The 250,462-nt window shown below is 47.4% G+C and overlaps 58 protein-coding genes across 58 annotated transcripts; 25 read left to right on the forward strand and 33 right to left on the reverse strand.

The window, feature by feature from the left end:
- Positions 1-11,869: 11,869 nt before the first annotated feature.
- Positions 11,870-12,172, forward strand: N7473_001818 (uncharacterized protein; the record flags this gene model as incomplete). The annotated part of the gene is made up of 1 exon (XM_057147758.1): positions 11,870-12,172. The coding sequence occupies one exon, from the start codon at positions 11,870-11,872 to the stop codon at positions 12,170-12,172; it is 303 nt and encodes a 100-aa protein (XP_057011412.1).
- A 638-nt stretch (positions 12,173-12,810) lies between these two features.
- On the reverse strand, positions 12,811-13,493 carry N7473_001819 (uncharacterized protein; the record flags this gene model as incomplete). The annotated part of the gene is made up of 2 exons (XM_057147759.1): positions 12,811-12,885; positions 12,930-13,493. The coding sequence occupies 2 exons, from the start codon at positions 13,491-13,493 to the stop codon at positions 12,811-12,813; spliced, it is 639 nt and encodes a 212-aa protein (XP_057011413.1).
- Positions 13,494-15,200: 1,707 nt separating this feature from the next.
- N7473_001820 (cytochrome P450) lies at positions 15,201-17,018 on the forward strand (the record flags this gene model as incomplete). The annotated part of the gene is made up of 4 exons (XM_057147760.1): positions 15,201-15,404; positions 15,454-15,899; positions 15,962-16,346; positions 16,401-17,018. The coding sequence occupies 4 exons, from the start codon at positions 15,201-15,203 to the stop codon at positions 17,016-17,018; spliced, it is 1,653 nt and encodes a 550-aa protein (XP_057011414.1).
- Positions 17,019-18,342: 1,324 nt separating this feature from the next.
- On the forward strand, positions 18,343-19,774 carry N7473_001821 (uncharacterized protein; the record flags this gene model as incomplete). Its single annotated transcript, XM_057147761.1, has 2 exons — positions 18,343-19,542; positions 19,613-19,774. 2 exons carry the CDS (start codon positions 18,343-18,345, stop codon positions 19,772-19,774), a joined length of 1,362 nt encoding a protein of 453 aa, XP_057011415.1.
- Positions 19,775-22,466: 2,692 nt separating this feature from the next.
- Positions 22,467-23,179, reverse strand: N7473_001822 (uncharacterized protein; the record flags this gene model as incomplete). The annotated part of the gene is made up of 4 exons (XM_057147762.1): positions 22,994-23,179; positions 22,842-22,934; positions 22,719-22,777; positions 22,467-22,652 (listed from the first exon to the last, which is right to left on the reverse strand). Exons 1-4 carry the CDS (start codon positions 23,013-23,015, stop codon positions 22,467-22,469), a joined length of 360 nt encoding a protein of 119 aa, XP_057011416.1. The 5' UTR covers positions 23,016-23,179.
- Positions 23,180-24,085: 906 nt separating this feature from the next.
- Positions 24,086-24,549, forward strand: N7473_001823 (uncharacterized protein; the record flags this gene model as incomplete). The annotated part of the gene is made up of 2 exons (XM_057147763.1): positions 24,086-24,203; positions 24,275-24,549. 2 exons carry the CDS (start codon positions 24,086-24,088, stop codon positions 24,547-24,549), a joined length of 393 nt encoding a protein of 130 aa, XP_057011417.1.
- A 2,351-nt stretch (positions 24,550-26,900) lies between these two features.
- Positions 26,901-28,868, reverse strand: N7473_001824 (bifunctional terpene synthase/polyprenyl synthetase family protein; the record flags this gene model as incomplete). Its single annotated transcript, XM_057147764.1, has 3 exons — positions 26,901-28,389; positions 28,440-28,731; positions 28,784-28,868. The coding sequence occupies 3 exons, from the start codon at positions 28,866-28,868 to the stop codon at positions 26,901-26,903; spliced, it is 1,866 nt and encodes a 621-aa protein (XP_057011418.1).
- Positions 28,869-31,190: 2,322 nt separating this feature from the next.
- Positions 31,191-32,268, forward strand: N7473_001825 (cold-shock protein; the record flags this gene model as incomplete). Its single annotated transcript, XM_057147765.1, has 4 exons — positions 31,191-31,223; positions 31,740-31,846; positions 31,898-32,078; positions 32,149-32,268. The coding sequence occupies 4 exons, from the start codon at positions 31,191-31,193 to the stop codon at positions 32,266-32,268; spliced, it is 441 nt and encodes a 146-aa protein (XP_057011419.1).
- A 405-nt stretch (positions 32,269-32,673) lies between these two features.
- Positions 32,674-33,569, reverse strand: N7473_001826 (uncharacterized protein; the record flags this gene model as incomplete). The annotated part of the gene is made up of 2 exons (XM_057147766.1): positions 32,674-32,909; positions 32,975-33,569. The coding sequence occupies 2 exons, from the start codon at positions 33,567-33,569 to the stop codon at positions 32,674-32,676; spliced, it is 831 nt and encodes a 276-aa protein (XP_057011420.1).
- Positions 33,570-34,619: 1,050 nt separating this feature from the next.
- N7473_001827 (uncharacterized protein) lies at positions 34,620-35,504 on the reverse strand (the record flags this gene model as incomplete). The annotated part of the gene is made up of 1 exon (XM_057147767.1): positions 34,620-35,504. The coding sequence occupies exon 1, from the start codon at positions 35,481-35,483 to the stop codon at positions 34,620-34,622; it is 864 nt and encodes a 287-aa protein (XP_057011421.1). The 5' UTR covers positions 35,484-35,504.
- Positions 35,505-35,731: 227 nt separating this feature from the next.
- Positions 35,732-37,579, forward strand: N7473_001828 (zinc knuckle domain protein; the record flags this gene model as incomplete). The annotated part of the gene is made up of 1 exon (XM_057147768.1): positions 35,732-37,579. The coding sequence occupies one exon, from the start codon at positions 35,732-35,734 to the stop codon at positions 37,577-37,579; it is 1,848 nt and encodes a 615-aa protein (XP_057011422.1).
- A 47-nt stretch (positions 37,580-37,626) lies between these two features.
- N7473_001829 (zinc knuckle domain protein) lies at positions 37,627-41,499 on the forward strand (the record flags this gene model as incomplete). Its single annotated transcript, XM_057147769.1, has 1 exon — positions 37,627-41,499. One exon carries the CDS (start codon positions 37,627-37,629, stop codon positions 41,497-41,499), a length of 3,873 nt encoding a protein of 1,290 aa, XP_057011423.1.
- A 1,338-nt stretch (positions 41,500-42,837) lies between these two features.
- On the reverse strand, positions 42,838-44,193 carry N7473_001830 (ribonuclease H family protein; the record flags this gene model as incomplete). The annotated part of the gene is made up of 2 exons (XM_057147770.1): positions 42,838-43,497; positions 43,552-44,193. The coding sequence occupies 2 exons, from the start codon at positions 44,191-44,193 to the stop codon at positions 42,838-42,840; spliced, it is 1,302 nt and encodes a 433-aa protein (XP_057011424.1).
- Positions 44,194-44,529: 336 nt separating this feature from the next.
- N7473_001831 (ankyrin repeat domain-containing protein) lies at positions 44,530-45,639 on the reverse strand (the record flags this gene model as incomplete). Its single annotated transcript, XM_057147771.1, has 1 exon — positions 44,530-45,639. The coding sequence occupies one exon, from the start codon at positions 45,637-45,639 to the stop codon at positions 44,530-44,532; it is 1,110 nt and encodes a 369-aa protein (XP_057011425.1).
- Positions 45,640-48,392: 2,753 nt separating this feature from the next.
- On the reverse strand, positions 48,393-49,622 carry N7473_001832 (uncharacterized protein; the record flags this gene model as incomplete). The annotated part of the gene is made up of 1 exon (XM_057147772.1): positions 48,393-49,622. One exon carries the CDS (start codon positions 49,620-49,622, stop codon positions 48,393-48,395), a length of 1,230 nt encoding a protein of 409 aa, XP_057011426.1.
- Positions 49,623-52,114: 2,492 nt separating this feature from the next.
- N7473_001833 (uncharacterized protein) lies at positions 52,115-52,683 on the reverse strand (the record flags this gene model as incomplete). Its single annotated transcript, XM_057147773.1, has 3 exons — positions 52,115-52,372; positions 52,420-52,602; positions 52,666-52,683. 3 exons carry the CDS (start codon positions 52,681-52,683, stop codon positions 52,115-52,117), a joined length of 459 nt encoding a protein of 152 aa, XP_057011427.1.
- Positions 52,684-57,987: 5,304 nt separating this feature from the next.
- Positions 57,988-58,438, forward strand: N7473_001834 (uncharacterized protein; the record flags this gene model as incomplete). The annotated part of the gene is made up of 2 exons (XM_057147774.1): positions 57,988-58,006; positions 58,056-58,438. The coding sequence occupies 2 exons, from the start codon at positions 57,988-57,990 to the stop codon at positions 58,436-58,438; spliced, it is 402 nt and encodes a 133-aa protein (XP_057011428.1).
- An 11,062-nt stretch (positions 58,439-69,500) lies between these two features.
- Positions 69,501-69,689, reverse strand: N7473_001835 (uncharacterized protein; the record flags this gene model as incomplete). The annotated part of the gene is made up of 1 exon (XM_057147775.1): positions 69,501-69,689. One exon carries the CDS (start codon positions 69,687-69,689, stop codon positions 69,501-69,503), a length of 189 nt encoding a protein of 62 aa, XP_057011429.1.
- Positions 69,690-75,324: 5,635 nt separating this feature from the next.
- On the reverse strand, positions 75,325-75,832 carry N7473_001836 (uncharacterized protein; the record flags this gene model as incomplete). Its single annotated transcript, XM_057147776.1, has 3 exons — positions 75,325-75,380; positions 75,429-75,719; positions 75,769-75,832. The coding sequence occupies 3 exons, from the start codon at positions 75,830-75,832 to the stop codon at positions 75,325-75,327; spliced, it is 411 nt and encodes a 136-aa protein (XP_057011430.1).
- Positions 75,833-76,541: 709 nt separating this feature from the next.
- Positions 76,542-77,315, reverse strand: N7473_001837 (uncharacterized protein; the record flags this gene model as incomplete). Its single annotated transcript, XM_057147777.1, has 3 exons — positions 76,542-76,767; positions 77,089-77,120; positions 77,265-77,315. The coding sequence occupies 3 exons, from the start codon at positions 77,313-77,315 to the stop codon at positions 76,542-76,544; spliced, it is 309 nt and encodes a 102-aa protein (XP_057011431.1).
- Positions 77,316-83,819: 6,504 nt separating this feature from the next.
- N7473_001838 (uncharacterized protein) lies at positions 83,820-85,192 on the forward strand (the record flags this gene model as incomplete). The annotated part of the gene is made up of 5 exons (XM_057147778.1): positions 83,820-84,058; positions 84,181-84,199; positions 84,252-84,537; positions 84,667-84,939; positions 84,990-85,192. 5 exons carry the CDS (start codon positions 83,820-83,822, stop codon positions 85,190-85,192), a joined length of 1,020 nt encoding a protein of 339 aa, XP_057011432.1.
- Positions 85,193-85,664: 472 nt separating this feature from the next.
- N7473_001839 (uncharacterized protein) lies at positions 85,665-86,003 on the reverse strand (the record flags this gene model as incomplete). The annotated part of the gene is made up of 1 exon (XM_057147779.1): positions 85,665-86,003. The coding sequence occupies one exon, from the start codon at positions 86,001-86,003 to the stop codon at positions 85,665-85,667; it is 339 nt and encodes a 112-aa protein (XP_057011433.1).
- Positions 86,004-86,735: 732 nt separating this feature from the next.
- On the forward strand, positions 86,736-88,021 carry N7473_001840 (uncharacterized protein; the record flags this gene model as incomplete). The annotated part of the gene is made up of 3 exons (XM_057147780.1): positions 86,736-87,058; positions 87,126-87,172; positions 87,228-88,021. 3 exons carry the CDS (start codon positions 86,736-86,738, stop codon positions 87,884-87,886), a joined length of 1,029 nt encoding a protein of 342 aa, XP_057011434.1. The 3' UTR covers positions 87,887-88,021.
- An 8,681-nt stretch (positions 88,022-96,702) lies between these two features.
- Positions 96,703-97,966, forward strand: N7473_001841 (uncharacterized protein; the record flags this gene model as incomplete). Its single annotated transcript, XM_057147781.1, has 2 exons — positions 96,703-96,969; positions 97,004-97,966. 2 exons carry the CDS (start codon positions 96,703-96,705, stop codon positions 97,964-97,966), a joined length of 1,230 nt encoding a protein of 409 aa, XP_057011435.1.
- A 1,596-nt stretch (positions 97,967-99,562) lies between these two features.
- N7473_001842 (uncharacterized protein) lies at positions 99,563-100,413 on the forward strand (the record flags this gene model as incomplete). Its single annotated transcript, XM_057147782.1, has 2 exons — positions 99,563-99,996; positions 100,059-100,413. The coding sequence occupies 2 exons, from the start codon at positions 99,563-99,565 to the stop codon at positions 100,411-100,413; spliced, it is 789 nt and encodes a 262-aa protein (XP_057011436.1).
- A 1,116-nt stretch (positions 100,414-101,529) lies between these two features.
- On the forward strand, positions 101,530-102,351 carry N7473_001843 (uncharacterized protein; the record flags this gene model as incomplete). Its single annotated transcript, XM_057147783.1, has 2 exons — positions 101,530-101,833; positions 101,885-102,351. 2 exons carry the CDS (start codon positions 101,530-101,532, stop codon positions 102,349-102,351), a joined length of 771 nt encoding a protein of 256 aa, XP_057011437.1.
- A 587-nt stretch (positions 102,352-102,938) lies between these two features.
- Positions 102,939-103,394, reverse strand: N7473_001844 (uncharacterized protein; the record flags this gene model as incomplete). Its single annotated transcript, XM_057147784.1, has 1 exon — positions 102,939-103,394. One exon carries the CDS (start codon positions 103,392-103,394, stop codon positions 102,939-102,941), a length of 456 nt encoding a protein of 151 aa, XP_057011438.1.
- Positions 103,395-107,715: 4,321 nt separating this feature from the next.
- Positions 107,716-108,724, forward strand: N7473_001845 (uncharacterized protein; the record flags this gene model as incomplete). Its single annotated transcript, XM_057147785.1, has 2 exons — positions 107,716-108,120; positions 108,164-108,724. 2 exons carry the CDS (start codon positions 107,716-107,718, stop codon positions 108,722-108,724), a joined length of 966 nt encoding a protein of 321 aa, XP_057011439.1.
- A 335-nt stretch (positions 108,725-109,059) lies between these two features.
- On the forward strand, positions 109,060-109,536 carry N7473_001846 (ankyrin repeat domain-containing protein; the record flags this gene model as incomplete). The annotated part of the gene is made up of 1 exon (XM_057147786.1): positions 109,060-109,536. The coding sequence occupies one exon, from the start codon at positions 109,060-109,062 to the stop codon at positions 109,534-109,536; it is 477 nt and encodes a 158-aa protein (XP_057011440.1).
- A 227-nt stretch (positions 109,537-109,763) lies between these two features.
- On the reverse strand, positions 109,764-111,789 carry N7473_001847 (uncharacterized protein). Its single transcript, XM_057147787.1, has 5 exons — positions 111,471-111,789; positions 111,074-111,411; positions 110,695-111,014; positions 110,404-110,644; positions 109,764-110,346 (listed from the first exon to the last, which is right to left on the reverse strand). The coding sequence occupies exons 1-5, from the start codon at positions 111,716-111,718 to the stop codon at positions 110,165-110,167; spliced, it is 1,329 nt and encodes a 442-aa protein (XP_057011441.1). The 5' UTR covers positions 111,719-111,789; the 3' UTR covers positions 109,764-110,164.
- A 684-nt stretch (positions 111,790-112,473) lies between these two features.
- On the forward strand, positions 112,474-113,197 carry N7473_001848 (uncharacterized protein). Its single transcript, XM_057147788.1, has 2 exons — positions 112,474-112,719; positions 112,783-113,197. The coding sequence occupies exons 1-2, from the start codon at positions 112,559-112,561 to the stop codon at positions 113,018-113,020; spliced, it is 399 nt and encodes a 132-aa protein (XP_057011442.1). The 5' UTR covers positions 112,474-112,558; the 3' UTR covers positions 113,021-113,197.
- Positions 113,198-113,865: 668 nt separating this feature from the next.
- Positions 113,866-114,610, reverse strand: N7473_001849 (uncharacterized protein; the record flags this gene model as incomplete). Its single annotated transcript, XM_057147789.1, has 2 exons — positions 113,866-114,131; positions 114,229-114,610. Coding segments are annotated over 2 exons (648 nt in total), but the record flags the coding sequence as incomplete, so codon positions are not given.
- A 1,564-nt stretch (positions 114,611-116,174) lies between these two features.
- On the reverse strand, positions 116,175-117,949 carry N7473_001850 (uncharacterized protein; the record flags this gene model as incomplete). The annotated part of the gene is made up of 3 exons (XM_057147790.1): positions 116,175-116,231; positions 116,285-117,516; positions 117,583-117,949. 3 exons carry the CDS (start codon positions 117,947-117,949, stop codon positions 116,175-116,177), a joined length of 1,656 nt encoding a protein of 551 aa, XP_057011444.1.
- A 3,207-nt stretch (positions 117,950-121,156) lies between these two features.
- Positions 121,157-121,906, reverse strand: N7473_001851 (uncharacterized protein; the record flags this gene model as incomplete). The annotated part of the gene is made up of 1 exon (XM_057147791.1): positions 121,157-121,906. The coding sequence occupies one exon, from the start codon at positions 121,904-121,906 to the stop codon at positions 121,157-121,159; it is 750 nt and encodes a 249-aa protein (XP_057011445.1).
- A 450-nt stretch (positions 121,907-122,356) lies between these two features.
- On the reverse strand, positions 122,357-122,979 carry N7473_001852 (uncharacterized protein; the record flags this gene model as incomplete). The annotated part of the gene is made up of 2 exons (XM_057147792.1): positions 122,357-122,476; positions 122,770-122,979. The coding sequence occupies 2 exons, from the start codon at positions 122,977-122,979 to the stop codon at positions 122,357-122,359; spliced, it is 330 nt and encodes a 109-aa protein (XP_057011446.1).
- A 660-nt stretch (positions 122,980-123,639) lies between these two features.
- On the forward strand, positions 123,640-124,176 carry N7473_001853 (uncharacterized protein; the record flags this gene model as incomplete). Its single annotated transcript, XM_057147793.1, has 3 exons — positions 123,640-123,768; positions 123,830-124,063; positions 124,123-124,176. 3 exons carry the CDS (start codon positions 123,640-123,642, stop codon positions 124,174-124,176), a joined length of 417 nt encoding a protein of 138 aa, XP_057011447.1.
- A 1,993-nt stretch (positions 124,177-126,169) lies between these two features.
- Positions 126,170-127,870, reverse strand: N7473_001854 (uncharacterized protein; the record flags this gene model as incomplete). Its single annotated transcript, XM_057147794.1, has 1 exon — positions 126,170-127,870. One exon carries the CDS (start codon positions 127,868-127,870, stop codon positions 126,170-126,172), a length of 1,701 nt encoding a protein of 566 aa, XP_057011448.1.
- A 12,619-nt stretch (positions 127,871-140,489) lies between these two features.
- Positions 140,490-141,710, reverse strand: N7473_001855 (DUF2786 domain-containing protein; the record flags this gene model as incomplete). The annotated part of the gene is made up of 1 exon (XM_057147795.1): positions 140,490-141,710. One exon carries the CDS (start codon positions 141,708-141,710, stop codon positions 140,490-140,492), a length of 1,221 nt encoding a protein of 406 aa, XP_057011449.1.
- A 1,266-nt stretch (positions 141,711-142,976) lies between these two features.
- On the forward strand, positions 142,977-147,445 carry N7473_001856 (uncharacterized protein; the record flags this gene model as incomplete). The annotated part of the gene is made up of 6 exons (XM_057147796.1): positions 142,977-145,148; positions 145,252-146,044; positions 146,437-146,655; positions 146,926-147,025; positions 147,082-147,128; positions 147,183-147,445. 6 exons carry the CDS (start codon positions 142,977-142,979, stop codon positions 147,443-147,445), a joined length of 3,594 nt encoding a protein of 1,197 aa, XP_057011450.1.
- Positions 147,446-148,320: 875 nt separating this feature from the next.
- On the forward strand, positions 148,321-148,578 carry N7473_001857 (uncharacterized protein; the record flags this gene model as incomplete). Its single annotated transcript, XM_057147797.1, has 1 exon — positions 148,321-148,578. One exon carries the CDS (start codon positions 148,321-148,323, stop codon positions 148,576-148,578), a length of 258 nt encoding a protein of 85 aa, XP_057011451.1.
- Positions 148,579-149,181: 603 nt separating this feature from the next.
- Positions 149,182-149,961, reverse strand: N7473_001858 (Allergen; the record flags this gene model as incomplete). Its single annotated transcript, XM_057147798.1, has 1 exon — positions 149,182-149,961. The coding sequence occupies one exon, from the start codon at positions 149,959-149,961 to the stop codon at positions 149,182-149,184; it is 780 nt and encodes a 259-aa protein (XP_057011452.1).
- Positions 149,962-151,208: 1,247 nt separating this feature from the next.
- On the forward strand, positions 151,209-153,387 carry N7473_001859 (uncharacterized protein; the record flags this gene model as incomplete). Its single annotated transcript, XM_057147799.1, has 3 exons — positions 151,209-151,491; positions 151,552-151,886; positions 151,939-153,387. The coding sequence occupies 3 exons, from the start codon at positions 151,209-151,211 to the stop codon at positions 153,385-153,387; spliced, it is 2,067 nt and encodes a 688-aa protein (XP_057011453.1).
- A 2,294-nt stretch (positions 153,388-155,681) lies between these two features.
- Positions 155,682-156,097, forward strand: N7473_001860 (uncharacterized protein; the record flags this gene model as incomplete). Its single annotated transcript, XM_057147800.1, has 2 exons — positions 155,682-155,918; positions 155,984-156,097. The coding sequence occupies 2 exons, from the start codon at positions 155,682-155,684 to the stop codon at positions 156,095-156,097; spliced, it is 351 nt and encodes a 116-aa protein (XP_057011454.1).
- A 796-nt stretch (positions 156,098-156,893) lies between these two features.
- N7473_001861 (uncharacterized protein) lies at positions 156,894-157,906 on the forward strand (the record flags this gene model as incomplete). Its single annotated transcript, XM_057147801.1, has 2 exons — positions 156,894-156,955; positions 157,006-157,906. The coding sequence occupies 2 exons, from the start codon at positions 156,894-156,896 to the stop codon at positions 157,904-157,906; spliced, it is 963 nt and encodes a 320-aa protein (XP_057011455.1).
- A 462-nt stretch (positions 157,907-158,368) lies between these two features.
- Positions 158,369-159,478, reverse strand: N7473_001862 (uncharacterized protein; the record flags this gene model as incomplete). Its single annotated transcript, XM_057147802.1, has 4 exons — positions 158,369-158,464; positions 158,517-158,725; positions 158,777-158,876; positions 158,924-159,478. The coding sequence occupies 4 exons, from the start codon at positions 159,476-159,478 to the stop codon at positions 158,369-158,371; spliced, it is 960 nt and encodes a 319-aa protein (XP_057011456.1).
- A 1,527-nt stretch (positions 159,479-161,005) lies between these two features.
- N7473_001863 (uncharacterized protein) lies at positions 161,006-163,512 on the reverse strand (the record flags this gene model as incomplete). The annotated part of the gene is made up of 4 exons (XM_057147803.1): positions 161,006-161,451; positions 161,516-162,239; positions 162,292-163,267; positions 163,328-163,512. The coding sequence occupies 4 exons, from the start codon at positions 163,510-163,512 to the stop codon at positions 161,006-161,008; spliced, it is 2,331 nt and encodes a 776-aa protein (XP_057011457.1).
- Positions 163,513-165,037: 1,525 nt separating this feature from the next.
- N7473_001864 (uncharacterized protein) lies at positions 165,038-166,138 on the reverse strand (the record flags this gene model as incomplete). The annotated part of the gene is made up of 4 exons (XM_057147804.1): positions 165,698-166,138; positions 165,595-165,642; positions 165,167-165,542; positions 165,038-165,138 (listed from the first exon to the last, which is right to left on the reverse strand). Exons 1-4 carry the CDS (start codon positions 165,839-165,841, stop codon positions 165,038-165,040), a joined length of 669 nt encoding a protein of 222 aa, XP_057011458.1. The 5' UTR covers positions 165,842-166,138.
- Positions 166,139-167,260: 1,122 nt separating this feature from the next.
- On the reverse strand, positions 167,261-167,574 carry N7473_001865 (uncharacterized protein; the record flags this gene model as incomplete). Its single annotated transcript, XM_057147805.1, has 2 exons — positions 167,261-167,426; positions 167,501-167,574. 2 exons carry the CDS (start codon positions 167,572-167,574, stop codon positions 167,261-167,263), a joined length of 240 nt encoding a protein of 79 aa, XP_057011459.1.
- A 1,064-nt stretch (positions 167,575-168,638) lies between these two features.
- N7473_001866 (uncharacterized protein) lies at positions 168,639-169,859 on the reverse strand (the record flags this gene model as incomplete). The annotated part of the gene is made up of 2 exons (XM_057147806.1): positions 168,639-169,577; positions 169,740-169,859. The coding sequence occupies 2 exons, from the start codon at positions 169,857-169,859 to the stop codon at positions 168,639-168,641; spliced, it is 1,059 nt and encodes a 352-aa protein (XP_057011460.1).
- Positions 169,860-172,593: 2,734 nt separating this feature from the next.
- On the reverse strand, positions 172,594-176,310 carry N7473_001867 (uncharacterized protein; the record flags this gene model as incomplete). Its single annotated transcript, XM_057147807.1, has 1 exon — positions 172,594-176,310. The coding sequence occupies one exon, from the start codon at positions 176,308-176,310 to the stop codon at positions 172,594-172,596; it is 3,717 nt and encodes a 1,238-aa protein (XP_057011461.1).
- A 260-nt stretch (positions 176,311-176,570) lies between these two features.
- N7473_001868 (uncharacterized protein) lies at positions 176,571-178,403 on the reverse strand (the record flags this gene model as incomplete). The annotated part of the gene is made up of 1 exon (XM_057147808.1): positions 176,571-178,403. The coding sequence occupies one exon, from the start codon at positions 178,401-178,403 to the stop codon at positions 176,571-176,573; it is 1,833 nt and encodes a 610-aa protein (XP_057011462.1).
- Positions 178,404-197,557: 19,154 nt separating this feature from the next.
- Positions 197,558-198,775, reverse strand: N7473_001869 (SANT/Myb-like DNA-binding domain-containing protein; the record flags this gene model as incomplete). Its single annotated transcript, XM_057147809.1, has 1 exon — positions 197,558-198,775. One exon carries the CDS (start codon positions 198,773-198,775, stop codon positions 197,558-197,560), a length of 1,218 nt encoding a protein of 405 aa, XP_057011463.1.
- Positions 198,776-205,868: 7,093 nt separating this feature from the next.
- Positions 205,869-206,588, forward strand: N7473_001870 (YukJ family protein; the record flags this gene model as incomplete). The annotated part of the gene is made up of 1 exon (XM_057147810.1): positions 205,869-206,588. The coding sequence occupies one exon, from the start codon at positions 205,869-205,871 to the stop codon at positions 206,586-206,588; it is 720 nt and encodes a 239-aa protein (XP_057011464.1).
- Positions 206,589-210,164: 3,576 nt separating this feature from the next.
- N7473_001871 (uncharacterized protein) lies at positions 210,165-210,431 on the reverse strand (the record flags this gene model as incomplete). Its single annotated transcript, XM_057147811.1, has 1 exon — positions 210,165-210,431. One exon carries the CDS (start codon positions 210,429-210,431, stop codon positions 210,165-210,167), a length of 267 nt encoding a protein of 88 aa, XP_057011465.1.
- Positions 210,432-212,823: 2,392 nt separating this feature from the next.
- N7473_001872 (14-3-3 protein) lies at positions 212,824-213,570 on the reverse strand (the record flags this gene model as incomplete). The annotated part of the gene is made up of 5 exons (XM_057147812.1): positions 212,824-212,856; positions 212,879-213,023; positions 213,089-213,181; positions 213,301-213,497; positions 213,520-213,570. The coding sequence occupies 5 exons, from the start codon at positions 213,568-213,570 to the stop codon at positions 212,824-212,826; spliced, it is 519 nt and encodes a 172-aa protein (XP_057011466.1).
- An 851-nt stretch (positions 213,571-214,421) lies between these two features.
- Positions 214,422-215,295, reverse strand: N7473_001873 (uncharacterized protein; the record flags this gene model as incomplete). Its single annotated transcript, XM_057147813.1, has 2 exons — positions 214,422-214,502; positions 214,618-215,295. 2 exons carry the CDS (start codon positions 215,293-215,295, stop codon positions 214,422-214,424), a joined length of 759 nt encoding a protein of 252 aa, XP_057011467.1.
- A 645-nt stretch (positions 215,296-215,940) lies between these two features.
- On the forward strand, positions 215,941-216,891 carry N7473_001874 (glycoside hydrolase family 16 protein; the record flags this gene model as incomplete). Its single annotated transcript, XM_057147814.1, has 1 exon — positions 215,941-216,891. One exon carries the CDS (start codon positions 215,941-215,943, stop codon positions 216,889-216,891), a length of 951 nt encoding a protein of 316 aa, XP_057011468.1.
- A 2,492-nt stretch (positions 216,892-219,383) lies between these two features.
- Positions 219,384-220,917, forward strand: N7473_001875 (uncharacterized protein; the record flags this gene model as incomplete). Its single annotated transcript, XM_057147815.1, is given in 7 exon segments — positions 219,384-219,414; positions 219,471-219,535; positions 219,554-219,706; positions 219,762-219,989; positions 220,048-220,249; positions 220,260-220,339; positions 220,393-220,917. 7 exon segments carry the CDS (start codon positions 219,384-219,386, stop codon positions 220,915-220,917), a joined length of 1,284 nt encoding a protein of 427 aa, XP_057011469.1.
- Between the last annotated feature and the right edge of the window lie 29,545 nt (positions 220,918-250,462).

The raw sequence follows: 250,462 nt of genomic DNA on the forward strand, positions 1-250,462 counted from the left end.
CTTGAATACTGGTCCCTAGCACCACGGAGAGGTGCCTGCATGTCGCTAGAGGATCATGGTGTAGACCCTGGCCCCAAGTCCTACCCGATCGAGCACGCTTTTACAAACACAGGGCTCATGGTCTGTGAGGGAGGATGTTGGTAAAGCAGACCTCAAGCTGCGAGGATTTTGTCATCACAGATCCTAAACTGCGGAGTTCACTTCGTGACGCAGCGCCCCCCTGCGAGGATTTTGTCATCACAGTTCCTATCTGCGGAGTTCACTTCGTAACGCAGCGCCCCCCTGCGAGGATTTTGTCATCACAGATCCTAGACTGCGGAGTTCACTTCGTGACGCAGCGCCCCCCTGCGGAAGTCCTTGGTTGCGCAGCTTTTCCCCTGCGGAGGTCCTTGGTTGCGCAGCGCTCCCCTGCGAAGTCCCTTGGTTGCGCAGTTCTTCCCTGCGGAGGTCCTTGGTTGCGCAGCGCTCCCCTGCGAAGTCCCTTGGTTGCGCAGCTCTTCCCTGCGGAGGTCCTTGGTTGCGCAGCGCTCCCCTGCGAAGTCCCTTGGTTGCGCAGCTCTTCCCTGCGGAGGTCCTTGGTTGCGCAGCGCTCCCCTGCGAAGTCCCTTGGTTGCGCAGCTCTTCCCTGCGGAGGTCCTTGGTTGCGCAGCGCTCCCCTGCGGAAGTCCTTGGTTTCGCAGCTTTTCCCCTGCGGAGTCTCTTGGTATCGCAGCTGTCCCTGCGGAGTCTCTTGGTTGCGCAGCTCTTCCCTGCGGAGGTCCTTGGTTGCGCAGCGCCCCCTGCGGAGGTCCTTGGTTGCGCAGCGCTCCCCTGCGAAGTCCCTTGGTTGCGCAGCTCTTCCCTGCGAAGTCCCTTGGTTGCGCAGCTCTTCCCTGCGGAGGTCCTTGGTTGCGCAGCTCTTCCCTGCGGAGACTCTTGATTTCGCAGACGTCCCTGCGGAGACTCTTGATTTCGCAGACGTCCCTGCGGAGACTCTTGGTTTCGCAGACGTCCCTGCGGATTACCCTGATAACGCAGAGCGTGTCCTCCGAGAGGACGTATCCCCCACTTCACTGGGCTCATGACAGTGAATGCTAAGACCAAAAAGATTTGAAGTCTGCGGGCAGACAAGACCGTGCCGTCTCGGAGGATGAGGATGGAAGTCCCGACTTTCTAGACCGGTCGTGGAGCGTCCTTTTATGTCTTTTCGCCTCCGGCTGCCCATATCTGCCAGCTATGCAGATTTTATGAGAGAGATGATGGACTATGCTGTAATTCCGCAGAAAATATTTCATTTTTGCGGCCAGTTGAGGTGATTCAACATCTGTTGAAGTATGCGATCTAGAGTTGGCGGCCAATCTCGTCAAGCGCCCCACTTCGAACCGTGGCGTGCATGAATCTAGACGGGGCCATCCTTGGAACCATCTCTTGGCGGTTGCATCTCATATTCAAGATGTTTACGGTGAATCACCTTCAACGGTCGTTGAAAAGCGCGTTCAACCGAGCGTTGAGCAACATTGGTTGCGTTTGAAAAATGCCTGGCAAGAGGAAGATTCTCCCGGTTACGTTGCCAGCCTAGACGACTATACAGCTACTTGCGCTCCAATTGTGGATTTGGCGTCCTCTCCTCTTCATGACTGTTATTAGTATATGCTACTTTTCTTAGCGCATCTTGCCTGACTGTCTGGCTTGCTAAAAGATCAAATTTTCAAACAGTCCACCAGAGCAGGTCATCCGTCCCTTCCACTACGGGCGCTGGGACAGAACGATGCCGAAGATAACGAGGCGACATCGAAGACGAGAATTGCTAGACGGCAAATGCGTCAAGAGGATGTCGCAGCCTGACCAGGACATGACTTTGTATCAGACATCTCCGCTCGCCCGCGTGCGTTCACGACCGGAAACCACAAGGTGAGTACGGACACAGCTCCTTCTTCAACCTAGACGCTCTCTAACACACTTCGTATAGAATGCTTCGATGTTTCGCCCGTTCCCTGCAAGAAACCCGTGTCTGGTGAGAACACAAATTCGGATGATGCCAACGTCTTTTGACTGACTGGCTGACCAGAGGTACTCTACGCATTATATTCTCTCCTCGGATACCAGAGGCCCGGGTTCCGTTTCCGGCACAGCATATGATTCTTCGGTCAATCCGGCGGCATCTCGAGTATCATGCATTTTGGTATGTCGAGCGGTATTTCCTCTCGGAATCGGTACAAAATGGGTGGACATGCCCTGAGGCTTTGGAACTACACAAGCTGTTTCAATTTTTCAATCGACACCGACGCGCACTGAAAGCGAATCCTTCAGGTCCAGCTGTCAGCGATATCCAAGGCTGGCGAGATTCGATCTCGGCTATTCGCCACGCGGCGTTCCATCGTCTCGCACAAGATCAACAATCACTTCTACGGATGACTCAAGCAGCCATAGGTTTTGTTCAATGTATGAGTGGTTCCTCTCATACTCAAAATCTCCGGTGTCTCAGGAAATACCTGTGGGTCGCGCTTCCAAGGCCATCTCGACGGTCTGTTGTTCCACGGCGACAGGCAATGTTCCAGTCCTGCCGAGTAGAGAATGGGCTCAGTCATTCGTCGCACCCTTCCATCACATTGCCAGAACCCCCCAAAGGAATTCTTCACCTTGTAGGGAACGACTTCTCCCACGAGGTACGACAATTTATAGAGAAAGAGTTTGAATGAGAGGCGGCAACAAATCTTAGATGGCCGAGCTCTGGATCGATTGCGCTCTGCTATCAAGTCGGACCCGGGCGGTTATTGTTGCCGCCATATCATCACGGACAGATTGTTGAAAATTTTAGATAGGCCCACGTATACATTTTAGAGGAATGAGCATAAAATCACGAGGTTGCTGCTGTATTCGGCACTTTAATTTCAAAAACTAGCGTACTCGTTGCACTTGGAGACTCAAGTACGGAGTAGCTTAAAGAAATACGAATGCCATAGCTCTGAGTCTGAGTGCCATGTTCTATGCTTACTACAGTACTATTAGAAATATGCCGAATGCAATTTAATGGAGAATCAATGCTTTTCGTGCCATTGAAACCTCTAGGTCCAATCGAGGACCGCACACTGATGCATCATACAGATTTTGGAATAATCCCCCTGAATAGCGGAATGATACTACAGCAGTTCTTTGGTGCTGTTAAGCCCTGAAATCAAATTCTCTGTTCGCTCTACCTAATTGACAATCTGGGGGATGCCATACTATTAGGAACCGCACGAGACCCGAATTTCTTTCACTGCGGATTTGACTTTGCAGATCGTTTTGCGTACCATGGATCGTACATCTGAGAAAACTATTTCGAACACGAAGTGAGCAAGTGGGGCTCACCGTTGAACGTCGACGGTTAACCGTTAGGATGCTTCAACAGTTGCCATGTTCAAAAAGTTCGCTCCCGTGAACGGTCGCTGCGTACTCGGTACGCCTCAAATTTGCACTAAGAAGAAGGGGAGGGGTCTGAAATGTTCCAACCTCCAACGGTTACGTGAGAGCCTAGGACCGTACAAGTGATCCCACTCAAACGAGAAACCACTTTCCAAAGGAACCATCAAATTCTGGTTCCTGTTCACCATCAACTCAACAGCATTCATAAACACTAACAGAATCTGGGATGCTTGCAGGTCATACAGTACAAAAACGATAAGTTATCAATTGGTTATGCATCGTCTCTCACACCATGAATCGTCATTATGTAGTCAGGACGACTTGCGACTGGCTAATGGACTAGAAAGGCATGCTTTCTTTGATAGTCTAGGATTGCATCCTCCGGTATTCTTTACATCGAGTGATTTCATCGCTTCTTGCTCATGACGTGTCAAGCCCTCCATGCAGTTTCCCAGTTGTCTCCGAAATGGCTCGACCACAGAACCTGAACCTCATCGAAGGTGTCCTCGGTGACATCTTCCCATTCTCCATTCATATTTTCCCGCCTGTCAGCGTCTACAATGTCGAACTTATGGCCAGCCCAGTCTCCCTTGGCCAGATATTCTCCTCCCGTAATGCCGGTTGAACTTTCAGACGACCAACAGCTTCGCATCAAAACTATAGGGCCAAAGGTGATTCCTGATGACAACTTGTCTTCCAAGACATATTGACTGGTAGTCAAGTTCCTCAGGACTCGATTTTTGGGATTGGCAGATGCTTCCATGGCCGAAAGAGTCGCTGCATCCTCCCCTTCATCCGCGTAAGACCAAAGTTTAAACTTCTCCTCAACGACATCGTAGCGAAGAGGCTTGGATGTTGCATCGCTGTCGGCGGAAATCAGGTGGAGGTTGTCTTGTTGAATCGTGGCAGGGAGATCGTCTGGACTTAGGTAATCCCCAATACAGATGATCCGCATGCCAGCCCACTCCTCTTCAATCAGTTCACACAGTATGTTGGCCCACGACGAAAAAAGCAATTCTGACAACTTTCCACCAAGTAGTTGTGTCGTGTACTCGCGTTTGGACGGGCAAACCACCAGCCAGTATTGGCCCATTGTTTGTTTCTTCGAAAGACAGGATAGGACGGAAGTCTTAGATGGTGGAAGTGGGGGCGTTAACCGATTAGAGGAAGTTGAATGGGCGAGAGACACTAATACTGGATGCAACGGGAAGATGGTACGCTTGTGGATTAGATGAGCTTGTAATATTGCATGTCTAGTGAGGGGCTTGACCTTTATATGTTGGTCACGACGTCTCAGTCGTACCATCTCACTGAATGGCTCCTGGAAACGCACCGAAAGCTCCCGAAGACAGTGGGTCTGTCGCGGGGATCATACTTGTGAGCTCCAGGGAACCTTGAAGGCCCCAGGAGCTCGCTAAGATCTCTAGAAGCATGACTGGAGAATGCCACAGGGCTGCTTAAAGAGGCGGTAGCCTTCGTTCAATTCATGACCATCAAGGCAAGGAGACCTCAGCTACAGAAAAGACACATTCCTTCACTGCGGTAGGCAGCTACGAATGAGTGACGTTGCTGATGAGGTGAATTCGTATTATTTGAGACGAAGCTATAACTGGGGTATAAAGGAGCGGCTTCGGCCCCCGGTTGGCATCTCATCATCTCAATCATTAGAATCGTTTCTCATTTCCAGCATATCACCAAGTCATGTCTTCGTACCAACCGTGGGGCGGTTTTATTCTTAACGAGATAGGTATCGGGGAGGCTCGAATCTGCTGCGGGACTACCAAGACGGGCGCAACGTGCAAGAACTCCATCAAAATCCAAGACATCAAGGCTGGCCAACAGCAACTGGCAAATCTTGCAGCACGACCACTCGACTTCCCGACTTTACGACCTATTTTATGTGATATTGCAAAAAACTTTCTCTGTGCGAGATGGCACCGGCAGCGACAGGCAAACCAAGTTGGCCAGCAGTGGTATGAGGCAGTGGCTCGCAACCCGGAACAAGCCGGTCACATCTCTGAGGATGCTTCAGTCGCATTTGATACGGATGCCAGTCAGAGCCAGCGACCCACCCTCACAAGTCCCTCAGAGTCGGAGATTCCCCGCAGGGTTACTCGCCAGAACGAGGAGAGACAAATGCCACCGGGCCGTGACTCCGTTCCTCTCGAGCCATTAGAAAGGACAGTTCGATACGTCACGGCATCGATGCTACGCACCGACAGTGTTCCGTGGTGTATCTCGTCGGCTGAACCTGCCACTCTATCCGGGTTGAATATCGGGGTGGGGATGCAACATCTGGAACTGCACAGTCTCACTCGTAGCGACGAGTTGTCTCATATACATTGTCCATTTTGTCTGGGTGATGACGAGGACCAGGCGGATGAGAGCGTGATCCTACGTTGCAAACAGTGCCGGGGGTTAGCTCATCTAGGCTGCGTGGAGGAGTGGCTGGAGAAGCGCGAGGTGGCATCTAACGTGTCCTGCTGTACCTGGTAAGTCTCAATTAGCCTCCCCAGTCACTTCAAATGCTCATACGCCGTAGCCGAAGGGACGACGCTCTGGATGCCCTGCTCTCCCCGCCGAGGACGATCACGACAAATCCCGACATAGATGTTGAAAACACGAGAGTACATGTATCTCCAGTGGCGGAAGAGACGAATACCATCCGAAACGCTCGGCGGGCCGGTTCAGCCCGTCTGCCGGCGCAGTCAGGGTCATCGGGTCGACGATCAACAATGTCTGGCGCGGGACGCAGTATCCGTCGGTCAGCCCGTCTGGCTAACACCACTCCTTCGCTTCGTCGGTCGTCGCGTCTGAACCGATCATAGCCACAAGGTGGTGCATACGTCGGCGGTAGGTAGATGGATCAAGTGTGCGAGGCAAGGGGTCAATATTCATTCGCAATGTTTCCGCACATGCCTAGACAGTTGTTAGATGACAATCCATTCTGGTCACGACCGCGAATCAAATTGCGCCGCATATATGCAAGAAGACTGCTAACACCCTTAATAATTCATCAAACTTTGGTGACATGGATGCGGAGACCGGGAGATTTAGTTGTTCGACAGTAGACAGTATGACGGGCGTGCAATAGCTTTGAATAAGACGAACCAGAGTCAACTCGGACGACTGCGGAACACGTAGAATATCAGTATATATCACACTAGAACGGAATGCAATGAAATTACCGTCTGTGCTCTTCACGCCTTCCCATCAAAGCCTCATATGCTGCAGAGAGTGCAGACCTTGCCCGAATGTTACCGGAGAGTAGCTTTGACATCCTCATTTGGCCGTGGCGAGATTCGATCAGACGGGACCCCGTAGAAAGCCCGACCCTCGTTCAGCGCAATCATAGCATAATATGTCGATGCGTGCGATAGACCGGTAAAGAGGCACATTCGGTGTGTTTGACGAGCGAATTGCTGACGGCAGCCACAGGACATCACTTCGTTTGGGAGGGCTACATGACGAGTTTAGCTATATTAATTTGACCGCGGATGACCACTTACCTGCTTTCTCGTGGAGAAGCGCCGTTTCGCCACTTGCGCAATTGCCTTCATGCAGCACAACATGATAGTCTGGGCCGCTGGGGCCGAGCGTGCGAAAGGATTCTGCCTCATTGTCTTCCCAACTGACCAGAATGCCCCCGGGGTATGGCTTCAAGTTGATGCTGTGCGGCAGATATCGTAGTCGCCGTCCAATCTGGCGCATGAACTTTATTTCTGCAGGTCGAGATGTCGGATGTGCTTTGAACATGGATGCAATCGATCGAACCAAGAGCTCTTCCACCACATGGCAACAGAAAAAGGGGGCGTTTGTGTCGGCAAGGTTGCTCGGAGACCAGGGCCGGCAGAATGACCGGTGGTGCATACAAGCAAAGTCCAACCATCGGCAATGTATCTTGAGCGTACCCTGTCCCTTGTCAAAGTATACGTCGACTTTGCCGGTCGAGCCTCGGATGTAGACTACCTAAATATGGTCGGTGAACCTCAGCAGAGCGAAGCAGGCTCGCAGCGCTCGGTCGACTGCTCTCGCGAATGTGGTATCCGGGATGGTGCAGGGCTTTGCATCCTTAAACAGCTCTTGCTGCTCCTCTTCGACGGTCCGGATTGGGCTGTGGGCACGCAGCATCTGCCACAGCGTGTCCGGCAGGCGTGCCGGGCGCTTGCCGAGGCTGTCCCGGATGGTGTTCGCGATCTATCTGCATCAGTTATCAAAATGCGACACTGTCTATACCCGAGTACGTACTTGATCATTGCTCCTCTCGCTGTAAAAGAATTCCGTATCTGCTGACTCGCGCAGCAGGTATTGCCAGATCCGACGCACCGCCGGTGGCTCTAAAAGAGGGCCTATCATCTCGGCGTCGGCAGAACGGGCGTGCCTCCGCAGGAGATCGACAAGTAGAGGCAAGATGGTGTCTTCCTGCTGCGTAGAGCTTCCTCCCATATCCGTTGCACTTGGCGAGCCGCATCCCGCCAGGATGCCAGTCCGCAACGGTCGCGGCAGGTGGTCAAAGAGGCAAAATTGTACGCGAAGAGGAATGCGCCACCCACGGTGGAATTGGTCAAGGTGATCCCATTGTGATACAGCTGACCTCGCAGCTGGGGATCAAGAATTAAGTCGCCATGTGGTGTGGAAATGATACCGGCAGGGTAGGTGAGCCCGCGAATGTCCATCGTCGTCAAGCGGAGCCAATTCACAAACGCGTCTAGCGCGACTGGTCGGCCTGACTTAGCCCGCGTCGCGCCGATCACCACTGCCACGTCCCTCCCCACATGGTATCGTAGGCTTGCCATGTCGAGGGCAGGATCGGTCCACTCGATCGACTTGGTTTTCTGAGACGGTGCGACAGTACAAGAAACCGATGCGTCTGTGTGCATGCCAAACCTCCAATTGCAACCACTCGCGGCGATACTCACCTGGTAGCCATCTCGAGAGAGAACCAACGCCGCCAGCTTGAGACCTTGGCCGTGACGTCCGACAAGATGGTCGTGGGCACCGTGGACATCTTTGGTTGAGAATCCCATAGCTAGAGCATTGATGGGTAGTTGCATGCATGGATTTGCGATCGTGATCCTGCCGGTCTTTTTTTCGTACTGAATGAAGCCCAGTGCGCGTCGATTCTCACGCTCCGCTGGCTGGTCGGCAAAGGTTTGATCAGGAACAATGATTGAGAGATGGTCACTGTAGTCTTCCAAGAATGGCTGGAAGCTCTGACGGTCATGATTGAATCTTTCTATGATGGCGTCCTTCCTGCGTTGATTAGCGTTTGTCCAGCGGAAGAGGCCAGCACGTACCAATTTTGATACAATTCCCGAAAAGCATCTGCTGGCACCCAGTCTTTGACGTAGCCGGGGGAGATGCCGAGAGACACCACGCGTCGGGGCGCTCGGTATGTCGCGAGTGTGGGTTTCTGACTCTGGAGCAGCTCGCGTTTAAGCTGCTCGTTCGCCTGAGCCATCAGGCTATCATCCTCGCTCGTGTCGGTGTCGTGATTGGTTGTCATTCTTGAATGTCGCGTAAGTGACTCAAAGTGAGTTGGTTTTGGGAAGAGAATTGACTGGAGAAGGGTGACTATTTATATTCTGGCTTCCGTACTGAACCATGAGACCTATTACAAATGCTGAGCAACGGTCACCTTTCTATCATACACTAACAGTCTTATGATGAGGGCAAGTGCCTCACTTCCTTGAGCCTTGCATGTAGGATTGACAAGCGAACGTTTCACCCACTCAGTGGCTTGAAGTTGACACTCACCATTGACGGCGTGGGTCATGTTTTGCAGGTGATGCGGTAAGCGTTCACCCACTGCTTTCCTGGTGTCCGCTTAACAATGAGTCAACATGCGTGCAAAATATCTGCTCAGTTTCTATCTTGACACCACATTTACAGGTAGCCGAAATGAGCATGCAAAATGTGGTAGCACAAATGATTGTTCTCTTCTATAGGGAAATTGCTCATGAGTTTAGGCATAATGTCGAACTTGGGAGTGGTATCTTACCACTAGCAACATGCTTATTCATCGAGTACCCACATGTCAAGGAGATGGAACTGTCGAGGAAAGTAGAGCAGTTACTTACAGCTGCCTCCTATTGGTTTCCTCGGTTCCCCACTTTTCTTTCCCATTTGTATGTATTTACGGGGTTCCGAGACAACGCTTACAAGTCACTCTCGAGTATCCCATGGGACCTCTAAGACACGGAGGAATTGGTCCCATCCACATATCAACTATGAACCAACTCTGCAGATGTGTATTTAACATACCTCTGCCTGCCAATCAATCAATCAATCCACTCGTTTTCTCTTAATTCGCCAGTTCTCATACGTATGCATACCCGTAGCTGATAGTTCGTCATTTTATCCTAATGAACATGCCTATGACTGTCTGGCGCCTTACCAGAATAAACCCTTCGACTTTCATCTCAACGAATAAACATAAAACAACTCCAACTCATACATAATCCTCACTCCGCAGACGGATATTCACCCTGTGCTGAGTCCTAAATCCGTTCATGCCAATTTGACCTTTCGGGTATGTTTCTCCCATCCTTATCCAATCACTCCTTCCACCCCACTATACTATGCAGCTTGTCGGCGTATCATTGGCTGATCCTTGCGGACGTGCATCGAACTGTCCAGCGTCCCCTTACCAAAACCAAGTTTGCAAACTCGGCATTATCACTCTACTCGGTATTACTTTTCACTCTAATTTCGTTTCAGGGCCACAGCGTGCGCAGGCGCGTCACCAGTTTCGTTTGTTAGACAGACTACCAATGCACTCATCTTTGATCTGATTCGCCTCTATGCATACTAGCGTATACTGTTTTAGCTTGCTCTGACAGTTCTTCTGATATATAGAAAGAATACGCTTCTGTATGCTCTAAGTTTTGGGGGTTAGACGTCACGCAGTCCCTCGCCAACAGACCCCATGGAAAGCCAAGAAACGTACCTCCCCTGTCTGGGCACTTGAATCTCTCGTCAGGAATAGGCTCTACGAGCGAGACAAATTGAGCTGCCTTCACTGACAAAACCTGCAACGGTCAATTGTTAGAGAATGCCAGGAGAGCTGACGTCTGACGAGGTATTTATAGGTGTGGGGCTTACTTGATAATGATGGTCTCTGATCGAATCGTCAGTTTTGAGCAGGCATTGATGGAAAAGTGGATGGGTAGAATCAAGCATTCCCGCAGAAAAAAGTCAAGAAGGCCGAGGAGATAATGACTCCCGCCCAACAACGACCTTCCTTACCATCAATTGAAGCTGGTGGTAGATACCCCATGGATTATACCAGCTGCATTATATGCCCCATATTTTAATGTTCTTGCCCATATTCTTTATTGCCCGATTCCTTCGAAAACAATCCTTTATTCCGCATCAAGTGAGACGCCGGCTAAATGTACACGCATAGCTTATCCTTACCCACGATGTACATGTACGTGCTGACATTTCCACAGCGCCAATAAAATGCGGTCTAAAGCGTAATCTGAACGGAGATATGTCTTATCTGGTAGAACAGCCCGTCTCCTCAGCTTTCCCATCATCCGTCAACCTCAAAAAAATTGAGCTAACTCGCTTCTCATCATATGCCTCAAAATGTCCCCGATGCATTGAAAGGGCGAAAGCAATGGAGAGGTAAAGAAGCATTCTCCCAAGTATAACACCCCGACAGCATTTAGTTTGTGGACAGGGCTGGCCAAACCTGCCTCGCTAATTGGGTGTTGGTTGAATGCTTGAGGCGCTTCACTATTTTTCAGGTTATTCCCCGACCATTTAGTTACTTCGCTATGCTGCATGTCTTTTTTCTTGGCCCATAAATCTTAGGCCATCGCTTTTTTCAGTTGTTTCCCGTACTACCACTCGGTGATTTGAACGTATTTGTCAAGCTGCGACCTTTATTAGCTAGTAGGCAATAGCTTGGGCACCTGCAGCAGAAAATCTAGACTGGTCATGAGTCAGTGAACTCAAATCCCAGTTTGCTCTGGTTGGCGGCCGAGGTGAACGAAAAGCTCTCTAGGGAATGTGGCAAACAAAGACCTTGTGAAGGGATGTATAAGACGTGCCAAACCATTGTGCGTCTGGACATCAGTTCCGGGAGAATGAGAGCACACGACAGCAAATGAGGGAACCATACAGAGACAATTTGCCAGCGCACACTCCTACACATTACAGAATGCAATATCTGCATTGATCGCGGCAATCCAACACGGATAATCTTTTTCAGTCGTGGCGCCCGGTATAGTCAGGACCTATCGATTAGCATCATATCTTTGTTTATCTTGTAGTATGTGGAGAAAGAGAGCAAGATAGTAGGAGGGTTGGAAATGTGCCTTTGCATTCACATAACAGTATAGGAAAACCTAAATAAGGAAAAACCTATACCAAGGCGGATAGAAAAGAAAGCCAAACAATTCGAAAGTAGAGAGGAAGATGATGGTCATTCCATTCCAAGAAGAGTCGAAAAGAGAGGTTGTGTGCAACCAGCAGAATGTTAGCTGAACGTGAGGCACATGTTGTGGCAGAGGAAGAGGTTACTGGACAACCTTCGACTTGGGAACGTGTATATGAGCTAATGCGATGTAATGTCCGCTCATGTCCCCATAAGTCTGACTGGTGCTGGGAGGACCCAAAGGACAAGAAGCATTACAAACTCAGGACCCCTCATCTAGAACGACTCATCGACATAGTCGATGAGGGTGGCATCTTGGACGGTCATGACGATATTCCCGGTGATATTCGTCGAGACCTCACGAAAGCCAGGCAGGAAGAAAGTATTGAATTGTGGTTCTAACCAGCAAATCGAAGTAGATGACAACTCTGTCTTTTATAATAATAATAATAATAATAATATTCCTCAGGCTTTTCACGACCTTAGGTCGTATGTAGCCCCCTAGCTAGTGTGCACCGCTCCAGAGGATATGTACATTTGATAGCGTTACCACATGCGCGATCTCCAATTCAGACCTTCTTCCTCACCCTTCAAGAGCCAACCGTCCCGTCTCCATTGCAAACGCGATGACGGCTCGGACAATCTTGACGTCGGGTTTCCATGCCCTTCCATTCGGTTCACTCGCATCCCCTACGATCTCAGGTTTACCTCCCAGCATCTGCGATAGACTACCGAGGCTCGGACCTGCGGCTTCAATCAGTGCGCGACGCTGTTCATTCCACCGTGTACATCGAAGCAAGAAATGCGGGACAGTTTCACGCTCAATGCCACACTCGCACAAATCACTATCAGTCTTGCCGATCCGATGAAGATATCCATTCAGTCTGGCATGTCCCGTACGGAGTTGGGCTAGTATCGATGCTTTCTCCCGATCCAGGCTATCATACAGCATCTTCGTGTGGGGTCCTGGGAGAGCTGAATCCAGCTGGCGTGTAAACTGACCGGTGGTCCACAGTTGGAAGTTGTCCTTCCGGTGCTGTTTAGCATTCGCCCGAGCCCATCGCAACGCCGACGCCCGGAGCTGGACCTGGGCCCAAGTCGGGGGATTCACTTCGCTATTCTCTCTCGTTGCTTCGCGAGCAAGGGTTTGCGCTCGAACGGTATTCTCGCTGTCTGCTTCTGTTGGTGGCCGCAGGTAGACTTTGGCACCCATCTCCGCCAGCCGAGTAATTCCTTCCGTGATCTGAGTGATGAGAGCCTGTCCGCCTTGGAGATGTGGCTTTGCGAGCGACAGCAGGACGGCAGAGTTGTTCACAACGATCGTGACCTGTACTTTCCACGGTGACATCTGAATACGATGGAGCATCGTTTCAACATACGCGACAGCCTCGAACACTACCCCCAGCTGTGCGTAGTGAGCATTGAGCGCGTCGTCATTGCCGACCGTCCGTTTTGACGAGACGATGTCGACTTGATTAACGCGAACAACCAGCCCTGTTCCAACCAGTCCATTGCGGACGCTGACACTGGTGAGCAACCAGAGACGGGCGTGACCGGCCTCGTGCAACTCGTGCATATCGGATCCGACGGTGGCTATCAACTCCCTAAGAGACCGTTGCCACGGATCTAGAGGAAAGGGTCGAATGACCTCCATGTCAGACAAGCACTGTGGTCCGTACTTCGCCAGTATTTTGAACGGCGACGGGTAGCTCCCATCCTGCATTGCAGCCGCCGCTCGACAGGACCAGAAGGGGTGGTCCTTTGGTAAGGTGTGGCAGACGATCCAATGCTTCAAGATGCGTGCTCGAAGGCGTACGACAGTCGGTTCAATCCCCGCATCTGCCTCGGCAATAGTGAGGGCAGTGTTTCGGAACACGCCCACGATCGCCTGAGACGCGACTCGCTGGATGGCTTCGAACGGCCGTCCGATGCCCGCCGCAACAATAGAATCCTGTCGTATGGGGCACCACACAGATGCTGCATAATCAATCTTCGATGCAACTGTGGATGCGAAGAGCTGGCGAGCTACCGAAGGAGGTAATCCGCGCAGTCGTCTTAGTGCAAGGACGGCTTTCATTCCTTTATTCGCAGCCTTTCCAATGTGTGATTTGAACCGTAGCCCCTGGTCGAGTATCACGCCGAGAATCTTAACTTCAGGCACTGGGGTAACAGTCGCTCCATTCACGTGTAACGGGACCGCGGGAAGTTGGCGCTGCCGCTGGTTCCTCGTGAAGTGGATGAATGATGTCTTCTCTGCCTCGAAGGCTGCGCCAGACTGCGCCGCCCATTCTAGCGCTCGTGGGATGACCTTCTGCTGGAGTATGGTTGTATTCGCCTCAGCAGACGAGCCTACCGTCCATCGTGTATAATCGTCGACGAAAGCGATTGCTCCCTTTCTTCTGGTGATGGAGACATCCACCAGATTTGCATTCAGGAACAGGAAGAGAATAGGAGAGAGCGGCGAGCCTTGCGGCAGGCCCGCGTGCTCGATGGCCATTTCCTCGGATTGGTACATATTCACGACGATCGACGCCCGTCGTGAGGAGCAGAAACTGTCAACCCATCGGATTAGGACCTCCGGGATTCTTCGTTCTCGCAACCTTCGCAACAGGACACCCCGATCCACACCGTTATAGGCTCCCTTGACATCGAAGCTCACCAGACTGAGGACTTTGCCCTCACGCCACGCATCGTGTATCTTTTCTATTAGGATGTTGAGCGCTTGTTCGCACGATCGCCTCCGACGAGCCCCAAAATGATTCGGGGGCAGGAGCTGGTGTTTTTCGACGAGCGCTGAGATTCTGTTGGCGACGACTGCTTCTAGTACCTTTCCAAGGGTCGCCAACAGCGAGATTACCCCTAGTTTCTAGCAATTTGTATGGGGTTACAGCTGACTAAGGACGAAACATAAACAATACAAGCATGTGGGGCATTCTCAGTAATTTCCCTCGACACGTTACGCCAACCATACAACGAGGTATACATATGTGTCAGAGCATGGCGAATCGGTTTCGCCTAGTAACGAAGAGGCCAATGGGGCAAAGAGTGTGTATTGTAGAATATCTGAAGACAGGCACATATATACATTTGTGTAGCGAGGGGCGCTAGCCACTTTGGGTTAGTAGCTAGCTGGACAATACGAAGGTGGGTATTTGCTTCGACAATATGGAATGTGGAAGAGGTGCCTATGCACCACCAAAGCCGCCTGTTGATACATCACATCGCTTACCCGCTTGCATACGCACAAAGGGACCCCTCTAAAAAGGAGGAGCTGGAACCTCTTCCGAGGACCAGCGATTAGTCTGAATATCATCGTACCCATATCAGGCACATCTCACATTCCTCACTCGTATCCACATCGTATCAGGACACCCTCAGGATATTGTCCTAACACTTGTATAGCATTGAGTAATTGCTAGAAAAACGCAAAATGTCTGCCAAACAACGCCTTTCTATTTTGGTCCCGGTCACTGTTGTCGAAACGCTTTTAGTGCATGCCTCCCGTATGAGTACAGAGCGGCCTGCTACAATATTCCTCTACGCCCTGGGGATCAATTTTGTCTTGCTAGCAACATGGAGTATATTCATATGGCCTTTCATTTTTAACCCCCTTCGACATCTACCAACTGTAAAGGTAATCAACCCTCCACATGAATAGTTACACCACTAACAGGCAGCTACAGGGTCCTCTCATCGGTGCAAAAGTCTTCATGCGCCATCCCCGCGGCCGCATTACAATAGATTGGCTGCGAACAATTCCAAACGAAGGACTGATTCACTTCCGCGAGGCTTTGAACTATAGCTTTCTGTTGGCAACCAATCATCGCGCCTTGGTTGATGTCCTGAGTACGAACAGTTACGACTTTATCAAGCCGCCAGGTGGGCGTGAGTTCTTTGCCCGCGGGCTAGGATACGGTCTCATTCTTTCTGAGGGCGATGCCCATCGTGCGCAGCGGAAGGCGGTGACCCCTGCTTTCACGATCAAGAATATTCGCGCAATGTATCCTCTCATGTGGACCAAAACGCAGCTGTTTTTGAGTCAGCTTGAGAAGGAAATCCGATTTCATCCTGCTCCCGGTACGGATACTGCGAATGCTGTGGGATTTGTTGAGATTGGGAGCTGGGCTAGGTAAGTAATATTCAAAAATCTAGGATCCTAGTGTCGGGTCTGAAACTGATGTGATGGGCTAGTCGCTTAACATTGGACATCATCGGACCTGCAGCGATCGGCCGGGATTTTCAGTCTCTTGAGAACGAAAATGACCCAGTTTCGAAGAATTATTCTGCGATCTTCAAGCCTTCCGGTGATTTCCTTTTGCTTTTTGGTGCCTCCCTGCTACTGCCACAGTGGCTTGTCAAGCTCATTCCCTGCAAGGCAAACCTCGTGCTCCCGCGTAATGTGAAATATCTACGACAGGTATTCCACTATATCCTTCACGAGAAACGGGCCTTGCTCGCTCGTGAAAAAGGCGAGCAAGAGCTCGCCGACGGGGATATCCTGGGCACGATGATGCGAGGCGGGGAGTTCAGCGATAGCGAGTTGGTCGATCAAATGCTCACATTCCTCGCGGCTGGGGTATGTCTTCCGAGTTTTCACAGACTAAAATAGCCAAAGCTAACAATAGACAAGCACGAAACAACCGCAGGTGCCTTTACATGGTGCTGTTATCACCTCTGCATTGAGCCAGAGATCCAAACAAACCTGCGCGAGGAGATCCGCGCCACAATTGCGTCCCCAGCTGCCTCCGTTTCATGGCAAGATCTAGAGGGCATGCCGTACCTCAACGGCGTGTGCCAAGAAGTGCTGCGCCTCTACCCGACCTTACCGATGAGCGGTCGTGAAGCGATTCGTGAAACGACCATCGCCGGCAAGAAAATTCCCAAAGGCACCACGATCGTGCTATGTCCGCAGTCTATCAACCGCAGCCCAGAGTTCTGGGGTAATACGGCGGATCAGTTCTTGCCGGAACGATGGATTGACACTGACGACAAAGGGAAGCAGACTCCCAATAAGCATGGGGGCGCCCCGACCAACTTTGCCCAGATAACTTTTCTTCATGGGCCTCGGGCGTGTATTGGGAAGGATTTTGCGAAGGCTGAATTTCGGTGCGCTGTTGCGGGGATCTTTGGTCTGTTCCGGTGTGAGTTGAAGAATCCGGAGCAACAAATTACTTTTGGGGGGACTTTGACTAGTCAGCCTCTCGAAGGTATGCATTTGAAGTTGTCCAAGTTGGAAGGGTGGGAGTAGTGCTGGGGGTTAGTTAGTACAGCGTAAAGGGGCAACTCAATGGATGTACATACAATTTGTATGATACAAAGCAGGTACTGTACCTCAATCCAGAGTTACAACTTTTCGCGAGGGGTCAGGGTAAATGATATCAACCATTGAACCAACCAACCAACCACTATATGTCATCCGCGTACATCAAAATTGTGAGTGTTAGCCGGTTCAATCTTATTGCTCTGAATGAACAAATTAATTCGATCGTCCAATTTGTAAGATAGCCAATGATTTCAACTGCCATTCTTCGTATCTCCTTCGAAAAATCCAAACAAGCTTAGTTCGTGGTGAGATTCGACGAAGAACATAGTAGGTCCGGTTTTTATTTAGCGTGCGAAGAAGCGTTGCATTTGCGCATTCTTGAATGCGTTTGGCATCAGGAGGTGAGCCGGTATCGTCTAGCAAATTGATCCATAGAAATAATGCCGCTTCCCAATCTGAATTTAGTGCTTTGGTGGTGGAGATTTGATTTTTTTGGAGCGGTGCGACCCTGAATTCGTCCATACATTTCACGGTACGATATGTCGAATTCTCGGGCCGACGGTTTAATTTGGGGGTTACACCTGCATGGTCAGCAGAAATAGCATCTAATAGGCGCAATTCCGGTTTATCGGGTTTTTATATCACATCTTTGTACAGTATGGTATGGAAGGTTGATGAAATTGGAGGGTTGCATAAACTTCAATTCCTCTGTGGCAAGCAGGGGGTTGGGTTGCAGGAAGAACACGGTACGGAGTACGGAGTTACACAGGAAATCTTGGGTGGGCTCTGAGCTTACTGGCTGGCACGGACCAGGGACATTGCGTTAGTCACCAATGTACTCCGTAAGTTAAGTTAACTAGAAAATATAATAACTAGCCGATATTGATCTGCAGAATAAAGAACGCCCCCCCTTATTTCTGCCGGCTTAGGTATTATGAACATCAAATATCCATTGGATATAGCAAATTAAATTCGTAGCTGTTGATCGGATATTTGATTGGCTAATATCATGGCAGTGGGTTCCTAAAACCATCCGCAGATGTTGGTCTTTCTGTAATTGGCCCTTACATGGCGCTTCATTGCAAGGAGTAACCTACATAGGTACGTACGAACCTATATAATTGATGGGAAGCGTAATAATCCACGCGGCACCCATAGGCCCTTCCGGAAGGTTGGATGAGAAAGAGGGAACACCCAAGAAAAGTGACGTTGAGATTGACTTGACATACTGAGTGTTGCTGCTGTGTACCGAGCGGGTAGTCGGCAAACAGCGCTCTTTCTACGTCCCCTACAATCCCTTAGTCTCAAAATGTTCATTCCTCAAGGTTCATCGTTAAGTTTTGCTCAAATGATGGGCCTTGCACCGAGCATGCGAATTTGCACCATTCCCACTACCGGGCTGATCCCTTCCAGAACGCTCTCGACCTCCATGTGCTCCCACTTCTTTCTTGATGGCCTCCATTTGCCTCACTCTGCTCTCCAATCACGACCATATAATCCTACCTGCCAGGGAGATAGCTTGCCGGTCGGAACTGCCGTATCAGCTGCCCAGACCATCTTGAAAGTCACGCCGAAGCCACCTCCAGGCGTCTCAGTGGACCCGTTAAGAAACGATGGGGAAGACCTCATGTTCCTGTCCAAGCATATTCGCCGACCGATGGGATCAGGCCACCCGGTGCCAGACCAGGGTGCCAACTATTACACTCGTAGCGAAGGCAAGCACATGCGACCCTTATTGGTCTTGCTTATGTCCCAGGCGACAGCTTTGGCTCCGAGAAAACACAATCCGGAGACGGATGGATCAATATCCGTCAACGACCCCCCTATTTCTCTGCCCGCCGAAGCAAAGTACGACTTCTCGTGCGACGACAACATCCTCCCGTCACAGCGGAGACTGGCCGAGATCACGGAGTTGATTCACACTGCAACCCTCTGCCACGACGATGTCATCGATAACGCTCTGACACGTCGTGCCAACAGCTCAGCAAATTTGGCATCCGGAAACAAGATGGCGGTATTAGCAGGTGACTTCCTGCTTGGACGCGCCTCGGTGGCGCTGGCTCGTCTACGCGACCCTGAGGCGATGGAGCTTATGGCGGCCGTGATTGCTGACTCAGCAGAGGGTGGGTTTATGCAACTGAGAAACACAGTGGAGGATGAATCCAAGCCCGTCTTTACAGATGACGCCCTCAATTACTACCTCCAGAAGGCCTACCTGAAGACCGCTAGTCTGATAAGCAAGTCTTGCCGCTGCGCTGCTGTACTTGGCCGGAGTGCTCCCGAGATCATCGAGGCCTCGTACCAGTACGGGCGCAATCTGGGATTGGCGTTCCAGCTGGTCGATGATGTATTGGATTATACCGCCACCGAAGCCGAGCTGGATAAACCAGCCGGTGCGAACCTCGAGCTAGGTCTAGCGACCGCTCCTCTTTTGTTCGCGTGGAAGAGCAACCCGGAGCTTGGTCCCCTGATTGGTCGCAAGTTCCGTGAACAAGGCGATGTGCAGAGAGTAAGTTTCCTCGATCAATCTTGATCAATTTTTGTCTTTTATCACGCTTATGCTGACCACAAACATATAGGCCTATAATATTGTCTACCGCAGCGACGGTGTCGAGAAGGCACGTACCTTGGCTCAGGACTACGCAGATAAGGCCATTGCTGCCGTCAGCGACTTCCCGGATAGTGAAGCCAAGTCTTGTCTGATCGAGATGTGCAAGAAGGCCATGCGCCGAAGGAAGTAACGATCTGTGGAAACATATAAACCTACGTTAATATGTTGATCTGCGTCCCTAATCTCGTCTGTTATTCAAAGGCTGTTTCCACGTTTTATCCTCAGTTTAAAAACAAGCAAAGAGGTCCTGCGGTGTTGAGGTACATAGACTCACAATCGAGGCTGCACCGAAGAAGTGCGACAAAATTCACAAAGGAATGTATTTTGAATATAGTGTTTTGCAGGCAATGTGAGGCCAAAAGATAATTAGTGCCTTCGATGGCCTACTTGCATAGGCCACTGCCCCAAGTTTCAGTGCAGTTTCCGGCGTATCTGGTCTTGAGGTTCACCACGCCTCTCACCCTGGATACCTTTCAGTTTGCTCCATAGGCATACATCACGGGCGGACCAACTGGGACGATACCGCGTAACCGATCAGGACTGGTCTCGGGCCCAAAAGGTGTCAGGGCCACTAGGTTGATATGACGCTTTCTCGGAACAGATTAGTATTACGTATAAGAATAAATGGAACCCTGTGGTCTGAGGCCTTTGATAAATACGTGAGTAGATTGCCAGGATACAATCTGTCGGGACATATCCTCCCGTCAGAATAAGCAAAGACATGATGTCCTTGCTTGGTGTACGTAATCGTGCTAAGCTACGGCTCCCGCCGTATGGGATTCAGGGGTATTGGAAGAAATACACATCTATCTACATGAATCAACTGACTTTTGCTTTTCGAGCAAGCACGCTGTCCACTCACATCTCTTGCCGTCACATTCTCATCGAATGGAAGTCGCGTCGGCTTCTTTGGCCTTAAGCCAGCATTATAGTGAAAATCCAGAAAACAGGGAGCACCGTCGACTCTGATGAGGTATCAAACCAGTCGAATGGTAGCAAGCACCTGTCACAAGCGCGCAGGCACACTTAGTGCTGGGCCAGTTAAGTAGGGAATGAGTCGAACCATTGGAGCGGAGAAAATGAGTGGATGGAGATACACGGTATGCAGACTGCGCATGGAGGCAAGATGGGACTGTCATAAAGGGGATGGGACCGTTGGAAACTGTTCTAGGCGGGGGCGAGATGAAAGGAGACCGGTGCTAATTGACAACTTGACCCATGCTTGTATCACCCTTAGTATCAGCCCCACATCAAGCAAGCAGAGCGACGAGGCGTACTCACATGCAACTTTGACGATCGTCAGAAGGGCCATAGAAGGAGGAACTGCGGCTGGTCAGCACATCGTAGATCAAATGAGAGCGCATAACAGGACCAGTGAGTCTTATGGGTGTTGACCTTGGTACAGGCATGCTGCAATCTGCGCACTTCATATTAGAAAGATGGAAGGACGGCCGGGACTATCGAAGTGTTGTATAAGTACGGAGTAGACCTTCTTCTTATCGCTCAGGGATTTCCGCAGGCTGGCGATTGTATTTATAGACGTCGCTCGCCTCCTTCTTGGTAGTTCCATGTCAACGTTGCAGTATATTTAGTATCTTGGCGTAGCTTTTCTCACTACGTGAGTGTGTATTACACGCTTTTCAACGGTAGGCAGGTTAAGATAGTGTCGAGGATAGTGGAGCAGTTACTTACAGCTGCCTCCTATTGGTTTCCTTCGTCCCCCGCCTTTCTTTGTGTTTTGTATGTAAATTACGGGGTTCCGAGCCAACACTTTCAAGTCACTCTCGAGTATCCCATGGATCCTCTAAGACACGGAAGAATTGATCCCATCCACATATCAACTATGGACCAACTCTGCAGATGTGTATTTAACATACCCTCTGCCTGCCACTCATTTTATCTACAATCAATCAATTCAATCTGTCAATCATACTGATTGGTTCCCCTTCCACTAGAATCCCCACTCATTGCAATACTAGCCATTATGATTTAGCTTGCTCAATCAGTAGATGTAGTGACCAGAACGGATGTAAATTACAGTAAAAAAAAGATGAATCAGCATTTTATCCATCTAAAATAGGAAATATCTTGGCAGAATTATGCAATTCAGGTTCCGTCAGGTTCGAACCTGAGTCGAACCTGATAGAGTCGCGATCCGACTCAGGTTCTACAAGTTGGAAACTGAGAACCTCAGGTTCAGGTTCGAGGTTCCGACCTTTGGAACCTGAATCGGACCATGCCGAGGTCTAGCCATGAATCCAGCACGTGTCATTACATTCTACTGTTTGACCGTTGACCAGTAAAGAGTAACAATCACTATACTTTATGGCTGTACAACACAGACAACACAATACTGCGGCCCCGTAGGGCTCCAAAAGGAATAAATGAATGCGAATATGAATATGCCCTGGCATATTCATATGTTTTGTACAGTAATCGGAGTATTCTCGGAAAAGCAGTGCTGTAACACACTAAACAATCCCTGAATAGAGGTCGTTCTGAACGGGAGGGACAGAAAGTTTTTCAATCAAATCAATCGATCGCTAGGATGGTTTAATTGGCCCTCACGAGTACTAGTCGATACCGATATCCTGAAGTCCCACATACTCTTCAACATGACAACTAATTGTCATACAAAAAGAGTAGGAAATAGTCCTCCCTAAGAATACACGGATGTAGGTACCTGCTCAGTGCGGTGTTTTTCGGGAGTCGTCAGCGTAGAACAAGGCTGATTCCTCAACAGGCTTAGCGGGGTTGAATGAGGTTTCGACTCTCACTGGATATATTTCAGATAGCAACTGATCTTGACCTTATCATCCACCCTAATGAAAAGCCCAGTTACCTGAATGGCCGCTCACATTTCGCGGCTCAACTGTCGCAGCAGGCGCATTGGCCACCAATGGTGCAACACTGGGGATGTCCGTCAGAGCAGCAGTAAATGTTGTCGCACGGATAGCTGCAAAGCCAACAGTCTGAATCGAGGTCTGTCCAATCATCTGGTCAATTCCCTAGGGGCTATAGGAAGATAAATGATGGGTAGACTAACTGTTTCGGTTCATGAGGCGAGAGACTACCTCTCGTGCACTCGTCGACCGCTTAGCTGAAGCTTCATCTGAGGATTGATGTCCAGACACTGCAATTTGTCATCAGTAAAGGGGGGTTTGCTCAATCGATATTTTCCACTGGGTAGTGAATACCGCTATCCGCAGAGATGCCCTCCTTCTTCACCTGGGAATAATCTGGGTTCTCTTTCGCAGCAATGCTGGGTGCCAGAAGCAAAGCACATAGAACTATCTTCAGAGATTAGGTAAAGATAAATAGCGCACATAACCAGTGGATGGAAGCATACGTAGCTGGGACAGCAAATGCATCTTGGTTATAACGGTGTTGAATGATGTGTTATTCAAAAAGCACAAAAAGTGTTGAGGATTTGCCGAAGCAAAAGACTGGAAAAACAGGGATATATCTATATCGTAAAGAATCAAGATATCGGTCCCGAATTGATATGTAAACAAAGATTTTCCCTCCCTTACAGTCCGCTTCGTTTACAAGGAGGGGCTGCAGGCAGAGGAAGCTTTGTATAACACTGGTTTTGGAACAGAGCAGTGCGAGGAAAGAAATAGAAATAATATATGAACTGGTGATGATCATAGGCAGAGGGCTAGTGCAGATCATTCGTTCGTCGCAAGGGAACATAATTGAGACGCATAAATATGTGATGTTGGCCAATGATCGAAAAATACGAGTGGTTTATGCTCCATCGACATGTAAGGGCTGTCTTGAATTGTGGTTGGCATGCAGGTTCGTCGAGGGAAATCCGCCGTGTGGAAATCAATCTGACTCAATACGGAATTAATTTCGTTTACGAAACTCTATTGTCTACTCTATCGACCGTCGATTCACGACACGTAGATGACGCGTACTGGTCCGCTCGAAATCAGTTTCACCACCTTGTTCTCTCTGGTTGTTCTTAAATATTGGCAATACCCACCTCATTCTATATCCAGCCTAGATCATCTTGTACTGTCGAATAGGGAAAGGGCTATGAGCAAGGGTCTGTCTTCGATTAAGTATATCAGGCCTAGGCCTCTCTTCGCCGCTGTCTATGCCTAATATCTCTTGAGACTCTTCTCGGAGTTTTTCGGCATGTCCAGCCAGGTCATGCAGCTAACCGATCAGCAGAACTACTTTTGCACTTCCCGAGATCGTTTACGTGCCCTCTTTGGTGATATGCCCGCATAAATTGCTTTTCGGCATTCTGTTCCATGCGCGCGCATTCCGGAATTCGAGGCTGACCTCGAAGGCCCAGCTACGGAAACTATTTATCAGCAAAGGCTGTGAGCAGCTCCTAGTGCCCTTAGACCCGAACAAGTCCGATTGGTATATCTTCTGTAAGACGGACCTAGTCAATGGCGCTCCGACCATTCAGCGGACCGTACAGATGTCCAAGTCGACCATATCCACTTTGCTGGTCACCTTCGGGGAGATCCGTGGGTGGAAAGGGGCGTGCCATGCCCATCAGTTCCGTTATGGAAGTGGTAAAGTGATCAACGAGAGCGGTAAGTACTTCTATAGAGCCCATTAATTCTTCTCTTCCCTCTGTTCTGTCAGTGGCTGATGTAGTCTGTAGGGTGGGTAAGAAAGGAACAACACATATTGATCATGAAGCATGCCAGCCCCCGGACCTTTCTCGAGCACTATCATCCTCTGCAACTCGACACCGATATGATCCGGGTTATCTATGGCCTCGACCCGGATGTGGAACTGATGCGAGCCGTCCCGCGGCAAAGTCGTTGGCGAGACACACGACGCCCACGCTATTTAACTGATCAACAGAGGGCGCAAATTGAGGATCACCCCGAGTTGGAAGAGGCCCGGCGCAATCTTAGCCAGACCCGTGCCTGATACGAGAAGACTCAACAGCCCGCACTGCTCCCTCGGATCCAGCAACGGGAGAAAGAGGTGAGAAACACGCGAAAACGGTTGCACAGGAGCTTACGGCATCAAATCCGAGAGAATTTTGATGAAGAGCAAGTATTTCTTAACATCGAGGCGCAGCTGTCTGGTACAGTGGTCAAGGAAGAGAGCGCGAATAGGTCATCCTTGGAGGTCACTATGCCACCCCCTTCAGTTGCATCTAGCGCAAAGTCTTCTTTCCTACCCAATCTCCAACTCGTTAGAGGATGAGTCGAACCGGCGGGATACGGGTACTATAGCTGTCGTGCAGTATTGTGACGTCCTTGAAGGAGGTCCGTTAAGGGGCCGGCCTAGGCGGAAGGCCTCTGAATCCACCACGTCGGCTAGTCCCATAACCAGCTGCAGGATGCAGGGCAGACCCAAAATGTTGCCAACTCATATAACCGTATCCAGAAGTCGCCCCACCACCCATTTGGGAGTTGGTGCTCCACACACACATTGCCAATTTCACTATTGCTTCGATATTCTTTGCTCAGAACTCCCTTCTTGGATATGATTCCATCACAAAAACCATCTCTTGCTGCTCTCTAACCATTTGGCTATTATCATGAGCAATTTGAACGTCGCCAGATGCCCTCGTCGCCGGTGATTCACCAAGGACTGGCCTCACTGCCGCCGCTTCCCGTTGTGCTTTCCATATTGTAGCAGCGTTTTCTCGCGCCTCGATCTCCTTAATCCTCCGAACTGCTTGTCCTATATAGGCAACACCATCACCTCCCAGGCGCTTGCGTGACTTGGGCTTCCTTTGTTCTGTGAGGTTGTGGTGAAGACGATTGTTGGTGGCCGTGAGCTCATCAAGATACTCGGTAACGTTGACAAGCTGTCCCCTTGCTGGCGTAGGAGATGTTCAAATTTCCGAGTATCCCTCTTCTCCTTAGGTGTTCACCTAATCTTCCCCACCCTTCGACGAATCGTTCGAATAGTCCCCGGGACGTTTACTGAGCTGTGAGATGGTGTATGGAATGGACTAGATACTGCTGGCTCCGGCTCTGGCGTCTCGCCGAAGAGTTGGAACCAGGCGAGCAAGCATCGACATTCTTGTGCGACATCTCAGCTACGCCACCAGAAATTGAAAACCAATCAGTTTTGTATTTGCCTTAAGCGGAGCGAATAGACTATTATGATTGGAGCTTACCTGGTGTTACACGGCGCTGATCCATGGATAGCACTATAGACCCTTGCTTCCTTTTTTCCTCCAGTGTTGTAACCTAGGCAAAGATATGGCGGGCCAACATTCAAAAATAAGCAATGATCTTGCGCGAGGCCGAGTTCCTGAGGGCATTTCTCTAAATAGCTCAAAATTACATTAAATGATTGCTCTCGGGTACAGATCTGCTTCTCAGCTTTGACAGCTCTTTCAGCTTTAGGGAAACCTTTAGGTCAATATAAATAGAAATTGCGGTGTAGGGGTACCCACCATGACGTTTCATAAAGAAATAAATTGTTCCACCTTTCATCCCACACGCTTGCTGTAGACTGGAACATCATCTGGTCAGTGGATGTCCCCCATTTCCAGATGACTTTATGTAGACTAGGGTCAATTCATGCTCTAATTCATCAAGCTCATGAGGTAAGCTTGGGGCTTGTAAATAACATTTAGCTCTGCAAACCTTGTTTGATGTATCTGATAGTGTCGGGACATATCCTCCCGTCAGAATAAGCAAAGACATCATGTCTTTGCTTGGTGTACGTAATCGTGCTAAGCTGCGACTCCCCGCCGCATTGGATTCAGGGGTATCTTGGAACCTGACCTGGAACACACATCTATCTACTTGAATCAAATCGACTTTTGCTTTGGAAGCACATAAACAGTCCACTTAACTGTGTACACAGTACCTAGCTGGTGATACCAACAGATAGGGATGTGCTTCTAAGTTGCTCCTCCTCAAAGAGAATATTGATACGTCAAAAACAATGCTGTCGGAAAACAAGTTTGATGAGAAAGGCATATGAGGGATGTGCGACGCAGATGTATGCGTGGGCATTCACATCCGGGAGACGGGTCAGGTACATATGTTGTCCGCAGATGCTTCCGGATTTTGGGCTTTTCTTACTTCACAATTAGTATGTTGCAGAGTCTTGAAGTCTTCACCCAACAAGTCCAATAGAGTCCGTGGCCCCTCCGTTCCTATGATTGAACTTACTCCCGAGGGAACCAAAAAGTTCCTCGGGCTAATTTGCTAATAAATGATGAGAGATAGCTATCCGAGTGTAATGGAGACCGGTATGTCTATTTCGCTGATGCTTTGGTGAGAGAGAGCTTCTAGAGCACGTTCCCGTTACAACTGCTTGCAAGGATTGGGGATATTCCCCAGCACTTTGATCAACACCCGAAGTATAGGATTTGCCTCCCCCAAAACGGCCTCCAGGCGACCTATTTCCTCCTGGACTTTATCCTGCAATTGATAAATCAAACGCCATGTCTCATGTATTGCCCCGGCCTTTTCTATGAGGTCCAAAATCTGTAATTTGTTTTCCAGCGGCAAATTCGGGACTTCTGGTGTGTCTCTCCGATCTAAGAGCCCAATCACGATATCTTTGCGTACCGGATCTGCACAGCATCGGACAATTGGATACGAAAACTTCCCCTCGTCCAGGTCTTCACAGAAACCTTTCTTCTTCGCATAACCTGCTTCCTGGAGGTTCAAATAATCGTCGCGTACTTGATACCATCGACCCAGAAGCTGCGCTAGGACGGTAAACTCCGTGCTTTGGCTCAGGCATCCATCATCTTGCGCAAGCGTGAGCATCAGCCGAAGAAGCATGTGGAACATGGCGCCAGTTTTGTGGTCGACCATTGCCAAATATTCTTCTTCGGTGGGACACTGCATGGTGGACCTCCACTTTAGCTCCCAGCTTTGACCTAGGAAAAGTCTTTCCAGCTCCTCGAGCAGCACTGTCATCAGGGCAGGATTGGAAAGTGCATGAACCTGTCCTGCTACTCGGACAAACATATATGTAGCACTGTTGATAGACTGGGCGTTGCCAAAAATAATATGCGTGGCTGTACTTCCTCGACGGAGCAACGACCCATCCTGGATATCATCGAGGATAAGTGACGAATTATGAAGATCATTCACAATCTCTTTGATTGTATTCAGCGCTAGACATGGGAGACCCAGCCATAGGTTGAATGCGTCGATCAGTTGTAACCGCACGTTCTTTGAATCCAACGATTGAATATAGCGGATAGGGCCCTCTAACGCAGTTTGGCCTAGCTTTGAGGTTGCAAAGCCTGATAGATTTCCGCTGTTCGTTTTGCTCGAACGCAGTCGCTCAGCTATGTGTAGCGTTGATGAATGTGTCAAGGTGTAACTGTTATCACAACCGCCATTTAGACTTGTATTGTTGGCTTTCGCATATGCAGACGGGTTCTGTAAACAATTATACCGAGGACATAGACAGCACCAGTAGTGGTAGCCGCCGATTAAAGGTGCGAGGATATTCACCATCAATTTCAGATGGGATGGAAGATTGGGATGGGCCCGGCAGAAGCTGTCACGCATTTTCAAAAAATCAGATTCCTTCTTTAGAATATCCTGCTTCAATTGTACCACAGCGTCGTGTTCCGCGATCCCGCTTTTCATGTAGAACAAGACAGCATTTGTAACTCTGACACGAGGCTGGGAGCTCTCCTTTCTCCAGCTGTAAAAGTCATTAGTCAGCAAGGTTGGCCTGGCGGTTGCTTTGAAGAGAGGCTCCATCATGTTGTAGTCTCCCTCGCTTAGGCGGATGCCCGCGCCGAAGGCAACCTGCCAGAAGGCCACACTATGATTAGTCAGTTAGTTTCTTCTGGCCAAAGAAGGAATGTCTCTTACAGGGTGCCTGAATCTTTAATTCGATGTTCGAGATACTCGTCGAGGGTGGTAAATTGCGGCATCGGATGTGCGTCAACAACCTTTAGCCATTGGTCTGAGTAGCTTTTCATCATATCTAGACCAGACTGTAGATCAATATCAAGGCACTCGAGGATGACAGCCGAGTAGATCTTCTTCATAACCAGGGACTTTCTCGAACCATCTCGAGTCTCAGTTCTGGTAGGATCCACGGCGTAATCAAGGCGCTCATGCACCGGAGCCGATGAAGCAATATCTTCCAGCTCCGTGTAGTCTTGAAATCATTAGATGGAGAGCATATACTCCTAGAGGATACTCTCTCTTACCATCATGTACAAATCCCAGCTCCGTTGTATAGGCGGTCAACTCCATCCGCTCCGGGAGAACTTCTGGGTAGGCCAAGCTAGTCATGTTACCACCAGGGGAAACAAGGCAGGGAGCATAATTGTGTCTTTGAAGATCAAAAGCTCTCGCATAATCATTGACCGCTCGTTTACTTCCGGTATTTGCAAGTTCATCCCCTATGTTGAGTCGGGCTTGAAAGGCCGTAAAGCAGCCAGCTTCTCTCATAGCATTCTGGCTCACGGGCAGCGAAGAAGTAAACGGTACATCTGGGAATGGAATGGCTTGGTCGTCCATCATTAAAACTTGGATTTGGAGGAACAATAACACTGGTTAGGCGTAATACGTGACACCATTCGTTTTGTGGATATGTCTGATTAGTTTGTAAATGACGCTTGTCCCAAACACACTCCCGCCTTCTTTATAGAGTAATCCTCATGTATTCGAATTGACACTCACTTAACTGTTATTTTTAGCACAAGGTGCTATCCTATAGACCGCATCGTGTGATTCATGCAGGCTCTGATGCATTATCATTCTGATGGCGTTTTGACAAAATTTCCGATATGTAACTTGTCCAATCTTTTATGCAGTCGCGCTGAGAGAACTAGAGTACGTAAGCACGTAAAACCAAACGCGGTAGGCACTGTAAAAACGATATTATGGCGACCTCGTGTAGATTACAGATCCCAAGGAACCTTTGGAAGGCCCAACCCAATGGGTTGAACTGGCTCGCGGGTAGGGAACCACTTTTAAATGCAATCTAGTAGGTATGATTTCAGGACATTCAAGTATAGCCAAAGTTACCCAAAACCTCAAGCCTTCATCTTGCGTATGACTCTCATCTAAAGCATGAAACCACCACATGAATCACAAATTGTGTAACTGGTGACGTCAACAGGCATTGAAACGTATTCATCATATTCCTCACCGATATTGATCTACAGGAATGAGATCCCATGGGCCTTCGGCTCGTCTCAGTCTGTGTAACCAATGACGTCAACGAGCATGAGAATAGTTTTCAAATCCTCACCAAAATTGATACGCCGTGACAAACACTTTTGAAACCGGAATGTATCCCTCAATTATCAGTTAACTCCTAATTTTAGCCTACCCCGGAGCCGTACTTGAGGTTCAAGGAGCAACAAAGCTCCCAAAGTGGGCTTGTACCTGGAGCCGATGAGGCCGTCTGGGGTCAGGATTCCCTCAAGTACGAATGAAGAAAGCTTAGGGGAAGTGTCATATAAAGTTATCCCCCCTTTCTTTCACAGCTGTGACAGTCTCACGTATACGAAGTACGGAGTACATTGGGGCGGAGAGTGTCTTCGGGGTGAACACAGACACACGATGTGGCGAACCCACATAGCTTATCTAGTTTCCCCGTAACTACAGTATGTGGATGCTCTCATGTGGCATCCCTGTTGGATGATAGTCAGGACGTTTTATGTAAGCTGGTAAACATCTGGACGCATTCCGCCCTGACGGGCCACTCCCCCACGCCAGATAGCAAACCCCTACTATGTTGACTTCGATTTGCATCATTCGTCTGCTGAATACTGATTTCAACAAGCGATGGATGAAACAATCGCCGAGCTACAACATCAGCTAACCAGCGACTCAGGTTTACAAACACCCCCAATGGAGGTCTTCTTACAGACACGACATGCTTTGAAATCAACCAAGGAGAAAGACAACCGATGTGATCAGTAGTGAGGGGTGCCAATGTCGTGTAGCCCGACCCGCTGGCGCTCCCTGACCGACATGTCGTCGATTCGCCGGCCGGTCAACCCTGGCAGGATACCCATGATACGAGAATAGCCTCATGTCAGAAAACTTCATGACACCGGGATACTACCGAAGCCCTTATACTACGCAAGCTAACTGTCGTCCCTCCTTATCCCTCTTGCTCGAGGATGAGCCTAATCCCGTAAGCCGATATCGACTAAATACTGTACCACTGCTCCAAGAATCTGAGTAGGATGAAGACAAGATCTACGATGAGGATGCGCTACACTATCTCTACTACTCCGTAGAATAGCGGGTTACCCTTAACAAGGCCAAAGTGAAGGATACGGAAGAAGACCTTGTATTAATCCCGAGCACCTACTAGCCGTTATTCCTGGAACAGAAGCTACAAGCTGTCCTTCAAAAGAAGTATCCCATAACAAGGGGGTCAGAGTCGATAACACGGCGATTACAGTGTTACTCAAATACAGAATGATTGTTCCTAGCGATCTGACTAAGCGCTTTAACAAGACCGAAATTGTTTTGCAGAATGACCCACTGCGCTATAGATATGGAATTCAATAGTTTTGACAGTAGATGATCGACCAGATCACATTGTTATGACCCCTGCAACAGCCAACGACTTGAGGGGCTGGTGAACCAACGATGGGCCACGAAGAGCCAACTGGTTCCCAGGAGGTATGCATTAGCTCCAAGACAAGATCCAGTTCGACCTGCTCTCGGAGCAAAGGCTGAGCAAGGCCGGCCACTAAACCCAAAGGGTGCAAGGGATGCAGGAAACAGCTACCAATTTCCCGTTCACAAGACTGCTAATGAGAAACCATTGATCGTTGATTTTTAAACATTCCCGAAAATTTGGGGGTATCAGGCTATTAGATAATTATTAGGGCTCTCAAGGTAAATTCCACGCTACCAAGAATTTGTGCTCCGATCGGATCTCTTGATGATTTACTCCGTATTATCCCTGGATTACCAATGCGGTGATCGAACTGCATATGAAGTAACCGACAGGGTGGATCTTGACCGAATGTAGAAGGAAATACCTCCTAGTCAATGTCTTCAGGGTCGATAGCCCCTATAAGTGCGTCATAATTGACGATGGTTATTATAATTAAATATCGAGAAAGGCTTTAGTTTCTCCAGCCAGCATGCCTTGGCCCCTTGATCTTCCTTTTCCCGGTGCCCACAATGTAGAATATTTGGGAAACAGAAGGTTATATTCTCCCCTCCGTCCCCTCTCATCAGGCTCCTGCCCATGGTCCTTCGGGGAATCTTCCCAAGAAAACCTTCCAGTCAACGAGGTTGGTATCGTGAACCCTTTATCTCTCTCAGCATATCTGACAAGAGCCTAGTCTTTTGTTCAACTCGAAGATGAAGTCACTAGGCCTGATTCTATCTCTGTTTATCGTGGCGGCTTCGGCTTGTTCGAAAACCGGTGTAGTCACGTGGTTTAGCAACGACAAAGGCTATGGATTTATTCGACAAGATGGTAGTCTAGATGATGTATTCGTTTCCTACAAGAACATTGTTGGGGTAAGATCTTCATTGTGGAAAAGACCACTCTCAAAAGTTATACTACATAACAAAGGCTGATTTGTTTTAGGAAGGTTATATATCACTTTCTGAGGGGCAAAAGGTTTGCTTTGAAGTAGTGAGGGCAGAAAAGGGGCTTCAAGCTACCGATGTGCAGCTTGTTGGGGAAGAGGAAACTACTGAAGAATAGTAAACATGGATTATTTGGTAGCAAGTCCTAGTTAAACATGCGTATTTCTGTGGTATGTCGCGAAATATTTGGCCCGTAGGACAGTTTCCTTCACTTGCTTTGATTTAGGTTTCCCTATTCAGTTAGGTTTCCCTGTCCCATTATGCGAATGGAAAGGCTTTGCCTATTGTACTTCTACAGCTAATGTACTGTAGTTTCAGGTTTTAGATCAACTGTGGTGAAGCTATGTTAGTACCGACATTAGATCTTCTCACCGTGCTTGTGGGTAAGTTGGCCATAACAGTATTCATGATCAAGTATGTCTGCGCAGGATTGCAAAAAATGTCGGAGGTTTTGGGGATGAAAGGGCCATACGCCTGGGTTTATAAGGGTCTCGCTGCAGAGAGCTGCAGGGTGTATATGTTGTCAATTTTCTTGCAAGAATGGTTCCAAGAGATCCAACAGAGCTTCAGTGCTCAGGTGGTTGAGGCTTGTTTCATCAAAGTGCCTTTCAGTCAAAGCCCGTCGAATGTTTGTCGAGTTGATACCAGTAGAGCGAGGCCTTGCATATTGCAGATAGTAACCAATCTTGCCGGGAATACTGTCATCTAGACCCTTGCACGACCACAGCACAATCTCTTCAGGGCCAGCACCCGTGTTATCTAGCTGGAATCAGTCCTCTATAACTGAGCAAAAGAGCAGTATTCGGCACAATATTTGCACTGACCATCTTCATAGCTAGTCATGCAACAGGTCCATTCCCCGAATCCATTCCACATTGCTGGCTTGCCGTTCGGAAGAAATTCAGTAGCAATATGTCTGGATTTGTTTGTGACTAGGACCCTTGCGAGCTTATATGGCTTTAACATGAGTGGATCTCTTGGATTCACTTTATCCGGTCCAATGAGGTTGACGAATACCGTCTTGAATCCGTCCGCCTCTGTCAACCGAACCAAGGCCTCCATAAATGGTTTGAAGGGGTACCAAGTGCTTGTCCACACCCAGACCTTTCCCTTGGGGATCGAAGGAATAGCATCCATAATATTCGCTCTGCGACTCTGTTGAAGGAAGAAGTCTGGGTGACTGTTGGCAATCTTATTCCTCAGGTGAAAATCCTCGGTCGGTAGGATGATGATTGCAATTGCCGCTATTTCTGGCCTTAGCCCCGATAACAACGCATTTATGTGTCCTCGGTGCGGGGGATTGAACGAGCCTCCGTACACCAAAATGAGGTTCTCACGTTCAGGTTGCAAGGTCCCTTCTAAAGGCTGAGTGTTGCTGAGTTCAGGAACTGAAGCTAGACGAGCCTCCTTCAAGGCCATTTGGAAGTAATGTTTGAGAGACATGTCTATCGTCTGGATGATCTTAAAGGTGGCGTGAACCGTAGGTGAAAACCGTGTTGACAGGGGCTTAAGATTCAATAGATTTTTATTGAGAATAATAGGGGAGGGCACTCTGCGCAATGTTGGAAACATTACTCAGCTCTATAATTTGGCTGCCACGTCATGGTTTTTTACGAGAAGGAGCTTTCATTCGACAACTCCACCTCCGGGACTACTTTTTATATGACATAATTTTCCTTACCTACACCGCCTCGGATCCGACGCATCCAGTTACCTGAACGGAAGTGGCTTGCATACCTGCAGGATTTGATTCTCTGTCCGGGCGCCGGAGAAGGTGGTGGACGCCCCGAAGTGACTAATCTCTATACAGTGGATACCAATTACTCCTACACTAGCCTTAAATGGAGCGAATAGGATATAGCGGATTGGAGCTTGCTAGGATGGTTTGTTAAGAAGGTCACACAGTCAATACTAGCGAAAATGGGTTCCAAATAAAGTAACAATGTAAGATTGATCGCAAAGAACTAGAATAACTACATGAACGAGTGTCCTTATATATATCCCCTGCTGCTAGGTCGTAGATCTATGGGTAGACAGAGGGTAGAAACTTCGTAGATGGTATGCTGAGTTTCCAGCACCAAGAGTCACTGAGGCAAAGTTCCTGGGAACGGTTGGCTCTCGGTAGCACATCGTTGGTTAAACAGCCCGTCAAATAGTTGGCTGTTGCAGCGGTCGTAGCAATAAACTCTTACCGCCAAGAACACAGGAGGATCTTCGCATGGGTTGTCAGTTGGAGTATTGCGGACATACTGATGGTAACCGGCCCCTTACAAATATTACATATTTTTCGGACCCCCGCTCCGCGAGGGTCCGCCACCTCAACGATATTACCCACCTCAAACGATCTCGCGTTTTCATATATTCAACCCCCCAATTTTAATGCGATTTAATCAACCGAAGCAGTGCGATTTAGAAGATAATTAATGTACCGAAATAAAGAACTCTGATTGGCCAATACAGAAATCCACCCTATTTTTTGATGAAATACCCCTTCGCTTTGCAAACCCTCTTCAACTCCGGCATGACCTCACGCTTGTAGTAGGGTCGCAACTTCATGAGAGCCCTCAGGTCATCACCCCTTTTAACAATTCGCTTCATACGATCAACCTGGCTAGAGTGCACTATCCCAGTCAATTTGGAAGCTTTTCGCGAGCGATTTTCGCGTGCGTATCGCTGCTCTCGTAGGTATTCCGAATTCTCGATGTTCTGCTTCAGTTCCGCTACAAGATGCGCGAAATCGGTCGCAGCTTTCGAAAGCTTTTTAATTAGGCGACGAGAGGGTTGTTGCATACGATCAATCTTATCCTCCAGCCGCTCTTCTAGTCTTTTCACCTGCTCAGTAGTCTTTGGTGTGCTAAGATCTGACGAATCCTGGCTAGCTACGGATGATAGGGGGCTTGGTGTATTATAGCCAAAATCGCGCCCTGAATCGACTAGGGAATCAATAATTAGACTAGGATTGATAGGCCAACGGCCAGTCAATCGAAATCCAAGCTTGATTGTAGCAGGTTTGAAGGTCTTCTGCCGAATCTGCGCGATCGCACCAAGGAAATCGTCTTTTGTAATCTTCTCGTAGCCGCTTACTGTAGCATCGTATACCCACTCGCTATGCCAGTGCTTATAAGCACTGAATACACCCACATCTAGCGGTTGAAGTAGATGGCTTGAGTGAGGAGGAAGGAAGAATAGGATAATGTTATGATCCTCGCAGTTTTTGACGAATTCGTATGTAAGATGCGATCCGAATTGGTCACAGAGTAGCATACGATGCGTACCCTTAGCCGAATCCTTGGTAAGCTTGTTGAATAGCTGTATCCACTGCAGGGCTAGCATGTTATTAAGATAGCCAGTTTCAGTGACAGCGATCCTCTCATCGCCTATGATTTCAAACCAGCGTAGTAGTAGAAGCTTCGCGCTTAGGATTACTACTGGAGCGATCGTAGATCCCGTAGCTGAAACAGCTTCAATAACAGTCGCATATTCGCGATTAGTACTGAAGCCGCCAGAAATCTGGCGCTTAGGCTCGCGTGTGATAATCCACTGATCTCTACCAACACCAATATTAAAGCCGGTCTCAGGGGATGGCCAAGGTGCTCGAAGCACTGACCAAGATCAATGCCGACACCGAACGTCTGAACCAGCGAATTGACACCATTGAAAAGACAACGAACGCCTTATCGACAACTTTGTCTACCTCTGCGGCAGATTCGGCGGCAGCGTGGCGCAACTTCCGAGCCAGAGACTGGCAGCGCGGCCTGGACAAAGCAGCCGCACCGAATACCCGCGGTAACGGCACATCGTCTCCCGGGATACCTGAAATCGAGCTCCGTGAGGACCGAGAGGTGATAGTGAAGGTGGGTCCTAATCGGGAACAGGTCCAGGCTCTATCACCGAAGGAGCTGGTGGAGCGGGCAGAAAGACAAAGAATGATGGTGGCCCGACAGAAGAACTCTGCCGCCCTATCTGGAGGGGCTATCTTCGTGGCAGCTCGGAAACTGCCTTCAGGGGATGTGGTTATGGTGGCCAACAGTGCTGCGGGGGCTGAGCTCCTCCGTAAGCATACTGGATGGTTAAAGGCATTCGGGCCAGGTTCCGTGGTACAGGAGCCGTCGTGGGGCGTCGTGGCATACCACATCCCGGTGAAGTCGATGAAGATTACCCCGGAGACGATGGCTGCAGTCGCAACCGACCTGCTTAAACAGAACGACTGGGGCGAAGGAGCCAGTATTCAGTATCTTGGCTGGATGACGCGACCAGGGGTACGGGCAGAGGGCTCACTCCTGATCGAGTTCACCAGCCCAGTCGTGGCCAACCAAGCTATCATCACTGGCGTCGTCTGGGGGAAGCAAATCCACAATGCTGTGCGCTTCTGCCGCGAGGGGCGGACGAAACTATGCAGAAAATGCCAAAAGCCAGGGCATATCCAGTCACACTGTTCCAACGACTACAAATGTGGCCACTGTGCCGAGAGGCACCCGACCTGGGAGTGCCTTTCGACACGGGGGCAGGTGATACCAGTGAAATGTTCCAACTGCGGCGGCGGGCATCGCCCGATCAGCCGGGAATGCCCGGTGAAAGCCGAGGCAATGAAAGAGGCAAAACAGGCATTGGCCGACTGCCCTACATATCACCGGATTCCACTGCACTTCCGTACCAGAGCCAGCGGAGACAAAGCAACACCTCAGATCAGACCGGACCCTGCCGGAGAGGATGGCCTGGATGCATCTATACACGCGCCGGAGGAGCCGGAAGGGGCAGAAACTCCTCAACACCCTCCACAGGCTATAATCGATCTGGAACTCGAACCAGCGAGGACAGAGACGTCACCCCAAGTGCTGGTCGAGCCAACAAAGCCCAAGAGAGGCCCGGGTCGCCCGAAGGGTTCCAGGACTAGACCCAGGGATCAAGCGCCGCCGTCCACGATGGTATCGGCAATCCGCCGGCCGACAAGGATCCAGACTACCTCTCAAAGAGCCGAAGAGGACATCATGGTGTTCAAAAAACGCCGCATGGGAGAGCCGGAAGACACAATGGACGAACAGCCGGACGACCGCAATTGGTTCGACATCCATCTCCCGCCAGACGCCCTCCCACAGGACGTCCTCGCACAGGAAGACCCTCACCAGGACGACCCTCACCAGGACGACCGTCACCAGGACGAGCTCGTAGACGAGTTCATCCGGTTCACCAACGATGTCACAACTATCAACGACACCGATATCACACCAGAACCCGGTCTGGAGGATCTAGACCCAGAGAGCCCTGAATACCGAAAACTCATCACTCTTAAATATAACCGAGCCCGAGCTGTGCTAGTCAGATCATCTCCTCCGGTGATCATGACCGATGCACCCACAATCGAAGACACAAATGACGAAGTATGGCACGAGGCCAGCGAGCGGAGTGATGATGAACAACCTCCCCAATGAAGTCATTTGAAATACTCCAATATAACGTGCACAAAGCGTGGCCTGTGATGGCCACGTTTCTCAGGGACAAGAAGGTTCTGGCGACGGATGTCATCGCGGCGCAGGAGCCATGGAAGAACAAAAACCAGCACACGACCCACCAACCAGCAACTGCAGCATTCCAACTACTCTATCCCGCGAAACAGACCCCTCGGGGACGACGTCCAATTCAGGGCCAAGAACAAGATACAGGTCCTCTTCAAGCCGGTGTATGCCTCTTTTTGTCCAAAAAGATTGACCCATCCACTTGGTCATGCCAGGTGATTTCGCAGGACTACCAACTCCTGAAACTTAGAAGGGCTCATCTAGGGAAGGACTGGACCGACCTATTTGTGCACAATGTGTATAATAGACCCGGCAGCAACACCCTGGCTCAGTTAAATCATGAAATGTCTAAGCGCCCCCTCGTGGAACACATCGTGATGGGAGACATGAATGCACACCACCCAGCATGGGGAGGAGCGGGGACCAAGATTGATGATGAAGCGGAACAACTGCTGGAAATCATGGATAGACACAATCTGGAACTGATCTCGGAGGAAGGAAAAGCCACTTGGACTCGAAACGACCAGGAATCGGTTATTGACCTCACACTTATCAGTTCGACCCTTACCAGCAGGCTCATCCGCTGCGAACGAGCGGACGACGTGGAACATTCGTCCGACCATTTCCCTGCCAGAACGGTGCTTGGCATTGAAACGCCGCTACGCGAACAAAAGAAACGGAGAAACTGGAATGCCACTAACTATGTTACACTGATTCAGAAGATCGAGGAAGGGCTACAAGTGAGAGACCTATCTCGAGCAGACCCGGCACAAATCGAGTGCCAATGTGAGACACTAGTGGATGTGGTCCAATCAGCAATTGATGCTTCAACCCCATGGGCAAATCCGTCAGTATGGTCGAATCCAGATTTCGACGACGAATGCAAGGCCGCTGTCAAGGAAGTCCGTCGACTACGACGCAAGCACACAAGGACAAAAGACCCCTACGACTGGATGCAATATTCCCAGGCACGCAATAGAAAGACACGCCTCGTCAAAAAAGCACTGTCTACAGCGCATCGTCGCCGGGTCCAACAGGTCATCGAAGAGGGCCCACAGGGAATGTGGCGCCTTGCTAAATGGGCAAGAAACCGCAACGGAGCCTATGAGAAAGGCCGTACCCCCTCGTTAAAGGTTCAAGGCCCAGAAGGACGGGACGAACTTGCAGAGACCGTTGACCAGAAAGCGGAAGCCTTTCGGACGGCCTTCTTCCCACAACCACCGCCTGCAGATCTCTCTGACACTACATCTTTCGAGTACCCAGAACCGATTGAATTTCCACCGATCACTATACACGAAATCCAAGATGCAGTAAAAAGGGCGAAGGCAGGAAAAGCACCAGGAGAAGACGGCATCCCAAACTCCCTCTGGCACAAGCTGATCGAGATCCCCATCATTCTACAAGTCCTCAGCCAGCTATTCAATGCATGCGTTCGCACTGGTTATAATCCAGCGCACTTTCAGCGATCAATCACGGTGGTCCTCCGAAAGCAGGGCAAGGACGACTATCAACTGGCAAAGTCTTATCGGCCGGTGGCGCTCCTCAACACCCTGGGCAAGTTCCTTGAAGCAATAATCGCACAAAGAATCAGCTACGCAGTGGAGACACACAGTCTTCTTCCAAAGACCCATCTTGGTGGTCGACGAGGCGTCTCCACAGACCACGCCATACACATCATCATTGATCGAATCAAACTGGCCTGGGGAAAGGGTAGTCCTGTGGTGTCCTTACTGCTGCTGGATGTGTCAGGAGCATACGACAATGTGTCCCACGCGCGTTTGCTCCACAACCTCAGAAAGCGGCGACTGGGGCAACTCGTACCTTGGGTGAAGGCTTTTCTGCTAAATCGAAGCACGCGAATCCGCATGCCCGAGGGCATGCCGGACCGCTTCCCAACACCAACCGGCATTCCTCAAGGATCACCAATTTCGCCGATACTCTACCTGATTTACAATGCGGACCTCATCGAAAGCTGCGGGAACGGAGTGACTAGCAACGGCTGGGTGGACGATGCCTGCCTCATGGTTAAAGGAGACAGCGAACGAGAAACGACCCAAAAGCTCAGATCGGCTTGCCGAAAGGCGGATCAATGGGCCAAAAAGCACGCTTCGGTTTTCGACCCAAAGAAGTACGCGCTCATACACTTCGTGAACACCCAAGAAGTCGACCCGCAATACACACCACTGTGTCTCGACGGACATACAGTGGCCGCGACGAGGACGGCTGAGCGTTATTTGGGATACTGGTTAGACCCGGCACTGGAGTTCCAGGACCACCGCGAGAAAGCGATTGAAAAGGCAGGTGTATCTCTCCAAGCGTTGCAAAGTTTAGCAGGTTCAACCTGGGGAGCCTCCCTTTCAGCCATGCGTAGGATCTATCAAGCGGTAGTCATCCCACAGATGCTCTTTGGGGTATCGGTCTGGTACCAGCCGATGGTGATTAGCAAGAAGAAGGCGCGCACAACCAGTCAACCGTTCGTGGCAATCCAGAAGCGGGCAGCATGCCTCATCAGCGGAGCGTTCAGAACCACAGCAGTGGAGGCTCTGAATACAGAACTACACCTACCACCAATTGCGACCCATATGAACCGTCTCGTGAAGGAAACGGCTGTACGATTGCGGACAGGACCCACATTCGCTGTTCCCCCTACGATGCTACGAAGTCGACCTGCGGAAGAGAGAGAATGGGCCGGATGGACACCGATGGAGGCGCAAACCTGGAAGACGGGCGGATGTCTTACGGCTCCCCCGGGTACTTTGGCAAGGCACTGGGAGAGTCGGAAGGCATTCGTCCAAGCACCCTGGCAAGCGCCACCAGAAGTGATCATCGAGGACAGAGAAGTCGCAGTAAGAAGCCACGACCAGATTGTATCCAAAGACCCAAGAGCAAGACCCTGGATTCTCTACACTGATGGTAGTGGGGTCGAAGGGAAAATCGGAGCAGCAGCCGTGGATCTCCAGAATCACCATACCCATAGCCAAATGGGGGATGATGACACGTCCACTGTGTATGCTGCTGAACTTCGCGGCATCGAGATGGCACTCAATTCAACCCTGGAAAGCACGGCACCATGGGTGACACAGGTGAAAAACGGACTTGTCATCTTCGCGGATAGCCAAGCGGCATTGAAGGCGCTTCGCCAACCACGAATGCCATCGGGACAGGTCTATCTGGAAGGGTGCCTTGACCTGATAAGGCGACACGCCGCTAACGGTATCCGAACTGAGCTCAGGTGGATACCTGCTCATCAGGGAGTGGCTGGCAATGAACTTGTCGACCAACATGCAAAGGAAGCGGCCCTGGAACCGCAAGAACCACAGAAACCAGACAATCGGTATATCCGTCTCGCAGCTGCGGCTAAACGCCGTATTCGCCGCGAGGCGAAGGCCGAATGGGAAAGATCATGGGTCATAGAGAAAACAAGCCGGCCGACGAAACGCCTGATCGAACTACCAACTAAGAAGACCCTGGAATTCTGGTCCGGCCTACGGAAGGCCACGGCATCAATCCTGATGCAACTTCGCACTGGGCGAATTGGTCTTGCCGCCTATTTACATCGCATCAACCGACGCGAGTCAGCGAGGTGTAGATGCAATCTGGGGAACCAAACGGTTAGCCATATTTTGCTTGAATGCCCGCTGCTCCAGGACGAGCGGAGTTGGATGAGAAACGCCTTGTCGGACCGTGGAGTCGCTCTTCGACTCAACTCGCTCCTAACGCGGCCAGAGGCCCGCGCGATTGTGGCCGAATTCATGGTACGGACAAATCTCTTGGACCAGTTCCAAGCAGTCGACCCAATGGCTCTCGGGGTGGAAGAAGGCGACGAAAAAGAGTGATCCCTTAGGACAGTGTGACGGAAGGAGTAGGATGGCGCCCGTTAGGAGTGCAGTGCCAGGTCCACTGTACTCCCTTGATGCAAGCGAACACAAGAGCGGCAGCCGACCGCCAAGATGGCTGAGCTGATAGGAGAGTGTGGGGAAGGAGTTTGTGTAGTGAAATCGGCCCTAGGTGATGGAGGGGACGAGGGGGACGTTCGTTCGAGTTTCCTATGTTTTTGTGCTTACGTAACCTATAATATTCTCAAACGACCATACAGGGGCGGGGAGCCCTGTGATACGGTCGTTCAGTGGGCTGGCAACCACTTTGAAGCTGTCGGCAGGCCTGACAGCACTCCCGCATAGCAGCATGTATTAGAGCGAGCTACATCGGGCAAATGAATTCATCATCATAGTGTATTCGTTGCGAACTCTGTTAACCTTGGCGAGGAGAGAGTCCTTTAAAATAAGCTCTTCGAATCGAGGCACTGTCGCGTCTTCGAGGCGAGTAATCCGCCGTTCCATCTTTTGAACTCTCTCGGCTAAATCTGTTGGGCTCTGGGCTACTTTAAGTAGCTTTTGGAAGCTTTTTTTAACGCTCCGAGGGGTATTTGGTTCTTCAATTGAGCTTGAGGATAGGGCAACTGAGATATCCCGACATTCGCGCGAAGGCTGTGGCAGTTTCCCGCGCGCATCATCCTCAGAAATTTGATCGAAGCCCTCAAGTGGCACAAATTCACGCTCCTCTCGCTCAGTAAGCGGTTTAACCACTAAATCAGGATTAAATGGGTAAATCCCTCGCTTCCTAAAGCTTCCCCGAATGATATGGGGGGTAAAGGTCTCTTCGCGAATTTCACGAATCCCCCGCAGAAATACTGCTTTATCAGTCGGATCACCACCCCATTGGGATACAGTGCGATTCCAGCTTCGAAAATGGGTCTTATACGTGAGAAACGTATCACCATCTAGAGGTTGAACGAGGTGTGTAGCATGCGAGATGAAACAGAACGGTAAGATTCTAGCCTGCCCGCAATACTCAAGGAATTCGGCAGTTAAGTGCGTAGTATGGCCATCAAAGAGTAATAAGCGTGGCTCATCTAATTAATAGTCCTTCTATTAGTGTGGATATCCTTTAAAAGTACAGAGAATATATAATACTGACTCTTCCCAGTGCGATTTATAGTGTGTTTATCGAAATGTTGAAGCCATTCAAATGCAAGATCTGAATTAAAATAGCCCGTCGGAGCCACTGATACGACCCAATCTGGGTTTAGTGACTCGTTGAACCATCTTTCAAGCAACACATTGCCTGTAAAAATAAAGAAGGGTGGTAATGCGAAGCCATCGGCGGATATGCATTCAATCGAGGTAAGGCTCTCTCGGGTCCCAGGAACCTCTGCGCGCGCTCTTTTGCGGCCAATTGCGCTCGTCTTGGAGCAGCGGGCATTCAAGCAAGACCTGACTGATCGTCTGGTTCCCCAGATCGCAACTACATCTCGTTGAGTCGCGCGGGTTGATGCGATGCAGGTAAGCCGCAAGGCCAATTCGCCCAGTGCGAAGCTGCATCAGAACCGATGCCGTCGCCTTCCGTAGGTCGGACCAGTATTCCAAGGTCTTCTTAGTTGGTAGTTCGATCAAGCGTTTCGTCGGCCGGCCTGTTTTCTCTGCGACCCATGATGTTGCCCACTCGGCTTTCGCCTTGCGGCGGATACGGCGTTTGGCCGCAGCTGCGAGACGAACGTATCGATTATCTGGGTTCTGTGGTCCTTGCGGTTCCAGAGCCGCCTCCTTTGCATGTCGGTCGACAATTTCATTGCCAGCCACTCCTTGATGAGCAGGAATCCACCTAAGCTCTGTTTGGATACCGTTGGCAGCGTGTTGCCTTATCAGGTCGAGGCACCCTTCCAAATAGACCTGTCCCGACGGCATCCGTGGTTTGCGGAGCGCCTTCAATGCTGCTTGGCTGTCCGCGAAGATGACAAGGCCATTCTTTGCCTGTGTCACTCGCGGTGTCGTGTTCTCCAGGGTTTAATTTAGTGCCATTTCGATGCCGCGAAGCTCAGCAGCGTACACAGTGGACGTGTCATCATCCCCCATTTGGCTATGGGTATGGTGATTCCGGAGATCAACGACTGCTGCTCCGATTCTTCCTTCAATCCCACTCCCGTCGGTGTAGAGAGTCAAGGGTCTTTCTCTTGGGTCTTTGGATAGAATATGGTCGTGGCTTTTCACTGCTGTGTCTCTGTCCTCGATGATCACCTCTGGCGGCGCCTGCCATGGTGCCTGGACGAATGCCTTCCGTCTCTCCCAGTTCGTTGCCAAAGTCCCCGGGGGAGTCGTGAGGCATCCGCCCGTCTTCCAGGCTTGCGCTTCCATCGGTGTCCATCCAGACCAATCTGTCTCGTCCACCGGTCGGCGTCGTAGCATTGTTGCGGGGACAGCAAATGCTGGTCCTGTTCGTAGTCTTATAGCTGTTTCTTTGACCAGGCGCTTCATGTGAATCGCGATCGGTGGTAGGTGTAATTCGGTGCTCAGAGCCTCTGCTGCCGTCGTCCTGAACGCTCCACTGATCAGGCACGCTGCCCGCTTCTGGATAGTCACGAACGGTTGGCTGACGGTGCGTGCCTTCATCTTGCTAATCACCATTGGTTGGTACCAGGCCGCTACCCCAAAGAGCATCTGGGGGATGACCACTGCTTGGTAAATTCTGCGCATGGCTGAAAGGGAGGCTCCGGGTGTAAGGATAATACATACAACGCATAAGCACCTTTCTCAGTCATTACGCTGGCGGCCCTGCCCTGGCTACATCCGCTGATCAGCTTGGACTGGCCCGCCAGCCTATATAGGCCTTTCTACATAGCCCGCCGCCCGAGCACATATGGTTGACTGAGATTCCTGGCCCAAGGATGCGAGACCCGAATCCGTACTTGTGGAGCATATAGCCATGGGATAGCTATTCCTCGGGGGACGGCCTAGCCCAGGGTCGTGCGTCTATGTGGGAGTCTACCCTTGTGGTAGAAATCCCCTGGGGGAATTTGCCCTTATATCAAGTTACCCCAAGGCAAGTTGTACCTGAGGACAATCTGTTCTTTTTTCTGGTGATCGTTCTGGATCTCGCTCGACCAGCAGCCTCACCACCGCTTCATGTCCACGCTCGGTTGCCCATGACAGCGGTGTCCAACCATCGGTATCCTTCGAGTCTGCCTCCACATCATTTCGCTCCAAAAGTAGTTTCACCACCGCCTCGTGTCCATATTCAGCTGCCAGGGACAGTGGTGTTCGACCTTTCAGATACTTCGAATCCGCCTCAACATCATCTCGCTCCAATAGCAACTTCACCACCTCTTCATGTCCACATTCAGCTGCGCCCAATAACGGTGTGCAACCAAACTCGTTCTTCGAGTCCGCTTCCACGTCATTTCGCCCCAGTAGCAACTTCACCACTTCTTCCTGTCCTTCGCCAGCTGCGTGCAATAGCGGTGTCCGATCTAAACAATCCCTCGAGTTCACATCCACGTCATCTCGCTCCACAAGTAGCTTCACCACGGATTCATTTCCAGAATCAGCTGCCCAGTACAGCGGCGTTTGACCATCGTTATCCTTTGAGTCTGCCTCCACATCAATTCGCTCCAAAAGTAGTTTCACCACCGCTTCACTTCCACATGCAGCTGCACGCGACAGCGGCGTCTGACCAAAACCATCCTTCGAGTCCGCTTCCACATCATCTCGCCTCAGTAGCAACTTCACCACTTCTGCATGCCCTTCAAAAGCTGCCCATGACAGCGGTGTGTGACCCCAGGTATCCTCCGAATTCACCTCCACATCATCTCGCTCCACTAGGAGCTTCACCACAGTTTCATACCCACGCCAAGCTGCGAGCGACAGTGGAGTTCGACCATTCTTATTTTTCGTGTTCACGGGAGTACTATTCTTCGCTAGCATGGCGTTTATTAGTCCGCTCTCAGCCTCTTCTGCTAGTAGGTGTAAAATTGTATTCCCATCTCCGTCCTGAATCGTAGTGTGTCGGATTGTCAAGAGTCGTATGAGTTCAGGAATAGCGCGTAAGAGCGATAATTGATCATGAGGGTTGAGATTTTCTGCCATGAGGAGAATGACCTCTCCTGGGAGAGTAACACAGTCGTTAGGTATATGCATAGACATGATAAAATGGGGTATTGTTCTGGCCCGCTGATCTATCTGGTCGTAGACTCGTGAGAAAGCCTTGACATGGATGATAAATATTTAGGAGCACAATGAGGGCTCCGGCGGCTGAAGCTGCTGGTAAGATGGTGGGCATAACGGTATTGGGAGGAATTTTATTGGGTGTGGGGAATCGGATTTATGGATATTCCTGTAGGCTGTGAGACCAGGGAGAGCACAGACCAGGCAAGAGAGGGTACGTCATATGAAACCCCTCAACATACCTCGACCATCTACGGAGTACAGACATATAGATGGATAGCATGACCCGCAATATTTGCCTTTGGAAATCCTCATCGCGGGGTTGTGATAGTTGTGCCTTTCTTTATCTTCTCAAAGTCTCGGTCTGTAATCAACCTTGGTGTTGGGTAGTCAGCTTTCTTTCCCTAGCGGAAGACTCGGCCACATACTAATTGTGAAGTAACAAAAGCCCAAAATCCGGGATGTACCTGACCCGTCTCCCGGATACGAACGCCCACGCATACATCCGCGTCACACATCTTACTATATTCGCATGCCTTTCTCATCAAACTTGTTTTGTGACGGCATTGTTTTTGGCGCATCAATTTTCTCTTTGGGGAGGAGTAATTTGATCGGGTTGGATTTATAACAGCCATTGCGAGTGGTCACCTTGTTCTTTGAGGGAGCGATGAATGTGAAAAGTATCAGAAATGCAAGCTCTTATAGGGATAGTCTGTTAGCAGGAAAGAGCCAAAGTGTGCAAAGGGCACTGTCGGGACATATCCTCCCGTCAGAATAAGCAAAGACATCATATCTGCTTGGTGTACGTAATCGTATGGGATTCAGGGGTATTGGAAGGAATACACATCTATCTACATGAATCAATTGACTTTTGCCTTTCGAGCATACACACTGTCCACTTAACTGTGTACATAGGACCTAGCTGGTCGTCGTGGAGTACTTCCGTGAGGAAGTCATCGCTCTGACGACGTATAAAAAGGGTGTCCGGCCAGGGCCACGGAAAACGTGGTATAGCGGAGGGCAGCTCGCGTCCGAAGGGTAGGAGCACGACGGACGATGTGGTACCTCAACGGGCAGGTGAAGTCCATCCGCTACCACGAAGACGAGACCTACGAGGTCTACGAGCAAACCTAGGCAGAGGATGGCACCTCGCTCACCGACAACCGCCCCGGACAGGAGTAACGCGTGGGAGTCGTACGACCCAACGAGGGGGCCTGGCTTCTTGGTCTGATCAGCGGCGATCAGGACGAGCTACGTAAGTCCGCCTACGTGCTCAGGAAACTAGCCAGTGACGTGCTGGACCACTGTAACGACACGAAGGCCGAGATCGAGCAGAGGCTACACTACAGGACAATTCGATGCAGTGCCCTCAGGAAAAGTGACCGGGATCTAGGGACTGGTGTCTTGTTCGGCCAATAGTCAAGTGGCTGCGGTTGGAGGCTGTGGCTGGAGCGACAGGGACAAAAACTGCGGGAGGTTCAGCTCGGCACACAACCGCAACAATTTTTATGTCGCGATCAATATCACAACCACGTTCCAATCCGTTCTTTGAGGTTTTGACCGCTATAGTCTTCTGGTAGAAGTATAGTCTCGGGAATGCAGCAGGAGTTGAAGTCAGATTCCCCTCCAACTTGCCAAGGCTTTGCTACGAGTCTATGGCCAGATCTGCCACATTACCAGACCAGAACACTGCGAGTATTTATCTTTTCGTATCTCCCATGCACCAGACTATCACAGTACCTAACAACCGTGTTTATCTCCCAAGAGAGGTTATTCTCATTGCGGCGGAGAATCTTAACCCTCGTGGCCAATTATAGCTCTTCCGCGCTGTTCCTGAACTCACCCGACTCTTGACATTCCGACACACTGCTATTCAGGATGAAGATTGGATACAGTTTTACACCTACTCGCAGAAGAGGCTGAGGTCAGACTAATAAAGCTCCTGCTAGCGAAGAATCGTACTCAAGCGGACCCAGCGGTCGGACACCCCTGTCGTGTACAGCTTGGCGTGGACATAAAATGGTGGTGAGGCTGCTCGTGGAACGAGACGATGTCGAGAGTGTCTCGAAAAATAACCTTGGTCGGACACCGCTATCATGGGCAATTGAGGGTGGACATGAAGCCGCAGTGAGGCTGCTGGTGGAGCGAGATCAAGAATCATCAGCTACTTGAGATCTAAATCAAAGATGAAACAATTGACGAAATATCCTCGATCTTTGGCTAGTGTATATAACTTTGTCTCAAATCTCGATGAGAAGAGAGCTAGTGGTCCCATTGGGGCATCTAATTGATCCCTCCTTAATTTGTACTTCAGCCAAGCTTTGACCATTGGGACATATGGAACCAGATATGAAAGTACATTTACATCACATGGATTAAATTCGGAGTTTTGGGCAGCACGCATTGGGACATGCGTGTGGTTGAAAGGGGCCAGCGACTTTAGTGGACTCTCATAGACGGTGAAGATAGTTGTTGGATTCAAGTTGTAGCATTATATATACATGCCTCAGTGACCTTGAACTGGTTCATAGAGCAAATACAGTTACTGACAGTTGTTTACTTCCACACCAGCATTTCAACAGTTGAACTTCTCTTGGTGCGGTCCATACTGTGAGTGACCGAGCTCTGTGAGGTATTCTGTTTCCAGACCATTTCCAGACAGCAGGCTCGAAACAAACCCATCATCAACAAGGGATAAGTGAAGATGACCATGCAGAGAGAAAAAGAAAACATTATCTGCGATAAGGCTCGTCCAATATCAAACCCCCCGCACTTCGACGCTGAAGCTTGACGACCCGCCTACTTGGTTCAATAAACAACGTCCAAATACAATACTCAACCGTAAACTTCCAATCGATCTTGTCGTTTTTTGACTTCATCAGCATGTCGCCTCTGACCAGCAGCTGCCAGCAATAAGTGAGGTACTTTCGCAACTCCTTCACATTGTCCTTGTGTAAGGGATCGTCGGCCCGGACAATCCTACGCGTAGGTGTGTATTTAGCGAATTCGATGATGGTAAGGCAGAGCTCCGTGGGAAGACCTTTCTGCTGAAGAGTCTGAATGACCTCAGCGATATCATCACGATGGGGACGATATCCGTCCATGTTTGCGGCAGATTTGAGTTGCGCGAACGACATGCGCCCGCATTGGTAACGGGATGCACGATAAGCATAAGTCCGTTCCTGCGAGAGTCCAAAAAAAGCTTGGTAGGGAAGCGTCTGCGTCGTTGTTTCGGCACAGTTCAGGATCATCAGCTGGTACGCCCGAGTAAGACGATAGTCAAGGAAGCTTTCCTCCGGAAAGACGGGCAAACCGCGTTCCGGACACTGAAGATAACTCTTCTTTGCGTCGTCGTCGTACAGCTCAGGCTTCTGCAGAAGGACATTCAAGCAAAGATACGATATCAACGCCGGGTAAAAGAGACCTTTCAGCCCATAATCGCTTTCATCATCAAAATGAGTTTCCCATGCTGTATACAAATTAACAGACGGGTGTGATGAAATCCGCAGCACAGTGTCCATCTCATTACGAAGCAGCAATATTTTGAGTGGCTCGAGCACCTCGTAAGGAGGCCTATAAACCCCACTCCCGGGGTAGTAGTCCATAAATGTGGACCAGGACTGCATTCTCCTGTCGTCAAGGGCCTCCATAGAACATATAGAACCACCTCTCTCTTGACTGTGCTGAAGAGTGCGCTGGATTTTTTCGGCGGTTGCCTTGGAAAATACCTCTTCGTGGTCTTTTGGTGGGTCGTAAACCTCAGAATACTTGGCTCTCTCAACGTTGCTATGTTCCTCTATTGTCCGGGAAAAGGCCATAGCGAAGTAGCGCAAGTCCTTAGGTGTCTGAGGAGCATCTTGCGAGAAGAGATTGGTGAGATAGTCGTTACGCCGGTATTTATACCGATAAATGAAGTTGTCCGATAGAACTTTCCAGGGGAGATTGTGGGCTTGATGTGTCATTCTTGGTCTGCGTTTTGTGTAACGCTCTGATATGAGTCGCGTAAAAGGTTTCGGAATCTCCTCAGGCGACTACATTCAACCCTGAAGACAGCGAGACAAGAGCCTTGACTTGTGAAAGGGAAGCTAGCAGTGTAGAGGAAAGAGTTAATCGGTCAGGAGGCCGGTTGATAAACATGAGCAATTTCAACACCGCCCGTGCCATACGGACCCACACCGCTTTTGTTTGTCTTTCGTGTTACGTACGTATCATCCACACGTATCAACATCTGTCGGAGCAAGCTATGACAGTAAGGGCTAGTAATCCTGATAGGCGAATGAGGTCGAGGATAGGAGCAAGCGGAACCAATCTTGGATGCCAAAGGGTTGATTGATTGAAGAAAGAACGAATGTCATGGAGCAGGTTGAAATACCCCATGTATGGCTCGAGTACACGGTGTTACGACAACCGTGATGCCAAAGATACCAAATTACTATACAAAACACAAGGGAAAAGTGGGTCACTGAGTATAACCCCTGTCTTAGCGGTAAGTTACCGCTCCATGTCTCGACAACATCTATGTAACAGGGCGAGGTAATCTCGTATCTGCTAGTATGCACTCTGGCGAATGAGGATCAGGCGGAACCGACTAAAACGGGATGAATTGATTGATTGTAGATAAAATGAGTGGCAGGCAGAGGGTACAGTATGTTAAATACACATCTGCAGAGTTGGTCCATAGTGGATATGTGGATGGGACCAATTCCTCCGGGTCTTAGAGGACCCATGGGATACTCGAAAGTGGCTTCGGAGCCCCGTAATTTACATACAAAACACAAAGAAAGGCGGGGGCCGAAGGAAACCAATAGGAGGCAGCTGTAACTGCTCCACTTTCCTCGACACTTTCTCAGTGCCCCACTCCGATTACGCTAAGCGAGTTTTGGTCAGATGAAGCCCCACCTCCACGTGGTGTCCGCTGGGAACTCTCAGAGAAACAGTCTGGCTGTCTTCGAGTGCCAGGAGGAGCTCAACAACGCGATCTTCCCCCCTTTTCACGACGCGCCGACGCGCCGAAAACCGAGTCTCCGAACCTCACGAAACACCAAACCTCACAGAACCAGTACCAGAGAGGAAGTCGTGACCCCTCATACGTACGCCCCTACGACGGAGAACGGAACTTGTCACTCCATTTATCCCGCCCGACAATTGTTTACGGTGCCGGATCTCGAAGATTACGCGATGCAGACGCGAAAAGGAAGGCCGGGTGTGATCACACAACACAGTCACAACAACCACCGACAAAGAACCTACGCCCGAGAAGACGACCACACTCTGCTCTGATGCCGCGACGCGTCAAAATCAACCTCCAACCTCACGAAACACCAAACATCACAGGACCAGTACCAGAGAGGAAGTCGTGCCCCCTCACACGTACGCCCCCACGATGGAGAACGGAACTTGTCACTCCGTTTGTCCTGCCCGACAACGGTTTACGGATTGGACATAGACGATGACACGCTGGGCTCGGGGCAGTCGGCGATGAATGGGGAGTTCGGTGTTGCCATAACATTGAAAACATCGCCGAGGCTTCTTGGCCTTCTTGATATAATTTTCGGCTTTCACAAGAAGAATATCCTGCTGCGAAGGCTCCGGAGAGCTGCGTCTGTTCCTGGCTGGCTCTGGTAACACGTTGGTCTGTTCTTCATCAAATCCGTCACTTGGTGCTGCCCGTTTACGTCGCCCACGCAATGGTCCACCTTCAAGGAAACAACAGTATCGGGAGATCGCAGCCACGGCGGCATTCCTTCTTTGCCACTCCGCTTCCAGGGATCGAGAGGTAGGCCATGTGAATAATTTCCCAAGAAGATCAATCTGCTCCGGTAGCATCTGGTCTTCTACTTGGAGTACCTTCTTCGCCTCTTCATCATCATCAGCAGCCCCCGAGAGCGCAAATACACTACGCGGCAGGTTAAACCGCTTAGCAGACCGGTATATTGAAAGTACGCCCGCGAATCCATCAATTGCAGAAAAGAATACGGAGGCTGCCTCTGAGGAGAGAAGGTTAGCTAGGTAGTATGAGAAAATGTACTAGACGCCTATCAGCGCACCGATACAGCACCACTATTGAATTTCCGTGTCGAGGAGAGGATACATACGTAGTACAGGAAGCCCTTCTCAATGCTAGCCAGAAAGAGTGTAATTAGCAATTGCGGATTGGAATAACCCTTGACAGGAACAGTTCTTGATACTCTTCCCCAGAGGACTAAACATACTACAAAAACAGTATACAACAGTCCTTCGGGGGAATTTTCGAATGTACACTGTCATGACAGTATTTCCAAGGAGTCCTCAGCTGTAGAAAAAGGCTGATTCCTCGACACCTTTTAGTATGACGTTCGGGCATAGATACTTACTGAGAAAAATATGCAGTCAAAGTCCACGCATGCCACTTAATGCCTTGAATGCGATATATACCTTCGGTAGTATAAACGCAGCCCAACAAGTAGGCCAAACCCTACACAGACAACCAGATCTTGGCCATGCCGAGTCTGGGATAAAATACAACACACATAGCCGCCAGGTGCGTCGTGGTGAACCTGTTTCCTCCCTTAACCTTGCTAACCCCGAGCAACTCGGCTGCTTGGTGATGGCTGAGTTCCACGACGACCACGGGGGATGAGTCGTCAAACTCTGTTGGGGTGATTGGTAATTGTTTGCTGAGCTTGTCGTTATCAACGAAGAAGGTGCGGAAGAACGCCGTGTCCATTTGTAGCTGTCAGTTCTTAGCTTGGGCTGGATAGAAAGAATTTGGCGGCTTACACTCAAGACTGTCCGGTTGAGCGAGTATTTGTTCAAGGCCAGCGCGGCCTTGACGTGGTCTCCAATCTGCTTCTTGTTCATCGAGCAACTCCCAGCATTTTTGACAGCCTTCTTGGGTTTAGCCGTTGTGCAAGCCTTCTTTGCTGGCTTGTTCTGGTCCACCTCGACGGATGAAGATGTGCGCTGTATAATATTAGTTAGTGGCATGCGTCGATTGAAGTTACTTGGGATGAAAGGATAGCCTGCCTTTCGCGATGTTACCATGTCGAAGAGCAGTTCAAAGAGGCAGAGTCGGGAATATGCAAGGAGAAAGAGGGATTGAATCCTCAGTTGGAGGCGGTGCTCAAACGATTCTGCACAAGAAAGGCGCGTTGGGAGAAGCGTGGTGGAAATGAGACTCGTTTATCCGTCCCTGGGGTCTGGGTTAACGTGAGGTGAGGGAGAACAGGTCCGCGTAGTGCTTGCGCTAGTCCTATTTTAGCTAGTTCATAGGGCCCATCTCCATATTCAGCATATCTGACGGAGCAGAAGAGGAGGTGGATACCCGGAGAAAGGAGATACTGTATATCCGCCTGGATTAGCCATGTTTATGCCCACATAAATTGCCAGATAGGGGCGAAAGCAATTGAGACTCATTGTGATTTCTATTGGTGCACCTACATGGCCTCTCATCTCCGCTCTAACAATATCTCTCGTCCCAATGGTTGCCTCGCATTTCTCGCGGTCTGACATTACTGAACCTGAGTCTGGGTTATATTCGGCCAACCCGGACCCGACCCAGGACCCAGACTGGGGCCCCAATGGGGCCCCAGCAAACCCCAACTTTGCATAAAATTAAGGTCTTGGCGTTCATAAAGCTGCTAAATAATCAGTCTGTAATCTTGGTATTTTTTGCTGTTTAGGTTAGAGCCTCTATTAACAAGCCCCTTGGATGTTAACTTTATTTAATTAAAGAAAATAAATAGTTCATATTAGTCTGTACAGTCAACTCTCGCTTTCTGCACACCCTTCCATCCAAGTAAATCCCTCTGCACACTGCGAATGTGTACACAACCCGAGATGATGACGTAATGCCTAAATCCTGATTTCCTATTTCGGTAGGTAGGAACCACTACGGACAACCTTTAATATGGAAAGTTTGTTTCTTCTATGTACAATTTTAATCGGTGTCTGGGGCTTTAAAAGTAATCGGCTCTATTCCTCTAGCATTAAAAGGTATATTCCTTGATAAATCTTGATATTTAGTACTCTCATGGGTTAAGATCGTAGTGTTGCGCAGGAGAGATATGTCGCAGCATGACTTGGAATATAAAAATTTCACTCGAAATCACGTACGTACGCTAAAATCGATAAAACTAGATATTGAAAGGTAGCGACTTTTACCTTAATAGAAATATCTGCTTAATTTTATCCAAATGCCCGATATTTTGCTTCTAATGGTACTTAAATCGTAGTGTATTCGGAACAGGAGCTAAGGGGTCAAACCGATTCTGGGGGGTTCAACTTGTCTTGGCACCTGGAATTCTACACTCTGATTGGCCAGATACCATGACTAATCAACCAAAAATCTCCTGCACACCTCGAATGTGCAGAAAATGAGCAATTTATATGGTAAAATGCATAAAAGTGGGTCCATCCATCCAAAACCCATGCAGCATGCAGATGTGTGCATATGCTAGGCGTGCAGAAGGCGAGAGTTGACTGTATCAAGTCGGGTCAGGTTCCAAGATACCCCTTAATCCCATGCACGGACACTCGGTGGTCACAACACCGGAGCCGCAGCTCCGCGCAAGAATGCGTACACCAAGAACGGGACGTTATGTCCCGACAGCTGCTGTTGCATATCCAAATGAGCCCGAGATTTTTTGAATGAGAATGTAGTATAACCACGATGGCGATTTAATTAGTGCTACTCTCAACTGTTTACGTATAAGCAGTTTCTGTTGCTTGCTTAGATTGACTTCTTGGAGTAAGCATCTGTTCACAGATTGAAATACCTGCAAAGGACAAGCAGGATGCGACAGTGCTACCTATATGAGATACGCTAATTTGAACCGATTTTATGGCCTATGTGGCCCCAGGAGCTCTGACGCGGCTTTTGGACCTCAACCTATCCCCTAACACTTGTTTCCTTCTAGAATCACGACGGACGTTCCTGTGAGTGGTTCTTTTGAACCTGGGAATTTATAAGCTCCTGGGAGCCTCCCGTTTGCCTCTAGAGATCCAAGAATTGCATGCTAGCCTGAATCAGAAAGCTAGGCTGATGCATCAGACTGAACAAGCGATATAAAGCGACTATTCCATCAACCGATACGTTTTGCGGTCTATTTGAGTACCATTTGGAATCTTGACGTTTGTACATGGTACGTTTTTAATATTCAAACAAATGACGCAAATTCTCGGATGCAAGAATTCGAAGATGCTGTTGCAGCTCCCTCCAGAAATCCTTCTCCACGTTTCAGGTTTCTTGCATTCATCACGAGATCTGCTTGTGATGGCCCGTGTGAACAGCTTTTTAAGAGACCTATTCCTCCCGTGTCTCTACGCCTTCAATGTTCGCCATCAGGAAAGCTCCGCCTTGATCTGGGCCGCTCGAAACAACAAAATCATTCTGGCAAATCGTGTGCTAAACGAATATCGAGGAAATGCCAACACGACCGATTATAGATTGCGCACCCCTATTTTTCACGCCATTCAAGTCGGAAGCGAGGGAATGATTCGAACTCTTTTGGAAAGCGCGGCAGACATCAACTGGCAAGATGACCAAAAGCAGACCCCCCTACTGTACGCTCTGCAGCGGGGACACCTGTCCATGGCGCGCATTTTATTGCAACATTTCAATCCATCAGTGGATTGTACGGATTTCAAGGATCGAAATGCCATCTGGTATGCTGTCGCCAATTGCGATGAGGATTTGGTACGACTGCTCCTGGAACTCCAAAGCGACATATGGATGATGGACTGCCGACAGACCACCCCTCTCAACCTGGCGATTTCCAAACGGAATTTGCCTATCACCCAAATGCTGCTTCATCATTCAAAAGTTCATCCTTCACAACCTCGACTGGTGGATATGAATGCCGGAGACCACCCGCTTTGCTTAGCCGTCGACGCTGGTCTGAAAGAAATCGCTCAAGCTCTGATTAACTATGGTGCAGATCTCCATGTCACGGACAGATACGGCCAGCCCTTGTTGCACCAAGCCGCCAGCAACGGGCATGACGACGTCATCCAACTGTTGCTGAGCCATGGAGTCGATGTCAATAGTACCGACCCAGGGGGCCACACAGCACTGCATTTTGCTGCATTTTATGGGCACAAGTCAACCACAAAGCTACTTTTGAGCACGCCTGGAATTGACATTACTGCTTCTGATAACGAAGGAGCTACAGCTCTCTGTGCGGCCGCTCGTGGGAACCACCGATCCGTCGCATTGCAGATCTTGGCCGAGGAGCCAGCCAATGTCAACGCACGCTGCCTTGGCCAAAAGACTGCTCTTCACTTTGCGGTTGAAAATAGAAACGTTCTCCTCGCTTGTCTGCTTGTGGACTTGGATTCACTGGACCCAAACGTCTGCGATGACCAGGGGTGGACAGCCCTCAGCTACGCGGCAGGTCAGGGCGATCTGCGGATGTTGGAGCTCCTCCTGACTAGGACCGATCTAGATTTGAATGTGTCGCGAGCATCTCCCATTTATCTTGCTGCCGAAAGGGGACATCTGGAAGTGGTCCGCCGACTTGTCTCCCTTGAAGCGGTTGATATCAATCAGACTGTCTGGCACAAGTCTCCTCTCTTTATTGCGATCGAAAACGGCTACCGTGGCGTTGCAAAGCTACTTCTTGAACAAGGGACTCGACTGGATGTTAATGCAAAGACCGCTCTTGGGGACACCGCACTGCACATGGCTGTCTCTTATGGGAATCTGGATATTGTGGAGCTATTGCTTCAAGACGATCGACTAAATGTCACGGGTACTAATCGATATGGAGAGTCAGCCCTGGAGCTGGCAGCCCGTAATGGGAAGGAGCACGTGGTCAGGCGTCTTTGCCGCGACCGTCGTGCGAGAAATGTTCGCCACTTCCGGGGCGCCATCGAAGCAGCATCGAACATCAGGATTCTTTATTTTCTTCAAGAGCAGTTGATGAGACATGACGTGGAATACGGTGTCCGTCGGTCAGCTCGACTAGCCAGAAGATTGTCCCAGTTCGCGGAATCGAGCACCTCTTCATCACTTCGACGGTCGGCGCGCTTGTCACAGCCGCGCCTTGACAGATCTTAGATGATAAGTTCCGGTCGGCGTGGAGTTTGGATAATTTGACGAAGTTTTGAAGAGGTTGTTCCATAGCTCACTCGTGACCTTGCTGCAAATGGGTCGCATGGAAAGGGTAGAATGCGATCGCCCAGAAATTTCGAATGAGAATCCAGTCGAGAGACACTGTTCGGGGATCAAGATCCTGCAATTAAGTATGCGAAGTGAGATCAAGCGGTGGTCTGGATGGATTGGATGTTAGAAAATTAGCATGATATCCGCCCTCCCGACTGCAGCGACTATTCCACTGGCATCAGCGCCATTCCAAACAAGCGGATCCCCGATGCAGATCGCAAATGGCCTCTCGGTGCGGAGCGCGGTGGCCCCGGAGACGGAGACGGAGACGGAGGTTCCCGGAGTAGCTTGTGGGGCTCCATCTCCACTTGATTTCCGGCGCTGATCACCCACTTCGCGCGCAAGCTGGGGGTGTCTTCAATGTGCAACGTGCAAAAGGTAATTCAAATTGAGCTCGAGTGTATCTTAGAGACAATTCCATCGCATTTTAAAAGGTTGAGAGCTCACTAGTAAGCATCCAAATCTTCGATGCATCTATAAAGAAATTGACAAACCCTCCATTTCCTCCAACAATTCCTCCTTCAATTTCCGCAGCTTGAGAAAATATCCTGCTTGAGAATTGGCGCAATTATACGTCTAAAGACACGTGAGCTAGTTAAAAAGTAATGAACATTTAAACACAATCCCAGCGTTTCACCGGTGCGACTTGAACGATAGAGGAGCTTCCTGAAATTGAGGATACGTAGAATGGTTCTGTACTGCGCAAATTCTTTCTGGGTATGCTATAGACAATAATTGTGGGCTACACACATTCTGAATTTATAATCCTTCATGAAAGCCTTTTATAAATGTGATTGCCCTCCGTCTGACCGGGTCGGAAGCAAAGTGTGGAGATACCAAGTCCACCAGCTGCAATGATAGTATCTAGATACGACTAGAAACATGCACAAGAAATTGCTGACGGGAGGCCATAAGGAGCATTCACCGTTATCAATGATGCTATTATCACCGTTGAACTTTTTTGGTGTCCATAAAGTTGACTTCGTGGCTTTGGATAGAGGCCCCTTCACCATGCCCATAGATAAATCTTGTGATTCCCCGACCGCCCACCTCAGATATTAGATCCCCTCAAGGGCTCCTCCAACTTCCAGGAGCTCATTGTCCTCAGAAACTGCTACGTTTTATTGACTTTCTGCCTCTGGCCCCTCTGTCTTTTGCTTTTCTCGAGCCGAGGACAGCTGAATATGGGAATTCCCGAGAATGGTACGTACCCTATCTCCAAACGTAACGTACTTAGCTGACTGGAGTGTAGACGATGTTGACCTTCATGAATTTTGGTGCAACTCGTCCGACATACCATCCATGCCCCCCTGCCTCGCCACCGACCGTGATGGATTTTTACTAGATCCAACTACCGAGGACCAGCCTGTTGGGTCTATCGCTCCGACACCACTTCCGATCGAGTGTATTCTCTTTCCTGACCCCCAGAATCTTCAAGCGGGCTTCGTGTGGCCGGGTCCAGATCCTCTATCGCACACCACTGAAACCGACGACATATTGCTCTATATGTCGGCATTTGTTCCGGCCAGACTACTGCATTGGGTGGAGATTCATCTTACAGGGCTAGATCGGATCACGGGCGAAACAATTGAGGAGCATTTGTTCCTGTCGGGACATATCCTCCCGTTGGAATAAGCAAAGACATGTTGTACGTAATCCTGCTAAGCTGCGGCTCCCGCCGTATGGATTCAGGGGTATTGGACCTTGACCTGGGACATACATCTATCTACATCAATCAATTTACTTTCTGCTTTTGGAGCATACATGCTGTCCACTTAACTGTGTACACAGTACCTAGCTGGTGATACCAACAGTTCCATCTGTCTCCGACCAAATCTGCCAGAGGTGATCTTTGCTGGGTGCGCAGACAGATGCTGAGCATCATCTCTGGGCCTAGGGATGACGAGCCGAGACTCTTTTTCCGATTGTTTTTACTGCCGGGTACGGAACCACTTACGTATATATACCGGACTCGGCCCTGTCTTCACAGGCAAATCTTCCCTACATGCCTGAATCCAGATCTCTTTGTACATAGCTTGATAGAGAATTACAGGTGACCTCTTTGTAGCTGGAAAGACAGGTCTTTCATTGCTACTTACCCAGATCTCTGCTGCCTTTATTTGCCCAGTGTTGGAGCAAAGTTCTTGTCAAAACAAGAAGTATAGACTAAGGATGTCACCCATGGTGCCTTTTTGGTCTAGCGGTAGGATGGCCCATATTTTGTTCGACAGTTCTTCATAATACCAAACGTCTGCACAACAACATATGCGGAACGACAATAGACGAAACACAGACTGCTTAAGATCATCTCGAGAGCATTCGAACAAAGCAATCAGCATACATTTTACTCCTTTCCCTTCATAAACCCAAACTTGTGATAGGTAGGAGGATGGTTAGCGTTCTCATCATTTTCAAATCAAATTCGCCCTGCCTGCAGTTCTTTGTTGGCTCAACTATGGTTATGATCTCAATGGAGAGAGCGGCTTTACTACCTACTTCTATGCTGTCGACAAGACAACCTGGAAAAAGTGAAGAACGCGGGCCGGAAATTAAAAACTGGTATAGTGCTCTCTAATAACCTGATAAACCACGCATAAAGAAAAAGTGTCACAATTTTTCCACAGCGCTCCACTGCTGGAATTCATCCTGCAAATGGGTGGCAGGTGAGGCATCCTGTGATAGATGCTCTACAGAGTGGACATCTCTCTGGCTTGTCGAGATTTTCCACGCACGACCGGCAAAACATGTGCCCACATACAAGTGCCGCCTATTTCCCTGTCTGCTCGTAGAAAACCGTGCACTCTAAGACTAGCTTTCTGCCTAACTGCGAGAGTTTGGCTTGTAGCTTTTGATGCTCGTCTCTCGCCACGCAAAGTTCATCTTGGAGCTTTCGGTTTGTATCTCGCAATGTTGTGATTTTATGGTCAAGTGCGGTTCGGAGCTTCTGAAAGCATGGTCCTAGTCTTGATCAGCCACGGAAGATGAAGTCTAATCACGCGATCAGGCCATACCAAGGTAGACACTTCGCTCGATTTCGTTCGTTTTCTTTTCCGTGATATTGTTGTCTCACGTGTATCTGCGCTTAATTCAACGAGTACGCCGGCAACTTCCATATATCTCGAATCTGCCTGAGGGTGGATCCGAGGCCGTGAATTACCTGGGTCGGTTCTTGGAAATCTTTCTTCATTTTCATCTGACAATCTAATTGTGTCAGGATGGTTTTCGCCTGCACCACTAGTCGTCATATTGAGAAAGAAATAGGTGGTGCGCGATCTCTGAATAGAACGATGAATTAGAACTGGCCGTGACAGGGTAAAGAGTGGGCAGGCCATTAATGTATTTGTGAACGGCGCTAACAAAGTCAGCCCGCTAACATACCCGGACGGTGCCACTGCACTATTCTAGGCCCTTGGCACAGCTGAAAATCAGCCTCTCATTGGGTGAACTAGACGATTGTATGCCATGCAATTTTCCACATAATCTTCTAACAAGATTGGACTAAATTGGATGTTCCTATAACGGGGGACGCTCCTGGAAGCTTGTGTGACAAATCCTGGGGTTACAGTTTCTGCTCCTAAGGCCCGGTATGTTTGTTCCTAGGGCCGATCAGCCAGTTCCTGGAAGGGGCATCGAGTTTCTAGGGCCTATGCTGACCCTGGGAACCGATAAACTTGCACATAAGATTGGGGAGATCAGATTTTTGTAGCTCTGATGTATAGCGAGGACGGTGAGCGTCGTGACAAAAACCCGTCCATTATCCACCATGACCAACGTGAGGAATCCCAAAAAAGGGGTGACGACGGCTTTGGTGTTTTCCGTGTAGCTTTATTTTGCGGCAGCTTAAAGAATGGAAGATAGAACGTATATGTGGAGTTTGGCTGGTGAGGTTCGATAAGAGGCATCTCAAGCGCGTCCCAGGATGATACCCAGGTTCAACATACTTCTCAGGCTATTCAACCCTAAACAGTCGACTGAAAAGAGCAATACCAAACTTTCTGGAGGCCACCTTGGTCTCGCAGCATGATCATCACCTTGCGAAACTAGAGCCGATCTATCTCTCTTACACTGGGAATGCAATCATTTCCCTAAAAGACAGTCCATAGCGAGGACCGAAGCATGTGACGCTTCAACGCAACATAAACGATGATCATGATGATGACCAGACATCCGTAGGCAGCTGTTGGTATCACCAGCTAGGTTCTGTGTACACAGTTAAGTGGACAGCATGTATGCTCCAAAAGCAGAAAGTAAATTGATTGATGTAGATAGATGTGTGTCTTCCGTCAGGTCAGGTTCCAAGATACCCCTTAATCCCACGCGTCGATACTGGGCAGTCATAACACCGGAGCCGTAGCTCCGCGCAAGAATGCGTACACCAAGCAAGGGATGTTGTCTCTCGGCTGACAGAAGGATATATCCCGACAGCAGCAAAACCAATACCTCCATAGTACATCTGTAATATCGAAAGCGGCTCACTTTATCGTTAAACCCTGCAAACAGGCCTTGATATCTATGAACACGGTTCGCAAAATACCCTCCGACAGAGAGGACCGCCAGGCTCAAAATGAAGTGAAAGCAGCCAAAAGAATAGTGGGCATTGCTATTCTCCTGTAAGAGTCGCGGGTGGATCAGGAGCATGCCCCCAAAAGTTGAGAATAAAGCCGAAGGGAGAGCCAAGATTACCATGCTCTTGAAGACATCGGTCATCACATTTTCAAACGTAATGGAAAGCAAGGAGCCCTTGGTACGGTCTGATCTTGCGCGATCTCGCAGAACGACCGCAAAGTGAGCGAGCGCTGAGCTGAGGCTAGCTATAGACAGCCAAGTGAGGGCGAGAAAGAAGATGAGGAGACGAATGCGAATCTGAGATGCAACTGCGACGAAAGACATGATGTAGCTGGATCTGCAACTCGCCGCTTTTGTGTATCTTGAGAATCGAGTCTGTGTTGTCTGTAAACAAGGTCAGATTGAGCGAAGATTGAGAAAAAAAGTTGAACAGGCCATACATTTAGATACGTGCTACACGGATTATATATAGGCTCGCGGCGTCTGGTATAAATAGCATATTGAGGCTCTTTCTTTGCCAAGATACATGGCTCTCCTGGGCTATTTGGCAATCTCAGCTATCATTTGCGTCGTTCCGCTGCTGCCACTAAATCCCCCCAGAAAGAAGTATCAGAAGTCTCAAAAATATTTAAGTGCGTTCGGAGATTGACTTGGAAACTGGTACCATTGTTGAAGAGTTTGAGCGTCCAACACCACCCTCGGGTATCAGTCGATATGTCGCACTGCTTAATATCTTGGATGGTGGATGTGGGATAGAATGAATATTGTATCACCGTATCTTTTTCTCGAAGCACTAAGGCGTCTTTCGGGTTTGAAAGCTGGACAGTCGGCACGGAGCTGCGATCCAATAGATCTTGAACGTTCAGCGTAACGCCGGAGGTGAGATCCATTTCGGCACCAGGCATGACAGTGTGGTCTTGGAGACACTCTCGGAACAGTCTCCACGAGGGTGAAAATTGTCGACCCTTATTGCAAATATACAAGATGACACAGCTTTTCCCGGGAAGCGTGCGAAGATGCGACCCGACCAGTACCGGCTTTGCGTTCTGTTCGTCTACCATTTTTCTAAGCCACTGATCGCTTTTGAAAATGGAAAACCAAAGCCGCATGCGGTGTTGATCCGAACCCCACGCTTCATGGCCTAGACACGATAGGAGTTTTTGCTGAGCAAAAATCGAAGTATAAGAACCGATGTGATCAATTAGCTCCCTGGGAAGCTTTTTGATCCATTGAATAGCGCTGATTCCCGTTTTTGCTTTTTTGGACGATCTGGGTTCATTTCCAAAGTACAGTGATCTTTTCATATGGTTGGTGGCTCTGGTTTGTTAGATAAAGTTAAGTGGCGGAGAACCGTCAAAATCGTAGCTTCTGGACAGAAGAAAGAAAGATCTCACACATCAAATGCATATAAATTCAGGTTACGGGTGAGGAGAGAGAAGATATATAGAGGATTCTCAGTACCATTCTTGGGCTTCCTGCCAGTGCCTAAAAGAAGTGGTACGATCAACAGCGTACGACTTGAAGTCGACCCTATTGCATCTTCAATGATCAGTGAGGCATTTTTTCTGAGCAAAGTCCAGCATGTTCTCACATTTTCTTTAGAACTACATCGAAAAATGAGGCCGTTACTGTAACAGTTCCACGGGTCCGTCTTTCTGTGATTCCCATTAGCAAAGTGATGGAGAAACGGTAGGAATACTAATGTACTGTATAAAATTGTGACTTTTGGATATGATCCAGCAATTTTCCATCCTGATATTGTTCAAACGCTGGACCTCTATCAACGACGGCGGTACAAATAAGGAGGTTCCTTCTCCTGGGACTGATCAGCCTCATCTGTCAGCTCTTTCTGCAGGTGTAGGACAACCACCATGAGTTGAGGTCAGCATGCCTGCAGGAAAATAGCGTATAAGCTTAGAATAAATTTTGATTGGACAACAGTAATGCACCGTTAGAACGCCTCCATCAACTATTTCCAGTGTACTGCTTTCAAAGAGTGCCGCGTACGTGATTCAACGTTGAAGGTCAAGTTCATAGCACCAACGATCTCACAGCATTCACTGGCCGATCCCAATAATAATGCGGTACTCAATCTGCAAGCCCCAAGTAAGAAAATCTATACACCTGCTCACCACCTCAGATTGCTGTCTCGATCGCATGGCGATTGATCACCGTTGCTCAACTTCTCAACCACGGCATCTATGGGTGTGAAGGGGCTTGACAGGCAATATTTAAATATTCTGGGCTTGTTCCGAGTCAGTACTCTCTTCATACATACTCTCACAACTGGATTCTCACACCTGACATCAAGGAAAATGCACCATCACGGCGCCGACTGTTGCGATGATAACAACCTCATGGCCCAAGCGAATCAGCAGCTGGCATGCGAGCTGCTCTAGAGTCACGCAAGCACACTCACCGCATGCCTGGCCTCCTGACGTGTCGTCTCCCTCGGCAGCTCCTCCGGCTATGTGAAAGATTGGGCGGCAGCAGATGCTTTTCGAGAGTTATACCAAAACTGGTGGGTACTGATCTCCTTTGCGGGACCGGCGCTGATTTACGCAGGAAAGACGCCATTGTGGAGAGGTTTCACCTTGACCGCCAGGGCTTCCAGCCATTTTTTGAGGGCCGCCGTGATCATCTCTGGATCATTGTTCCCGACCGGTCCATCCCCGACTGGGCAGCCGAAAGCGAGCGTCGACGTGCGCTGGGCTTCAATAAGTATGAGAAAAAGACAGGTCGAGTCATCATCGCAAATGCCTGCACGCAACTCTCCATCGATGCCCTTGGCATGGGCTTCACCACTAAGGACGCTCACCACCACCTCGTGGGACATCACGGCGAGGGTCTCAAGCTGGCTGCGTTGATCCTCTCTCTCGACGGCTACCAAGTGAGCATTGCGGCGAGGGGGTGCAACTCGAGGTTTGAAATGCCCACAGGGTTCAGATAGATTTCTTGCGTTGTGACACTATCCCAGAAGTGTGACGTGGTCGCTTGGACCAATCCTTCCACCGATATGGGAAGGATGTGTTCCCACATTGAGAGAGATGTCACGGTGGTGATTAGCGCGCGATGGGCCAACTCAGGCTCGACTGGTCGCGTCCGACGCTCGGCTAGCAGGCCGTCTCTTAGAGCCGTCGACGACCATTCGAGTCTGGCAATACCTGCTGCGCGAATCAGCATATAAGCAGTTCTTTTACAGCGAGAATAGCAATGATCAGGTAGGTCTTCGGACGCAGACTCTTTGGCATTCTGATGCCTGATGCAGACAGACTGTAAACACAATCCGGGACAGCCTCGGCAAGCGCCCGACGTGCCTGCCCGAGACGCTATAGAACCTTCTGCCTGCCCACTGCTCAATCCGAACCGTCGAAAAAGAGCAGCAAGAGCTATTCAAGGTTGCGAAGCCCTATACCGTCCCGAACACGGCATTTGCGAGAATAGTCGATCAAGCTTTGCAGGCCTATTTTGCTCTGCTGAAATTCACCGATCACATTCCGGTGGTTTACGTCAAAGGCTTGACTAACAAGGCCGATGTATACTTTGGCAAAGGACAGGGCACGTTGAAGATTCATCACCGAAGGTTGAACTACGCTTCCACATACCACCAGTCGTTCTTCGGTCCTAGTCTCCAAGCAGCCTCGCTGACACGATCGCCCCGTTCTTCTGTGGTCATGTAGTAGAAGAGCTCTTGGTTCGATCGATTGCCTTCATGTTCAAAGCACATCCGAAATCTCGGCCGGCAGAGATAAAGTTCATGCGTCAAATTGGACGACGACTGCGATACCTGCCACAGAGCATCAATTTGAAGCGATACCCCGGGGGGCATTCTGGTCAGCTGGGAAGATAACGAGACGGAGGCATTTCGCACGCTCGGGTCTGGCGGCCCGGACTACCATGTTGTGCTGCATGAAGGCAATTGTGCAAGTGCCGAGACGGCGCTTCTCCACGAGAAAGCAGGTCAGTGGCAATCGGCCATTCAAGGAGATACAGCTAACCCGTCATATAGCCCTCACCAACGAAGTGGTTCCCTGTGGCTGCCGTCGGCAGTTCGCTCGTCAGACACATCGAATGCGCCTCTTTACCGGTCTGTCGCACACATCGACATATTATGCCATGATTGCGCTGGACGAGGATCGGGCATTCTACGGAGTTCCATCTGATCGAACCTCGCCAGGGTCGTTTGAGAATGGCAGAACTACTCTCCAGTAACATTCGGACAATGTATGCCACTCTCTGCAGCATATGAGGCTTTGATGGGAATATGCAGTGCGGGATTAACTCATGCAACAAGAGCACAAATGGTAACTTCATTGTATTCGGATCAAGTATGATATATACTGATATTCTACGTGTTCCGCAGGCGTCCGAGGTTGACTCTGATTCGTATTATTCAAAAGCTATTGCACGCCGTCATACTGTCGAACACCCAGATCTCACGATCTCTGCATCTATAATCACCAAAGTTTGATGAATTATTAAGGGTGCGTGTTACTAGTCTTCTCGCACATATGCAGCGCAATTTGATTCGCGGCGGTGACCAGAACGGATGGTCATCTAACAACTGTCTAGGCATGTGCGGAATATTGCGAATGAATATTGGCCCCTTGCCTCGCACACTCGATCCATCTACCCACCACCGACGTATGCACCACCTTGTGGCTATGATCGGTTCAGACGCGACGACCGGCGAAGCGAAGGAGTCGGGTTAGCCAGACGGACTGACCGACGGACACTGCGTCCCGCGCCGGACATTGTTGATCTGCGGCGCGATGACACTAACTGCGCCGGGAGACGGGCTGAACCGGCCCGCTGAGGGTTTTCGATGGTATTCGTCTCTTCCGCCACTGGAGGTGCATGTAATCTCGCGTTTTCAACATCTATGTCGGGATTTGTCGTGATCGTCCTCGGCGGGCGGAGCAGGGCATCCAGAGCGTCGTCCCTTCGGCTACGGCGTATGAGCATTGAAGTAACTGGGGAGGCTAATCGAGACTTACCAGGCACAGCAGGACACGTTAGATGCCACCTCGCGCTTCTCCAGCCACTCCTCCACGCAGCCTAGGTGAGCTAATCCCCGGCACTGTTTGCAACGGAGGATCACGCTCTCATCCGCTTGGTCTTCGTCGTCACCCAGACAGAATGGACAATGTATATGAGACACCTCGTCGCTACGAGTGAGGCTGTGCAGTTCCAGATGTTGCATCCCCGCCCCGATATTCAACCCGGATAGAGTGGCTGGTTCAGCCGACGAGATACACCACGGAACACTGTCGGTGCGCAGCATCGATGCCGTGACGTATCGAACTGTCCTTTCCAATGGCTCGAGAGGAACGGAGTCACGGCCCGGTAGCATTTGTCTCTCCTCGTTCTGACGAGTAACCCTGCGGGGAATCTCCGACTCTGAGGGACTCGTGAGGGTGGGTCGCTGGCTCTGACTGGCATCCGTATTAAATGCTACAGAAGCATCCTCGGAGATGTGACCGGCTTGTTCCGGGCAGCGAGCCACGGCCTCATACCACTGCTGGCCAACCTGGTTGGCCTGTCGCTGCCGGTGCCATCTGACACAGAGAAAGTTTTTTGCAATATCACATAAAATAGGCCGTAAAGTCGAGAAGTCGGGTGGTCGTGCTGCAAGATTTGCCAGTTGCTGTTGGCCAGCCTTGATGTCTTGGATTTTGATGGAGTTCTTGCACGGTGCGCCCGTCTTGGTAGTCCCGCAGCAGATTCGAGCCTCCCCGATACCTATCTCGTTAAGAATAAAACCGCCCCACGGTTGGTACGAAGACATGACTTGGTGATATGCTGGAAATGAGAAACGATTCTAATGATTGAGATGCCAACCAAGGGCCGAAGCCACTCCTTTATACCCCAGTACGGCTTCGTCTGAAATCATACGAATTCACCTCATCAGCAACATCACGCATACGGAGCTGCCTACCGCAGTGAAGGAATGTGTCTTTTCTAGCTGAGGTCTCCTTGTTTTGGTGGTCATGAATTGGATGAAGGCGACCGCCTCTCTATGCAGCCCTGTGGCATTCTGATAAGTCAGGGACCCGCGACAAGTCACCAGTCATGCTTGCAGAGATCCTTAGGGAGCTCCTAGGGTCTTTAAAGTTCCCTGGAGCTCACAGGTATGATCCCCGCGACAGACGCACCGTCTTCAGGAGCTTTTGGTGCGTTTCCAGGAGCCATTCAGTGAGATGGTACGACTGAGAAGTAACAGCAAATTCCCAGAATTCTAATAGCTAACCAGTTGGTACGAGCCTCTGGCGCCGAGACTTCTCATGGATATTGTAAAGTTATCAGTAGTTGAGGCGTCGACGTCTCTGGTGGCACTTTAGTCCACTGTACGCTCCTACTTTAAAGTTGTACATCAAGATAGCACCAATAATTGCACAGCACTCATCGTTCGAGCCTCAAAAGTATACATTTGTTGACGTGCAAGCTCAGTTAAGATGGTCAGTAAATTTACTGCCCACTTTCAGACTTCTTCCATCTGACGCTGGGTAATGGTGGCCAAATATTTATGGAGGATTTCAACTCCGAAGCTTATTGTATCACTGGAGAGGCCAGCATAAATACCTCTACCTATTGAACAAGGTACTAAACAGTGTTCTGTGGCTAGTCAGAATATGATGAGGGAAAATGAGTACGTTCAGGATGAAGCAAATGTTATCCATACCCTACACAAGGAATTGTCTTTCGAAAGGCGGGGAATATAACACGACCAGACGAACAACCGATTGCGATTGTTGTCGCAGATACAGTATAGCAAATAAAGAGGGATTAGACAGTCGATACTGTGCAGGCAACCACAACAGGTTGAGTCCATTATAGCACGCAGGCCAAGCATTCTGGCCGGTCATGCCCCGCCACAAGTCACTTGCATGCTTCTGGTCGTCTTAGAAGAGCTCCTAGGATATCCTGGGCTCCCTGGAGCTCACAAGCATGATCCCCGGGGTGGAGACACTGATTGATTGATTGATTGATTGATTGATTGATTGATTTATTCATAGGCTGTCCCAGCCGCCCAATTAAGTTGGATTATAAACCACAGCCCACTAGGCTAGGTACGGATTCGTATTTTGGCCTAGTTGGGTAAACCAACTGGTTATGAGCCCGAATTAGCGTAACCTTTGTGCACGCTGGTTCAAATCCCACAGTCAGCATGTTTGAGCACCCAGAGCCACCAGAAGAAGGCCTATGATTGGCCGCACAGCCAGGCAACAGAGCTTCATGCACCGCCCCCAGCCAAGCGTCTATGGTTTACGGGGGAGAGTTGGATTATAAACCACAGCCCACTAGGCTAGGTACGGATTCGTATTTTGGCCTAGTTGGGTAAACCAACTAATTAGCAGCTATGCAGCGTGTTCAACTATCAATACATGTCTTCCTGCTTCCTGCATTCGAAAATGAGTCGCTCTGACCAAAGTGACCTCCTTCTCCTGCTTCCTGCAGTTACACCATATTCATAGTTATAATATTTGTTCTGTATCCATGACTTGTTAGACCTTTCCTGGCCCTTTCTGCTTCTGTTTGACAAAATCACTCGTCTGCGGTAAGTTGAGCACCGTGGATGGGCTGCCGGTAGGGCCCCTCCTGTAGAGACTGCGGTGGTTCGTTCTGTATGTTTGGAGGTACGCTACTTTGAGTGCCGATGTTACCGTATGCGTGTGGTAGTAGAAGTGTTTGGGGCTTGCTCGTTGATGTGTTCTAGGTCCGTGTTGATTTGTGGCCGCGTAGATGTTTCGTGACAGAAAGACGTGTCTGACGCGCCTCTTGGCACGAAAATCTGTTGGGACGCAAGTCAACTGTGAAGTTGCAAAATATTATAAGGATCGAATTGACGTTCTGAACTGTTGGTGGTGTTTTTGGAAGTGGTGGTGTTGTTGGTGTCGTTGTTATTGCGGTGTCCAAATGTTGAGCCCATGAATCAACCATCTCTGCCCCGAGCCCAGCGTGTCATCGTTCATCTCCAAGCCGTAAACCGTTGTCGGGCAGGACGGACGGAGTGACAAGTTCCGTTCTCCATCGTGGGGGCGGACGTGAGGGGGCACGACTTCCTCTCGGGTCCTGGTTCTGTATATTGGTGTTTCGTGAGGGTGGAGGTTGATTTTGACGCGTTGCAGCATCAGAGCAGAGTGTGGTCGTCGTTCTTGGGCGTAGGTTCTTGCAATTGTTCTGACTGTGTTGTGTTGATCATGTCCGGCCTTCGGCGTCGCGTCTGCATCGCGTAATCTTCAAGATCCGGCACCGTAAACGATTGTCGGGCGGGATCAATGGAGTGGCAGGGTCCATTATCCGTCGTAAAGGCGTACATGTGAGGGGGCACGACTACCTCTCTGTACTGGTTCTATGATGTTGGGTGTTTCGTGAGGTTCGGAGACTCGGTTTTCGGCGCGTCAACGCGGCGTGAAAAGGGGGAAGATCGCGTTGTTGAGCTCCTCCTGGCACTCAGAGACAGCCAAACTGTTTCTCTGAGAGTTCCCAGCGGGCACCACGTGGAGGTGGGAGCTCATCGCCCGCCGGGGTGGAGACACTGTCTCCAGGAACATGCAATTGGCTCTCAGGAGCCGTCTTTTAGAATAGGAGTCCTGAGAAGCCATATCCAATATAAAAGTCTCAGAACCCTCCTAGAAAAGCAGACACAAGTTCGCCTCATCCACAAACTTGCCGTCTTCTGCATACTTCTCGCAATCTATAAGAGCATGTCTTCCACGATGGTCTGTTCAATGTTGCTGCTGAAAAATCTCAATTCTTTCGTGAGGGCATTGGCTAATTTCCTGTAGGCAATCCTCCAAAGCCTACCAAACCAAATTCTCATGCTCGTTGCCACTCAGCTAAACGTTCGTGACATGGTCTCCTTGGGAAAATCATGTTGGAATCTTTACTGCAGATTGCAGCCCAGCATCCTCAAGTACAACATTCAACACGAGAACAGCAATCTCCTGCACCTGGCAGCCAGAGACAACGACTATGCTCGGGCCGAGCTCATGCTTCTTTATGGTGCCAATGCCAACACCTTCCTGCGTGGAAAGACTCCGTTGATGAGAGCTATTCAACGTGGATCGTAAGACGTTCTCGAACTTCTACTCAGTCATAGGAATATTGATCTTCGGGTACAAAATCGAGAGGGAGAAAGTGCCTTGACCTACGCCGTCCAATACGGAACCTGTGCCGGCAAGGGAAGGTTGGTCAACCCCCAGCTTGACAACAAAATCCGACACGAACACGACCGAACCGTGCCACCTGTGGCCATTTGCACAGGTCACATTGGATTTCTTCCGTGGCTATGGATTCCGTTCAATGATCTGAGAGTTAAGCGCGGTCGAGACTATCGACTTAAAGACTGGGTTCGACGGGCCAAGTCTCAACGTTGATGCAACTTGATCGTTTCCGAGGGGAGCATTTGGACTTTGATAAACTGTCAACTAAGTCCGCCGTTGCACTGGTGAGATTATCTATACTATGTCATGAAGAGATCTGCCGCCTATTTAAAGCACTCATGAGAGTCAGATTACATCCAGCAACAAATCGAACACCATGAGCTCTTCGAAACGTCGTTTGTCTTCCCCTAATGACCAGTCCTCCAAAAGACAACAAGTACACCGAGAGGCTGACGGTGAGCTGCCGGAGCAAATTCACGATCAAGCACCTGAGAAAATTATTTCGGCTGGTGGGAACAAGGTCAAATAGCCTCCCACTTATGGTATGACAATGCTGACTCAAGATGATTCAGACTCCCGCTCCTTCAGCAAGCCTCACCACAGAGTTTGACTACGTATTGCGTCATCACAACTCCCTCGCAGCCCCCGTCGTCGGCCTTCTTGACTTGTATCTCTGCTTGTGGAAATGCTATGTCGTCGATTCTGCATTGAAGATACGACTTGAGGAAGAGCAACGTCATCTTCAGAGGTCAATCGAGTGGCTGAACGCCGAATGTGATGTACTGCGCCAGTGCTGCAACGATCAGGCTCTGGAGCTGTTTGGCCGCAGGCAAGCTGTGGCTGCCTTAAATGATGGAATTGTCGAGGTTTTGAAGGCGAGCGAGAAACGCGCCTACAGGGTGATTGAGTTGAAATAGTGTCTCTATGGCACGATAAAAGGAGAATAGAAGAAGAGCTGGTTGTTTGTTTGTGTCCGTTATGTGTGCGAGTCTCATTCTCTGTGAGCGATCGCTTGCTTTTGCTATGGCCAACATCACTTGTTCATGGCTTCTGTGTGCGAGTGTCTCTACAAGTAAATAAGTCAGCTACGAAATATTCCTCCCATGTTTTAATCGGCTTCTGTTCCATTCCTACTTTCAAAGTCCTTTCAGTTTTCGATATAAATCTAATCAATATTGCAGAAGATTGGTTGTTCCATTTCAACTCAACCCGTATAGGGAGACCTGTGTTGGAATTGTGACTCTTTTTCCACTACCACTATCCAGGGTTAGACTCTTCCCTTGGGACACTTTGCTGCGGATGAAATCTTAATCATACTTTAATTGCAATAATTGATTTCAGCCACGGGCGATTTCTTCAACAACAATGGCATATCTGAGACTTCTGTAAACCCTTGCTGACACAGTCGGTTATTCGTTGGTTATATCATTTATGCCGACCCATCGCAATGAAGCGTTACTCTAGCGACTTCAAAAGCGGAAGAGTCTGTTATAGACTTATTATCATCATCTTGCATTTCCCAAAATATCTCCTATCAGAGAATGATTGTTCCACTGCCGCCATGTTCCTTTCACTCCGCATCACTTTTCACTGTGCTCTGGGCTAGGACCCCCTCGGAGTACCGGTCCCAATCCTTGAGAATATCAGACAGTCGAAGCCGGGATGACTCCAGTGCCTGATCAAAGAATTGCAACCGAGCAATTTGATCATCGTGGCGCGACTGCATTTTGTTCCTCTCGTCGGTCAAATGTCGATGAGTCTCCCGCAGAACGTGATTCGCTTTGGCTAACTTGCTTCCCTCTATATGCTTCGAAGTGCATGACTCCCACAAGCGCCGATACAGTCCCACAATTCTCGCGGCTTGGAACGCAAGTTTAGGGTCTTCGCGTTCGAGCCGCGTGAGAGCTTCCATAGCAGGCTCAAGCGGCTGATCCATTAAGGGAGGTCTCTGTGGATCCTCGGGCTGTCCAACGGTGGTCAGCTCAATCATCAAAACGGTCGTGCTTTCCCTACTCACTACAGGTGGGTCAGAGGGTGGATCGACCGCAATCTGCGGCTTGTCTTGATTCTCGGGGGCAGGTTTGCCGGTCAGAGGATGGTCATTTGCGAGCTGATCCTCCGGATGGTCTTTGCCAGGTCGGGCCTGAGAAGCGTCCATATTAGGTCGAGCGTGATCGTGGAAGATGCTTTTGATGCTTCCCGACGTTGCACGAGAAGTTATATCTTTTCGATGTAGGTTTCAGTGGACTGAAATAGAAAATTCTCCAAAATACTGACCTCACATGTAATTAAGCGTAATATTGGGGTGGTGAAACGTTGATAGTGTGAATCAACGGACTAATTCCCCGGTGAAACGATCACCTTCCCCGCTCATGCCCACGCTGCTGCGCATGAATGAGGCCAGTTGCATCAGATTCTTTACACGGCTCAAGGTTTTAGGAAAGCCGATCTACTTGCAACAGCTGCACGTCCCATACAGTACAGCATTCGCTAGTCGCTACCTCTTCCTTGCTATTCAATACCTTATCTTGTTGACTTGCCTTTCACGTATGTCTCCCAACTTGTTCAAGGCCTGATCTTCGTGCCTCCAGAGATTTTTGAATCTGCCCATCAGCCATTGCATTCACAGGTTAAGACAGCGCCCTCATCGGCGGAGGATGATGGAGGAAACTACCAAACGGGTAAGGAGTCACGGTCTACTCCGCAGAGAGCGATTAAATCAAGCACATCACTAAACGAGCTATGCAGAATGGAATCTTTCCTACCCTTCGCAGGGCCCCTGTCAATGGCCTGTTCTCCAAGCTGGTCACAGCCAAGTCGCAGTACACTGGATCGGCTTCCTAGGCAACATCTGGCCCAGCTTGGAATTTTCCATTCATGCATATGCCAAGCAAGCCCAGCATCAGAATCTTATATGGTTCAAAGACGACTCTGACCTAGAGCCTGGAGTTGAAGTCTTCGCGAGAAACCCCACTGCCGAGTCATGCAGTGTAAGCATCCTGAATAGGAGCGACAATGCCTTATTTGGTGAGACGCCGGACAGTGAGTGGAGGACGACCTCCTGGCACGACTTTGAAGAATTCACACGCCTCTTCTGTGGCAACCAGGGATACTCGAGTCACAGTCGCAACAGCATACCCTGGCTGTTTCAGCGGCGACAATTCAAATGCAGCGTTGCGGGGTGTAAAGGTCGGTTTCGATACTTCAAAGGCCTTCAGCGTCATCTGTCCGGCCACTTGGCTGGAAAACCTCATTCTTGCTGGGTTCCGGGATGTCCGCGCAGCTTCTCACGTCGCGATAGCCTCAAAGCTCATTATGCCACGCATGGAAAACAGGGGGGCCGCAATCGCTACGTGGCTACCCTTGATCGGACTAGCCCTGTATACGATCCTTGTTTCCGTGGGCGGCTGACGTCCGATGGTTGGCCCGTCATAGAGGAAAACGTAGGCTTGTCCGATATATAAACTAGTTTATTAAGGACGAACGGGGAAGAGCACGAGGTATGAATTATCCTTTTGTGGTAGCGCGCTACGTTAACTACGGACGCCAAAGGCGATCGCAAAAGAGAGTTACGAAGGGAGTGGAAACACGAGCTGTATCCGCGACACAGGCCTCTCTACTTGGGCGAACTTCGTTTTCGCGGACATATTTATGTGTTTATAATGACAAGGCACGGGAGAGAGTTGATTAAACGCAAATTTTGAATATCGTTCGGAAATAACGATGCGCGGAGGATTCGAACGCACGACCTCGAAGAGGGAGTTACCAGTAGGCCAAAAAGAGAAACGACTACTGATGGGGACAAGGTTTAATGAAACTCCTCTTCTTTGTCACCAGAGCATTGACTTCCCAAGCTCTTCTGAGCTCCAGATAGGTTTTCGTCCTTCTCCGTTCTCAATTCGGACAGAAAGTTGCTCGGAAAAGCAACGGTTATTCCAAAGGGCAGTCCTGCTGAATCCTTATGCATCTGCAATCATTTCCATGTGTTGTTGCTGATGTTAAGCCATAAATTGACAAGATATATTTCGCCCATCTAGCGACAAAATGTACCCGCATATACGGTCAAAGGATTTACGACATTCGGCAGGTTACGAGGGCTTCAACCCCTTTTCCCTTGTTATGTGAGCAAGGACACTTCAACAGGTCCTCGCTTCCGTTTTGTCTCTTTTTTTCCTCAACTAATTCAATCGTCTCTTTTTGGTTTGGTTCCCCTTGCGTATAAGGTCACATTGTAATTGCAAAACTGCACAGTATCCCACGGTCATGCCTGTACTGTACCATCGTGACGTTGCATGTACCGGTGCTCTCAACCAGTTCATGTCGCTTGACTGACCAAACCCTTTCACTGCTGGGACCTATCCACACGGCCCTATAGCTGATAGAGGAAGACTTCTCTGACCTTATGTGGCGGTTCTTGGAAGGCATTTTCGTTCGAGGTGTGACATTTGGTTGCTATCTTCTTGGGTGCTTGAGACTGGGTATTTTCGTCACTTTCTGGTCATTATCTTACATGCCTGTTACTTTTGAATCACTTCAACTTCAACCCAGAGTCACATCATCTTTGTGGATGGATGTCCTTCTATCCTTGAAGGACTCTAACTTTTTATGATAGAATCTTGCTGGAGGAAAGGCGGTGCACGAATGACGGAATTTATTGCAGTTCAGAGGAATAATTACTTGTTTTGATATTTGTGAAAAAATAAATGAGGCCATACCTTCAAGCATCGTCACTACTCTTAGTCCTTTCGAGGGGTTGTATAGTAACCACTTCCCAGATCCATACAGTATTCACATTTTCTCATGCTCCTCATTCTGCACGCGGCCAGCACAAGGGAAGCGATAACCTGTCACAACATTATAATTGTGCTTAAATTTGATGCGATGTGACTCACCTGTCCAGGTTTCTGCCTCGTTCATTGCCCGGGCATACCGCCCATAAACAGTCATCTTCCTTTGACTGATCACCTCGAGACTCAGTTCGCCTCTGTTGATTTCTCGACGGAAGGCCTTGACATCCAAAGCCGCTTGGTAGAGGATGTACTTGCGGTTTTGCAGATCCCGTGGAGACGTGAGCCAATGACTTGACTTCAAAAAGGCAGTGTCAACACGCAACGCCTCTTTAAGCCTCCGGAAGAATGACCACGACTCTCTCGTCTTCCAGAAACTTTGAGCACCTCTCCAATCTGCATTTATTAGATATATACCACTCTGTGCTTCTGCCAGTACACGTACCATGCTTGACGTAGGGGGGCGGCTCTTCGGTATGTTTTTGACCCACTCTGGAATGTTCCACCATATTCGGATCAAAGGAGAGGCTACAGAAAAAGTATAGGAGGAGGCGAGGGGCTAGTTATAAATATTCTATACATATATGGGACGACACTGTACAACAGAAAATTGATGTCTCCAGATTTCGCCTCATGAAACGTTGGTACTAGAGGTAGTTTTTGACCAGAGATGGTATGTAATTGTGGATGCTAGCCACGACATACCCAGAAGCTGGACCCTTCTGAGGTAGTCTCAACGGTGAAAGCCAGTCTGGGTGAGAGGAAGACTTCTGTAGCGACGTGAGTCGTTTCGTCAACGCGAAATTTATGTGAATTGCGATGCGACGCTCGTGATTTGCAAATACGAACATTTTCCGCGGAATCCTCACTAGGCTTCATTCTACTGATCCACCTCATCTACGCCACCATTCATAATATTGCTTATACTTACACCATCCGCAATTGTTCGGCAACTTTGCACAGACCAATAACCGTTTCTCCTTAGCAATCTCCTTCGACTGTAAGAACTCATGCTCTCCATGGTGCCAATTTCAACGCCTTCTTCTGTGGTCAGACTCCTTTGATAGGGCCATTCAACATATGAAAAAGTTGGCTCATTAGTAAATGTTCAACGTTCGTCGACAGTATTCCAAAATTCGGCTCTGAATTGGATTACTTTTGGGCCATGTGGAGGAACGACCAATAGTGGGTCGTACTCTACGTGTAGACAAACCGGTCTTAAACAATACTTGAGCCATAATAGCGAAAGAGTCTGATGTGTTGATGTGTTGATGTGTTGATGTGTTGATGTGTTGATGTGTTGATGTTGATGTTGATGTTGATGTTGATGTTGATGTTGATGTTGATGTTGATGTTGATGTTGATGTTGATGTTGATGTTGATGTTGATGTTGATGTTGATGTTGATGTTGATGTTGATGTTGATGTTGATGTTGATTTTGACCCTGCGTTGGCGGACAGAAGGTTAGTCGTTCAACGGGCGCAGCGGGGTCACACTCGTTGAGCAGATTTTTGTCCGACTTGAGGGAAAGACCCACCCACCCGCACTGTTATCAATCAACTTGGTCTTCTCGTCGTATATTCAGCCTCATGTCTCCCTGTGAATACCAGTATTATTTGGACAGCATACTCGTATCCATGGTCCTAAATCTCTCCGGTGGTCACACAGTGTTATGACCAGTGAGGAATCTACACCAGTTTCCTAGGAAATATGACTGAAGTACATCATATAGTTGGGAATAATACAGTTCCCCAGACACACCTACTGCCGGACTAGACCCAGATCATCATCAGATTGCTGTAGTGTCAAGTTTAAGTGGGGCACTGGGAAAGTAGGTACGTGTGTCTGAGGACAATCTTTTTTATTGCCTTTCCTGTACGTAACGGGTACTGATTTAAATAATTTGAAGTGCCAGGACATTCAATACACAATAAGATAGACTGAGAGGATGAAGTATTCAGCAACTACATCGATCACAGAGGTGATTTGCATGTGGAAAACCAACGATGCGGGATGAGCCTGAAACGAGCACAACTTGGCACCGAATTAGTGCGTGGTCGAGGTCCTCATTGTGAGCTTCCACCTGGGCATGGCCGACGGACTCGGAAGGCCACCCTCTATTCCCGACTTTCAAGACCGTGATACACCGGCGGCTGTCTCATCAGTAGCACAGTCAGCAGTCTACGTAGGCCTAAGTTTACCGAAGACCAGCCTGTAAAAGCGACTACGTAGATAGTTGAGGAATTGACCGCAGGATGGAGGCACAATAAGCCCCTGCCGCCAGCCTCCAGAGCTCTGTCCAGCATCATGGCTTCCTCTTCATAGCTTCCAAGGTAGACGGAAGAACGTCACGTCATGTCGCATCATCCACGATCAGAACGATGATGTTCTCAAGATCAAGGCCAGAAAAGCCTGCTGAGGTCGGTAGAAGTGGTCAAAAATGAACGACCTGGGGATGCCATGGAATTAAGAACCGTGGAAATCATACACCCATAGACACACGGAATGACACGAAGGTGTCGCAGGAACTGGTTGAAGGAGACACAACCTCCGCAATAACAGCGAATTTTGCACGTCCACGCCATGCTTCCTTAGCGCGAACGACCACTCATTCTTGGACGGCCCATCGAACAAAGAGGATGAACGTGATGGATCTGTAAAATAGTCTCTGACGCATCTAGCGTGATGTGGCTATAAGCATTAGATGCCTCTCAAGCCTGTCCCGCGTTCGCTTCTCTCACAACAGGCTTCTCCAGCATCATTGCTTCCTCTTCATAGCGTCCCACACCTACCCAGAAGCATTTCTCGGATGGAATCGACATCATTCAACACAGAATTCTCTGCGCTTTTCTGCTCAACAATAAAATAGGGGTCCATTTTCTGAAGCTCAAAATCAACTTGGCTTCAGCAGGTCCAAGACTTCTGCTCGTCGGTCACGTGATGAAGGAGAGGCGATAGGGTCCCCAATGAGGAAATAAGCTCCACCGGTGTGGTTCAAAATCAGCAACCACGTGGAAAGATGCATCTTTCCCTATTTTGAAGGCTCTATCAGGACCAGGATAGACTCGACAGTGCTAGAGACGGCGCGTTATTGGAAAAGGATAGTCAGGGAGTGGCAGCTTTCAGGGCACTCACCCCCGGGGCTTCAGAGCTCGGGGAATGACTGATGTGACCGAGCAGGGATGCAGGCCATTTACTTCGAAACGCGAAGCCACATAGCACCTGGAGAGGCCGAGTTCGGTGCGCCAGTGGCTGCTTTGTAAATGGCTCTGGAAGACAGTCGGCTCAGGCTTTACTTGCACGCAGCTTGCACTGCCTGACTGTCTCACAGATGCTGGTCCTCTTGTCAGCCACAACTGGGTTGAATCGCTCCAACGGTGGGCCTTGAAGTGTTGAAGTGCCAGCGGGTGCAACCGCGTATGGACCGCTTGCCGGACGAGTCTGGACGGCCCATGGAGTTCGGTGGGATCATCAACTTTTTCGTAGGGGAAAGTGTTGTTGTTTCACATAATCTTCCTCGATTCTCGGACTCGTCTCGATTCGTTCGCAAATTCTGCCGAAGGACAGCGATCCGCTAGCATTTATATTCATGCATCACAAAGGCCGAGCGATGACACGTTGAAATGCACATTCGCTCAATTCTCCAGAGGACGGGCCGATCGAGACCTGTAAGTGTCGATCAGCCGGTAGGCAGACATCGTTGCTCGGAAAAATTAGAAGGCTCGTCAACGGAGCGACTTGTCGTGAGCAAGAATGGCACAGGGTGTGGGTGCTAATTGCCCAGTCAAGCCGACCATCTGGGTGGAAAGACAGCGCACTGTCTCTGAGGACGTCGAAATTGGGATGGGCGGTAGGGATCGTGTTTCTGATTTCGCCGCATTAAGATGCTCATTACTGGGCAAAGGATGAATGAGGGATGCCAGGCATTGAGTGTGACGCGTCGCTAGCAGTGCTTGGCACCAGGGTGGCCTCGATAAAGATCCACCGCGACGGTTAGGCGGTGAGGCTGTGCAAGACGCGTGCAAGTTTGCGCCGTGACCTGCCAGTCCCGCAGGATTGGTCTGACCGCCGCCCTTGAACAATGACCCTTCTGTCAGTACAGTTTGCATTCTATCATAGAAGAAATCTTCATCTTCAATTTTTTCCAAGCTTTGATTCGCTCTAAAGATGCTCGGCGGACCCATTTGGACAACGCAAAGCTAGCTTTAGCATGGATCAGCCCGACTTCCTCCTACTTTCGACTCAACGCCTCGTCGTATTGGTCTGCTCTTCAGCCAAGGTCACGGTTATGATCGACGGGCAATAGTACCGAGCAGACGTACGAGACTGTTTGCTGCCAATCTCCACACTAGCTTGCTGGGGCTGTAACGTTGGAGTTTCTCGAAGCCGTTTTGGGACACGGCTCAAATATTCGACTTACGTGAGACATCGGCGGCGTGTGGATTGATATGAAAGGGGAATCCGGAAGGTGGCAAGTTAACTTGACCTGTACACTTCTGACACACTTGGGGCTTGTTCGTAAGTATGTTCTGTAGGGTGCCTGGCTAGTGGATCAGCGAAGACTCTTGACCAACATGAGGACATACTTGCGCAGGAAGACTTAGCGGTGCTCCCACGGTCAAAGAATCTAAGAGAGGTTGATTTGGGTCAGCTCAGCTGAGCGAGGCTCATGAGGGCTTCTATACATACGGGATATTGTGATGTTGTCTGGGCTTGCGTCCTACATCCCGGCTGGCAGGTACGAATTGAAATATGGCGAAACATCAACAGCGTCAGGTTTCGTGTCAGTAAGTGAAGGGCTCGGAGAGAATCAACGGTGAGAAACTCATCATGTTCATCATCATGGGACTGCCAAACCAAAAGGAGTGACCCTTTGGCAAAGTATGGCAGATCCAATGGTCAAGATCCGGGCTCAATGGCACACGATGGTTGTTGCAATGCCCGCCTCTCCCTTGTTGATGACGAGCGCTGCATTTGGGGGTCTGCCCGCTATTGTCTGCAATGTGACACTGGACGATCTCAATTGCTGTTCGGCTTGTGCTGTAAAGGTAGTATTTAGTCGTAAAGGGCAACATCTAAACGCTGCATAATCAATTTTCGATGGAGCTGCGGAGGTGAAGAGCTGGCAAGCTACCAAAGGGGATCTCCCGCAGTCGTGAGGGCCAGGACCGCTTATATGTAGATCCGCCAGCCTTTCCGATCCACGATTTAAAAAGCCATACCAGGTCGATCATGATGCAGAGCACCTTCGCTTCAGGAGCCGGGGCGACAGTCGTTTCATCCACATGTAGCGGGACCACAGGAAGCTGGTGCAGTCGCCGTCGTTGGTTTCGCTTGAGGTAGATGAACGGTGCCTAGTCTCTCAAAGTCCTACCAGACTGCGACACTCATCTGACACTTGCAGGATGACCAGTTACAAGACATTCGTACTCGTCTCGGCGCCCACCGTCCATGCTGTGTAATTGTCGACGAAAGCGAGGTCTCCTTTCTGATTCGCCACGGAGACATGGATCAAAATCTTTTGCAGGAATGGATGAAGGTGGCAAACCTTGCAGGCGGGCCCGAATGCTCAATAGCCATCCCATCAGACCGGTGGATGTTCACGATGAGATGATGGACGCCTGTTGCGAGGAGGAGGAACTCTTCACTCTTCGGATATGGACTTGCGTGATTCTTCGTCCTCGTTTTTTCGTAGAGAAACGGCTCATTCCCACCGTCATATGTGCCTTTGACATCAAAGCTCAACAGACTGAGATTTATGACTGTCTCCGAAGAACCGCAAATGCTTCGGGGAAGCTAGTGTTCATTGACTAGGGGTGAGGTTTTCTCAGCAACGACTGCTTCTAGCTAGAGTGGGATATGATCTCGGCAACCCTAAGTCCCGTTGACATTGACACATCAGCACGACGCCCGAGGCAAGAGATTGCGAACGAGGCAATGGTATAAGATGCGTATAGTGCACGATCAAGAATTTGCGTCGTATCCCGCAGTTTTCTTGCAGAGTTGGTACGCCCTGTACCACTTGGCAGAAGGCAGTCAGCATGAATTTTATGATATGTGAGTCCATTCATGGCCTTCTCATCCGCTACCTTGTCCACTCTTCGTTGCACAAGAACGATGCTTAGCACCGCAACAATGCAGATATTGTCTAGGGGATGATGAGCTCAGCCTTCAAGCCTCGACCCAACCTGCCCTTTCTCTCGCGACAATAAAAAGTCACTAATCGCCCTTGCCTGGCTTCAACCAGGATCATGAAGCAATTGCGATGAGCAGACGTACTCGATTTCCAATGAAGACTTCAATACGAGCGAGTTGCAGCTCCAGCCGTGACGGAGTGCAGATGTAGCCTTGCTCCCGGACACTCCTCAAGATTTCACACTACCCAAGACAGCAGCGACGTGTGGGTTATCGGCAAGTGGCTTTCAGGATATGGCGGTCTAAGTCGAGGATGCATAATTATTAGGCGCTGAAGGTCTCGCCGGAGTAACCGTTGTCGGGCATAATTTAGTAAGCGGATCAGACAAGAGGCTCATGACTCACATAAAGAGCTGGCTCACACGTTGTGAAGAGAAAGGGTGATTTGGCTATTGCCCATGACTGGCTGGTGGGTGTGGAGTTTTCGTAGCGCTAACTTGGAGCGGTTGATTGAATCGACTGGGCTGGTCGGAAGTTGGAACGTTTGCTGATTCAGCATAGTCTCCGATTGTATTGAGCTAACAAGAAGGTAACCCGCACAGGAAGCCTTGCCTGTCTTCTCATCGTCAAAGGCTGGTGAATATTGACCTTATCATCTCGACTCGACGAGGCTGATGGGTACATGCAAGCGCACAGAACAGAACGTTTGAGCCTAGTCTGGACTGAGGGCCTGGCTAGCCGGTACGACCACGAGTCGAGAGAACCAAAAGTGAAGGAATAACTTATCATAGGCTAGCTGCTGCAGAGCATCTAATGGCTTCTTAGTGCAAGGGAATCCATCCAATACGACGAAGCAGACGTTTATTTCGACAGAGAACCCGAGGGAAAGTCCGTGTTTATAGGATTTCGGCTTATCTTATTGCCGCCTGCTTCGTATTGCAACAGCGTGGACTTGTCTGTATGTCGCCATTTTAAACAGCCTTATGCCTATGCAAAGTGAAGCTTGTTGAAAGTTCCTCTACCGAGATTTGTTGAAGCAGGGATGAATTTCTCAACTTTATTCACCTGCGTTTGTTCAAACTTCACTTTCTTACGCAAATCGTAAAACCAACTTGATGACTTTTCCCTCCGTCAAGTCACCGTGAGTTTGGATGTTTATGCAAGCGTCTAGACTCAATATTAGGCAGGTAACAAGAAAGCAGTGGTCGAACACCCTGACCGTTGTCCAACTCATCATCTTAGCGGAGACTCGGTGTCAACGTTGATGAACCAGATTCATGTCGCGACCAACTGAAATGAAAGATTCTGATACATGGGACTCAGAAAATGAGGCACTTGTTGACCATCACAAGGTTGTAAGTATGTGATGGAAACATGGCCACTGCACCATAGCAGGCTTGGTGGTTTAAGGCAGAGGCCAGGATATATATACCGTCGCCCTTCTCCACTTCTCTGCCCAAAGCCAAGTCATTCGGATTCGCCTACGGGCTTTTAAGAATGATGCCTAATAGCGACACCGACACGAGCGAGGATGATAGGCTGATGGCTCAGGTGAACGAGTAGCTTGGACGCGAGCTGCTCCAGAGTCGAAACTTCACTCTCACTACATACCGAGCGCCCCGGCGCGTGGTGGCACTCGGCATTTCCCGCAGCTGCTCAAAGACTGGGCGCCAGCAGATGTCTTCCGGGTATTGTATTAAAATTGGTACGTGCGGGCCTCTTCTGCTAGACAGATTGCTAATCCGCGCAGGAAGGACGCCACCACCGAAAGACCCGACCCTGACCGTCCGAGCTTCCAGCCATTTTTGGGAGACCATGATGACCATCTCTCAATCGTTGTTCCCGACCAACCAGGGGACCGTGAGAATCGACGCGCACTGGGTTTCATTCAATACGAAAAAGAGGCCGGTCGAATCACGATCGCAAATCCATGCATGTATCTACCCATCAATGCTCTAGCGATGGGATTCTCAACCAAAGCTGCTCACAAGCATCGTGTTGAACATCACGGCGAGGGTCTTAAGCTGGCGGCCTCGTCCTCGCTCGAGATCGCAACCAGGTGAGTGTCGCCGCGAGTGGTTGCAATTGGAGGTTTGACATGCACACAGAGGCCGCTTCGATTTCTTATACGGTTGCACCATCTCAGAAAACCAAGTTGATCGGGTGGACTGATCCTGCCCTAGATATAGCAGACCTACGTTACCATGTGGGGAGGGACGTGGCAGTGGTGATCGGCGCGACACGCGACGCAGGCCAAGTCCAGCCGACCGCTAGCGCCAGACACGTTTTTGAATTGGCTCCGTTTGACGACGATGAATATTCGCGGACTCACCTACCCTTCCTGCATCATTTCTACACAATATGGAGACTTGGGTTCTTCATCCCCAGCTGCGAGGCCAGCTCTACCACAATAGGATCACCTTGACCAATTTCAGTGTGGGCGGCGCATTCCTCGTCGCGTACAATTTTGCCTATTTGGCAACCTGCCGCGATCGTCTCAGACCGAAATCCTGGCGGGATGCGGCTCGTCAAGTGCAACATATATGGGAGGCTGCTCTAGGCAAGCAGAAAGATACCGTCCTGCCTCTCCTTGTCGATCTGTAGCGGAAGCATGCCCGTGCCACTGACGCCGAGATGATCAGCTCTCTTTAGAGTCGTCAACGGCCAGTCAGATCTGACAATACTTACTGCACGAATCAGCAGACAACCAATTCTTTTACAGCGAGAGAAGCAATGACCAGGTATGTGCTTGCGGTTCACACCGTGTCACATTTGGATAGCTGATGCAGACAGACCACGAACACCATCCGTGATAGCCTTGGCAAGCGCCCGGCCCGCCTACCGGACACGCTGTGGCAGATGCTGCGTGCGCACGGCCCCATCGGAACCGTCGAAGAGGAGCAGCAAAAGCGGTTCAAAGATGCAAAGCCCTGCATCCTTCCGGACACTACATTCGCGAGAGCCGTTGACCGAGCACTGCGAGCCTGCTTCGCTCTGCTGAAGTTCACCGACCATATTCAGGTAGTCTACATCCGAGGCTCAACCGGCAAAGTCGACGTTTACTTTGACAAGGGACAGGGTACGTTGAAGATACACTGCCGATGGTTGGACTTTGCTTGTATGCATCACCGGTCGCTCATTTGACCTTGGTCTCCGACCAACCTTGCCGACACAACTGCGTCGTTTTTCTGTTACCATGTGGTGGAAGAGCTCTTGGTTCGATCACTTGCATCCATGTTCAAGGCGCATCCGACGTCTCGACCAGCGGAACTGAGATTCATGCGGCAGATTGGACGGCGACTGCGGTACCTGCCGCACAGTATCCAGTTGAAGCCATACTCCGGTGGTATTCTGGTCAGTTGGGAAGACAATGAGGCGGAATCGGTTCGCAGGCTCGGTCCCAGCGGCCCGGACTACCATATTGTGCTTCATGATGACAAATGTGCCAATGCTGAAATGGCACTTCTTCTCCACCATGCAGGTAAGTGGTCATTCATCAGCCAGGGAACAGCTGCTCACCGTTCAGTACAGCCCTCCCCAACGACGTGGTGCCCTGTGGCTGCCGCCGGCAATTTGCTCGTCAGGCACACCGAATGTGCCTCTTTACCGGTTTGTCTCACACATCCACATGTTATGCCATGATTTCGTTGAACGAAGATCGAGCGTTTTATGGAGTGCCGTCTGATCGAGTATCGCCTGAGTCGTATGAGAAGGTGGGAAGCCTCTCCCTTTAGACGAGGTAGAAAGCGCCTTCGCTCTGTGCTGTTTAACAGATGAGGATCTGACAGGAAGGTACGGCATGAACCCTGTTAGCAAAAGACAAGCAGTGTGATAATAGATGTGAGCCCAAGCACATTCTATGGTAACATTGCATGTGTAGGGTCCGGTATTATCGCTGGTGATTTCTTCTCATGTCCAGTCTTCCTCTGATATTGTATCCGAAGGTCCGAGGGAGCGAGTACAAATTAGAAGTGTTGCTTATCCCCATTTTGGGTGGTGACTCTACCGACTTAGGTGGACAGCTACTTGTCGATTCCCTGTCGCCACGAGCAACTTGATGTGATATTGGGTGCTTCTCCAGCGACGTCGGGGTATGCCTGTTCTATTCCCGGTTCCGAAACGCAGCCCATCGCGGCTGGTGCCATCTGGAACAGAAACTGCCCGCGATATCACCTCCATTCCACAAAGGCTTCCATCATGACCCTCTTATCTGAGCCACCGGTCTTTGTGATACGGACCTTGCTGTGTCCGCCAAACGAAGCCTTGCTGTTGCTTCCGTCGCTGGCCAAAAGATCCGCTTGTGTCACATTGTGTTGGCTCATAAGTTTTTGGGAGACGAATAGGGCAGGCAGCCTTTGCTTCCAACTCGGACAAGTTGGCGTGATGAGCTCGATCGAGGCATTTTTGAATCCTTTCCAGAATCTCCCTATCGATGGTAGAAGCGCCCGGTGCTTGGTCTTGGTCTGCGGTCTCAATGACGGCGTCTTTCTGTATCGGTTTTCTATCGGACCCTTTTCGTCCAGCTTGACTGGATTTGAAAGGCATTTTGGTTCGAGAAGCTCGAGAGTAAAATGCCAGGATTGTCGGTCAGAAAAGATGCTCTTGAGGCAAAGAGACAGTGAGATCCGGATGAAGCAAATGGGGTAGGAGACTATGCCTAGGCTGAAACTTTAACGACACCTAACTCGACCGAGTATGAAATGCTCTCCGCATCAAGTGAGTTCAACTGGTGGTAAGATCTCTCCGTGGGTTTCCTTTGCTCTGAAACCTCACATCAACAATTGAAGGATTAAATCAAGGCTAACAAGGTCGAATTCAATGCATCTCTATAGAGACGCCATCTATCCGGGATCGCTTTGTCTCCCTTTTTGCTGAACTCGCCTAGTAACAGGCTCCGCCCCTGCGGGCTTGTATTCGTCACGGAGACCAACTTCTGACACTACGAGAAACTGGTGTACTGTAACGATTATTTTACCCTTATGCGTACAAAACACATTCATCCAACATTGACTCCACAAAGATGGTCTCCTCTTTCATTGCTACCACATTTTACTGTTGAGAAACCGTCAGACTTGAGTCAACAGAACGACCGTTGAGGCGCATTTAAGGTTTGCTGCGGCCCACCCATCTCTCCCCAAGCGCCTTGGTTCGGTGGCCACGCGCATGCGACCATCAATTGACTTTCGTCCAGAGTAGTAATCTACAGGAAGTGGGGAAACCCCGAGAACCCAGAGATTTGCCACCTCGATCATCCCTTCTCCGCCTTTTCCTTAGCTTATGCTTCTGAAATTCTCACCCTACAATTCATACTATGGTCTGATTGATTTCACTGCAATCATGGCTGCTTGTGTCTCGATGAGCTCTGGTTGTCAACTCAAGGGCGATGTTCTGGGTTCGTCCGAAGACAGCTTGTCCCCTCATCGACAGGAGCGCCACTCTGAGTTTGCCGTACTTTCTGCTCTGAAGGATATGCCTAGAGCCCGATGCAGGAGAAAGGGCCGCCGCCAGAGACACATCAATTCCAGGGCGGCTCGAGCCTTGACTCAAACACGAACTCCACCACCACCATCATTACAAGAACCCGCAATGCCGAGTAAAAGGTACGGTCCGTGAAAGGCTGAAATTCCTTGGAAAATTCAGTTTCATTTAATCGAATTTTTTTTGCAGTTTTCTGAGAGAACTGTTGATACATATCGAAGGAAGAAGTATTCCTGGTATGTCAGAACATTCCTCATCAAATACTACATACTGATTCATCGCACTTAATAGCCGCCCTGCGAGAGTTATACATGCTGTCCGGAATGCCAGAGGGGTTCGTGCCATATCAAGCCCAGCATTTCATTCTACAAACGATGCAACGGTGTCTCGAACAGAATGCGTTCCAGTTTGCCCAAAAGTGGCTAGTATCTGAATCGCAAGCCCTGGGATGGACATGTCCAGAGGCGCTTGAGCTGCATATCTTCTTCAGAGTTCTGGCCAAACAGCAGAGAAAGGTTCGTTCCGACACCTTTCAGGAGATTTGCAGGACCGTCAAAGACTGGCAAGACTCTATTTCCAACATTCGGCATGCTGCTGTTCACCGCCTTGCCCAAGATCGGTCCTTGTTGATCGAGATGAGTCATGCTGCCGTGGGTTTCTCTCGGGATCTTGGCGCATCTTCGAGTGCCGCGAAGTTCCACCGCCTCAGTAGCTTTTTGAAGAAAGTTCTTCCGAAATCCGAGCCTAGAGGCTTTCAGCCGACCCACGACGTCGTGTCCCAAGCCTCGTCACAAAAGGCCCGTCTTGTACATCTGATCGACCGACTTCGTTTGCTACCAAGGCCCATCAAAAAAGTATTACTGCTCGTTGAGGAGGAATTCACACTGGGAGTGCAGCATTTCTTGCAAGATGAATTCCCAATGAGGCTGAACGCAAAGGAAGAGTCGTGATGGGGTCAGTACTCATGGCTAACTACCCAGGGAAGGGAGACGAGGCTAGTGAGAGTTAACAACTCTATACAGAGCAAACATGCCGTATCAGTCAATTTATATCAATTTGAGCCAATCCTCAAGTATATTACTTCCATATAAAATCGGTCCAGCTTCAAATGAGAGAGAAAGTCTATGAATAAGAGAGTGTGAAAGTGTTGATATCACCAGCTAGGTACAAAAGAAGATGTCTTTGCTTCTTTCGACGGGAGGATATATCCCGACACTCTCTGTTCTAGACCTCATGTGAAAGATTCCTAATCCATACTTTCATTACAGTCGAACTGAAGCTTGTAGCGCTAACAAAATGATTATTAAAATGACCAGGGTCACAGCAAAAACTCCTACTGCAATACATCTCTGCTTCAGCCGTCGGGTTTATGGAATCTGGCGTTGAATTGAACCTAATCTTTTGTCATAGGGTTATAACAGGAAAGGTTTCAGGTAAATGCTACAATGAAAATATGATTGACGGTGGATTGCTAGCGTTTCTATAGCAGTTCCCAATGAATAGCATGCGCACCCCATCAGACTGGAGTTATTGCTCCCTCATCAGTTCTGGAAATAGCTGACTTGTCATGGCCCATCGGGATAACCTCTCCGCGATATACAACAATAGCTTGAAAATGACTTTGGATACGAATTGCCGAGCCTTGCACCGCTTGTACTCGCTATAAGTAGAGCTGCATTTTCGCCGCCAAATCATCACAAGTTAATGATACTTCAAAGCAAGTCTATGACTTAATTTCCATGGGATTCATAGAGCCTCACAACATAAGAGCCGTCCTTAGTAAAACCGAACGCATATTGGTCCTACAAACCGTGCGCACCCAGGGGAGTGAAGAGGTCTTAAGGAGAAACGCAAGAATGGCATATCCGAGTCCAATTGTGCAATTCTGGACCGGCTGTAGCACTGTACTATTAACAACATCCGGTGCCGTTCAATGGACACTGAATGCATCTGGGCCATTGAGGACTCCTGTATTGAATTGAGAACGCATACTTGTCCTGAATAAGATGATGCGGGCCTCGGGACAAATCTGGGAGGCACTGTATAGAAACCGAATGAACAGCAGTTCTCTGGTCTAACAAGGGCCATGGGATCAAATGTATTTCCTCTATACCCATTGACAAACAGGGGATGCCATACTATTGGGAAACGAACGTGACCCTAATTGTTCAGTCCTGGAGCAGAACTACTGTGCGGATCGATACTTGCAGATCGCCTGGCGTACCATGGATCAGATACCCGCGGAATTTTTCTGAGCAACAGGTGGGTCTCACCGTTGAATGGTGATCAACTGTTGCGGTGCGTCCATCGTTAACGTTGAGAACATTCATGTCGTAAATAAATTGTACTCGATTTTTCTGCCCTGCATTTGGTTGTGTGGGAGACAGAGCACGAAGTGTAGACCTCACACGTTGGCGCAGAGGGAAAGCGTCGAGCCCCATTCGCCCGCAAGTCCCCGTGTGGCCGTCCAGCCTGGCCCGTGTAATACCTGAGTCCCCATCTCGCTAGTTATTTTCAAACGCAACCCTCATTATTCAACGGTTTGGTGAAGGTGATACACTGTAAACAATATCAATGCGAGAGACAATTTCGAAGATACGGATCCAAGGGGGCGGCCCGTCTAGATCCTTTCAAGCCACGGTTCAGGGCGGGGCGCTTCGTGAGATTGGCCACAAACTCTAAAAGCGTCCGTCAACGGCATTGGCAGCAACAATGTTGAGACGACAGCACAATACATCACGTCTTCCAAGAGATTTGCATACCCGGCAGCTATGAGCAGCCGGAGGAGAAAAGGCATAAAAGGAGGCTGCATGACCGGTCTGCAAAATCAGGACTTGGATCCTCATCCTCCACGACAACATGGCCTTGTCTGCTTGCAGGCCTTGCCTTGAGGTCTTGGCTTTTGCTGGTGCGAGCCCAGTGAAGTAAGAATGGCGCTTTTTGCAGGATAAGCTCTGCGACACCAACTGTTCTCCGCAGGATGAGCTCTGCGAGACCAACTGTTCTCCGCAGGATGAGCTCTGCGATACCAACTGTTCTCCGCAGGGGGGCGCTGCGACACCAACTGTTCTCCGCAGGATGAGCTCTGCGACACCAACTGTTCCCGCAGGATGAGCTCTGCGATATCAACTGTTCTCCGCAGGGGGGCGCTGCGTCACGAATTGAACTCCGCAGGAGAGTGCTGCGTTAACAAGTTCTCCCTCGCAGCAATGAGCCCTGCGTTGCTGAAATGTGCTCCGCAGGAGACCGCTGCGACACCAAGTTCTCCCTCATAGCCTTGGGCCCTGTGATTGTATAATTCTGAGCTTCCATGCAGCCTTGAGCCCTGCGTTATCAAATTTGTGCTCGTTTAGGCGACCCGTGGCGCCGCGGTCCTCACCTGATCCTCTGGCGACATGCAGGCACCTCTTCGCGGTGTCAGAGACTAGTATTCGAGTTACTCGAAGAAGCCAAGACCTGCTCCAAAGAATCCATCCCAATGAAGAATCTGCTCAAGAGCGTTGTGTGTTATATGGTTGTGCTTGTTCGTAGAGTTCACTATTCGTATTCCTTCTTCGCGTAGGGGATTTTGTAGCCTTCAATCACGCTCGGAGCTTCGAGGATGGGCATTCTCTGCCATGGGATGCCAAGTAGAAAGTGTATTGGATGATTAGCGCGATTGTGATCCGGTGCATAATAGCGTGGGCCAATCTGGGTGATGTCTGCAACTCGAGGTGTGAAGGCTTGTCCAGAGGCTGGCTAGCGGTGGCGGCGGGAGTTGTTCGTCTGTGGGGGTTGCGAGTATTGCGGGCATCGAGGATGGATGACGCTTGTTGAGGGTGAGGATCGAAGGGGGGGCTTGATGCTAATTGGCAGTATAGTATGATATGGTGAGGGCTAGAGGTGAGTGAGTATCGAGGGTGGACACTGGTGATAACCAGGCCGGACCAGAGAGTCCCGTTGTTGATGTTCTGCGGCGCAACTGCCGAGCGGTGAGGTGGCTGCCAACGGTAATCATCCATTGCCGCCCTAGTCGTCGTTCAACAAAATGAACAGTGCGAACTGGTGAGCGCTACGAAGTTTGTAACGCATCCAGTGTAGATTTCCTATGGAAAGTATACGTGAATTTGTGCATTCTCGATAGTACATTCTGTTTTTTCTGCCATCTCTTTTCCACGCGGCTCAAGTCGCCGAGTGCTCTAGGATGATATGCTCTTCTCAGCACCCGAATGTGGAGTCCACGCTTTTCAACGCAGTCAGATTAAGACAGATTGATGTTGACAGTCTGTGAGGTCATAGTATTTTCCTTGAATCAACGGTGACCGTGAGTTCAACCATGAGCTATTGCTGGAACCAATTCTGGCAACCGTTCTTCGTCGCACGCGATCGAGGAGTCGACGATTTTTACTCTCGCGCGACTCGGGAGCCCGAGGGAGTTCCTGGGGGTGAGAGGGGGAGCCATCGGCAACAATATTCGCCAAAGAACTCGTTCAACTATGGAATCTACCTACCTTTGGGAATATGTTTTCACGACCCCTCACAATAGGCGCAGGGTGAGAAGGGCGAGGCATAGGTTGCGACTCGGAAGAATGTTTCAGCAGCCGAAGCAAATTTTGTTCGAGCACCCATGCTTGGGCGTCCACCTCCTTCAGCAAGGCGTTGTGTCGACAGAACTCACGCGGGATGGCGGTGATCGCATCGCTGAAATGGGTGAGCGTAGGATATAATCCATGAGGAACAAGGGTGTTGGGGGGATCTCGGCTTTCGAACCCTGGCCGAATGCGAGGGACGAGCAGCGGATGGTCTTGCATGTTCGAGAGGGGTTCATCCGTGTCTGGCGGGCCGAGTGGCGGATTCCCTGACCCTAGGGATTCAGGGCTGACAACGAGATGGCGGACATGGTGTGAAGGTAAGGCCTGGTTGGGGGATGCATCGCTAGAAGAGCGTTTCGGGTGCACCTGACCCGATAGGATGAAAGGATAGGATGACCAGGAGACAGAAGCAATGGCTTGTCACCATGCACGTCTTGCAATATCTCGTGGAGTAACAGGGTGCTGGCGAGGGAGGAGCAATCTGAAAGATTACCAGTGGAGAAGAGCATCAGATCAGGTGAGTGCTTGGGCGGGTGGGGCGTAATGTACGGTGATGTACTGTGTGTGACCTCCGTATTCGCGCTAATAAAGCGCACCACCATTCCCGGAAGTCGGCGGGCCCTGTCGTTCTTTCACCTGGCCTGATGATATGGTTTGCATGGTGTTTCTTGGTGAGCCGGAAGCACGTCATTCCGCCTTGAATGGCATGGTCGCTCTGCGGACGCGATTCTTGGGGGTTGCAACATTCGGTGTTGGTAGAGGGTGTCATTGCTCTATTTGGAGAATCTATGTAGTGGCTCCCTCTTTCGGAGCGTCTGCTCGGCATTGGCCAGACGGCTTCCTTTCCAGGGTGGCAATGACGGATCTTGGCCATTCTGGATAGTATCGATAGTCAGGCTGTATTCCGGTCAAATCTGCGTCGGCAGAATCCGATACGTGCTCTGATACCAATATGTCTAGGAGGAATGGCATTCGATCAATGAAGCAGTAATCGTAGACGTTGACAGACTCGTGCACTGTCGACGATCACCTGTAGTTTCGCGAATCTGGTTAAACATTCGCAAGACGTTGCGATCTCCACCCACCAGGTACCGCTTGTTGGTCTTCTGTTGTCCTTGAAGGGTTGTGTACCTTGGATTGCTGACAGTGCTGTTTCCGCCGATGCCTCTTCGAACGCGTGCATTGGTACAGGCGGAATGCAAACTGAAAAGAGAAGAATCTGAGAGTCGTCCGTCCAGATTTGATTGCCGAGAGGTCCGGTTGGTCGCAGGGGAGCCGGCGAGACCCTTCCATTGACGTAGATCATGTTGCGAAAGCGGACCGAGTCGTTATCGACGGTCGGTCGATACAGCTGTTGGGCGCTGTGGTTGACGTGAGTTCGGTGCGCGGTGGCGGATAGGTCCAGGATCAGGAGCACATCCAGGTTTTGGCTCACTGATAAGCTTCTTCGGCTTCGGCCCGATTTCGTCGTGTCTAGGAGTTGTAGGTTCGTCGTTAACGTCGTGAGAGGGTCGATCATGCGGGAAACGAGAATCGTCGGTCACCAGTTGGCTGCTCGTCGTAGCAGCTCAGACATAGCGCTCTCGTGCCTGGCGGGCAGACTAGCGCCGTGCCCACGTCACGGTGTTCCTTGCATGACCAGGCCAGGTAGCTGAACCGCGAACAGCGGAGGCACCTCTTTCGCTTGCTGCCTCGGTCAAATCGACCAAGGCGCCCAACGACGAATTCCCTAACGATTTATACTTCCTTTCCAACCATCCCACATCCTCGAACGGGAAGTCCCGTTCTATCAGGTCGGTATCATCGATGATGTTCTCGATGGATTGCATCTGACTACCGTCCATATCAAATCTTCCATTGGGCTACCGGAACGACGATGTCGAACCGCGATTTGACCAGTTTTGTGTTGTTACAAAGTTCGGTAACCACTTGGTGCCGATGCGGGCTCAGCCACACTGAGTCTTCGAACTGGATGTCATACGTGGTCCTCGGGTGCGAACGCAGACGACTTGTACATCATGCGTAGAGGTGGTGCTCAATGACGCGGTTTGGATGTGTTGCGGTAGCGGTGGGGACGTAACCGAAGGAATTTTCATCTTTGTCTTCATTGTCCAAGAGATCGACGGAGCGTTGGATGCCGGTTCGAAAGCAGCTGCGGTCTTTGTCAGATTACTGGTAGTTCACCGAAGGACCGACGTTAACAAAACGGACTGCTACATCGGCCCATGATCGTGCTGGGCTCGGCGCGGGGAGGGCGCGTGGCTGGTCCATCGATCTGCGCCCGAAGCACTCGCACGTCCTTTTCAGCTCATCGTTGATCGCTTTGAAGGCGTGCTGGTCACCGTTGACTACCAGCGGGTGTGCTTTCGTGAATTCGATGACGACGGGTTGGTTGGGTTGTGGGATGGCGTAGCTTTTTGGTTGTAACCCGTCCACTGTTGTGTCCAATGACAGCAAACTCAGGATTCGAGCATGGTGGTAGTGATTTCGTCACCATGGTGCGGGCGCCTTCTCTTGCGAGTGATGCGAGAAACGATCGACAGTTCGAAGTTCACTGAAAATGGGTTGTCGTTGCGTTGGTGTTGGGAGGGACTCAGTGGATCTCGTATCAGTCGACCGCTGGTGCCAACTTGGTACACGACGACCAATCATGTGGTAGACAATATCAACAACCCCGCTCAGATTCAAAAACCTCCGCATTTCTTTCTCGATGCTCCTGGCAACAGTTGGTCAGCTAAAGTACAATGCGCTTTCATGTGCAGGAGACTTTGACTGGCTGTAAACAGGCCACAAACCGTGGCGGGCCGCATCCCAGCCCCATTCTTGGGGCTCATCGATCGGTCGAGGGTTTCACAAGTGGTGGGATGGGTGCCAGGGAATAGTGTGTAGGCCTCAAATTTGTGATATGGCCATTCATAGTGGCGCTCGAAGGTTTGGAATTTCTTTTTGAAGCACACAGTTATGACTCGCTGCCAGTAGTCAGCTAGTGGGATTGGGGTGGAGGGGTGATTCATGACTTGCCGTGATAACCTCAACGATTGAAGTCCCACTCACATGACATTTGTCTATTCAGGGCATATACACACAGGTCCTAGGCAATACTAAGAGTCCTCAACGTTAACACCGGGCAAGGTGAGAGGAGCGATGCACATACCTGTGCGATGCACATACCTGTGACATGACTCTTTCCGTTTCGGATAAAAGCTCAAGGCACGCCTCGGCAATGAAGGGGATTCGATTGCACAAATATGAGATCATTTGATGTCCGCCAATGAAGGGAATTGTCAAGGAGGCTGAATGCCTTGTCACTGGCTTGAACATGTTACGCCGGACAACGCAAGACTGGAAAGGGACGGGTAATCAAGAGAAGGAGTGTACCTTCTACCGGCGGTGACTGCTCCACAATAGTCAAAGAGGCGCTGTGTATGCCATCAGTACAGGAGAAAACCGGGTTTAGGCAAAGCAAATACTTATCAGGGGGTTCGTTAACAACATCTGACGCTGTCTAATTCAGTTTCGTTGTACAAAGGCTGAGAATTCCTAGCTTCGTGAAGGCGAATAATACTGTACCCACTCAGGCCTGGCAGATCCATGCAATGAGCTAGTAGAGTAAAAAGACTGGGGAGAGTAGAGGATATTTATAGGCTTTTCCTCGGCCTGTCTTGTCGCTCTCATGCTTTGACTGGCACCAATTGGACTACTATTGGCAGTGGCAACCAGTGAAATATAATTGTGAGTGGCTGCTCAAATCTGAGGCGTAATGGAAACATGTTTCCACTCAACTTCCCCTGGTTTGAACGACAGCTGGACTGCTAATTTTCGTTGACCACCAACAAAAACCCAAGTCCTGTCGAAATATTGATATTGAGTCTATGGAGACGGGGTCATTCAAAGAAACGTTGATTGACGAACCAAGTTTCGGCGGACTTCCAGGGCGAGACCTCGGGGTGCAACAAGAGCTATTCAACCATCAGTAAATGCTCTGGGTTTCAGGGTTTGCACCAGCCTTCTGTTCACAGTTCAAAATGAGCCGCAATTTAATCACGTCATGGACATGGCCTTGTTTTACTGTGTTCACAGTGGACCTGGAAGTCGGGTTTAATAGATCACCCCATGGAGGTTGGTTTTGTTGACCTGTGGAGCCGTCTGGCTATGGGCCTGGATCAACGCCGAACTCATCACCAGTTACACACAAGGTTGCAGACCGATATTTTGAAAAGATATGTCGGTCCGGGTTCCACTGCTTTCGAAGCATCTTGATGGCGGCCTACACACATGATGATCGGAGCCCAGTGAACTAAGGGAAGCCCACTGACAGAAAACCATTTCTTTTCACTACGTTGCGATGCTTTCCTCCAATCCAGAACCAGCCCCTTGTCCATGTAACAATGAGCAACGACGCGAACTCCTTGATCCCCTGGGGTACTGTGCAATTCTAGAGTCCACACTGGTGTTCCTGGGTCATGGAGGGATCCTGGGATCTATGATTGGTACTCCCAAGGATGTACTGATACGTGGTTAGGACATTGCACAGCTCCTAGGGCCATGCTTCCATTGTGAATGTCTATTATCCAGCCAGGTCATTGAGGAATTTGGATACATACTGGCAGAAGAACAGCGACGTCAGCCACAGAGGATATAAATAGTGTCGTGATGAATCTATTCTCGCATCCTTCCCTCGGTTACCCTATTTTCCACTCAATAGATAAAGCTTTACCAGAACGCCTTCGAAATCGGAAATCCTCAAATTTTGCAAGATCCTTCCACCATACACACATCTCTATCAATAGCCTTCTCGCCGCCAATCCTGGAGGCGACTCCGGTCTCAGATCGCGCCAAGTCGAGCAAGGACGTCAAGCCGAATTACTGCTTCACATCTTGGGCTTACCACCGCTGCCGGCTGCCGGTTTCGCAATTTTTTGTTCATTTCTCCATCTACGATGCCTCCTCACCGTCGATCCTGCTTACCGTGCCACATTTTAAAACGACGATGCACTCGTGAAGTGCCGTCTTGCCAGTCTTGTGTTTCCCGCGGTAAAATTTTGTCCTGTGTTTATGAAGAAACGAGTCTTCCGGACCGTGATCATTGGCAATCGGAGCGACCCCAGCGACGGGACAATCCTGAAAGTCACTCGATACAACCCCGGGATTCACCCAAGCACAGAACCCCAACCCTACAGGATCACAGTCAAACAATGCAATCCACCATCCAGACTGCAGACAACGAACAAACCCTCCACATCAACCAAGCATCCTGTGAACAGGACACCAGGCCCATTGAGAAATCATCACAAGCGTGCTCCTCAAACGGGACACTAAAAGTGAATAATTCCCTCCTCACAACCGTCAATGACTCTTCTCCCTCCACCACCCTGTCCGAGAACGTCTTGTGTCAATCAAAACCTTGCTGGACGAAAGCATACTTTGAAATGCCCCTTCCGGTAGAGTTGAGCCTTGGGAAGGTACGTTTTGAATCCAAAGCTAACCATTTAACAGGCTACTCTGCCTTCCTCGTACAAAATTCGAGCTCCATCTATGGATCTCGCTGCAGCCGAAAAGACGCCGCACACGATTCATCAACTTTTGCTCGTACTGAACTACCTCTTCATTTCTGCCATGCTACCCGGAGATGAAGGGGCATTGTGGCGCATCATTTACCGCCATGGAACCGACTGGGAGAAGGGGTTTGTTGTGCAATACAATGGACTGAGGAGGTGGTGGATCGATGCACGCCAGGTTTTGACCCAATCTGACGACCTACATAGCATGTCCCTAGAAGATTTGGAGCTTCAAATCAGGTACATCCTGTTTATTCTAGGACAACATGCATCGTCTCATTCAAGCTTCTTTCACACATGCTATCAGCGAGAATATCCTCCGTATCGACCGTTTGGGACCAAAGCAAGCGTCGCGTTGCTTTGCTACGCCTTCATGGGAATTCAGGCCAAAGAGATGAAAGGGTACGAGTCCAAGGAGATCTGGCTGCGAGAGGAGGAATTTCTTTCAACGATGGTTTTCCAGCTCAAAGCATCACCGCTGTTTGACGCCGAGGTCTCAATACATCACCTCCAATCGATGATACTGAGTCTTCAAAGAGCCTTCCAGCTGGAGGAAATCAGAGTCGCCTCGACAAAGCCCCAGAAGGTCGACCTGAGAGAGGATTCACAAATGCTGGAGTATTACCGACGAGCATTTTTGTCTTTGAACCCGATGTTATTACCAAAGATCTCGATTGTAGTGCCTGGGGTGGAGCCAACGATGGGCGTGAGCACACACCGTCTGGCTACTCTGCTCGCAGGAATCTTTCACGAGGCGTCTCGAATGGAAGATTTGGAAGCCGCTTTCAAAAGGGTTCCCGAAATCCTGCGATCAAAATCTGATAGGATCATTGTTACGGAAATGTTTCATGTAAAGGCATTGGGACAGACATGTGAGCTTGGCGATCCTTGTGAGTCATAGCCCACCACTCAGCACATGCAGAAAGAAACTGACGACTGCCGCTGCAGACGATACATCTCATATCTTTGTGTTCCACGTTTCTCTGGAAACGGGCATGTAGAGGAAGAATCGACACGAAATACAATGACAGAGGCCGATCCTGTTCGAACCAATCTGTATTGAATATTGTGTAGATCGTATAAGTGGCACGGTGAGAAGTTTGGGAAGGGCGGCGAAATGATGCGGCCTGATTCCTGATCTGCACCAGCCTCAATTCACAATAACAAATTGATACTGTACGAATAGGTATGCAATTCTTGTCTTCGCCCGTGATCTCGTCATTGTTGCATGGGCGGCACTGGTTTCAAAACCAGATCGAATGCATTATCAATAAGGACACAAGGTAATTAGGCAAAAAGTATCGTACTGCTATTAGGAACTCCATAGGGCAAGATCATACAAGTTCATCGCTTTGCATCTACTGACAGAGTTCGTGGAAAAAATCTTCGTGAAGTGTGAGGTTGCTTGGAAATCGAATTAATTCTCGCAGCTTTCATAAATATCGCCTCACCCTTGGGAAATCATAGAATAATTAGCACATTCAACAGCCAAACGTCAAAGAAGGGGGCCGGTGTATACTCAGCACTGATAATAATCCTTTGTGGCCCATTAGAGTGAACCAGGGAGTCATATATGGGCAGTCGCTGCCTACCGACCGCATTTCCTATGCCAGGTCTTGGCCTTCCCGTTCCGTTTTGGTGCTCAGACCCTCGCCGCTTTTGCTCACTGAGTAGATCTGAGCACGTCTCTGAGCCCTCTGATCTGATCAGAGTGCATTACGTAAGCACTCTGATCAGCTCACTGAGCAGGTCTGATCTACTCACTGTGCAAGTCTGATCCACTCACTGAGCACGTGGCCTGACCAGCACCTCAATAAAACGTGAACACGCTAGTCGTATCCACAAAATCAGAAAAGCACTGGCATCAGCAATTTGACGTCCCGTTCTGGACATTTGCTGCTATTCATTGCATCACAATGAAGCCTATTGGTTGATCACACTATCAATTAGATTACATGCTCCTGGGAACCCTTCGTCTACTGGCTCTACCATGGGTCTCTCATGATAGTATTAGTCTTGATACATTTGGACGAGTCTGCTCTAAACTAGAATAGCTTGCCCCGTATAATCGTCCGCTAGAGAAGAACTGTCCAATGCGTGAGTGCCAAGTCCATTACCTTACCTTCGAGCGCATGTGTCAGAATCCTGTTCTTGCAATCCCTTTTGGGCCGAGTATTACTGTTCCGATTACATTGCTCCTGGGAACCCGGGGGGGCCTGTCTTACTCTGCTACGCTGTAAGCTATCTTTGGTTTGTTTGCTCGGAATTTTTTGAGCTCCTAGGATGTCGAGCTATTTTACTCCCCCTAAAGTGCGCCAAAAATGGCAGATTAAGATGATATAAAGTTGAGGATTCCAGCCCTCAGATTACCGTATCAGACCCCTTTACCCTGATCAGAAAACCGACCAAGTCAACAACTCTATTCAGGTATCACACTGCATTCTACCTCAGATTATTGAGAAGCGTTATCTTACATCCATCTAGGCTTTCAATTATCATGGCTGAATTCATAAAGGCGGAAATCTCTAATGCAGATGCGGCTATCGCAACACGTGACAGCGCTATTGCTCTACTGAGACGACTAGAATCGGCCAAGCACGAAAATAAAGCCCTTCAATACCTTTGCGATCAATTATCTTGCACTGCAGATATTCTAGATACCTTTGCGGCGACATTTGACAAACCAGACACCTGCAAACTCAGCCTCAAAGCTCAGCATCAACTTCGAGCAGCAGTTGAGAGCAACCGAAACGCCTGTGCAAGATACCATGAGGAATTTGAAGAGAGAAGAAAATGCCCACTCAATGACTCGTTGTACTACTCAGATTGGGAAGGTTTTCATGACCTGGAGGGCATCGAATCCCGAATTTTGGGCGAACGGCTACAAGTCTTGGGAAGTACTATGATCACGGTAATGGATGTTTCCGCGGTGTATGTTGAACTTCTGAACTCCCTGGGTTTGCACGAGCGGACTGACTGAGAAACTACACCAGTATTCATGTCTTGCCCGAGTCAGGGGCTATCTCTGACCGTAATCGGGCTCCTTTGGTTGCCAAAGAAAATGAATTATTATCAGCGATGATAAAAACGAACGAATGGCAACAAGCCCATCAAAGCAATGAAAGGGTGGTCGAACGGATTGCTTGCGAGATGAGAGGGCACGGCACTGGGATTATCCGTCAGCGACAGATATACGATGAACTGTTTTCCGAGATTTACGAATTGCGACGGGGACAAGAAGCCCGCTTTCCAAAAGGAGATCAAATCCCGCAGAGTGTGGTGAATGTCATGCCAGAAGAAGCCGAATTGATCGTCTACGACGGCGTCATGCAGTACATAGAGGACTGATTTCTATTATGTTTTCGTGGAAAGAACGACATATTTGAGATTTAGGAGAGTTATTATTATCGTTCTTGCTTTGGTTTCCGTACTCGATCTGCGACGAGTGCATTTGCGCGGCGACTTGCAGCCCACACATCTTCCAACTACTACGGAACGTCCGAAACGCCGTGACATGGCATCATTCAATAAAACTCTCTTATTTAGGCCACCATTCTACTATTTAGCAGTGCTCTTCATGGATTATGTCGATACGTTTCCAGATTAACGCCTAGGCCCAAGCAGTTCAAATCTGAGTAGAGACAGTTACGGTCCGTTGCTTTTGTCAATTTGCGCGGTATAGTTATATTAGTGTTTGAATTGTACGTCTGTCTTGAGGCATGCCAGGCGTGAATTTTCAAATAGATCTTGGACTCTTATAATGATGACTGGCCAGCGGCACTGCCTTAGTTTCGTTCGGGAAATTCGTTCGGGAAACCGGATCGGTATGAAAAGAAATTACGGATGTAGTAGGTATCGCAGCACAGCCACAAACACAATACGCGAAGCCACATTTCCCGTAAGATAGAAGCCGTAGCCGTAAGTGTAAAACCTGTATCTTTCCGTTATAAACCGATCCAGTAACAATCTATTCTATTGGCAGTTTGCAGTTTTGTATTCAGAGATGAACGAAAATAGAATCGATCAAATAATTAGTCTACCTAAATAATCTGTTCAACTTCTGACTACTCTGCTGGATAGCAGCTTGGGGAGACCCGAGTGGTTCCCTGTGATTCTATTGCTTCTATTGGTAACTGATAAGTAACCTCGCGAACAGCTACTCGGCAGCACATTGCGAAGAATTTCGATATAACGAACTAGCTAAAAGGCGCTGTTCTGGACCTATTCGAGGAAGGTCCGCACTTAGTGTCCAGTATTGACCGAAATTGACTCTCCGAATTTGTCGAAATTAGCCGTTGGGTTTCACGTAATTGGCCCAAATGGATCCATCATAAAAGAAGAGCTGGATTCACCATAATAATGGATAATTAATCTATATTCATCCTCCCGACCTTACCAATCGACTACTATTTATTACTGTATCCCACCACATATATCCCTGAGGCCAAGTCTGTCATAAAAACCATGACTTCTCATAAAAGGCCGCTCACCGTCTCTCCGGAGGAATCTTACCTTGATAATCCCTCGGATGAAGACTGCAGCGAATGGGAGAGGATCACACAGGACCCAGCCAAGCGAGTCGCGTTTGAAAGAGAGTGCATTGAAGATGAGCTCACCAATCAGAGACGAGTAATTCTATTGCAAGACAATCCTAGCAGCAGAAGTCACTGCCGCTTTTGGGACTGCGTTCCTAGGAAGTTAAATGGAGAGCCTAATATCCGGTCTGCATTTCGTTTCAACGTTAAGGACCTTTCCGGTCGATACTATGGTAAGTCCTCACAGTCCCGTTAAAACCTATCTTGAATCTCATGAGCTGTAGAACCGAACCATTACTATCATGTGTCATGCATGGAGCAAATATTTCCCGACCTGAGTGCCTTGATAGAGCGGGGTGTTCTGCAGATGGAAGGCGGGGTCGCCCAGCTGACATCAGCCAGCTGGCAAATATCACGCTTTCACAACGCTATTGAAGATTGGTTCCGCTATAAGGGCCGGACCTTCGAAGTGAAAATATACGATCGATTCAAAAAGGCACATGCTAAGTGGGAGCGGAAAGCCAGCACAGTGGAGATCAACCATCAACTCGAGGCTCATGAGGGTAGTTCTCAGAATTGTGAGAAGTGTGGAAAAGTACCGGATGAACCGCAGAGAAAAGACTACTTTCCTGAAGAGCCTCACAGCAGCCTTCTGAGTGAAGTTCTGGCCTCTGTGATTGGCGTGGGAAACTTGGATGGAGTAGGTGGTGATTCAAATGCTCGCCGTCTCAAGAAGACTCGGCGCAGCTAGTGCTATAATTCGTCGGTCATATTATTACTTTGATTTTATTACGATGAGTCGTTATTAAATGTATTAGCTACAAGCAGTCGTTGTGGACTTTTCTCAAAATCAAATTGTGCGAAAACATCAGTTTGCTGTGCACGTATGGCCTCGCTTTGCAAGACATTTATCCAAGAAACATCAAATATTTATTGAAGGGGTAGACTAATTGTTGGTATCACCAGCTAGGTACTGTGTACACAGTTAAGTGGACAGTGTTATGCCGTAAAGCAAAAAGTCAATTGATTCAAAAATGTAGATAGATGTCTGTTCCAAGTCCTCGTCCAATGCCCCTGAATCCATGCGGCGGGAGCCGCAGCTTAGCAAGATTACGTACAACATGTCTTTGCTTATTCTGACGGGAGGATATATCCCGACACTAATAGCCGGTAAAAGTAAGCAGGAGACAATTCCATGCACTCTTTACGCATGGTTCAGGAGTCCCGGTTTTGACATCAGCTTCTCCCCGCAAATAGTGCACTCACAGTCATTTGAGAACCGCTTGATATGCTTGTTGACGAAGTGTCGGCTAAGGGACCCGCGGTTCTTGTACATTCTCAAGCGTTCACTTTCTGGCTGCCCAGCATTACCAAGACATAAAAAGCATATCGTCGGTCTTTCTTCTCGAGATTTAACGCAAACAGAAGCGATGGCTCAAGAAAACCTGTCATCACTCTGATCTGAAGGGGTAGACTTTTTTTCTTAGGCAGGGGCGAAGCAGGTGGTGTATCAACAGCACCGACAGGGCGTTTTTGCGACGCACCGGCCCGCGAGGGAGCACCCTCTTCCGCGTCACAGACTGTAATCGCTGCATTGATTGCAGCAATGCGGCGTTCGTATTCTTCCTCGATCGTTGTACCCGGCATAGTCAGGATACTGTCAATGAGCGTTATATGCTGCGGTGTCATGTAACCGGTACGCTGCAGCGCACCTATGACTTCTTCGTCAACAACCTTCCCAGAAAGTTGTCGCTCGCAATCGATCACTGGCTGCTCATTTTTGTACCGCTCCATATTCTCTCGAATCAGGCGGTGCTTTCGCCGTCTCTTCTCGTTCGCAGTGCCTCCGATCACATGGCTGCACTGATTAAATCACTGAGCATGAGCCCGTGGCTGAGCCTGACCGCCCTCATAAAAGCGGCGTCAGTCTAAATAGGAAAGCCTCACCTGGCGGACAAATCCGGTGTATCCCTAGCAATTTTACCACTGCCGACCTTTTTTTCAGTCCATCGTTTCCTTGGTTTTTTGAAATTTAAAAAATCTTAGGAATCACCTTATTGAGCAAAATTATCCCAATTGCCGGCACCTTACAATCCAGTGCTATGGAAACCCCCTAATCTAAATCTCAAATATGGAGAGCTGATGCTCTGAAACCGGTTGGTCTCAACTTGAGAACGCGATAATCATTGAACTACAAAATAAAGGGGAGGATTGGGAAGCATAAGTAGAGACAAGATCTCCTTTGACTCTTGATCTTATTCTTGCCCAGTGTCCTGGTCAAATTATATTTGCTAATCCTACTTGACCTCCAGATTCAAGAGGGAAATCTTTGCCCCAAGACGGACGAATCCGGCCTAGCCGTGACTCTTATACTGAATCGTGGTCTGGAGTTGCCTTTGGGCATTAATAGCTGTCGATGCGCTTTTGATTACCCCGCAGAGCTGCAACGACATGGCATCTCACCAGAACATTGGCAGCGATTCACGGAAACCATTTGCCTTGAGACTGGGCTCTTGCGCCATCAATGCACGACTGTGTTCGGCCGAGACCCTGATACACCTATTCTTTTCCTCATTACAAATGGTCTCATAAGCATGTTGACTTGGACTTTTGCGAGTCGAATCCTCATGTAGTTTTCAGCGTTTGGGTTGCCCATCTCCTTGATACGTTGGCAGATTCCGGCGATCCTTTGTCTCGCAGAAGAGCCTGGTGAGACGCCAAAGTCCACAAAACTGCATGATCGTTCAGTTTGCCAGTGATTTACTTGACTTTCCAAGTGGGCCCAGTCTTGGGGGGAAAGACGGGCACCTCGGTCCATGGCCGAGATGGGCAACCCAAACGCAGAAAACTACATGAGGATTCGACTCGCAAAAGTCCAAGTCAACATGCTTATGAGACCATTTGTAATGAGGAAAAGAATAGGCGTCTCAATCTCGGACCGAGAAAGTTCACTACCCATGTTCTTAACTACATCGAGGCAGCCATTAGAAATAGGGTCAGGTTAATGGTACTACATGAACGTTACTCGCACTACATACTAAACCTTTTTGGGTTAGTACCCGCCTTGGCAACTTTTCACCACCAAAAAGGTACATCCGACACCTAAAAAAACAACTATGGTCTACCAAGGCCTCTGTCTAGATATTTCTATGAATAATAATGAATAATAAGCCCTTTTTTGCGGTCGCTCTTAGGGTCAGTATTTACTTCGAGCACGTCACTATATGTTTACTTATTATTCGATAATTATTATGGCTATTTATCTTAAGAACCAGAGGAATATGACTACACATAAAGACAGCGATATTTCTGTAGGTCTTAAATGTACCTTTTGGGGGTGGGGCGGACGTTAACCGAAAAGGGCCTAGTTTGTAGTGCGAGTAGCGTTCATGTAGTGCCATTAACCTCACCCTAGAAATACTGGCGCCCGACGGCTTCCTGTTCCCAGAACGTCGTCCGCGATGCAATCTATCGATACAAGCAAGTTGGTAAGAAATGGTCGGTGTCACAAAGTCTAAGTATGACGTTGCTTGTTAGCCAAGACTGTGGAAGGATAATGTATGTGCTTCCATAAAGTTCCAAAATTCCCTGGATAATATCATACAGAGAAAGAGGCCAGTTCACCGAGATGCAGGTGAAGGCTTTGATGGTCTATGTTTCGGTAACTCGGCCCGATAATATCAGTCTCTATAGCAAATTAGAACATGCTGTCAGGTATTTCATGACCCATAATCAGTTGCCAGCACGTCCTATCCTCGATGAGTTCGAAAAATGATCGGGATTCGCAATTCAATGACAGCGATTGTAGATTAACATGGATGGACAGGTTGAAAATTGCTCCGTTTTCTTCAGATGAATATCAAGTCTGATTCTGGCTTGGAAAGTTGAAGCTCAACCAGGATTGGGCCTGCGCTATTTATGCATTTCATTCTGCTTGGTCGAGCTCTTTTCAGTTATCTGCAAATAGAAGATGAATCAATTTAGTCCTGCCTTACCGCGTTGTGCAGTATCCCAGAAGAATGAGAGGAGCTCCGGGCAAATCGGCCGTTCGAGGAGTTTTATGCTAAAAGGTAAATGAAAATTGCTGTGAAGAACCTGATAGTCTTTGTACAGTATGCACGGCGGCCAAGAGTGAAGAATTTCGATATAACGAACTAGCTAAAATGTGCTGCTCTGGACCTATTCGAGGAAGGTCCGCACTGTCCAGTATTGACCGAAATTGACTCTCCGAATTTGTCGAAATTAGCCGTTGGGTTTCACGTAATTGGTCCAAATGGATCCATCATAAAAGAAGAGCCGGATTCACCATAATAATGGGTAATTGATCCTATAGGTTGACACTCTGAATTAATCTATATTCATCGTCCGGAATTCACCAGAATCCTTACCAATCGACTACTCGAGTTTTAATGGCCAAGTTTAGAGACGGAACTAAGCGGTTAAATCAAGTCGTTAATTTTGGACCGATTCGATGGCCCATTTAGGATACTATGACAACTTCAGGCATTTCAACGAACGTAGTCGCTTTTGATAGATTTGATGAATTCAAATTTAGATTAAATCAATTCTGGAGGATAAGCTTAAGTTATATACGTGGTGATTTCAACACGCTTTTTTTCCCAGCGCTCCACTCGGGAGCATCAGAGCTTACCCGTGGCACTGACCACCCTACCCCTACCGGGTAGGGGTAGGGTGGTCAGTGCCACGGTTACTCCCTATCCTTGACGTCCGACGGTCTATGTTGAACAGGCTCCCCGTATCATCAACTCCTCATCACACCTGTCAACCTCACTGAGCCATGAACCTATCAAGTACACTCACACTCCAGCCCCTCTTAAGCCCATCAAAATCGGCAACCTAGGTTTATCAGAACAGACTACCAGAATCCAACTAATCATTCACGCCAAACCACCCGAATTCAACCAAATTCACAGCAGTTGACTATAGGCATAACGTTCAGCCGGAATCCATCTATATCGTCTATGCGAATTCATCCTAATGCACCCTAAGACGAGCCATTCAAATTCTGATGGTTAGGTCAAGTACTAATTCAGGTTGTTGATTTTTGCTACCGCAGTGAATTACCGCAATCAGCGATAACTCATTTAATCGTACTGTAGCGTCATACAGTACGTACTGGTACACACACACACAATTCATTAAGCAGACATACTGGTAGGGATTGCGTCATCTGCCTTCTGCCTCAGGCACCGGGCATGATCTGAGGGAGAAAAATCGGCTCGCGCGCTCCTTCCATTTCTTTTCTACGATTTGGGCAGCATGAGGGGTCCAGATCCTGCAAGCCTGCAGAGTAGTCAGCGCTGCCGTATTAGGTGGTCTGGTTTTCTTGTGGCACTCCGGCAAAGGTTGTCGATGACTGATCACTAATGATGAATTTGGCTGAAGACTACCACTCTAAACCACCGGGAGTCATGTGATCAAACTAGGGAATTTCTATTGATTCATTGACGCTTTCGTGTCGGACTTGTCAGCATTACCGTTGGATACTAAGTTTCGGGCAAGCTGGTCTGCCCGCTCCCATCAGTCTGACGTCTCCATTTCCCATCGCTCTTTCCACATGCAGCACAACCTTCGCGCATCTTTGTACGTCCGCCAGTCATCACACAGAAGGCTGTGCTTGCGCTGTATAGAATTTTGTGGTAGAGGTTCGGACAAACCAATGGCAAAGGGCAAATCTTCTGTTCCAAACAAAGCTTTACTTCCAACCCCTCGCTCTAAAGCCTCCAAGGCTGTACACCTGGAATGCACTAGTCTAACTAGGATGTCTTCCCGCTAGACCAGGATTTCCCACTTTATCCTCGGCAAGTTGTCATAGATCAAAGTGAAGGGGTTTAAATTTCCGTATGTTGTCAGGCGGGATAATCGGAGAACTTGATATCACTGTACTTTTACATACGTACGTACTATGAAGCGAATTTGGGTTGCTATGTAGCCATTGCTCATCGTCACTGCCTCACAATCGTCGACGTCATTACCCCAAAAGTGACGACGACCACATTGTCTAGAATAGCACCAGCTGTACCCATCTGGTCTATAAAGTCAAGCTTTGGAATAGTAGCGGTTCCTTTCACTGTGTAGTAATTTACCTATCACGATGTCAGTACGCCCAGAGACTTACTTTGAAATTCAAGCTCAGTTAACGACTTGGACTGACGAGCTTGAGTTCTTGGGCTACATTCTTTGTGAGTTGATTGACGAGGACAGTTTGAATACGAAAGGATATCGATATCACCAGGCCGCTGATCTACCGGCTACCGTTGAAATTCTTCGTCTTCAACTGAAGGAACCCAACGGATACCTCTCCAAAATTATGAGTGAAGACGAACTAAAGCTCTTCCGTCGATTGTTGAGAAAGGCAAAGGATATCAGGAATCTTATGGCGCATCACAAAATCCAAAATCACGAGAGATTGAAGGATCTTGAAGATACTAAAGTGAAACTGAGTGACATGCTCGAATTCGCCATTAAGGGAGCTGCCTCTGATCGTGGAATATATCAGGTGTGCTTTGGTACGGACACATATCTCGATACTCTGCTAATAGCTCAATGCAAAGATACCTTGGTCTCCTTATTACCATATCTGCAAAACATATATGCAAATTAAGGGGCCATTGGTGGTCATGGTTCCGCTTAATGAAGTACCACTGTTATCTTTTCGTGACCGGGTCCTACACGATTATGATCTCGAACAAGAAAAAGTGCTCAACCGGCGTCCAAAGCGCAAAGCAACAGAAGAAGGTCGCCGAAAGCAGAAAGATGATTATGAGATCGCTCTCACCAAAAAACAGCAAAGAAAGGAGCGAGACATGGCTATGCGGATCGAACATCAATCTGAGAAACTTGGCAGGATAAATCAAAGGTTCATCGAGTCACAGCAATTGGGACATGCTCGATTAAACAAAATTAAAGTATGGATGAAAGAAGAACAAGAACTGTTCTATCGGCAGCGGGCCAAAATCCGTAAGGACGGAATAATACACCCATCTGCCCAGGAGGAATTATTGTATATTATAATCCTTGCCATTAGCTCACCATTCTGGCTGACGGTTATTCTTATATACAATATATATAAAAAAAGTCGAGGCCGCTATGGTCGCGCTTAACCGAATCTACCAGACAGTTAGAGTTGAATCTACCTTTTGCTTCCTAGCGCATTTCCGTTGCTAAGCAGAGGAGGTTCGGATGCGAAGGAAATAAACATCTGCGCCAACTAGGCTGCGAGAAACATTTGTTGAAGATGTTACGTCAATCTCAGATGACATTCCTTAAGAGTAGTATCCTAGAATAAAGTCGATGGATATTAGAAGCCGGGCGACGAAGATAGTCTTTTATAGTCCGTTGGATATTGTGTGCGGCCATAGCAATCGATGGGCCTTGTTTCTGATTGTACACTGCTCTACTGTGATCCAAGGATTCTAACGGGGTGACTCCACTATAAATGGCAGCAAGTACAGGCCGTGGAGCAACAGTCAAGCAACTTCTCGGGACGGACGGGGTCGATTCAGACCCCAGAGATTCTAATGAACAGACGCCGCTTTCTCGTGCAGCAAGAAGAGGTCAGCTGGAAGTAGCAGAGCTCCTGATCGCGACGGAGGGTGTCAATCCGGACTCCAGGGACTCCAATGGACAGACGCCGCTTTCGCATGCAGCACAGTTTGGGAAGCTGGCAGTGGTAGAGTTACTGATCGCGAGAAAAGGTGTCAATCCAGACTCCAGGGATAATAACGGAAGGTCGCCGCTATGGTATGCAGCAGAATATGATCACGGGGATGTGTTCCAGCTACTACTTTCAACCGAGGGCGTCGATCCGGATCCCAAGGACTCATATGGACGACCGCCGCCCTCTTTTGACTTATATCGGCAGACTCGTTGGAATAGTCTGAATTTCCTCTCTTCTATCAAGCCCCGCACCTAAATTCTCCTATTTTTTGTTTATATCCCTTCTGTCTGCTGTACGCCCGCAAGGCATAAGGGTCGGCGCAATCCACGCTCATGGCAACTTCAAAATACAGATTTAGCCGCCCGATGTAACGACCATCGGCCCGCAGGCTTTCTTCGACCAGGCACTCTCAATCGTTATCACCTAAGATACTGGATCATACCAAATCACCTCAAAGCATACGCAACCGACAAGGTAACCGCCCTGCAGACAACTATCCATGACTGAGTGTTGAGATATTCTGTCAGTTGGCGGTTTGAGTCCAAGTAACGGAAATATTACATCGTACGGTTTTGGCTGCATTCAATAGATGCGTCGTGGCACGAGTTCAGGATGCGATTCCGAACCGCCAACAAGGCGTCCGACCAATAGGCACATAGTGCTCATCTCGAACCGTCAAAAAGTACCTTGCTCGTATACTTCTGTGATATACATTATTCTCGGAACCATTCTTGGCGGTGCATATAAAGTTGAGGTAAACCCAGCGAAAACGTTCTTCCTGTGAAGTTGATCGGATTCTTCACAACCATTATTATATGCCCTTGACACAAAGACTCCTCATCCGAGCTCCTCATTCTTCAGCAGAACACTCGAAATTAGGCGCTTATTTACTTTGGTTGAAGAAAAGGGTGCCCAGCCAGTTCGCCAGCCTTTTTTCTCGCATCTGGATGCCAGACAAGCATTTCCTTGGCGAGGTCCAAAAACAATTCCTTCTCCTTTCCCCCAGGAATGAAGGTGTGTCACAGAGTTTGCGGTCAGGGATCAGGGCTTCATAGAGGAATCGACCTAAGATATTTTGTGAGTCTGAGAATAATCCGATCGAGATAGGAACCATAGCAATACCTTTTTCGTCAAAGAATGGCCCACAAAAATACTCCTCCGCGGTCTCGCATACTCTGCCGTCTTCTCGTCTGACAGGTTTCGGCCACGAGTACTCTCGCATATATTGATACCTTTGTATGACCTCTGGAGGAGGTGGACCGAGTAAGGCTATCATTTCGGCGATATGTAGTTTAGCATCGTAGCGACCTTCGTGATCATGAATATGCTGGAATAGCTCTCTGCCTTCGATCATATCCCACAACTGGTCGGGCATTAGTGGATGCAACAACTCAGGAGAACAACGGAACGCACCAAAACGCCAAGATTCCAAATATCCGCAGGCATTTGCCATCCATTACCCAGTATCACCTCTGGTGCCCGATAGTGGTCTGGCTGAATAGGCCAAACGCCCCAGTCGTCGTCTTCCTCGAGTCTGGTTGCCAAGCCAAAGTCGACAAGCTGTGGTATACTTCTCAAGCTTTTGAGCGGCCCGAAGTCATTAAGGGATTGATACACTGGTCGTCCCGCCGAGTCAATTTTGAAAGCCATCGGTTTTGTAAGCTGAGAATCCATGAAATCTGCAAGCACGGTAGGATCCTCGAATGAGACCATGATGTTCTCGAGCTTTAGATCTAGGCAGCCACTTGGGCTCAGTATTACGGACGAGAATAAAAGCTGAAGATGAACCCACCTGTATGAACTGTCCTGCACACTTCATGCAGATAGTCGAGCCCTGTAAGAAGAGCACGAATGTATGTTTTAATGAGGGGCAGTGGCATCTTTCTGTCGTCAAAGCGCCGCTGATACGTCGACAAGGACTCCCTCATAGGCGGATACACAAGGCATGGATAGGAACCGTCTGGGCCTTTAACTTCGAAAGAGTCTAGTAATGTTCGGATAAGTGACCGACCGCGATGTGATGGGTCTGCCGTGGAAATATGCTCTTCAACTTCGCGCTCGTGACTAGCGAAACTCGCATTGTTATTGACAATTTTTAGTGCCACGACGCTCTCTGGCTCTTTGATATGCCTGTATGTTTGTTAGAGACAGAGAGAGCTTCGAAATGGACAGAAATTATTGAAGGCTACCCTTGCAGGTCACGCGCGAGCCATACTGTTGAAGACACGCCCCAGCCAACTTTGACCAAGGTTTGGTAACGATTGGCGAGTACCTCTCCAGGCCTGGCTGGGTAGAAGTACTTGGAATCGTATACTGGCGAGATCTCTTCATCAACGAGTATGCCGGGCGGTAATGGTGGCCCGGGAGAAGGCATTGGAAACAGTTTCTTGCGAAGCAAGGCGGAGAAACGAGGAATGAACGGCTTTACAGTGTTCATTACAGAGTTACTTCCCGCAAGCCGACGGGAGAATGTGATGTCAGTGGTTGTTGAAGAAGATCAAGAAGAAGCCTGGGCACGAGTTACCAGTCGCGACTCGCGAGTCGTAACTGGTGAACGTGATCACGTGGTACGACCTTGGATGACGGAACAAGCCGTCAGCCAATGAGATCATCAGACGCTTCCGATCTGGGAGAACGTATTGACATACCCAAAGGTCTCTCCTGCTTCTGTATAGTCCAACGGCACGTATGTGACCAGTAACTCTTCTTATTTTTTATTGGCATTGGCACTGGTGGACACAGCGCATCAACTTTAGCGCCGTGGTGGAAACTCATCTAGCTCCAAGGAGTACGCGCCCGCTTACAACGCAGACTGTTTCAGGCCTTAGCTGAGCCTCGGTTATAAGCATGAATTGTACCCTATCGTTATCTAGTTCTACCGGACGGCTGACACCCGAAAACCATGCAGATGGATGGTTTGGGAGGGCGGCAATGCAACCGATGTAGTGGGTCAAGGGTTGTTTGTACATAAACGAACATCCGTAATTAGGAGCACCTATATTTAGTCCCAATGTTGCGTGAGCGCAATACTCCTTGAGCAATCCCGTAACCTTTCCGCCAATAGATTCAGAAGCGCTCCGTGCAATCCAAGAGGAAAGACAGCCAGGGTGAACTATACACTAATTTATATCCCTCCTGATGCAGTTATAAAAGAGAGGTGAATAGCACAGCTCATCAGGACCACCACAGACGTATCAGATCACTTTCATGCCCCATAACAATTTTCAAAATTGAATCACCTTCTGCATTATTTACATCTTTATTAAAAAGCAACATCATGGCTTCGAGAGCATTCTCAAGCACCGCCAGACAGCTGAAGCAGCTTAACTGGACGCTCCATGGAACAACGGTCGATGTCAGCTGGTTGATCCAGCAAATCGAGCGCTCCATCGACGAAGTTCCCGGGCTAAGGGCTCGTGTTGTCAGCGCGCAGGTAAAGTAAGACAGTTGTATTCCTTCCCCTCGTTCGGATTGAAGTATGAGTTCAGCTAACGTGGATAGTGGAAACCCTCACCCCACGCCTAACCGCAATGACCCGTACCATGGATCCGTGGTTCTTCTGGATAAGGATGGTAAACGGGTTACATCCGCGCATGCCTATCTCAACGGGTATGTCAAGTTCTCCAAGGAGGCGACATTCAAGCCTGTGAAGCTTCCTCCAATGCCTGGAGCACCGGTCATTCCGCCGAAAGGAGTCGCGACTGAGAACTCTGATTCGATGTCTGTATCTAATCAGTAGACCTCCGAGAAGGGCAAGAAATGGTTGATGAGCATTGAGGAGTTGCGCTAGATTTGGAATCTGCAGGCAGATATATGGTTGGTTCCCGTTGCCATTATTTCATGTATTGTTGGCTTCCGTTGTTTAGTTCATGTAACTTTGCCAGTGGGATTGTCCAAGGAAATAGACGCATTCGCGGAGTAAAAATAAAATGATTACTATTGGAAATTCCCACTTATATAAATATTCTGAACCGCGTGTCACCTATACAATTACCACGAAATTATCATACAGCACGATTTCTTTTACAGTACACACACACACACACACACACCCACAATTCATTAACGCGCGGCGGCTAAGCCGAAAGGGCAACTAAAACTGATCTACCAATACAGGTCCTAATATATATATGCCGTATCTCCTTCAAGCCCATACAGCAACTCGGATTTTGGATATTGCGTAATAGTTTCTCTAATTCAGATTAGGCATCTTGACAGAAGGCCTTGGGCACGGGTACTGTAACCGTACCAGAGGCCCTAGGTGCAACAAAGGCGCCGTTGCGGACTAATACTAGCTCTCCGTCGTATTGGATAGCAAAGGCTGCTTATTCCAATACCTACCTTGTGACATATATGCCGACCCTTGGTTGACCTCCAATCCCGGGAGGGGGGACCATATCATAACGAGGCTTTATGCGGGATACCTGGTTGATCTCGTTTTATGCTTAGGAAGGTGCTGAGCAGAATTGAGAACTTAGCCCCTCTGTCATTTCCTGTTGTACCACACTTGTCTCGTAGAGCAGCTTGTACCGCCAGTTTTTCCTACAAATTTTCCTATGATCTCGTTAACTTGACACGACATATTTAGAATGGGGGCTTGACCTCCACTGCTGAGGATTTTTCACTCGAGGAGGCCATTCCCATCTCAGGTGCTTCACAAAACTCTACAGTCATAATATAACCCTCTGGAATATGCTTAACCACGTCATCCTCAACGAGGATCCCCAATCCGTTTCTATTTTCCCAAATGACACAAGCGATGAGTTTTGGATCAGCCTGGGCTCTTTCTGCAACTTTTTTTGGAGTTCGAGAGAAGTTCGTTCCACTAAATAGATAGCGGAATATATGTCCTAGAATACCTTACTATGTTGATTGACCTGAACATAAAAGCATGCAACTGTGACGAAGTAAGTAGAATGTATAATATTGGTATACCGCTATACGTACCGGGATTCGTTGACAACACTTCAAGATCCGAGGATCTCGTTCCGTGAGGCAAAATAACGAGATAGAAGTCCGGATCATCCTGCTCAGTACCTCGCAAATTGAGAACAGTCACTTGACGAGTCGAAACTAATAATTTGTTTATTCGAGCCAGCTTTAGGCGGAGGTCGGTGAATTTCTGGCTTGCTCGCTGTTTCATGGATGACTTGCGCCTTTGATGCCGGTCCCTTAATTGACAAGGGTCCTTGGGGGTGGGAGCGTGGCGAGATCCAACGAAGCCCGCTATTTGAAGTTCCTCGGCGATCTGTTTGTTGAGTTTCTCAATCTTTTTCTTAACGAGTGCATTATTATTGGCTAACTTTCGCTCGGCACCGTGACCTCGGTGCTATAAATATCACAGTATCCGTTTCACGCTTGATTACTTAACGGGTTGACAATTAAAGAGAAACAGGTTTGATAACCCATAATCAAGCCACTTAACCACTAGCTGGAATGAGTGAAGGATGAATTACTAAGTAGATCCTCCTTTTACGTATTCTAATACTATAAGGAGAATTTGATGAATTCAGAAAAGAAAAAAATACGAAGAAAATTCGTATGTGAGTCAACAAATAAAAAGAACTATTTACAGATTAATCTAACATACAACATCTATGCTTTAATGATTCCAGACCATGAAAGACAAATGATTAACTAATTAACATCGTTAGATGTGATTAGTCTACTTCATGAACCAATCACACCGAGGCAGAATCAGGACGGCGATTTGTTATTAGTTCTCTGGTCCTTGATGGGACCAGGAAGCGGTCTATATGGTTTTGGGGATTTCGGTAAATAATATTAGTCTTCTTTCTGGGAGCCAATCATCGAAGCGCTGTAGAGGAGGAGCCTTGCCTATAGAAAGGTCACAAAGCCCGCTGATTTTGTACGCATGAGTATCACCTCCCCATCCTCCAGATAGATTCCGATACAGTTTAAATTGATCAGTCAAGCAATATGGAATCACTTCCTATAGAAATCGTCTTCCGTATCGTTGAATGCCTCGACATTGGGGAAGTCAAACAGCTTTCCCTTTCTAGCAGGCGAATGAGGGGCGTCTGCCTACCTTCCCTGTTTCGCAAGCTCACGATTGAATTCTCGAGAAAGGGATTTGACTTATTGGAAAACGGTTTGAAATCAAACTTGCATAAGTATATCGTCTCCTTGGAGTACATCTGCCCAATGTTACTAAAACCAGGTAAGGACACTTCCGAACGATCATAGAAAAGTCTGACCTCAAATATAGAGATACGAAATTATCGCTACTTCAAAACACAATTCCTTACTCCTAACGAATATGTCGATACATGCGAGGAGTTGATGTCATGTCCACTTGTGAAGACTGGGAGGAACTGGAATGCTTCCGGGACGACTTCCCGTCATACACAGGTGTCTATAAGACACTACGACGGACTTGTGTCGAGCAACAAGTGATCCTAGAAACGGGAAGGGCTTCGAACTTGATGAGCCTTGCCTTCAAGTTACTTCCTCACTTAAACGAATTGATTTTGGTATTTTGTCAAACACTGGGCGACGATGATTGGGAGAGCTATTACCTACAGGTGTATCATATGGTACAGCAGACGTCTTATGGACACCATGTCCAACTGGTCCTGGCTGCTCTCAAGGGGCACAACATACCTTTAAAGCTTATCCAGCTCACCTGTCTCGAAGCTCCCGATGACCTTAGCGCGTTGCCTTTTTCTTCAATTTACCGATCACATCCCACGCTCACCTAGGGGTGGAATCGAATATCGAATAGTCGAATATTCGAAAAGAATTATAATTTCGAATACGAATAATCAATAAATTCCGGCTGACTAATATCTTTTCGAATAAAAATCCATCTATTCGAAAATTATTCGACATATTCGAAAATTTAGCACGTGCCCACCATTAAACCCTCAGATTTATATATATCCCTCAACAACACCAGCCGTCTCATTGTTTCCCCATGCAAGGAGTGCCTTCGCAAGCCTAGCAAATCCCTCCCACTATTGAAGAGTCTCTCCACTGCTACCTCTGATGCTGGAATTGCTAAATAGTCCCTGGCGGCCGCGGCAACGTGTGGGTACTCGTGACAGTGATCCCTCCACCAAGAAAATAACCAGTCCTTGTCCTGTATCACTGGATCCTGAGCTATCACTACTCCATCTTCAAAATACCTGTCAACATCGGAGAGTTGCAGTTTCGGCGGTTGCAGTTTCTGAAGAATTCGGGCCTCTATCGATCTTGCTGCTGGCTCGTCTGGGCTGCTTGTGACAGTGGACTCTACCCGAGGCGATGGATACTGCTCATGGAGTAGCTCCTTTATATGTTTTATAACCTTGTGTGCGCTGACTTTCCCTAGCTCTTTTTCCAACAATAATGTCTTGAATCGTGGGTCGAGGACTTGAGCCACGTAGTAGGCATCTTGCCCATCCATGAGGTCGTAGTACTTTTTGAACTTGTTCAGCCCGGAGGATACGGCAGAAGCAATATCTGCGCGAAGCCCAGAAAATTCTCCTTCTCTAGAGGCGGCATCATTCAGTATGTCGTGAAGTTCGTAGTAAATAGGTATTGCAAGGCTGATCTGGGGCTGGCGCTTGGAAACGGTGAGCGTGAACTCCTCAAACTTTGCAAGAATGGATTCAATTTGATGGAGACACGCCCAGTCCTCAGTCGTAAATGGCGGAAGGTAGGTTTGACTATCGATCCATTTTTTGATCTGTTGCTTTGCTTGTAAGGCGTCCCTAATCATTCGAAATGTCGAATTCCACCTGGTATCAACATCATACTCGATAAACTTGTCATTTAGCCGATTTGTCTGACAAATTAACTTCCACTGCTGTTTTCTCTGTGGTGTTCTTGCTATCCAGAGACTCATGATTCGAAGGCGGGATAGGACAGAGTGCATCCCAATGTCTTTGTTCTCTTGCATAAGATCGCATGCAGTAACAGCCGTTTTGTGATCACCGGATTTCAGAGCGGAGAGTATATCACTAACAATGAGATTGAGGACATGGGCCAGGCAGCGGATATAGCTATCAGCACCCTGGAAATGAAAGGCGTCTGTCTCCCCAACGCCGAGAAATTTCTCTTTCAAATTGAAATATAGTTCTGACATCAACGATTCGTTATTGGTGGCATTATCGGCAGTGATGGTGAGGATTTTGTGTTCAATTCCCAGCTCCTCAAGCGTTGAGCCGAGTAGGTCCGCCATATTTTCTCCCGTATGTGCGCCATGCATTTCGGCAAATTCAAGTACTCGTTCTTGATAGTGAAAATCACTATCTAACCAGTGACCAATTACCCCTAATATCGGCTTTGAATTCTTACTTGTCCACACATCCAGTGACAATGCAATGGTTTGACAGGTAGTAGCCAGCAAACTAAGAAGTTGCCCTCGAAATGAAACGAATTCAGCGTCGATTCGACTAGCGACAGCTTTGCGGCATGTAAACGGCAGCGTGATGCCTGGAATGTCTCTGAAGATTTGCTGAAATGCCGGGGACTCGATTGCCGTAAAAGCCATGTTGTCCAAGACTGTCCATCGTAACAAGTTTTGCTCCAGTCTTTGTGACGTTTCTGTCTCTGCCCGTTTCCGGAAGAGGCTACTTATGGATTGCTGCGTCATTCCACCACCATTCTCGGCATTGGCAGTATCGTTGAGAAAAACCCCATGCTTAGCAAGATGAATCTTCATGTTAGAAGTCGATGTTGCCCTCGCAGAGTCACAAGTTTGCCAGTTACATCTTTTGCATTGAATTTTTCGATCCTCAGCGGGTCTCTTGGCCCCTTTCCGTGACCAGAGTTTCCCCGGGAGTGGAGACACGATAAACTGGGTCCATAGCGAATCATTCTGTGGTCTGCCGCGAGGTAAGGATGGAGTAGAACGCTGGGATATTTCAGATGATCCCCATTCAGAAAACTCATTCTGCTGAAGTGATTCCACAGGCGAGCTTCGGTTTTGATCCAACTGGCTCACTGAGTCATCCGGCGTTATAGGCTCCGGGCTTACTTTTGGCTCATTTAAACGAGGTCTTTTGAAGATACGGTCTTCTGTAGGCACTTCATCGTCGCTTCCGTCATTCAAGAGATGGTAATCTATCCTCTGAGATCGTTGAGATCGTCTCGAAACGTAAGGAGAGGTATCATCCATTGTAGGTGATGAATAAATACAGCTGTCACTCATTCAATAAGATGTAGAAGCTTGAATATCTCAAATCATCATGTCAGAAATAAAGAGGATATTTAGGTAAACAAAGAGCACGCGACGAAACCACGCTAAGTCGCGCGGGATTCATTGGTGCGTTAACCAATCATTTCACGCGATCGAATTTCTGCCAAGAACGTTGAATATTTTTCGAATATTCGAATATCGAATACGAATAATCACTCCCTAAATAATTTCGGATTCGAATAAGACCATACAAGGATCTTTTCGAATACGAATAGAAGAAATCCCTATTCGATTCCACCCCTACTCGCTGTCATGACTCGCTGCCAGAGGTTAGCTAGTTCTTTGGAGTGGTGATCCATGACTTGCCTTGATGGCCTCAACTGTTGACAGACTATCGCACATTGCACTTATCTACTCGGGCCATACGCACGCGGTTCTAGGCAATGCCCAGATTCCGCGAGGTTGGCATCAGGCAAGATCAGGGAACGACGCACATACCTGCGCCATGGCTGGTCCCGGTTTTGCACTGAAAAGGAAGGCAGGTCTCAAGCGACGGTTCAAATCGATTGGGCATCCAGGAGATCCCCAGCGATCAGTATTATGTCCAGGGGCCCGGATTCTTTCCATTGAGTTTGAACAGTTGCGGGACAACGCAAGACTTGAACGGGACCGACGGTCAAGAGAAGGATGGTATGGTACCTCGCACGGGGTGGTCACAGGCACTACGTGACTCACATGAATCAACGACGTGCTATGCGTTTGTCAGTCCTGTGGAAGAACCAGAGGTTGATTAATAGGGGAGAACTTATTAGGGGACCGCCGGGAGTGTCTGGAACTTTCTATTCCAGACCGTTTGGTAGAGGCCGAGCTTCTGGCTCCAAATGAAAAAGCATCGTCGGGCTTGGAAGAGTCACGCAGTTAACTAGAAGAGCAAAAGGACTATGCGTAGTAGGGGGTATTTATAGGCTTGTCGGCCTGTCTTGTCCTGTGCCTTGTTTGACACTAGCGCGTCTGCTATTGGGAGTGGCAACCGTCGAAATATAATCGTCAGTGCAGCTGCCCAAATCTAAGGGCCGCTACACAAATGTTTTTCGTCAACTTCCACTTATTTGAGCCACAGTTGGAATGTCAATTTTAGTTGGTCGCCGTGATAATTAAGCTATGTTGAACTCGTGATGTTGAGTCTGTGGAGACTGCAGCATTCAGAAAAAGTTGACAGATGAACATGCATTCAACGGGGGTTCCATATTAGGACCCTGAGGAGGCTGTTCAACCATCATCAATAAGATGCTTAGTCTTCGACGTTTACCTATTCTTTCTGTTCAAGCTTCAACGCGGACTCAACGATCAGTCCAATACTTTGCCAGACACACCGGTCCAAATTCCAATACGTGGACGGCCATTGTCGGTGGGTATGAGCGTTGAAACTGGTGAACGGTGACCAGCGCCTTCAGTCTATGACTCAGTGTCGTGGGCCAACAACTAACATATGAAGATATACTCCATCTCGTCAAGGGCTTAATCCTGAATGCAGCAGAGCTTTCTCACTGCGTGTTCATGGTAATGTTGCAAACAGTTTATATCGGGCACAAAGTTTCACGTTCGATTCCACGAATACTTTCTGCGCCAGTGCCGACGGGCTGTCCAACGAGGCAGATTCCTTGTTAGAGCAAATTTGCAGGAACAGGTCCCAAGAGGTGTGTGACTTACGAATGAGATGGAGGGGATTGCGAGCTAATTGAACAGGCTAGCAACAACCCGATAGTATTCTTGGGTCAGGGTTTGGGAGGGCTGCTGATCAAACAGGTAGGCGGCAAGAGAAATGATCGCCTCTCAGTCCCACAACTGATCTGGATGACAGCCTTTGGTTAACGCTTGTTTAAGCTCTGATTCTTGCCAAGTGAAGCAATGGACGTAAGTTTTAGAATCAACAAGAGATTCCATGCACACGCTGACCATACCAGGAAGGGGCTGGCCTTTTTTGGAACACCTCACTCACAGGAATCAGAATTGCGAAATGGATCGCACAAGGGACTCTTTGAGAGGCGATTCTGCAGCGATGCAAGATCAAAATCTGCTCCCGGACTACAAATTCCTCCTACACTCTCTAGTGATTTCCGCCACCATCTCGAAGATTTTCTCTACATTTCTTTCTACTGTAACAATGACGAGGTAAGAGATTCTAGCATTAATGACACATTGGTGCCCCGAATGCGGTATATTGTATTTGAGCGTGAGCGGCTGAATTCTTCATTGTTAGACCGTGCCTTTCAGATCTGTGGCACTGAATCTGCCAGGTAACCGGGAGACTCGCGTTCGGCTAATGGGGAGCCATGAGGACCTCTGCCACTTTTCTGTCAAGTCAGACAACTACACGACAGTCACGCGGAGCTTGTGGCGGCTTTGTGACCGGATCGCGGGGAAATAATGCGGAGAGGAGCGCGAAAGCGAACTGAGATTCAGAGGAATACAAGTAGTGTTATTTCATGTTTACTATTGCGTCTGCCTTAATCAACATTCTGGGTTTACGCTCAATGAACTCTCATTACGGAGCCTGTATCAAAATGCTGTATCCTGTTGCTGGCCGGTCGCTCGCCAAGAAATCCTAACTGAACAATGGGAAAAGAAAATTGCTGCATCGTATCGCCAAATCAAGACGCATGCATCCGATCTGATGTATTCGACTAAGTGTGGACCTTTAATGGCGCCTGACTGGCCACCCTACTCGTACTAAAATCTGGGTTCCCAGCCGACGATGCGACCTCTCTTCCCGTCACTGTGAATTGGACTCACGGGGGGGCATTTGGGTGCAACCAAAATGGTCACCCATTCTTTCCCGCAGCAAACGGGATGCATGCCACATATCGGAAGAAGTGCCTCTGGCTTGGAAATGCTTCCTCCCATTCCATAAATGTATGGACTTTGTAGACTGCAGACTTTCTTTTGCCTCGCAAAAGAGTACTGTGTTCGTACGACGATCTTTTCAAATAATCTTCGAATGGCTCTCCTCGAGAGGCGGATAGTTTCCCAGGGCTTGATAGCATCTTTCACATGAAGTACAATTTCTGGGATCTTCATCTTCCGCTTATCAGGGCTTATAAAGTTGGTTTCCGGAAGGGTGACTTTAAACTTGGTTTCATCGTAATGATACCCTTCTCTAAGAGACTCAAATAAAAGTTTCTGAGAGTATTGAAGGTCACCCGAATAATCGTTTGTCGATAGAAGAATGTGATGGCGATGGGAGCCTTTGTAGTTGGGCATCCCAATCAAATCTAACTTTGGGCCAATAAGCGCGGGGCAGGCCCCTAGTTTGAACGCTTCGTCGATCCATTTATCGTTCTTGAATATCACTCTCCAAAGTATGTTTTCTTGCTTTTCACTGAATAGAAGGGCATCTGCGATATTCTTGGTCGAATTAGGGCTGAGCCCTTCCACTATAAGATCGAAAATTTCTCGGGGAATCTGTTTCAGGTTGGGCATTCTGTGGGTCTGGGTTATGGGAGGTTTTCCAAAAAGAAGTCTCTCGTCTGCAAAAACGTTCAGGGGTTTGCTGAGAGACAAGTGAAGAGTGCAGAAGCTCGCTTTATATCTGTCACTGAGACAGTGACTGCTGAAGTAAACTTTTGGTTCTTTTGAGACCATGAAACTTGCGGACATGCTTTCCATCAGTGTATGAGTCTTGTCAGAAAATGAATCATTTTAGCAACAGAGTGCCGACGGAGATCTTTGGCAGGAACCAACTCCAGTAAATTACTACATGCACAGCAATGTGAGTAATTGTTTGGGTCATGGATTTGATGGTCAATGTTGAGATTGAGACATCAGCACCCTCTCTGATGGCGTTGACTTTCGGGCAACGCGTTAGATCACAATCGTATTCAGTTCCTCGGAGTAAGGAAGAACCCCCAGCCCTTTGGCTAATTATATTCCTCACAAATCTTCAACAGCCGGGAGTGTCGCCCTTGTCTCGGGGTATGCCTTCCAAATGTCGTATCCCTTAAAAATAAGTTCTTTTGTGTTCTGGGAGCCCCCCTTCCTATCACCGCTATACTAGAGACAGCAAAATTAAGATTTTAAAGATCACTACATCAGGTTTTAACGTCACCTCATCATTGTCTGCTTTTTCTTTTCTCACAAGCTAATATCTGGCCTCCTGGATTGTTGAACATCCGCAGCCGTTTTAGCGGAAATCCTCCGGGAATTACAGAACTCCACTCAGATGTTCCCTGCAAGAAAAATCAGTGTCCGGTGAGAACACAAATTCGGATGATGCCAACGTCTTTTGGCTGACTGGTTGACCAGAAGTACTCTACGCATTATATTATATTCTCTCCTCGGGATACCGGCGGGGGTTCCGTTTCCGGCGCGGCATACGATTCTTCAGTCAATCCGGCGGCGTCTCGAATATCGTGCGTTTTTGTATCTCCGGCGTTATTTCCTCCCGGAATCTCTGCAAAACGGGTGGACATGCCCTGAGGCGTTAGAGCTGCACAAGCTGTTTCAATTTCTGAATCGACACCGACGCAGACGGCAAGTGGAATCTTCAGGTCCATCTGTCAGCGATATCTAAGGCTGGCGACATTCAATTTCGGCTATTCGCCACGCGACGGTTCATCGTTTCGCACAAAACCGACGTTCGCTCCTGCAGATGACCCCAGCGACCATTGGTTTCGTTCATTGCATTAGCGGTTCCTCGCACAAGAAGGCTTTAGAATATTAATGGAGCTCACCGCTGAGCTTTACGTATCGAAAAATAAACGTTGAAATGCCCCGGTTGTCACCGTTGTGGGTAAACTCGCACCTCACCACCTCACTATCTCACCCGATACGATAAAGTTGCACGGCTTGATATTCTCTTGTGAAGACTTTGTGTATGTCCACGTGAAAGTCCAATGAAAAATGAGTCAGAACGTTGAAATAGTCGAATTCAGTTCTGTTGACTCGAGCTAGTGAGTTAACTAACTTAAACTCCAAGGGAGCATGACCTATCGATTTCCAGCAGTCTTCCTAAGCCTTAGCGAGTCCCAAAGGCTGCATCGTGGTCGCTGTTCGAGCAAACTTTTCAACGCTCTCCAAATCAGACGGGTCTTTGAAGCTCTCTCTAGTATAATAGATATCCCACATTCACACCTGGTATTCATATCGACCCATCGTAAATTTATATGTTTCTACCTCTGATCATCAAACCACTGTCACGCACTCAAGCCAACGTCATGAAATCCATCATTTCTCTAGTCGTGCTAGCTAGTGTCTCTTTGGCCCAGAATTCCATCATCGGCCTTCCCACCGCTGGCTATATGATCACCAAAGGCGGCAACGTGACCGTCCAGGTTCAGCGCCCTGTATGTTACGCTTCTGAAAACGTGAAAGAGAAAAGCGAAATTAATCTAACGTGTCTATCAGAACTCCTTGACTGGGTCTACAGAGATTGCTGTTATAATTGGAGTTTCCTCCTGTGCATCTACTCCTTGTCAACCTGCAGGCGAGGTCATGGGTACTATTCTTTACCAGGGCCCTTTCGACCCGCAGTACCACGAATCGGACCAGCCTCCCTATCAGAACTTTACGGTCACGCTTCCTAACTTAATCGCAGCTGGTGATGCTCAGATCAATGTTGCCCATGCGGCGCTTGTTGGTGTAAATGAAACCTAATATAAACACGTGCCTTCTGGTGTTAAGTTGCTAATCAATCTAAGGCTGGCCCTTTCCCCTACTTGGAGACTCTGAATCGGACCGTGGTGGTAGTCTAATCATTCGAGAAGCGCTTTTCTGGTAACAATTCCGACTGCGATATAGTGTTCTTGGTCGCATTTTTGTACCTCGGCAAGCTAAAGTTTATCAGCTCCTCTGAAATTCTAATCTCTGAGATCAAACGGAATCTATTCAGTATGACCGAATGAGTGCACTATTGTAACAGAAAACATGAATATAAAAAAATTGCACCTGGGAAGGGAATATAGCTACTGTGTAGGGGTCAGCGCTACTGTAGGGACTGAGACTCCATCTTGAGATTGTTGGTATCACCAGCTAGGTACTGTGTACACAGTTAAGTGGACAGCATGTATGCTCGAAAAGTAAAAGTCAATTGATTCATGTAGATAGATGTAGATAGTTAGTCTGGTTGCAAAACACCCCTGGATCCTACACGCCGGCCCTCGGCGGTCATAACACCGGAGCCGTAGCCTGGCGCAAGAATGCGTGCACCAAGCACGGGATGATGTCCCTCAGAGAAGGATATATCCCGACAGAGATAGAATCTGTCGAACATATGATGGGTTAGATTGGCCAGTTGTCTACTAGTCACTGCAGCTGCAGCATATCCAACTGAGCCCAAGACTTTTAGAATAAGAATCCAGTGTAACTAACCACAATGGCGAATTAATTGGATTTACCCTCAACTATTTCTAAGCAGTTTCTGTTGCTTATTGACTTCTTGGAGGAAGCATCTGTTCACAGATTGAAATATCTGGAAAGGAAAGGCAGGATGCGACAACGCTACTTATATGAGATACGCTAATTTGAACCGATTTTATCGTCTATGTGGCCCAAGGAGCTCCTACGCGGCCCTCCCAGGAGCATGCTTGTGAGCTCCAGGGAGTCCAGGATATCATAGGAGCTCTTCTAAGACGACCAGAAGGATGCAAGTGACCTGAAGCGGAGCATGGCCGGCCGAAATGCTTGGCCTGCGTGCTATAATGGGCTCAACCTGTTGTGATTTCCTGCATAGTATCGACTGTGTAATCCCTCTTTATTTGCTATACTGTATCTGCGACAACAATAGCCATAGGTTGTTCGTCCGGTCGTGTTATATTCCTCGCCTTTCGAAAGACAATCCCTTGTCTAGGGTATGGATAACATTTGCTTCATCCTGAACGTACTCATTTTCCCTCATCATATTCTGACTAGCCAGAGAACACTCTTTAGTACTTTGTTCAATAGGTAGAGGTATTTATGCTGGCCTCACCAGTGATACAATAAGCTTCGGAGTTGAAACCCTCCGTAAATATTGGGCCACCATTATAGCCAACTGGAGGATTGGGGGAACCAGGTGCAAGATTCGCCACTCCAAGGTTGAATAGAACCGTCCAGCGCTGCATGTTAGCATTGATCAGCGACCGCAGTTTTCAGATGGCCAAGGTACCACCATGTTCCTAGGAATCAAAGGGTCTTGTAATCACGTACAGCTCCTAATACCCTAGTGCCCCCACCCAAGACCTTCGACAAAAATTATTTCATCCGCTTCCTGGGCAGTGGGGTAAGCATGATGAGCATAGAGAAAATGGTTTCTGTACGGTACATCGGCCGCTTCCTTTCCACATTCCTTCCAGAAATGGCGCCTCAGCCCCCTTCATCCAAGCTGGAGAGGATCCGTGATCAAGGAGTTACATAGCAGATCGCTATGTCACAGATACTCGAAGCTGCTGAGGAGGTGCCGCTCGAATATGCTAGAAAAAATGGCATGATCCATACTGAAAGAACTTGGTAACTCCCTGAGGCCCCTCTGAGGCTACTCATAGGATTGGCTCCACATTTGACAGATTTTTCTTCCCCGTAAAACGTGGAGGAACGGTGCTTACCCGGCATCAGATGGAAGAAGTCTGAAAGTGGGCAGTAAATTTACTACAGTCAACTCTCGTGGGCTGCACACCCTCTGGGGCTTGGATTTTATCTTGCACACAGCCAATGTGTGCAGCTAATGAGAGGATCGTGGCCCGATTATATAATATATACATGAAGCTTTTCCTATTTAGGTTTAAATCCCATCTCCATCAGTGTCTTCTCTCTCTTCCCATCCACCTCAAGCTTCTTGAAAGCTTTGGATAAAGCCTCGATTGACGACATATGCTCCTCTGTGCATCCCTCTCTATGTGCAGCCCATAGTGATAGATCTGATAGGTGTCGTAGAATTACCGTGTCGGACGGTACCTCTGGTTTTGGCCCAAATATATATTCCTCGTCAGGATCAGGTAGATCATCGTCGATATCCTCACCACCCAAGTTGATGATGATGTCGTCTAACTCTGGCTCCGTAGTATCAACATTTTCATCTGATGGGTTGAGAAACTCATCGAATGGTAGTATTTCATCCGCATCCGGTTGAAACGCAAGCTTCTCAACAACCTGATTATAAAGAGGCTTTAATTCAGGGTCCAGTAGGTTACTTTCTGTCTGGTCTTGATCAGCCTGATCTTGACGAGATAGTCGGCACCCAGGAACAACAGTACTCTTAATATAACAGTTCTGAATAGTCTCGTTGGTGACCTTTGTTCGCCACGCTTGCGTTAACCACCGTAGCGTGTAGTTCAGACTCATACGTTCACGTGGATCGATGCCACGATCTAGCATACTTATCATCCAATACATCCAGCTCTTGCGATAGTAATGCTTAAGGTTTTGGATAATACCCTGATCTAAGGGCTGGTAGATAGATGTAGCGTTCGCTGGGAAGAAGACTATCCGGATATTAGACGGCGGTAGCGCCTTTTTAAGAGCCATAAGGTGTGCACTGAAATTATCCATCAATAGAAGTACACGTCTCTGCCTACCGATCCGTAGGTAAAAAGTGCGTAACCATTGTTCCATAATTTCGTGTCGCATCCAAGCCTTCTTATTATAGCGCCACTTACATCCAATAGAAGCCATATTCACACCCCTTAATGCGTGAGGTGTCTTTGCAGTTCCAATAATCCAGAGAGGTAATCGATCCGAACCGGTCGTATTTGATGCGACGACGATAGTTATCCTCGTCTTGTCTCTTTTCTGGCCAGGACGACCTTCAGATGCAAGCCCACCATTAGGCATACGACGCCAGTAAAGGCCAGTCTCATCCATATTATAGATATCCTCAGGCGCATATTCATCGCAGATAACCTGGATCGCTTTCATCTCATGATGTATCGAGTCCGGGACTGAGGCAGCCTCACCATGAAAGGTATGCCATCTAATAGAATATCGACGTTTAAAGCCGGTTAACCAGCCATCGCTAAATGCAGGCATAGTCTGATCTTGGTACATCGGTATCTTCTTCCAATATTCTTCAGCCTTAAGACGAATCAAGGGCCCTGTTATAGGAAACCCCTTCTCTGTGTGTCGTTGTTGCCACTGGAATAAAGCCTCATCCAACAGCGGCCAGTGTGCAGTAGACTTTCCCGATTTAGTCCCAGCTTCGCCGTTATCCAGGTAGCTATACTGAGATGAAAGGGTTCGAGAAACTGTCGTGCGATCGATTATACGGCCAAATTTCTCATGAAACCATGCAGCACAAGCTTTCTGGGTAGGTTTGGGATGTGTCTCAGATGCAAAGATACGCAGGGCTTTCCTCTGAGCATCAGAGATGGTCGCATTTGATCGCTTTACATAGGGTAATTTCGCTGAAAGGATGACCGAAGATCGCACCGAAGGGGCGGGAGGTAGCGATGGTGACGGCGAGGTAGAATCTTGCATTGTGATTGGCCAGATATGATGAGTAAGCGAATTTTGGGGGAAGTGAAAAGTATGCAGACCATGAATGGTGCAGCCCGCGAGAGTTTTATATGTAAACGTTGGGCAAAACTAGTCCTGCCGGAAAAAAGTGTGTAGCTGACAAATGTGTGCAACTCACGGGCGTGCAGCCCACGAGAGTTGACTGTACTATGAACTTCGAACCACGCCTTAACTTTTCGAGCTGTATGGATCCGGGCATTATCCTGCATAAATAGCCGGTTCCATATATAAAAATGGTAGTTCCGATTCGAGGGACTCGATATTGGAGGTTTGGCTATATCCACCCCGTTTCGAAGTTAAATCCCGATTCATCACAAAGATATCAGAACAGCCACTATCGAATATTACTGACCAAGCCATGATCGAGAGTCCTTTACCTTTATTATAAGGCTGTATAAACCCTTTTTTCCATTTTCATGTGGTCGGCTTAGACGCCAGCCCCAAAGTTCGCCCTTCCCTTTACCGATATCGACTGGACATTCGTCAGGCGAAATTTTTGGCGGTGACTACGGAGTATACATTGCCTGACAGCCGACGGTTAGCGCTGGCGATCAACCTCCAATCATGACTCAAGAACTGGAGATCGCTTGCCACGGGAGCATCACCAGACACTCCTCCCGAGTCACAGGAAAGAATCATCCGATACACCACAGCCTCATGGCTATATACCAACAACGTTCCATGATGAATTTCAACGTCTCAACGAGCCACACAATCGAAATTCAATATCAAAGCCAATGCTGATGCTGAAGACTAGGCGGCCGAGCGCATGGTCCTGCCTCACAAACGGTACCAGGTGTGATGTTAGCTCATCTGGGTTGTGTAGAAGAGTGGCCGGAGAAGCGTAAGGTGGGATCTACTCTGCCCTGCTATGACTGGTAAGCTCATATCGCCCTTCCGTGCTGTAAAAATTGAATATATCTGGTTTATTTTACTTGCTATAGTCAGAGCATTGACACAAAATATCTTGCCAGAGGGGAAAGACACTGGAAGATATATTAGAATTTCAATGGGTCGGTACAGCACAGAAGTGAAAAATATGCCCAATCCGTTCCAAGAGTAATGTCTGTTGTACCAAATCCGCAACATTGATTCAGTTTGGGAAGCAACCACAAGTGGATACCGCCAACGAGGAAGTCGAGGATGGGTTAGGAATCGACGACGAAGCTGGAGATAAAATGGGAGCTGGGCCTGAATTTGAGGGAGACCGAGAGTCTGAAGGAGTGCATTGGCTGCCAATCCTCAGCCCATTGTTCAATGCACATGCCGACTTATCTCCATTCTGATTGGCAAAGGTGACCAGGCCAGTCTGCTCCACCTTAATCAGTGCAGCTGGCGCACCATTTTCCGTGCCACAAGCATACACATAAAGCCAAGTGTGGTCCTGACGGGTACCATTCACTTTGCCCAATTCTAGACGCTCGTTAGAATGATGTCAATCCTAGTTCCAGATAATTCCTTACTTGAACAGTCCTGTCCATCCAGTTTAGCAAAAGGTGCAGAATGTCCCGTGCAACCATGGTTATCATTAGACCATATTATGCATTGACCATCGGAATCAAAAACCTCAACACTGCCGCCGAAGGAGATGTTCGCGTAGGCGCTGGCGAGAAGGACAAAGATTGAGAAGTGCATTTCCTTTGATCTTTAGAAGAACGAAAGCAAAATTGATGAGAATCGAGAAAATAGAGGGTTGGATGTCCGTTTATATATGTTAGTCTTGTCTCTTTGGCAAGAACGGGGCAGACTCGTCCTAGGTCACCAAAAGTGAAGAGATGTTTGACCAGTAAATTTACCGTACCTGAACCGAGAAAATGCGGACACTATGAACTGTGGCGAGATCTGTGAAATTTCTTCTCTTCACAATCTCACAACCTAAACACCTCACTCCCTCCTACCACACCGGGGCCCAACGGGTTCAACGGCGTTGAAAAAGGCTCAGGTTTGATGTTGACTTGATGTTGATGTTAATATTGATGTTGATGTTAATGTTGGTGTTGATGTCGATGTTCATGTTAAACGTTTCAACATTCTTTTCTAAACCCGGGCGTTGTGACATTAAAACTTTCGACTTTACCACATACTTTTTGTTTTAGATTCAATCCCAACGCTCACCAGTGCTAGTTAACAGGGAATCGTTGGTCAATGGAAATGACCCAGATATCAAAACATTGTATACCAATCTAGGCAGTATGACATCAAGAGGAAAGAAAAGTGGCTTCAAGGCTCTAGGTAAAGGCACTTTTACTACTTCGAAAGTAACAGTCTATCATCCCTGACCGTCTGATCTAGGCTCTCAATTATATAAAGGGCTTCCCCAGTCTCCAGTCGCTCATACTACGCCTCCTTGTTAATTTCTGGGAAGACTATCAACTTGGTTGTCAAAGACCATGAGAGCAGAACATGAACATTGACGATAAAGGTATGCCCAAGCATTGCACCACAACGTGATGTTCCAAGCTCATCACAGTCTAGACTATATTGGCCTTCACGAGTTTTGGTCCACCTCATCCGACATCCCAGCAACGCCGCCCCTCCTGGCCACTGAATGTGATGGTATTTTGCTAGATTCAACTATCGGAGGCCAACGTATTGACTCTAGTAGCTCGATACCACCTTCGGTGGACTGCCTTCTTTTTCCTGACCCGGAGAATCCACAAGTAGCCTTCAACTGGCCGGGCCCAGATCTTATGTCGGCATTTGTTCCAGCGAGGCTACTGCATTGGGTGGAGATACGCCTCACGGAGCTAGATCAGCTCACGGGTGAGACAATCGAGGAGCATCTGTTCTACCTGTCTTCCACCACATATGGCAGATACGATCTGTACTGGGTGCGTAGACAAATTATGGATATCATCTCTAGCCCTAGGTATGATCAGCCGAGACTCTTCCGATTGTCTTTACGACCACGCCCGGAGCTGCCCACATATTTCCCAGATGCGGCCTTCCCTTTGCACACAACGCAACCCTTGGCAACATGTCTGAATCCAGATGTATTTGTACAAAACTTGACTGATAATTACAGATGGCGTCTCTAGTAAACCAATGAAACAGCTCATTGTCACTGCTGATAAGTTTTTGGTCATTTTATGCCCAATCTGAAGTAAGGTGCTCGTTAGGGAAGATTATTGCATAAGGGGGACTTGCTATGCGGCAGTATAGCGGTGTCAATTCTAGCTCACGAAAAGCCAACTCAGAGGTGGGAAAAGGCTGGTAGTAAGAGGTCCCCATCTCCGGCTCCCGCTTCCGAGCCAGATCTAGAAAAGGTTAGAAATCAATTCGTCAATCCTATTTGCTATCGAGCAACCCTTGTAGAGTAGAACTGGGGGGACAGACCAGATTTTCCTAGAATAGACCAGGCACATAGAAAGACGCTTGATGAATCCTGGCCTCCCTTCTGCGTCCCTAGGCCACCAGGCCTGCTATTTGCGACGATATAAAGTTCCTGGGACCACTGCTGACTTCAGCAATTGTTAAAGGTGCGAAATTGGCTTGGCTCCCTGAGCTCCATACGCTTTCTGGAACGGCCCAAAGGCAAACACATCACTAGCAACCCCCCGTCTTGCACGTCATGTTTAGTAAGAAGAATGAGTCCGTCTAGTTAGTTATTACCCCTTGCGAACAGTGCGTAGGTCATACTGTATGGAGTCAACAAGTTTCTTATCTGGTGCGTTATGTCTAAATCATGAGCAATTTCTTTATAAAAGAGTACAATCGTTTGTGCGACCACATTTTGCATGCTCATTTCGGTTACCTGTAAATGTGGTGCCAAGATAGAAACTGAGCAGATGTTTTGCACGCATGTTGACTCATTGTTCAGCGGACACCAGGAAAGCAGTGGGCGAACGTTTACCGCATCACCCGCAAAACGTGAGCCACGCCGTTAACGTTGAGCATCAACTCGAAACCACTGAGCGGGTGAAACGTTCGCTTGTCAATCCTACACGCAAGGCTCAAGTAAGTGAGGCACTTGCCCTCATCATAAGACTGTTATTGTATGATATAAAGGTGACCGGTGCTCAACATTTGGAGTAGGTTTCATGGTTAAGTACAGAAGCCAGAATATAAATACTGCCACCCTTCTCTACTTCTCTTCCCAAAACCAACTCATTCGGATTCGCCTACACGACATTCAAGAATGACAACCAATCACGACACCGACACGAGCGAGGATGATAGCCTGATGGCTCAGGCGAACGAGCAGCTTAAACGCGAGCTGCTCCAGAGTCAGAAACTTACTCTCGCTACATACCGAGCCCCGCGACGCGTGGTGTCTCTCGGCATCTCCCCCGGCTACGTCAAAGACTGGACGCCAGCAGATGCTTTTCGGGAATTGTATCAAAATTGGTACGTGCTGGCCTCTTCCGCGGGACAAACGCTAATCCACGCAGGAAGGACGCCATCATAGAAAGATTCAATCTTGACCGTCAGAGCTTCCAGCCATTCTTGGAAGACTACAGTGACCATCTCTCAATCATTGTTCCCGATCAAACCCTTGCCGACCAGCCAGCGGAGCGTGAGAATCGACGCGCACTGGGCTTCATTCAGTACGAAAAAAAGACAGGCAGAATCACGATCGCAAATCCATGCATGCAACTACCCATCAATGCTCTAGCTATGGGATTCTCAACCAAAGATGTCCACGGTGCCCACGACCATCTTGTGGGACGTCACGGCGAAGGTCTCAAGCTGGCGGTCCTGGTTCTCTCTCGAGATAGCTACAACGTGAGTATCACCGCAAGTGGTTGCAATTGGAGGTTTGACATGCACACAGACGCATCGGTTTCTTGTACTGTCGCACCGTCTCAGAAAACCAAGTCGATCGAGTGGACCGATCCTGCCTTCGACATGGCAAGCCTACGATACCATGTGGGGAGGGACGTGGCAGTGGTGATCGGCGTGAGGCGGGCCAAGTCAGGCCAACCAGTCGCGCTAGACGCGTTTGTGAATTGGCTCCGCTTGACGACGATGGACGTTCGCGGGCTCACCTACCCTGCCGGTATCATTTCCACACCACATGGCGACTTAATTCTTGATCCCCAGCTGCGAGGTCAGCTGTATCACAATGGGATCGCCTTGACCAATTCTACCGTGGGCGGCGCATTCCTCTTCGCGTACAATTTTGCCTCTTTGACCACCTGCCGCGACCGTTGCGGACTGGGATCCTGGTGGGATGCGGCTCGCCAAGTGCAACGGATATGGGAGGAAGCTCTACGCAAGCAGGAAGACATAATCTTGCCTCTACTTGTCGATCTCCTGCGGAGGCACGCCCGTTCTGCCGACGCCGAGATGATAGGCCCTCTTTTAGAGCCACCGGCGGTGCGTCGGATCTGGCAATACCTGCTGCGCGAGTCAGCAGATAAGGAATTCTTTTACAGCGAGAGGAGCAATGATCAAGTACGTACTCGGGTATAGACAGTGTCGCATTTTGATAACTGATGCAGATAGATCGCGAACACCATCCGGGACAGCCTCGGCAAGCGCCCGGCACGCCTGCCGGACACGCTGTGGCAGATGCTGCGTGCCCACAGCCCAATCCGGACCGTCGAAGAGGAGCAGCAAGAGCTGTTTAAGGATGCAAAGCCCTGCACCATCCCGGATACCACATTCGCGAGAGCAGTCGACCGAGCGCTGCGAGCCTGCTTCGCTCTGCTGAGGTTCACCGACCATATTCAGGTAGTCTACATCCGAGGCTCGACCGGCAAAGTCGACGTATACTTTGACAAGGGACAGGGTACGCTCAAGATACATTGCCGATGGTTGGACTTTGCTTGTATGCACCACCGGTCATTCTGCCGGCCCTGGTCTCCGAGCAACCTTGCCGACACAAACGCCCCCTTTTTCTGTTGCCATGTGGTGGAAGAGCTCTTGGTTCGATCGATTGCATCCATGTTCAAAGCACATCCGACATCTCGACCTGCAGAAATAAAGTTCATGCGCCAGATTGGACGGCGACTACGATATCTGCCGCACAGCATCAACTTGAAGCCATACCCCGGGGGCATTCTGGTCAGTTGGGAAGACAATGAGGCAGAATCCTTTCGCACGCTCGGCTCCAACGGCCCGGACTACCACGTTGTACTTCATGATGACAATTGTGCAAATGCTGAGACGGCGCTTCTCCACGATAAAGCAGGTAAGTGGTCATTAATCATCCAGGGAACAACGCTGACCCTTTGGTACAGCCCTCCCCAACGACGTGGTGCCCTGTGGTTGCCGCCAGCAGTTCGCTCGTCAGACGCACCGAATGTGCCTCTTTACCGGTCTGTCGCACACATCGACATATTCTGCCATGATTGCGCTGAACGAAGATCGAGCTTTTTATGGGGTGCCGTCTGATCGACTATCGCCGGGGTTGTATGAGAGGGTGGAACCCCTCTCCTAGTAGACTATTCGGAAAGCGGCTTCGCTTTGCGCTCTGCACCATATGAGGATCTGACAGGAAGGACTGGGTGAGCCCTGTTACCAGAAGATAAGCGGTATGATCATGATATGGAGCCTAGCACATTCTATGCTAACATCGCACGTATAGGGGCCTGTAATATCCCTGGTCATTTCTTCTAATGTCCAGCCTCCATCTGATACTCTATCCGCCCGACAGTGGCCCATATCGAGATAGCCTTGCGTTCACGTTCGGTTCAGAAGTTACAACCGGCCAAAGTCATGGTGCTGGCCAGACGAGCTGACCGACACTGCGTCCTGTGCTAGGTGCTCGTCTGCGGCGCGATGACACAGACTGCACCAGTCAACGATCTAACCCATTCTGCCGAGGGCTATCCGTGGTATCCGTACGTCCCATCAAGCCACGTGTATCTGTGAGTCTTCACGTGCTGGGTTAATATTTGCTCTCGTCTTCGGTGAGCGGAGCAGGACATCCGGAGCCTCGTCGCTTCGGCTACATCGAGTAAGCTCTCATAGGAGAACACGTCCGACATCATGCTTCAGCCATCTTCCACGCAGCTCGGATGAGCTAACCCCCAGCACTGTTTACGTCGCAGGATCACTCTCGCCCATCTGCTTTTCATTGTCTCCTAAACAAAACAGACAAGAGACAGCCGATGCCTCGTCGTTGGGAGACTGCAGTTCTTTTGCATGGCAGAGAGGCAGACACCATCTCATTCGTATAGGATCGTTGTAAAGATGTCGAACCTCAGGGCCTACCTGACCGAGCACACTTTTACTCACCCAGGGGTTATCGTCCGCGAGGAAGGATGTTGGTAATGAAGACCTCAAGCTGCGAGGATTCCGTCATTACGGCACCCAATTGCAGGGTTCTCTCGTAATTTCACAGCTCATCCTATGGGCGGCTGCTACATCAGAGTGTGGGGCCAGGCCCTGATATTCCTGGAATGAAAATCTGGCTGTTTTCAGGTCAACTCGGTTACGTCTCTACATAACCCATCTCTTGTGCAGATGACCTGTAATAATCGCTGGTTCTTCTTGGGTGTTGAAATATCTAAACCAACGTTGAATTGTTTAAACGGGTGTTGAAACAGTGTTGAAGAGAATCAACCCGACCTGGTCACACCTCGATTGCACCCGTGGTTCGCCTTTTCGCCAAGATGCGCCCACCCTTTATCGAAATTTCCCTTTTCTGCCAAGCGTTTTTCTTTTACAAACATTCATTGTCAGCTTGACGTCTACGAAAGCTTAGAAATAATCGCTCTTACCCATCTCATTCACTCAGTTTCGTTCGGAATGGCGAATCGCATTACCAAGACCCCTACCTTTCGGCCGGGCCGCGATACCGCCAAGCTAGCCAAAGCTCTCGAAGATGAGGCTAAAGCAAAAAAACCCCGCTCGTCATGAAGATGCAGCTGAATGCCAGTCTAAGTCATCTGGGTTAATTCAAATGGAGCCTGAAAGCCATAATGGCAGCAAGACCATACACCAATCCGATCGAGAAACGGAACTGGTCGATTCTTCACCATACAGACTGCACCAGTCTACAAGACATGCGAGCCACCGCTTAGTAAAAAGGCGAACGTCCATGTATTTCTGTTCCTTAATTCTGATTAATCTTGCTCAGACCTTCGGAGCAAGTGAAGCAAGGTCCCTTCAAAGCTCTATCCAGACGAGCGAGGCAGATGGAACGAGGCAGAGAGTGGGAAAGCAAGGCTTCTAAGCGGCTGCTCAAACGAGATCTGGCTGGTGAAATCGAAATTCTGAAGAGCGAGATGGAAGATCTTAAACAAATAGTCATCTCTCTACGGCCCCTCCTGTCTGAGTGAGGCAGAGGGAAGCGAGTCGCTTTCCAAGACGAACTCAGATAAATAAGCCCAATCGAGGATTTTCTACGCAATGAAAAACTTCCCTTTCTTCTAAATGTAACAGTGAGCTTCTTCGCAAAGCATACTCTCCGGTAAATTCATTCATCTATTCATTGCCTAAATACTGAAAGTGAAAAATGATTGTCAGTGGATTGCTAGTGTTCCAGGCAGTGTCCGATAAAAGACGGGCGCAACCCATATGGTACATATGACTGAAGTTGCTGCTCCCACGTAACTTCTGGCAATAGTTGCGTTGTCATGACCCATCGAATGCACTTCTCCACGATAAAGAACAATACCTTGGAAATGACTTTGGATGAGGAACAACGCAAGTATTCGAACAGCCGAGGTCTGGATTGGCCGCGCTCTGCTACGAAGTACGACACTCGTAGGTATTTTCGCCGAGTACTTATTACACCTAGAAACCATACACATCCAGGGGAATGCAGGGGAGCTTTACAGTAGAAGAAACACACGAATGCCATATCCATGTCCAATTGTCCAATTCTGCACTGACTGTAGCACTGTACTATTAACACCATGCCGAATGTCACTTAATAGAGACTGAATGCATCTGAGCCATTGAGAACTCCTGTCCTGAACGAGATGATGTGGGCGTTGCGACAATTCTGGGAGGCAGTTGAATAAAAAAATGAATGAACAGCAGCTCTTTGGTCTAACAAAGGCCCTTGGAATTAAATTTTCTATTCACTCTACCTAATTGACAATCCGGGGCTGCCATACTATTGGGAAACGCACGTGACCCAAATCTTTTGGTCTTCCGGCAGGACTACTCTACGGATCGCTCTTTGCAGATCGCTTTGTTTACCATGGATCGTACCTGGAGAACTTTCCGAATACCAAGTGGGTCTCACCGTTGAGTCGTGATGGTCAACTATTGTGATGCGTTAACCGTCAACGTTTACAAAATCCTTTCTTAGTAAATGGGTGCTGCCTTCTCAGCGCCCCCACCCACGGCTTAGTACTTCGGATGCGCGGAGGGCGGAATCCGCAGAAAGTGGAGTCCAAAGATCTATTGTGGCAAATTCTACTTGCGAGGACTATTAATCAGTCCGGGCTCGACGGATGATGCATACTGTAGTGTATCGCCATCCTCAGTCCACTAGCAAATCACTTCTGGAAAGCAACAAGGTCTTGTCGGGAATCCAGACCGACCAACATATGCATTCGCCCACGGTCAGGAGAAACATCATCATACACCTCATGATGCATGGAGCTTTCTTGAGTTCTGTTTTATATTCTGGGTGTCTTGCTATTGATCCACTTGATCATCAAGAACGGCTGGCCCAAGTTCGGTTTTATAACAAGCCCGGGTGCTTTCAGGAAAATGAAGGGGAGTTAGGCATCTACGACCTGGGAATTTCAACTTGCCATGTCCCTAGTGAAGGCTATTCTGAGTCTTTACGAATAGAATACATCAAAAGTGGATGCTACCGTAGGTTTCCCAGTCCTCTTTACGCCTTTCAAGGGCTAAACGACGTTATGCGCAGTACATATTTTCGACGATTTATTTTGTCTTTCACCCCCCGAGTTTGCGTATTCGCATGCCTGCTTTTCTGGCCTGGGAAGAATAGGGTGTGGAGCTCCTTTGCCCTTCTCTTTCAAGTGAGCCAAATCAGGTGATGGCAAGGTAATTGAGTGTCAATATTTTGGGGCTGGGTTGGGATGCGTGTCGAATGTGGGCGGGATCGTCTTATTTGGTGAGAAGCTCGGTAGGCTCCGGAGCGTCATCTTCGGTACAAATAGTCAAGAACAAATCCATGCCTCTTCGCTAGCGAGATTGTTGTCTATTGCCCATAGCCAAATCATCATTTCCAGTTTTGCCAGGGCCGAATGGGATGACCTATGTGGTACTGGCCCTAATGTACACACCCTCACTAAAGAATTGAGACTTTTCAGCAGCAACATTGAACAGACCATCGTGGAAGATAATCGATAGCTGAGAGGACATATACTGAAAGGATCCGAAGGAGATACGGTATGTGCAGATTGGGACCTGTATTGATAGATCAGCGATAGTTGCCCTTTCGGCTTAGCCGTCGGGCGTTAATGAGTTGTGTGTGTAGAGGAAATTCAATAGCAGATAAAGCCGCAACAAGGCTAGATTCAAGTTCCACAGAAGGGCACGGTAATCATTATTAAACACAACTTAACGAATACATTGGTTTACAGGATGGGGAGTGCTAATTACCTGAATCAACGATCCCCATCCCTTTTTGTCGGGACATATCCTCCAGTCAGAATAAGCAAAGACATATTGTACGTAATCTTGCTCAGCTGCGGCTCCCGCCGCACAGATTCAGGGGCATTGGACGAGGACCTGGAATACACATCTATCATACACGAATCAATCAACTTTTGCTTTAGCATAAACTGTCCACTTAACTGTGTACACAGTACCTAGCTGATGATACCAACACTTTTAGCATCAGCTTGTTGCCACCGGCCATTTTCTTCCTCGCATATATGTACAGTCTCTAGAACAAGTCAAAATTTTGATGGCCACAGAAAGGTTTGTCGCATGGGATGGATTCCAAATATGATCTCTTCCTGGCTGCCGAACCAAAACTATAAATGCACATACACGACACCCAATGACTCTCGCACGATACAACCCTTTTCCTACTGGACAGGTATTCTATCACATAGAGTGAATCTGTTGGTATCACCAGCTAGGTACTGTGTACACAGTTAAGTGGACAGTGTTATGCCGTAAAGCAAAAAGTCAATTGATTCAAAAATGTAGATAGATGTGTGTTCCAAGTCCTCGTCCAATGCCCCTGAATCCATGCGGCGGGAGCCGCAGCTTAGCAAGATTACGTACAACATGTCTTTGCTTATTCTGACGGGAGGATATATCCCGACAGAATCAGACATGCACCTTTTACTGGCATTTTTCACCTCCATCTCGGTGGTTCTTGCCGGGACACTTCAGATAATGGACCATGAAGACCGATGCTTTGTGTATTCTACGGAGATCTTCGACTGTACTGGGATCTCAGAGCCATTTGCCCCTCTGAATGGCACTTCTTGCTCCAGTAAGACGGCCATTGTGGATGAAAAGCTAGTACTAACGGATCCCAGTTCTGATTACAGCGCGGAACGACACCAAATCCGAGTCCGATACAGTCAAAGTCAATTTATGTATCTCTTCCGGACATTCCGCGTGGGTAGAAGTGTATCGAAATGGTCTACTCTACTTTCATAATGACGAAGGAGACGAAGCGAGCTGCAAGGTGGACAACGCTCTACAAAAGGGTAGCTTATGCACCGCTGCCAGCAGTTCACGGACCTTGATGCCAAGCAAAAGTCCCCAGCCGACTCCATTTGACGCCACATCCTCCCGTGCCCCAGCCGCGCCAACAGTACCGACCACGACCCTTTCGAACTCGAGCTTTTCAAGTTCTACAGTGGATTGTTAGATACGAAAGCATTCACCTATCAGGGCCACTTTGCTGCGTGAGTGGCCGTTTTGTCTTTCGAAACTGAGTTCACCCGGTGGCCGTGGATACATATGATCTGTGGATTTCTTGCTGTCCTGCATCTCCCGTGTCCCCAATTGGCAGGTCTCGGAAAAATTCAAATGTTTTACTGTACCATTTGCGAAAGTTGTAGTCTGATCGAACTATTGAAGTATGGTGACTGCACGTGTATTAAAACAAGCCAGGGCAACCCACTTGACCGGTTTACTGGTTCTGTAGTTTCCTTGGCTAAGCTGGGAGGTGTGCTGTTTTCAAAGGGTCATGGTTAGTACAGAAGTTATTGAAACGGCTTAATCTTCCAGACACAAAATTTATTCCTCAGATAACTTACCTCTTTCGAGGGCTCTCAGCTGAATTTGGCTGGGGATAGCCTCATCAGGGCAGCGGTGTAATCAGCTGTAAGAAACTAGAATTCGTCGATCGCACTCCCTCCTAGACTACCGGCAAAGAAATCTGATAACCCCCAGGCAAGTTACTCTTTCTTAATAACTGTCACCTGGTCAAAATCGAGATATTTCAACAATTTTTAAAGGTCCCATTGTTTGGGTCGCTGTAAAAGTACGGGAGGCTACAGAGCTGGAGGTGGCGATGCATTAACTGTTCTACAGAGACAAATGAGCCCTGCGCTTCACTCTAGTAAGGCAATGTACAAAATTTAGTTTAGTCTATAGTTTGAGAGAGTTTTTTACTTGCAAGAAAGGTGGACAGATGAGGATGCTGGAAAGAATTCATTCCAGCGGAAAAGCAAAACTTTATTTTCATCGCGTATCGCCGTAGGACAGTCGGTCGTTCCGAATAGAAAAATCATTAACGCCGTATCTGCCGATTGATCTCAATCATTGCGCTGTCCGCCTGGCCTTGACGGTACGCATCAAAGTCTCGAATCATATAGTATCGCTGTCTCCCTTGAGACAGCTTTATCTTTTTCTCTTTCAGATAATCCTCCGCCACCTGTTCCGCTGTTGCGCGGAACCGAATAAGCTGAGCGCCAGTTTCCCAAGGAGATGCTTCCGTTGCCGGTGGAGCCCCGGTTTTGGTGTCAATGTGAGCCTTTGAGTCCATGTTGAAGAGAGGCATCTCGGTTGGGTTCGGCGGCTCTGTGGGCTCTCGCTTCACATACATGTCGATCGCCTCATCCACATTGTCACAGAGGTCTGTTACCTTTATATCGTCCATATCAAAGTCGGCCTTGGTGTTGGAGTTTACGTCATCAGCCTCGCCGCACAGACTTATATCAAGCTCGATCTTGATATTTGTTTGGTCGACGATTTCATCATCAGAACCATTTGCACTGAGGGGATCGGCATAATTGGCAGGGCGAAGCCGTAGCCTCTCGATCTCTCGCCGGCGATTTTCCGCTTCGTCGTGCTCTTGAGATGCAAAAATATCTAATTCCTTGCGCCAAGCTTGATCCAGCTCTCTTTGTTTTTCGTGATTAGCCATCGCGGCAAGCCCGTCGGCTACACCGATACGATAGCTGAATGTGGGCTTGCCACCTTTGTAAGCGCACGCCCAGTTTAGGATCCTATTGTGCGCCATCTCGAAGGACATCGCTGCGGCAACCGTGTTGCTGGCGATTCCGAAGAAGCTCCATTCTACACAGTCACCGCAGTACGTTGAATAGCACTTGCAGTCGAAGAAAGTACACATTGCATTGGCTAGTTTGCCGGCAAAAGCTTCCATCATGACCCTCTTATCCGAGCCATTGGTTTTTGTGATACGGACCTTGCTGTGTCCGCCAAACGAAGCCTTGCTGTTGCTTCTGTCGCTGGCTAGAAGATCCGCTTGTGTCACATTGTGTTGGCTCATAAGTTTTTGGGAGACGAATAGAGCAGCTTTTGCTTCTAACTCGGATGAGTTGGCGTGATGCGCTCGATCGAGGCATTTTCGAATCCTTTCCAGAATCTTTTTGTCGACGGCAGAAGTACTCGGGGCTTGGTCTTGGTCTGCGGTCTCAATGACGGTGGCCTTCTGCATCGGTTTTCTGTCGGACCTTTTTCGTCCGGCTTGACTGGATGTGAAAGGCATTTTGGTTCGAGAAGATCGAGGGTAAAACGCGAGGATTGTCGGTCAGAAAATATACTCTTGACAAAGAGACGACAGCGAGATCTAGATGAAGAAAGTGGGGTAGTAGACTATGTGTTAAGCTAAGAGATGGCATTTTACCACTAAAAGCTGGCTGACTCAGCGACTACCCACCCACTCCAGACCATGTGTTCTTGGATGGTAAACCGAGTCAACTCGGAATACCCGTGTTGTAACACGCAACACTAGCCTCTTGCCTCTGAAGCTATAAGACGCTCTCAACAGCGATCTCCAGGATAGTTCTTCACTCAACTCATTCAATAAGTTCCCTCAGTGAGTTTAACTGTTGATAAGATCTCTCCATGCGTTTCCTTTACTCCGAACTCTCACATCAACAATTGAAGGTTTAAATTGGGGCTCAAAAGGTCCTCTATGGAGACGCCATCACCTACCTGGAACCGCTTCGTCTCACCTTTTGCTGAACTCGTCCAGTAACAGGCTCAGCTCTTGTGGGCTTGTATTCGTCAATCCGACTCTGCGAGAAATTGGAGTAACATTTACTTTGCAGATAAGCTTATACAACACACTCATACAACATTGACCCAACAAGACATTTCCTCTTTTCTGGCTACCACATTTTGCTGTTGAGAAATCGTCAGACTTGAGTAAACAGAACGACCGTTGAGGCGCATTTAAGGTTTGCTGTGGGCCACCCATCTACCCATCTCTGTCCCCAAGCGCCTTGGTTGTGTTCGGCTAGCTCGTATGGTTAGAGTTTACCGTCGGGATTAACATCGAAGGCCGTTTTCTTCACTGGGCAGCCACTGGTTCATAGATTTTAGGCACGGACTGTGTTACCTACTGTTGGTAAACTTCGATCCTGTCAAAGATCTTAATCCCAATGCTGGTTTCCTTTCAGCCTAAGCAAAATGTAATTTAAGCTAACAGTACATAACAGCTGAGCCTGCGGAGGGAGTCGTTAACGGCGGGGAAAGATTTTCTCACTGTTTGTTCTTCACTTCTATTATGCAGGTGAATGATGTTAACGGCATTACGGGTGCAACTGTGCCAACGGCGTCAACAGCATCGAGAAGGGAGGGGAGGATATTCACCCTCCTAAAGTTCAGATGTTATAGTACTGCAATCCTTGCTAGGATTCCTGTCCCATCGAATACACCTTGATTTGTATAAGCTGTTTTTAGAAAGTACATAAACAATTAGAACTCCAGTCAAATTGAATCATCGTTTTCTGAGTATCAAAAAGTTAGGATGCGCACCTTTGGTCTTGCCCTTCTGCCGCTATGCGGTCTCATTGTTGCATCGCCTGTAGCTGATCCACCGCAAAGTGTGGACATTCACAACTCACCTCCATCGGATCTTAAGATACCGCCCAAGCAGATTTTGTTCACCAAATGTCTGGATAACCCCTTCCCCAACGGCATTCCAAATCAGCCGGGCAAATGTGATGGGAAATTTCCGTCCAACGACCGCTTCCGCACCATCGGAACCAGTGGTCCTCTATATCACGAGAAGGACTCCAGATGCAGTGATACTGAAAAGAATATTTTCGAGACAGCTCTCTGGGAGGCGGCGACGCTTGCTTCATATTCGTCCAACCTCCCAAATAACGGGGCGGGCTCCAGAGGCTCTGCGTCAGCCTTGTGCAAAGAATCATGCAAATTCTCACCGATTACCTTAACTGGAACTTATCAAAGCCCCTCGTCTTTCTCAAGCTCAATTCCTCCTGGGAGCAGTGGAATCAGGTACCCAGTGTCAGTCAAACCTGGAGTTAGCCCGCGTCCTTCTCCCCCTCCCAAGACTACTGTTAGCTTATCAAGCTCTGTTTCTCTAGGAACAGAGCATACTTTGTCTGAACTTTTTGGTAAAGTGGGAGATGCTCTTTCCCCGAGGCCCGTCGTCATGGGCTCAAAAACTGGTATCTATGGTCTGACCACTTTCATTCCGATCATCTCTGGCGGACCGATTACATCCCCGTCAGCTACTTCCAATCCTACACTGGAAATCATTGCACCAACAAGTCCGGAGGCTCAGTCGAGTATTAGCCACCTGTCAGCGGAGCTTGTTGGCCTTATTCGCAAGATTAACTCATGGGTCGAGCATCCTGACGCCCCCGAGGCTACAGGCGTTATTCATGCTATCGAGAATATTCATCCGGATATTGAGGGCCTCCTCAAGAGGCTCGATCCCGAATCGGGCTCAAGGAGTTGTAAGAGCACGAGTAGGAAACGCATTAAGAGAGACATCTCTAGCCGCAGCGCTTTCCTGTCCTTGTTTGATCTCGTGGATAACACCCTTTGTTCAGTAAATGATATCAGAAACAATGTCAGGGACAACATTCTGAACGACGTGAAATCGAACCTCAAGGACCTTCAGAATGAGGTTGACAGCCTTCCTCAAGAAACGGGGCCAGATAAACAGCCCACTCAGTCTCGAAGCCAATCGTCTTCGAACCCATCAACTTCATCGTTATCTTGCTCTGCGCCAGCAACAGTCAGCGATTGCAGTGTCATTTGTGACATATCAACCCTACCCACTTCTACCGTATCTTGCTCTACCACTTGCTATTCTACATTCTTGGATTGTAGTTCGACAGGCACAATCACAACCACCACTGTCGAAGCTTGTACAAAACCCTCAGGCTGGAGCAATGTGGCGGACGGGGAGGATTTTCCTATGTCCCAGCACCTTGGCACATCAGGTATAGCTGCACCCAGTGGCGCAAGTGCGTCCTGGCGCTCTACGCCAATTGCACGGAGCCTACGACTGGGAGCTCGGCCCAGCTCCTCAGTTCCTGTAGTGACAAGTGTCGGCTTCCCAACCTCATCGAATGCAACCATCAAGTTGAGCACATCCATCCCAGATTGTCTGGCAGATGGGGCTCCGTGGTACAGCCCTACAAGTTGGTGCGACTGTGGACCGGGTTCAACCTATCCAACACTGCCTGTTACCTCTGGTTCTACGATAGCCAATTGTGCATACACTTCGCTGCCTGCATCAACCATTCAACCTGCGAGTACGTCCGCCGCGCCAACGAATATCCCAGGCCAAGGCGGTATTCCGGCCTGTGTTGCGGTTGCTTCAAGCAAGGAAACATCAGCATACTGTAACTGCGGTGGTATACTGGCTCCAACCCTCAATCCCACCGCTTCTGGGCTGCTAAACTGTGCCTACACGGCTCTGCCAACTCATTCCTACAACCCGGGGCGGACGCCGCCATCTGCTACGCCAGCCCGCTCATATGCACCTGGAAAGTGCAAGGTGCATATCGTGCAAGCCCTCGGACAACAATTTAGAGATCCTGAAGTCGTGCTCGGCATTAATATCACTGACGCGCATGGCACCACTATTGGTAATAACAAGGGCTCCGTTAAGTGGGGTCAAACACTCAATACAGACAGTCTACTCCCATGGGTCCTCATAGTGACTCCGCAGAGTGGTATTAGCAGCAAGAGAGGAACATCTGGGGCATTCCTTCGAAAGAGGGCGGGGGGGTTCTATTCACTCTAATCGGCTGTTGTTCGAGAGCGGCCCGGTTTATTTTGCGTATGCTTCGCAAACGTGGGATGCCACCTCTTCACAATGCTCGGTGGGAGACTGGAATAACGGCAACGCGAACGACTCCTTTGGATCCCTGATTTTCGGTGAAGACTTTTTGCCTAATCGCCAAATCGATTGCTTATTTGACTGCCCGGCTCCAGATAATAGTGAGAAACGGGATATGGTTGAGCATCATGACAAAGTATGGAAGCAAGACTTGAAAAGTCCTTCGCCGACTATCGGCAACGACCCGTCACCTAGTGTTGAACAACTCTATGAGATACGAGATCTGAATCCCCAAGCAAGCCATGGCGCAGCGTGGGTCAAGTACGCCCCAAGTGGAGCACGATATTTCAAAGAGTGGCAAGAAAAGACAGGCAATGACATAGTATACTCATGCGACTTCGACGATTTCTTCAATGTCGTAGCCTTGAACCGAGCACAGCCAGCGAGCGGTATCCGAGGCATCCTCCAAGAAGCAGGATACGGCACTGGCCGGGAGTATCTCGCTGTCTCTATCGAAGGCCCCAAGGAAAACCCCATCGCTGACTTTACCAACACCATCAGCGCCACCCAGGGCGTCTTTCTGGCCAACGCGAACGACCGCGGCAGCCCACCTGTGGCCTGGCAGTTTTCAGCGGTTGCCTGGGAATTGTGGAAAAGAACCGTGCTGACAGAGAACCCGGAATGGAAAAATGACATGTCAAAAGCAGACTACTCAGGCATCACGTCTTTCTGGCGCCGGCGGGAGATCGACAATGAGGACACCCAGTACGGCGGTGCGTAGCGGCCATTCTCCAGTGCATAATTATTAAGCAAGATTTACTGGCAGAATTTACGACCAAGTCACGTTTCTCCACAATTTAACTATGTACTTTCGAAGTAGCCACATAATCTCTCATAAGGGCTTATCAAATTCACGTTTACAATAATCTATCTAACTCATAAGGGCTTAGTTATGAGGCAGAATTAAGGCTAGCTTAGGAGGGGGAAGGGGGTGGAAAAGGGAAGAAATAATCCTTAACGGAGGTAGCGGAGGCCAAGTATTAAGGAGAGAGAATGATCACATGACTAAGATTCAGGGATTTTCACGTGATTTTGCCTAAAAGGTAAGGTATCAGTAGAAGGGCGGACCCAGAGGCGGTCAATCATATACATGATTTAGCACCAGTCTTGCTTAATAATTATGCACTGGAGAATGGCCGCTACGCACCGCCGTACACCCAGTCCATCCTCCACGACGCTTTCAATGACCTGGATATCAATTCCATCCAGACGTGGCACCCGGCCGATACTAATCAAGATACCAACCCTTTCTGGGCGCTGCTGGGGAGCCCCAATGGCAATGGAATCCAGCACTTCTTGACGGATAACAAGGTGGAGCTAAAGGGTAAGGGAGTGATCAGTATCAGTGCGGTGATGAGAAGTAGCGGGTATTATACCATGTGGGCGACCTTTGGATGATAGTCGAGCATTATATATCGTCAGAAGAGTTAGATACTGCCCTTCCCGACAAGCCCATTGATCAACACATAAAACATCATTATCTATCACCTGGGCAGAAATTATGAAAGGAAATCTATCTGCCATATCTCAGAATACTGGGGCTATTGTGTGCTAAAGATGGCGAGGTGGTTTCGAAAACGATGCTTGTCAGTAGGTAAAGACGTCAAGAAGATGCGAAGGCCTAGCCAGGATCTCGCTTCTGACCCGATACCTCTGCCCGAACCACACGTGCTTCCCACAATGGAGACTAAGATGTGAGTTCGAACACGGCTTTTTCCAACGAGGGCATTATCTAATTCAGTTTGTGTAGGAGGTTCAGGCATTTCGTTAAATCCCTGCAAGGAAAGAACGTATCCGGTGAGAACAGAACCTCGGATGCTACGATTGCCTATGGACTGAAAGATTGACTAGAAGTGCTGTATGCGCTGTATACCTTCTTTGAGATGCTGGAGGACCGAGTTCCATGTCAGACACAGCATATGATTCTTCAGTCAATCCAGCGGCATCTTGAATATCATGCATTTTGGTACCTCAAGCGGTATTTCCTCCCAGACTCTACGGAGGTTGGGACAGTTCTGGACGGCCATGGAGACATTTCGTGGTGCTACTACAAGCCCCTGAAATCAGATTTTCTTTTCACTCTACCTACAACCTGGGCAATCTCATACTATTAGGAGCCACACGTGATCCAAATCTTGGTCGCTGGCCAAGTTGATCTCTGCAGATCGTTTTGTGTACCATGGATCGTATATCCGGAGAATTTTTGCAGACCAAAGTGGGTCTCACCGTTGACTTCCGAAGTGTAACCGTTCAGATCTGTCAACGTCACTTGGTTACAAGGCAAGACGGGTATCCGGTGGTGCCTGATTTCCTCTGGCAACATTTCCTATGTAGGCATTTTTGTGGTTCAATTAGTTTGAATAGAAGATTCCCGGGCTACGCCTCCTGGTGACCACCAACTTCACAGATCTACAATTTTTGAGAACTGTTGTCAACTTTGAGATAACGGTAGTCTACAAAAGCGATGGCTCGTTCGTTGTGCAGTTGTCCTGTCGGACGTGATCTGATACATAGCCAGAAATTCGTCACCTTAACGGCCGTAAATAACGAATAGATTGAGGATGGATGGTTGCTGAACACCAGGTAAAATATGCAGCATGGAGAATAAAACGCACACCAATTCCTAAGGCCAGCACTGGCCCTAGGAACTTGATGTCCTTACCAATAATATGGACAAACCATCCCAGTATGTAACAGACTGGGACTCAGGAATGGAAGGGGTGGCCCCAGGACTTGCCTCGAAGATTTCTAGAAACTTCCCCTTCCTGGGAATAGGTAATATTATGAAACATTCCAAATAGTGTACCCCTCTACCAGATCAGCCGTATCGAGCTGCCTGGAATACCCGCAATGTCACACTCAGGGTATATCACTGCGTCGGCCCCGCTCAATACCATATCATAAAACGCCGCCAATTACTTTTTTGTTGTAGCACACTCTTTTCAACATACCCTGTTTCGGAGCTCGCTCTTTCCCTTCTCCGCTCACAATGACCAGCCATAGTGCATGGGTTGATCATCCCAACACTATTATTGTACCAGATGAGGATGACACACGAAATCTGGCATTAGAATCGGATTCTGTACGATCAGCGGGCCGCCTCTTGACTACTTCAGGATACGTGGAGGCTGCGGGTGTACTCGTTGGATCTAGCATGAATGCACATGAGACCTCGACCTCTCTGAAACGAAAACGAACGAAATCGAAGGAACTGTCCGACTTGGTATGTCCTGGTTTCGTGACTTGATCATTATCATCTGGGACTGATTGAGACTAGGATCATACTTTTAAGAAACTCCGAACTGCAATTGATACCGAATTCACAACATTACGAAAAGAAAATCAGAAGCTTAAAAATGATATTAGTGTGGAGAGGGATAAAACCCAGAAATTACAAGCTGAAGTCCTAGAGCTGGGCAGAAAATTGAACCCTGAGTGCAAAGTTTGTTACAGACGGGACGAAAAATGGACTGTGCTTTTATGTGGACACATGTTCTGCTGGTCATGTGTTGAAAGCCTCGAGAAGCCACGGAGATGTCCATATTGCAGAGCTGATGTCATGGGATACTTTGTCTGTTATCCATTCGCCGGGTGAATGAGAAAGTACAGCTCCGTGGAAGGGAGGACAGTATTCTATCATGCGCGGACTATCGACCGTCCAGGACTGGCATATCTGAAATTGAATCTGGCTAGTACATGGCAAATTTGTTGTCTGGTGTTCCCTAGACATCATACGATGACATCTTCTCCGCTGGCATTTACGGCATAGTTGAACGAATAGATTGTTACATTGGCGGATTTTCACGCTATAATTGATTCCTAACCATAGGCTTAGGCACGGTCGGCAAGTCTAACCGCGGTTTTCTGGCAATGGAAATTCATCATAGCCAATACTGACTGCAAGCCTGGCTGGACCAGGTCGAATCGTACCTCCCATCTTAGCATTGCCGGCCACCGTGGTAGTGTAGGCGTTATGGACAGCTGCGCTTCTCGCGTCGACCGATGAGCAAGTGTCTGTGTGGACGTCACATATTCTCATACCTTGGACTTCCAAGCCCGCCTTCTCTGCAGCTATCGTGGAAACAACGAAAGCTGATCTTCCAAAGTTGATCGCTGACCCAAAGTCGAACTCTCCCCATGTTGCGGCATAGCTACCATCCCGGTCAACTGGAATGGATGAACCTGAAGCAGCGGCCCATCCACCTTGAGAGTTGTCATCGAAAGCTATATACCGAACTTGACCGCGGTCCAGAGTGAATGTTCTGCAAGCGTTGCCAAGCCAACCTCCTAGATATCCGTCGGAAGCAAAATTATTCCATATCGACACGGTCCAGCTACGTCTATTGCTGGGAGCTTCGAACCGGACAACATATTTGTACTGGTTTGCGGCCTCGGCAGATACTTCGATGATATTGCTACCATATGGATCGCCAACGTTGCCCAGATATTGAACCCTTTTCACCAGAAAAGTTGGAGGTCTGAGGGATATCAATGCAGAGGGAGGTGCACTCATATAAGCGATGTTCCAGTTGAACATGATCTGGGACGCGTCTGTGGCGTTGGAGTACTCATAGCCACGACAGCATGATTGCAGGAAGGACCATGCGAGAACCCAGAAATGGGGTAGCATGATCGACAGACGAATATTGCAAAGCGGAAAAAATGATGTGTACGGTATGGTGATATGTTGGAAAAGGAGAACTTTTGACACGATTCGATGGCCTACAAATACTTTAGGTCTTGCTAGCAGCCAATATCAAAGCGGTCTAATAGCACTTCCACGCTAAAAAAAATAATTTCTGATACCTCTTTGTCCCGATACATCAAATCCTTAACTAACTGGTGGTTTAAACATGTAAAAAGGTGAAAATAAGTGCGGTGTCTGGGATGAATCAACGATGAGGTCAACGTTTGATATTGCCCGAAATGACGGCCAACGAGGAAATTATTCGGATGGTCCGCAAATACTTTGAGGTCAATGTTTGATTATCATGACAACATATCAAAAACAACTTCTTTTGTTCTCTTAGACTGATATCAGTAAACTGAGCATCGCCGCGCATGAAGTTAATTTTTGGCACCAAATGAAAGTCGGGTGGGCTAATAGCATGATTGATTCAATCATGGCTCTGAAAGATGCCATGAGACCGTTACTGCTATGGAGAGTTCAGCCGTAGAAAAGTTTTGATCAAGACCTTTTTAGAAAGCTCTGTTAACGTATATGAGCTACACATGACTCGACTGCAGGACACCATGTAATGAGAAGTACTAAGAGAGATTCTGCTGTGAGATTTCTCGTCTATAGACATCTGTTAACTGCAGGAAAATACGAGTTCTGATGATATGGCGGTGGAAAAGCTGAGGTTTCTTAGTACCTTGTTAGACTCAAACACACGAGTCTAGCCTACTGTAGCATGGTGCATTCTTCACACTACGTTCTCCATCCTCAAGTAAAATTACAGGTGTTCTGAAATCAGGTTCTCATAATTCGATAATATTAGGCTGAATGAGGTCTGTCATTAGGCACCTCCAATGTCTGGTGCGACCGATTTCAAAATTGATGACTAGAAATTCTCTCAGCAAAGAACGTTGTTTTGAGTAGCCTCAATATTCTTTTTTGAAGAGGTGTCAATTGGGAGATATAAAGCTTCATGAAACGCCATCTTGTAGAGTCTTGGACGTTTTACTTATTATTATCTACACAGAAAGGCTGGAGAATTGGTCAGCTAGAAAATTCAAAACGTCCACCCGATGTATCAGCAGTCTGAAATCGATGAAATGGAGCGGGATGTCTTTGCTCATCGCCAGCGACGCTTTCGGTTATCTGCAAGAGTCCACATAGTAAATTTCTCTTTTGAGCAGAGTTTTCGCAAACGAATGGACAGTGGTCAGAACACCCGCCGGATAAAACGAATCATGACAATTCAAGGTTGTCGTCGATTAATGCAAAATAACCATGTCCCCGTCATCGTACCCAAAGCAGACTGGAACACCCGTGTTCGTCCGCGTTCACACGATGGTATCAATTTCTGGCTAGATGTTGATCCAGATTATCAGCTCCGCGCCCAGGACCACGAGAGCCTCATCAGAGCCGCCCTTGGTGGGCTCAGTATTCACAATCAATGGTGGATCGCTGATGTCTATGTAGTGGATGAGGACGGTACGTCAGTTCTAGTGCACAAAGACGTGAAAGATCATCGCTAATTATTATGCCATTCAGACGACCGTGACACCAACCCAGATACTGTGAAGCGATTTTTTCGGTCGCTGAACGAGCGATTCTCCAACGACCGTCGGCCCCCTGATGGGCTGGTATATGAGCGGATTCGTTACTATGAAGGTCATCTAGATGGGCCAATCGATGAGTGGGCTGCGAAGGATTGGTGGGCTATGTTGGAGACGACGCCTGGCAGTAAAAAAGGGAAATACCTTCGTGCATTCTTGAGGCATCCACGATTTCCCCAGAAGCTTGATTCCCTGCTGATCATTGGTGGTCTATGGGGAGGAATGCGTATTGGTCTTTTACACAAGCTGCTAGCAATGCATTGTGATGAGGTACGTCGCTATCCAGAAGTGCTAAAGCTTTGGCTGATGCTTTACGTCGCAGCCAATCCTTTGTTATTGGGACTTGATTCTCAAGACATTTCTGAAAATTGCGGGCAACCGGCATGAGCTCCTGCCTCTGATGGATGGAGCTACGGTGAAGTTGCTCCAATCTCGGGCCCCGAAAGTCTCTCCTCGCGATCATGGATTCTTAAAAGGGAAGAAGGATCGCGCTGAGCTGTTTCCAAACCTGTCGCCTTCACAGCGGCAAGAATTTTGGCAACAGTTACAAGAAATTGACTACCCAATTCCAACTCTGGAGACGTTCTTCAAAGATCGTTCCTATCTCGAGGTCGGCCAAAGCGTCATGAAACAACTTTATCCAGCTGATCCACACCGACAACTCACCGTTGATCAAAGGGTCAGTGAGTTATTCGATACACGCTTGCCAGTCCTTTATACCATGAGTCAGCAAAGGCTTGGACATGATTTACTGGAATTCTGGCGCTTTAGCTTCCAATATGGTTTTGAGCTGACAGATCACCAACGTCGCAAAGCTCTGGTTAAGGCTTCAAGGGAGTCCACTCCTAGTTTAGTTTTCGAGGAGCCCGGCCCTCCAGACAGGATGCATATATGGGGCCACTTCTGCCAAATTATTCAATCTAGAGGCTTTCGACCTCCTACTAGATTCGACTTCGTACCTCGGACCCGACTTCCCGACCCAGTTGCTTGTGATTTTCCCGAGATAGGGCTGGAAAAAGACGTTGAAGTGGAGAAGCGCTCGGGGAAACCCTTCTCCAATACAGTTGAGGCAGACCGTTATGCTCTATCCGCCGAATCTCTTCGACAAAGTTGGACGACTCCTCAAGTGACGGCAGGATTCCTACGGAGGTCCGTTTTCAAGGCATTTTTCTCTTATCTCATCGAAGAGGGCCAGGAATTCAACCAAGGACCGGCAGTCCATAGTACCCCGATCGATCTCAACGATTTCTCACGAGAGGTAGTTCGTCCAAACGCAGATGTAGATATCGGAAACACGGAGATGGCGTCAAACCTTGAACAGGCACCAGGATCTGCCATCCCAGTCGAGACATTCACGGCTCTACCTACCGCTATCATTGAGGGTGATCCAGGTGTGACAACTCACCCAAGCCAAGGGCAATTGTATTTCCCCATGCTTGTCACGATCGGCAGTGACCAGAAATCGCTGAATTTGCCCGATGACCATGAATTCATGAATTTGTTTCAGCACGGACTGAACCAGCACTATTTTAGTATTGCGGTACCAGACGGACGACTGATCTGTCCGGATGAATGCTATACATATTATCTCCGCCATCCGGCAGAAACATTACATGCGCAATATTATAATAGAGAATCTACCATCACTCCTGAGTCAAATGCTCAAGCGATGTTGACAGACCCACCCCGGCAAAATGATGCAAGGACCCAGATGAAACAAGCCAAAAATTGGCTGAACGAAATAGCGCGTCAGTGTGTTCAAAACACATGATCTGATATGGGCGAGCTGAAATCCTATTTCCGATCGAGTTACTTCCAAGATCAGCTAGAGACACTCTGCAGGCAGTACAGGAGAGCCATGGAACAGAAATCCAGAGGTTTCACCTGTTGAATCTAGCAACCTGAAGATGTGTCAGGCCAGTCATATTAAGGTGAAAAATTCAGACAACGCGGTATTTTGAATGAATACTCTCCATTTACCCATTCCTGTCAACACGGGCAGTGTGCAGATGAACTTCCTCTATGGTTCTTTAAGGAAGTTTGATACTATTTCGACCTTGAACAGGAATCATCGCAGTCGCACTGTGGGTGATATAGTTATGATTCTCGAGTTATTGATCGTTCACTATTGAGTCTCACATGTCCGCTGAATAATACAGTCTATCAACTATGTGACAGCTACGGAGTACTTGGAGATAGGCCAATCAGGGCAACGGAATCAAAAGGGGAGAAATTGAGTATATGATTGATTGATTGAAGAACATAAAATGAGGGCGCTCATGGGGGTTGAAATACCCATGAACTTACAGTGTAACGGAGGTCCACGGATGTTGAATATCCTGGTGCCTGATGACAACATAAACAGCTGGGATTCGCCATATAAAAGTGTTGCATCATCTAGAAAACAATTGATGTGATGTTCATCCTTGTTTTGGTACGAGTAGCAACCCATTGGGGTTGACACAGTCTTTTCCTCTTACCCGCCAAAGCGATAATCATCTATGCTTTACCAAGTTCCTTAAATATAGACTTGGAATAGAGAACCGTATCGTATATAATCAAGGCGTGATGTGTGGCCATCTTCATTCCGGTTCTGGTGAATTGTAAACGCACGCTGAGGGCGGGTTTGCACATAAAAGTTCGTATGCACTGGGGTTTCCAAGTGCGAAGAGATCAACACCAAGATCACATTGACATACCACGATATAGAGGAGCAACACTATATTTTTCCATTTTGTGATGAATTTTATCAGAGCTTTTGCAACAGTCTGAAGATGGAGCTACAAACTTTGAGATAAGTTCCAATAGAAATTCATATGCTTCGCGAATTCTCACAGCTTCTCCCTATTTCAGAAAACTTTGTTCACCCAAGACCCAATATTCCCCGATAGGTTAGACGGTATTCAACTGTGTACCTGGACCTCCAGCGGGCACAATCACACCGGCGTACAGGATGATGCTCTGGAGCAAGACCACGTGCATTATGACCAAGCCTATTCGGGGTAAAAACCGCATTTGAAAAGTACCCGAGTTGCATATCATGTAAAGGCCAGCGCCAAGAGCATTTTGTAATGACATGTGAAGAAATTCCACCGCAAGCCTAGTTTTCTCTCCCGACATGACCAAAGTATGAAAAGCGGGAACAAGAGATAGCAGTCCAAAACGCGCACACAGGTATGGGAACCGGGCCTCAATTGCTGCGGTATCCAAAGAGCTAGTATAAAGATCGGCGATGCTCACAAGGAACATTAAAGTAGAAGCAATCAGATATGAAAATTGCAGTAATGGTTCGGTATCAAAGAAAAGCATGATAACAGACAAAGTGCTTCCCCAGATGAGAGCAAGAACCCCTCCATATTCTACCGCTCTTCTGAGTGCAGCATGGCTGCCTTCAAGACACAGCTGGCTCCATGACCAGAGAGAGGAAGCACACCAAACAATGGCTCCAAAGCAGTACAGTAGGAAGGGAACAGTCATGTTCGAATCTGGTTTCGTCTGTTTTGGATATGCGAGTGTTGTTTGTGAAGCCAAAGTTGAAAAGTATGCTGCTCCAAAAAGATGAAGCGCGGAGATGATTATCGAGTCACAAGCCTGAGAAAGATTCATCTCGTCTGTGTGGAGTACTGTATAAAGAGAATGAGAAGTGAATGATTTGGAACCCATCAGCCACTTATAAATTACCCAGTTAGAGGGCAATTGATTTTCGAGACATGGGAAGTAAATATTGAGTGTGGATGGGGCTAATCATTTTGAACAGCCCCCAGCCTGCGGTCAATGAAATTTTTTTTCTGTAGATCAGAGCCTAGCAAGGTGTTTTGGTGATCCGTTTGTCACTGTTGAAGCCCGTCACTCTTGATACCAAAGCGTGTATTTGCGTATTCAACGTTAATAACCGTTTCTATTCAGTGATTGTGACAACTGAACAATTTAAGGAAACCGGAAGGTGATTGTGGGGTGTTAAATTGGATCAATTTAGTACTTGAAGCGTGGTGATATCCTGGGAAACTGACGAGCTTCTCATTCCAGTCTAAGAAGTTATCATCAAGAATTCCCTCGACAGCAATAATGACTCAAGAGCCGACCGACATCTTTGAAGTTTTGTCATCCTACTACGAATCTGAAAGTGCAGGCTCAGAGAGCTCTTTCTTAGCATCTTCAGAAGACGACAACACAGAAATCAGCGAAGATCGCGATTTCGTGGTTTCCGATGGCGAATCCCTGGTCTACACGGAAGGTTCATCAGTCTCCTCTGATGACAGTGAGCTCGAGGAACCAAATTCGGAATATGACGATGCCGCTGGGGTAAGTAGAGCCAGTGAGGTGACTTCAATTTTGAATGATTGTGGGTAATTTAACATTCGGAACAGGTTGGTAAGAAATTTCCCATAAGTGCCATCGCACAACGCGTCATCAATCGAAACGGAGTTCTGGTGACGCAGTATTTGGTTCTTTGGCAGTCCTGGGAAGATTCATATCCATGAGGCTAGGAGAACGGTATGTGGCTTCGTTACTGAGGCCAGCATAGATCAAGTGAAGGGGCTTTCCAGTGTCAAAGTGTGCCACCCAATTTCAAAAGAATCAGAGTAATATGAGGTGGCTCTACCTTTTCTCGTTTCAGGAAGATATCTATATTTATGACGGAGATAATCAAACCAGATCCCATTGAAAGTGAACTGGATTCAGGCGTTGCTTTGACCTTTTTCGGGGTTTGCAGCCGGGATAATGGGTAAATATCTTGTCCTCCTGTATCCCGCAGAGTTGCCTGGTCATGTAGCTATAAATTCTTTATAAGAGGCCAAAAACGATCCAGGTTGAATTATTGTCTCCTATGGGCTTAGGACTTTTGATTCAAAAGAGAGAGATAGAGAGTAAAGGATCGTCGGTAAGCTGTCGTCAGTTCTGGAGGAGACAAGACAGCATAATGAAATGGCGTGCGTACCTGCAAATAGCAGCGGCTCCTATCTTTGGAAAATTCTATCCATGAGACCCGTGAAGTGCAAGTGGGATGGGGCTGGGCACAAATGTTGAAATCTGCCACCTTTGGTTCAACAGGTTGATTTCAGCTTGTCTGTTCAGAAACAGTGAGACCTTTATATTCACTATGAGCCAAGCCCTGCACGCACATAACACAGCCCAGAGCTTATATTGTATTCAATGGCAAAGATGCTCTTGCTTTAGAAAGAACACGGTTCTTTTTTCCCAACTTCACTCTCGGTAAGAGCCGTCAAGAGCTTTTTGAAGGTCAACAACCATCCGTTCCAATCCAAAGCGCCGGTGATGCTGATGACTGAAGAAACCTCTGAGCGGATTTGGTGGCAATTCCATAGCCTATACAAGAGGTGTGTCACTTACAGTATAGGGTAGTAAACACAAATGCTGATTTTCAAAGCTTAACTCAGACGGTCCAGCCAGAGATTTCCTCACCATCGGCCCTTCGGTTTCCGTTTATTTACTCTAAGACGGAGGAGTTGGTCTGGCGATGGGATCAATTAAGGCTTTGTGGCCAGAGTATCGACATTGCTCTAGAGACAGTCGAAATACTGGACGACCAACCAATCAACTGGTCGGACCGAGATCACCAGTACATTTCTGGTGAAGGAAGCACCCTCAAAGTCTTACCTCCAGCACATCTCACCAATCTGGACTGGGACGGGTACAAGATTGGAATTTTCCAATCACCCACATCAGTCAGCAGGAAGATCATTTTGCTCGGTTATCGGAGCCATGGTCCGATATTCAAATTCCCGAGGTTTTTGCATCCCCATGGTCAGACTCGATGGAGGAAATTTCAGCAGCGTCGCGTTGGCTGGTCGACTGAACTCTGGATCTCGGATTGCGTTGTCATTGATCGAATGAGCCCAGAAAAACAAAAACTGGTGATATCGGCGTTGCGATCTAAAGAGAGTTCCGCGAGAGTTTTCATCTGCATCGGACTACCAGTCACCACATTTGGCCCACTGTTCAATACTATCGTATCCACACACAACGGTGGCACAGACTCTTTTGAGCTTTCCAATGGCTTCATTTGGGTAGAAGCCTTGTTGGACGTGAAGACGTTCTCGATGAAATCAGACACACTCCAGGACCCTATCCACCATCCATTTCTGTACATGCAGAAGCAAATGGGCAGCAAGTCATTATTGGTAGAGGCAAAACTTACTTTCGAATTGGCAACCTCGACCCGGATGAAGACAGCTATACAGGCTGAGTTGCTTGAAGTGTCCAATATTCGCACCACGTCTTCGCACAAACCAATCACACACGCAGAACCTGAGAGCTTGGTAGTGTGAAAAATACCTCGTGGCTCAGACACAGTTCGAAACCGGATCTCGCTCCTTGAAATTAGGATCCAAGACCACATATTGGTTCAGATAATAATCCAACCCGCAAACAAAGCTAGTTTCGTCCCATTCTTAAATTCTCTCATGCTGTACTGTATCAATACTACCCGTCACGGTGATCACGATGCAAGATGACTTGAGGAACGTGTCAGGTTTCATGGACGGCAGACTAGGCGTCTTCTCGGAAAAATCAGCAACTGATTATGAAATTTTCAAAAAGGACTGGTCTTTCCCGTTTTGCACCGCCATCCTCGATGTTGTAGAAGGACAGTAGTTCATTCGATCCTTACAGCATCTTGTGGCGTCATAATCTACCTCTCCACATGAAATGATGTAGATAGCACAAACATCGCAAAATTGTGCGAGTATTACCGGCATATTCATAGTACTAAGTAGACCTCTGCGGGCTCTTCAATTCTCATTTCTGATCTCACTCAAATGCAATGTCGCTCTGGCGAGGCTCATGAGGTCGCTAATGGAATGGTGCCTCTCTGCGACAAGTGGTTGCTAGCGGCGGTCAGTGTCTGACAGTAACGCTTCGGTCATATATGTCTCTTACTTGTTTTAAAACAAAGAGGGATGGTTCTCCCTTGGCGGCATTCAGAAATTGAACGATGTTGGATTTGATGGGCGAGCCACTCAGCATGTCGTTCGTAGCTACATCCTTGTCATCTCGAATCATGAGCTGCATCACAATAGATGGTATTGCTGCAATATAAGTTGCCTCCGCCTGGGCCGCGGTACAATCTACACACCATTCTAGGCGTGCTACAAGTCATCAGTAACGGGGTGAATCTGAGAGGATGATTGCTGACATACCGATCTTTACCACTCCATCCAGTCCAAACAGTATATCATGACATGTCAAGGATGGATGAGTCAGACCAAAGGTGCTGAGGTAGGATACACCGTTGAGAACCTGATAATAAGTCATTCCAGTCCCTATTGCTGCAGAAGGCCACCTACTTGAACCATAATACATCCGAGCTCGAACTCCGCAGGACGAATTGTCGGGCAGGCTATGAGATGGCCGAGGGTTAACGCCAGATCGTCCACCAGAAAATACGCGAAATCAACATCGAGGTAACACTCCAACAAAGAAAGCACATTTCTGTGTTGAAGCCGCCCAAATCGTCCGATTAGCCGCCGCGTATCCTGTTTGGGATACTTCCGGATGGCAACCATGCGAGAGGGACGGGAGCAGCGAGTGGCGATGGTAACTTTCCCTGCGCCGTCGTAGGTGACCACTGGGTGATAGGTATCCCATGGCGATTCTCGTCTGACAATCAAGACGGATGCGATATCGTCGGTATTGCACAAGCGAGGAAGATAAAGGGTCTTTGGGGGGCCAGTGATGACTTTCGGTGAGGGCGCGCGACAGGATGGGCGACTCTCTCTCTTCGCTATCCACTTACTATCCGCATTGATGGCGGAACGATCAACTGTTGTTGAGGGGCGTGCCTGAGCCCGGATTGCAGCGAAATCGAACATCATATTAGCCTGGGATGTACTTTCCGTCATAGTAGCGGTAAGGGCGAGCTAGGGAGAGAGAAGAAATTGACTTTTGGCTTAAGCTGACAAATTGGCGAAGGCGGAGGCTGTCAGTATAAATACTTGCCGTGAGGGCACTTCCCACACCAATGACTTTATATGAGGTGGCAAAAAGACCAGCGGTGCAGAGTGATGCTTTCTCTGTGATACCGCTATATCAAGCTGAGCTGACTTTCTTGGAGGGTAACCTTTTTAACTGGCATCGACCGGATGTTGTAATCCATTTCTTGAGGTAAGTGACGGTGAAACATAAAATTGATGGAAGCTTGAGAGCCGCTTGCCAGCGTGTAGCAACTAAAATAAAGATCGATACAGTAAACGCTTGGTCTAGGTAGAAAGAATAAATCGTCCTCTTCGAAACAGTTCGTGATCATTGGAAATGACGATCTCTAATCATCGGAGACTCGTATCAGATCCGCTTGACGAGCGGGAAACATGGAGCGTATAACTATGCCGTACTTGCTTATAACTAGGTAGGGTACCTATCCAGTGCAGTATAAAGTCCAGGTGGTGAGTGATTTGATACTACATAAAATACAAAAGCTTTCTGGCCAAAAGGCCGAGAACCTTTCCGGTATAACATGAGAATTGCTTTTGGTGTCTATTTATCAATTGTCAAAGAAGCCCAATCCTCCTCATGATCCAAGCACGTTTCCTGCCCTTTCTAGTTGCTCCGTTCTTCTCAAGATACAGCTTTAGAGCTTGATAATGATTTGTCTCAGCCTTGTCTTGTTGCAAGAGCCGTGAAAGAGGGGTCAAGTACATATTATCCAACGCATTGATATCGGCTCCGTTCTCCACCAGAATTCTCGCGGTGACATACGAGCCATATTGGGTGGCCCATGAAAGAGGCGTTCTTTTGTCTCCATCGCGAGGATTTATGGGTGTGCGGATCACTAATAGTTGAAGCAAAAGTTCTTTGCAGTCACCCATAGCTGCATAATGAATAAGAGACCTGTTAAATGGGCCCGATGGGTTAGAAATGCCTCTAAACTTGAGATCCCAATGGGCTTTTTCGAGGAAATCCATGATCTCTTCGCTGACTTGGTTGTCTCTCATTTGTTTCAGTCGTCGGAATTCTCCATCGATGACAGTGTTATAGGCAGCCATACGACGCCGAATGCAATGGCTATAGACGGTGGAATCCAAGACCTGGGAAGAAGGTCTTAATAAATATAGGTCTTGAGATCAGCACTTAGCGATTCCCAACTTACTTTCGAAGCTCGCGCAGAATCAGATATCTGACGCTTGTTTAAGATTTCCTGGTTGAAAGGACAAAGTCGTGCACTCCGAAGTCAATTCATTGCGGGTAGCCTGTGATGTCGGAAGGTGAAAAAGATGCGTACCCTACTATCCTACCAGTTCACCAATGGTTAATCGTTCTTGAATTTATTTAAACTCAAATTTCCCGCTCCTGTACTCCGGTGTCGCCGAATAAACGATACCCATCACCTCGATCTGGTTAAAAAACAGGGGATGTTGGACCATGAATGCGTTCTAAAGCTGAGCAGGATTCTCCACCAGTTGAGAGATTTTCAACTTTTTGCGACTCTCGGCCTTCACCAGATCTGACTCATCTGAGAAAGGCCGTTTAACCGGCAGCGAGAGTTCTCGATCATGATGATCGGGCCCCCCATGCCGGGGTGTGGTGTTCAAAGCGTCCAGAGCTGCGTGTGGAGCCTGATCCGAGGCCGATAGACGTAAGTCCTTGTCGGGGGATGGTACAACTTCACAACCCTTCTCCTCATTCATGATACGACGATTCGGCGATGCAGGATGCTTTGGCAGAGGCGGAAAGCCGTAGATGGCTTGTAGCCGATTTAAAGATATCATTGGAAAATACCGTTTTGAGCACTGCAGATTTTCAAAAACAGCTGTCTTTGTTTTCTGGCTGACAAACTGTTGAGGGCATCCGCACGAAGCACGGTCCGCAGCACTGTCCACTGAGTCCGCCCGTGTCAGCAATTGATAGTAATCAAAGTTTATGAGGGAAGGAAAACCACATACTTAAATCGCCGTGAATCAGGTCTGCTCTCACACCACTACATTTCTCTTCATGGAGGACCACGTGATACGGTGGGTCATGAATAGAGCGTTTGCGGATTGATTCCGTCTCGTTGTCTTCCCACGTAACCTTCAAGGCTCCAGCCAAGAACGACCTGGACACGGTGATTGTATGCGGCACGTGCCGAAGCAATCTTCGAATTCTCCGCAGAATCACCACTTCCGCGGATTTGGAAGCAGCGGACCGTCCCAGCAGGGGAACCAGGCAAAATTTCAACAACTCTTCGACAATGTGGTCGCAGAAGAAGACGTTATCGCGGAAGTTGACGTGATTGCAGAAAAATGATTGCGCGTCCGATCTTCTTGACAGAACTTCGCGACAAAAGCCTAGTCCGTGCGAACCGACAAAGTCCAGCCACTGGTGAGCAACCTTCAAGACCCTGGAGTGAGAGTTATAGAGCGCCTGGATTGCACTGCGTTGAGCACGCACATACTGTACCTCGATCTTTCTGCCGTCTAGAAGGATCGCTATGCAAGCCAGAAACGCTCTGTGTATGGTTTGTGCGTAGCTGGTCTCTGGGACTGGACACACCTCTGCATTGTTGAAACACCCGATTTGTTCTTCCTTTGGCGTCTGGATTGGCGAACAGGAGCGCAACAAAGTCCACAGAGAATCCGGAAGCTTGACCGGCTGTCTCTCCAAGATTTCTCGAATGCTTGCGATGCTCTGTTTTTCCGTGAGCTGCGCGCCACGCAATACCCCGTCAAAGGAAACTTACCTCGGCACTGGAGGCTTCATTGTAGAAAAATTTGTCATCGCCAGCCTCGCCCCGAAGATGCTTCCAGATGAGAAGCTTGGTCGATGATTGCAGAAAATGGGTAGCCGATTCAACATCGAGTGCCTCCGGGGAATTGCGTAGGAGACCAACGTAGATGGGAAGAAAAGCGGTGCGATGTTTCCATATTGCGGCTTCCCAGATTCGTCGCACCATGTTGGCTTCCTCATCTCGATCGACCAGAATCTGTCGGTCGCGATTCACCTTTCCCTGCAAGAAGTTGTAAGCAAATCGATACTGCTTGAGTCCGGACCCGGAGCACGGCAGACGCATTCCCTTGAGGTAGACCCGGCTGTGGAAATCGGGATCGAGGATCAGATCTCCAACCTCGGTTTCAAGAACGTCTGAGGGATGCGAAAACCCTCGAATGTCGAGCGTGACTGTCAGCCAAGTACGAAATTCTGCGAGCGACACAGCGTTTTTTCGCGATTCTTTTGGAGCTCGGATCTCGACCGTTACATCTCTCTCCACGCGAGAACGGAGCCGAAACATGTCGCCTCGTGGATCAGAGCTCTCGGGGCTGGGCTGATTGGAAGGCTTAATATCGCAGAAGAGACGAGATTCCAAGAGGCCAAAATGCCAGTAGCGCCTGCTAGCAGATAATTCCACCTCGAATCCACTGCGCACCATCACCAGAGCTGCCAGCTTCAGACCCTCTCCATGACAGCCAGCGGAGTTGGAATCATGTTGCTTCGATGAGCTACCGAGTTCAAGTGCGTTGAGACCTAGTTCAGCGCAGGAGTTGGAGATTGTCACGCAACCGCTGTGCTTGTCATACTTGATGAATCCCAAAGCACGACCTTGTCGATGTCGATCTGAGAGATCAGGGACGATGATCGCAACACAATCGCCTCTATCTTCATAAAATGGCTGAAAGTCGAGACGGCCTAAGTTGAAACGTGCCAAAATGGCATCTCTCCTATGTTTAGTTAGCTTTAGTCTCTGGCCACGTGTTTAGCAGTGGCGACATAGAACTGACCAATTCTGATAGAGCTCCCTGAACGCGGCCCGGGTATCCCAGTCTGGGACATATGACGAAGAGACGCCAAAGAAAACTGTTTTCCCGCAGCCACTCTGGTTTTGATGATGAGCTGGCTCAACTTGGAGAGTTTTGTTTGGATCCAGCTCTCCAACGACATTGTTGGGGGGATTGTTTGGCTGCATCGAGCCTATAGTAGTAGGATTCCCACAGTGTGACTGCTTTATTACAACCATGGGAAAGTGAGGTGGAATGCGAGACCAAAATTGATTGATGGGAGAGAATAGTGGGATTTGACGGGAATTTATAGGCGAGCGGCCGCCATTAAGGCCTATGATGCCAGCCAGTGCGGTACTTTCATCACTTCCGAAATAAGTCGATTTCCCAGTCCGTTTCAACATCCTGGTGATCACCGGCCAGAAAAGGGTTTTTGTATAGACCATGACATCCAAGTACGTACATCACAGACTGTGCAGTCAAAGGAAACGTTTAGTACTTTTCAGTCTTCGCACAGCATATCTCATCTGAAATCACTCATCAGTGACCTTTTTAGTCTATTAGCCAGTCGCAAGTCGTCCTGACTTCAATATGACAATTCATGTTGTGAGAGACGATGCATAACCAATTGATAACTTATCGTTTTGTATGATCCGTAAGCAGCCCAGATTTTGTTTATGTTTATGAATAAATGTTGAGTTCATGGTGAACAGGAGTCAGACTTTGATGGTTCCTTTGGAAAGTGGTTTCTCGTAGAGTGGGATGACTTGTATGGTCCTGGGCTCCGGCGGAGGTTGGAACACTTCAGACCCCTCCCCTTCTTTCTAGTGCAAATATGAGGCGTATCGAGTATGCAGCGACCGTTCACGGGAGCGAACTTTTTGGACATGGCGACTGTTGACGCATCCCAACGGTTAAACGTCGACGTTCAACGGTGAGCCCTACTTGCTCACTTCGTGTTCGAAATAGTTTTCTCAGATGTACGATCCATGGTACGCCAAACTGTCTGCAAAGTCAAATCCGCAGTGAAAGAAATTCGGGTCTCGTTTCCCAATAGTATGGCATCGCCCAGATTGTCAATTCGGTAGAGCGAACAGAAATTTTGATTTCAGGGCTTAACAGCACCAAAGAACTGCTGTAGTATCATTCCGTTATCCGCTATTCAGTAGGATTATTCCAAACTCTGTATGATGCATCGGCTTATGCGGGACCCCCGATTTGATCCAGAGCCTTCAATGGCAGAGAGCATTGATTCTCCATTAAATTGCATTCGGCATATTTCTAACAGTAATGTAGTGAGCATAGGCCATGGCAATCGGACTCAGAGCTATGGCACTCATATTTCTTTAAGCTACTTCGTACTTCTTGGATGTGTACTTGAGTTTCCAAGTGCAACGAGTACTGCCGGTCTTGGAAATTAAAGTACCAAATACAGCCACAACCTCGTGATTTTATATTAATTTCTCTCAAGATATACGTGGACCTGTCTGTGATGATATGACGGCAATAACAACTGCCCGGGTCTGACTTGATAGCAGAGCTCAACGACCCCGAGTTGGGCCATACCATGATTTGTTGCCGCTTCTCATTCAAACTCTTTCTCTAAAAATTGTCGTACCTCGTGGGAGAAGTCGTTCTCTACAAGGTGAAGAATTCCTTTAAGGGGTTCTGGCAATGTGATGGAAGGGTGCGACGAATGACTGAGCCCATTCTCTACTCGGCAGGACCGGAGATTTGCCTGTCGCCGTGGAACGACAGACCGTCCAGATGGCCTTGGAAGCGCGACCCGCAGGTATTTCCTAAGACGCCGGAGACTTTGAGTGTGAGAAGAACCACTCGTACGTTGAACAAAACTGATGGCTGCTCGAGTCATCCGCAGAAGCGATTGTCGATCTTGGGCGAGATGATGGACCGCCGCGTGGCGAATAGCCGAGATCGAATCTCGCCAGCCTTGGATATCGCTGACAGCTGGACCTGAAGGATTCGCTGTTGATGCGCGTCGGTGTCGATTGAGAAATTGAAACAGCTTGTGTAGTTCCAAAGCCTCCGGACATGTCCACCCATTTTGTACCGATTCCGGGAGGAAATACCGCTCGACATACCAAAATGCATGATATTCGAGATGCCGCTGGATTGACTGCAGAATTATATGCTGCGCCTGAAACGGAACCCAGCCCCTCTGGTGTCCCGACGAGAGAATATAATGCGTAGAGTACATCTGGTCAACAGTCAGTCAAAGGCGTTGGCATCATCCGAATTTGTGTTCTCACCGGACACGGGTTTTTCTTGCAGGGAACGGACGAAACCTCTGAGCATTTCTATATGAAGTGTATTAGAGAGCGTCTAGGTCGAAGGAGCCGTGTCCGTACTCACCTTGTGGTTCCCGGTCTTGAACGCACGCGGGCGAGCGGAGATGTCTGATACAAAAGTCATGCCCTGCTCAGGCCGCGACATCCTCTTGACGCATTTGCCGCCTGGCAATTCTCGTCTTCGATGTCGCCTCGTTATCTTCGGCATCGTTCTGTCCCAGCGCCCGTAGTGGAAGGGACAGATGACCTGCTCTGGTGGACTGTTTGAAAATTTGATCTTTTAGCAAGCCAGACAGTCAGGCAAGATGCGCTAAGAAAAGTAGCATATACTATTAACAGTCATGAAGAGGAGAGGACCCCAAATTCACAATTGGAGCGCAAGTAGCTGTATAGTCGTCTAAGCTGGCCACGTAACCGGGAGAATCTTCCTCTTGCCAGTTCAAACGCAACCGATGTTGCTCAACGATCGGTTGAACGCGCTTTTCAACGACCGTTGAAGGTGGTTCACCGTAAACATCTTGAATATGAGATGCAACCGCCAAGATATGATTCCATGGGTGGCCCCGTCTAGATTCATGCACGCCACGGTTCGAAGTGGGGCGCTTGGCGAGATTGGCCGCAAATTCTAGATCGCATTCTTCAACGGATGTTGAATCACCTCAACTGGCCGCAAAAATGAAATATTTTCTGCGGAATTACAGCATAGTCCATCATCTCTCTCATAAAATCTGCATAGCTGGCAGATATGGGCAGCCGGAGGCGAAAAGACATAAAAGGACGCTCCACAACCGGTCTAGAAAGTCAGGACTTCGATCCTCATCCTCCGAGACGGCACGGTCTTGTCTGCCCGCAGAGTTCAAATCTTTTTGGTCTTAGCATTCAATGTCATGAGCCCAGTGAAGTGGGGGATACGTCCTCTCGGAGGACACGCTGTGCGTTATCAGGGGGAATCCGCAGGGGAGAGCTGCGAAAACAAGGACCTCCGCAGAAGACGACTGCGACAACAAGCGACTCCGCAGGGGAGAGCTGCGACACCAAGGACCTCCGCAGAAGACGACTGCGACAACAAGCGACTCCGCAGTGACAACTGCGATACCAAGAGTCTCCGCAGGGGGGCGCTGCGTCACGAAGTGAACTCCGCAGTCTAGGGTCTGTGATGACAAAATCCTCGCAGCTTGAGGTCTGCTTTACCAACATCCTCCCTCACAGACAATGAGCCCTGTGTTTGTAAAAGCGTGCTCGATCGGGTAGGACCTAGGGCCCAAGGTCTACACCATGATCCTCTAGCGACATGCAGGCACCTCTCCGTGGTGCTAGGGACCAGTATTCAAGTCTCGCTCCGGCGCTTGAAGAAGCCAAGACCTGCACGCCCCATCTTTGGGTACACTATGTAGCCCGAACCATGGGGGAAGTCGATAGCATTGCAATGAAGACAAATTCTCGATTCTGACTTGTCCTAATGTAGAGACTGATCTTGTAAGCCCTGTCACTAAATTCCAATATAAGCATGGCACTACGTGGAAACCCTCAAGCCACACGGGAAGCAAGAGCATACGTACAGTGTTGTCTAGCGAATAGAGACAATTGGATCACAGGCGACACGTCAGTATTACAACTAGTTGATAGTTCACATCGATTTCACGTCAGTGTTTCCATGTAATTTGCGGATACTGAGATGCTTGTCGACACTTTTGACCGTGTTGGTGAAGATGGTGAAGATGGTGAAGATGGTGAAGATGGTGAAGATGGTGAAGACGGTGAAGGTGGTGAAGACGGTGAAGATGGTGTTGAAGCTACGTTGAAGTAGTGAATCACTAATCACGGGCGGTGAGTCGACCAAATAAATCACCCCTAGCGCCACTCGCACCTTGTCCTTGTCCGAGTTACATGCAACACCTGATTTGCTTTTCCTTCGTAGTGCACAGCGTCTCTAAATTCCATATTGATTGGAAGATTATACGGCACTACATAGACAGCAAGCTCTGGTAAAACCCTGATTCACTCTAGTGGCATAATAGATTTTCTTGGAATTCAGAGGAATGTGGGTTGAATTATTCTTTTTGATAAGAAAGAAGCGACTGTGTATAGAAGTGAAAGTACTAACTAATGTCTAATCAACTGTCTTCTTCGTCTAATTAGTGCAGGAATTAATTCTAATGCTGCCCTGTTGTTCCTGATGCGCTCTTGTCCTGTATCCCAACATATTTCAATTACTGCTGAGTATACAACGGTCTCCCTTTTTTGAAGGACAACTATGGTCAACTGTTAAACAAAGCATGATTTGTATAATGTTGAAAGGTCAGTCGGGGGTTGAGGCTAGTTATGAATTGAGGATTTCACGCTTGACATAGGGATCTCTCGACTTTATTCCGATCCGGCTGGATTCCTGATCTGCTGCAGCCTTGAATCACTACGCCAAATTGATGCTGTGCGAATATGTATGCGATTGCATTTTCTTCGTATTGTGGGCTTCCACTTACGTATGTCCCACGAACTTAGAAGGCTACAACTTATTCCTGACTTCTACCAAGCTTATACAGCCCATTGGTCTCATTGGCACCGCTGTCAGCGGTCTACGAGGGACACAAAATATCTCACAATCGCCTGATAAGGAACACCTCCCAGATAGATCAACCCTCGTATCCGACATCCATGACCTGCGACCGCCCGTTGCAAGGATAATGCGATGGGTGGTTCCATACTCTCCTTGGTACTTCGGTCAATGCACTTGGAATTATCGTGGCAGATCGCACATGGAAAAGACAGTCGGGATAGCGCAGAGAATCCGTACTGACAAGAAACACAAGGAACTTTCGGCCAAGGCTCAGCCGACAATTTGTGGGCAGGAAGCAACTCCATCTTTCCCTCTCGTGGAGCCAAACGAAGCCACAGATCGGGTTGCTCTTATAAGCACCGAGTCAGGTGCCGGGGGAATTGCAAGGAGCTGTGTCGGCAGGGGCTGTGTAGATATGGATAGAAAGGCAAGAAAGGCGCGTTAGTCCAATTCAACGCCGTGGCTCGCGGCCCAGTTGCAGAGCCAGCCCAGTCTCCTTCGCTCGGAGGCGAGGACTTGAGGTACTGGGTGGAACAAGTGCATCAAAGTTCAATCGCTTGTGGGCATCCTTGGTAGAAAGAGGGGTGCGATCTGGGTTGCCAGGTGTACGGCCGCCCCAAGCAGGCTGAGCAGGTCTAGGGGTCACATTCACGAAATCAGCAAAGTTGAACTGCTGATCCGGCGTACCCAAGTTGGGAGTGAACGTGGGAAGGACTGCATGCTGGGTGGGGGGAGTGGACGGTGGGAACGCATGGTGCGAACCGCCTACCACGCGAGCCGGGGTAGGCGACTTGGCCAGGTACATGAGCAGGTCTGCGCGATCTTCGTGCTGTTCACTCCGGGCCAGATGGGCATGCTTGGGAGGCGGAGTACAAGGCGGCGAGGATCCCCACATGGAGCTCACATGCCGGAAGCTATGTATAGGCAGATCCGGGTTGTTCTCCTCATCAGATAGGGCTTGATATATAGGAGAAGATAGCTCGGGGATTGTGGTATCGGACATGAACGGGCAAGGGTGCCGGCGAGTTGTCATATGGCAATTGAGGGCCGGTGAGGACGCAGGCAATTGGTGAGAGCTCTTCCACGACAGTCGAGCAGCCTTGGCCGGACGCTCGGTATCAGAATCAGGCCGGACACGCTTGCGGCTGGCCGAGAGCATAGGCTGCATAATGTGGGAATTGAAGGTGACGGCATGCTTGTTGCGGGCTGATCGAGGCGGCTCTTTGGAATATGCTGCGGCTCGGAGGGGAGGGGAGGTCATGGGTGTCTCGCACCGGCTGCGAGAGAAGTCAGAGGAGGAGTCGGAGGGCTTGTCACTGCTGTCCTGCGTCGGCATCAACCCATGAAGTCGGCCATGCTGGTACTTGAGCTTGGCCAGGCCCAATCGGTTCTGTAGACTCAGTGAAACCTATAAGAGCGCCGTCCAGGTCAGCGTGCGTTGATTCTTGACTGGGCGCGAAGGTTCTCGAGGCAGTGAATTGTCTATCTGGCCCTCCTGAGCCATTGCTAGGGCTTGACAAGTCCGGGTGCAATCTGCACCCCAGATACAGACGATCCACTTCCATTCTGAGGCTCTCGAGGTTTGATGTTTTTTTTGAGGTATTCTTGCCTGGGCTATTTCCAGTTTCCGAATGGCCTTCTCTGCGGAGCCAGGCTGTGAGGACAGGGTCATGGCGGGCAAATGAGGGAAAGGAAAGTCGAAGGCAGGGCAAGAGATGATCTTTTGCTGTGGAGGATTAGGCTTGGGCGTTCGCTGCAAGGGCGGGCTGAGTAGAATTGCCGAGTGAGACCCAATTGGCGAGAAGAAAACCGGGGCTACTTTGGCCGAGAATGGAGTCGGACAATTTGGGTGAGACCAGGAAATTACAATGAGAGAGTGTGTGATATGGAGCTTTTATTCTTCGAAAGAAGCATAGCCCACCCTCATCCATCGTCTTTCGAGATACAAAGTGATATTTCGCAGAGCACACGTGGACAGAAACGCGACCGAGCAAGGTGAGAGATTGGAAGACCAAGGCCCTGGTGGTGATTATTCATCGCAGCTGATGCGCTGCAAGACCAGTGGCAGCGCTGTAGGCTCCTTTTCTTGATGATGAATTCTGCTGTATGCGACGAGATATTCCATTCCATTGAGCTGAGGTTGGGGCCGCTCAAAGTTGTAGGTGGGCGAAGCGCGTCGCGTCGTGTCGCGCCGTCGGCATGCCAACAAAGGCGGTAGCGGTGCCAGGATTCTCCACGCCGAGGCTTGCCGGTGTGAGTAGCTTTCTAATGTCCAAAATGCGATCAGTCATGATTCTTGATCGCGCGACGACTTGTTTTGTTTGGGATAGCGGTGCCTGGGTTGGGGCGTTGATTAGGCATACATCGTTCACGAACCAAGGTGAGTACTCCGCCGCGTCTCTTCATACGGGCTACCGCTGCTGCGCATGCTCCGTTGAAGTGTTGAACCGCAGAATTCGGAGTGCTTCCTAAGCTCATGATCATATGATGATTTTCCACAAACTGTGGCAGTGTATTGGTCGTTACCCTTCCCATGAGGGAGTAGCCTGAACTCTTCCTTATCAGCAGGAACACCAAGCTCGCTTGCGTTCAATCACTCATATTTCATACCGTCACATTCTCATCGAATGAAAGCCGTGTCGGCTTCTTTAGCCTTATCCCGGCATTGTAATAAAATCCAGGAAACACGGCCGTCGGGTCTGATGAGGTATCAAACCAGTCGAATAGGCAGCAAGTTCCTGTCACAAGTGGGCATACTTGGTGCAGGGCCAGTTAAGTAGGAAATGAGTCGAACTATTGGAGCGGAGACAATGACTAGATGGCGATACACGGTGTGCAGACTGCGCATAGAGACAAGACGGGCCTACCATCAAGGGGATGGGGCCGTTGGAAACTGTTCAAGGCGGGGGCGAGATGAATGGAGACCGATGCCAATCGACAACTTGACGTGCAGAGAAAATGTCAGTCACACAGTCATCAAGGTATCTAGCTAATCAATACTTACCACTCAACACTCTATACAGGGGCGTATTCGTGAGCGACTATGTTTTTCGGGATTAGCCGTGGCTTTCGGACGCGTTGTTATATATGGACAAGGTACAGTATTTTAGAAGTGCTCAACAAGATACATGTTAGAGCGTATGATGTATCGTCGAGGTGCGGAGTGTAGATAAGGCCCATGCTTGTATCACCCTTGATATCAGCCACACATCAAGCAAGCAGGGCGACGAGGCGTACGTACTTACATGCAAGTTTGACAATCGTCAGAAGGGCCTTGGAAGGAAGAACTGCACTTGGTCAGCACATCGTAGATCAAATCAGAGCGTACAATAGGACCAGTGAGTCCTATGGGTGTTGACCTTGGTACAGGTATGCTGCAATCTGCGCGCTTCGTATTAGAGAGACGGAAGGATGGCCGGGACTATCGAAGTGTTGTATAAGTAGGCCTCCTTCTTATCGTTCAGGGATTTCTGCAGGCTGGTGATTGTATTTATAGATATCGCTCGCCCCATTCTTGGTAGTTCCGTGTCAACGTTGATGTTCAGCATCTCGTAGCGTAGCCTTGCTCACTCCTTACGAGTGTGCTTTCTACCCTTTTCAACGGCGGGCAGATTAGACTGGATTTTCAAGATCAACTTGTGGCTTTGGGTCGATGGTGACTGTCAATTCAACCATGGATTATGGTTGCAGACACTTCTTGCAAACGCTTCTTCAACGGGGCTTTCTGTTCTCACCGTGGCGTTGACTCAACGACCGCACTCGCAACATCACCGTTACATTTTTGTACTATGACTGCTATGCGATGTACATGATACTGGCGTCAGGTTTGCCTCCGCTACCACACCAAGCAATTCACCACTTGCAAGGAACTGAGTCACTTAGTGCCAATCGCGAATCTGCCAAGTTGGACCCTTGGTGTCAACTGCGGTCGCTCTTCCTCTCAGCACTAGGAACCACAATAGAAACTTAACTGGGACCGCGGCATCTATTACTTTTCAAGTGGCGACTTGGTAGCTCCTAGCTCCTGTTTTGTTTAATTACTGTACTTGCATGTCTCTTGTTGTGTGTTTGGTAATAGGTGAATTCATATACATGATTACGGTACATTTCGTTGCCAGATGGGCAAAATATATTATTATTATTAATCAAGTTTATTGTCCGTATCGAGCCCTAAAGCTATGACAGACCACGGGTCTGAGGTTGGGTCTGTTTCCGCTTGGTATAGCTGTTTCCAGACCCCCGCTGCTATGAGTTCCTGGGCGTGAGCCCCATGTATGTACAGTCAGGTCCTTTTCCTCGCCCCAAGCCGCCTATTTGCGCAGGGCATTCGAGCCTTTTGTGGCTCTCCTCGGTGTCTCAACCGGGATGGGTGTCCCCTAGGCTGAGTGCCTAGGCTACCCTTCCTGCTATCCTTCCCCCATCCTCTCAGTTTCCTCCAAGTCCTCTAATCCCCATTCATCATCTCGTCGAGCTCGCTCTGCCAAGGCCAGGTGATGGTCTTGAGGCAGGGCTGCCTTCGTCGTGGCCAAAAATTGTAAGATGGCCTCTGTTGCCTTCGGTTCCCCAAGAAGCCTGCCTTCTGGGCACTCTTCGGCTGCTGACGGTCTGGTGACCCCAGCTCGATCCAGCGCGCGGTACAGCTTGATTCGCTGGTGCTGCCACGCTCGACATTCAAAGAGAACGTGATGCACGGTCTCTTTCGGTGCATCGCCTTTCTCACACGCAGGGCTTTCCCGTGCGTGAATCTGGTGGAGGTGAGCTCCGATAGCCGCATGGCCGCTCTTTAACTGGAAGAAGCGGGTGGCCAGCGGTTTCAGGGCTCGCGATGCGACTGGGTCCAGTGTCCAGCCTCGATACGGTCGATAGGTTCGCTGTTTATAGCGAGAACGCTTTGCTAAATCTCGGGCGAGCCAGACTTGTTTGCGGTTTTGGATATTCTCCGTGCACGTCCGGTTGACAAACGCCAGTGAGAGTCCTGTGATTCCTTCTGGATGGCACCCCGGTCGACTAGCCGCGAGCTTTGCCGCTTCATCAGCTTTCTCATTTCCCTCGATTCCGGCATGGCCGGGCACCCATTGAATGATGGTTTCTCGGCCTCGCTCCTGTAGAGCTCTGGCTGCTGCGTGAGCTCGAAGCGTCAGTTCCTGACCGGGGCCTGCTTGCGTGTGTCGCAGCCTCGCAATCGCGGCTTGGGAATCCAGCAGAACTGTGATTGGACCACTGTCATCCACTTTCAGTGCGGCCTGGAGGGCCTGCACGACTCCCACAAGCTCCGCATCAAAGACTTCTCGTCCCGTTCCAAGGGGAAAGCTCCGGGTCCTCCACTCTCCGCAAGGCTCGTGCCAGGCAATCCCCGCTCCTGTCCGGCCGTTCTCGAGCCTCGACCCATCTGACCAAATCGCGCTGCCTGGTTGCACCGTCCGCGCTGCGGTGAGAGAGTCCTCAGTCCTTTGGACAATGATCCTCCCTAGAAATCCGCTGCCATTACCGCGCCGAGCGCTCTCGAAGCCCGCAGATGGATCGGCTGGGAGGATGTTTGCTAGTTGTCGCGCTAGGTGCTGTCCTAACGACCATGGTCCCCGGCCGTGCGGTTCGGCCCAGAGTCGATTTCCAGGGGTGTGCTCCCCAGGTTGCGCATGTTGGTCGCCCTCCCGAAAACTGACCGGGAGGATTGATCTGGCTGGACTATCGTCCGGTAGGCTAAGCAGCCGAGCCGTGTACCGCAGCTGACGGCCCTCAAGGAGGACCTCGGCCGGCGTTAGACCCGCTTCCCTATTCAAGAGACCCACGGGTGTGGTCTTAAGCATTCCTGTGATCGCACGGGCTTGTCTGTTGATCATCCGCTGCATTCCCGTGATACAGTCCTTTTGGCCGCGCCACCAGAGTTCCGCTCCGTACAGGGCTACCGACTGTACCGCAGCCACCTGGATCCGATGGACCAGGCCTGGCGCTAGGCCTTGTACGCAACATAAGGATTGAACCCGAGATTCTGCATTCCGGGCCTTGCGAAGGCGTGTCTGATAGTGCATCTTTAGTGTGAGGCCGGCGTCTAGCCAGATCCCCAGCCACCGGGTGGCCTCGTGGTTAAATGAGACTGAATGGCCTCCTACCATGATGCGGGCCCGCTGAATTTGATTCCGTAGCTCCTGTCCACGCTTGCGGGTGAACAAGACCGCCTCGGTCTTCTTCGCCTCGAACTGCACGAGGTTGCTCTCACCCCATTCGATTGCAACCTGGGCAGCTTCCTGTAGTTTCTGACATGCTTCCTGGACCGAGTACCCTGGCGCTAGAAAGCCCATATCGTCTGCGAACGACAGCAGCCGTACCCCCGGGATGGCCCTTTCAATTGCGTCGAAGATCCCGCTTAGGTAGATAAGGAACAAAATTGGGGACACCGGGGAACCTTGAGGCACGCCTGAGTCGATCCTGTGGGCTGGACATTGTATATTGTCGATGACGAGCTGGACCAGTCGACCGCTCAGGAACGACTGTACCCATCGGATCAAGTCACCGTCGAAGCCTAGCTCTTGCATGCGAATCACGAGTTTTCTATCGTTGACATGGTCGAACGCGCCCGCCACATCCATGAAAAGAGCCGCCATGAGCTGCTTTTGTTTCCACGCATCGTGAGTGCTCTGGATCAAGCATGCCACGGCATCCACTGCGCTACGTTGTTTGCGGCCACCCATCTGTCCGGGGTGAAGGCTTCCTGTCGTCTCACAGTGATCTGCAATAGCCTCTGCCGCGATCTTTTCCACCACCTTCCCTAGGCAGTTTAGCAGGCTGATGACCCGATATGCCCTGACGAGCGTATGGTCCGGCTTATCGAGTTTTCTCAGTAAGATTCCCTTAGCGGTCTTCCATGCTTGTGGGTGAATGCCTAGCCGGAAGCACTGCCGGGCTAGCGCTACGATCCGTGAGCTATCCCATTCCCACACGAGTCGAAGGGCTCGAAAATTCAGCCTGTCGATGCCGGGCGCCTTTTGAACCGCCTGATGGAACAGGGCTCTCTTGACCGTTGCTTCGTCTATGCACTTGTGGAAAGATCCTGGGAGAACTTCAACAGCCTCCCTGTCGCCCGGCGCTGGTGGAAAGGCGGTTTCTCGGACCAGTGCCTCTTTCTCGCTGATAGACACGGCTATCTCTCCTTGCGGCCCTTTGAGGGTGGGGGTGATGGCTGTTGCTTTGGGCTTGGTGAGCCTAAGCGCTTGCCAGCATCGGGCCGTTTCCTCACACGGGTGGTCTGGGGTGTCCGTCGGCCCTGCCAGGAAGGTTTCCCAGCACGTTCGTTTCGCCCTTCGAATAGTCCTGTAGTAATCGTTCCTTGTTTCTCGAAGGTCGATCGTGGTGATGTGCTGCCCCTGCCACGCTCTTCTCGCCTGGCAGTAGGCCTCGCGCGCCTCTTTGACTTCTCGATTCCACCAGCGTTTGGACCGTGGGGTCACTCGCACTGGCTTCGCATACTGGTTGAGCACTGCCGTAAGCGTTTCCTGCACCCATACTGCCTCTCCCTCGACCTCCTCCGCCGTACTTGCGTCGTCTAGGAGCCCTCTCTGTTCGGCTTCTGCTTGCCACATCTGTTTCGCTTGCTCCAGAGCTTGGCTGTCTGCCTGGAGAGCCTGGATCTGCCACCCCGTCACTTCGTCCGATGGGGGTTCCCATCCGTGCTCTATTGGGGCCCATTCCATCACCAGCAGCTCGTGATCTGACCCGGTTGTGTGGTCCTCATCCACCGTCCACGCCTGCAAGGGCCCCATGTCCACTGTCGTCAAGCTCAGGTCGATAATTGAGATCCCCGGCGTTGTCTTCGGCCGTGTCGGGATCCCTAGCGTGTTGTTGATATAGAGACTTTCGCTCTCGATCAGATCCTCCAGTGGTCTCGCATTCGTGCGACTATTCGCTTGCGGGTTCCATAGCGGGCTATGTGCGTTGAAGTCTCCGAGAAGTAAACATCTACCCTCCAGAACATTGTCCCAGTACACATCCTCTATCGCTCTCCTGCGTTCCTCGATGTCCCCCTGCCAGCATAGACCCGGACCAAGCCAGTTATCATAGCAGTTAATCACGCGGGTTCTTCGCTTCTTTTCCTTCGCTCGGCCCAGCTCCCAGACGTCCACAGCCATGATATATGGGTGATCTATGAGATCTGTACGGGCTTCCACTACCACCTGGTTGAATAAGTCGCGCCGGATTGCCACGGCTACCCGGCGATTTCCCTGTGCTCCCGCCTCGGGCCAGTAGATCTGGTATCCGCCGTGTCGGAATTCATTGCCTATATAAGGTTCTTGAAGGCATACTAGGCCCACCCCTAGCTCTAGCCCAGCCTCGAGTGCCGCAATCGTAATTGCATAGGTCTTGCGGCAGTTGTGTTGTAGGATGCGCATTATTGATCAGATTGGTCATCCACCGTCGCGTTAGTCCCTTCCGAGGCGTCGTCACTGAGGTCCATCGCTTCCTCTGCTCTTGGCTGTCGGTCTGCGGGGGATTGCCGATTCGTCGGGGCTAAACCCTCCGAGGCTACGCTGCTACGCACTCCCGCGGTAGGCCTTTGCAAATCGATCGTGGGTGATCCCGGGCGATTCGGGGCCGACGGCACCGAGTCGCTTCGATAGGCTTCCCTGCTATCCCGTTGCTGCTTTCGAGCCGCACGCCTAGCTGGGCAATTTCCAGCGGTGGCGGAATGTGGCCCTCCACAGTTACCACATTTCGCGGGCGTGTGTTGGCAGGCGGTGCCTGCCTTAGCCGAGCATTCTACTACGCGACAAGTGTGCTCGTGTCCCTCATGTGGGCCCGCACAGATAAAGCAACATGGCGGATTGCTCCCACAGGCTTTGAAGCTGCGATGGCCAAGGCGGCAGCATCGAGGGCAGACCGTATCTACCCCCACTTCCCAGTAGTGTTCTGTCTTATACCGGTTTCCTCCAAACCGAATCCCATGGATCAGAAGCTCCCGGGCCTCCTCGAGGGACCCTACAGTGACGACGATAGTAGACCATTTCCTGCTGCCATCCTGCATATCCCTGTGTCGCCGAAGCCACGTAGGGTCTCTCTTCAGTCGGATCCGGCTTCCTAGTTCGATTTCCTCCCTGGCAAGGCCTAGTCCACAGCTTAGGTAGCGACGAGTCGGAACTCCGTGCACCTTGACTCGGTACCACTGCTCCGGTAGCTCGGCCGAAATGATTGCCGGATCTGCCTGTCGTGCTGCCGCAACCACCAAGTCCCAGTAGGCAGGTACTAGCATAGACCCTAGAGCTTCTTTCTCCAAGAGCACGGTGACCGCACCAGTGCTACTATATCCCGCATCAATTACCCGGACGAAGCCTGGGAATTCGGCTTGGGCAAGTCCGCGGTTGACCGCAAGGATGATGTCCTCTTTGTCCACACGGGGGGCCGTTTGGCTCTGCTCGCGTCGAAAGACAATTCGTCTGGCTTCTTTCGGGGCGTTTTTCGCCGGCGTAAGCGCACTAGGTTGGGCTTTCTTGCTTGGGTCGGTTCTTTTTGACTGTTTTCTCTTGTGTACAACTTCTTGCCAACCGTGCCCTCCAGGCTTGGTGGCCAGCAGTGCGGCGATGTCCGCGAAGCTCGATGACGGTTGGTTGTGACGAGATACGGGCTTAGGTCCTGGTACGTAGTCTTGAGCGCGGGCTCGGAGATGGTCTTGATCGTGAGTGCGGAGTGTTTTTGGCACCGTTGGCCCACGCTCAGTGGACTGTGGCACTGCGGTTTGCTCTGGCGTCGCCTTTCGAACTTGTTCTAGTTCAGCCCGAAGCTGGGTGACTTCGCTTTCCAGTGTGGCGATGCGTTCTTTGAGCAGGTCTTCCTGAGCCTGCTGTTCAGCCTTCCAGCTCTCTAGGTCTTCGGCCAACTGTGTCTGTATCTGTTCCAGCCGGTCCTGGTACACCCTTTGCACTTGCGCTAGGAGGCCTGCGAGTGCTTTACCCGTGTCCTCAACATCTGTATCCAAAGTGGCTCGCCCCAGCACCCGGGACGCCTTCCGCTTGACATTTCGAGCCTCGAGGGCCCTATGAGGAGTCGTTTCACGTGCAGGTTCGGTCAGCGACTGCCCCAGTTCAATCAAAGGCGCTGGGACTGTATCAGAAAGCCAGCGATTTGGCGTTGGAGTTTCGAGCCCACCGCACAGTGATGAGCTGCGGTCGGGAAGATCAAGGAACGACGCGTTCATTCCACCACCACCACGTGGTTCTAGGACCTCCATGGTGGTTTAAAGTGGCCGTAAGGCCTCTCTCGATTGGTTGACGCGTAAAAATTACGTGTTTTCGATAGGTGCTGATTTTTGGTTTTCTCGCTCCTTATTACCCCTTACGGATAATGGAGCGAGATATTCAACCATTCCTTATTGAAGTTGTCACACAACAAAGGCTTGCTGGATTTCAGTTGATTGAAAATCTTGCATTGTAGCTGCCAGGACAATTCTCAGCCGACCGATGCTCGATGTCGCAGACGCTTCCCGAGAGCCGATCCGTTGTCTTGAATCAGTGCGCCGGGGGATCTAACGGCCGAAGATTGCGCTCATAACTTGATTTAGTACATATGTTGTAAAATATAAGAGGAAGCCTGATTGCTTTTCTCAAAAGGGCCCCGGTAGAGGATGAAGCTGATTGTAAATCAACCTAACGGGTGGTATGAGCCTATTCTTCGGGATAAGAGCGCATCCCGGAGCGAATACTAAGACAGTGAGGTTGGAGAGGAGAGAGAAGGAAGAAGCGCTGGAGGTACGATCAACACTTCGGCCTCCGCCAACCAGATCGCTCAAAACTAACTAGCCTATCTAGACGCGGTTCCCCAGTGTCATATAACGCTACATATAGGTACTCGAGAATTGATTCCGGTGATGCGGCTTGGTTCCGGATCTGCACAAGCCTCAAAATCACAACAGGACAAAATGGCCGCCAAGGTGACAGACGGGCTGTCGCAACTGAATGATCTTGTCAGAACATGGAGCAGTTACTTACAGCTGCCTCTCATTGGTTTCCTTCGTCCCCCGCCTTTCTTGGTGTTTGTATGTAATTACGGGGTTCCGAGACAACACTTTTAAGTCACTCTCAAGTATCCCATGGATCCTCTAAGACACGGAGGAATTAGTCCCATCCACATATCAACTATGGACTAACTCTGCAGTTGTGTATTTAACATGTCCTCTGCGTGCCACTCATTTTATCAATCAATCATTTTAATCTTGAATTGGTTCCGCTGGATCTCATTCGCTAAATATGCATACTAGTCCATACACTTTTAGCTTGTGCTGATAGATCTCAATGCCAACGTATACCATGTATCACACCCTAGGTGACGATATACTTTCAGTAGGCTTCTTGTCTTAAGCTACCGGAATATGAACGCGGAGGGATTCTGCCGAATAGATCGTGTATATACGTAAGAACATTTATGGTGAGCATGAACCCGCGCAGAGAGGTTATGAATGGATCTTTTTGAATATACGTCGGCCTGTACTGTAGTGAAGGGGGTTAGGTGGGGCTTGATAGTGAGGTGAAAAATGTTAGACACAAAAGTCAAGAGCAATTTGTAACATGCTCTTGGATCGATGACTTCACTATACCAGCATGTATGTAAGAATATACTCTACAAGTCAGGGTAGAGGCCTGTCAATCAGGTAGGAGAAAGGGACCAAGTTAGGATGTCCGGAAAGTCAAAGACTGTTTCTTGAGGAGCATGGAATCTCCTCCTCATTACTCAGTTTATATACATCCTCATGATTCAGAACAGGAAGGAGATGCATCCTAGAATAGAGGGGGGAGCAAGATGAACACGAGGCTTTGCATCCCTTCACCAGGGATCTTCCCTGTAGGTGCTCCCTGGGGTGTTGATAACGGACCGTCGGTGAAGTGTTGCCGAAAGGCTGCCGATCTGCCAGGCCCGACGCCTCAGGCACCAATGTGTGAATAACCTCATGTTAAGGTATATCATAACACTGTACTTGAAGTCAAAAAGCATGGGTAAATTCAAGCACGGTGGAAATCCGGTATCGGCGATCGGACGCCTGTTGCGCCTATCAGCAGCAAGGTTACTGACGCCGGATTAGGATAACACCACTGCCGGGTGGAATCGCAGGGTGCGCCTGTTTTTTGAAATCCGTCGTATGGTAATTTTTCACATTTCTTCAAAAAACACAAAAGCGGTAGGACTCAAAATTGAAATACTTTAGTACGGCCAAACATAAGCGCATCGCAAGAAAGCCTCCTGTGCACCACGGCACTTCCTACCCGCCTGTGACCACCCCAATGCAGGCCACGGAAATATGAAAGTGTAGAAGTGGCTATGCAAGTCACTCTCCAGTATAGATGAAGCAAATCGTCAAGCTTTATCCTACCAATCTAACCAAAAAGATTGGACAATCCGCCAAAAAACGGCCTAATAGGGTAGTGTCGGAGCAAGCTGCGACAGTAATGGCTAGTAATCCTAATAGGCGAATGAGGTCGAGGATAGGAGCAAGTGGAACCAATCTTGGATGCAAAGGTTGATTGATTGAAGAAAGAACGAATGTCCTGGGGTGAAATACCCCATGTATGGCTAAGGTACGCGGTGTTACGACGTCCGCAATGCCGAAGATACCAAATTACTATACAAAACATACGAGAAAGTGGGTCACTGAGTATAACCCCTGTTCAGGCGGTAAGTTACCACTCCATGTCTCGACAGATAGTAGTCGGGATCGCCCCACTGAATGCACAAAGAAGCTCCCAGTTGCCAATGGCAAGCAAGTACACAATCCAGTCAAGGCTTCGCAACATTCTGTGAAACCGCCTATTAAGAGAACGAACACGTATCGATGAATTATCGCTTAACACTTTTTCATTCCTGAGTTTGAGTCATCTCTTTCGGAAGATGTTGGAGGAGGCTGCAATAAATAATTGCTGTTCATATGATGCAGGATGTGAAGCACCAGTCGTTGCATGCGCACTTGGGTGCCGGTTGGGGGATTTTTTAACCCTGCAGTAGATATATATCGGAACAACAGTAACACCGCCGTATATCCCAAGCCCGAACGTGGTTTGTGTTTTATGGAATCGCTAAAATGTGACCTGACTGCGTCTGTGTTGTTCGGGTCATCTAATTTCAAATGCGAGTCCGACGACGAGGCTGCGTAGAGAACCATCGATAAGAATCGCAGGGAGCTTTGGTGGACCGTCTGAGCCAGTCGCCTCAGAGCTACTTGCCTCCCCGTTCTGAGAAAACGTGACCGGCTAATTGATCGACTTTTGTGAGGATATGGCCAAGTAACACCAGGAACCTGTCTTTGAAGAGACGTATTCCCATTCCACATGCTAGTATGATTCGGGGTCAGCTCAAATTTATCGGGGATTGAAACTCGAAAGGGTGCTTGCGCTGTCGGTCGGGTGGTGCAGAGTGGGTCTTCCGCCATCCTCCACATCACGCATACAAGGAATCTCAAGAAAGTAATTTCATCACAACCAGCCTGCATTGAGAAATACGGGGCCCAGTCCACAGTGTTAGGTTTATAATAAGTCGAGTTGCGGATAGATGACGTGGTGCAAGATTTTGTGAACTTGTAAATGTGCGAAAAACGTCACGGTGTGAAGTGAGATGCGACAAGCCTTTTAAGGACGCGAACGAACCTAACCGTCTACCGCCACATCCGCACAACCATCAATATCGCCTATCTATACTAGACTTCAATGACGGTTGGATCTAGCCTTCCTCAACATTCTTTGAAACAGGCAACGTGCTAGAAGATAATCTTCCGGCCCGCAAATTCTCGCAAGAAGCCCAGCTGCAAGTTTAATCTGAGGTGCCTCCAGTTAAGAAAGCCATCATGAAGTTTAGAGCTGTTGAGGCGTTGAAGCTTCAACAACAACAGGATTGACGTGTGTTGAAAGTTGTTTCATCGGCCGGCATTTTAATGCTGGTACGGGGACTTAGAAAAGGCCCAAGCGCAAGTAGACATTTGTTGGCACCTGGAGTCTCCACACATAAATACGACAGAGTCAAGACATATGGTCAACTACAGAAAACGACTCCCCAATGGCTACTCCTCTGAGTCGCGTTAAAAAAGAACAGTTGCGGAAACGTCGAAATAATCTCTTGCGCCGCCATAATGAATTTTGGCTTCTATATGCGATAAAAAGCTGGCTTATCATGGAAATGCCAGACGGGCAGATATTCACGTACCATTCCCATCCTGATAGTGCACCTCCTAGTCGTGCGAAAATCGTAAGATGGCCACTTTCTAGGGTTGATTCGGCCTTACCGCTGAAGAGATTATAGGAGCAGCAATCCAAACCAACCGGACGGAAAACACCGCGCGATTATGAAGCTGTGGGACAGAATCCGCCGCTAATTGAACAAAAGACTTCCACGATCGAGCCACTGATCCGACAGGAGAGCATTTGGGATCGTCTGGCCTGGTACATACAGCAGAATGGTATATCAAAAGGAGGCTGATTCCATTGGAGTGAAGGTGCATGTCTCTGACATGTTTTCAGAGGCAGTGATACTAAACATTTCAAATGTTTGATGGATTTTGGCTTTGTTTTCTATGCTGGATTGGGAGTCGACTTATCTTTCCGGGCTCGTTTAGGTACAGAGAATATTGAAAATATTTTCTCCTCCGGACACACCCTTTCTTTCCTAGCATCCCACTCTGATTATCCTAAGCCGGATAAGGCAGACGCTCGACGTCTCTGAGTAGAAGCTAGCTGGATGGTTGGCCAACAGGGACCTCTTGAGGTTCGACGATCTAGGCCCAGTTGGTGCATCCTGGGGAATCTTTTTCGTGGAAGATTTTAGTCGAGATTCAATGTCTATCTAATTACTGCCCTTTAAAGCAGGTAAATCCAACTAGTTTCATGACAGGAGTCCTCCATAGTCTCAGCTGATCCATTATGCATCACTCGAAATCAGCTTCTCGTGGTGGCGGTGTCGGGGACGAATGTGTTCACTTCGCGACAATTGAGAAGCTGGATCGTGTCCCAAAGAGCGTCATGTAACTCGGTCAACAGATGTGATAAAAGTATGACCAGTGGACCTACTAGAAAACCCATGTGGCTCTCTGGCCCTTGCATATCTCGAATGGGAATAATGTGCTCGCGGCGACTCCTGAAATTAGCATATGCCTCACCCAGGTCCGAGATGTTCATACCCGATGATGCAGATGCTTGCCCGGCTGTTTCACTGGATAGGAAAGCTAATTGGCGGTTAGCTTGCTATATGAGAGAGATCAGATTCACTCACCGCAACGATAGCAAGAAGCATAATTCCCACAACCAAATTCAAGACAATTGCCATGATCTACTACCTGGCGGGTCTCTGGGAAATGGCACAGGCTTGTAGGGGTAGACCTAGTGAATTTATACAAAGCCACGTAATAGATCTCGGATTACCGGCCTCATAAAGATGCCTTCAATATCTGGGTGTAGTATCTTTAAAGAGGCGGAGTCATAAAAGGTCTAGTAAGGATGGGCTATCCTATGAATATTTAACCCTCACCTCACGAGCTAGATTCTCCATAAGACGATGACCCTTTGCAAAGCTTCCGATCTCATCTCTCAACTCTGACAGATTGAATCAGTACGGTCTCTCTCGTACGACACAACATGAACGATGGTAAGAGATGGTAATGACAAAGATGGCGCGAATGCGACCGTGTTACACTAGAGCAGTGCTGACAGCCGACTAGGGTCTCCTCGAGTATCTCTCCCATTCAAAGCCCAGCATCTTATATTACGAGAAATGCAAGGTCTTTTGGAGAATTGTTGCTTCCACTTCCTCCAGCAATACCTGCCACAAGAATCTCTCGCCCACGGATGGACCTGTCCAGAAGCCGTTGAGCTACATAAGGCTTTCTGGTTCTTGTTAAGACAGAAGAAAAACCTGCGGTCACAGTCGCAACCCATTCATAAAATCATTGCGACGATTCGAAAATGGCGACATGTGATCCCAAGCATTAGACACGCTGCCGTCCACCGCACCTGGCAAGACTCCGCAGTGTTGTTGAAAATGTGCCGAGCCGCAGTGCTTTTCACCAGGTCTCTTGGCAGTTTCGAGAGCTCCAATTCGCTTCTGAAACTGTGTCATTTTCTACAAGACCAGCTAGCACATCTAGACTTCCAGTCTACGCAACTGGGATGCAAGATCCGAAATTTGACATCTCTGCATCATAGGTCATCGTCACGATTAACTTCTCGCCAGTTGGCGCTACTTCCTGAAGCGGCGAGAAGGATTTTGCAACGCTATGACGAAGATTCTACTTTGAAAATTGAGAGGTATTTACATGAATGTTTCCTGTAAGTCGGAAGTTTTGTTGGCTTAGATTAGTATTCTAGCCGGGGCGCAATCAATGGAATGACAACGTAATCTGCAAACCTAAGCCCACGGGTCGCTCATGTTCGCCGAGATCTGATGCCATCCCTGAATCCCAGATTCCAGACTCAGTGATTTATCGAAAAAACCAGCTTTCATAGCCATTCAGTTGGTGAATCGTTATTCGTCTGTATTCCGCATTGTTCTTTCCATTGTTTGATTGCCTCGGACTCATCCGTATGAGATTTGTCAAGCGCGATCTGCAAGAGAATGACGGCTCGGATCAAGCGCGGATCTTTGGCAGGGACAGCGGCGGGATTGAAATGATACTCCAAAGCCAGGGTTTGGATGGTGTCCATTACCGTATCGGCAAGTTGGTGAAAAATCTGGAATGACTTCCTATAGAAGTCGTTCTCACGTTCTTGTTGGTTGTGTTGGCGCAGCTTTTCATCTTTTAACTGCGATAGAGTTTGCGGAGGGCCATTTTTCCAGCGCCGTAAGCGTGAGTGAGTAGTCTCCAAAGCCATCGTGGATCCACAGCATTTGGCCAGGTGATGATCCAATGCAGTAATCTCGGGCCTTGCGCCGGCGCCAGGAAGGTTGACTGGCGGTAGGTTCATGGGTAGTATCTTAATTGAATTGGTATTCCGACTGTAGATACTAGGGGCACTGTATCTAGGATCTGTAAATTTTGGAGTGGACATTTTTCTGACATGAGAAAGCGTGCAAGTAATCAATTATTGGATATGGTGGGTAATAGCGTAAATGAAATGTACAAGAGGTGTCGATTACAAAAGCGGCGCGGACAGTCTTTATGGACGTTTCAACACGCCTACGAAACTGCTAACATACTCAAGTTGTTGAGTACGTGTAGAAGGTTCACTGGTCTCTGCAACGTCATCGATGACGATCAAATCAACCATTTGCTAGATAAAATATCAATAGTGTCTCGAACCTTTAGCTAGTGGAAACGCATTGTTGCGGAAGGCGTTGAAGCAAAATAAAAGATGCGCCTATTCTATCCCGCCCGCTGTGATTGGCCCACTACAAACACTACAGTTACATTTTTCTTCTTTTCGATGACAATTCCTCGATTTGGATCCTGCGTTTTTTGCCTCGCATGCAGTAACAGCGCCTGTTCGGCGGCCAAACGGACATTTGATGATCGGGACGGCCAAATGGAGCATAGGCTTTCTGATTGGCCAAGAGGTCGTGTACGGATTTTGGCATGCCCCCAATTCGATGATGGAAATCCATATCGGCAATTTCAATCGTGATTTCTTCTTCTAGGCTATGCACCCAAAACGCGATTTCCTTGCGGAAATAACCACAGCCTGTACAGCAGTCTTGGAGGTCCACGCTGCCTAAATACTCGCCCATCCCAGTTTGAAATCTCGCCGCCCCGGGAAATTCCGTCAAAACGTGATGGACGATTTCTGCCGACCGTGGGTGGGTACACAGCACGGAACCTCGACAGTGAAGCATCCCTTGATTTTTGGGAAACTCATCCATTTCAAAGAAAAATGTTGCGGATGCGAGCATCGTTCTGACCAGCTCGTCCGACACGGTAAATGCCAATGAGGACAACATCGGCAGCTGCGTGATGTCGTCCAAATCGGGGAGCGGGCCGGGGATGGCTTGATCCAAGCGGAGTACGTCGGATCGGGCGGACAGTGGGAGATAATTCAAGGCTTCCGCAAACCCCTGTGCCCCATCCATACATGGTGAGTGTAAAGTGGCTTGAATCAGTCGAGGCAGAGCACCATCATGGAGTTTTCGAGCGCTATTTTTCGGGGACCCGGCTGAGGATGGTGAAAACCCTGTTCCCACTGACAGCAACAAGTCGTGCTTCTTGGCCGTAGGCCAGATGACGCTTGATTCTCGAAGCGCGATAGCAAGGGGGTTGTTGGCTCGCACTCCTCCATCCTGCAAGCTGCCTAGGCCAGGCAAGTTTTGGGTGGAAAAGTAACTTGGTTTGGTCAGCAACACATCCGTAACATTGTGAGGGGGAGGGGCTTACAATGGTGCGGCTACGCTAGATGCTGCTCTGCAGACTGTGTTAGCGGCTTCCTTCATAGAAAATTGGCATGGGTCTCAGTGGAAGCACTTACGCCTGCCACAGAAATGGGTTTTCGAGCTCGCCCCCAGGTGTCCAAAACTGGTAGGCCGCATCAGGATCTCGCTGACCAGCACCGCGATAATTCGCTATGACGCAGGCTTTTCCGTCTGCAGCACGACTAGCTACAACGGCGACTCGACATCCAACCGGCGATGCTCTGGAGACATCAAAGATCCGACGGTCTGGTCCCACGGCATCTTGCAGCACTTCAATCAGCCCCTGAGCATCATATCGGCCGCCTTTGAAGAGGTTGAATGCCGAGCCAATCCAGTGTAACCAACGGAGAAAGAACGGTATGGAATGGCCGCGAAAGATTTTTCGTGCTAGTGTCGGAAATTTTTGGAAACAGTTGGTGACGGAAGACTGGTTGAGGAATATTTCTATGGCCGTCAAGGCCCCTGAGAGGTCTTGTGAGCGTTACTCGTCCAGGACAGTGAAACTGAGACCTACCGACGCTAGTTCCAACACAAAGATCGACTATTTCCGCAATGGAAACCCCTAGACGAGTCTCAAGAACCATGAGAAGACCAGGTTGAATGATACCTCGAACTCCACCGCCATCGAGGCTGAGGATAATGGGATGCTTGGTCGGTGGGAGTTGGCGGAATATGATACCACACTCGTCATTGCAAATGGGGCATCGACTTAGCTCGATATGGTACTCGGCTTGGTGACTTGGCTCACCGAAAATGGTCAAACAATTCTCGCAGATACCATGCTGGCATGGCAGCATGTGCTCTGGTGGGCGAAACAAGCACACCAGGCAGACGGTTGAAGAGACCGATTGCCCGTATTGCTGATGGAATCGCTGCATGCAGTCCCTCCGAATTACCGCAGACGACCTCAAAGGGGTCATTTGTGTGACTAGATTCTCGAAATAACGAGCGATTTCCGTAGAACCTTCTGTAGAGTGGTGGTATAGCAGCTGTTTGCATGTTTCCTCGTACAAAGTCGCAAAGACAATGCCCGGTGGGAACCCTAGAACAGTCAGCTTTTACACGGCGAATGTGATCACGAGATAGAGACTTACTATGCATGCCCGGTGGGTAAGCATCCATGAGAAGCGCCGAAGCAATGAATTCATTCATTTGTTCCTGCGACAACGAAGGGGCTGTAAATCGATCAAAGTGTCGACGGACGTGGTTGATTTGGACACAGGCAGGAGGAAAGCCTTGGCGGGCGATTGCTAACAGATCCAAAGAGCCACGATTGGAGAATCGGGCTTCACCCATGAGGCTCGCTTTCCAGAACGCATTCAGATGTACTGCAGAGAATAAACGCCCTTCGTTTTCCTCCTCGTCTCGAACTTGTGTCAGGCGAGCTTGGAGTAGCCGGCGAAGAGGCTCGAACATGGCGACATCAGACAAATCACTCCTTCGTCTCAGATCGAGAAAGATAACTTCCTTGGTCTCCAACCCAATCTCCACTATATTTGACTCCGTAGTTCCCGAACTTGAACTTTCTTGCCTCGTCAGGACAATGACAACGCGCATGGATGACATTACTGGGTGTTTCCCAAACGCCAGGCGCCGGCCAGGTTCTGCCAGGAACTCTTGTGCCGCCCTTCTGTCCAACACGGAGTCGATGAACAAACATATAATCTGAGTCCAGGGCAGTAGAAGCTGCCCGTGGATGATTTGTTGCAGAGCTTCCAGGGATAGCGATGAGTCTCCTAGTGGGACCATGTGCCTTTTGCACGATGTCTTGGTAGATTGGGAAGAGGGTTTGCCACGTTGACCTTTGTATTTGGGAAGCCCCAGATTGCTTTCAGCGAAAAGAATGGGATTTCTGGAGCAGGTCGTATTGGTACTAATGTGGAGATTCACGAGACCCGTACCACCTTGTCGAGTCACATTGTTGAGAGGGAAGAGGGCACGCAGAGCTCGAATTCGACTTGGCCCTCCGACAAAGTAAAGGAGGTGCGGACATTGAGATTTGGGGTGCGGCAATCCCTGGACAAGCTCTTCGAGTCGGGAAAAGTCAACCAAAGACCAAAGTCCGTCATCATTAACAAGATCTAGCCACGCCGCCATGGAGATTCATACATGGATTATAACGGGATATCGTCTCTGCTTTATAGCAGCTGTGAGTTTCCAAGTCAGGTTATAACTAGAAGACTTGAAGAATCAATTTTTTAAGACGGCTTCAATAGTGACTTCCGGAGCGACTGTTGCGTTGCACCCGTTTTCTGATATTTGTAAAGTCCTCATAAACCCTTCCATGGCAGGAATCGCAGATTTTAAACATAATCAAAAACTTGCTTACATGTAAATTCTGGATTCCGTAGGCCTCCTTGTGATAAATATCAAACTTTGTGCCCAGAATCCTGACTGAATGACTTGTATGTAATGAGGTCTTCATCGGAGATCATGACACGCTCCCCTACTTTCCGCGATGTCTCGGTGCAAAGAACTGATAAGCACTGCATTGCAGAATCTCGGTATATGAAAATGCTTGAAGAGGAAGAAAATATGGAGGTGCGATACAACCTTACGATCAGTGTCGCAAACTGGGCTCTTCTGGCTGGGTATCTTGTGGTACCTGGCACTTTTACCACGTTGCAAGGGTCGAGCCAGATGGAAAAAGTATTGACTACCAATGGCACCGGTCGTGCAATCCTTCACACTATACAGAATCCTCCGCTGTTGGTCATTGCATGCATTCTATTTGCAAGCGGGGTTGCGGCTTTGGTCTGGCTATTGCGTCAGCCTAAGCTTCGGATAAATTACGTATGGCTAATCAACAAATTATTCATGTAAGTTTACTACCGATCGGTATATTGAGTTAGAGCTGAATCAGGTCAGGCCAATGTCCTTAAATGCTGCTGCTGGGTTGCTTACTACGCTTATCAACGTGTGCACATCTAAGGGCCGGAACTGGTCAGTCATGGCCATAGCAACAGTCGTCGTGACAGGGTCGACGATGGTGATTTTCACAACCCTTTTTGTATTTTACAAGTTTTACTTGTTAGAAGAGGTTAAAAAGCAGCACGAGATACTCACGCACTTTCAAATTCAGAACCGTCGGAGTGTTCTCTAAGGCCAAGCGGACGAAGAACGAAACTTGGTGGTGGAGTCTTTTCCGTTTACAATGTCCATTAAGAAGCGAGAGAGAAATTTTAATTTTAACTTAAGACAGCAGTACTTCTAGCAAACATATTGCATTGCACATTCTTGTAGCTTTCAGTATCTGTGGTGCTGTATTCGATGCTCTAAACGTGATATCGTTCCCGGTCTACTTGAGCATTATAAAGTCACGTAAATAATCTTGAAAACTCACGCTCAATAAGAACTCCAACTGCGCAAATTTTAAACGATGAATTATACTGAACTGTACAATGCTACTTAAGCTAAGCATTTAACTTTTATGAATCTTGAATCTATTCATCGGGTTACAATTTCGAGTGATCGCGGTGATAAAACCGTCTAGAGGAGCATGTACTTTCCGTCGTGTACGAATCGGGCTGTACAAAATCCTAGCGACTGATACGAGTGCTTAGCATTTGCAACGGCGATCTTGTATAGCGGTGCAAGAGTAAGACATTATTTTTCTAGATTAGCTGTCACTTCTGAAGAGTATGCCTCAATATTTCAGGTAGGGGTGGCAGAAGCTTGACGGGTCATGGAGGACACGGAGCCATGTTTAGATTATTTGCACTGTCAGGTTACAGAGATGTTCTAAAAACATCTGGAGGAGGTGGTATGCCTCAAGATTTGCTATATGATGGGGATGTCAATTTTCTTGAGTTCATCTGCTTACAACAGTTCCATTTGGATTGCTAGCGATCTGTGGATAAGATATAAGCCGCAGCTACTTGCATTGCAATGCGTGTTCACCGAAAACGCGTGAAACAACCTGTTGTTCCCAGGAAACTTTAAAATGCCCCTCCCTGCGCATAATATTTATAGGACATCAAGATCTTGCAGTTTGTACACAAGAGAGATACATGGACTTTATGATCACCTCACATTTGATTAACGAATTGGATAAATTACCAAGAGTCCGAGCTAGCAGCAACAAAGTCTGTTCGCACTACAGTATTCTGTAAATATTTGAAGCGACTCTTCGAATATATAATATGCTACAGAAACCCAATGAACATTTGATTTAATCACTCATTTGACCATCGAGGCCCTCATCATGCCACCACCGCACAGCTCTATAAGCGGTATCAAAAAGCCAAGCAAAGGGAAGCCGAGAGATTCAGGTCTTGAACAGATCGAACTAGCAGTAAATGAAGGAAAATTACACCCCGCAAAGGCTGCAATGGCTGTGGATCAAGCAGTTTTGTCTGATGCTAGCAGCCGACATGAACAACACGACGACGTTGGGCACGAAGGTCAGAGCAGTTCCCATGCTGGTGAACAGTCATCCTCCACAGCGCACAAGGCCCCTGCCGCAGCCACTATAAAAGCAGGAGACGACAGTGATACCGATATGAGCGAAGCGGACTCACACTCGGGAGCTACTGCCGAGACATCTTTGAGGGGGGTGTCTCTTGATGGAGTTGGGCCTACACCATATAGCCAAAGAGACGACACTTTGCGGGACCACGGCGATGCAGCCTCTGAAGACGGTGAAAATCTCGGCCGCTTGGATCCACTGCCGGGCCCTTCATCTGGTCAGCCATCCAACAGCACCCCAACAGCACCCCAGTTCACGACGATCTTATTGATGGATGGGGAACTTTCCGCGGGTCGACGTTTGTGATTATCCGATCCGGACCACGTCAATCGGCCATGTATAGATTTGAATATCGCCCCAATTACGAAAATGAGGAAATGCACAATATCTCGGATGAAGAATCTCGCATTTCGTCACTGAGAGACAAGGATAGCTCCGGCAAGAAACACTGGCGGTATTCGCGCGATAACGTCGAGGACATATATGGGGTGACTTCCGAAGTGTGCAATCCGTACAAAGAGTACAAGAACCCTCCCTGTGTTTGGGTGAAGATCAAGTGGAAAGGACTGATCGATGGGGACCAGGGGAAGGTGGTTCGCGGCTGCTCTTGGATTCCACGATCAGAGTTCACCCGGTTCTGTGGCGGCAAGCGCGCAACTATGGTCAAAATACACGAGTTTTGGGATAAGCAGGAAAAACGTTATCAAAAGTTCCTGGAGAATGCCGATGGCATGGCATATGAAGACCGTTCGCCAACTCCTTGTCCACTGGGGCTTTCATCGAATGGTTCCCACACTCGGCGATCCACCTCACGGCTCCAAACGCCGGAGAATCGCCCCGAAGATCCTGGCCGGCATCAAACTCGGACACCATCGCGCCGGAGTGTCCCTCGAAGTTCCCAGGTCAATCAGACGGATTCTCACGGGTCCAGCAACTACGAGGGTCTTTCCCCATCCAGAGAGACCACTGCTGCTCCGAGTTCCCATGTCCAAAAAGTAACAAACGAACCCGGCGCCGAGTCTCAGGAAAGTCGTTTGGTACAGACGTGGGAAGAGTTTGTGACAGAAATGGTACGGGAAGAGAATTGGCAGGAACTAGATAAGAACGATAGAATGACAAAAAGGGCCATGGCGAAGGGTTCATATCATGTCTACTGTGAGACAGTTGCAAGAACCAGAAAAGCGTCTCCGACCGAGCGTGCCTCCCTGACGGGAGCCCCGCAAATCCCTGTGCATTGAAAAAAGAGCCTACGCGCTGTGCTGGAGATCTAATAAGTCGATTACTTTTTTGAGCAAACTTTTGCTTTTCAGTTTTGATTATGTCGCTTTTTTGCATAATAGATAGTTTAGCTAGATTGACCTAATACGTATATGTTACAAGTGATTAGAAGATCTACTCTGATTGATGAATCCGATGTCAAGTGATACATAAGTTTTCTGGGAGGAAATCTGCGCCGCAAAGCGCGCTTTACCCAAATCAAGGAATGGGCATGATAAACGTAGGAATATCAAGATGGTAGCAGAGTGGATTTACGCCGCAAGGAGTATTTCGAGCAAACATCAGAGCACAAAGTCGTGAAGTTGTGAGTGATGAAATGGTGAAGTGGTGAAGTGGTGAAGTTGTGAGTGATGAAATGGTGAAGTGGTGAAGTGGTGAAGTGGTGAAGTGGTGAAGTGGTGAAGTGGTGAAGTGGTGAAGTGGTGAAGTGGTGAAGTGGTGAAGTGGTGAAGTGGTAAAGTGGTGAAGTGGTGAAGTGGTGAAGTGGTGAAGTGGTGAAGTGGTGAAGTGGTGAAGTGGTGAAGTGGTGAAGTGGTGAAGTGGTGAAGTGGTGAAGTGGTGAAGTGGTGAAGTGGTGAAGTGGTGAAGTGGTGAAGTGGTGAAGTGGTGAAGTGGTGAAGTGGTGAAGTGGTGAAGTGGTGAAGTGGTGAAGTGGTAAAGTGGTGAAGTGGTGAAGTGGTGAAGTGGTGAAGTGGTGAAGTGGTGAAGTGGTGAAGTGGTGAAGTGGTGAAGTGGTGAAGTGGTGAAGTGGTGAAGTGGTGAAGTGGTGAAGTGGTGAAGTGGTGAAGTGGTGAAGTGGTGAAGTGGTGAAGTGGTGAAGTGGTGAAGTGGTGAAGTGGTGAAGTGGTGAAGTGGTGAAGTGGTGAAGTGGTGAAGTGGTGAAGTGCGATGTAGCCGCAGGAAATTTGAGCCCGCGGATACAGGATGTAGGTTTTGCTCTGGTGCTATCTGCTGAATACACCAGAAAGGACGAGAATTCCAAAAATTGATTGCTTTTGTTGATGAACAAAATACGCAACCCACAAGACTTTGGCTCCTCAACTGTCATTCATTACGTTGGAATTAGATCAGGAGTATGGGACCTAGAACACCCGCAGGTAAACATAATTTGATATTAGCTTTCATCCAAGGAGGCTTTGCCATTGATAAAGACCGTAGCCGAAAACTGTATCTTTGAGAAAGGGAATTCCCAGCGGGCATTCATCCGATTCATCTGACTGATCCCTTCACGAGAATAATGCTTTCAATTACTATGGGTTTGTATGTCGTTTGCTCCACTTCCAGCTTTTCTCAGGTTATTAAAGTGACATTGTTGCCAGGGACACTATCGCAGGCGGCCAGACTACCACAGATCAAGTTGTTGGGCATCAGAATCTTACGTCAAGCCCTATCTTAAGTTTTGAAAGTCAGGGAATTCCACTCACGCTGATATTGCCTACATTCCCTTTGCCGCTTCCCTCGGAGACATTGACAACGCCTCCGTTTAGCTCTCATTCTATCCAAACCGTGACCTCTATCCCACTTCAAGGATCCGGAAATGCAGAGTCGCCTGCCATCGGTCTTACTCTACTTGTAATTTTTTCTTTTTATCTTCATTACTGCTTCAAGAATCTTCTGTTTTATTAAAACATGATGATGGATTTTATTTGGTGTTTTAAGAAGGTTGGCAAGCGACGTTTCTCGGCTCATATGAGCAATGGCTATCAGGATACAGAGGGATCAACCAGCCACTATTTGCTTAGAAGCTAGTCTCCATCAATCTAAGTTTTTTACAATAAACATATAGCGGCTTACGGGCGTATAGATCAGAAACATCAATATTTGGAACCTCACAGAAGTGGACACATGAAACCCTAAGAATTACGGTTATTGTGTCTCCTCTGCTGAGCTATGATCCTCATAAATTCCAATCTTACCTCTTTCACGTAAAGAACGTATCCGACCATGATATAGCTTGCGATTATTGAATAGCCAATAACAACAAATCAATGATAAATAAATGTCTTTTATGCATGAAGCTCAAAGAAGATGTAATAGGAAAGCAGATGGGTAGAGCAATTTTTGAGCAGTCTCGATTACCTACTGGATGAATTCTAGGGAGAAACATCGTAGACACCATCAACTCAGCCACTTTTGTCAAACTTTAATCCATTAGCACTGAAAAACTTCAACGTAAACGAGGGTTTCAGTGATCAACAATTTATACACCTTTCCTTCATCAAAAACTTGGAGAACCTCATATCATTGAGTACTTAATAGTACCAACGTCGTAGAAATTGAAAAAGATCCCCACCTTTCAACCCAGAATAGAAGAGACAATCGATCAAATCTTGATATCAGCTTCTTGAGCAAGAGGCGGATATATAAATGGTTTGTGAATTGTTCTTACTTCATTCTCATCAAGCACTTCACTATGAGACAAGGCGATGAAAGAATATACAAACGCCGACGGACAATATTTCCGGACGAATCAGAATTTCTTTGCAACGATGGTAATAGCTCTCCTACACGGGAGATCCCACCAAATGGTCCCCAAGACAACCCACTTCGTGATCGTTATGTTTCTGCAGGCAGCAAGAGAGATCAGCCCAATACTTTAATCAAGGAGTATAAAACGGATCCATGGGAAAGCTTTGAGCCAATCGCTAAGATATCGCAAAATCGGTCGATGTTTTTGAGTCGAAGCAGGGCGCTAAAGCATCGACTTGTTCATATTGAGCAGCTTGATGAAGAAGCGTCCTCGCTTGCCACTACTCTCAATCTCTTGAGAAAGCTACACCATCGTAGCTTCTTAATCCTGCAAGAATCCTATCACCACACTAATTCGGTTTTCTTTGTATGGGAACCGGTGGAGGTCTCGATCAGCCAGATTATGGCCAGCAAATGCATGATCACCGCAAGTGAAATTATTGCAATTGTCAGACCGGTACGTCATAAATGGTACAAGCTGGTCTATCTTCTCGCCTAACAAGTTACAGATCATTGATGGTATTCATCATCTACTACAACATGGCAGAGCCCTTGCCTGCCTAACTCCCGACACGGTTTTTGTGACGCAATCTGGCAACGTCAAGATCGGTATGTTTCAAATGATACATCTGGCGTATCAAAATAATAACAATCTGTAGGGGGGTGGAGAAAAGCTGTCAAATTACGACCTCGGAAATGAATCCTGCCACATGGAAAGCATATGCCTTGGCCGATATCGTCACGCGCCTGATGGCAAAGAACAGATCCTATGAATGGAACGCCGATATGAAAACACTACCAGATGATCTACGGACGATGACTATCGATTCACTGCTACAGGTTGGTCACTTGAAACTTGTTTTGTTATTATTGAAGCTAACGGCTCAGAAACCTGCCTTTGAAAACACGCCTTGTCCAGAAGAACTCGTCCTTCTTGTTACTCTGACAACAAAGACCGCATATCACCAGATCGATTCATATTCTGTTCGGCCATGAACGGTGTTTTCCTTTCTCACTTTCTTTGAAATTGGAGGGACGCCGGCACAGCCATGCTCCTCATCTGCATTTTAAGGACTTCACAGTCTGGCTACTGATTAGGATGTCTACTGGCTGCAATATTCTCAAAACTTGAAAGATGATTTGAACAAGGGCTTCAAGATGACAAGTTTGTGATTGTAGAAACTTATTCTATTTTGAAGCATGTAGATATTCCCATTCTAGATGTTGTGGCGCATCAATTTGCTATCCGAGATTTACGAAATGTGCCAAAACTCTTTAGAAAATCTCTCTTTCTCAAGTTTCAGGAGGCTTCCCATCCAATTGGCCGATTGTAACGGGCTGTTGCCCGAGAGTGGCCATGTGACCATGGCCTTCTATATTGCTTTTCCCTGCCTCCCATATTGTCGTAACCATGCACGAACGCCCCCTTTTCCTTCCTTTCCCCTAAGATTGTTGTAAACAGTTCGTGGCCTAGTTAGATTGAATCAAGTCGGCTTCAGCCCTTCACACCGATCACTAATTACCATGTAAAGAGGAAAACATCTACTCTGTTGTTGATTAGATTGTCCGCTTTTCATTTGTTTCCTAGAATCACTGAAACAATACTACCGGGACGTAGGCCTAAATACAGCTTCGCGTAGACCATGTAGCAGCGAGCTAATAATGATCGTTGTACAGCTGCAAGCGAAGGCACAGATCGTATAGTAAGATCAAGTTCCAGGATGTGTTCCAGATCTGTTAAGATTAACATGAGCCACACAAAATGAGTGGAAGACCCCGAATCGTAAATTTGGGCACTCCCAAACGTCAGGAAGCTATTGAGGACTTTCAAGATTACTTGCACGCGCAAGATGCACTGGATGCGTAGCCGCGTCAGCCTTAATTTGTAGTCGGCATTCACATTGACATGACGATAAGTTTTCGAAGCCCAGGCCGACTTGCCTTAGATGAATCGCATTCATCATAAGATAGCAAATATGAACAAAGTTCAGGTTGTGACGCCATGAGCACACCCCAAGCACACCCCATGCACACCCTATGCACACCCTATGCACACCCTATGCACACCCTATGCACACCCCATGCACACCCCATGCTCACCCCATGCTCACCCCATGCTCACCCCATGCACACCCCATGCTCACCCCATGCACACCCCATGCTCACCCCATGCACACCCCATGCTCACCCCATGCACACCCTATGCACGGAACAAATAAGGCTTATATGGTATTTGAGAGTTAGACTAATTTGTGACATTTAGTCAAATATCTGACTTGATTCGACCTCTTTCCATTCTATGTTGTGGTTCGTCAATTGGTCTGGTTGCATTGCGAACCAATATGAACGATACAGCCATGGACTTAGGTGAGAGAGCCAACAGAAGAACGAAGTTGTTACATAGTGACGATGGAAGAGTGATTTCTTTTCATTAGATAAGACGACAAGGACCATTCTACGTGATATGCCGCTCAACCCTTTTCCCTCGGTGATTATGCCTCTTCTACCACAAAGAAAGTTTTTGAGCAATCCTGATCATGAGGCTCTGACCACCACGAATAATGAGCCTTTACCCATGTTGGTATCACCAGCTAGGTACTGTGTACACAGTTAAGTGGACAGTTTGTGCTTCTAAGCAAAAGTTGATTGATTCGTGTATGATAGATGTATGTTCCAGGTCCTCGTCCAATGCCCCTGAATCCGTGCGGGGGCAGCAGCTGAGCAAGATTACGTACAATATGTCTTTGCTTATTCTGACGGGAGGAGGGCATAATCTAATGGATAAAGATAGAATTTCTCTTTTACGCTGCGTCTTCCAAAGATAGCCGCTGTTTCTTGAGCGTCGTGCTCCAGTACACCTGTATGGAACCTTTACTCCTCCCGGGGAACCTCTGATCAAATCGCTTAATCACTTCCGACCAGGAAAGAGATTCTTCCTCCCTCAGCTGCACCAGAAGGCTATTCTCTTCAAATGACCAAGGTAATCCTTTTCTTGAGGAACAAGTATTTTTCCCACGGACAACTTTGGCACCCGCGCTTGATTGTTCAGCTGATGAAGACGTGATTCCTTCCTCTGTCAAGATACCCTTCGATGATGATGCATTCTTTGAGCGGGAGGGCATATGGAGGCATTGAGACAAAGCACCCTCAAACAGCCAGGACAAGAACTCTAGTCGCTCCTCGACCGGTAGAGAAGAGAACTGATCCCGAAGAATAGAAAACGACATTGTAACGGGGCCGCTTGCTCGAGCACTCCGGCCAGTCCTATTCATGTGGCGATTGTCCACAACGACAGCAACCTTGCTGATTTTGGACTGCTGCCGCCCGGGTTTCATCGCCCGTTGCGAATTCGGTCGCATGCGGCGGCCACGAACAGATTTACCCAACGAACGAGAAGGGGCCACAACTTCAGAGGTCTCTTTTCTTGCTGGGGTCGGCTCCATATCTTGGAAATGATAATCGTCCAGGATTGCCGGATCAATTGTTGCGTCACAACACTCGCTGGCCGGACCAGTACTTCCAGCCTTACCAACATGAGACTGCTGACTGGTAGTGCAAGCGAGCCCTGGATCACCCGATTCAAAGTTGAGTGGGTACTGAGACTCCGGGCCCAGATTATCACAGTTTATTGGATGGTCCTCGTCTCCAGAGCTTGGTAAATCCTGCAGATGCAGAATATCATTGAAGTCGAACGCCTCAACCCCGGGGTTAACGCATGATATCTGATCCTCCACAGCGGGATGGTGCTGATGCTGAGTGTTTGTCTCCTGTGGTAGGCTGTCGTTCAAGCAAACCTCCACCGGCGGTCGGGGAGGAAGAGGGTGTCGCTCAGATTGATGAGAATGAACATTTGGGTTCTCGGAAGCCGAGTTGGTAGAATTGGAGGGAGGCGAGGTGGCGGTGATCGAGATAGGACTTGGATATCGACAAATATCGAGAGAATCCCGCAGAGGCTGCGCTCTGTCCTGGAAAGGATTCCACGGCCGGAAAGATTCCAGGCGAAAGCTATCGACTGACATATTGTGCGAAAAAAAGGCGGCTGAGCAAGTTCACGGCATATGGGGATTGGGGCCACTCGTAGAAATAGAGAAACCGAGATCGGGAGTTAGGGCAAGGGGCAGTGGGTAGGGCACAGTTGGAAGGGGAAGGGGGAAGATGGGAGAATTTGGGAGGGTTGGGTTGAAGCTTTGTCGTTTGGGTGGAATTGTGGTCTCTTTTATAGACTGCGAGGCGAAATCCGCCTACTTAACCGCGCAGACGACGCCGACCAGCTCCAGCAACCCATGCCGCTGCATCCAAAGTTGCCAGACCATCCTATTTTCGCATCCACGAAGCTAGAATTCCAACCAATCTCGATGATAGCCCCCGACCAATGATCTACGTTCACGGTCGTCGCCAGCTCCGCCTCCATTTGCCAGACTGCGTGATCGTGGGGTCTTGCCGAAGCCCGGCCAGGAATTCACCTCATGATGCGGAATCGACCTGGGTCAGGCGAGCTTGCGGTATTTTCGCCATTGGTTCGCATCACCGTTGCATGCTGTCGAGGTTCATCGATTGGGTGAGGATGGACAGGAGAGGCCGATGATGACGACAACTGCGAGGTTAAGGAGTTTGGGAGAAAGCCGACGAGAGTAGGTCTGCGACGCCAAGGGCTGCACAATGTAACCTCCGATGGTTTTACCTCCGACGGGGCGTCAGATGAGGCCGATGAAGTGGAGCACGGAGCATCGAGGAAGGCAACCAAGGAGACTTCGCTTGTTGCGAAGTCAGAGGGGAAACAGATCTTCAGCGTGAAAGACTCGGACTCGGCCGCAGAAGGCAACCGACATAGCTTTGCAGCGAGACCCACGGTGGCTTGTTTGGGAAGAGATCAAAGGTAGATTGACGCGCAATCACATGGTGTCAAGGACACAATACGGTGGAGGAATGGATCATCTTAGCGTTTCGGCGACCGGGCGACTGGATCGCGGCATATCCGGCGAAATGAAAAGGGGCAGTGCATGGGGCTGAAAGCCAATGCGCAGACCACGGTGGGGGCCGAGAAAGAAAGGGGCCGAGGGGGAAAGAAGGGGGAAAGAGAAGAGAAAGTGCGTCGACGAAGAGGAGGAGAGGGCGATGGGTCTTTTATAGATGGATGGCAGACCGGGAGGGCGGTAAAAGCGGCGTGGGAGGCGCTAAACCAAAGCGGGACTGAGGTGCGGGTGCCATTCCCGAAGCGGCAGGGGGACTTCGAATTCGGGCAGGCGGTGGGACGGGAGCCGTTTTCGGCCCCCCGCTCACCGTGTCAATTAATACTACGTATATAGGCTTCCCTTTTCCGCGATTCAAAATATTCTAATCTCTTTTCGCCTATATCTAGGACTCCTAGTACTTCTTTAGGTCGCCTCGACGTTGCCGAACTAACGCCTCTCTATACTCCTGCTTATTAGCCTAAAGTTTCTCTTAATTATTGTCGGATTTACGGGGTCAGCATAAATCCTTCAGCGTGCACAAGCAAGCAAGTGTGCACGGTTGGTCAAATCAGTATACGATTAGCGAAGAATGGTATAGGTCAGGTCAAGCGATAGAGGGAGGGGGGTCGGCAGTATTAGATTGATAGTAGTCAGGTAGGCAGCGTGCAGTATTAGACTACTATACAATCAGGTAGGCCTAGAACTCTCTCTTAATAAGGTCAGGTCAGACGGTCTAATCGTAGAACGTCGGGATCGTGATTGTGCGATTCAGCCAAGAACCCACAATTATGGAAGAATGACTATCCACAGGAAAGGGGTCGGCAGTCTTAGATAGGCAGTAGTCAGGTAGGCAATATGCAGTATTAGACTAGAGCTACACTATCAGGTAGGCCTTGGTCTCTCATGTGAATAAAAAGAGTGTCAGACTTGATTCAATTCAGCTATGGAAAACAGGCAGTATTTATAACTTCATGAAATCGAGGCAATACGTCAGACTAGAATCTTATAGAAATCAGGAGAAATAAAGTGTTGAAGCTCTTTCGTCATGTGTGTAAGTTGTTGATGTCAATCGTTGAAGATCGTCGTCACGTGTACGTTCCGTCGCATTCTGTCACGTTCGATAGCTCTCATAGGGCTTATACACCCACTCATGTTGACAGGGGCTTATACACCCACATATGTTGACAGGGGCTTATACACCCACATATGTTGACAATTATTGTTTTCTTTAGAGATTTAGATATCTGCTTATATTTTTACTATCTTAGGTAATATTAAAATACTCTCCTTTATATAAGTAGGTAAGTCTAAAGGCAGACCTAGTTCACAAAATTAGCTGTAGCCTTAGAAGTATTTAATATATTTTGTTTGAACTTCCTTATTAAGTATAGTTAAAACTGTATTTATAGAGGAGTAGTAGGCTTAATAGTATTCTAGGAATATCTTAGGGTCTTAATAAGCTAGAATTTAGGAGACTAGCGCGGAGCTATACCTTTCTGTGCTATACGTTAGTAACTAGACTACGTTTAGTAGAATTAGTATTAAAATAACTTACTTTTAACCTCTTCGGCTAGATTTCTTCTAGTATTATATATAGTCGGGTACTCGCTGTATCCGGCTGTATTAAATATTAGATAAAGATATTAATAGAAGTCTTTGTGTGTAAGAGGGATATCTTAAGGTCTGTAGGCTGTGTTATTCCGAAAAATAGGCTTTTTTAAATAGCTTTCCTTCTATTATAATAGTATTTCTCTATTTAATAGATTATATTTTACTAAATCTGCCTTAGTTTTAATTCCGAAAAGAGCGCTATATATTAGTGTAAGTCTAAGGAGTAGATCGCCTAATACGAATTATAGTTACTTGCTATTACAGATACCTATTCCGAAACTAGTTTTATCTTAGCTTTCTAAGAGGGAGAAAAAGGGATCTTTCTGTTATATACTATATAGTCTAGATCTCGATTGTTCTTAAGCTAAACCTAGTTTACTCTTTATATAACTTCCTAGAGAGTAGTAGATAAACGAAGTAGGACTAAGTTAATATACTAAAATTATAGTTTAGAATTAAACTAATCTTTTAAGATATAATTTACCTACTTCGTATCAGAGACCTCTTTCCCTTTTATTCTTATCGGAAGGTATAAAGGACCCGACTCTTACGCCTGTAAAGAGGTATAATTAAAGAGCGAATAATATTTAAACTTTAATTAGTCTAGGAATAAACCTTTTATAATTAGCCCTCTATATTAAAGAAGCTACCTTTAAAAAGTCGTCTCTTTTAAAGTTGTACTTCTGTTTATTCCGATTTACAACTTTCTCCTCTTTCGTTAAGGTGTTTTTATCTACTATATACTATCGACAGTAGAGTTAGTATTTACCTCGGAAGAGAGGAAAACAGGAACCTATACTATATATTTCTTTTTAATCTGTCTTAGGGACCTTAGTTTTAGTAACCTCTTTAAATCTACCGAAAAATCTCTCCGCGTACGCCTTAGTTATTCTTATAGTTAGTTTCCCGCTCTTATTAAGTCGGCCGATAATCGAGTCTGTATACTAGCGAATAAATACCTTTACTATCTTATAGCTTAGAGGGGGGTAGCTAGGAATAGTTTCGTAGTGTTAAAATCTATTTTCTAGGTCTACTGTAAAGCTAGAGAAAAGTTAGTCTTATTACTAATTAATAGTTGTATATTCTGAACCTACTTAAACTAAAGATCTAAGGTTTGTTGATATAATTCTTTAGTCTTTAGGAGCTTCTTATCTTTGTTCCGAACTTCGTCTTCCTCCTTATAAGCTCTAGGGATATATCTATTTATCTACCGACAGAGACGCTGCCTTTCTTTAGCTTAATCACTAAGCCTAGCGAAATAGGCTTTTCGGCCTATACTCAGATAGTTGTCTGACTTAGAGTTGAAAGCGCAACCTTTTAGGAAGGGATTAAACTTTAACACAGGTAACAGGATAGAGGGTTATATAGGTTATAGGATACTAAAGGCGGATTAGAGTCACCCTTTTATATTCGAGAGATTACAAAGTCTGTGTGATACGTAATAGAGTAATAACCCTGTTTAACTGTATCGCCCTGAAAAGAGCTAGCTAATTCCTATATTAATGCAATAGTAGGAATACAGTCCTTTAGTTAAACGGAGGCACTCAGCTTCAAATATAGGCGCGCTAGTGTTCACAGAATAAATAACCCTATAGACTATACCAATTCGGGAATAGCTAGAAGGACGCTAAGATACCAACGCTGATTAGACGTGAAAGCATTAAAGGGTGAGGAAGCACTGAGTGATTACTAAGCAGTCCTGATTAGTCACTAAGCGGTCACTGAACGATCACTGAACGATCACTGAGCATTATTCATCTATCACATGACTCTCCTGGATTAATCACTGAGCCTGAGCCCGTGCTGACATTTACTCACTGGGCCTGAGCCTGAGCGCCCTCATAAAAGCAGCGACAGCCGAGATAGGAAAGCCCCACCCGCCAGACACTATCCGGTCTATATAAGTGCATATTCCGAATACTTTTGAAACTTTCACTGTACCTTTTAGGAAAATTATTGAACTTCCATCAACACAAGATAATTGCTTCCACTTGAGATTTAGCAATCGTCTTTCAACTGATCATTCGAATGCTAAGTCGCCGTGTGTGACGAAGAATACTTCCAAAGGCCGGTTTAGCGATCTCATACTTGGCCTCTTGACGACGATGAGTCCGTTGAGCGTGACCTCTGGTACTTGTTAGAGCCAGCTTAAGTAGTATGGCAGCGTATGCTGAAGGGGGAACCAATTGCATTAATAAATGGTCGACTGATACAACAAAGAGCTAAAGAGCGTAGTAAACAGAGGGCATGTTAAATACCCATCTGTCGTTTCCGATAATCGGACGAAAGGACGGATAGTAAACTCCGTCACTCCAGTGCAATGCTGTTATGGCAATCTAACGATAGCCGAGTTCCCTTTCGATGGTAAGAAGGAGATGAGAACGGCCGGAGATTATTGAACCACAGACCAATGTTCTACTCGCGTGACAGTTAATTGGCTGATCTGGAATTATCCGGAAAGAAATTCTTTACATCGCCTCCAGCAGTCTAGTACTCTTGTCATTGTGTCACGCGAACATTTGTTTCCAAGGCCTGGCAGCTTCCGATAACGGTTGATATACGAAGAGGCTGCGACACTTGAGCTTCATTGGATCTTAAATATATTCCCGCCTGTTAGGGCACGAATAGTGTGTTGAGATTTTAGCAGTCTTCAATGCCGCTGAGACCTTAGTAGATAGTAGGTAGTCCTCCCTGACGCACACTAGCCTTATACGGTAACGTGAATCTTCGGGAAGTGTGTATAGCACACTCCCACTCAGGGGTTATCTTAGTTATAGACATCTTCAATATTATTCAATTGCTGGCATATGCTATGGCTCCTAGACCCTATCCCTCATCTCAACATAGTGCACGTAAGGACGCTAGTGCCTAGGGTCCGGGGGTTAATTGGTTCTCGGTTGCTCCTCAATTAGCTACGGCCCCCGCGCCTCTCATCACCCCGTCAAGTTGAATTAATTGAACTTGTTGGGCTTGGTTGTGATAATCGATTCTAAATTGTTTAATAGGCGTTAGTGATCCGCTTGCCCGTTTACTACGTTAGGTGGTTTTGGTTATAATGTGATTTATCGAAGCCGTGGATCAGATGGGTCTGTCCCATAGCAACGGGCTAAAACATTGCTCTTGTTTCGGCGGCTAAACGATCCGCTCGGCCGAGTCGGCGTGACCCGAACCTAATTGTTAGGTCTGAAAGTTGTATTGCGGGAATGCGAACCAAGGTTGGCTTAACCTCTTATTTAAAGTTCTAATTTCGGCGCAATTAATCTGATGTATATTTTCTGGGAACGGAAAACCCTACAACTAGAGGCTTTATAGCAACTTAGACTTGTGAATAGAGAATTGCGCAATCCAAAATATGTAGCCAAATAAGTCCATTCTTTCCGCTGATCAATTTCACTCAAGTACCTCAGATGGGCAAAATTGCGTGCGGGGCGTGACGAGAGCGAGGGAACGCAGCCAACAATGCATCCTCCCGTTCCATGCTAGATCCCTTCTTCCGACATATTCACTTCAAAATCTAGACTTGCTCACTAGACGTCAGTGAGCGCGGCGCGTCCAGACGAAAACAGTGACGGGGACAGTTGAATAGAGTCTTCTAATAGGATAGATCTAGGACCAGAACACCTACAAGCCAAGTTCCAGATATTTGTCCGGGCAAACAAACTTACGACCTGAGCCTATTGGATGTTAAGAAGCACACGAGAAGGAATTCACTATAGTCTCAGGACTAGCTGTATAGGTGCCGTGCTACGTATGCTTTTGAGTGATAAACTTAATTTTATTGCACTTTGAGGTGTTGGTAGTAAATGGTTACAGCTGAATGTGACTTTTAAGGCTGGTAGATAACCGAAAGGTCAAGCGGCAATAGGCTACGATTTCGCGAACTGACGGAAAAATTTAACTGGGTGTGGTGTCAATGCCGACTTTTCCACACTCACCTGGCGATAGCATAATGAGGTCATAATAAGATCACAAGAACAGATCCAAAAAAAGGTATTTACGTGGAAATCATTTCATTTCTACCTGCGTAAAGAGGAGAAAGATATCACCACTAAAGTTCTTTACCTGCATCTAGTGCTAAATAAGCTTTTCAATATTCAAAATCCAAAATTGAATAGTATACAGCAGGAAGAGATTAGCCTTTCTCCCACACCCTCTACCGAGACTTAGTCGCCACGAATCCATAATAGCCTATAAAAACGCACGCCAGATGATGGTAATAGCGAAACCGCCACTGGGGATGCCTGGTACTTCACGTGAAATTGGGGCATGGTCCTAAAACTGGTTGAAGCAAAATGTACGCTGTTTCCAACAAAAAAAGGCTCAATATCCGGTGTCCACGGAAGACGTTTGCGAGCCGAGGAATGCTGCTCTGTTATTGGACGGGCGAATGAGTTTTATTACAATACTTCGGACAACCACTTCTCATGACGACGATAAGGGTACTAGATTTCTATAAAGCAGGACTAATCGCACCTGCTCAAACCACAACCGAAGTTCCTCCTAGTGGCTTCTTTTCTAGTCGCATTTTTTTCTGTTCCTCATCTACAAAATGCCTATCCCCCACTATGGCGTTTGGGTTGGCCGGCCTACCAGATATACCGCCGAAAGGGCAAGGGAGGACCCTAAGTCCCCGCATATCCACCTTAAGTTCACGGACGGGTCCTCGAAGGAGTTGGAAGCTGCTTTAAACGTCAAGTCAATTGACAAAGACTCTCGTCTTGTATTCTGGCTGACGGATGACTTCTCCAACTCTCCCATTATCGAGCAACTTTCAAAGCTAGACGAAGGGTTCCACCTAGCCCAGTGGTCAAGTGTAGACAACAACAATAACAGCGGCATCGAGGGCCACCGCCGTAACCGTCACCACCAGGCTCGTCGGCTTGAATCTGACCTACACGGACTAGACTTTATCCGCACAGACGATCTTATCAACATTAAGTCCGGACAGGTCTTGCCACACGACATCCCAGGTGAGAACAATGACATTTTGGATAAGATGGAACCTATCCTCAAAAGTGCAATCGGCAAATCAACTACCTATATATTTGGATCATCCTTTGGATCAGGTATCCATGATGTTCACATGAATCAAGGCAGTTTACCTAGGTTTGACAATGGAATCTATGAGGATGGGGCTATTTTGTTCCAGTACGACGACGGACACTGGGAAGGAGTCTTTTTGGCTTTTGCGTCGCAGAGGATCCCAACTGATCCTAATGGTGAGCCAGAGGAGGATAGCAATACATTGGCAGATATTCTTGGTTTTTAAATGCCACCAAAGCGTTAGTATGATGGGATAGTGAATTATTTTGAAGTGGACTAAAATGATATGGATGTTCTATGCAACACACCTCTCAGCTGCGCACTCTTCACCTTGCAGTTGGATTTGTATTCCCAGCACGGGGTCAGATTTTGGAAGAGACGTTTGAAGTTCACTTGGTTGGAATAAGGTAGTTCCCAAAGAAGCTGCTTTTGCAACCCAAACCGGCCGTGTAGCCCCAAACTCAATCGTAATCAGCATAACTAACACTTTCAGATCCAAACAATATCTACGTTCTTGTATGTTTGAGAATATAAACTGAATTTAATATCTAAAGCGGCAGCGAGCTGGCGAGCTCGCCCCTTACACCAAGAAACCTTATTGTGACAGCCATGGCAGGCAGGTCACAAAGTGAGTGAAGAGCCGTGGTCTAGAGTTACCGGAGCAATTATTGCCCTGCGCAATGGAAGGTGACATATGAGTGAGGGATAAAACCGTCACGAAAGGTATCTTGCCTAAGTTTGCAGAAGCACGAAAGAGTGAATTGGTTTGTCGATCCATGGCAGATAGATGAACTAGTAGCAATTATCGTATAATAGATATCAGTAGGGGTTACCCCGTGGTAAGGAAGGGAAAAGCAAGAGCCCTACGCCCCACGTTGGTTGACTACCGACTCCTACCCGAGACAAGAAGGTCGAATAAAACCGCAGACGAACCAGAATACAGCGAGAAGGAGGGGGAAGAAAGAAATAAAGCAGTAGAAGAAGCAGTCTACTGGCTGGACTATTGTTGACACTTTAACTTTGAATTTCTGTGGAGAACGTAACCGAATGTAGACATAATCACCTGTGGTAGCAGGGCGCGCAGGAGAGGCACTCCCCCCTTCCGTCCTTGCCCTATTCCCTCGCAATCTCGTTGCCTTCCTTAAATAATACAAGCTCATACGTGGTCTCTACACTGATTGTAACTCCTGCAAGGGGTCAGATAAGATGACACAATCAACCAAGTGTACTACCGGGAACGCTCAAATGTTTCTCTTTCGCCATACTAATAATTATTTCTATACGCCAGAACAAGAATATATCCAATAGCTTCCTTACTGGCCGTAGCAAGGATTCTAAGACCACTGTTACAATGAATAGAACAATACGAAGCAACAGCTTAGCACAATATTCACAATAGCAAACAAAAATCTAGACGAAAGATACCTGCCTGTAACCTAAAGGCACCCACCAGTACTGGGCTCGTACCCCATATCGATTATCCCTTGTGTGGGTCCAATATAATACTGTACACCGTGGCTACCGCAATAAATCTACAATTAAAGTTTCTTCTCCAGATGGCTTCCTTGCGGAAGCCAGGTCAAGGTCTCCATATCCGTACCGCTCCATAATAAGCTCCGTCTTTATTGGGTCCTCTGCAAGGAACCAACTCTTGCTCTCCAAGTATGCGGCTAAGTTAGTCGGCTCAGCCGAAGCTATCGCGGGATCTGTCGTCTTGATATAAGCCTTGACGATGTATTCGATTCCTGTCATTGCCGAGTTGAGGAGGGGCAAAATCTCAAGATATAGCGGCATCCCCTTCCACAGGCCAATGGAGCGGCTGACCAGGACGGGGCCAAAAATGCGTACAGCTTGGATATCTGACAAAACGAAGTCCTACACAAGAGAATAATACAGAAAATTCGTGATCCATATGTCACGGGCATCTAAAACCACATGCTACCTATTCGTTGCTGTCCAGACATTTTCTGGCAAGAGTGGCTATCATACTCTTCTTGTCGTTATAGATGGCTCTTATCGGAATTTATGATTAGTCACATGCTACTGTGACCTTGAGAATTTTTGAAATCAGTCAATACTTCCGATAGTGGGAAGAGAGGTCCAATCTGATAAAGGCGATGCGACCAATAAAAAATAGGACAAATGAATCGAACCAATCTTACTAAAACAGATAAAACTGCATATAAACCGAAATGCTGAAAACCAAGCTTCCGCTATACCGACTTAATAAAAAACGGTAAGATGTTTAGAGATGCTAAGAACTAAGAATACGAGCTTTCAAATTGTATATAATTTATACCTATATAATATTATCTGCGCTCTAAGGTGGACATAATTGCTCGATTTTCCTATATAGAAACTAGTCTTAGTAGACGGAAATCTATACCTTCTACGCGATCAACTAGGATGAGCAGGAAAACATGTTCTATAAGGCGAGTAAGGAAGACACGGACGAGCGTATTCTGCACGAATAGTAAGGAAGAAATAGAAAGGCATAGGATTAAGGGATTTTAGTGCTAGGTCTAGAGAAAATATAGCGCTCAGGCGTCCTGATTTGGAATTACATTTTATTTATGATATCGTATAGGGCCAGTCGCAAACTACATCTTAAATAGCTTTGCAGTCCGAATACAGCGAACGTATAATCAAGTGTATTCGTAGAAACTTATGGCGATTTAGAAACATTAGCACTCTCACAAATCGATTTATTCCGAGACACACTATGATACCCCGAATTATAAATGCCCTATATGATCATCTAGTTGAAAGACTAGCCCTTTATCTAGACGAGATGGCTGTTTTCCCGCGGGATAAATTCGAGACCACGGTAACGACCTCAGGCATCCACAGAGCTCTCGTAACCCACGTTTAGTCTAAGAGGAAGAGTCCATAGAAAGCAAGAGAGCAAGTCCCTTAAGTGGGACTTATCTACCTATTATGTCGGACCTCCATTCGTATTACCTAGTCTACGTTAAAGAATCTACGTCTAATGAATGCGCTGGTTTTGAACGAACGAGGTGGCCAGCTCTTGGCTAAGGCTCATATACTAGTGTCTCGGCTCTATCGCGACCAGCGACACCAGATATAGTACTGCTAGCATATGCTAAAGATGGGTTAGTCCTTACGTGTCTTCTGTAGCTCGACTGATACGGCGACGTTCGAGAACTTCATTGGTGATTTTCTCCAGCATTTTGATGAATAATGTATTTTCCATGATTCTGAAAAGATATTGCAGATCTCTGCTGATGCTGTTGTGGGGTTGGGAGATCTGCCACCATACTTGCCAGTCCTCAATCCGATTGAGGAGGTCTTCACGTAACTTTAGGGCGTTATCAAGCTGAAATAGGGCTACGTTAAACACTATCCCAGCCAAGGATCTTCCTCGAATGGTGTATAAAAGTTGTCGATGGGAAAGAAGACAACACAAGAGGTCATTTTCAACATGCCGGCCTAAAGATAGAAGCTTTGGAAAGTTAAGTACATATTACGGTATAAAGACAGACTACGAAACGAAGTGCATAGTAATACAACGATCATTATGACTTCTCATCCATCATTAAAGATACACCGTGTTTCTAGCAGTTCATAACAGTGACGTCGAGGACAGCCGCAGCCTAGTCGCATTTAGGGAGTTTTTCTAACTTCGTCAGTCATGTTCAAATACCAGCAAGATGTGACATACTGCTCGAGCAATTGCTATCCGTAAAGTACCCATTAACGTAGCACGTCGTTCCCAGGGATGTGACTTGATCCCAGGAGCTACTCCCATTAGCATGCAGCTCGTAATAACCCAGTATTGAACCTACCAAACACCATTGAAGCAATCGCCGTGCTTCCAGCACGCAAAGGTGAGTCTATCTCCCTTAGGAAACCCAAAGATTGCGCCTGCATCTAACTTCGCATCATACCGGCAGTTGACATAGTGGTCGACATTGACGATTTTGCAATCCTGCGCTGATGCGCGCTTTCCAAGGTCCAGTTCTGCATCTACTTCAGCTTCGGGGTTCGTGACGGGGGCACCAGCGGCCAGGATGGGGAGGAAGGCGACCGCGAGACCGAAGAACTTCATCTTGTTTCGTTAACTGACGCTTGTTCTATTATGAGAGACCATTGCAGAATAATGGTGTACTTATACATTGGAATTTTCATAGCCTCGTATTACCCAGCCCACTTTCTCGTGTTCCCGCTATTCATAGGCAAATAGCGCACTTTATCCGAGGTTGCATTCTCGTATCCACCCATTTTTAGTATCTTTAACATTGGAGGTTTAACATCGATAATAAGCAGTGGCCCAATAGCGGATGTAGAACACTTGTTTGCGGATTTTTTCACAGAGAAATTAACGAAATGATAGGCTTGAACAAAATATTTGGATCGGTCGGAGGATGGCGATAGTTGTAGGGCTTCTCAGCTTCAGTCTTCACAGAAAATGACAAGGTCGGAGCATAGTCTCGCCTGGCTCCCTTAAACGGTGACGCTCGATGACTCGATAAAATGTCTTTCGAGCGAAAAAAGTCATGATAAGATCCTCTCTCTAAGGCTTTGTAGACGGCGTTATGGGAGCTTCCAGAGAGCGAGTGGATGGATATCAACGCCCTAGGCTGGGCTGAGCAGATCTTGACGAGGAGCATAGAGGCTGCACCCTCTATGGCGTTACGGGTGAATTACTATATCTTACGAAATGTAAAAAGAAAGGTTTATGTTTATTACCTGAGGATCTGCGACTGAAGGTAATATAGAAAAGCGTGCTTCAGGGTAGAGCTGGAAAAATAATAGTACACGAGAATAAGTGGGAAATCTGATTTCGTATCATACTCCGGAACTCCGTCGAATCTGCGGGGTGCTCGCTACGAACAAATACACCGTCAAAGCAAAACGCCAACAGCGGACGTAACAACGAACATTTCCGCCCGTCTAATATATTGATGAAACAGGGCAACGGACACAACAGCCCTGAAAGTAGGGTCTGTCGTTAGTCAACCTATTATCGCCAATGTCCTTTCTGCCACAAGAGATGGCACCAGTCTTTGCTCGACCTGCCTTCCTATTTGTGGAACTCCAGACCGAGATCTTAAGCGACATACTTAGCTGGATTGCAGAGCGTGGGTGTTTATTCCAAATTATGCAAATGTGTCGCCTGTTCAGACATATGATTGAACCACTCCTGTATCGCTCTATACATTTACATCTACCATTAATGCCCACATCGCGAGACTCCCGTGGGGGCACCTGCAACCCAGGGCACCTCGCCGGGCTTATTGGTGCATTGGCTGCTCGACCTCAACACACTCGTCTTGTTCAAAAACTCTATCTGCAGCTTTAAGATCAAAATCTCGAACCTGTTTGCACACCTTCAAGAGCTAACTCTAAGCCCGCCTTCCCCGCATTTGGATCTTACTGGCATGCTGTTCCTCAAATATCTACGAATTGACTTTGGTGCCATGGTCTATCATCCTCAACAGGTACAACAGGTACAACTTGTTCTGTATCACTTCTGAATTCCAACTCTTCGTATCCTACAAATCGAATCGCTCGGACTCGAAAGTTAATTAGTAGATCTACTTCCATTATAGAGGCACCAGACGTCACCTATTATCGATCTTCGCATTCATGCCAATACCGATGTGGACCAATCTGTTAGCATTTTGATTACCCTCCTGAACTCTGTGAAGCCTTTGAAACGATTCACGCTTAACGCCGAGCTTGATGCTGCAGTATCAATTGTGGTACATGATTGTTTGTCCCTGGGTGTAATTCTTTGCGCCCTGCGGCTCCACGCGGACACACTCGAAGGCATAATCATTGCTGCTAGTGATGGTGGTTCCATTCGTCGGACCACACCAACATGCAGTATCATACTTTTCTCTTCACTCAGGAAATTGGCAATACCAATTAGTTGCTTAGAATATCGCGAAGGATCAAAATGCGATCTTGTATTACCGCCAAAGCTCGAAGAGCTACAGCTGCAACAACAAGAATGCTATGAAGAAATCTCGGCTTGGTATTGCTGTTATCAAGGCCTGAAAGCTCTGGCCAAAGGGAAGCGCAATGGCTTTCCCGAGCTAAAACTCATTGTTTGGTTGGACCAAATGTCCATCGCGTGGTCTGAGTGGTCGGAACGAACCCCTATACCACCAATTGGAACCCTTATTCGTACCTTTGAAGAAGTGGACGTCTTATTTAGTTCGATTACGCATCCTTCTTTTAAGGGGTCGCCTTTCGGTAAGGCATTCTGGCCTCTCCCTGTAGGGAATAATATGATTACCCAGTCATCATTATGTCATGTATCAATGCGTGTATTTAGTATGAATTGTGCCTATCCAGCTTCCAAGGATTTCTCTCCGAATGCCGGAAGCAACATTTATTGATAAAAGACCAAAAGCATCCCGTTCAATCCGTCGTATCTATGCAATATTCATTAGCCAACAACCTACAGCGGTCATTGCTCCTTGCAGTGTCAGTCAATCCTCATGATCTTCCCAGGACACAACATACTGGTAATTGGTAAAGACGTACTAGCTTATCACATAACAGCTGCATAATCATAGTAGACCCCTTATACGAGTCCTCACTGACAGTGTTAAGCTCTGTATGGTGAGTCAGGTGCGACACGTTAGTTTCAGTAAGCAACGTACCAGCAATTGCATCATCAAACGCCTTCCTAGCTAAGTTGCAAGCCACAAAAGGATGATCCAAGATCTCTCAGTAAAAGGCCGAAAAGTTTACGGCCACGGCCAAAGGAGTGGAGGTGTAGGAGTTAGGTGTACGAAGGCACCTTCTTTCGCTTCTTTATAGGCCTTAGCAGCATTATCGGCGTTCCTTTCTTGTTGGTCATGTATAGAACTCTCGGCGAGGAACCAGTAGGAGTCAGCCTTCCTACATCAAAATTCAGCAACGTCATGTTACACCTTGGGGCGTATGCTAAGAGCTCATCATACGAGCATTTTAGAGTAAAGTAAAACATTTTAGATTCGCCAGAAACGGCTTCAGTTAGCAACCAATTATCAACAAGTTCTATAATATCGTTGTGGACAGTCTCGAGCTCCATTTTGATAACCTTTCGGTACTCCTGGACTCCTGGACAAGCTTTGCCTGCACCATTGCCGCTTTGCTCTCCTGCTTCAGCTCGATTGAGCTGGGCTATCTCCCCGAGACACGGCGAAGGTCGACAATTTTCTCGTAGGCGAGCGACAGCAGTTTACGCTCATTGACAGACAGTTATTGTCTAAACTGAGAGACCTTCATGTGCTTGACCGTATCTGTAGGCAGCTCAAGGCGTTAATACGAGGCTCCTCGTAAACGACTAATGCAGCCAATATACCTTTGTATCACTCTGTCTGTCTGGTAAGAATTGCCATTTAGACATGATCATCGCTGGCGACCATGATTTGTTCGGGCTTTCTAACGTTCTATGCGGTATTGTGTTAGCAGCTTCATTTCTTGCCTTAGTATCTAGGTTTTCAACGATACTAGTCAGTTAAATATTCTATTCAGGTTCGAAGAACCCGTATCAGCTTTGGTATGTGCCAAATTGAGAGACGAAACATACGCTGGCAACGATACAAAACGTGGTAAGAACAAACTCCACGGAAGAGATGAAGGATAGGATCATCAGCGTGTACTCGATTCCCCGCTATTCGTGTCCGAACATCCATCAACCATCTTCACCCATGGAAACGCCCAATACCAGCCCATACGTGATTTCCTTGATTTGGCGGATGGCTAGTGTCTTACACCCTTTGTAAAAAGCGACATCGTCAAGTGACATCTTAGTCGGATGGTTTTAAGCGACGTAATTTTGGACAGCAACAGCGGCATGACGGCGGTCATGGGTATCACACGGATAACTGCACTCGTAATATGATGAACGTGTGTAATTGGGCGAATCCATACTTCAAGACCTCCTTAGTGGTCTCTAGAGCGAATGATTTCTGTCTATTTTTCTGTCCTGCTAGGGAACTAAGTCTTCACAGCAAGGCATTGATTGGGTCCCGCTAATGAATTGAACAATTAATGTCTAACAGCGACGTCATTGAACTGATTTCTAGTCGTGACGTTGCTATCGGCCCGTGTTGGTACTATTATTGATGGTGTAGAGGTAGGCCTTGACGCCGATCTTGCCCGTGCGCAGCTGGGTGCGCTGTATAGATGTTAGAAATAGCAAAGAACTCTACATCATCCCGCTGAAAGTTAATTCGTTTGATTCATTTGAACCCACCCTCATTAGCCGCGTTATGACCTCTTTTTCTCCAAACATGGACAGGCCTAGCAAACCCTTCTTCGTCCCTCTCAAATTTAAGTATCCTCTCAAATCCCTCCGCTTTCAACTCATCATCAAACGGTGGTTTAATCTGGATAGCCTTATACGTCTCTCTCAATTCTTTATTTTTCTTCGAAGCCCTCGCATAATTGCTCATAGGCTGCGGCTCAACGACGAGATAACCCTCCTCATTCAGCATTCTTCGTATATGCGCAAACAGCGTCAATATCCCGGCGTCCCCGTTGTTCAGATGAATCCACTTTGTCACAGAAAGCAGTAGGACGACGTCGAACTTGCCCAGCGCGGTACCCTTGTACGCGGAGACATCAACAAAGTCAAAGTGCTCGAATGTGCAAGGTCCGTCCGGGTACGCCGCCTTCGCCTGCTCGACCAGCCATGGGTCGATATCGACGCCGACTGCAGCAGCCGCGCCACAATGCGCTATCACCTCGTAGGTCAGTTTGCCGGCGTTGCAGCCGAGGTCTATTACTCGCGCGTTGTGGAGGATCTCTGTTGGAAGCATTGAAAGGCGTTCGTCCGGGACGGTGGGCGCCCGGAACTTGGCGTAATATTGGTGGTAGTTGCCATGGCGTGCGGCGAGATGCGTAGCTTTGAAGCGCTCTGCTCTAGAGATTTCTGTTGCAGGGGGATGGTCATGGCGTGGTTCCGCCATATTTGGGATATTGAACGAGCGGAGAGGCACACGTTCTTGATTTTATCGATTATGCCGAGATGAACATTTGTAATGATGTGGCGAAGGGGAGTTCAAGCTTCAACCTCTCGTGATGCCAAAGTTTTCAATAGAGGTTTGTAGAGTTTGCATGTTATTAATGCCTGAGGCACAACTATCAAGTCGGAAATAAATACTGCTTAGTAAAACATGGTGCGCACCAATTGGATATCAACAAGTCTGAATTGCTATAAAGCCCCTATCTGGCAATTTAACTAGTTAACTTATGTGGGCATAATAATGACTAATACATGCGGTCCAATACTATCTCCGTTCTCCGGGATCCACTGCTGCTTCTGTTCCGTCATATCAACAGGCCGGGAACAGTAGCCCCGAGATTATCACTACTACCCAGGCTTACTGATCGAGGAGAAGAATGGGTTTCAGACTTTAAATTCAAACCTGGCCATTGCTTAATTTCCTTCAATATTAGCGGGGTAGTAGATACTCCCTGTAGCTCATAACTGGTACTACCTGACATCCGATGCCTAGATATCCACAATTCATATGACGTCAGCTTTGCTTACCGTCTCTTTCCACGTCCTCGCAACTTGTACAACCGACACCTATACCGAGGTCGTTTTCAACATGCCATTCAGACAGGCGCTTCAAGGCATAATTGATAAGGCAGACAAGGCTTGGGAGGGATTCAGCCATCCCGCCCCCCAGCCGGGACCATCGTACAACAAGCCTCCCCCACCACCAATTCCAGCCTCCACCAAACCACCGTCTTCTCAGGAGCAGGGCTCACAACCCCAGATCTACTGGCGGCCCAATTTACATCCCCAACTACCGGTAACCACCAACTTCCTCCACGAACAGGGTCAACATGGATGGGGCAACAATGAGGCGCAGAATTATATCGACAGCCCACACAACTCATTCCATTCACCCCATGGTGATGCAGTGATCGTGCGCGCCCTGATCAACCACGGACATCCCGACCCTGCCCAGAAATTTACCAGTGCAAGACTGTCGAGTCACCAGACCCTCAGTCGACCACGGGGCTGTCTGTCGGCCAGGATTATAGCGCCGGTCGCACGAGGTATCTGGCCTGCCTTTTGGCTGCTGCCTAAAGACCCCTTTAAGTGGCCTGAGGATGGTGAAGTGGACATCATGGAAGCGTGGAACGGCGATGCTGTTAACCACTCCTGTCTGCATTGGGGTCACTTCAACGGCCAGGACTGGGACAAGCATCGCGTCCTCGAGACCCCCATCCCTGACCTTAACTCGCTGCCGGGAGTGAGGTATGACTTTATCTGGGATGAAGACGAAGCAACGGGCAGGGGGCGCTTGATCTGGCTGATTGATGGCAGGCCCATCATGAGAGCGAAAAAGCCGCCTGGAATGAGGAAGATGAGTGAGTTCAGAATCCTCATCAACATCGCTGTTGGGGGAAATGTCTGTCAGGGAAATATGCCCGGTGATGGATGCTACGAGACCGTGATTCGTGAATTGGCCATGTGGGACGCACCACCTGGGGGTTGGAATGGATTTGAGAGGACTTGGGCCTATTCCAAGGATGGCAATACGATGTAATAAAATCGCCTTGACTAATAGTATATACTGGATAACTGTTTTCAGGTTCCACTTCTATGGTCTGAGCGAAAATTATAGTTAAGGTAGTCAAATGCGCCTTTTATGTAATAGCATGGACCCACGTAAGATGACACCATGCGTACAGAACGATACTTCAAGGAATTATCTTGAAAGCGATGGTTCATCTCTGTTCCACCTGGTGCCTCCTTACCGCCCTGCTGGCAGACCTTCAGTCTCCTTCTCATTTCATGCGGCCAACTAGTCATTACTTGCATTGCAACCTTGGTTACCGCTTTACATTTCCCTGATTCTTGATTTCAGGTTGCAGATTGCACATGGGCGTAGCTCTGTTTTCCGGCAACGCTCGTGGGGAGAAGGAAACACCGATGTCCTGATTCAAGCAATACCATCTTTTGGATATCCCTTGGACTAAGTCTGTAACAATGTGCACATGTCACCAAGAAATCATCAATAATCTAAACAGCGACTTGCGTAACTTGTCTGCCTGGAATTTCACCTTGAAAGACTGTATCCAAAACGAAATCGTACCCGGGATGGCAAAAATAGGAACAGTCCACGATAGATACGGGACAGGGTTGATGACGCTGTAGTCCGTTGAGCTGTGTGCGCAGCCATCAGAGGCGAGCCTTGCTATCACTACCCAGATGGCTTTTTCCCGGGGCGACAATCACTGGGACAAAAACTGCAAAATAAAGCAGCACTCGTGCTCCCCAGCGCGTCATTGGTTGCTCGACAACCAGGCCGAAGAAAGTTACGAGTATGCTATTGACTTGCAAAAATGCCATGGGCTGTATCTCGGCGATCTCAAAGGTAGATGGGTTCGGTGACAGTTTTACCAGTGTCGCTATGGCGAAAGAACCGACGAACCATTCGAAGAGAAAAAATTCGTTCAAATGTCTTTTAATTCTCGGAAGAAGCCGCTTACTAGCGCTAGGGTGAGATAGACTATACGATAAACCAGGCCGATGAGGATAGTCAGTCCGGTTTGTATGGTGTATGCATACATCATCTGGATTACGTGGCGGTACAATCAATCAGCTATAACGTCGGTGGGCAAATACAGAAACTCTGGACTTGGGAACTTACGCCGATCCCAGAAAGATTAGGGTTTCCCACCCTGGATTTGAGGAGGCACAGATTCTGGCAGTTCTGGACCTCCATGGTAATGTTTAGACCGTTCCTATTGAAATAATCGAAGAATTTTATTTTTTTGGAGTTATAAGTTCCCGCATTCTCTACAGCGGGCGTTCCTGTGGGTGTAGATGATGTTACGCTCGAGACTTCGGATGGAGTTATTCCCTGTGGGTGCTACAGAACACTCTAAGTGTAACAGGGAGTACACCATGATGTAGTGTAGGAGTGGCATAGCTGCTTTTGGTAATATAAAGAGCTCCCTAGTGGAGATTCTTGAACCTTAAGTGTGATTTATTGAGGAGACATTGCCATTTTTCAGACGTGGGCACGCTTTGAATAAAAGCTCACTAGCTGACAAGGCCGCTTAAACCACAGATTCTCGCTAAAACTACTTCTACGACATAGCTACAGAATAAACCAAGCTTGGCTGAGTCGACTCACTTGGCAAGCGGGCAGGATTCTATCACTGCTTCATTGAAAGGCATCAGCACCGTCTTGTTATCCTTTAAAGTGTGATTAACCTGGAATTAAAACAGCTGTCATGCGTGAAGATTGGAAAGGGATAATCATGTCAGTCGATTTTCATCTAATGATGAGATCAGAGCTACGCTTAGATAACGGCCCGACCCAACTAGCGTTCGCAGAGCTTGTCGCTTCGCCGTGGCACATCGAATATCACAGGATGGCGCTAATTCCGGGTCTAATTAAGTAAGCCCACCTGCCAATGCAGGTCAGTCTGGTTGCGACTTAGCTAGCCATACATACCTTTTTCTTATGCAGTGACTCGCCCCACTATAAGACATGCTTTTGTGCGTAAAGCCTAAGCACCCAAGCACCCAACAAAGCAGCAGAAGGAAACTTTAACTGCATTCTCTAGTTCTGTATACATTTTACAAGGAACTCTAGGTCAGGGACGCCAAACAAATAGAGTGTACCACCTATCATGACCCATCAGAAGCTTGCTTGCTTGATTTCATTCACCCGCGAAATGAAGGTCTGATTCATCGACCTAGACCAGGAAATGTCTCTGACTTGGCCAATGCATCTTAGACCCAACTCAGCTAGCTAAACTGTAATGGCCTACGTCCCACATATAGAAAAGAGGCCTCAATCACACTATCGCCGACGCCACAACGGCGGACATCAACAAAAGTGATACCATAGCCACCGTGACAAGCAGACATAACCTACAACCGGGTGCTTATATCTCCAATGCCAATGTTAGTACCAAAGACAACACGTCCAGGGACTTGTGGGATAAAGCATATGCTATTCTCGGCGGAGAAGACTCGAAATTAAAGCAGAGATATGAAGAGATCTGATTAACCCACGAGGAAATGAATGGCGAACCGGGCCGTCGTCATCTAGGTAAGCTCATAATAATCGTACCATAAAATCTAATGTTTGATACCACTTTATTGCAGCACCACCTGGTTCATATCAACGCGAGCAGCGGCTACGGCAGATAGCGAAGAGCGTAGTCGAGGGAGTCGATCTGGGGCAATAGCAACTCAGAATTCGTAGCCACTCTGTGGATGTCAGCGATCAGTTTAACAAGGCTCCCAAAATTTTGGTTACAGCCAAGGAATTCGTATCATCGGCTGTTACTTCAGAGCCTCATGCCGCATTAGCGTGGGCTAGAGTGTGCATCTTCTTGCCGGTATGTTCCAAAGCTAGTAAATGAGTTGGGACAATATCTAATATTCTATTACTAGCTTCTTTTAAATCCATCAGAGCAGAATTCCGCTACTCATAATAGCCTAAAGGCCATTCCCCTAGCTGTGCGTAGATTAGGGGTGATAAAGAGACTTATCAGACGAGGAAATTCAAGCCTAGCTCAGAATAGCTATCAGTCTAATAGCCTAGACCTTGTCAAAGACTTCAAGGATACGGCTACCGAGCTGTATAAGACAATTCTCGAGTTTCAGTCAACTAGTGAGGCAGTATTCGCATAATTAGGCAAAGCGTTACGGGCGCGATGTTTTCAAAGCTGATGACTAGGCAATTCTGACTAGTCGGATCAAGAATCTGCTTAGCGCTAGACAGAAGAGGAGCGCAAGTGTGTACAACTATTTCGACAATCAAACTCGTACGAGAATCAGAAATACAGAACGCCAAAAAGGGTTTAGAAACGGGGAATTAGTTCTGGAGAATGAAATTTTCTCAATTGGCGCCAGGAGGAAGGTGCTGATCTGCTTTAGTTGTCTGCTAAGCCCGGTTCGGGCAAATCCGTTCTAGCAAGACAATTATTAATAAAGGTCTGGCTACCTTAAGTCATCAGAAAAAGTCTGCGGTCTGTTATTTCTTCTTCAAAGATATCTCCCCATACCAGAGAAGTTCACTTAGCGCTATATCTGCGATCTTGCACTAACTTTTCTCGGCATTCCCATCTCTAGTGACAGTGCTCTTATAGCTTATTATTTGAATAGGAAGGACTTAGTCTACTTGTTTAACGAGATATTTAGTATCCTCTGCCAAGCAGCTACTAATACCGCCATCGAACAAGTTGTGTGTGTACTGGATAGCCTCGATAAATACAGTGAGGAAGATCGATTCTCTCTGATTAAAGCAATCACTAAATTATACCACGAAACCAACAATGCTTCTAATCTTGACAATCAGCCCAAGTTAAAGTTTCTCCTAACTAGCCGTCCGTATTCACACATCTATTCGCAGTTCCACGATCTCATGAAGGAGACCCCTACAATCCACTTATCAGGAGACCATGAATCTAAAATGATTAAAGATGAGATTGATCTTGCCATTAATATCAACATTCCAAAGCTTGCTACTAAAAGAGGCTTCGATGAAGAGGCAACTGAATACCTTCTTAAGGAGTTACACACTGTCGACAACAGAACGTATCTATAGCTAAGCCTAGTTATGGACGAGATCCGCCTTAGTGAGCGACCGGCCAATAAGCGAGAACTGCAAAGGATTATTTCAGGGTTGCCGCGAAGTCTAATTAAGGCTTATGATAAGATCCTAAAGAGATGCCGCCACCCAGACCTTGCAAGACAGTTCCTGCATATCATCCCAGCAGCCCGTGAGCCTTTAACAGTCGATAATATAAAAATAGCTACTGCACTTGCGAGCGACTTTGACTATCGCTTATACGACGAAACTGGAATCCAACAGTCAGACGCTTTCGAAATAAGAATCAAAAATGCTTATAGTCTTACGGTTACTATTAACGACGGCTCTGTATTGCTTATCTATCAGGTGGCCAAGGAATTTCTGATTAAAGACAACGATGCGGCTCAAAACAGTGAGACTTGGAAGCATAGTTTCAGTTTGCTATCAATCAATCAATCAACACTCTATTAACCTGTTGCAGCCTAACTAGTGGCGTAATGGCTATGCAGGCGCTTCCTCCGGCGGAAGCAAGAGTGATCCGAACGCCAGCCCACACGCATGAAACAGTAAATACAAAGGAAAACGGCGTTATGCCATATAAATCAGCCCAAAAACCAGCCCAAAAACCAGCCCAAAAACAGTATCAAAACGCCCTTAGAGCCCTCAATCCCACGATATATCTCTCAATCCGCCCTCACATTGGTCTGCTGTATCCTCTGTATCCCTATCCCTGCTTTCCCTCTCCGGTGTCCGTATTATCTTCCTGCTTCGTTCTCAATTAGTGGCGTTCGTTGTTGATATTAGATGTATTCTTCCACGACCTCTCGGTTAGCCGTGGTTTTGGCGTTCCTCCTACCCAGCGTCTTCACCCCCTATGCCTGCCAGTCTATCCTAGCGGATCGTTTCCTTCGCCCTACAGGGGCTCCGGCTCGATTTCGACGTGCCGGAACTGTCCCAGGAGGCCTGTTTAAAGTATAAATTCAGCTACGTAGCGGGTAGCCTACGAGTGTGATACGATTGTATCGTAATCCGTCGAATCCCTAAGATTAGTTATCCGGATCTTGTTAAGGAAGGTCTGCCTTAAATTAGCGTACAACGGGCACTGTATTAAGATATGTCTCGGGGTTTAAGACCCTTCTCCACAGGAATACTTATCTGATTCGACCGCCTTAATTTTGTACAGGAAATAATTCAGTGCAATACGTATTAATCGTATTTAAATCAAAATTGAAGTGTAAGGCTTCGACAGGGAGTCGAATAGCCGAAGTACCTTCTTGTCTGGAACCTTTATTAATCGCTGATTTAGCTTACTAGTTCGCTCCTTTACCTACTCTTATACCTATCTCTCTTTAATACGCCGCTGCACTTAACGCTTTATAGTCGCTACTAGAAGGACTCGACCTACGGACCCCTCGGGGTAGGGTTATTCCGCTCTGTTCTTTATACCTCCTGTTACTACTAACTTTACCTTAACGTCGGTAGTCTTATTACTAGGAACGCCTATATATACAGGGATCTAACGGATCTCGATAGGAATTTAATCGAACGTAGGCGTTTACGATCAGAGGGCCCGAACGTAGTTATAAATACGTTAGAGCACAAACTAGCCCGACGATCGCTTTAGGTTTTGTACTGCCTAGATAGCGGCCTAGTAGTTAGAGAAAATCACTATCTTCGTAGGTCTTTAGCCTTCTAGCCGGTTAGAGAGGTTAGTAATTGTCGGATTTACGCCGTGTGCATAAACCCTGGTGTGTGGTGTGTGCTTGTAGGCACACACAGGTCGATCGAATACCACGATTATGGAAGAGAGACGAAAGTGCAATAGAGGTGGGTCGGCAGCGAACAGGTTGAACAGTGGAGGGCCAACGCAGTTTAATCAGAATTGCCTTAAGCTCTATTCGTGTGTGGAAATGGTGTCAAACTTGTTCAATTTAACTAGGGAAACAGGCAGTATTTATAACTTTGGGTACATGGCAGAATGTCACAGAAAAAGAGTCATGAAAGTCCGAAATAACATAGGGGCATACGAGAGTGTTAGGAAACTCGTTGCTTTTTCTATTTGATGCAGTAGTTGATAATTAGCATCGTATATCATAAAGCGGTGTATAGGGATACAGATTTATGCATCCGATTGCATTAGCGCGCGCATACATACGCTCGCTTATTGCGGGGATACGCACACACACACATGTTGACACACCCCCTCAGCTCTCGATGTGAGGGCAGAATGAAGTCAAAGTGAGAGCTGAATAAGATAGAACAGAGAAAGAAGGGATCCTTCTAGTAAAAAGGGAGGATTTCCATACCTAGCTGTTGAACAAAAACAGCATATTTTTCGGCGGGAAAGCGCTTAGTAAGTCCATCAGCTAGCATTTCGGCTAATTTGATCCATTCAACTCGCAGCCGTTTCGCTTGAACTTCCTATCGAATCCAAAGCTGATAAATATCTACGTAACGAAGCTTAGTTTGGAAGGAGGATTTCTCTCGTGTAAGCAGATCAACAGTTTGCTTATTATCACATTGAATTGTATCTAACTGGTCAGGGTTAAATTGGATAAAGGAGAACAGGCGCTTAATCTAGTATAGCTGCTTAGCTGCGTAGCTAATCGCAAGCAATTCGGCTTCTGTCGTTGATATAGTGATAGTCTTTTGCTTACGTGATTTCTACTCAATTAGGCCTCTAAATAGGCAAAAGATAAACCCTTTAGAGCTCTTTCGATCAGGATTATCGGCAAAGCTTGCATCTAAGGCAGCAGTGAAGATAGAAGCTCTTATTTCACTGTCAAAACAGAGAGAAAGGTGTTTCGTCTGATATAGGTAGGAAATCAGATAATTAACGGCTTCTAAGTGCTTTTCGTTGCAGCGAGTAAGCGATTTCGCTAGCAGTTAGTTAGCAAATACAGTATCCGGCCGGGTCTAAACGGCAGGGAACAAGGTTAATCCACATTCTTGTTAATAGAGCTTAACAATCTTTAGATTAATTAATCCTAATAGTATTAGATTAAGCCTTTAGGTAGTTAGTAGTAGTATTTTGACAGGTTTGCTGTTCAGCAGGTTAAATCTAGCAGCTATTTTTTCAATATATACTACTTAGTTAAGCTAGGTCTTTCGTTTTAATCGGTTTCTCACAATTCGAATACCAATAAATTAGGTCAATTCGCCATAGTCTTTTATTTCAAATCGTTGTGAGAGAAGGTCTTTGATTTACTAAGCGTGTATACTCTCACTTCGATAATAGGTAGCAAGGAAATCGTTAACGAATACTATAATAACTATACGATTATTAGTGTAAAGGGCAGGGTCATCAGGGCACGATTGAAATCCAAGTGAGAGAAGCATCTCTTTGATATCATCTTCCCATCTCTTACCAGCAATTCGTAGACTATATACTACTTTGTATAGGCGAAGAATCAATAATTTCTTATAGCCTAAGCCAGGTAGGTATCGGTAGTATACTTCTTCTTTCAGCGAGCTATTCAGGAACACATTAACTGTATCTATCTAAAAGGTTTCGAGGTTATATCGTGTGATAATCGCGATAAGCGTACGAAAGGTTCTAGTAGTAAGGGTACTAGTGCGAGCGTCTTAATCGTCAGGGATTTAGGTATCGTCTCGTATACACAGGCGTACTTTGAATCGTGTGAGGTAGCCTGATTTATCTGATTTATAGGCAAATACCTATCTTATTAGGATCAATTAGTAGCGAGGGCAATCTGATTAATCAAGGTCTTTGCAATTCGTCTGATATAATTGTGTGATAAGGTTTACACTAATTAGTTCAAATGTATACATATCTAGAAGCTTATTGAATTCAATTTGTATAGCTTAACGAAATTGGTTTTCGAAAGGGTAGCTAACTAGTTAATAATAGCTAGAGGGTAGTAGGGGAATTGATGAAATCAGCACTTTTAGTTGCTTGCTTTAGTCTAGCAGGAAGGCCTGCGTAAGTGAAGTGAGGTTAATATGAGGGCGTTTAACCTTATCTAGGTCTCGGCTAGTATCTGAATCAGATCGTAGTCGCTTTAGTATAGAGAGGGGTTCGTAGCCAGAAGGGTCGAAGTTAGTGTTATCAATTAGCACAAAAGGCTATATCTAGCTAGATTAGCTAGTATCGTCGATATCAGACGGATCAGATTAGTCAGGTTAGTTGAATTCGTCTGCTTTTGGATTAATTAGAGGAGTAAGCGGTTAGTCTCTAAGGATTTCGTCGTCTAGCTCATTTAAATTAGAAGTAAGCTAAATATAAGGTAAAAGTAAGGTTTCAGAAGGTTATAAGGATATAATAGGGTCTAATTCAGCAGTAGTAGTGCTTCTACCCCCTAGATCTTGCTGTATCTAGTCTAATTGTATATCGATATCGTTAAGGATTCGTATAGTTTCTTCTTTATCAAGAGTAGTAATTAGCTGTAATAGATTAGTGTCTTCGTAGATACGTATTTTTTGATTTAGTAAGGAGGGATTATAGAATTCTTCTTCGTTAAATTGTACGTCTCGTACACGAATAATTCAGCGATTCGTAGGTATCTAAATACGCTAAATATTGTGTGCTTCATAGCCTACTAGGTAGCTAATAGCCGTGCGTAGTGCAAGCTTAGCTAGCCTTAGTAGCTTAGTAATACGTACGTAGGCTTTATATCCGAAGATTCTGATATTAGATAGATCAGGTTTAGTCTGAAGCTAATATAGTATATTGTCACCTAGGTAAGCTGCGAGTGCTTTATATAGTAACTGCTAATTGAGAGATCGGTAAGGAATACGATTTTTAATATAAATAGCTATTATAGCTGCCTTAGGCCAGAGATAGCTTAGTAGGTTTGAATCAATCGTTATCTACCTAGCTATCTTTGATATCAATGCACTATATCGCTCAGCGTAGCCATTTTAATCAGGTTAATAGGGCGGAGTAGTTTCTAGGTTAATTCCACGCGAAGGTGCTTCGTGGCTAAAGAAATCAGATAGGGATTGCTCGTTATCAGAATAAATAGTAAGGACGCAAAGGTTGAATTAGTTTTAGACGAAATTAATCTGATTATAGAGAGATTATATTAAATTAGTTTTAGAAGAGAGATCTTTAGCTAGTTAATATTTAGTAACAGGATTAACTAAGTATAATAGGTATAAAGTTTTTGTGAGCGATTACTTAAAGTGTATAAGGTCCTAGTGTATTAATTCGAATAGTCGACTATACTACATTAGTAATCGAGAGACTTAACGTAGTAAATTAGCTAGTTTATATACTTCGTAATAGCTAATAGGCGAGGATATATCTTTGATTATAACGTTTGATATATACTCTAGTAGGCGTAATATAATATCGTGGCTAATATAGCCTAATCTTCGGTGCTACTAATTAGTTATACTATCAAGCTGTTTCTTCGTGTAAGAAGATAGCACAACCTTACTAAACTAGTTAGTAAGGGGAGATATATAATTGTGTGAAGTATAAGTAAGAGATAAGTGAGAGATAGGTAAAGAAAGAGAGACATAATTAGCAGTGTAACGCCCTGTGTCTATCGTTTTATCCTATTTAAGCAGATATATACCGGATTTTGTATTCAATTAGCAGATAGGCGTTCTATCTTTCTCTTCTAGTATACAGCTCTTGCCGTTAAGATAAATTCCTACGCTTACAGCACGTTCTGCTAATATTAGGTTAATATAGAATCCAGGGTAGTACACAATATACTTTAAAGGAAAGGTGCTTCTATCAAGAGATTTCGTTAGGGTAACTATAAGCTCTCTGTAGCTAAGGATTGTAGTCTTAGTATTTCCTACTATAACGGAGGAAATAACTGGCCTATAGTTTAACAGTAGATCTCTGTTGTTTGTGATATAGATTAATACTCTGGTATTATAGCACTATATATCATTTTTCTTAGCAGAAACCTAAATTGTACTTATTACCTTACTATCGTTGCTTCGGAAGATATTATCGGTTTACTCTCTCGGAATATATACTGAAAATACATCTCTTTTAGTTGATTTAGGTGATTCGTCTGATTTAGCTATTTCGTTTAATTCGGGTTTATCTAATTTTTGATACTTTTTGATTGTATACTAGTAGGCCTTTTTGAATCCTAGTGAGAATTTATATTGTTATTTGAATACTTGCTAGGCCTTTCTGCTAGGCTTCTAATCCTTTAGCCTAACTAGCGGGTTGATATAGCTATATTAATCAAAATCGTGATAGCCGTTGCTTAATAGACCCTTATATAGGTAGGTGCCCTTACCCTTTTAGCCCGGTTTCGTTAGCGTTTTATTCGATTCTGATTCTTCATTATTATCAGGATTTCAGCCCTAATAGGTTTAGTATACAATTTGTCGCCTATTGTGTGTAGCCGGTGCGATTAGTCGATATTGTTCAACGAAGAGATTGACCAATTCAGTGAGTGTAGGCTATTAGAAGCCCTAAAGGATTGTATTGTATTAGAATATATAGAAGCCTTAGTCGCTTGGTTAAATAGCCTCTAGGAAGTCGTAGACTAAAGCGAGAGGGTCTTAGAAGTGAGAGATATTAGCCTGACTTCCTTGTGATTTGCAAATAATCCACTTTTGGCCTTATATAGTAAGTTGAGAGGATTTAGATAGTGGCGCTTAGTGCTTGATTTTATCCTAATCGCGCAGGATTTGCCGATTCTTCGATTAGTCTAATCAGGCGAATATAGCGCGTAGCTATATAATTGCGTTGTGTAGTGACAGGCCGTTAATAATCTTTCTTCCCTCAGGTGTGAGAGATAATTAAATACCTTACTTAAGAGACTGAATCGATCGTATATATTGCTTGAAATCAGATCTAGACGAATTGTATTCGTCAAGAAGGATTCTATAGATCGATATTTGATTTAGTGTAAGATCAATTAGGCGTGTAGGGGTCTTTTGGTCTTCATTAACCACATCTGATAGCTGTAGCTTTATCGGCTCCTACAGCGGCGTAGCAGGTTGTTGATCAGGATTAGCGTATTGCTACACACTGTTTTCTACTATATAGTCTTATACAGCAGTAATCCAGGAGGTCTAGTGTGCGTGGCTTTTTAATAGATATTTAAGCTAGGTAGCTTATATTTCAGTTGAATCCATCACTTATAAGACGAAAGTGATAGAAAGATGAGGTAAAAGTGAAGGTAAAGTGAGATATCCGAAAGCTTTAGCAAAGGGCTGCAGCGATCGGGCTCATAACTGTCGGATTTACGCTGTGTGCATAAACCCTGGTGTGTGGTGTGTGCTTGTAGGCACACACAGGTCGATCGAATACCACGATTATGGAAGAGAGACGAAAGTGCAATAGAGGTGGGTCGGCAGCGAACAGGTTGAACAGTAGAGGGCCAACGCAGTTTAATCAGAATTGCCTTAAGCTCTATTCGTGTGTGGAAATAGTGTCAAACTTGTTCAATTTAACTAGGGAAACAGGCAGTATTTATAACTTTAGGTACATAGCAGAATGTCACAGAAAAAGAGTCATGAAAGTCCGAAATAACATGGGGGCATACGAGAGTGTTAGGAAACTCGTTGCTTTTTCCATTTGATGCAGTAGTTGATAATTAGCATCGTATATCATGAAGCGGTGTATAGGGATGCAGATTTATGCATCCGATTGCATTAACGCGCGCATGCATGCGCTCGCTTATTGCGGGGATACGCACACACACACATGTTGACAGTAATTACTATTTTAATACTATTAAGCTCAGTAACGTACACTATAGATTCCTTACTAGTTCTAAGATATCGCTATTAAAAGACGCCCTTACGCAGGGTAATAGCTAAAGCGCTAACCTAGCCTTTATACCTACTTTTATCTGTAAAGAATAAGACTGTTAGGGTTCGGTCTAGTACAGCTTATTAAAGAGATTCTATCTTAATTTTGTTATATAAGGCTTACGTAGCCTCTATATCCTTATCGATAACGTATAGGATCTGTGTCTCCTATAGCGCTAGAACGAACGCTTTACACAATTCCTATACGTTTCCTTTTAGGTCGAGGATACTGTCTTTCTTCTATCAAAGGGCTTCGAGAGGGCTCTATCCCCCCTTTTTAATCTTACTAGGGGATCGCTATTAATATAGACACTCTAGCTAGGCCTATATAGTACCTATCTAGATTCGGATTGCTATTTCCTAGATAATTTAGTCTATAAGTAGGTATATTAGTGTAATAAAGAGCTCTACGTTAAGTAATACTATACTAGTAGATTTAAAGGCACCGCTAATAAGAATCGCTATATATCTTTAAACTTTAGTAAATTCGTTAACTATACGCTTTATCTCCTATACAGGCAAAGATCTAGCTATAGGGTAGTACTATACAGATACACCGTAAAGTATCTGTAGCACTACTACTGCTTAGTAGACCTTTTGTATTACTACTAGTAAGGTACCCTATACCGATCCTGTTGTCGCCCGGAGGGCTTTAAGGCTACTATTAGCCTTATCGAGTAACTTTCGGCGGTATATATCGAAATCGAGGTGTTTGTTAAGCTAAACCCCTAGGTACTTAGCAGACTATATCGGTTATATTAATAATTCGTTATATTAGATAGGTATCCGGTCGTTACTCTCGGGGTGTTACGTTATATAGTCAAAGATATCGGCTTTAATGTTAGTTTGGATACTAGTTTCTGTCTTATTCTTATTCGGATCGGTAGATTATATTATCTTACTCTTCGTCTGATTAGTAAAGTGGATTAGTTCGAACTTATTAGGTACAAACCTAGCTGTATATCGCTTCGCCTATTAGTCTGCCCTGTCTAGCACTTTCTCTAGTAGCTTAATATTGTTATAGTATATATCTAATTCTATAACAATTGCTATATCGTTAACCTATCTAAAGCTATATACTACGCTTATTCTACCTCTGTGTACGCTATAGGCCGAGATAAGTAGCGCGTTAAATAGTAAGAACAGAATCGGTAAGATTAGCGAGCCTTATAGGATACTAGTAGGCGTAGGAAAGCTATCTAAGAGATATCCTAGAAGCTTGATACGTATACTCCTATTACGTAGGAATAATATAATCTATAACGCGAAGTAGCCTAGACGGAGTTACCTTATATTATATAGTAGCTGTTCGTATAAGATATTATTATAGGCCCCTACTACGTCGAGTAGTAGTATCGATACCCTCTTACCCCGCCTCTATACGTAGTATATATAGTTAATGTCGGATTTACGGGGTCAGCATAAATCCTTCGGTCGTGCACAAGCAAGCGAGTGTGCACGATTGGTCAAATCAGTATACGATTGGCGAAGAATCGTATAGGTCAGGTCAGGTCGTCGTACGATTCGGCTCAGAATCGGAAGTTAACTTATGATAGAAGAATGCTCCAACTTCATCACAATCATTAAACTTGATTCAACTAGCTATGGAAAACAGGCAATATTTATAACTTCATGAAATCAAGGCAATACGTCAGACTAGAATCTCATAGAAATCAGAAGAAATAGAGTGTTGAAGCTCTTTCGTCATGTGTGCAATCTGTTGATGTCAATCGTTGAAGATCGTCGTCACGTGGACGTTCCGTCGCATTCTGTCAAGTTCGATAGCATGGGCTTATGCACCCACTCATGTCGACAGTTAAGGATTAGCTAGATTGTATAATCTACTAAGATCCCCTTCCGGCTACTGAGGTAGGTCTTTAGGAGTAGGCTATATTCCTCGACGGCCTATACGATACGTAAGGCTATAACGGATTTAAGGATCTTGCCGAGGGTATTTAGAAGAGCAACTAGCCTATACGATTTCGGCTACCGAAAATCGCGCGGGCCGCCCTTACGAAGCGTTACCGTAATAGAGGCCTAAAAGTAAGGAGGGTTATAGCCTATTCGTATATATATATCGAAGAGAGCTATTAGAATAGCCACGAAATCGTAGCTATTGTTTACTAGTAGCTTCTATACGCGGTTTAGGATACTATCTTCACTAGGCGCCTTATCGGGCGGTATACGCTTAATTGTATTAATAGTTTCTTGCTATAAGATCGCAGGAAAGGCGAGTTAATTTAGAGGTAAGGTTAAATTAATATTAGAGAGATTAGTAACTAGCGGCGAAGGAAAGAAAACTTACCGGAGTAGATCCACTTTTTGCTAGTTCGACTCCGCTAGGCCCTCCTGCGAGCGTAGGGCCGGGATATTGCTGCTAGTTGACTAGTCTCTTATTCGGGCCTATTTTAACACTTTCTAAAGTCCCCGGGGGCCTTTATTAACTATATCTTGCACCTACTAGCAGAAGCCTTGTTTTAACGCCTTTTTAATTACTCTTCCCTTTATATTCCTTACTAACATAAACTCCTTCTAGTCCTCCTCGCTATAAGTACGAATATACTACCGAAAGTACCTACGTAACGCCTCGATTGCCTCTATATATTTAGGTATCTAGCCCTAGCGGGCCTACGCTAATAACTTCGCCTAAGGTGTTAATACCTAGGCCGCCTGCTGTACGATATTAAGGAGATAATTAACAGCGTAGTTAATTTTATATAGCGTAGGCTCTTCCGGTAGTTGTATTACGCTAAGGTTAGCAGAAGCGAAGGTAAGGAACTTCTCTACGTCTATAGCTTTCAAGTTTCGTTGTTTAACAGGATCTGTAGCCTCTAGTACGTTAATCTCGAGTAGGGTGATTATTAGAAGGTGATTGTGAAGGGCTGAAGCAAGACTTAGATTCAATCTAACTAGGCTAACATGCTGTTTACAAAAAGCTTAAGGAGGGGAAGTTAATCCCGCGCCTTCCCTACGTTAATATACTAAGGTCCCGTGATATACGTGACTAACATCGGGCACTAGCCCGTGATAATACCCCCTCCTAGTCAAGCTCGCTAGGGGTGCGACGATATAGGTTTCGGTGCCGATTTGCTAGCGAATCATATCCGAAACGGGGCCGTACTGCTCTTTAAAGGTATCTAAGGCGCTACAATCCTGCACTAAGTCCAATATTTACTACGTCTGTTCTGCCTATCCTCTCTATTTCACTAACGCTTCGTTACGATATCCTCGCCTAATCTTCCTCCGTCGTACGGCTAGGATTTGCTCTATATCGTATTCCTCTTCTCTATTAACTAGTAGTAGTAGTAGTAGCTACGAATCGTCTACTAGCTAAGATAGGAACGGGTCCGTTGCTGCTAGGCGAACTAACTCGATATAAAACACTAGGTATATACTAGTAGGTATATTAAGTTAGACAGTGAACGGTAACGGAACGTCTACTACTCGGTACCGAGTATATAGCTAATCTAGCTTCTTTAATAGTCGTTGTGTACGTACGTTCCGAAGGTTTAGCTAAACCTAGTTATCCTTTTTATAGATAGGCGCGGTCTATCGACGTCGGTTCGCTTATTCTTCTTGAAGGGCCTATACCGAAGCGATAGCGGCCTAGGCCTAATTAGTAGCTTCTTGTAGGCGATTCACGAAGGTTTCGCCTACCTTTCGCGGTAGGGTTAGGGCGTCTTCTAGCTACCCTGCTTTGTTAATGCTAATCGGGTTAATATAGTAGCTATAGGTAAAGAAGAATAGCGAGATTCTAGTTAAAGTAGTATTACGATTATTAATTGCTACAGTAACTATTAGTAGTAGATCCTTCTAGTTATCCTATACGTACGTCGTAAATATACGTAGGATTCGTTTGATCTCTTGATTAACACGCTCTATTACGCTATTAGTCTAAGGGTAAAAAGTAGTAGATAATTAGCGTCGAATCGATAGCCTTTCGTATACTATTTCCTAGAAAGAGCTTACGAATTAGGGGCTATAGTCGCTTATAATCGCTAGTAGTACCCTATAATATATATAGAAGTATATAAGGAACGCCTCTACTATATCTTTTGCTGTTATATTCTTTATTCCGATTAGAATCACGCTCTTCGTTAACTAGTCTGTTATTACTATATAGTTCGTTACTCCTATAGGTCTAAAGGGTAGTAACTTAGTGATAAAGTCTACTAATATTTTAGCCTAGATTCGCTAGGGGATTAGTAGTAGTTTTAATAACCTATGTTTCGTATCTCGCTATACAGAGCTTCGTCTATAAACTATATAGTTCCGGAGGAAATATCGTACGTCTTTCGCTACTCCTAGCTAGAAGAACTATCGAGACAGTATCGAATAGGTAGCGTCTTACCTAGGATATACCGTAATGTATAAATCGTAGATCTTCTGTATAATCCCTATACGTAAAACCTCGTTATTAGGAATCTAGACCTATTGCCTAAAATAGAGTACCCCTTGATTATTTAAATAGTACTCCGATAGACTTATCTTAATATTCGTTTCGGTAGCGATTCGGCGCTCCCCTATTAACAAAGCGTAGGTAATTTGTTAGTAGATTAAGTCGGACGCTCTTACCTTTTTCTATTCTACCTAGAGTTCTTCTTCTTTAAAGAGAGGGATATTTCTCTCGAAGTCGATCTCTTCGTTAGGTTAGTCGTCGGCTAATTAAGGGTCTAGCTGTCCTGTTTTAACCTTAACCCTTTTAAGTAGCACTTAGAAGCGATTCGATAACCTTTCGTCGGTAATACTCTGTAGTATATCCTAGCTTCGTTATAATAGTACGTCTAGCCTTACTATAAGCTTACTAGGGCGATAACAGAGATCGAAATCGAACTCTGTTAAGAGGTCTACCTAGCGTATCTACTGTTTATTAAGGTATTATACTTTACTAAAGTATCGAAGGTTCTTATAGTCTATTACGATAGTGAATCAGGGTACTATCTTCAGTTCCGGTCTCTATTCGCGTAGGGCCTATATAATCGCTAGGAGCTCCTTATTGTAGATCTCGTAGTTCGATTCTGCTAGGGATAGCTTTTAGGATAGATAGGCGTATAGCTGTAGTTACCTATTAGGCCTGTATTACGATAGAACTACTCTAATAGCCTAGCTAGAGGCGTTAGTTTCTACGACTGTTTAATAATCCTCTTCGAAGTAAGCTAGGATTAGTATATGTCAACATATAGATGTGCGATACCCCGCACTAAGCGTGTAGATAAGCAATACACATCGGACCAATCGGATATCCACCACTACACGATACAATGATAAGATATCAACTATCTTATCAAATAGAAAGAACAACGAGTTTCCTAACACTCTCGTATGCCCCTATATTATTACGGATTCTCATTAGTCTTTTCCTATAACATTCTGCTATATACCTAAAGTTATAAATACTGCCTGTTTCCCTAGTTAAATACAACAAGTTTGACACTATTTTCACTCACCAATAGAGCTCAAGGCAATTCTGATTAAACTGCGTTAACCCTCCACTATTCAACCTGTTCGCTGCCGACCCACCTCTATTACACTTTCGTCTCTCTTCTATAATCGTGGTATTCGATCGACCTATGTGCGCCTATAAGTATACGCCTTAGGGTTTATACACACAGCGTAAATCCGATAGTTATAAGCCCGATTGCTGTAGCCCTTTGCTAAAGCTTTCGGATATCTCACTTTACCTTCACTTTCACTTTATCTTTCTATCACTTATATCTTATAAGTAATAGATTTAACTAATCTATAAGCTACCTAGCTTAAATATCCACTAAAAAGCTATACACACTAGACCTCCTGGATTACTGCTGTACAAGACTATATAGTAGAAAATAGTATATAGCAATATACTAATCCTGATTAACCGCCTGCTACGCCGCTACAGGAACCGATAAAGCTATAGATATCTAATATAGCTAGGCAGCCGTCTAATACCTTTATATCTAATAAACTATCACCTACACGCCTAATTAATCTTATACTAAATCAAGTATCTATCTATAGAATCCTTCTTAACGAATACAATTCGTCTAGATCTGATTTTAAGTAATATATACGATCAATTCAGTCTCTTAAGTAAGGTATTTAATTATCTCTTACGCCTAAGGGAAGAAAGATAATTAACAGCCTATCACCACGCGACGCAATCATATAGCTACGCGCTATATTCGCCCGATTAGACTAATCAAAGAATCAGTAAATCCTACGTGATTAGGATAAAATCAAGCGCTAAGCGCTACTATCTAAATCCTCTTAACTTACTATATAGGGCTAAAAATAGATTATTTATAAATCACAAGGAAGTTAGGCTAATATCTCTTACTTCTAAGACCCTCTTGCTTCAGTCTACGACTTCCTAGAGGCTATTTAACTAAGCGACTAAGGCTTCTATATATTCTAGTATAATACAATCCTTTAGGGCTTATAGTAGCCTATACTTACTAAATTAGTTAATCTCTTCGTTAAATAATATCGACTAATTACACAATCTATATATAATAGGCGACAGATTGCACACTAAACCTATTAGGGCAGAAATCCTAATAACGAATCAGAAGAAACACTAACGAAACCTAGCCGAAAGGGTAAGGGCACCTACCTATATAAAGGTCTATTAAGCAACAGCTATCACGATTTTAATCAATATAGCTATATTAACCCGCTGATTAGGCTAAAGGATTAGAAGCCTAGCAAAAAGGCCTAGTAAGTATTTAAATAACGATATAAATACTCGCTAGGATTTAAGAAGGCCTACTAGTATATAATCAAAAAGTATTAAAAATTAGATAAATCTAAATCAGACGAAACAGCCGAAACAGACGAATTACCTAAATCGACTAAAAGAGATATATTTTTAGTATATATTCCGAGAGAGTAAACTAATAATATCTTCCGAAGCAACGATAGTAAGGTAATAAGCACAATTTAGGTCTCTACTAAGAAAAACGATATATAGTGCTATAATACTAGAGCATTAATCTATATTACGAACAACAGAGATCTACTATTAAACTATAGGCTAGTTATTTCTGCTGTTATAATAGGGAACACTAAGACTATAATCCTAGGATATAGAGAGCTTACAGTCCGCCTAACAAAATCTCTTAACAGAAGCACCCTTCCTTTAAAGTATATCGTATATTACCCTAGATTTTATATCAACCTTATATTAGCAGAACACGTAATAAGCGCTAGAATCTATCTTAATAGCAAAAACTATATACTAGAAGAGAAAGATAGAACGCCTATCTGCAGGTTAAATTCGAAAGTAGGTATCTATCTAATCAAATAAGATAAAATAATAGAGACAGGGCGCTACACTACTAATTATATCTCTCTTTCCTTACCTATCTCTCACTTATCTCTTACTTATACTTCACACAATTATATATCTCCCATTACTAACTAATTTAGTAAGGTTATACTATCTTCCTATACGAAGAAATAGCTTAATAGCACGATTAATTAGTAGCACCGAAGATTAGGCTATATTAGCTATAATATTATATTACGCCTACTAGAATATACATTAAACGTCACAATCAAAGATATATCTTCGCCTATTAGCTATTACGAAGTATACAAACTAGCTAATTCACTACGTTAAGTCTCTCGATTACTAATACGATATAATCGACCGTTCGAATCTCTACACTAGGACCTTATTTACTTCGAGTAATCGCTTACGAAAACTTCCTACCTATTATATTCAGTCGATCCGGTGACTAAATATTAGCTAGCGTAAGACCTTTCTTCAAAGACTGATTTAATATAATCCCTTTCCGATTAAATCGATTTCGTACGAAACTAATTTAACTTAAGCGTCCTTATAGTGTATTTAGATAACGAAAAAGCACTATCCGACTTCTTCAATTAGTAAGCAACCGCTCGCGGAATTAAGCTAGAGACTACTCTGCCCTATTAGCCTAATTAAAATAGCTACGCTAAGCGATATAATACATTAATATCAAAGATAGCTAGGCAGATAACGATTAATACAAACCTACTAAGCTATCTTTAGCCCTAGGCAGCTAAGACAGCTATTTATATTCAAAATTGTATACCGCACTGCTTAATTAACTAGTAATCGCTATATAAAGCACTTATAGCCTATCTAGGTAACAATACCCTATATTAGCTATAAGCTAAACCTAACCTTTCGAATATATAAATCTTCGGATACAAAGCGTACGTACGTATTAATAAGCTTCCTAGACTAGCTAAGCTAGCGCTACGCGCGGCTATTAGCTATCTAGTAGGCTATAAAGTATATAATATTTAGCGAATTTAGATACCCTCTAATCGTCGAGTGATTCGTACACGAGACGTGTAATTCAACAAGAACGAATTCTACGATTCCTTATTACCTAATTAAAGGATTCGTATCTATAAAGATAGCAATCTATTGTAGCTGATTACTACTCTTAACGATAAAGAAACAATAAGAATCCTTAACGATATAGATATTCTAGTTAATTTCAACAATAATTAGACGACGTAGTAAGATTTAGGGGGTAGAAGCCCTACAGCGGCTAATATAGATCCTACTACACCCTCTTAGCCTTCTGAAACCTCACATTTGCCTTACTTTCGGCTTACTTCTAATCAAAACGACACTATTCTAAGCAATCACGACGAAATCCTTAGAGACTAACCGCTTACTCCTCTACTTAATCTAAAAGCAGACAAATTCGACTAATCTAACTAATCTAATCTATCTAATATCAACGATACTAGCTAATCTATATAGCCTTTTGTGCTAATTAATAATACTAACTTCGACCCTTCTAGCTACGAACCCCTATCTATACTAAAGCGACAACGATCTGATTTAGATACTAGCCGAGACCTAGATAAGGTTAAACGACCTTATATCAACCTTACTTCACTTACGTAGGCCTTCCTGCTAGACTAAAGTAAGCAACTAAAGGTGCTAATTTCATTAATCCCTCTACTACCTTCTAGCTATTATTACCTAATTAGCCACCCTTTCGAAAGCTAATTTCGCTAAGCTATACAAATTAAATTCAACAAGCTACTAGATATATATATATTTAAACTAATCAATACAAACCTTATTATATATATATATCAGACGAATTGCAAAGGTTTAGACTAATTAGACTGCCCTCGCTACTAATTAATCTTAATAAGATAGGTATTTGCCTATAAATCAGATAAATTAGGCTACCTAACACAATTCAAAGCACGCTTATACGTACAAGGTGATACCTAAATCCCTAACGATTAAGACACTCGCACTAATACCCTTACTACTAGAACCTTTCGTATACTTATTACGATTATCATATAATATAACCTTAAAACCTTTCAGATAGATACAGTTAATACGTTCTTAAATAGCTCGCTAAAAGAAGAAGTTTACTACCGATATCTACCTAGATTAGGCAAGAAATCGACGATTCTTCGCCTACACAAAGTAGTATATAGTCTATAAATTACTAGTAAGAGATAGGAAGATAATATTAAAGAGATACTTCTCTCACTTAGATTTCAATCGTGCCCTAATAACCCTACTCTTTACACTAATAATTATATAGTTATTATAGTATTCGTTAACGATTTTCTTACTACCTATTATCGAAGTAAGAGTATATACGCTTAGCAAATTAAAGACCTTCTCTTACAACGATTTAAAATAAAAGACTATAGCGAATTAACCTAATTTATTAGTATTCGAATTATACGAGACCGATTAAAACGAAAGACCTAGCTTAATTAAGCAGCGTATATTAAAAAGATAGCTGCCTAATTTAACCTATTAAACAATAACAAGCCTATTAACACACTACTACTAATCACCTAAAAACTTAATCTAATTTTGTTAGAACTAATAAATCTAAAGTATATTAAGCTATATTAACAAGAATATAGATCAACCTTATTCCCTGCTGTTTAGACCCGGCCGGATACTATATTTACTAACTAATTGCTAGCAAAATCGCTTACTCGCTACACCGAGAAGCACTTAGAAGCTGTTAATTATCTGATTTCCTACCTATATTAGACAAAATACCTTTCCCTCTGTTTCGACAGCGAAATAAGAGCTTCTATCTTCACTGCTGCCTTAGATATAAGCTTTGCCGATAATCCTAATCAAAAGAGCTCTAAAGGATTTATCTTCTGCCTATTTAAAGGCCTAATTAAATAGAAATCGCGTAAGCAGAAGACTATCACTATATTAACAACTGAAGCTGAATTACTTACGATTAGCCACGTAGCTAAGTAGCTATATTAGATTAAACGCCTCTTTTCCTTTATCCAATTTAACCCTAACTAATTAGATACGATTCAATATAACAATAAGCAGATAGTTAACCTACTTATACAAGAGAAATCCTTATTCTAAACTAAGCTTCGCTACGTTGATATTCATTAACTTTAGATTCGCTAGGAAGTTTAGGCGAAATAGCTACGAATTGAATAGATTAAATTAGCCGAAATACTAGCTAATAGACTCACTAAGCGCTTTTCTACCGAAAAACATACTGTTTTCGTTTAATAGCTAGGTATAGAAATCCTCCCTATTCAATAGGAGGACCCTTCCTTCCCTTCCTCCTCTGTTTTATCTTATTTAGCTCTCACTTTACCCTTACATCGAGAGCTAAGGGGGTATATCAATATATAGATATACGATACCCCGCACTAAGCGTGTAAATAAGCAATATATATTAGACTAATCGGATATCTACCACTACACGATATAATAATAAGATATCAACTATCTTATCAAATAGAAAGAATAATAAGTTTCCTAACACTCTCGTATACCCCTATATTATTTCGGATTCTCATCAGTCTTTTCCTGTAATATTCTGCTATATACCCAAAGTTATAAATACTACCTGTTTCCCTAGTTAAATACAACAAGTTTAACACTATTTTCACTCACTAATAGAGCTTAAGGCAATTCTGATTAAACTACGTTAACCCTCCACTGTTCAACCTATTCGCTGCTGACCTACCTCTATTGCACTTTCGTCTCTCTTCTATAATCGTGGTATTCGATCGACCTGTATATACCTACAAGCACACACCTTAGGGTTTATGCACACAGCGTAAATCCGATAGTATATTTATAAAGAGTTCCTTTAATTCTATAAAGGCTAGTTAGTAGTCCTTATCCTATTTAAAGAAAGCGTCTTTCTTTATAAGCTATGTTAATAGTGCCGAAAGGTTAGCGAATCGAGGTATAAACAGCCGGTAGAAGTTCGCGAATCTAATAAAGCTTTGTATATCCTGTATAGACTTCGGTCTCTCCTATACTCTAATAGCCTCTACCTTCTTTAGATTAATATAGATCCCCTTTCTAGCTTCGACGATAAAGCTAAGGTATTTTACTAACTCCTGTTCGAACTCCGACTTCGTAATATCACACTATAGGCTAGTATCTATTAGTTTCTGTAGTATATCGCCGACCTTTCGGTAGTAATCCGCTAGTGTTCTATTAGTGTAGATAATTATATTATCTACGTATACCGACACAAAGTTGTCTAGGTACTCTCGTAGAGTTTAATTAATATACCTCTAGAACGTTACTAGTATATTAGTTAGCCTAAAAGGAGTTACGTTCTACTCGTAGAGCCTGTATCGCGTCCGAAATACTATCTTCTATTCTTCTCTAGGGTAGATACGAATCTTATAGAAGGCTATAATAATATCAAGCTTCGTAAACTAGCGGGTATAGCCTATATTCCGTAATATCTCTCGAATTAGTAGTAAAGGGTAGCGATCCTTTACTATTCGTTTATTTAACCCTTAGTAATTAACGTAGAATTATACGCTACTACCTAGCTTCCTAACTAGTAGGATTAGTACTACTATAGGCGATTAGCTTACGCGTATAAAGTTTTTTCTAAGTAGGTCCGTTAACGTTTTTCGTAGGTAAAGAAGCTCTTCCTTATTTATACTATAGAGTAGACTATATAGTAGTAGCTGTCGGATTACGCTATGTGCATAAACCCTAAGGCGTGTGCTTGTAGGTGTATATAAGTCGATCGAATGCCACGATTATAGAAGAGAGACGAAAGTGTAATAGAGGTAGGTCGGTAGCGAACAGGTTGAATAGTAGAGGGTTAACACAGTTAAATTAGAATTACCTTAAGCTCTACTCGTGAGTGAAGATAGTGTCAAACTTGTTTTATTTTGCTAGGAAAACAGGTAGTATTTATAACTTTAGGTATATAGCAGAATATCACAGAAAAAGAGTCATAAAAGTCCGAAATAATATAAGGGCACACAAGAGTGTTAGGAATCTCGTTGCTTTTTCTATTTGATATATTAGTTAATAATCAGTATTGTATATTATAAAGCGGTGTATAGGGATACAGATTTATATATCCGATTGCATTAGCGCACGTATATATACGCTCGCTCTACGCAGGGATATACATATATATATATATTGATATACCCCCTTAGCTCTTGATATAAGGGCAGAATAAAGTTAAAGTAAGAGCTAAATAAGATAGAATAGAGAAAGAAGGGATAAAGGGATCCTTCTAGTGAAAAGGGAGGATTTCTATACCTAGCTATTAAACGAAAACAGTATATTTTTCGGCGGGAAAGCGCTTAGTAAGTCTATCAGCTAGTATTTCGGCTAATTTAATCTATTCAACTTATAGCTGTTTCGCTTAAACTTCCTATCGAATCTAAAGCTAATAAATATCTACGTAACAAAGCTTAGTTTAGAAGGAGGATTTCTCTTGTATAAGCAGATTAATAGTTTGCTTATTATTATATTAAATTATATCCGACTAGTTAAGGTTAAATTAGATAAAGGAGAACAGGCGCTTAATCTAGTATAGCTGCTTAGCTACGTAGCTAATCGTAAGTAATTCGGCTTCTATCGTTAATATAATAATAGTCTTTTACTTACGTGATTTCTACTTAATTAGGCCTCTAAATAGGCAAAAGATAAATCCTTTAGAGCTCTTTCGATCAGGATTATTAGCAAAGCTTATATCTAAGGTAGTAGTGAAGATAGAAGCTCTTATTTCGCTGTCAAAACAGAGAGAAAGGTGTTTCGTCTAATATAGGTAGGAAATCAGATAATTAACAGCTTCTAAGTGCTTTTCGTTATAGCGAGTAAGCAATTTCGCTAGTAGTTAGTTAGTAAATACAGTGTCCGGCTAGGTCTAAACAGCAGGGAATAAGGTTGATCTATATTCTTGTTGATAGAGCTTAACAATCTTTAGATTAATTAGTCCTAATAGTATTAGATTAAGCCTTTAAGTAGTTAGTAGTAGTATTTTAACAGGTTTACTATTTAGCAGGTTAAATCTAGTAGCTATTTTCTTAATATATACTACTTAGTTAAGCTAGGTTTTTCGTTTTAATCGGTTTCGTACAATTCGAATACTAATAAATTAGGTTAATTCGCTATAGTCTTTTATTTTAAATCGTTGTAAGAGAAGGTCTTTGATTTACTAAGCGTATATACTCTTACTTCGATAATAGGTAGTAAGGAAATCGTTAATAAATACTATAATAACTATACGATTATTAGTGTAAAGGGTAGGGTTATTAGGGTACGATTAAAATCTAAGTAAGAGAAGTATCTCTTTAATATTATCTTCCTATCTCTTACTAGCGATTCGTAGACTATATACTGCTTTATATAGGTAAAGAATTATTGATTTCTGTCGGATTTACGGGGTCAGCATAAATCCTTCAGCGTGCACAAGCAAGCGAGTGTGCACGGTTAGTCAAATTAGTATACGATTAGCAAAGAATTGTATAGGTCAGGTCGTCGTACGATTCGGCTTAGAATCGGAAGTTAACTTATAATAGAAGAATGCATTAACTTTATCACAATCATTAAACTTAATTCAACTAGCTATAGAGAACAGGCAGTATTTATAACTTCATGAAATCGAGGTAATACGTCAGACTAGAATCTTATAGAAATCAGGAGAATAGAGTGTTGAAGCTCTTTCGTTATGTATGCAAGTTGTTGATGTTAATTGTTAAAGATCGTTGTTACGTAGACGTTCCGTCGCATTCTGTTAAGTTCGATAGCTCTTATAGGCTTATACACCCACTTATGTCGACACACTCCCTTAGCTCTTAATGTAAGGTCAAAGTGAGAGCTGAATAAGAGATATCAGAAGGAAGGGGATTTCTCTGCAGGTAAGATCTCTATACCTAGCTGTTAAACAAAGGTAGTATGTTTTTCTGCAGATAAACGCTTCGTGAGGCCGTCGGCTATTATTTCGGGGGATTTAACCTATTCAATTCGCAATCGTCTAGCTTAGACTTCTTGGCGAATCCAAAGCTAGTGGATATCAATATAACGAAGTTTGGTCTGAAATATTGATTTCTCGCGCGTAAGTAAATTAACTATCTGCTGATTATCGTATTCGATCACATCTAATTAGTTAGTTTTAAATTAGATAAAGGAAAAGAGGCGTTTGATCTAATAGAGCTGTTTAGCTACGTAGCTAATAGCTAGCAATTCGGCTTCTGTAGTCGACGTAGTGATAGTCTTCTGCTTACGCGATTTCTATTCAATTAGGCTACTAAATAAGCAGAAGATAAATCCTTCAGAGCTCTTTCGGTTAGGATTATTAGCAAAGCTTATATCTAAGGCAGTAGTGAAGATAGAAGCTCTTATTTCGCTATCAAAGCAGAGCGAAAGGTATCTCGTGGTATAAAGATACAATATTAGATAGTCGATAGCTGCTAAATGCTTCTTATTGCAGCGAGTAAGCGATTTAGCTAGCAATTAGTTAGCGAATACAGTATCTAGTCGAGTCTAAACAGCAGGGAAAAGGGTAGATCCACACTTTTGTTAATATAGCTTGACAATTTTCGGGTTAATTAGTTCTGTCAGAATTAGGTTAAGCTTATAAGCTAGAAGTGGCAGTTTCGGGGCTTTCTGGCTGTTTAGTAGGTTAAATCTAGTAGCTATCTTTTCAATATAGGCTGCTTAATTTAGCTAGGTCTTTTGTTTTAAGCGATCACGTACAATTCGAATTCTAATAAACTATGTTAATTCGCTGTAATCCTTTATTTCGAATCGTTCTGAGAGTAGTCTTTTGATTTGCTAAGTATATAAACTCTTACTTTTGTGATAGGCAGCAAGGAAATCGTCGACGAATACTATAATAATCATACGATTATCGGTATAAAGGGCGGGGTTCTCAGGGCAAGGCTTAAATCTAAGTAAGAGTAGTATCTCTTTAATATTATCTTCCTATCGCTTACTAGCGATTCGTAGGCTGTATACTGCCTTATACAGGCGTAAAACTATCGATTTCCTGCTTAATCCTAGGGGATATCGGTAGTAAACTTCTTCCTTTAGCGAGCTGTTTAGGAAGGTGTTAACAGTATCTATCTGAAAGGTTTTAAGGTTAAATCGTGTGATAATCGCGATAAGCGTGCGAAACGTTCTAGCCGTAAGTGTACTAGTACGAGCGTCTTAGTCGTTAGGAACTTGTGTGTCTCTACGTATACATAAGCGGGCTTTGAAGCGTGTGAGATAGCCTGATTCGTCTGATTTATAAGCGAATACCTATCGCATTAGGATAAACTAGTAGCGGGGGCAGTCTGATTAGTTAATTCCTTTGCAATTCGTCTAGTGTGCGCGTATAACTAGATGTGCGCTTATTGGTTCAAATGCACGTATATCTATAAGCTTGTTAAATTTAATCTGTATAGCTTGACGAAATTGGCTCTCGAAAGGGTAGCTAGCTAGCTAATTGTAGCCGGATAGCGCAGGAGGAATAGAGGATATCAGAATTTTTGGCTGCTTTTGTATGCTTTGGTCTAGCAGGAAGGCCTATATAAACGCTGTGAGGTTGATATAAGGGCGCTTAGCTTTATTATAGTCTCGGCTAGTATCTGAATCAGAACGTGGGCGTTTAGTCGATATAGTAAGCGGCTTATAGCCGGAAGGGTCGAAATTGGTGTTATCAATAAGCACGAAAGGCTGTATCGGGCTAGATTGGCTAGTATCTTTAGTATCAGAAGGGTCTGATTAGTCTACTTGGTTAGATTGGTCGAATTCGTCTGCTTTTGGATCTAGTGGAGGGGTAGGCGGTTGGTCTCTAAGGATTTCGTTATGATCGCTTAGAACAGTGTCGTTTTGATTAGAAGTGAGCTGAAAGTGAGGCGAATATAAGGTTTCGGAAGGCTGAGAGGGTGCAGCAGGATCTAAATTAGTCGTCGTACTAGGGCTTCCACCCCCTAGATCGTGCTGTATCGTCTGTTAGGAAGTAATTGGTATGTCGATATCGTCAAGGATTTTTAGCGTTTCTTCATCGTTAAGTGTGGTAATCGGCTGCGATAGATTGCTATCTTTATAGATGCGAATCTTCTGATTAGGCAATGAGGAATCGTAGAATTCGCTCTCGTTGAATTGCATATCCCGTGCACGAATCACTCGGCGATTAGAGGGTATCCAAATTCGCTAAATATTGTGTGCTTTATAGCCTACTAGGTAGCCGATAGCCGCGCGTGGTGCTAGCTTAGCTAGTCTAGGAAGCTTGTTGATACGTATATACGCTTTGTATCCGAAGATTCGTATATTCGAAAGGTTAGGTTTGGCTTATAGCTAATATGTTGTATTGTCGCCTAGATAGGCTGCGAGTGCTTTATGTAGCGATTGCTAGTTGATTGAGCGGTGTGGTATGCGATTTTGAATATAGACGGCTGTCTTAGCTACCTCAGGCTATAGATAGCTTAGTAGGTTTGTATTAATCGTTATCTGCCTAGCTATCTTTGATATTAATACACTATATCGTTCGGTATAGCTATTTTGGTTAGGCTGATAGGGCGGAGTAGTCTCTAGCTTAATTCCGCGAGCGGTTGCTTGCTAATTAAAGAAGTCGGATAGGGTCTTTTCGTTATCTGAATACACTATAAGGACGCTTAGGTTGAATTGGTTTCGTACGAAGTCGATTTGGTCAGAAAGCGATTGTGTTGAATCAGTCTTCGAAGGAAGGTCTTGCGCTAGCTAATATTTAGTCACTAGATCGACCGAATATGATAGGTAGGACGTTTTTGTAAGCGATTACTCGAAGTGAATAAGGTCCTAGTGTAAGGATTCGAATAGTCGATTATATCGTATCGGTAATCGAGAGATTTAACGTAGTGAATTAGCTAGTTTGTATACTTCGTAATAGCTTATAGGCGAGGATATATCTTTGACAGTAATGTTTAATAAGTGCTCTAGTAGTCGTGCTATAACGTCGTGGCTAATATAGCCTAATCGTCGGTGCTATTAGTTAATAGTTCTATCTAGCGGCTTCTTTGTATATAAAGATAGGGCAATTGTTATGATATACCCTGGCATGAGGTTATTCCCAAGTGTTGGTGCCTCAGGCTTCCCGGGGTTGATAAGCCGGCAGGCCTTCCCCATGTGTTGGTGCATCAGGCTTCCCGGACCTGATAAGCCGGCAGGCTTTCTGTGGAGGCTCGCTGGGGCTTCGGCATCAGTACGTGTACGGACTCCTGCAGGGGACACCCTTGACAGAGGTTACACAAGCCTCGTGCTTCACCCCGCTCCCATTTCCCTACCAAGGATACATCTCCTTCCTGTTTGAGCGATGAGACTGTATATAAATTGACCCATGTTGAAGAGGTTTTACAATCCTCAAGAAACAGTTCTTGACCTTTCTACACTATTGACTTGGCTCCATTTCTCCTACCTGATTGACAGGCCTCTATCCTGACTTATAGAGTATATCCTTACAATTTCTGTTTCTTCTTCTTCGATCACCTAGGAGAAATGGCACCAAGGACCCGTTCTACTCCCTCTACCGAAGGGGCACCGAACCCTCCCCGCATCGCGGAAGAAATCCCAATTGCGACCGACCAGGGTTTAACCCCGACCGATCTTGATGCCAACCTCGCAGCTACTCAAGCTACCATAGAAAAGCTACAGAGGCTCAAAGATTTACAAGACCAAGCCGAAACGCTCAGATCACAGCTTATGGGACGAAACCCAGACGAAACTCTGTCGAACCCATACCAGGACCCCTACGAATCATCAGGAAAGGGTCAGGACATCAAGCTTAAAAATATTCCTACGTTCACTCTTAACTCTTCACTACAACAACGACAAGAATGGCTCCTAGACCTCCAACAGCAATTCGAAGGAGATCTAAGGCGCTATCACGACGGTCGGACCCAAATCCTTGGAGCATTGAGCTATATGGATACAACCTGTCGGCAGAGATGGTACCGACACATTGACGAAAAGGCACCGATTACCGACCGAAACCTCAAAGAAGACTGGCCCTACTTTAAGGACTGGACCCTAACCCTTATTAAGAACGCAGCCAGTCTCCAATCTGAAGTGATGGGCCAGCTCGAAAGGGCCCGCCAGCTAAAAGATGAGGACCCACGAGAGTTCCACGCCCGTCTAGATACCCTAGAACGCCACTTCCCAAGGGTAGCCGAGAAAGAGAGAGCCCTTTCCTTCTTCGCGAAACTTCTGTACGACCTCCAGAACGACATCCGCCGCCACATCATAAAACTCCCGGAGACCCGCGAGGAGATGATTGATATCGCGTACCACTTCTGGGACTTACAGCGATTGGAAACGAATCGAAAGCGAAAGCATACAGAAACCACAGATGAACCCCCACGAAAGAGAAATTCAACCAAAAGAACCCAAGACAACAAAAGATCCCGAAAGCCCTGGACTGATAAGAACACGCCGGCGAAGGACCGCCTAAACCCTATCGGAGAGGACGGGAAACGCAACCGATGCTTTAACTGCGGGAGCGAAAAGCACTACTCCAACAAATGCCCCGATCCGCCGAAGGATAAACCCACTGCCGCTATACAATCTGCCTTACAGGGAAACGACAGCGAGACAGATTAAATCCCACGGATCTGTCTCTCCCTACAGTGGGAACCCGAACTCGGTTCCATATCCTAGTCACCGTCACCGCCCGAAACAATCTCGAAACCTATACCGACCTTGACAGTTGTGCTGAGGTCGACCTTATAAGCTTCGAATTTGTCAAAAGGTATAAGCTTAGCCAAGCGAAACTGACTGCACCCCTTATCAACGCTATCAACAAACGAGTAACCCCTACCTACGGAGTGTGGAACGTCCCCCTAAAGGCTACCGATTCCAGGGGTACAACCCGTCAATTCACTCGCCCATGTGTGGCAATCGACCGAGACCCCCGGCTAGAAGGAAGCCCTATACTCCTCTCTATGACTACGATTCACGACCTAGATATCCATATCGCGGGGCGAAGCGGCCTTTGGTGGTTCGGAACATCATCCATCGAAATCCTCCCACCTACACGCTTTGCCAAAAAAGCTAGAAACCACGCGCACGTCTTTGCTGTTGTCAAACTGCCTGAGGAAGTGTGGCTCCCTATCGACCGCGATGACGACGAAACCGCACCGGAACCCTACCGATTACCCCCCGAACTATCAAAGTTTAACGAGTCCTTCTCATCCCAAAACTCGAACACCCTACCTTCATCGAATGAATACGACCACGCCATTGACCTCGTACCCGGAGCGAAGGTCCCGTATGGGCCTATCTACCCTCTGTCGCAAAAGGAGCTCGCTGAACTACGCAAATACATCGACGAGAATCTTAAGAACGGCCGAATCCGCGAATCCAAAAGTCCAGCCGGAGCCCCTATTTTATTCGTACCAAAAACCGACGGAGGCCTCCGCCTCTGTGTCGACTACCGAGGACTCAACAAGGTTTCGGTGAAGAATCGCTACCCTTTACCCCTCATTTCGGAGATCTTAGACCGACTCGCCGGTTCAAAGGTCTTCAGCAAGATCGATATCCAAGACGCCTACTACCGAATTCGCATTAAGGAAGGCGACGAATGGAAAACAGCCTTCCGCACTCGTTACGGGCACTATGAATACACAGTCATGCCCTTCGGCCTTACAAACGCGCCTGCAACCTTCCAGAACTACATCCATGTTGCGCTTCACGATATTCTCGATACCTTTGCGGTAGCTTATCTTGACGATATCCTGATCTTTTCGGCAGACCGGGATTCACACACAAGCCACCTTCATCAGGTGCTTGAACGGCTACAGAAAGCGGGCCTGTACGCTAAGCCTAGTAAGTGCGCATTCTACCAAGACCAGGTTGAATTCCTAGGTTTCGTTATATCCCCTACGGGCGTTTCGATGGACCCTCGCCGGGTTAGCGACATCGCTTCGTGGGAGATTCCCAAAACATACAGGGACATCCAGGTGTTCCTAGGATTTTGTAATTTCTACCGCAGGTTCATCAAGAATTACTCTCATATTGCACTGCCTCTCACGGCCCTACTGAAAGGCAGTAAAAATGGGCGAAAGCCAGGTCAGGTTAACCTGACTCTTGGCGAAAAGGTAGCGTTTCGCCGCCTAATCGCCGCCTTTCAGTCTGCGCCTCTTCTTCGACACTTTGATCCATCAAAGCCTATTCGGTTGGAGACCGATGCGTCCGATGGCGCTATGGCAGGGATCCTCTCTCAGCCTGACGAGAGCGGGATATGGCATCCAGTAGCGTTCTGGTCGCGGAAGTTCAGTGGGGCGGAGACCCTCTATGGAACACCGGATCAGGAGCTATTTGCTATCGTATATTCGTTCAAACATTGGCGGCACTACCTCGAGGGGAGTGTACACCCAATTGAAGTGTTCTCAGACCATTCGAACCTTCAAGCTTTCATGAAGCAACCAAAGCTTAATGGTAGGCAAGCGCGGTGGTGCTTGGCCCTTACACCATTTGATTTTGTGATAAAACATCGCGCTGGGAAGAACAATCCCGCGGATGGACCCTCTCGGCGTTGGCTCCCGAGTGATCATGAGGTTGACCTGATTTCGCCGTTAAGCCGCCGAATGGCTAGCGAATCGCAGACGACTGATCACCGTTCTGTTATGGTCCAGTCGCTGACTGTGAGTGCGCTCACCTCGAATATCCCACACTTCGAAGAGAACGAAGATAGGGATGAATCGATTGGTGCAATCGATTGGGGGGAGCTCGGGCGTGCGCGCCGTCTCCCTGACGCACGAGTGAAGCCAGCTTGTGCCTCCGAGCAGGCATACCTTGCTGAGGCAGGTACAGACCTTAAGGAGCTTGTTGGGCAACTTCAAGGCGAAGACCCAGAGACTCAGCGCCGAAAGACCGCCGTACAGTCGTCGACTCCGGGGTTTAAGGGCTGGAGTATTGGACCCGAGGGTCTTGTGCGGTTCAAAGAACGCATTTACATCCCCGCGGGGAGTAACTTGAGAAACACACTGATAAGCATACATCATGATGACCCCCTTGCTGGCCACTTTGGTCATACGAGAACCCTTGAGCTGATAAAAAGGAAATACCATTGGCCGAATATCCACATAGACGTTGCCGAATACGTCCGGGCTTGTCAGACCTGCCAGGGTGTCACAGCAAAAAGACATAAGCCGTATGGGAAGCTTCAGCCGCTCCCGATTCCTTCAAGGCCGTTCTCAGAAATCTCAATGGACTTTGTGACGGGCTTACCGCCAACAACCCACGAAGGGAAGCCAGTCGATGCGATCCTGGTTATTGTTGATAGGTTCACGAAATGGTCACTATTCCTCGCCGTTTCCACGGCGATTACCGCGGCAGAACTTGCTGAACTCTTCCACAATCATGTTGAGCTGCGCTTTGGACCACCTGAAGGCATTGTTTCAGACCGAGGGTCCCTGTTCACTAGCAAGTTTTGGTCAAGTCTGTGCTACCTTACCCGAGTACGCCTGAGGCTTTCAACAGCGTTTCACCCCCAAACCGATGGTCAAACAGAGCGTATGAACCAAACGCTCGAGCATTATCTTCGATGTTTCGTAG

This window comes from Penicillium subrubescens, assembly GCF_028828155.1.
Source record: "Penicillium subrubescens strain IBT 31985 chromosome Unknown utg000002l_segment0_segment0, whole genome shotgun sequence".
In the NCBI taxonomy this organism is placed as follows: domain Eukaryota; kingdom Fungi; phylum Ascomycota; class Eurotiomycetes; order Eurotiales; family Aspergillaceae; genus Penicillium; species Penicillium subrubescens.

Coding starts and splice junctions, on each gene's coding strand:
- N7473_001847 (XM_057147787.1), bottom strand. CDS start 111,718: ATGAACACTGTAAAGCCGTTCATTCCTCGTTTCTCCGCCTTGCTTCGC. Junction 110,645..110,694: donor TTTGGAATCTTGGCGTTTTG/GTGCGTTCCGTT, acceptor ATGCCCGACCAG/TTGTGGGATATGATCGAAGG. Junction 110,347..110,403: donor GCCATTCTTTGACGAAAAAG/GTATTGCTATGG, acceptor AAAATATCTTAG/GTCGATTCCTCTATGAAGCC.
- N7473_001848 (XM_057147788.1), top strand. CDS start 112,559: ATGGCTTCGAGAGCATTCTCAAGCACCGCCAGACAGCTGAAGCAGCTT. Junction 112,720..112,782: donor GTTGTCAGCGCGCAGGTAAA/GTAAGACAGTTG, acceptor TAACGTGGATAG/TGGAAACCCTCACCCCACGC.